The sequence below is a fragment of the Podarcis muralis genome, chromosome 18 (assembly GCF_964188315.1).
Source record: "Podarcis muralis chromosome 18, rPodMur119.hap1.1, whole genome shotgun sequence".
Lineage (NCBI taxonomy): Eukaryota > Metazoa > Chordata > Lepidosauria > Squamata > Lacertidae > Podarcis > Podarcis muralis.
Window position 1 is genome coordinate 7,811,614 of NC_135672.1, and position 273,109 is coordinate 8,084,722.

At 49.1% G+C, this 273,109-nt stretch overlaps 2 protein-coding genes across 3 annotated transcripts; both read left to right on the forward strand.

The window, feature by feature from the left end:
- The first annotated feature begins 74,480 nt into the window (after positions 1-74,480).
- Positions 74,481-228,988, forward strand: SEMA6B (semaphorin 6B). Of its 2 annotated transcripts, none has more exons than XM_077921792.1 (17): positions 74,481-75,201; positions 184,782-184,914; positions 187,247-187,373; positions 197,593-197,656; positions 199,312-199,374; positions 206,524-206,625; positions 206,783-206,873; positions 209,355-209,474; positions 211,227-211,315; positions 211,429-211,646; positions 214,005-214,136; positions 217,977-218,126; positions 220,748-220,942; positions 222,008-222,148; positions 222,872-222,949; positions 224,543-224,601; positions 225,958-228,988. In XM_077921792.1, the coding sequence occupies exons 2-17, from the start codon at positions 184,809-184,811 to the stop codon at positions 226,974-226,976; spliced, it is 2,754 nt and encodes a 917-aa protein (XP_077777918.1). In that variant the 5' UTR covers positions 74,481-75,201; positions 184,782-184,808; the 3' UTR covers positions 226,977-228,988. The 2 variants fall into 2 exon arrangements, with proteins under 2 accessions (XP_077777918.1, XP_077777919.1); XM_077921793.1 differs by lacking the exon at positions 74,481-75,201 and adding an exon at positions 150,627-150,916.
- Positions 228,989-252,179: 23,191 nt separating this feature from the next.
- Positions 252,180-256,966, forward strand: LRG1 (leucine rich alpha-2-glycoprotein 1). Its single transcript, XM_028714021.2, has 2 exons — positions 252,180-252,348; positions 255,513-256,966. Exon 2 carries the CDS (start codon positions 255,519-255,521, stop codon positions 256,515-256,517), a length of 999 nt encoding a protein of 332 aa, XP_028569854.2. The 5' UTR covers positions 252,180-252,348; positions 255,513-255,518; the 3' UTR covers positions 256,518-256,966.
- The last annotated feature ends 16,143 nt before the right edge of the window (positions 256,967-273,109 follow it).

Sequence of the window (273,109 nt, forward strand, 5' to 3'; positions counted from 1 at the left end):
GAGATAAATGGGAACCCTTTACAAAGTATTTGAAGATGCAACAAAGTGAATTGGACTCCCTGGCAGGTTTTGAATAAACATTCACAAACTTTTGATTGACAATAATCAGTTAAACAATTTAAGGAGATATACAACTTTGTAACACGCAGAGAACAGTATTCACAAAGAAACCAAAAACTGAGGGAAGGCCGAGGGTGGGGGTGGGTGGGTTTTGTGTGGGAGGGTGGGGGGAGGGAGGAAAATGGGAAAAAAATTAGGATGTCATGTTTTTGGATAATATGTTTTGTTTAAATTTGTAATAAAAAAATTCAAACAAACAAATTATATAATATCTATATCTATATCTATATTGATATACATCTATATCGATATACATCTATCTATATTATATATCTATATCTATATCATCTATATCTATATCTATATCTAGGGACATGGGTGGCGCTGTGGGTTAAACCACAGAGCCTAGGACTTGCCGATCAGAAGGTTGGTGGTTTGAATCTCCGCGACGGGTTAGCAGAAATGTTATAAAGAATTAAGTAAAAATAGATTGTTAATGGGCCAAAGTGGAAAACTTAAGGTTACATTGTGCTAAGATAAATTATAGAACAAAAATTGAGAAAGATGGAAAGGATTTGCTGAAATAGCTAATTGAACTAGAATACAAAAAAGGGAGGTGCGAGGAGGTTGATGAAACAAGTAAATGAAAAGTAAAGATACGGAAATATTGGATGTGTTTTTAAGTGTTTTTGTTTTTCTTATTGTTTTGCTGTATTGTTTTTTGTTTTTCTTCTTATTTTTGATGTATTGTAACTTTTTATTGTCTCTCTTTTCTTTTTTCTGTAACTATTAAACTTTTAATAAATATCATTAAAAAAAAAGAAAAAGAATCTCCACGACGGGGTGAGCTCCCATTGCTCAGTCCCTGCTCCTGCCAACCTAGCAGTTTGAAAGCATGTCAAAGTGCAAGTAGATAAATAGGTACCGCTCCGGCGGGAAGGTAAAGGGTGTTTCCGTGCACTGCTCTGGTTTCTCCAGAAGCGGCTTAGTCCTGCTGGCCACATGACCCGGAAGCTGTACGCCGGCTCCCTTGGCCAGTAAAGCGAGATGAGCACCGCAACCCCAGAGTCGGTCACGACTGGACCTAATGGTCAGGGGTCCCTTTACCTTTACCTTATATCTATATCTAGATATCTAGATATCTAGATGATAGATAGATAGATAGATACATAGATAGATAGATAGATAGATAGATAGATAGATAGATAGATAGATAGATAGATAGATATAGATATAGACTGCCTCACTTCAGACTGCCTGAGAAGAACGTGCAGTTTTAGAGACCCCCTAAAAACGCCTGGCTCACCGCAGACCTTCTGCACCCCTCTTTCAAAGCAGAGAGGCAGAAAATCTAACGCAAAAGAGCGCTTGCAAGCGCTGCATCCTGTTCCCTCTGTTTAAAGCCTTGCGCTTTTGGCACGGTCAAAGCCCAAGAGCGAAGCTTTAAACACACTGTATTTTCCAAATACTTCTGAGCTTAGGAACAACGGCACGTGCGGAGGGGCGACGAAATCCCCCCCCCGCCCACCTCAGCGGAAAACTCTGACTCCTTGACTGTCAAATATATACAAAGCTGTGAGCGCCCGGGGGGGGGGGGGTAGGGGTGTGTGTGTCAACCAGTCTTCTTTCCAGTCCTTCTCTCCTTTCTTTATCTTTTCTCCCCCAAAAAGACTCTGCATTAGGGAAAGAATCCCAGTTCAGCCTGACTTGGGGTCATTTTTTAAATACTGTATTCTGTGGCGGAATGGAATTGTGTGTGTGTGTGGGGGGGGGGGGGACAGGATAAAGCTGCTTTTTGTCATGGTGATGGGAGGAGGGAAGGTAATGGCAGGGAATGCATTGAATGTTTAAGAACCGGCCAACTTAAGCGCTGGCGCCCAGTGCCAAAAGAGGATGGAGTTTGGCAGCTCGTTTTCTCATGCAAAACATTTTGTTGCCTCAGCGGGGGGGGGGGGGGGTAGAGAGACCTGAATCTGATCCTAAATATTTTGAGGGAGAGGGGATTAAGTCCCAAAGGAGAGAGCAATATGGGAGGGGGGGAAGAGACAACAGAAAGATTAAGTGTTTTGGGTAAATAGCAGTCAGGAATAATTTTCCTTGCTGCAAAAAGTGGATATACAGTGGTACCTCGGGTTACGTACTTAATTCATTCTGGAGGCATGTTCTTAACCTGAAACTGTTCTTAACCTGAAGCACCACTTTAGCTAATGGGGCCTCCTGCTGCCGCCATGGCGCTGCTGCGTGATTTCTGTTCTCATCCTAAAGCAAAGCTCTTAACCCGAGGTACTATTTCTGGGTTAGCGGAGTCTGTAACCTGAAGTGTCTGTAACCCGAGGTTCCACTGTACAGTGGTACCTTGGGTTAAGTACTTAATTCGTTCCAGAGGTCCGTTCTTAACCTGAAACTGTTCTTAACCTGAAGCACCACTTTAGCTAATGGGGCCTCCTGCTGCGCCGCCACCGTGCGATTTCTGTTCTCATCCTGAAGCAAAGTTCTTAACTGGAGCTACTATTTCTGGGTTAGCGGAGTCTGTAACCTGAAGAGTCTGTAACCTGAAGTGTCTGTAACCCGAGGTACCACTGTATATTCTCTGTCCCCACAGGAGGAATGGGTGCTGGGTTCAAATCCTACCTCAGCCACGGGGGTCCTAGACCTCGTCACACATTTCTGGCGTGAGGATTCTACAGCCCGGTGGCCTTATTTTAATTTCATATGACTTCCTGAGACGAGGATGGTCAGAGAGCGATGGAGTGTCGCAGAAAAAGAGACGGGAGGGGGATGAGGCGCAAAGAAAATTAAATTAAGCGAGATCTAATTTTTTCTGAAGGCGTGATCCTAATTCAATTGCAACACCTGATTGCAGATAGTCCTTTGGCCATCACGCAGTCAAGGTTTGCCGGGGCATGCCAGATATTCAGACCAGGCCGGAAGACACCAGAAACAGATTAATAGGGCAGAATTTTATTTGCGAGAAAGGTGGTTCCCTTATGAGGAAGTGAGGGTAAAGATTAAAACAGCAGATCAATACCTATTCCGGCAAGCAGCTGTGTCTTCCAGAATGACAGAGTTGCCCCTCCCTTCTCAAGCTTGGAGACCAGTTTGGGGTCCTCATCCTTCTAGCCTTAAAATTATGTCAATGCCCAGCTTTCTGGACCTACGCAAATCATGACGCTGCCCTCTGGTATTTAATTGGCTAGGTAAAGGTAAATGGACCCCTGACCATTAAGTCCATTCGTGGCCAACTCTGGGGTTGTGGCACTCATCTCGCTTTATTGGCCAAGAGAGCCGGCGTACAGCTTCCGGGTCATGTGGCCAGCAGGACTAAGCCGCTTGTGGCGAACCAGAGCAGCACTCGGAAACACCATTTACCTTCCCGCTGGAGCGGTACCTATTTATCTATTTGCACTTTGACGTGCTTTTGAACTGCTAGGTTGGCAGGAGCTGGGACCGAGCAACTGGAGCTCACCCCGTGGGGGGATTCGAACCGCTGACCTTCTGATCGGCAAGTCCTAGGCTCTGTGGTTTAACCCACAGCGCCACCCACGTCCCGTATTTAATTGGCTACTTATCCCTAAATGGATGACCACCTCCCCTTGTAAGAGACATACCTATTTCTGATTTGATAGTTTCTTCAAGATGTCATTGAAACGGGCTGTTCCTCTTACTCTTCCATCCTGACTTCTTAACCCAGCTCCTGTTTTCCCCCAGCCAAAATAGGCATAAAGGGTAAAGGACCCCTGACCATTAGGTCCAGTCGTGGCGGTTCGAATCCCCGCGACGGGGTGAGCTCCCGTTGCTCGGTCCCTGCTCCTGCCAACCTAGCAGTTTGAAAGCACGTCAAAGTGCAAGTAGATAAATAGGTACTGCTCCGGCGGGAAGGTAAACGGTGTTTCCATGCGCTGCTCTGGTTCGCCAGAAGCGGCTCAGTCATGCTGGCCACATGACCCGGAAGCTGTACGCCGGCTCCCTCGGCCAGTAAAGCGAGATGAGCACCGCAACCCCAGAGTCGGCCACGACTGGACGTAATGGTTAGGGGTCCCTTTACCTTTACCTATTTTATGGGGGAAGTTGTAGTTTGTTGTTGCTGCTGTTAAACTTTGGGGAGTCAGAAGCTCTCGCCGATCTGCCAAAAAAACGGTGGCTGAGCACCGCTCCCGCCACAAGCAGGATGTCGCCTGCGGTGTGTCGGAAGCCCCCAGGCCAGGGAGTGCTGTGGCAGGTCAGGATTGCACCCTGCAATTAGTAACGAAAGCACCCTGCAAAAATTGCTCCCGGTAAACGCCGAATTTATTTTCTCCCCTTTGGTGTTGCGGAGCAGCTATTTTTAAAATATATATTCAGAGAGAGAGATAGATCTGTATCTCTATCTATATCTGTGCACGCAGATAATTATATCTAGTCCGCGATGATGAAAAGGTATTTAGATGCTTTGAGGCAGGATCATTTGAAGTTCTAAATCTTCAGAAGATAGCATCACTGCCGGGGCTTGGCAGGGGAGTCGCCTTCTGTCACATGCGCCGAGAGATAAACAGGTTACCGAGTGCCAAAGATTAAAGGCTCTTTGCAGGGGACCTCACACACAGTCATGAACTTACCTCGGACTCAAAGGGCAGTGACCAGTGCAAACCCCAGTCTTCTCCCTTCTCTCATCCTCCCTGCATCTCCTTGCTCCTTCTACATGCGTAGCTAGCTGTGTCCTCCAGCAGAGCCAACCCATTGCTTCTTGTCTTTTTAATATCTATATGAAGCTGCTGGGAGAGATCATCAGAGGGTTTGGGCTGGGTGTTCATCAGTTCACCCAGCTCTACCTCTCCTTTAAATCAGAACCAGTGAAGGTGGTGAAGGTCCTGTGTGAGTGCCTGGCGGCGGTTGGAGGATGGATGGCGGCTAACAGATTGAGGTTGAATCCTGACAAGACAAAAGTACTGTTTTGGGGGAATAGGAGGCGGGTGGGTGGGTGGGGATGCCCTGGTCCTGAATGGGGTAACTGTGCCCCTGAAGGACCAGGTGTGCAGCCTGGGAGTTATTGTGGACTCACAGCTGTCCATGGAGGCACAGGTTAATTCTGTGTCCAGGGCAGCTGTTTACCAGCTCCATCTGGTACGCAGGCTAAGACCCTACCTGCCTGCAGACTGTCTGGAAAGAGTGGTGCATGCTCTAATTATCTCCTGCTTCGACTACTGCAACGCGCTCTACGTGGGGCTACCTTTGAAGGTGACCCGGAAACTGCAATTAATCCAGAATGCGGTAGCGAGACTGGTGACTGGGAGTGGCCGCCGGGACCACATAACACTGGTCCTGAGAGATCTGCATTGGCTCCCAGTACGTTTCCACGCACAATTCAAAGTGTTGGTGCTGACCTTTCAAGCCCTAAACGTCCTCGGTCCAGTAGACCTGAAGGAGCGTCTCCACCCCCATCGTCCAGCCCGGACACTGAGGTCCAGCGCCGAGGGCCTTCTGGCAGTTCCCTCACTGCGAGAAGCAAAGCTACAGGAACCAGGCAGAGGGCCTTCTCGGTAGTGGTGCTCGTCCTGTGGAACGCCCTCCTATCAGATGTCAAAGAGATAAAGAACTACCTGTCATTTTAGAAGACATCTGAAGGCAGCCCTTTTCAGGGAAGTTTTTAATGTGTGGCATTTTAATGTATTTTTAATCTTTGTTGGAAGCCGCCCAGAGTGGCTGGGGAGACCCAGCCAGATGGGTGGGGTACAATTAATAAATTGTTGTTGTTGTTGTTGTTGTTGTTGTTGTTGTTGTTGTTGTTCTTCTTCTTCTTCTTCTTCTTCTTCTTCTTCTTCTTCTTCTTCTTCTTCTTCTTCTTCTTCTTCTTCTTCTTCTTCTTCTCCTTCTTCTTCTTCTCCTTCTTCTCCTTCTTCTTCTTCTTCTCCTTCTTCTCCTTCTTCTTCTTCTTCTTCTTCTTCTTCTTCTTCTTCTTCTTCTTCTTCTTCTTCTTCTTCTTCTTCTTCTTCTCCTCCTCCTCCTCCTTCTTCTTCTTCTTCTTCTTCTTCTTCTTCTTCTTCTTCTTCTTCTTCTTCTTCTTCTTCTTCTTCTTCTTCTTCTTCTTCTTCTCTCCCTCCTGCATATGGTGAATGGTGACCCTGTTGCAACAGTTTATTTCCTTTAATAAATATCAGGCTTACTAGCCACTTTGCTTCTCAATATTCTCTGGTTGGCCTCTGTTATTTTCTTCTACCAATAGGGACTCTATACGGGCTCCTGGATACCCCATAAGAGAGAGGGAGGAGTTTTTTCCACCCCATAACATATGGCCCCTTCCAGCTTTGCAGTTCTATGATTCTATGTCCACGCCGCATATTTAAAATGAATAGGTTCCCCCAGAGACGCCCAGGAAATGCAGAATCGTAGAATTGGAAGGGACCACAAGCCCCACTTCCTCCAATGCAGAAATCTTTTGCCCCATGTGTTACTTGAACCTAATACCCAGAGATTAAGAGTCTCATGTTTGCTGACTAATGTAGCCCCCCCCCTTCACAGAGCTGCAGCCCCCAGCACCCTTAGCACACTATTGTTCCCAGGATTCACAAGGACTCCCCCCCCCTTTTTTCTTTTAAAAAGAAAAATCAATTGCAAACTGATGTGAAGATTGTAAGGTGGAAGGCAAGACGGACGTCATGTTAGCGGGGGATGTTATTTTAAGACCGTAAAAATGAGAAACTGAAATTGACAGATACACCCGTCTCTAATTGTGACTGAGTAGCGAAAGGGGTGACCGAGACTGCTTCACAACCAATTATCTTTTTCCCAGGGCCTGCCCAAGAAGGCCTAATTTTTGCATAGAGTCAGTGAACAGGCATCAGATCACTTTTTCAATTATATAAGGTGACTTCTGTTTCAGTGTATCTGAAGAAGAAGTGTACATGCACACAAAAGCTTATACCAAGAACAAACTTAGTTGGTCTCTAAGGTGCCACTGGACAATTTATATATATATTTAAATATATTTTGACTGCGTCAGACCAACACGGCTACCTATCTGAATCTAGAACGTGCAAAAAAAATAAAAAGACTTTGTGTGATGGCCTGGGATTCAGACTCGGATGCTGAACCTGAGGAATCCCAGCCTGCACAGGAGTCCCTGCCTCCAGAACCAGCTGAGCCGGGGCCGGGGCCGGGGCATGAGCCTGAAGGGTCTTCACCTATGCTGGATCCTCAGGTGCAGGCATCAGCTGAGTCTGCTCTGGCTCCTGAGGTGATGGAGGACCCATTGCCTGCAGGTGCTCCACTCTCAGCCCTGTCAGAGGAAGCTGAGGTTGCCTCTGGGTCTGGTAACCCTCCAGCCTCTCCTGAGCTGCAGAGGCTCAGGGCAGAGAGGCGGAGGGAACTAAGTTCCTGCAGGAGGAGTGCTCGCCTCCAGGCCAGGAGAGGCGAGTCACCAGAGGATCGGGGCTGCCCTATGCCTCGGGGCAGATAAAAGCCAGCCAGCCCCAGTCCCAGGTTGTGGGAGCAACATTGCTGGTAACCTGTTCCTGCCGGCACCCTGTCCTGCTCTTCTGCCGGAGCTCCTGACCTCACCCAACTCCCTGCTTTGAACCCAGCCTGAGCTTTGACGGACGGCCTCAATACTGCACCCTCGACCTTGGACTGGACTTGGACCACGCCTCACGGAAACCTACGGGACCAACACACTTTGTTTGACTCCTTGTGCCGCTGCCTCTCTGCTTGTCTATTTTGCGAATCCACCATAAATGAAGTTATGAATTTGTTGCGTCCAATGCCTTTAGCAATCAGCATTTTCTACCTTCCCTGCCTTCAGACTAGGATGCCTCTGGACTGCTGCTGTTCTAGATCCCTTCCATGTCTAGGCAGCATCCCCTACCTAATTTCTGTGGGATGTGAAATACAGAGCAGTCAAGTACAACATCCCTAGAGTGGACATAAAAAGGGGGTGTCTGGACCAGCCTGTCGGAACTTCCTGTTTCCACCAAGGCTGGGACAGACTTCCTCTACATGTGACCAGAGGTGGGCGTGACCTTACCTATGCAGGTAACAAAATACCTCAGTGGAGGTCACTATCTCTCTCTGACTACATTTGTCAAAGAAGCAACATCTGCTTAGCCTAAGATGCACTCTTGGCTTCCAGCCAAGAGGACAAAGGGGCTATCACCTTATGGGATAGTTTCCAGGTATCTTACTTTTGCAACTTAAGTCTGCCTTCTGGGATCCATGTGTGAACAGAATGTGTGAGTAAACTCTGGTGACAGCAGCCACAAAACTAAAAGACGCCTGTTTCTTGGGAGAAAAGCAATGACAAACCTAGACAGCATCTTAAAAAGCAGAGACATCACCTTGCCAACAAAGGTCCATATAGTTAAAGCTATGGTTTTCCCATTAGTGATGCATGGAGGTGAGAGCTGGACCATCAAGAAGGCTGATCGCCGAAGAATGGATGCTTTTGAATTCTGGTGCTGGAGGAGACTCTTGAGAGTCCCATGGACTGCAAGAAGATCAAACCTCTCCATTCTGAAGGAAATCAGCCCTGAGTGCTCACTGGAAGGACAGATCGTGAAGCTGAGGCTCCAAGACTTTGGCCACCTGATGAGAAGAGAAGACTCCATGGAAAAGACACTGATGTTAGGAAAGATTGAGGGCACAAGGAGAAGTGGACAACAGAGGATGAGATGGTTGGGCAGTGTTTTCGAAGCTACCAGCATGAGTTTGACCAAACTGCGGGAGGCAGTGGAAGACAGGAGTGCCTGGCATGCTCTGGTTCATGGGGTCACGAAGAGTCGGACACGACTAAACGACTAAACAACAACAATATACTTTTATAGAAGACTGTATCATGTCTATCTTTTTATGAGGGACTAAAGGGGAAATTACCAAGGAAACTTATTTTAGAGGCTTTAGCGAGCCTGAGCAAACGCATCCGCTGTGCAGGTTTAAAAGGGGGAATGTTACTCTGCTAAATTGTAGAACTTGTTAACACAAGTTGGAAAGGATGTAATCAAACAATATATCCTCTCCTGCATCCCTGGACATTCCCACAATTTCTCTCCTTGTCACAGCCTCGTTCCCCCTAATCATCTTGACTGGGAGATGATGGCTCTTTTCTGGCCACTGAATTTATGAAACGCCAACAGCTGCCACTTTGGCCATTCAGCTTGCAACGCTTCAGATTGTGTTCGAGAAAGCAGCTCAAAGTCCATCCTGTTCACGACCTCCTCCTGCATGCTAAGATAAAATCACAGAATCATATGGTCAGGAGGGTTCCTGAAGGTCATCTTGTCCTGCCTCTGATCAATTCCTTCAATCTGACTCTGCCCAAATATGCCCACTGGAGGAGATTAATTGCTCCAGCGGGTAGGACCTGAACCAATTGCTTCAAGTTCCAAGAAAGGAGATCAGGACTAAACATTGGGAATCACTTTATGACGGGAAGAGCTGTCGACAATGGAACAGACTCCCTCAGGAGGTCTGCCAGAGAGTCTTTAGCGGTGATTTCTGTACAGTGGTACCTCGGGTTAAGTACTTAATTCGTTCTGGAGGTCCGTACTTAACCTGAAACTGTTCTTAACCTGAAGACCACTTTAGCTAATGGGGCCTCCTGCTGCTGCCGCGACGCCAGAGCACAATTTCTGTGCCACCCGCGTCCCTGTGTACCCCCCAGATCCAGCACAGGTGAGGACCCTTCAGGTTCAAGCCCCAGCCTGGAGGCAGAGACTCCTGTGCAGGCTGGGATTCCTTAGGCTCAGCCTCTGAATCGGATTCCCAGGCCATCACAATTATGCTCATTTGCCTTCAGTAGCAGTCATCTCTGTGTTGGTCCAGCATTGGAAACAGCCCAAAGTGCAGTGAACTTAAAAAGTAGGAAGTGCAGAAGAAATAGTAAATCATCGTCGAGGAAGCAAGATGGGTATCTTTCACTGGAAGGGGCCGACTGAGCGCCGCACTGGGTGTGGGGCATGCTCCTTGATGGGAGATCAAAGCCCGCTGGTTCTAATTGTCACAGTTCCAGGCGCCCTGGGTTTTACAAGCTAACGGGGGAATTATGCTTTTAAGCCTGACATTACTGGCTTCTCCTCCATAGAAGGTAAGAAAGGACTGCTCAGAAGGAGGAAACTTGGCCGTTCCTCTTTGTGCCCACCCTGCAGGAGACGGCTAGTAATTAAGAGCTCCGAGTGGTGACACAGATGTCTGGTTTTTTTTGGGGGGGGGGGCTCCTGCCTTCAGCAAGGGAGTGCGCCACAGGCTTCGAACGGAGCTGAGCTGTTGATTAAATGGAAGGTATAGCCCCCCCCCCTTAATCTCACGTATAATTACATTGCAGGTAGAGCAAAAGCGCCGCTCGCTAACATTTGACGGCCTGGGTTTAGCTCTGCTGCAAGGTGGCCTTGAGTTTTCTCGCTGGCCGGCTCAGGCATAGGGCTGATTCTCGCTGGGTGACAGATACCAGCATATAGAGGTGTGTGCCGTGAATTTCAAATCCATTTTCCATAACCTTTCCCAATCTGAAATCTGAATGGTAAAGGTAAAGGGACCCCTGACCATTAGGTCCAGTCACGGACGACTCTGGGGTTGCAGCGCTTCCCTTGCTTTACTGGCCGAGGGAGCTGGCGTACAGCTTCCAGGCCATGTGACCAGCATGACTAAGCCACTTCTGGCGAACCAGAGCAGCACACGGAAACGCCGTTTACCTTCCCGCTGGGGTGGTACCTATTTATCTACTTGCACTTTGATGTGCTTTTGAACTGCTAGGTTGGCAGGAGAAGGGACTGAGCAACGGGAGCTCACCCCATCACAGGGATTTGAACTGCCAACCTTCTGATCAGCACATCCTAGGCTCTGTAGTTTAACCCACAGCGCCACCCCAAATCCCTTGCCCAGTGTGGATCTTGTTCCCTATCCAGACCTTGATGACTGGGTGCTGTCCAAGGTGCTGCTTTTGCCTGCCCTCCTGAGTAAGGGTTTTGGCCCTGACTTTGCCCATCTTGCCTGGGCCCTCCTCACTAGTTCCTCACGTGGCCTGTCCCAGCCTAGCTTGATGGTAGCATGACTGCCTTGACTTCACCGGAGTCAGCAGAGAGCAGTCAATCTCCTTTGAGCAATGGATACATCTTTGGTGCGGTTGGAGGGGAACAGTGGGGCAATAGCAGAGAAAGATAATTTTCTTCCTTTTTTAATTTTTTTTTATTATTTTCCTTTAAACAGCTTTCTCAACAATACATTGATCAACATAAAAACCCTTTTTTGCTCTGCCAAGCTTACGACTTCCCTCCTTCCCTTCAACCGATATCCCATATCAAATCCAATCGCGCAATCTAACTCTTTACTATATGTCTACATTGTAGGATTTACTTCAATCCTGCTAGTGTCTTCAAATTTTTACAATTATCATTCAAATATAAAATAAATTTACTCCAGTCTCTTTGGAATTTCTGGTCGTCCTGGTCTCAGATCGTGCAGGTCACTTTGGCCAATTCAGCAAAGTCCATCATCTTCGCCTGCCATTCCGCAATGGTAGGTATTTCTTGTAATTTCCATTTTTGGGCCAACAAAGTTCTCGCTGCAACTCTGGTGTACGTAAATAGTCTTTGATCTACCTTCAAAATCATCGTCATCAATCTTTATTACCGTCCAGAGACCCAACAAATCATTACAAAGCAATGCACAATCCATACATCCTACCTCTAGGTTAAACAAGCATTTTGTTCAGAATATAGGGATTATTTGTTCTTGCAACCACCGATAAAAACTTTGCCACTGCTAATGTTCTAGCATTTGTCCGGTCTTCCAATAGGAACCTGACATAGCGAGCCTCTGATTTTCCCAGGAAAGGTACCAGCGAGGGTAGCATCAGTTCAGCCCTGGCTTGCTCATATTTTGCACAGTGCAACAAAATACGTTTTATGGAATCGATGTCTTGAGCACATGAGCAAAGTCTGTCCTGGTAGGGAACTCCTCTCAACACTGCAGAAGGAAAGACGTTTAGTCCGGCTTTGGTGAAAAGCCTTCGATAGTTTGGTACGGTCATTTCCCATCAAGCCTAGCAAAAATGCTTCCGGATTTTGGGGGAAAGTATATCTGAACATCTTCTTTAATTCATTGTAGATCAATTCCCCAAATGCTTTAACTTTATCACAAGTCCACCACATATGATAGAAGTCGGAGAGAGATAATTTTCAAGCAGACATTGCTAATTCCTAATTTCCTTAGGGATAATATGTACCCAGATTTCCCCTCCATTTGGAGCTCGTGAATTCCCTGGTTTAAATGGCCCTGCTGTAGGTAGATGGCAGGCGCATCCTCATCAGAATCTCTGCTATGAGCAAACTGGGAGCGTCTCGGAATCTGGGATGGGAGGAAGGAGAAAACACGTTGCTGTCACTTCTGGGGTTTCCCAAAAGCACTCTCTCTTTCCCTTTGGATCTCATTTAGAGTGTTATGCCTCTTGGCCTCTTACAAGTTGCCTGTGGCTTCCTTAAGAAGGAGCTCACAAGGTGTTTGAGCTATCGAAAACCGACCGGAGAAGAGCTGAACATGCTCCAGGATAAGGCCGATGAAGACACATGTCATTTAGGAGTCATTTTGGACTCACATCTGTTCATGGAGGCACAGGTCAATTCTGTGTCCAGGGCAGTTGTCTACCAGCTCCATCTGGCTGAGACCCTCCCTGCCTGCACATTGTCTTGCTTGGACTACTGCAATGTGCTCTACGTGGGGCTACCTTTGAAGGTGACCCAGAGATTACAACTAATCCAGAATGCGGCAGCTAGACTGGTGACTGGGAGTGGCCGCCGAGACCACATAACACCAGTCCTGAAAGACCTACATTGGCTCCCAGTACGTTTCCAAGCACAATTCAAAATGTTGGTGCTGACCTTTAAAGTCCTAAACGGCCTCAGTCTAGTATACCTGAAGGAGCGTCTCCACCCACATCATTCAGCCCGGACACTGAGGTCCAGTGCCGAGGGCCTTCTGGTGGTTCCCTCATTGTGAGAAGTGAGGTTACAGGGAACCAGGCAGAGGGCCTTCTCGGTAGTGGCGCCCGCCCTGTGGAACGCCCTCCCTTCAGATGAGAAAGAAATAAGCAGCTATCTTCTTTTTAAAAGACATCTGAAGGCAGCCCAGTTTAGGGAAGTTTTTAATATTTAATGCTGGATTGTTTTTAACACTTGATTGGGAGCCGCCCAGAGTGGCTGGGGAAACTCAGCCAGATGGGCGGGGTATAAATAATAAATTATTATTATTATTATGCTCTGAAGTTCGCCCCACTCTTGAAAGCGACCCCCCAGATTTCTCGTCTGCAAACGGAGATGTTCGATAATGAGTGACAACAGCGCAGCTCTGGACAAAGCAGAGGTAAAACATTTGGTGTAGAATCTCATTCCACCCCGAATCTGTTTCCTGGCATGTCTCCAAGGCTTTCTGGCGAACTCTGAGCTATGTAACAGCAGCCTCCTTGTAAAAAAGTTATATATTCCAAAGAGGTGGATTTTTTTCTGTTTTATTTTGTTATTTTAGCTAATCCTTTCTGGCGCTGTTTAGCCAATTTTGGCACACTCTGTTAAATCTTGTCTCCTGCGCTCGCTGGAGAATGTGGCAGTTTCAACCCCCATCCCATAACCTCTCCCCTCAAGAGATGTCTTTTTATGACTGATTAATTATGCAGTTTTTTTAAACGGAAACGAGTCGGGAAAGAGAGGAACGGAAAGCGAAAAGGGACCGAATGGAGAGAAAAATGCGGGAGCGACAACAACGTAAAGCGAGACTTGTGGGAAGAGTTTTTTGGGCGAAGAACTCCTCACAACCTGACAGGGAGAGATTTCTGGTATAAAAGGTAAAGGGTAAAGGGACCCCTGACCATTAGGTCCAGTCATGGACGACTCTGGGGTTGCGGCGCTCATCTCGCTTTATTGGCCGAGGGACCCGGCGTACAGCTTCCGGGTCCTGTGGCTAGCATGACTAAGCTGCTTCTGGCGAACCAGAGCAACGCACGGAAATGCCATTTACCTTCCTGCCGGAGCGGTACCTATTTATCTACTTGCACTTTGATGTGCTTTCGAACTGCTAGGTTGGCAGGAGCAGGGACCGAGCAACCCCTAATGACAAACCTAGACAGCATCTTAAAAGCAAAGCAGAGACATCACCTTGCCAACAAAGGTCTGTATAGTTAAAGCTATGGTTTTCCCAGTAGTGATGTATGGAAGTGAGAGCTGGACCATAAAGAAGGCTGATCGTCGAAGAATGGATGCTTTTGAATTATGGTGCTGGAGGAGACTCTTGAGAGTCCCATGGACTGCAAGAAGATCAAATCTCTCCATTCTGAAGGAAATCAGCCCTGAGTGCTCACTGGAAGGACAGATCGTGAAGCTGAGGCTCCAAGACTTTGGCCACCTCACGAGAAGACAAGACTGCCTGGAAAAGACCCTGATGCTGGGAAAGATGGAGGGCAGAAGGAGAAGGGGATGACAGAGGACGAGATGGAGGGACAGTGTTCTCGAAGCTACCAGCATGAGTTTGACCAAACTGCGGGAGGCAGTGGAAGACAGGAGTGCCTGGCGTGCTCTGGTCCAGGGGGTCCCGAAGAGTCGGACACGACTAAGCGACTCAACAACAACAACAACAAAGGACCCCTGGATGGTTAAGTCCAGTCAAAGGCGAACCATAAGGGGAAGTGCCGGCAAACATCCCTCCCCTGGCCTTGAAGTGCCTCTCTCGTTTCCCAAAAGAGCCAACCCGCCACGTTCACTTCCGCAGCGTCCGAAAGGGTCTGCAAACATTTTCACAAGATCCTACAGGTTGCTCAGTTCCGTGTGTGGAAACAAATCGGCACACGCTCATTTGTCAAGGCAGAGAAACACTCTGCGCGATTGTTAATTAGACCCGCAGTGACAAACCTCCCGTGATTCGATGGCAGTTCTTTGCCTTCCGACGGAGCAAATGGAAATTGCTTTGACAAAAGGAGGCGTCAGCGCAACGTGGGAGATAGATGGATGGAATCGCAAAGCGAAGGAGATGCCAGTCCGCCCCCCGCCCCGAGAGAGGCTCCGCTACCGGCTTGGATTGAATGCCTCTGAAGATCAAGGCCCCTCAAATGACAGCTCAGAGGGCAGAGTCCCTGCAAGGATCCAGACTTTGGGAAAAAAGTCTTTTGGGGAAAGTGTTCAAATACACAGAGGGCACTTCCAGCTAGCAAAGTCATGGCTTAGTGCAGAGCTTTCCAAACTTCTCATGTTGGCGACACGCTTTTTGGACAAGTGTCATTTCATGACATGGTAATTCAGTTTTGCTAGCAAACCAGAGGTTAAACTAACCCCTTTCCAGCCGGGGTGGAACGCGGGGAGCATTCGTGTGACACACCTTCTTGTTCTGCAAGTAGATAAATGGGTACAGCTGCGGCGGGAAGGTAAACGGCGTTTTTGTGCTCTCTGGTTTCCGTCACGGTGTCCTGCCAACCTAGCAGTTCGAAAGCACGCCAGCGCAAGTAGATAAATAGGTACCGCTGTGGCAGGAAAGTAAATGATGTTTCCGTGCGCCCTGGTTTCTGTCATAGTGCCCCGTTGCACCAGAAGCGGTTTTGTTCTGCTGGCCACATGACCCAGAAAGCTGTCTGTGGACAAATGCCGGCTCCCTTGGCCTGAAAGCTAGATGAGCGGCACAAACCCCATAGTCACCTTTGACTGGACTTAACAGTCCAGGGGTCCTTTACCTTATACCTTTAAAGGTAAAGGGACCCCTGACCATTAGGTCCAGTTGTGACTGACTCTGGGGTTGCGGCGCTCATCTCGGTTTATTGGCCGAGGAAGCCGGCGTCCAGCTTCCGGGTCATGTGGCCAGCAGGACTAAGCCACTTCTGGCGTACCAGAGCAGCGCACGGAAACGCTGTTTACCTTCCCGCCAGAGCGGTACCTATTTATCTACTTGCACTTTGACGTGCTTTCGAACTGCTAGGTTGGCAGGAGCAGGGACTGAGCAACGAGAGCTCACCCCCTCACGGGGATTCGAACTGCCAACCTTCTGATTGGCAAGTCCTAGGCTCTGTGGTTTAACCCACAGCGCCACCCGCGTCCCCCAGGGGTCCTTTACCTTTACCTTTTTACTGGGAAGGCTATTGCCTGCAGTTCAGTGGTTCACCACATGGAGGAGTCTCATGCCAGCCTAGCAGCTCGTGACAAGATGTAGACAACTGTGAAACTCCTCGGGTGTCCCCAGCCCATTCACTCTTCCGCAGTCAACTCACAGGTTTGCTGCAATTATTGTTTTCTTTTTATTAATTATTAAATTTATCTACTGCCCTTCCTCCAAAGATCACAGTGTGGTTCACAACACAAAAACAGAAAATGAGAACGCAAAATATATAATAAAATCAAAATGTGCGGGTGACACGGTATAGGCTACCCGAAGCTCCTTGGGGAAAGGGGAACCAAATAAATAACTGGCCGTTTCAGGGTTTGGGCTAGATGACCCTTGGGGTCCCTTCCAACTCTACAATTCTGTTGTCAGTCTCAGCCACAGGTGAACAAATAGGCCAATTTTCAGTTTTCTAAGTTTCTTATTTTCCAAGTCTTAAATTGTCCACATTTCTGCAACACGCTTTTAAATTCCTTGTGAGAACCCATCGATTTTTGCATTAGAACTTTTCCTAACGAACATATATTTGTGTATATATATATTTTGCAAAACACTTTCCCCAAATAGAATGCACCGCTATAAATTATTTTTGCCAATAATAATAATAATAATAATAATAATAATAATAATAATAATAATAAAATTTATTATTTATACCCTGCCCATCTGGCTGGGTTTCCCCAGCCACTCTGGGCAGCTTCCAACCAAATATTAAAATACAGTAATACATCAAAGATTAAAAGTTTCCCTAAACAGGGCTGCCTTCAAATTTCTTCTAAAAGTCTGGTAGTTATTTTTCTCTTTGACATCTGGTGGGAGGGCATTCCACAGGGCGGGTGCCACCACCGAGAAGGCCCTCTGCCTGGTTCCCTGTAACTTGGCTTCTCGCAGGGAGGGAACACCCAGAAGACCCTTGGAGGTGGACCTCAGTGTCCTGGCAGAATGATGGGGGTGGAGACGCTCCTTCAGATATACTGGTCCGAGTTTATGGACACTTTACCCATGTGTATGCATTTTCTTACACATTACTCTGCTTGAGGACCACATTGCAAAATTCAGAGAAGTGCAAATTTGAAAAGAATGGCTGAAAAGAATGGTTCTTCATTTTTCTCTGGAAAGTGCAAATTAAACAGGTTTGCCTTTAAATGCAAACTGAATCGAATTGCTCCCCCATCCCTAAGCTCAGCTCAACAGCCATCCTGCCCCCCCCATACAACAACAGCTAATAGTAGCTAATAGATTTACCAAGAGTTAATGGAAATAATCCCTTCAGTGTGCTCTGAGCACCTGTAAAACCCTACAGAACCCAAAAGGGTTACTGTATTTATCAAGCAGTGGCTTGCTTTTAATAGGAAAGGTTCTCAACAGCGTCTCCCTTTTTAATTCGAACAACTGCCCTCTCCACACCATCAGTAGCAGTCTGTGGGAAGACTGTGCGGGAGAGATTTTATTTTTAAATAGCACCTCAAACCCCATGATTGACAGCCCTAAGATCTCCTGGCAAGTTGCTTGCTTTATTGCCGGGGATAAAAAGTTCCATGTATCCTCCATCACACGGAACGCTCATTTCATTGTTTTATGACCCATCTCTATTTCTCCCCGTGTTTGTTATAAATTAGAAATTGATGGCTTTTTGGTCGCTTCTTGAAATTTCAGTTGCTTCTTGAAATCTGAAGAAGACTGCACAGGGAAGAGGACTTTTATAAACCCTGCATGAAGTGGAATTACAGGAGAGATGTAATCCACTGAGAGCAGTCAAGTACAACATTCCTTGCTTTCCTAGAGGGGACATGCAAGGGAATGTCTGGTCCAGCCAGTCGGAACTTCCTGTTCCTCCTGGCTTGGAGCATCCTTCCTCTTGCATGGGACTAGTGGGTGGGCGTGACCTTTCTAGACCTGGTAAAAACCCAAGGCATGCTGCCACTCTCCATCTTTTCCATCTTCCTTTCATCCTGCAAACTTCCCAGACTCCTAACTGCAGTCATTAGGTCAACCCATATATGGGGTAAACCTGTTTTTATACTTTTGTAACTTTGTGGGGCTACCTTTGAAGGTGACCCGGAAACTACAACTAATCCAGAATGTGGTAGTTAGACTGGTGACTGGGAGCAGCCGCCGAGACCACATAACACCGGTCCTGAAATACCTCCATTGGCTCCCAGGACGTTTCAGAGCACAATTCAAAGTGTTGGTGCTGACCTTTCAAGCCCTAAATGGCCTCGGTCCAGTATACCTGAAGGAGCGTCTCCACCCCCATCGTTCTGCCCGGACACTGAGGTCCAGCGCCGAGGGCCTTCTGGCGGTTCCCTCACTGCAAGAAGCCAAGGTAGAGGGAACCAGGCAGAGGGCCTTCTTGGAGTGGCACCTTCCCTGTGAAACGCACTCCCACCAGAGGGCTAAATCTGAATTCTAGCTAAATCTGAATTCATGATGCCTGCTTTCTTAGCAGGACCTGCCACCAGAGAGATACTTATTTATCTACTTGCACTTTGACGTGCTTTCAAACTGCTAGGTTGGCAGGAGCAGGGACCGAGCAACGGGAGCTCACCCCGTTGCGGGGATTCGAACCGCCGACCTTCTGATTGGCAAGTCCTAGGCTCTGTGGTTTAACCCACAGCGCCACCCGCTTCCCTTCCCCTGGGTATAGGGTGGTATATAAATTCAATAAATAATACAATAATAAAAATTACTCAGGGGGCGGGGTTCCCTTCCGACTCTACAATTCCATGAGTTTCACGTGCTGATTTGCATGCTGTGCTTTTAAAAACTGCACCCCGTGTTACAAGGGACTGTGTTGTTATCGCTACGTAGAAAAGGTTATAGAATCACCTCCCGCACCCCAGAACCAGTGTGGTGTAGTGGTTAAGAGCGATAGACTCGTAATCTGGTGAACCGGGTTCGCTTCCCCGCTCCTCCACCTGCAGCTGCTGGGTGACCTTGGGCCAGTCACACTTCTCTGAAGTCTCTCAGCCCCACTCACCTCACAGAGTGTTTGTTGTGGGGGAGGAAGGGAAAGGAGATTGTTAGCCGCTTTGAGACTCCTTCCGGTAATGATAAAGCGGGGTATCAAATCCAAACTCCTCCCCCTCCTCCTCCTCCTCCTCCTCCTCCTCCTCCTCCTCCTCCTCCTCTTCTTCTTCTTCTTCTTCTTAAACAAATGGTGAGGTTTGCAATGAGGAACCAGACCAGCTAAAGCTAAAATGTTCCAAGCTCCGAGCGTGGATGAAACAGGCCGTGCACTACACGCTGCTAATTCAAAAGGGTTCCTGCCTATTTTGTAGTAATCCTATGCTGGGCTTTTTGAAGATGCCAATGCGTTCTTACAAGGTTTTCCGCAGCCGAGCCGCATCTGCTAATTAACCTCGGGGGACTCCCAACCCTTTCTAAGTAGAGACACTTAATTCTGCTGGCTGGTGGAGCATATGGCTGCCTCGTGCGTAGGGCTGTTTTCTTCGACTCCGGGTGATAATCTCCACCCCCACCCCCATTCTGTTCCTAATGAAAAGTGTTGCAACAGATGCGCCAAGGGCCAAACCCCAAATTTACTTACAGTCATACCTCTTGTTGCGTTTGCTTCAGGATGAATCTTTTCTTTAAAAAAAAAAATATTTATTACTTTTCCAACAATTTAAACACACACAAAAAAGGACAATACAATACAGTACAAAGACACTACATAACACTAACACATTAAACTAACAAAACAAAACAAAAACCGTTTAAAACACATCAAACAATTTCAATATCTTATCTTTCATTCACTTATTTCAACGACCTCTTCACACCTCCCTATTTGTATTCCACTTTTGTTAATTGTTTCAGCAATTCCTTTCCATCTTCCTCTGTTTTCTATCCTATAATTATCTTGACACATTCTAACCTTTTTTTCCTTTAATACTCTATTAATCTATTTAAACTTAGTTCCTTATAACATTTCTACTAAAGCCATATAACTTCATTCCAACATTTTTCTAACATTCATTAATTTTACAGTATTTCTGTAAATAGTCTTTAAACTTTTTCCAGTCTTCTTCCACCGACTCTTCTCCCGGGTCTGGGATTCTGCCAGTCATTTCTGCCAGTCCATCAACAGGATAAATCTTTTCAGCTTGCGTCCCGCGGTGACCCGGAAGTACCGGAAAGGGTTACTTCCGGGTTTCGCGACTCGCGCATGCGCAGATGTACTCAAAATGACACCACGCGCATGAGCAGAAGCAGCGAATCGTGACCCACGCACACGGGTTGCATTCTGCTCATGTTGCGAACAGGGCTCCGGAACGGATCCCGTTCTGAACCAGAGGTACCACTGTATTTATTTTATTTAATAAATCTGCACTCTGCCCTTCACCTGAAGATCACAAGGCTGTTCCCAAATTGTCACCAGGGACCCCAAAATTCACCTTCCCCATGGTTCTGTGGTGTCAAGGCGGTGGTCAGCAATAACTCACAAGGTGTCTGGGAAATTAACTCCTTATTCAGGCCTTGTGTGCACGTCAAGTCGTCCCAGTCGGTCTTGCCAGAGCGCGTGAAATGCTGTTTACCTTCCCACCGCAGTGGTACCTATTTATCTACTTGCACTGGCATGCTTTCGAACTGCTAGGTTGGCAGGAGCTGGGACAGAGCAACGGGGGTTCACCCCGTCGTGGGGATTCGAACCACGACCTTCCGAATGGCAAGCCCAAGAGGCTCAGTGGTTTACACCACAGTGCCACCTGCGTCCAAAGGGGGGGTGGTGGTATTGGTATGCGAAACGTGCGTATATCTGGATAATTTTGCACTAAAAGTCTGATGGATTTGCACGTGGGCTTCCACCCCTCCCAAAAAGCACTCCTCAAAAAACACAAATCTCAGTTGTACGGGTTACATACGCTTCAAGTTACATACGCTTCAGGTTACACACTCCGCTAACCCAGAAATAGTGCTTCAGGTTAAGAACTTTGCTTCAGGATAAGAACAGAAATTGTGCTCCGGCAGCACGGCAGCAGCAGGAGGCCCCATTAGCTAAAGTGGTGCTTCAGGTTAAGAACAGTTAAGGTTAAGAACGGACCTCCGGAACGAATTAAGTACTTAACCCGAGGTACCACTGTATCTCAATTTTAACTCTTGAGCTATTGCTGCAATCTGCTCCGATTGTATATTTTATCTTTATGAACGCTGTTTTTATCGTGTTATGTTACGTGAGCTGGCCTTTGACCGTAATAAATTATCTATCTATCCTCTGTAGAATGTTGTGGAAAACTGGAAAACGTTGTGGAAATCTGGAGAACGAGAAACAGAAAGTGACGCATTGTGTCCCTCGCTGGCGGCTGGCCTTGAATACACTCCCTGGGGCTCCAATTCAGCCCAGTCTATCTCCCGCTATCCCCTCTCCTGTCTTCCTGGTCTATCCTCCGAAGACTCCCTTGTTCCTCTCCTTCCAAAAACCAGCCTTCTCCAAGGACATCCTGTCAGGCTTGTTTTGAAGACTCCTCAGCCCGGACTCCTCCTGCCGCCCGACTCCCCTCGCCTCCCTTCTCCTTTGGGTGGTGAATAATTAATTTTCCCATCAGAAGGAAAAGCTCTCGCTCACCACCCCCAGCGCCACGCCAGCCAGTCACCCACACCTTCCCCATTAATCTTTCAGAGCTTCTGCGAAAACCCTCGCCTGCCAAGGGTGGGGTGGAGACACAAAGGAAATGGGGGGAGAGATCGATTGTCACCGGGTGCGGTGAACGGCGGTGATCAAAGGTGCCTCTGAACATCCATGCTGTGTCTAAGCAGAAAAGGCAGCTGGAAATGGACGGACGGCCGAATCCTAACAGGAAACCATCCGTCAGGACCTTTCTTCCTAAGGATAGCTGTTGGTCTCATCAGGGACTCATTGCACCCCAGTAGGGGGACTCATGTCCCCCCCTGAAGCCACTTGAAAGCCCAGTTGCTCTTCCCTATTCCTGCTCCAGGTTCTGCCCCCCCCCCCCGATTCTTGGTAGTGAAGTAGGGCCTTCTCAGTAGTGGCACCCTCCCTGTGGAACGCCCTCCCACCAGATGTCAAAGAGAAAAATAACTACCAAACTTTTAGAAGACATCTGAAGGCAGCCCTGTTTAGGGAAGCTTTTAATGTTTAACAGGTTATTGTATTTTAGTGTTTTGTTGGTGGGCGCCCAGAGTGGCTGGGGAAACCCAGCCAGATGGGTGGGGTATAAATATTATGATGATGATGATGATTTGGAGTCAGAATCTCCTTTATTGTAACTTGAAGCCACGGGTTCGAGTCCTACCATCCAGAGCAGGAGGAAACAAGCGTTCTCCCTCCTGCATGTGACAGCCCTTCAGATATTTGAAGATGGCTCTCTCCTCTCTGTCTCCTCTTTCCCAGGCTAACCATACCCAGCTCCTTCAAGCATTCTTCATGAGGCTTGGTTTCCAGACCCTGGATCATCTTGGTCGCCCTCCTCTGCAAACCTTCCAGCTTGTCAACATCCTTCTTAAATTGTGGTGCCCAGAACTGGACTGAGGCCTGAGGCAGTACTATAAATCAGTAACTCAATAAAAGGAGAAGTGAGACCAACAAAAACCAAGGCACATGTAGGCTTCAGATCTTAAAAGGTCCACAGCCATTGGCTGTGGTTTGACCAAGGCAAAAGAACAGGCTTTAAGATATTTGAAGATGGCTCTCATATCTCCTCTCAGTCTACTGTTTTCCAGGCTAACCATACCCAGCTCCTTCGACCATTCCTCATCAGGCTTGCTTTCCAGACCCTTGATCATCTTGGTCGCCCTCCTCTGCAAACCTTCCAGCTTGTCAACATCCTTCTTAAATTGTGGTGCCCATAATTGGACACAGTATTCCAGGTGTGGTTTGACCAAGGCAAAAGACCAGCCCTTAAGATATTTGAAGATGGCTATCATATCTCCTCTCAGTCTACTGCTTTCCAGGCTAAACATACCCAGCTCCTTCGACCGTTCTTCATCAGGCTTGGTTTCTAGACCCTTGATCATCTTGGTCGCTCTCCTCTGTCAACATCCTTCTTAAACTGTGGTGCCCAGAATTGGACACAGTACTCCAGGTGGGGTCTGACCATGGCAGAACAGAGTGGTTCTGTTGCTTCCTCCCATTCAGTGTACACCTAGCACTGAGGAGGGAGGCAAAGGCTTTAAAATACCCCCAAAACCCCAACCACCTCAGTCTGGCAAGTCACCCAGTAGCCACTGTTCTGAGCAGCCGCCATTGTTCCCTATGCCTTTTTCAAGGGTTTGGCTCGACGCAGCTCAGTTTCCCTCGCAGCCAATGGCATCGTTTCCACTTGAACCCGACAACAGAGTCTAAAGACCCTCCTTCACAGTGGCGGCAGCTAGTGTGCCAACTTGGGGTTGGGGTGCCGTGGGGAGGGGCGCCATTCTGACAGGGCGAAACCCGGGGACAAAAGTGTCTGTTGTAAGGAAACTCTTTTTAAACTCAGGGAAACCAGCCAAAGATCTAGAGTCTTTTTTTCTGTCTTCTATAATCAAAGGCGACAGCATTAGCATACCTCTCCCCCCCCAATATTTGCATCTGAATACATAATTAATTTTCAAGAAAGTAACCCACCCTTGCTTCATATTTGTCTTGCTGGAAAATGCTCTTTGGAGATTTCATTATAATTTTTGAGTGGGGGGTGGGGAGGCGGGGAGGCAGGGTGGGAAAAATATCAACTTCAAAAGCAAAGCTCCTTTGAATCCGTTTTGAACCTCGCTGATAAATATTCCTTCGTTAAGCAACCGGGGGAGGGGCGGGGGGGGAGGGTTCTGGCATCACCTCTGTATGTGAGAGACACGCGTTTCTATGCAGTTCTGGGTTGCAAGAAATACTTTTAAAAGCTTGCAATTAGCAGCAAACAAAACCCAGTGTTAGCCTGAGATAGATATAGATAGAGATAGATAGATGATAGATAGATAGATAGATGATAGATAGATAGATAGATAGATAGATAGATAGATAGATAGATGATAGATAGATAGATAGATGATAGATGATAGATAGATAGATGATACAGTGGTACCTCGCAAGACGAAGGCCTCGCAAGACGGAAAACCCGCTAGACGAAAGGGTTTTCCGTTTTGGAGGCGCTTCGCAAGACGAATTTCCCTATGGGCTTGCTTCGCCATTGTGCTTTTCTTACCCTTAGGTCAAGCGCACAAGCCAACATTAGACTATGTCTCGTCAGAGTGGTGCATGCTCTGGTTATCTCCTGCTTGGACTACTCCCATGCGATCTACATGAGGTTACCTTTGAAGGTGACCTGGGAACAACAACTAATCCAGAATGCGGCAACTAGACTGGTGACTGGGGGCAGCTGCCAAGACCACATAACACTGGTCTTGAAAGACCTACATTGGCTCCCAGTATGTTTCCAAGCACAATTCAGAGTGTTGGTGCTGACCTTTAAAGCCCTAAACGGCCTCGGTCCAGTATACCTGAAGGAGCATCTCCATCCCCATCATTCTGCCCAGCCACTGAGGTCCAGCACCGAGGGCCTTCTGGTGGTTCCCTCACTGTGAGAAGCAAAGCTACAGGGAACCAGCCAGAGGGCCTTCTCAGTGGTGGCGCCCACCCTGTGGAACACCCTCCCATCAGATGTCAAGGAAATAAACAACTATCTGACTTTTAGAAGACATCTGAAGGCAGCCCTGTTTAGGGAAGTTTCTAATGTTTGATAGTTTATCCCTTTTTTATTCTTTTGAGAGCTGCCCAGAGTGGCTGGGGAAACCCAGCCAGAAGGGCGGGGTATAAATTTATTATTATTATTATTTGCCCAATAAAGCTGATCTTTATGTGGTTAACAATTGAGATCCACCTCTTTCATGTATGGGTCGTGGCTTTGGGGTGAATATGCTGCCATGCATTGCCGAGTTTTAACTGTACGCCAGGATGCCAGCGCAAATTTCATCCCCCGAGGGGCAACAGTGCGTTCCTGAAAATTACAACGCAAAGCTCCCCTGTTTTTCTGAGTTAACTGATTGCTCCCCCTGCCGAAACAATTAACACTCGATTTCCAGAAGTGCCTTTTGCATTGTCTGAAAGATCACACAAAATGCAAGAATTGACAGGAAAGGAAATGTCAGGAAGATGGAGCAAAGTGCCATCTGATTATATTAGGTAAAGGTAAAGGGACCCCAGACCATTAGGTCCAGTCGTGACAGACTCTGGGGTTGCTACGCTCATCTGATTTTACTGGCTGAGGGAGCCAGTGTACAGCTTCTGGGTCATGTGGCCAGCATGACTAAGCCGCTTCTGGCAAACCAGAGCAGCGCACGGAGACACCGTTTACCTTCCCGCCGGAGCGGTACCTATTTATCTACTTGCACTGGCGTGCTTTCAAACTGCTAGGTGGGCAGGAGCTGGGACCGAGCAATGGGAGCTCACACCGTTGCGGGGATTCAAACCGCCGACCTTCTGATCGGCAAGTCCTAGGCTCTGTTTATGTATAAAACATTATATTATTATGTATCGTGTCCAATGGCCTACTTCGGTATTTTGCTTGGTTTTGTGGCCTTTCGAACCATCCCTTCTCTCTCTCTCTCTCTCTCTCTCTCTCTCTCTCTCTCTCTCTCACACACACACACACACACACACACACACACACACACCCCTTGGCACATCTGCAACCCTCTCCCCTGGTAAGGCTCTTTTGGAGCCCAAGTTCCCAGGCCCTCAAAGCAGCGGTGGCTGGGATGGCACGAGACCCAGAGAGACAGCTTAGAGAGAGCCGGCTTGCGAAAGGGACATCGATTGTGGCAGCCCCCTCAAGCGTGGCTAACTCTGGAGCCTTGCTGGAAAGCAGAAGAAAGGGGGAAGCCGAGAGGATCACATTTTTGCCCCCAAATGTATCTTAGGCAACACAGGCAGGGAGAGAAAGCTTTGGGAGCACGGCTAGCGATCTGCGCTCTGTTGAGTTTGGAGGGCGTCCACTGGGAACAGGGCTGGGCGAGCGAAGGCGACCATGAATCCGAAGCAAATTAAGAGAACTAAGGAAGAAGGACTGCAAGAAGATCCAACCTCTCCATTCTGAAGGAAATCAGCCCTGAGTGCTCACTGGAAGGACAGATCCTGAAGCTGAGGCTCCAAGACTTTGGCCACCTCAGGAGAAGAGAAGACTCCCTGGAAAAGACCCTGATGCTGGGAAAGATGGAGGGCACAAAGAGAAGGGGACGACAGAGGACAAGATGGTTGGATAGTGTCTTCGAAGCTACCAGCATGAGTTTGACCAAACTGCGGGAGGCAGTGGAAGGCAGGAGTGCCTGCCGTGCTCTGGTCCAGGGGGTCACCAAGAGTCGGACACAACTAAACGACTAAACAACAACAACAACAAGGAAGAAGGTTTTCTTCTGAGGTGCCACAAGACTGATTTGAGCAGCTGGAGAATTTGGATCTGACAGAGCAGCCTAGTCTTTATTTCGAACCCTCCTACACATGGGAAAAACACTTTATTATTAACCTGATATTATAAAAATTAAGCTACTTCTTTTTTAAAAAAGAAGACAGATCTACTTGACAATGAACATAAGGACAAAAGGAGAGGCTTGCTGCTGAATCAGATGATTCCAACTTCTTGGTTCCCATATTGGCTGAAGCTGTTTGAGAAGCTTTGCAGAGAGAGAGAAGGTGGACACTGGCTTCTTGCCTGAGCAGCAGGGTGTTGGTCTCTGTGATGAGTCCATTGCCTACGCGCAACAGCAGAATAAAAGGAAAAACAGCCTTTAACACAACAAAACCACCACCATCATTTTATTTGTGTACCCCCTTTCCATAGTTCTAGGGACGCGGGTGGCGCTGTGGGTTAAACCACAGAGCCCAGGACTTGCCGATCAGAAGGTCGGCGGTTCAAATCCCTGCGACAGGGTGAGCTCCCGTTGCTCTGTCCCTGCTCCTGCCAACCTAGCAGTTTGAAAGCACGTCAAAAGTGCAAGTAGATAAATAGGTACCGCTCCGGCGGGAAGGTAAATGGCGTTTCCGTGCGCTGCTCTGGTTCGCCAGAAGCGGCTCAGTCATGCTGGTCACATGACCCAGAAGCTGTACACCGGCTCCCTCGGCCATAAAGCGAGATGAGCGCTGCAACCCCAGAGTCGGCCACAACTGGACCTAACGGTCAGGGGTCCCCTTTCCTTTTTTCCTTCCATAGTTATAGCAAGATGTCAGTCTGTATCTAAGACTAAGAATCTGAGCTCCTGTGTTCTGATTCGATACATGATGTCCAATCACAGAACATTTCGGGATTTGGGCCTCTGCCATTGGCCCTTGAACTCTGAGTCGTGATTTGCAGCTTGAAAGTTTAGACAGCCAATCACGTTGGGAGTGGGAGTGGCCCAGGCTTCCAGGAATGTATATAAACAGTTGCTTTGCCCCAGTTTCCCAGTTATGTACTTCTTGCTGTTATCGCTGCGTCTTGCCTCGTGGGAACCCACCAACACTTCACCCTCACCCCCAGTTCTTAATTGTGCAACCCCCCCCCCCCCCCATTTTCCATTCAGAACTACCAGGGGAAGTGAATGGAAACAAGGAACAAGTGAGAGACAAAAAAGCTTCTCCTCCACTGGGGTCATTAGACTGTCACACCTTTAACAAACCATTTTGCTCCCAATTGCTTTAATGGGGGGTCTAATATACTCCCGTGTGCTTTTAGCAGGAGCTCAAATTAAACACACAATTAGGGGAATCTGAAAAAGGATACGCTTAGAACATTATTGTTGTGCCAAGGGGCACAGACTAAGCCCTGCTCCCGTTTGCAAACTTGTGAATCTTCTGTAGGACCAGTTTCCAACAGCTTGGCTTCTGAAGTGAGAACGCATTCGCCAAATGATATTCAGAATTCCTATTTCCTTTAAAAAGAAGGAGGAAGTTTTACTTTTGCCGTGGATCTAGATGTAAGGGAAACAGACTTACATGGTGCCTTCAAGAGTTCAAAGCATTGAAGTAATTCTTACAACTCCCGGATTCCTTTCTCTCACCCTCCAGTGCACCCAGTGAGTAAGATCATAATCAGAGGATCTCCTCTGGGCGGACCTGCCATCTCAAGTGTGGTGGGCGAGACAAGGCGAGACGTTCTCTTCACTTTCGAACCTTTCAATTGCTTTCTTTGAAGAGAATACATTGATATCCTTCCAGTTCCAAGTGAAGACTCCTTAATCTTCTGAGACTCTGTTGCTCTTCTAGGAGTTAGGACTCAGTGAGGCTTACTTCTAAGTAGGCAAGCGCTGGGTTGCCCTGTGAGTTGTTGCTGGCGTCCATCTCTCTCTTTTTTTTTTAAAATATACTTTATTGAATTTTTAGAAACCATATCAAAGACAAAAAACATACAGCAAACAAACATACAAACATACATACATCTAAAAGATAAGATAAAAAAGGCAAGAGAGAATAAAAAAAGAAAAAAAGAAGAAAAAGAAAACAAAATAGCGCATATACAAACATTTGACTTCCATCCATCTCAGTTTCGGTTAAGTAATCTTATAACCTTCTGCAGTTGTATTGCATCAACTCTGTACGTCACAGATTTTAAATTCCGTCTACTGTGATTTTGGTAATTCCCAGATTGGTTTCAATATAACTTACAAATTTATTCCAATCATTCTTTAGCGTTGCATTTTTTTGAAGCCTGATTCTTTGTGTCATTCTCGCTAACTCTATATACTCCAATAATTTCATTTGCCATTCTCTAACGGTGGGAATGTTTCTGAAGGAATGGGTTTCTGTGCAGTCAGTTTGAAACGGGACCCAAAACCTCCCCCTTTTCTTCTTTCTCCAAGAAAGCATTTCTAAAATGCATTAACTTGAGCTGTTGAGCAAATGCATAACAAGAACCCAGCTGTATAAACAAAGCTCTCTCCTTTATCAGTCACGGCAATGGACGACCTTGGCTGTTCCAGTGGAGTAGGGATGGCACGTCTGGGTCTTATCTTACCACACTCTGACGCACAGACCTGGTCCGGGAACAGCGCCAGAGTGTGCTCTTGGAGTTGGTGACCTCTTGCTCCAAGATAAGAGTATAGGAACAGGAATACCCTTTTGTGGTCAGAAGTACAGGAAGGAAAACCCTTTTATGGTTAAGAGTGCCGGAGCAGGAACATCTGTGATGTCAACCTGCATGTACAAGCTGACGTGGCTGGATTCCTGGGGAAGGGGGGGAGAGGGTGCCTGGAGGATATATATACTGCATGAAATCTCTCATTTCTTTGGACTTGCTGTGGACTGACCACGCAAGTGCCTTTCTGCTGCTCCAGAGAGTAGAAATAAAAAACTCTTTCTCTGAACGAACCCTCGGTGTCATTTGACTTCCTTCCTCCCGTCCGGGAGCAACGCAGAGCCCACCAATCGGTAAAGTCTAATAAGGCTACAAATGGAGTGTGCTTCCGGGGGGTAAAGTCAAATCACTGCATTTGCAGTATGAAAGTGACCTCTTTCAAGTCTGGGCAGTGTGTGTAGAGGTCCTGGGCTGCCCAGAAAACAAGGCCCCCCTCTTGGCCTCACTGATGGGGTCCAAAGGAAAACAGAACTAGACATTGGGCACCATCTTGGCTTCAGGAGTTGCCCGAAGGAGGCCTACAAGGCGCCACCCAACCATCTCAGGTTGGATTTGTGTAGGGAAGTGGTTCTCAAGCTGTGGGTCCCCAGATGTTGTTGGACTACAACTCCCATCATTCCTAGCCAGCATGACCAGTGGTCAGGGATGATGGGAGTTGTAGTCCAACAACATCTGGGGACCCACAGCTTGAGAACCACTGGTGTGGGGCATGGGTAGGCAAACAATGGCCCAGGGGCCAGATCCGGCCCAATTGCCTTCTAAACGAAAGCACAACACTCCAAAAAAAAAAGTTCAAAAACAGAACACTTACTTCCAGGTTTGCAGTGTTTGGATGCCAAGCTGTTTGAGTACCAAGGCATTTGAGAACCAAGGTACCACTGTATTTGGCTGGATTTGCTAAATTCAGAGAAGTGTGGATTTCAAAGGATGGCCATTGTTTTGGTTTGCCTATTGTTTCAGGAAACATGAAACGAGCCCATTTATTTATTCAGTGTGAAAAATATATACCTCTCCATTGTCAAAACCTCCAAGTGGAATTTCTTCCCCAACCTTAACTTGGAGCTAGTCTGAGGCTTTGAGCTGCTCTGTTGTTCATTAATTGATTTGTGTGTGTGTGTGTGTCTTGTTTCCTGCTGCGGCTGGGCACCACCTGGAGTCTTATGTTCAGTTCTGAGCACCACAGTTCAAGAAAAATATCAACAAGCAAGGAAACGTGGAGGATTCAATCCTGCTGTGGAACATGCCAGGCCTCCCTGCCTCTCCTTCTTCCAAGCCAATGCCCTTATTTCGCACAGTGTGGTTCCCATCCCTCAATTGATTTGTTATGTAGGTATTCGGCATACAGTTCAGGCAGGCAAAGGGATTTAAGAACTGAGTTGACAGGCACCTGGAAGCATGATTGGGTTAAGGGCACACTGGAGTCCCCTTCTTCTTTTTAAAATATTTTTAATTGGACTTTGCAAATTCATTCACACAAGTAATATTATTACAGATATTAAAATTTGAACAGGATTCTTCCGAATATCAATACTTCCCTCCTCCCCTCCGTGGGTTCCTTAAATAACTTTAAAAAAACCTGAATATTATAAGTCCATTTAATTTACCATCCTCCATTGTATCCAAAATCTATGTATCATTGCAAGAGTTATTTAAAGCCTGCCAAAGAGTTCAGGTGTTTACAGTAGTCTTTCAAGTACAATATATATTTGTCCCATCCTTTGCTGAAGTTTTGATCCTCTTGATTTCTGATTTTCCTGGTTAATCTTGCCATCTCTGTGTAGTCCAATAATTTCATCTGCCATTCTGCCCTGGCAACTATCTTGTCGTCTTTCCAACTGGGCAAGAAGCATCCTTGCAGCTGTTGTAGCGTACATAAACAATCTTTTCAATTCCTTCGGTATCTCTGCACCTACAATTCCTAACAAAAAGGCTTCTGGTTTTTTAACAAACGTTATTTCAAACATTTCCCCCCCCAAAAAAAATTAAAAAATTGTGCCCTCAATCTTTCCCAACATCAGGGTCTTTTCCAGGGAGTCTTCTCTTCTCCTGAGGTGGCCAGAGTCTAGGAGCCTCAGCTTCAGGATCTGTCCTTCAATTGAGCTCTCAAGGCTGATTTCCTTCAGAATGGAGAAGTTTGATCTTCTTGCAGTCCATGGGACTCTCAAGAGTCTCCTCCAGCACCAGAATTCAAAAGCATCCATTCTTCGGCCATCAGCCTTCTTTATGGTCCAGCTCTCACTTCCATACATCACTACTGTGAAAACCATAGCTTTAACTATATGGACCTTTGTTGGCAAGGTGGTGTCTCTGCCCTTTTAAGTACCACTGTACTAAATTATGTATATTATACAATAAGAATTGCAGTGCTATCTAGTATACTGGCCTTAGTGTTGCTTGTGTTGTTTGTTGTGCTAAGTTTGCAACACAGGGGTTTGTTGTTCTATCATTGCTTCACAAGCTGCAGGGAAAAGTACGTACCCCTTTTCAGATTAAGCCTTCTCTCCCCTTTCCGTGAGCGCTCACACACAGTAATCCCCCCGACACACAGCACCCTGAGAGACAAATTACTCTTTTCTTCTGATTTCTGAACGAGATTTGGGCTCCCTCAGCCTTTCTTCAATCACAAAGGTTCCCCCCCACCCCCACCTTACTGTAAAGAGATTTACCAGGGAAGCTTTAAAGAAGAGGAGGCCACGGGAGGGGGTGGAGGATGAGTCGAGAAGAAGCAAAAATAGCCGTGTTCCCATTTTGCGACTTCTCTGCTCGTCCCCATTCCCCTGAGCGAGGCTGCGTCTTGTTACCTCCCTCTCTTCCCACCCCACTGGGTGGCCCTGGTTTCTTTTGACCCCGGGAACAAACATTAAAGGTTCACCCCGCAGGGAGGGTTGCTGGTGTCATTCTGCAACCTAAATAAAAAACCAAAGAGCAGGAGGTCTTCTTTTGTGGTAAAACCTCAGATCTATGAACTATGGCTCATCCCTTAAGAACAAAGTGAGATCCTAGTCCTCAAGATTCAGAGTGAAGGGCTGATTTCAGTAGGAACATAGTGTAATAAGAATTTTAAGGTCTTAGATGTATAACAAAGGTAAAGATGTACAGTGGTACCTCAGGTTACATACGCTTCAGGTTACACACTCCACTAAGCCAGAAATAGTGCTTCAGGTTAAGAACTTTGCTTCAGGATAAGAACAGAAATTGTGTTCTGGCGGTGCAGCGGCAGCAGGAGGCTCCATTAGCTAAAGTGGTGCTTCAGGTTAAGAACAGTTTCAGGTTAAGTTACGGACCTCTGGAACCAATTAAGTACTTAACCCAGGGGTCTGCAACCTTTAAGACAAAAAGAGCCACTTGGACCCGTTTCCAAAGGAAAAAAAACTGGGAGCCGCAAAACTCGTCATTATAAAAATAACTTTTTTGTCACTTTTTTATTATTTATTTGTTTGACCCCTCAGAATTACTCCTCCTCATAGAAATAAACGTTAAATTAACAAGTTACCTTTTTTTGTGTGTGTGTTCTTCACTCCCCTTCAAAACAGTGACCAGCATACATGCCCCCTTTCAATGCAGTGACCAGCATACATGCCCCTTACAATGTAGCGGGCGGGCGGGCGGGAAGGTGATGTCGGGACGGTGCGTGACTAACGCACGCACCGCCCCCATGCGACATCACAGCCAGTACAGCACCTGCCACAGTGGGGAGTGTCGGGGAGCACAATGCGCCTCCTCCCCTCACTAGTATCCACCCCGGAGCCGCGGCAAAGGTGTAAAAGAGCCACATGCGGCTCCGGAGCCGCAGGTTGCAGACCCCTGACTTAACCTGAGGTACCAATGTATAGTAAAGCTGCTCCACTACCGGTTGGGTCAGGAGAGGCTGAGGCGGCCCCTGGGTCTAGTAACCCACCGACGTCTCCCGAGCTGCAGAGACTGAGGTCTGAGAGAAGGGGAGACCTGAGTTCTCGCAGCAGGAGTGCTCGCCTTCGGGCGAAACAGGGAGGTGAGTCGCCGGGGGATCAGGACTGGCCGTTACCTCGACAGAGATAAAAGGCTGTCGGACCCCACCCCAGGTTGCGGAAGCAACATTGCTTTATGCTAGATCCTGCCTGAGATCCTGTACCTGTCCTTGCCTGGTTTCCTGCCTCGTGTCCTGCCTTGACCCTGTCGGACTGACTCCTAGCAGAATCTTCGGATTCAGAACCGGTCTTGGACCGCGTTTCACGGGTTACCCCCGGGCCCAGCACAGCCAGTAAGTTACCAACATAGAAGCTGAGTGTAAAGGGGCCAAACCGCACATTATCATGGGATTGTAGACCTGGAAGAGACTTGGAGGGTCATCTAGTCCAACCCCGGCAATGCAAGGATCTCAGTGAAGCATAATAATAATAATAATAATAATAATAATAATAATTTATTATTTATACCCCGCCCATCTGGCTGGGTTTCCCCAGCCACTCTGGGCAGCTTCCAACAGAACACTAAGATACAATAACCTATTAAACATTAAAAAGCTTACCTAAACAGGACTGCCTTCAGATGTCTTCTAAAAGTCTGGTAGTTGTTGTTCTCTTTGACATCTGGTGGGAGGGCGTTCCACAGGGCGGGCGCCACCACCGAGAAGGCCCTCTGCCTGGTTCCCTGTAACTTGGCTTCTTGTGGCGAGGGAACCGCCAGAAGGCCCTCGGAGCTGGACCTCAGTGTCCGGGTGTAACGATGGAGGTGGAGACACTCCTTCAGGTCTACTGGACCAAGGCTGCTTAGGGCTTTAAAGGTCAGCACTAACACTTTGAATTGTGCTCGGAAACGTACTGGGAGCCAGTGTAGGTCCTTGACAGATAGCTGTCCGACCTCTGCTTAAAAACCTCCAAGGAAGGAGGGTCCACCACCTCCCAAGGGAGACCGTTCCACTGTCAAAAAGCTCTTAGCGTCAGAAAGTTCTTCCTGATGTTTAGTTTGAATCTCCTGTCTTGTAATTTGAAGCTACTGGTTTGACTCCTACCCTCCAGAGCAGGAGGGGAAAAAAAGCTTGCTCCATTTTCCATGTGACAACCCTTCATATATTTGAAGATGGCTATCATATCTCCTCTGTGTCTCCTCTTTTCCAGGCTAAATGTATGCAGCTCCTTCAACCATTCCTCATATGGTTTGGTTTCCAGACCCTTGATCACCTTGGTTGCCCTACTCTGCACACGCTCCAAGAATTTTTTGCAACCGTAAGGTAAAGGTAAAGGGACCCCTGACCATTAGGTCCAGGCATGGCCGACTCTGGGGTTGCGGCGCTCATCTCGCTTTATTGGCCGAGGGAGCCGGCGTACAGCTTCCAGATCATGTGGCTAGCATGACTAAGCCGCGTCTGGCGAACCAGACCAGCGCATGGAAATGCCGTTTACCTTCCCGCCAGAGTGGTACCTATTGTGCTGGTCCCAGGGGGGATAAGGTACTATTACCGTAGCCCAAGATCAGTCCAGAGTCTCTAGCAGGGTAGACGATCACTAGATGAGACGCGAGGTCCGAGACAGGGAGCCGGGCGGGGTAACAGGAACGCTGGTAGGATAGAAGCAGGAAGCCAGGCGAGGAACAGGAACACTGGTAGGGCAGAAGCAGGAGTCCAGGCGAGGAACAGGAACACCGGATAGTCAGGAACAGGAAGCCGGGCGAGGAACAGGCACACTGGGAGTGCAGATCAAGGACTGGGTAAAGCAGGTACTCCACAACGACGTCGCTCCCGCAACCTGGGACCGGGCTGCCTGACCTTTATCTTCTTCTAAGGCCGGGGGCGGTCCCGGCCCCCAGAAGCCCCGCCTCTCTTGGCCTTAAGGCGAGCACTCCTCCTGGGAGACACCAGTTCCCTTCGCCTCTCTGCCCTAAGCCTCTGCAGTTCAGGAGAGGCCGAAGGGTTACTGGGCCCTGGGGGAGCCTCACCTGTAGCCACTGAGTCTTCCAGCACCTCTGGGGCCAGAATGGTTTCACCTGGTGCCTGCTCTTGAGGTTCCTCAGCATCTAGGCCTTGCCCCAGTTCAGCCGGCCCTGGAGGCGGGGACTCCTGTGCCGGCTGGGATTCCTCCGGATCGCTCTCAGACTCGGAATCCCAGGCCATCACACTATTTATCTACTTGCACTTTGACATGCTTTCGAACTGCTAGGTTGGCAGGAGCAGGGACCGAGCAACGAGAGCTCATTCCGTCACAGGGATTCGAACCACCAACCTTCTGATCGGCAAGTCCTAGGCTCTGTGGTTTAACCCACAGCACCAACTGGGTCCCTTTGCAACCATGCCCCATTCCCAAAAAAGAAGAACCCTACAGAAAATGAAACCCCTCTCATTGTTCCACAAGAGGAAATATTGCGCAAGAGATTTCTTTTCCAAGGCACCCCAACGCTGGGTTCAAACCCACAACCCTGAGATCAAGAGTCTCACGCTCTATCAGCGGAGATATCCCTTATGCAGCCTCCAGGATCCAGTGGCCCGTGGAGAGGACTGCATGCGTATATCATGTCAGCCCTACTCAGTGTAGACCCATTGGAAAGAATGAACATGGCTAACTTTTGCCCGTCGATTTCGACAGGCCTACTCTAAGTAGGGCTTCAATTGGATACAACCCAGGCTCGGAGTTTTTAAGTGGATTTTAGGAAGCTTCGAGAATTCTCCCTAGATTCTGGAGTCCTGAATTAGCTGGTCTTGTTCCCCATGTGTGTTGGGGGAGGCAAACGCCTATTGTTCTGCCGTTCTATTTCTGAATTTTCAACAGAGTTCTGCAGGTGCGAATCTTGCCCGAGCTAGGGCTGGATGAAACCATCTGTTTCAGGTCCATGCCATTTTTGCACATGTTCCTCAATAAGTGCATTCTGTTTCGTTTCCACGTTAATACACTGATTAAATCACATTTAAAGACACATTTAAATTCATAGAATAATAGAGTCCGAAGGGAGTGCTGAGGGTCATCTAGTCCAATGCAGGAATCTCAGCTCAAGAGTCCCTGACAGATGGCCACCCAACCTCCAAATCCTTGTGAAACATGGACCACTTATAAACACCATCTCCAGCTCCTCAGAAGAATCCATCAACAGTGTCTCTGAAAATTTTTACACATCACTTGGGAAGACAGGCAAACAAATGTCAGTGTACTGGAAGAAGCAAAGATCACCCGTGCCAAAGAAATGATTCTTCAACATCAACCTCGTTGGACTGGTCATGTTGTGCGGATGCCTGATGATCGTCTTCCAAAGCAACTACTCTATTCCAAACTTTAAAATGGAAAGCGTGATGCTGGTGGTCAACAAAAGAGGTTGAAAGACTCTCTCAAGGCAAATCTAAAAAAATGTAGTATAAACACCAACAACTGGGAAACACTGGCCTGCGAGCGCTCCAGCTGGAGAACAGCCTTTACCAAAGGTGTCGTGGGCTTTGAAGACACTTGAACTCAGGACGCAAGGGAGAAACGTGCTAAGAGGAAGGCACACTTGGCAAATTCACACCATGATCAACTCCCGCCCGGAAACCTCTGTCCCCACTGTGGAACGACTTGTGGATCCAGAATTGGCCTCCACAGTCACTTACAGACTCATGGTGAAAGACATTATGGAAGGCAATCTTACTCGGCTACGAGGGATCACAGAGGAAGAAGAAGAAGAAGAAGAAGAAGAAGAAGAAGAAGAAGAAGAAGAAGAAGAAGAGGAGGAGGAGGAGGAGGAGGAGGAGGAGGAGGAGGAGGAGGAAGAGGAAGAGGAAGAGGAAGAGGAAGAGGAAGAAGAAGAAGAAGAAGAAGAAGAAGAAGAAGAAGAAGAAGAAACCTTCAAGGAAGGAGAGTCCACCACCTTCCAAGGGAGTCCATTTCAGCTTTTACCACCAGAAAGTTCTAATGTTCAGTCAGAATCTCCTTTCTTTGTCATTTGAATCCACTGGTTTGGGTCCTGCCCTCTGGAGCAGCAGAAAAGAAGCTTTCTCCATCTTCCAAGTGACAGCCCTTCAGATATTTGAGGATGGCTATCACATCACCTGTCAGTCTGCTCTTCTGTAGGCTGAAGATATCCAAGTCCCTCAACTTGTTCATGTTTTTAAATCTCTGCTCTTTCAAAAGGCATATTTCTATGGAATGACTGAATTTAGGGTTTGCACCCAATTGTAGTCATTCTTGGAGTAGACCTATTGGGCTGTGGCTTAGTGGTCCTGGGGACTGACCCCAACACTGGAAATGATATATAATGAATTCAAAAAAAAAAGTTTAACTTTCCAAAAACAACAGAGTCCTTTCTGTTGGGGAATATCCACAGGGAACTTCCCAGGTGTCAAAAAAGATTATTTATGTATGCTACTCCTGCGGCCCATGTTTTGTTAGCCCCCAAATGGAAAATGAGCGAGGTCCCAGCTAAAGAAGAATGGCAACTTAAACCAGGGGTAGGCAACAAGGCCCGGGGGCAGGATCTGGCCCAATCGCCTTCTCAATCCAGCCCGTGGACGGTCCGAGAATCAGCATGTTTTTACATGAGTAGAATGTGTGCTTTTATTTAAAATTTTAAAATGCATCTCTGGGTTATTTGTGGGGCATAAGAATTCGTTCACCCCCCCAAAAAAAATATATTCCGGCCCCCCACAAGGTCTGAGGGACAATGGACCGGCCCCCTGCTGAAAAAGTTTGCTGACACCCGACTTAAACTGATGGGATACTCGCAGCTCGCAGATTTAAAATATAGAATAAGAGAACAAGAAGAATGTACGTTTAAAGAAGACTGGAAAATGTTTACTGAATATATGAATGAAAACTGTGTTTATTTAAAAACACTGGTAGCATTAAGATAAATTAAACAGTGTAAATGAGTTTTGATGGATGGAACAATGGATTCCCTAATGGTTTAGTTCATGTAAAATATGCAGGGATGTATGGTATGTAAAATGAACCTCGGAAAGAGAAGAAGGGAAGTACCTGATTTTAGATTGTTTAAATGAATATTTTGAAATGTAAATTAGAAAATTTGATAAAAATTATATACAAACAAATCCCCAACACTGGGAGGTTGAGATGCTACCAGTCCGTGAAGATGATACTGTGCTAAATGGACCAATGGCTTTATTTGATCTTTGGCAGGTTTCTACATTTCACGTAGAGTAGACCCATTGAAAAGGGACGCGGGTGGCGCTGTGGGTTAAACCACAGAGCCTAGGACTTGCCGATCAGAAGGTTGGCGGTTCCAATCCCCGCGACGGGGTGAGCTCCCGTTGCTCGGTCCCTGCTCCTGCCAACCTAGCAGTTCAAAAGCACATCAAAGTGCAAGTAGATAAATAGGTACCACTCCGGCGGGAAGGTAAACGGCGTTTCCATGCACTGCTCTGGTTCGCCAGAAGCGGCTCAGTCATGCTGGCCACATGACCCAGAAGCTGTACGCCGGCTCCCTCGGCCAATAAAGCGAGATGAGCGTCACAAACCCAGAGTCGGCCACAACTGGACCTAATGGTCAGGGGTCCCTTTACCTTTAGACCCACTGAAATTAATGGGCATGGATTTCAACAGGCCAATTCTGAGCAGAATTGGTTGGATATGACCCAAAGATTATAATGAAGAAGGGATGAGCCAAAACTTCACTCAGGTTAAAAAGGAAATGGGTCGAACCTCTTTTTCAATATCTCCAAATCAGAAACACCATAAACGGGCTATTAACTTTTCATGGTTCATTAAGGGACTGTACAAGTTCTGAGTTGTTAATTTCAATTGTTAACCAACCACGTGGTCCGTAATTCTGAAATAATTGCCAGTCTAGATCTGTCTGCAACCAGCACTCAGTAAAGTGGGAATTTAGAAATGTCATCTGAAATACCATCGGATAATTGAGAATGGATCTGAAGGAAGGCTCGCCATTTTACTCTTTCTATGCATGTTAAATAAAATGTTGCGTGATCTTTAGCTAGTTAGTGCTGAACATCTGCCGGATTAACCAAGATCAATCCAAGGGGAGGTGATCAATGTAGGCGATGGCAAATGAACAGAGCAAGTAAATTTTGTGTAGTAGTCATAGTCGTTGTCATAATAATAATAATAATAATAATAATAATAATAATAATAATAATAATAATAATTTATTACTTATACCCCACCCATCTGACTAGGTCCCCCCCAGCCACTCTGGGCAGCTTCCAACATAATAAAAGCACAGCAAAGCATCAAACATTAAAAACTTCCCTGAACAGGGCTGTCTTCAGATGTCTTCTAAAAGTCAGATAGTTGTTTATTTCCTTGACATCTGATGGAAGGGTGTTCCACAGGGCGGGTGCCACCACCGAGAAGGCCCTCTGCCTGGTTCCCTGTAACTTGACTTCTCGCAGTGAGGGAACCACCAGAAGGCGCTGGACCTCAGTGTCTGGGCTGAATGATGGAGGTGGAGACGCTCCTTCAGGTATACAGGACCGAGGCCGTTTAGGGCTTTCAAGGTCAGCACCAACACTTTGAATTGTGCTCGGAAACGTACCGTGAGCAATGAAGGTCTGGTCTTTCAAGACTGGTGTTATATGGTCTTGGCAGCTGCTCCCAGTCACCAGTCTAGCTGCCGCATTCTGGATTAGTTGTAGTTTCCGGGTCACCTTCAAAGGTAGCCCCACGTAGAGCGCATTGCAGTAGTCCAAGCGGGAGATAACCAGAGCATGCACCACTCTGGCGAGACAGTCTGCAGGCAGATAGGGTCTCAGTCTGCGTACCAGATGGAGCTGGTAGACAGCTGCCCTGGACACAGAATTAACCTGCACCTCCATGGACAGCTGTGAGTCCAAAATGACTCCCAGGCTGCGCACCTGGTCCTTCAGGGGCACAGTTACCCCATTCAGGACCAGGGATTCAACCTCAATCTGTTAGCCGCCATCCATCCTCCAACCGCCTCCAGACACTCACACAGGACCTTCACCGCCTTCACTGGTTCTGACTTAAAAGAGAGGTAGAGCTGGGTATCAGATGTTCCAGGACCCTCCACCTAACCCTGCCAGGTAGCTCAGGCAAATGTGGAAGTGGCTTTGCATCACCACAGCATTTCACCTTACACATAATGAGCTGTCTTGGGTGTTGTTTGTTTTCTTTCCTAAAGGGGAGAGCAGCGACAGTAGCTTTGCAAGAGATCTCATTTGCTCCTTTGCAATCTCCCTGGCAAATCGCACAGACTGTGCGTCCTTTATGGATGAGCCCTATTAAGTTAACATCCTTCTCCCCTGTTCCTGCTCCCCCCCCTCTCTCTCCCTCTCTGCAATGCCAGCATGACAGCGAACAATATCATTACGGCACAGAGGACGCATGTCGGGAGTGGGTCAGCTAGCACCAAAACATGCTTTAAGATGCTCAGTCTAGCCTGAAACGCACTTAAATCATTCCCGGGTAAACAATGAGCAGATATGATGAGCAATTAGTTTTCATTAGTGGGGTTGTTAGAGCTACGTCCGGGCTGCAGAAGCAGCGCCGGACTTCGCTGGGTGGCACTCGGTGACCTTCAAGCAGGCCTGGAGGAAAGATCTTGAAGAATCTGAAAGCAGAAGCAGGTGTTCAAACAGTAGCCTTTCAGAAGCAAGCTCAGGGCCGTTGCGTTGCTCGCACAAGGAGCGGGATGAGGCTGTCAGAGAATTCTGACGGAAACGGGAACAGAAGGTGCTGATTGTGCTGGTCCCGGGGGGGAAGGTACTATTACCGTAGCCAAAGTTCAGTCCGGGTAGAAGTTCACAAGATGAGACGCGAGGGTAGAAGTTCACAAGATGAGACGCGAGGTCCGAAACAGGGAGCCGGGCGGGGTCAGGAACACTTGAAGATCAGAGGCAGGAGGCTGGGCAGGAAACAGGAACACTGGAAGGTCCGAAACAGGGAGCTGGGCAGGAACAGGAACACTGGAAATGCAGATCTAGGTCCGGGTAAGAACAGGTACTCCACAACGACGTTGCTCCCGCAACCTGGGACCGGGCTGACTGGCCTTTATCATCTCTAAGGCCAGGGGCGGTCCCGGCCCCCAGGAGCCCCGCCTCTCCTGGCCTTAAGGCGAGCACTCCTCCTGGGAGAAACCAGTTACCTCCGCCTCTCTGCCCTGAGCCTCTGCAGTTCAGGAGAGGCTGAAGGGTAACTGGGCCCCGGGGGAGGCTCACCTGTAGACACTGAGTCCTCAAGCACCTCTGGGGCCAGAATGGTTTCACCTGGTGCCTGCTCCTGAGGATCCGGCACAGGTGCAGGCACCTCAGAATCCAGGCCTTGCCCCACTTCAGCCGGCCCTGGAGGCGGGGACTCCTGTGCCGGCTGGGATTCCTCCGGTTCACTCTCAGAATCGGAATCCCAGGCCATCACACTGATGCTCGCTTATTCGTTCCGTGTCAGGAGTGCAAATCGATCCAGCAAATATGGCCAGCATTCGCTGCCCCAGTATTCACGGTTGTTGATTTCAGTCCACAAACAGAACGTGAATTGATTATATCCTCCCCCCCCCCCCAGTTGTATAGCATTTCCCTTTGCACGGCGTGGCACAACGTAAGAAAGAAAAGCAGCCACACTGTTGTTGTTGTTTAGTCGTGTCCGACTCTTCGAGACCCCCTGGACCAGAGCACGCCAGGCACTCCTGTCTTCCACTGCCTCCCGCAGTTTGGTCAAACTCATGTTGGCAGCTTCGATGGCAAGAGTCTTATTAGCACAAGGATGGAAGAATGAGGCGATCCCAACGAAAGAACAGTGGCAAGAAAAACTGATGAACTATGCGGAAGTGGGAGGAGCGGGTCTGCAATAAATCACAGTAAGCGAAGTTAACACATTATTACAAGAAACAGGCTGCTTGGTAGTGCCAGGCCTAGTATAATAATATGTTAATATTAATAATAATATGTTGTGATTTAGTCGTGTCCGACTCTTTGTGACCCCATGGACCAGAGCATGCCAGGCACTCCTGTCTTCCACTGCCCCCCACAGTTTGGTCAAACTCATGTTGGTATCGCTGGTATTTTTGCTGTTGTTGTGATTTAGTCGTGTCCGACACTTTGTGACCCCCTGGACCAGGCACTCCTGTCTTCCACTGCCTCCCGCAGTTTGGTCAGACTCATGCTGGTAGCTTCGAGAACACTGTCCCACCATCTCGTCCTCTGTCGTCCCCTTGTCCTTGTGCCCTCCATCTTTCCCAACATCAGGGTCTTTTCCAGGGAGTCTTCTCTTCTCATGAGGTGGCCAAAGTCTTGGAGCCTCAGCTTCAGGATCTGTCCTTCCAGTGAGCACTCAGGGCTGATTTCCTTCAGAATGGATCGGTTTGATCTTCTTGCAGTCCATGGGACTCTCAAGAGTCTCCTCCAGCACCTTAATTCAAAAGCATCCATTCTTTGGCGATCAGCCTTCTTTATGGTCCAGCTCTCACTTCCATACATCACTACTGGGAAAACCATAGCTTTAACTATATGGACCTTTGTCGGCAAGGTGATATCTCTACTTTTTAAGATGCTGTCTAGGTTTGTCATTGCTTTTCTCCCAAGAAGCAGGCGTATTTTAATTTTGTGCATTCGCAAAGGCACATTTAAAGAGTGTGACCCCCCCGAATTATGGGAATTGTAGTACATTAAGGGTGCTGGGAACTGTAGCTCTGTGAGGGGGACAACCACAGCCCCGGGATTCATTTGTGAAAATCATGCACGTTGCATGTGCTCTAAATGCTTGGCGTGAATCAGCACGTATTCCCCAAAACTCTTAAGCACCCGTTCTAGTCCTGCCGTCTGCAGCAACAGAGAATGTCTCATCGGCACGGTTTCCTTCCTTTTACAAAGCCAGGCGTTTAAAAGAAAAATAGCGGAGAGGTTTGTTGGCTGTCACCCCCCCACCTCTCCCTTCTACTGCTTTCCCAATCCAAAGCAATTCCTTCCACCGCGGAAGCTTGCAAACGTCTCCCCCCCGTGCCCCACTCCGCTCGGCGATCCGTCTTTGCTAAGCAGATCATGCGAAGGAAACGGCACATTATCTTAATTGGCGGCAATAAAATCCCCATCTTTCTTTTGCTGGCGGTACCGGTGTTTGTTATGTAGGGAGAGAGGCAGTTACAAGGGGGCGGAGCGGGATGGTGGTGGTGGTTTGTCTCCTGCTGCCACAGGGGAACGAAGGCCTGGAGCAGGGGTCAGCTAACTTTATCAGCAGGGGGCCGGTCCACTGTCCCTCAGACCTTGTGGGGGGCCGGACTATATTTTGAAAAATAATAATGAACGAATTCCTATGCCCCACAAATAACCCAGAGATGCATTTTCAATAAAAGCACACATTCTACTCATGTAAAAACACATTGATTCCCGGACTGTCCGCAGGCCAGATTTAGAAGGCGGTTGGGCTGGATCCGGCCCCGGGGCCTTAGTTTGCCTACCCATGTCCTAGAACAGGGGTCAGCAACCTTTTTCAGCCGTGGGCCGGTCCACCGTCCCTCAGACCTTGTGGGGAGCCGGACTCTATTTTGAAAAAAATAATTAACGAATGCCTAATGTGACCAATGGTAATTGTAAATGAATATAGACAGACAATAAGAATTGTAAATACAGTGGTACTTCGGGTTACATACGCTTCAGGTTACATACGCTTCAGGTTACAGATTCCGCTAACCCAGAAATAGTGCTTCAGGTTAAGAACTTTGCTTCAGGATGAGAACAGAAATCGTGCTCCGGCGGTGCGGCAGCAGCAGGAGGCCCCATTAGCTAAAGTGGTCTTCAAGTTAAGAACAGTTTCAGGTTAAGAACAGACCTGTGGAACGAATAAAGTACTTAACCTGAGGTACCACTGTACAGGAGGATTTGTTTGACTATAGACACTCTATGGACAAATACGAAAGAAGAACAATAATATACAAAACGGATGAAGACAATGCGAAAAAGTTAGATGTGATATCAAAGGCCAGAAGCGGGAAGGAGGGAAGTCAGCTCTGGGGAGCAGGTGTAAATGTAACACAATATGTGTATGTGGAGTGTGCAAATGAAAACCAATAAAGAACTTAGGTAAAGGTCAGAATCAGAATCAGAAGGTCGGCAGTTCGAATCCGCACAACGGAGTGAGCTCCCGTTGCTCTGTCCCTTCTCTTGCCAACCTAGCAGCTCGAAAGCACACCAGTGCAAGTAGATAAATAGGTACCACTCTGGCGGGAAGGTAAACAGGTAAACGGCATTTCCGTGCACTCTGGTTTCCATCACCGGAAACGGTTTAGTCCTGCTGGCCACATGACCCAGAAAGCTGTCTGTGGACAAACGCCGGCTCCCTCGGCCTGAAAGCGAGATGAGCGCCGCAACCCCATAGTCACCTTTGACTGGACTTAATCGTCCAGGGGTCCTTTACCCTTTAGATTACCTTCCCAGGACATAAACTACAGTGGCACCGCCCAGACTCGCAGTTGAAACTTTGGAATAATCTTTTCCCATAGGAATCTGTGTTTGAGGAGCAGAGGTTAGGGGAAATTGGTCTTATGTTCCTTCTGAAAAACCACTAAGAAAGAAAGAAAGAAAGAAAGAAAGAAAGAAAGAAAGAAAGAAAGAAAGAAAGAAAGAAAGGAGGTCTGCTGCTACAAAAGATGCAGAGGAATGGAAATAATGAAAGCAATGCGACTGCAATGGGCAAACGATGAAACAAATGCCATTTTAGCAAATTAATAAGGGAACAAAAGCAGAATTTAACCACAAAAGTGAATGGCGAAATAGCCAATTTTTTAGGGGGAAGATTTGTGTTCAACTCTTTATTTTGATGCAGAAGCCAGATTTTGTTAAAGATGCTCCCCCCCCCCACGGTCATTTGGCAAGCTTAACGAGCATTGGGCACGGTGCACTAACGAAAGAGATTATGAAGTCCTTGTGAAGAAGGTGCTGTAATGAGTCTAGAAAGCTCCATTGCGGGGACCTGGTCTACAGGTTGATTAGCATTTTTCTCTATTTCACGGAAGATGAAGTCCCCAAATACCACAGCCGCACTGAATAAGTCCACCATAAGTGGTGTAAAGGAGCTGGAACATTAGACGCCTCTCCAGTAATTAGCCGCAGGTGTTTTATAGACACAGTGAATTTTAAGAAGTGTACAATGCTTGCAGCCCAGCACCTCATGTCTGGCTTTCTAGCCCTAAGTAGAAATCGAACAAACGAGGGGTTTGCTTTGTTATATCAAACGCCATCAGCTAAAAAGACCCCGAATTAGAAAATATATTTGTAATGTGCTCCATAGAATGAACAAGGACAACGAGAAATAATTCAAATAAGGCAATAAATAAGAACAACCAGTTATGGTTCCATTTTGGCCATTAAGTCTTTCAAGTAAGTCTTGTTGTTGTTTAGTCGTTTAGTCGTGTCCGACTCTTCGTGACCCCCTGGACCAGAGCATGCCAGGCCCTCCTGTCTTCCACTGTCTCCCGCAGTTTGGTCAAACTCATGTTCATAGCTTTGAGAACACTGTCCCACCATCTCGTCCTCTGTCGTCCCCTTCTCCTTGCGCCCTCCATCTTTCCCAACATCAGGGTCTTTTCCAGGGAGTCTTCTCTTCTCATGAGGTGGCCAAAGTACTGGAGCCTCAGCTTCAGGATCTGTCCTTCCAGTGAGCACTCAGGGCTGATTTCCTTCCGAATGGAGAGGTTGGATCTTCTTGCAGTCCATGGGACTCTCAAGAGTCTCCTCCAGCACCATAAGTCTTAATTAGTCCTAAATAAGGATGGGAGAATCTGACCATTTGTTTCTGTCAGCTTCTTGTCCCACCCCCACCCCAAGTCATCAGTTCGGATTCCGACATCTGTGTGTGAATTCTTTCTTTCAAGGTCCTTGTGAACGTTCTCCAGAATGTTAGTGCAAAGGTGTGGGACACTTGCAAGGTTCTACAATTAGGTAGGAATAACCAGTTGCACAAATATAAGGTGGGGGACACTTGGCTTGCTAGTATGGGATCGGGGGGGCAACTCCCATCTCTTGCGGGGGCGCAATTAGTGCCAGCGCCGTCCGTTAAGAGTTTGGGTGTAATCTTCGACACCTCCCTTTCCATGGAGGCGCAGATTGCAGCTATAACCAAGGCGGCATTTTTTCATCTCCGCCAAGCTAAGCAGTTGGCTCCTTACCTCTCTCGCCCTGACCTAGCCACTGTGATCCACGCGACGGTCACCAGACTGGATTATTGTTATTCGCTCTATGTGGGGCTGCCCTTGAGACTGACCCAGAAACTCCAGCGGGTGCAGAATGCCACGGCTAGACTCCTTATGGGGTCCTTGCTGCGAGATCACATTCACCCGGTGCTATACCAGCTGCACTGGCTCCCGGTGGAGTACAGGATCAGGTTTAAGGTGCTGGTTTTAACCTTCAAAGCCCTATACGGCCTAAGACCCTCGTACCTACCGGACTGCCTCTCCTGGTATGCCCCACAGAGGAACTTACAGTCTTCAAACAAAAACATCCTGAAGGTCCCAGGCCACAGAGAGGTTAGGCTGGCCTCAACCAGAGCCAGGGCTTTTTCGGTTGTAGCTCCGATCTGGTGGAACGCTCTGTCACAAGAGACTAGGGCCCTGCAGGACTTGACATCTTTCCGCAGGGCCTGCAAGACAGGGCTGTTCCACCAGGCCTTTGGCCAGGGCACAGCCTGACTCCCTCCTTTGGCAATCCTCACAGAACTTCTAGCCCAATGGCTGCCATTAATTTGATTGGAATTAATTTTATAATGAAATGATTTTAGAATGTTTTATCGTTTTGCTGTTGTTAGCCGCTCTGAGCGCGGCCTCGGCTGGGGAGGGCGGGATATAAATAAATTTTATTATTATTATTAGTAGTAGTAGTAGTACATGTGGAAAGGATCTAGGGGTCTTGGTGGACCACAAGCTTAGCGTGAGTCAATAGTGTGATGCAGCAGCAAAAAAACCTAATGTTCTTCTAAGCTGCATCCACAGTAGTCTAGTGTCCAGATCAAGGGAAGTCATAGTTCCGCTCTGTTCTGCTGTAGTCAGACCCCACCTGGAATACTGTGTCCAATTCTGGGCACCACAATTTAAGAAGGATGTTGACAAGCTGGAAGGTGGGCAGAGGAGGGCAACCAAGATGATCAAGGGTCTGGAAAGCAAGCCTGATGAGGAACGGTTGAAGGAGCTGGGAATGTTTAGCCTGGGAAAGAGGAGACTGAGAGGAGATAGGAGAGACATCTTCAAATATCTCAAGGCCTGCCACATGAACCTATAGATTAAGAGAATTGTAGAGTAGATATGATTAGCATCTTCAAATATCCTAAGGGCTGCCACATGGAGGAGGGATTGTACTTGTTTTTTCCTGCTCTGGAGGGTAGGACTCGAACCAATGGCTTCAAGTTGCAAGAAAGGAGATTCCGACTAACATCAGGAAGAACTTTCCGAGCTGTTTGACAAAGGAACAGGCACCCTTGGAAAGTGGTGGCCTCTTCTTCCTTGGAGGCTTTTAAGCAGAGGTTGGAGGGCCATCTGTCATGGATGCTTCATGTGATGGCCTGGGATTCAGACTCGGGGGCTGAACCTGAGAAATCCTAGCCTGCACAGGAGTCCCCACCTCCAGAACCAGCTGAGCCGGGGCTGGGGCTTGAGCCTGAAGGCTCCTCACTTGTGCTGGGTCCTCAGGTGCAGGCATCAGCTGAGTCTGCTCTGGCTCCTGAGATGAAGGAGGACCCATTGCCTGCAGGTGCTCCACTCTCAGCCCCGTCAGGGGAAGCTGAGGTTGCCTCTGGGTCCGGTCACCCTCCAGCCTCTCCTAAGCTGCAGAGGCTCAGGGGAGAGAGGCGGAGGGAACTAAGTTCCTGCAGGAGGAGTGCTCGCCTCCAGGCCAGGAGAGGTGTGTCACCTGTGGACTGGGGCAGCCCTATGCCTCGGGGCAGATGAAAGCCAGCCAGCCCCAGTCCCAGGTTGCGGGAGCAACATTGTTGGTAGCCTGTTCCTCCCTGCACCCTGTCCTGCTCTTCTGCCAGAGTTCCTGAGCTCACCCGACTCCCTGCCTTGGACCCCACTTCAGCTTTGACGGACAGCCTCCATACCGCACCCTCGACCTCAGACTGGACTTGGACCTCGCCGCACGGTTAACCCTCGGGACCAGCACACTTCAGTTGAGATTCCTACATTGCAAGGGTTGGACTAGATGACCCTTGGGGGTCCTTTCCAACTACTTGACAAGAGACATCACTGATGCATTCATGATTCACAGTATTTGGCAAATGGGCCTTGAATGGGAAGTCCTGGTATTTCCCCCCCCCCCCCCATGTTTAATATGTAAAGTGGGATTTAAACAAATAAAGTTAGGAATAGTCAATACACATGTTGACATTGGTTATGCGTGTATATGGGTTGTGAAGGACATTGTACATATTGATTTGTTTAAAAGGGCCACCAATATTTCCTTGTTCCGGCGGCAGTGATTTGAGTATATTGATTTCGGAGCGACTTAGAGGCCGCCTGTTTCCTTTTATCTTTTCGGACATAAGGTGTGATTTGTGGGCTTTGAAGCTTGTGTAGAACTCGGGAGTTTGGCATGGCACCCAAGTACCTAAGAGAATGTCTCCCCCAACATCAGCCACCTCCAATCCTTTTTGAAATGGCTGCCATGGACCAGCGAAAGCCAGTTTCTTTACAACACTACACGCAGGTGTGGCTGTTTGGATATCTGAATCTGCAGTGACTATGGTGATGTTTAAGGGACGCGGGTGGCGCTGTGGGTCAAACCTCAGTGCCTAGGACTTGCTGATCGTAAGGTCGGCGGTTCGAATCCCCGCGGCGGGGTGAGCTCCCGTCTTCCGGTCCCAGCTCCTGCCCACCTAGCAGTTTGAAAGCACTCTTAAGTGCAAGTAGATAAATAGGGAGCGCTTTATAGCGGGAAGGTAAATGGCGTTTCCGTGTGCTGCGCTGGTGCTGGCTTGCCAGCTGCAGCTTCGTCACGCTGGCCACGTGACCCGGAAGTGTCTCCGGACAGCGCTGGCTCACGGCCTCTAGAGCGAGATGAGCAAGCAACCCTAGAGTCGGACACGACTGGCCCGTACGGGCAGGGGTACCTTTACCTTTACCTTTACCTTTTGTTTTGTTATTTGTATGAAAATTGGGGAATTCGTGGAAGGGAATTTGGGTCGACTTTAGAAAAATGTTTTAAGAATGAGTATTGACGTATAAGTATTGATGTTTAAGTTTGGATAAGGCAAAATTGGTTTTTTTAAAATGAACTAAATAGAAATAGGTCAAAAATTAGGGCTAAGGACTTGCTGAACTAACAATTTGAATTGGAATATAAGAAGGGGAGGTGTGGGGAAGTCGGGGAAATATGTTATAGAAAAATAAGGATTGTGAACTCTGTGTGTTTTTAAACTTTTTTGTTTTTTGTTTTTTGATTCTTTTTTAATGTATTAAATTTGAAAATTTCAATAAATATCTTTTTTTAAAAAAATCTTTACCTTTACCTTTATGGTGATGTTTGGGTACTAATTCCTTGCGTTTGGATAAGTGATTGGGGGGGGGGATAATGAGCGTTTGGCTAGCTGGTCTTGCATGTACTGGAAGGAGACTTGGGGCTGCTGGAACGAGGACAGGGCCCTGGGCAGCAGCAAGGGTGCTGGGCCAGAGTTCAAGAGCGAGGGCTTCAGGACCACGGACAGCAATTCTGCAACAATTAGAAGGAAACTTGTAGGCTCAGCACTGGCTTGTGGCACCTGCCAGATCTTTATTGCTTGCCCGGTGTGATGGCCTGGGACTCGGGCTCGGACTCGGAACCAGAGGAGACTCAGTCCGCACTCAGGCATCATCTGAACCAAGTCTGGGCCTGATCCTGAAGAGTCCTAGTCTGCACAGGTTCCCCTGCAACAAACACCAGCTGGGCTGAGTCAGGGGCCGGAGCCTGCCCTGGCTCCAGATGCGGGGATGACCTCGTTGCCTCCAGCTGGGCCATCGCTTACAGCTGCTCCACTACCGGTTTGGTCAGGGGAGGCTGAGGCGGCCCCTGGGTCTAGTAACCCACCGATTTCTCCTGAGCAGCAGAGACTGAGGTCTGAGAGAAGGAGAGACCTGAGTACTCGCAGGAGGAGTGCTTGCCTCCGGGAGAAACAGGGAGGTGAGTCACCGGGGGATCAGGACCGGCCGCTACCCCGACAAAGATAAAAGTCTGTCGGACCCCGCCACAGGTTGCAGGAGCAACATTGCCGTATGCTAGATCCTGCCTGATATCCTGTACCTGTCCTTGCCTGGTTTCCTGCCTTGGCCCTGTCGGACTGACTCCCAGCGGAACCTTTGGATTTTGGACCAGTCCTGGACCGTGATTCACAGGTTACCCCTGGGCCCAGCACACCCTGGAAGGTCCAGCATGAAGCTCTAGCTTCTATGTGCTGCAGCTGGTGACTTAAAGGCTCAATGTCCTTTGGTCTCACCATTGGGTCCTTCTAGGTCGCAGGGTTTGGGGCTGTAGAGAGCTGGATCCATGGAAGTTCTGCGGAGATTTTTTGATCCTCAGAAGAGTTGGTAGTCGATCCCATGGAGCCCATAGGCAAAGGCACACCTTTGGGGCTCAGGGGTCTGGGAGCAAGATCTAGCGCTGGTCAGATGGGTTTGGGAGTGAGCTTATCTTCTCCTACTGAAGGACTCAGAGTCTGGAGGTTCAGAGGAGCATGGGCACCCTTTCTTCTTCTTCTTCTTCTTCTTCTTCTTCTTCTTCTTCTTCTTCTTCTTCTTCTTCTTCTTCTTCTTCTTCTCACTCGTAGCCAAGAAATATTGTCTTCCATAAACACAGTTTAAACCTAAGTCTGTTGATCATGGTGAGGGTTTGCTAAGCGTGCCTTCCTCTTAGCACGTTTCTCCCTTTCGTCCTGAGTTTGAGTGTTTTCAAAACCATGACACCTTTGGTAAAGGCTGTTCTCCAACTGGAGCGCTCGCAGGCCAGTGTTTCCCACTTGTCAGTGTTTATTCTACATTTTTTTAGATTTGCCTTGAGAGAGTCTTTGAACTTCTTTTGTTGACCACCAGCATTGCTCTTTCCATTTTTAAGTTCAGAATAGAGTAGTTGCTTTGGAAGACGATCATCAGGCATCCGCACAACATGACCAGTCCAACGAAGTTGATGTTGAAGAATCATTGCTTCGACACTGGTGATCTTTGCTTCTTCCAGTATACTGGCATTAGTTTGCCAGTCTTCCCAAGTGATGTGTAAAAAATTTCAGAGACACCGTTGATGGAATCTTTCGAGGAGTTGGAGATGGCGCTTATAAGTGGTCCATGTTTCAAAAGCATACAGTAAGTTTGGTAGTACGATAGCTTTTTAAACAAGCATTTTGGTTTCCCTGTGAATGTCCCAGTCCTCAAACACTCTGCACTTCAATCAGGAGAAATCTGCACTTGCAGAGCTCAAGAGATGCTGGATTTTGACATCAATATCTGGAATGATAACTGCCCAGGTAGGAAAAGTGACTTATAGAATGGGCTGGGAGCAGTGGCGTAGCGTGGGTTGTCAGCACCCGGGGCAAGGCAAGTAATTTGCGCCCCCTAACCCGTGGATTTGCGCCCCCTAACCTGTGGATTTGCGGCCCCTAACCTGTGGATTTGCCCTAACCCCAGATGTTGCGCCCAGTGCGGCCGGCCCCCCCTGCACCCCCCACGCTACGCCACTGGCTGGGAGTATGGAAAAACTACTCCAGGGACCTGAGGTAAGAGGGCTTCTCCCAAAGATCTGAAAAATGAGATAAAGGTAAAGGTAAAGGGACCCTTGACCATTAGGTCCAGTCGTGACCGACTCTGGGGTTGCGGTGCTCATCTCACTTTATTGGCCGAGGGAGCCGGCGTACAGCTTCCGGGTCATGTGGCCAGCAGGACTAAGCCGCTTCTGGCGAACCAGAGCAGCGCACGGAAACGCTGTTTACCTTCCTGCTGGAGCGGTACCTATTTATCTACTTGCACTTTTGCTGTGCTTTCAAACTGCTAGGTTGGCAGGAGCAGGGACTGAGCAACGGGAGCTCACCCCGTCGCAGGGATTTGAACCGCCGACCTTCTGATCAGCAAGCCCTAGACTCTGTGGTTTAACCCACAGCGCCACCTGTGTCCCGAAAAATGAGATAGTAGTCTACAATAAGATTAACAGGACCCTGCAGGTGTATAGAAAGTTAGGAGTTAGCATCTTGGCCTCCTGCAGATCCTTTAATGCTTGGTATGTGTTACTTACTTGAAAACTCAAGCTCTTGGATTGCATCCAACTAAATTCTACTTAAAGGCGATCCCTTGAAATCAAAAGACCTAAGTAAGTCATGTCCAATGATTCCCATGGGTCTACTCAGAGTATGAATAACATTGGCTATAGCCCCTAATATTTTGTACCGTACATTTCCTTCCCAAAAAGGAAGGCCTCAACAGCTGGGTGACAGCAAAATAAATACAACAATCAACAGAAATATCAATTCAATACCAGGGAGGAGCGTAGCAATCCAATTAATGAATGCAATTCAGAATTCATAACCATGAAATCAAATCTCTAAAGTGTAAACATCTGCATAAATAAGTGGATAAATATCTGTTTAGGCCCATAGAAATTAGTGCACATAATTTCGCTCCATTAATGTCACTAATGGCTAAGTTAGGTCCATTCATCTCACTGGATAAACATAGATTTACAGTACAGTGGTCCCTCAGGTTAAGTACTTAATTCGTTCCGGAGGTCCGTACTTAACCTGAAACTGTTCTTAACCTGAAGCACCACTTTAGCTGATGGGGCCTCCTGCTGCCGCCGCACCACCGGAGCACGATTCCTGTTCTCATCCTGAAGCAAAGTTCTTAACCTGAAGCACTATTTCTGGGTTAGCGGAGTCTGTAACCTGAAGCGTATGTAACCTGGAGCGTGTGTAACCCGAGGTACCACTGTATATCCATTGTCTCATCTCGTCATTTCTAGGGCCTGGGAGTGCGATCACACACGCCACCAGCCCAGAAAAGCTTCAGAAAGTATACGTCACAGCTCTACTGATTAAAACTGGCCTGAAAATTAAGCTTTCATTGGTGAATGCACTGATTCAACCCAGTGAGGCTTGCAGCATTAATGCATGGCCTTTGGCACTAATGGTGTCTAGGATCAAGTCACCGGAGGCTTTGTCTTTCTTAGCTGTAAGTGCTCTCACATCACAACCCCTTCAAGATTGCTTCGAGGGGCCAGCGGTCACGTTTTATCAGGCTGCATGTGTGCATTGGCTACGTTGATAAGGGAACAGAGAAGCGAGTGGAATTAAATTACTGGAAAGGTGCAGCCCTCTCTTACGCTGCAAGATCCAGAATTGACTGCGGACGTTCCCTTCCTGAAGCCGGAATTCTGAAGGCAAAGAATGAAAGGAAGAAGGAAGGCGGAAGAAACAGAGAAGGGGAGAAACCTCTCTGCTTCTTGGGCGATGTGAGAGGAGTCCTGATCTCAGGACAGAATTCTGGTGTGGGTTGACAAGTTGAGAACCTCACCTTCCCTGCCCACTCCATTGTCAGCTCCTGAAACAGAGCAGGGAGGCTGGGACCTCTGCTATGGAGTCTTCTGACTCAGAGGACAGCATACTTCATGCTCAGGTGTACGTGTATACCTGAAGGAGCGTCTCCACCCCCATCGTCCATCCCAGACACTGAGGTCCAGCTCTGAGGGCCTTCTGGCGGTTCCCTCCCTGCGAGAAGTGAGGTTACAGGGAACCAGGCAAAGGGCCTTCTCGGTGGTGGCGCCCGCCCTGTGGAACACCCTCCCATTAGATGCCAAGGAGATAAACAACTACAGTCAAACCTCAGTTCCTGAACGTTATTGTACGTTCCGTTATTGTACGTTTCGGCTCCTGAACGCCGAAAACCCGGCAGTAAATGCTCTGGTTTTCGAATGATTTTCAGAAGTCGAGCATGCTACATGGCTTCTGTTTTGAGTTTCCCTACCTGAGTACTCGCAGGAGGAGTGCTTGCCTTCGGGCGAGACAGGGAGGTGAGTCGCCGGGGGATCAGGACCGGCCGTTACCCCAACAAAGATAAAAGGCTGTCGGACCCCGCCCCAGGTTGCGGGAGCAACATTGCTGTATGCTAGATCCTGCCTGAGATCCTGTACCTGTCCTTGCCTGGTTTCCTGCCTTGGCCCTGTCGGACTGACTCCTCGCCGAATCCTTGGATTCGGGACCAGACCTGGACCGTGTTGCTTGGTTTAACCCCCGGACTCCTGGTTGGAGTTCCTTCCAGCGGTTCTAACGTGACAATATCACCCACCCCAGAAGAAGCATGAAATCCTGGCAGGTAGGATGGGAGTGGGATGCAGCCACTGCACTGTGTCCCTCTGGCCCTCCGACTATCCCTCCATCAAAACCCACCTTGGCAGTGCATGTGACAGGTTGCTGGTGGTGCTTTGAGAGTAGGGCTTTGCAGCAGAAGTCCAGGGCCCTCTCGGGAGAATTTGGGGGAGGGCCTGATCACAGCAGGGCCGGCGCCCCACAATTTTGAAGCAAGGCTCATTATCGAGAGGAGACCGTCCAACCGCACCTCTGCGTGCAGTTGGCACGGGAGGGCTGTGCCCAGACAATGGGTCGTCTTCCTGTCTCCGCACACCCTCCTGCAATCTCTCGCTCTGCCCCCCAGCCACACACGCCGCCAGCTGCATCCGAAGTGTCTAATCTTAGCAGCAGTCTCTTCTTCCCTCCCCCGTCACCCCCCGCCAAGCCATCCCTCTCAGCTTCACCATGGAGATCAAAGCAGTCTCCCTCTCCCTCTCCTGTTGCCGCTGTTTCATTAGGGATGTGACACTCCTCTGCCAAGCTGGGGCTTCAGAAGGAAGGAGACAGGGCCGAGAGGAGAGCCGCCAAGATGCCAATTAGCGAGGCATAAAGCCTCAGCACAATGCGCAGGAATGTCCTCAGTGGATGTAGCACCGCAGGAACGGCACCCACCCTGAAACGCCAGCTGTATCCGTCGCCCATCTGCTTCCGGTGACAAGTCAAAGCCCCTAGGGATGGGCAGAAGGGGCAGTGCCCTCAGCCAGCCCCCACCTGCCTGCCTTCTTCCTTCCCACCAGCCCAGGGGTGGCAATCATGCCCGTCCTTTTTCTCCTTCTCAGTGTTGCTCCCTCTGGAACTCAGCAGGGAGGACAGAAGCAGCTGGCTCTGTGGGAGGAGCGGGTCTGCAATAAATCACAGGGAGTCAGGGAAGTTAACACTTTATTACAAGAAACAGGCTGTTTGGTAGTTCCAGGCCTAGTACAGTGGTACCTCGGGATACGAACGGGATCCGCTCCGGAGCCCCGTTCGCATCCTAAATGGAACGTAAGACACGACGGCGCGTGCCATCATTTTGAGCATCTGCGCATGCGCAAGCGGTGAAACCCGGAAGTAACACAGCACATTACTTCCGGGTTTCACCGCTTGCGCATGCACAGACGCTCAAAATGATGGCATGCGCCGTCGTGTCTTACGCTTGGGTTGCCACAGAGCGCAACACAAAAGTGCTCACCCCGAAGCACATTAAACTCTAGTTATCTCTTGCTTGGACTACTGCAATGCGCTCTACGTGGGGCTACCTTTGAAGGTGACTCGGAAACTACAACTAATCCAGAATGCGGCAGCTAGACAGGTGACTGGGGGCGGCCGCCGAGACCACACAACACCGGTCTTGAAAGACCTACATTGGCTCCCAGTACGTTTCCGAGCGCAATTCAAAGTGTTGGTGTTGACCTTTAAAACCCTAAACGGCCTCGGTCCTGTATACCTGAAGGAGAGTATCCACCCCCATCGTTCTGCCCGGACGCTGAGGTCCAGCGCCGAGGGCCTTCTGGCAGTCCCCTCATTGCGAGAAGCCAAGCTACAGGGAACCAGGCAGAGGGCCTTCTCGGTAGTGGCGCCCGCCCTGTGGAACACCCTCCCATCAGATGTCAAAGAGATAAACAACTACCTGACATTTAGAAGACATCTGAAGGCAGCCCTATTCAGGGAAGTTTTTAATGTGTGACATTTTAAATGTATTTTTAATCTTTGTTGGAAGCCGTCCAGAGTGGCTGGGGAAACCCAGCCAGATGGGCGGGGTACAAATAATAAATGATGATGATGATGATGATGAAGGTGGTGTGGGTTGCGTCCCTCGGGGCCTAGATCTGCTGTCCCTCCCAGCTGTCTCTGTGCCCCACTTACTGTGGAAAAGCCTTTCCATGGGGCAAGAGCGGGGGGGGGGGGGGCGGTGTCTGCTTCTCGATGTCAGCCCCATGAAACATGGCTGTCTTTCTCCAGTTACGGACGAGTGTTTTATATTCCGGCAGCCTTCTGTCGAATGTGGCAGCTGAAGTTGTAATGCTTGCTTCAAACTGCTGCTTCTCTTGATTGTTTTATAACCATCTCTACGAAATTATCCCTTCAGATTGGGCTAGGCTCCCTTCCACACACCCCCTCTGCCCCCCCCCCCCGCCCCACAAACCACCAGAGTGGTGCTTTTCCCACCAGACGGGTGCGGCGTAAAACGTTTTCGGCAAACCATTTCTTTCTTTTATAAGATCGTTCGGCGCTCGCCCTTCGTCTATGATCCCAGGCTGAGTTATACAATACAATAAAACAACACGGCCATAAAAACCCACAGCTATATAAAGGCAGATTAAAGCACAGCAGAGCTTTGGAAGCATGCAGGGTGCCAGCTGAGCTCCTCACTTGCAGCAGTAACAAAAATCCTTAATGCTTATCCTCAATGCAAATGTCCTGCCACATGACCTCCATGCCGGAAGAGGCTTTGTCAGAGTTCAAGGACATAGACCGGCCAGGCAAAAGCACTCAAGGAGCAAATGTGAAGCAAATTCAATGAGGGGAAGGAGCACGCAGTGGCATAACGTGGGTTGCTGGTACCCGGGGCAGGCAAACTGCTGACGCCACCCGAGTGGGGCCCCGCCACTGGAACCGAGCGGGGCCATTCTGTGCCTCCTGCCTGTCCGTGCAGGGGGCGGGGAGGGGGGGACATGACTGGCCAACGCGGCCCTTGGTGGTGCAAGCTTCGACCCCTAGGAGTTGGCCCCTATGCACCCAACTCAATGACTCTATCATCCTCTTGGTTGCCTTCCTCTGCACACAGACTCAGTGTAGACCCATTGACACATCGCATTTAGGCCCGGTCGTGCCAGTCGGCCTACTCTGAGTAGGACTCAGTTGGCTACAACACAATTTGCAAAACCATAAAAAGGTAAAGGTAAAGGGACCCCCATCTCGCTTTATTGGCCGAGGGAGCCGGCGTACAGCTTCCGGGTCATGTGGCCAGCAGGACTAAGCCGCTTCTGGCGAACCAGAGCAGCGCACGGAAACGCCGTTTACCTTCCTGCTGGAGTGGTACCTATTTATCTACTTGCACTTTGACATGCTTTCGAACTGCTAGGTTGGCAGGAGCAGGGACCGAGCAATGGGAGCTCACCCCGTTGCGGGGATTCGAACTGCTGACCTTCTGATCGGCAAGTCCTAGGCTCTGTGGTTTAACCCACAGTCACCACCCATTCAAAACCATACACGAACTGAAATGCCATCCCTCTTTGAAAATTTGCGCTTTTCTGAATTTTGCGGTGCCCTTCTCTAGCCAAACAATGTGTACTCGGTAGGTTCAAGTGTGCCTGGGAATGCAAGCCTCCCAGAGGCTTAGGGGATTGAGGTAATTATAACCTGCTCTTGTATTTTATCTTTTTGTATGTTTTTCTAAACTATGGTTGTGAATTATTCTTGGGTTCTTACGGTTTTACCTTTTTGTAGCTGCTTTGAGGTGGTTGTTGTTGCTTTAACAATCAAACAGCGTATCAGTTTTATGGAATAAATAGCCACCTGTCGTGGGTGGCGCTGTGGGTCAAACCACAGAGCCTAGGGCTTGCTGATCAGAAGGTCGGCGGTTCGAATCCCCGCGACGGGCTGAGCTCCCGTTGCTCGGTCCCTGCTCCTGCCCACCTAGCAGTTCGAAAGCACGTCAAAATGCAAGTAGATAAACAGGTACCAATCCAGTGGGAATGTAAACGGTGTTTCCGTACACTGCTCTGGTTCACCAGAAGCGGCTTAGTCCTGCTGGCCACATGACCCGGAAGCTGTACGCCGGCTCCCTCAGCCAATAAAGCGAGATGAGCACTGCAACCCCAGAGTCGGTCATGACTGGACCTAATGGTCAGGGGTCCCTTTACCTTTTAGCCACCTGTCCGGTCAGCTTCCGGACCTGGAATTAGAACAGAGGGAGGGTACAACCTTGCCATTCCTTCCCCTCCTTGTGATGAAATAAGGGCTTGGAGATGAAGTTTCATGGCTTGAGCCCCTTTGGATTCTTGGCTGCCGTTAAGGGGGGGGGGGAGAGAGAGAGAGAGAGAGAGCTGCTGTCTGCTATCAGGCTGCCTTTAATTGGATCAGCCTCAGAGCTGTTCTCTCAAAACCCTTTCCTCCCTCGAGGATTTGCTCAGATACAGCAGTGAGGTTTCTTTTACTCTCAGATGCCATGGAGACTGCTGTGGCTCAGGCAAATGTGTAACCAGAGAGCAGGGGGGCGGAGACACATTTTTTCCATTCTCCTGGTGAACATTCCATGACATCACAGCTGCACAGCCAATGGCAGAGGGCGGTCGGGTTTTGCCTTATTAAAAAGGTAAAGGGACCCCTGACAGTTAAGTCCAGTCGTGAACACCTCTAGGGTTGCAGCACTCATCTCGCTTTAATGGCCAAGGGAGCCGACGTTCGTCCACAGACAGTTTTTCCGGGGCATGTGGCCAGCATGGCTTTTGAACTTAAACTGATGTAATATGTTCAGCTTGCAGACATATAGAATAAGAGTACAAGAAAGAACATAGGTTTAAAGAAGACTGGAAAATGTTTATTGAATGTATGGGGGTGGTGGAATTGTGTATATTTGAAAACGTGGGCAGAATTAAGATGAATTCAACAGTGTAAATAGGTTTTGGCGGACGTAATAATGGAAGACTGAATGGTTTAGTTTATATGAAATATGCAGGGATTTATGTTGTGCAAATAGGGACGCGGGTGGCGCTGTGGGTTAAACCACAGAGCCTAAGACTTGCCGATCGAAAGGTCAGCTGTTCGAATCCCTGCAATGGACGGGGTGAGCTCCCGTTGCTCTGTCCCTGCTCCTGCCCACCTAGCAGTTCGAAAGCACATCAAAGTGCAAGTAGATAAATAGGTACCACCCCGGCGGGAAGGTAAATGGCATTTCCGTGTGCTGCTCTGGTTCGCCAGAAGCGGCTTAGTCCTGCTGGCCACATAACCTGGAAGCTGTACACCGGCTGCCTCGGCCAATAAAGCGAGATGAGCGCCGCAACCCCAGAGTTGGCCACGACTGGACCTAATGGTCAGGGGTCCCTTTACCTTTACCTTTTATGTTGTGCAAAATGAACCATGGAAGGAGAAGAAGGGAAGTCACTGATATTTTAAGGTTGTTTAAATGGATATTCTAAAATGCAAAACAGAAACGTTAATAAAAATTATAGGGGCAGGGTGGAGGGAGGGACAAAGTCTATTTTGATAGCACCCCCAAGGAGAAAATGGCTGCCCTCATCGGGTGAGATTCAGAGCAGGCCACTCCCCCCCAGTGCTGACCTTCAATTCCCACTTCAAATGCCAGGTAAGGTTGACTCGATTCCTTCCTGCCTTTGTTCCTGAAGCAGATATTTGCTCCCTTCTTCTTCCTCGTCTGGGTTAGGCAGCTTACCCCAGCTGCCCAAATGCACCGCCATCTGCCTCCATGTTGTTGTTTGTTGTTGTTGTTGAGTCATTTAGTCCTGTCCGCCTCTTCGTGACCCCCTGGACCAGAGCACGCCAGGCACTCCTGTCTTCCACTGCCTCCCGCAGTTTGGTCAAACTCATGCTGGTAGCTTCGAGAACACTGTCCCACCATCTCATCCTCTGTCATCCCTTTCTCCTTGCGCCCTCCATATTTCCCAACATCAGGGTCTTTTCCAGGGAGTCTTCTCTTCTCATGAGGTGGCCAAAGTATTGGACCCTCAGCTTCAGGATCTGTCCTTCCAGTGAGCACTCAGGGCTGATTTCCTTCAGAATGGATAGGTTTGATCTTCTTGCAGTCCATGGGACTCTCAAGAGTCTCCTCCAGCACCAGAATTCAAAAGCATCCATTCTTCAGCCATCAGCCTTCTTTATGGTCCAGCTCTCACTTCCATACATCACCTCTGGGAAAGCCATAGCTTTTACTATACGGACCTTTGTTGGCAAGGTGATGTCTCTGCTTTTTCAGATGCTGTCTAGGTTCGCCATTGCCTTTCTCCCAAGGAGCAGGCGTCTTTTAATTCCGTGACTGCTGTCACCATCTGCAGTGATCTCTGCCCCCATGAACCAACCCTAACTGGGCACAAGGCAGTGCACCCACAATCTCAGCCAGCCTTGTGGCTGTTTCGTCAGAACTTCCTCAGCTTACGTATTCCCCCTCGCACGGGAAAATGCCAGGACCGATGCTTCGGTGGGTGAGGGGGTGCAGCTCAAAGGAAGTGGGCCACGAATGCCTCTGCAGGCCTCCCACCCCCAAGCCAAAGCTTTAATTGCATGAACCACTTAAGCGACGATTGCGACCAGAGAGCCTGGTGGCAACAAATTGGGACCAAGCGGCTGATGTCTCAAGAGCCGGGCGGAAGACAATGGGCCCAGCCATCAGAAGGATTCCGTGGTGATAGCTAGTGAGAGGTGGCAGAGAAATGAAGAGAGCCCGGGGGTGGCAGAATGACGGCGACAAAGCGGGGAGGACGGGAGAGAGGATGGGGAGGGCACCCCCTAGACAAAGGCAGGCAAAGCTTGTAGGGGAGACTAGTGTCATGCCAATGGATGGGGGTGTGATGGCCTGGGACTCGGGCTCAGACTCAGAACCAGAGGAGACTCAGTCCGCACCGGATCCTTTGCCTCAGGCGGCACCTGGACCAAGTCCTGATCCTGAAGAGCCCCAGTCTGCACAGGTTCCCCTGCAACAAGCCCCAGCTGGGCCAAGTCAGGGGCCTGAGCCTGCCCTGGCTCCAGATGCGGGGATGACCTCGTTGCCTTCAGCTGGGCCAGCGCTTACAGCTGCTCCACTACCAGTAGGGTCAGGAGAGGCTGAGGCGGCCCCTGGGTCTAGTAACCCACTGACGTCTCCCGAGCTGCAGAGACTGAGGTCTGAGAGAAGGAGAGACCTGAGTACTCGCAGGAGGAGTGCTCGCCTTCGGGCGAGACAGGGAGGTGAGTCGCCGGGGGATTAGGACAGGCTGTTACCCCGGCAAAGATAAAAGGCTGTCAGAGCCCACCCCAGGTTGCGGGGGCAATATTGCTGTTTGCTAGAACCTGACTGACCTTGCCTGGTTTCCTGCCTCGTGTCTTGACTTGGCCCTTTTGGACTGACTCCTCGCGGCCTCCTTGGATTCTGGACCGAACCTGGACTGCGTTGCTCAGGTTAACCCCCGGGCCTAGCACAGGGGGGCTAGATTTGTGCAGCACTTCTTTCATTCTGTGGGTGGGCTTCCTGTGTATCGCAGACCCTCCAAGGACAGCCCCCAGTTTACAGAAGCCACCCCGGTTTCTGATCTGATCCCAGAATGTCCCTCTTTTCCTTAGGACACCCTTGTTTTCCTAGGCAAAGTGTTGGAGGTTATGGTAGGATGTGGGTGGCGCTGTGGTCTAAACCACTGAGCCTCTTGGGCTTGCCGATTGGAAGGTGGGCGGTTCGAATCCCCGTGATGGGGTGAGCTCCCGTTGCTCGGTCCCTGCTCCTGCCAATCTAGCACATCGAAAGCACGCCAGAGCAAGTAGATAAATAGGTACCGCTGCGACGGGAAGGTAAACAGTGTTTAGTCCTGCTGGCTACATAACCCGAAAAGATGTCTGCAAACAAATGCTGGCTCCCTCAGCCTGAAAGCGAGATGAGCGCCGCAACCCAATAATAATAATAATAATAATAATAATAATAATAATAATAATAATTAATAAAGATGATCAGGTGACACCAAGAACTGCAAGGTTTTTAGAGGGGGCAATTAGAATAAGATCTACTATTTGATTACTGATGTAAACCCCCCCCCCCCAAATTGTTTTTTCTGTAGTTAAGTTGTTACCTCTGTCTTCAGGACATTTTATTCTGTTTTATTGCTATTGCTAGTGGCTGATAAAGATTCTTCTGATTCTGATGCATGGATCAGTGCCGGATTTACGTATAAGCCAGGCATAGGCAAACTCCAGCCCTCCAGGTTTGGGGACTACAATTCCCATCATCCCCAACCACTGGTCCTGTTAGCTAAGGATGATGGGAATTGTAGTCCCAAAGATCTGGAGGGCCAGAGTTTGCCTATGCCTGGTATAAGCTAAACAAGTTATAGCTTAGGGCCCCACTCTCTTGGGCCTCCCCCCAAAATATACTTCTTAATTGTATTGCACTATTAATATACTTCTTCTTAATTGTATTGCACTATTAATATACTTCTTCTTAACTGTATTTCAGCTCAACAATGACTTTGATAAAATACATATTTTGTGATGTGCAAATGGCTTTAGATACCTATTAGGTCCATAAATTACCATACAGCATATATTCTGTTCCAAAAACAGCGGCAATTTGTTGTTGACAAAGGACAGCTGGACATATAAAGGACCCCGTTACCTTAAGTAGCTTAGGGCATGGGTACGCAAGCTAAGACCCGGGGTCGAGATCTGGCCCAATCGCCTTCTCAATCCTGCCCACGGATGGTCTGGGAATCAGCATTTTTTAACATGAGTAGAATGTGTCCTTTAATTTAAAACGTATCTCTGGGTTATTTGTGGGTCCTGCCTGGTGCTTTTACATGAGTAGAATGTGTACTTTTATTTAAAATGCATCTCTGGGTTATTTGTGGGGCATAGGAATTCATTCATTTCCCCCCCAAAGTATAGTCCGGCCCCCCACAAGGACTGAGGGACAGTGGACCGGCCCCCTGCTGAAAAAGTTTGCTGACCCCTGGCTTAGGGCATGGGTAGGCAACCTAAGGCCCGGGGGCCGGATCTGGCCCAATCACCTTCTAAATCTGGCCCGCGAACGGTCCAGGAATCAGCGTGTTTTTACATGAGTAGAACGTGTGCCTTTATTTAAAATGCATCTCTGGGTTATTTGTGGGGCATAGGAATTCGTTCATTTTTTATTCCTCCCCCCCCCCCCAATATAGTCCAGCCACCCACAAGGTCTGAGGGACAGTGAACCAGCCCCCTGCTGAAAATGTTTGCTGAGCCCTGGCTTAGTACGTTTTCAAGCACAATTCAAAGTGTTGGTGCTGACCTTTAAAGCCCTAAATGGCCTCGGACCAGTATACCTGAAGGAGCGTCTCCACCCCCATCGTTCTGCCCAGACACTGAGGTCCAGCATCGAGGGCCTTCTGGTGGTTCCCTCACTGCGAGAAGTTACAGGAAACCAGGCAGAGGGCCTTCTCAGTGGTGGCACCCGCCCTGTGGAACGCCCTCCCACCAGATGTCAAAGAGAACAACAACTACCAGACTTTTAGAAGACATCTGAAGGCAGCCCTGTATAGGGAAGCTTTTAATGGTTGATGCATTACTGTATTTTAGTACAGTGGTACCTCAGGTTACATACGCTTCAGATTACATGCGCTTCAGGTTACACACTCCGCTAACCCAGAAATAGTGCTTCAGGTTAAGAACTTTGCTTCAGGACGAGAACAGAAATCGGGCTCCGGCGGCGCGGCGGCAGCAGGAGGCCCCCTTAGCTAGAGTGGTGCTTCAGGTTAAGAACAGTTTCAGGTTAAGTACGGACCTCCGGAACGAATTAAGTACTTAACCTGAGGTACCACTGTATTTTGTTGGAAGCCACCCAGAGTGGCTGGGGAAGCCCAGCCAGATGGGCGGGGTATAAATAAACTATTATTATTACCATTATTACCATTTATTATTATTATTATTATTATTATTATTATTATTATTCCTAAATCCAGCCCTGTGCGTGGTGATTCCTCGACCCACTAGACCCTTAGTTTGAAAAGATATTTATTAAGATTTTACAGAATGAAAAAAGAAAAAAGAAAAATACAAAGTAAAAATAGTTAAAAAACAATTTCATCTTTCCATCACTTATTTTTCATATGCTTATTTCCCGAACCTCCTCGCACCTCCCTTTTTTGTATTCCAATTCAAATTATTAGTTCAGCAAATCCTTTCCCTCTTTGTTTATCCTAGTCTTCAGTCTTACAATATTATAACCTTAAATTTTAACCTGTTAATGATCCATTTTTTCATATTCCTTATAGCGTTATAGCTAGCAACAACTTAACTTTTTATCCCTTAGTTTGAGCTCCTAAGTTGCAGTCAGCCTGGAACCAACTTAGATAAGTCACAAGGAAAGGAGCGTCAGGGAGGGGCCGATGGACTCTGCTTGCATGCGACTCGGTGGAGTGAATCTGCCGGAGGAAACAGCTCTCCGCGCACAGACCTGTTTTCTAGTTCCAAGTGGTCGGCTTCTATCTCCTTTCCCTTTGTTTTCCACAACCACAGCACAATCTCTTTTGTAGCGCAGCCTATTTTCCTTTGAGGGAATCAAAAGGGAAGGTGGCTTTGCATCAAAACCAAAAGCCATTTAAAAGGTGGGATATTCCCCCCCCCCTTTTTAAAAAAGTATCGCCTGGAAAACGTAGAGCCGGAACGTAAAGGAACAGCGTGATCCGGAATACATGTCTCCTCTGAAGTAGGTCCTGCTGTGTTCAATGGGGCTTACTTTCAGGAAAGCAGGCACTGGGTTGCGGCATGAGATATGAGCCACTGAAGCTCAGTTTGAGTTTGAGATGGCAGCGAAAATCCACTCACTTTTCCAACGGCGTTGTGATTTGAGATGGGGATTGTGGACGTTGAGTTTTAAACCAAACTCACTACAATTAGGTAAAAGGTAAAGGTACCCCTGCCCGTACGGGCCAGTCTTGACAGACTCTAGGGTTGTGCGCCCATCTCACTCAAGAGGCCGGGGGCCAGCGCTGTCTGGAAACACTTCCGGGTCACGTGGCCAGCGTGACAAGCTGCATCTGGCGAGCCAGCGCAGCGCACGGAAACGCCGTTTACCTTCCCACTAGGAAGCGATCCGTATTTATCTACTTGCACCCGGGGGTGCTTTCGAACTGCTAGGTTGGCAGGCGCTGGGACCGAGCAACGGGAGCGCACCCCGCCGCGGGGATTCGAACTGCCGACCTTTCAATCGGCAAGCCCTAGGTGCTGAGGCTTTTACCCACAGACACTTTCCAAATAAATACACAAACCTGTTTTAATCAGTGCTATTTTTCCTGCTTTTCTGCAGAAAAAAAAAGCCCTGGTTTTAATGTCCAGGAAACAACTCTCATTTGAAATCTTCTCGGAACTTTGCAATACACTTCTCGAACAACAGAATATGTATTTATTTTATAAAATCTATGCGCCGCTTGTTTGCAAGGAGGGGCAGGGAATCCCTTCGGAGTTTTCAGAGGGGATGAAAACGTTCAAGAAATTGGAGTCCAGGGTTTGGCATTAGCACTGAGGAGATGATGATTTGCGTTCAGGGGCCTCACACAGTAAAAATAAGATAACAAGGACATGGAAATCAGCAAAACGTAGTGTCTAAAACACACATCCTACAATTTATTTTAGGGGAACAAATCCTACACTTAACAGATGAGCACGGTACAAAGGCCACTTTATATCTCACTAACTTCCCGATGAAAAAACATAACTCTGGGTGAAGGAGAATATTTTTTGCCTGGTGCCTAAAGGCAGACAAAGATGGTGCCTGATACATTTTCCTGGGGAGAACATTCCACAAGCAGGGAGCCACCACCGAGAGGGCCTGTTCTTGGCCACCTTCCAGCTTGTCAACATCCTTCTTAAACTGTGGTGCCCAGAATTGGACACAGTGTGGTTTGACCAAGGCAAAAGAACAGCCCTTAAGATATTTGAAGGTGGCTATCATATCTCCTCTCAGACTCCTCTTATCCAGGCTAAACAAACCCAGCTCCTTCGACCGTTCCTCATCAGGCTTCATTTCCAGACCCTTGATCACCTCCATAGCCTTCCTCTGCTCACCTTCCAGCTTGTCAACATCCTTCTTAAATTGTGGTACCCAGAACTGGACACCGTATTCCGGGTGTGGTCTGACCAAGGCAGAACAGAGTGCTTCTATTTTTCCCCTGGACATTATCTTTCTGTGGATGCAGCTGAGAGTAGCATTAACTGATAGGTGATCTGTTGCTGGCCCCCGAGGGCTTTTACCTGAGAAATCAGGTGCTGCAAAAGAGGCAGATTGTGGGAGGTTGAGGAGCACATTTGTCCAAGGCAGCTGATGCACACGGCTTGTTATCACCTCGAAACGTAATTCCCACTCCCATCTCTCTTTATGTTGCGCTCGTAAATAACAATGGCCGCGTAACGGCTGCCAGTTCCCACCGATGCCATCTTTAATTGTAAACACGGCGATCCATCTGCGGGAGAGGAGGGCCAGCAGATTTCTGAGACGCCGGTGGAAGCCTTCCAAACACTGCCGCAACCCAGAGGGCTGCTGAGACCACCACCTCTCCTTTCCCTGCCCTCTTACTTAAATTAATTTATTTCCATCCTTCCTACCTCATGGGCAGAGGAATCCTAAAGACGATTCCATGATGGAACAGAGGATCCTGCCTTATACGGAATCAGAGCATTGGTTCATCTTCAAGCTTTCACTTTTATAAAATCATTTTTATTCAATTCTACACTCTACATTAAGGAAATCAGCCCTGAGTGCTCGCTGGAAGGACAGATCATGAAGCTGAGGCTCCAAGACTTTGGCCACCTCACGAGAAGAGAAGACCCCCTGGAAAAGACCCTGATGTTGGGAAAGATGGAGGGCACAAGGAGAAGGGGACGACAGAGGACGAGATGGTGGGACAGTGTTCTCGAAGCTACCAGCATGAGTTTGACCAAACTGCGGGAGGCAGTGGAAGACAGGAGTGCCTGGCGTGCTCTGGTCCAGGGGGTCACGAAGAGGCGGACACGACTAAATGACTAAACAACAACAACAACACTCTACATTAAAAGGGACACGGGTGGCGCTGTGGGTTAAACCACAGAGCCTAGGACTTGCCGATCAGAAGGTCGGCAGTTCGATTCCCCGCGACGGAGTGAGCTTCCGGGTCATGTGGCCAGCAGGACTAAGCCGCTTCTGGCGAACCAGAGCAGCGCACGGAAATGCCGTTTACCTTTCCGCTGGAGCGGTACCTATTTATCTACTTGCACTTTGACATGCTTTTGAACTGCTAGGTTGGCAGGAGCAGGGACCGAGCAATGGGAGCTCACCCCGTCACGGGGATTCGAACCGGCGACCTTCGGATCAGCAAGTCCTAGGCTCTGTGGTTTAACCCACAGCGCCACCCACGTACCTCCTTCTCCTTACATTTCCACAAAAGATTTGAAGCACTTCTATACATCTTTGCCATATTCAGTCTTTCAAGGCACACACCTTCACAGACCTTGTTTCGTAGGAAAGGGTGGGGTAAAAAATTAAATATATTTATTTAAAATCTCCCCCTGCCCCGAGCCCCAGAATGAACATTGTTTCCCTAATAAAGTATGAAAACTGCAGGTTTTCCCTCAGTGGTTGAACTGTGAAGACTTTCCTTTAACTTTCTTTATTCTTATTTTTCTCCAACACAACATCATCCTTCATTTTAACTTCCATTGCTTCTGCCTGCAGTAAGATCTGAGCTTTGCCTCCATCGTGAAGATTCGTTGGCAGTGGAAATTATTCAGGGCATTGCAAAATTCAGATCTGGATGGAACTGTCAACTTAGGAATCTTAAATTCATTTCTCTTCGTTTTTGTAGAATTTTTCTTTCTTTTTTTTAACCCTCATGAAAATTTATCAGCACTTCAGTGTGAATTTCTACTTGCAAACACGTTTGTGTATGTTCTTTTGGCTAATGCACACACTTTTTTTTTTTGCAAGCAATTTCCCCTGATATAATGATTTTTGTTTGTCGTTTTAACCAGTGTATTTATTTCCCCCTAAAACGTGCACGTTTATAAGCATTGTTGGGAGAACTGTCTCTCAACATTCATAGAAGCACAAATTTCAAAGGATGTCTGTGTTTGGTATACTGTTTGGGGAGTGGAGAATTAGGTGGGCTTGCAAATCGAATCAAATTTCACCAGCATCCCTCATCCCCAGGAAATGGGATGACTTCACACTGCCAAAGGTTGGGGGGGGGTGTAAACACCCTCCCTGTGGTGATTTTCCCTTGTATAAAATCACTCTGTAATTCGCTCTACTCGGGGCTGCCCTTGAAGCTGTCCCAGAAACTCCAGCGGGTGCAGAATGCTGCAGCGAGGCTCCTCACGGGGTCGCTGCCATGGGAGTATATTCACCCCATGCTTTACCAGTTGTACTGGCTCCCGGCGGAGTATAGGGTCAGGTTCAAGGTGCTGGTCTTGACCTTTAAAGCCCTTTGTGGCTTAGGGCCCTCGTATTTACGGGACCGCCTCTACTGGTCTGCCCCGCAGAGGGCCTTAAGGTCCACGAACAACCATAGTTTAGAGGTCCCGGGCTCTAAGGAAGTCAAACTATCCTCCACCAGGGCCAGGGCCTTCTTAGTGATGGCTCCGACCTGGTGGAATGCTCTGTCCCATGAGACCAGGGCCCTGCAGGATTTAACCTCCTTCCGTTGGGCCTGTAAGACAGAGCTATTCCGCCTGGCCTTTAATTTGAATCCAGCCTGATCTTTTATTTCCCTTCTCTTCCCTCCCCTTCCCCTTTTATGAAGATTACCCTCTCTGAGACCCCACAGCTAATTCTCCCCTGGTCTCCTCGCTGGCCCAAGTAGGACTAATCCAGCCAGCTAGCCCTGGGGATTATCTAACGTTTATTAGATGGGTTTCCCCTAAATTGATTTCTGAACTTTGAATTTTATTGTTATTCTTGTTTTTATACTGTATTTTATGCTGCTTTTATAATTGTTTTAAATTTGTTGTTAGCCACCCTGAGCCCGGTTTTCTAAACCGGGAAGGGTGGGGTATAAATAAAAAAATATTATTATTTGAAAATTAAGGTAGAGGAATTTCACAGGTGTGGAAAATCAAGCCAAGGGAAAATAGATCTAGGGTCAATCAAAGAATGGCCCTGCATTTGTTTGGGCGGATAAAAAATCACACACACCCCCGGGAAGATATTTCCCAATCTGCCCCCCCCCTTAAAAAAGGACTTCTGCTGCAAGTGTTTGTAGAGTTAGGCAAGACTCAAGGTAGTTGTGGGAGAGGAGTCCCCCCCCCCCCAAAAAAAAATGAAAGGTCACTTTTGAAACAGATAATGTAAAACATTAATTTTCTGCAGCGTGGCTTTTAAAGTTTTGAGACTGCTGGTTCTTTCCTTGGCCCAGATCCCTGAGCGTGATGACTCATTATACGGCCTCTGCTTCCATGACAGGCAATGCTGGGATGGGGAGGAAATTTTGAGCGAGGTAGTGGTCCCATGACAAACCTGGACACCATCTTAAAAAGCAGAGACATCACCTTGCCGACAAAGGTCTGGCTAGTTAAAGCTTGGTTTTCCCAGTAGTGATGTATGGAAGTGAGAGCTGGACCATAAAGAAGGCTGATCGCCAAAGAATGGATGCTTTTGAATTCTGGTGCTGGAGGAGACTCTTGAGAGTCCCACGGACTGCAAGAAGATCAAACGCATCCATTCTGAAGGAAATCAGCCCTGAGTGCTCACTGGAAGGACAGATCCTGAAGCCGAGGCTCCAATACTTTGGCCACCTCATGCGAAGAGAAGACTCCCTGGAGAAGACACTGATGCTGGGAAAGATGGAGGGCACAAGGAGAAGGGGACGACAGAGGACGAGATGGTTGGACAGTGTTCTCGAAGCTACCAGCATGAGTCTGACCAAACTGTGGGAGGCAGTGGAAGACAGGAGTGCCAGGCGTGCTCTGGTCCAGGGGGTCACGGAGAGGCGGACACGACTAAACAACTAAACAACAACAACTCCCAAGTGATTAGATTAGAAAATTTTCAGATGGGATTGATGGAAGTAAAAAAAAATAAAAAATTGTATAAGATGTAAAAGTATGTTTAATTATTGTTGAAAATGATATGTTAAAAAACTAATAAAAATTTAAAATAATAGGGGTGCACAAGATGGGGGGGCTACTTCTCAATTGGCACTGTTACATGTGCCAAATAATATTCCTTCTTTATTTGCATGGTCTTTCCCTGTGGCAGCACTTGCCCTTCGGAACTCCCTGCCTCTTGACCCTAAGGTAAAGGTAAAGGGACCCCTGACCATTAGGCCCAGTCGCAGACGACTCTGGGGTTGCGGCTCTCAGCTCGCTTTACTGGCCAAGGGAGCCGGCGTACACCTTCCGGGTCATGTGGCCAGCATGACTAAGCCGCTTCTGGTGAACCAGAGCAGCGCACGGAAATGCCGTTTACCTTCCCGCCGTAGCGGTACCTATTTATCTACTTGCACTTTGACGTGCTTTCAAACTGCTAGGTTGGCAGGAGCTGGGACCGAGCAACGGGAGCTCACCCTGTCGTGGGGATTCGAACCACCGACCTTCTGATCAGCAAGTCCTAGGCTCTGTGGTTTAACCCACAGCGCCACCCACGTCCCTTGACCCTAGCCTGGCGCTAAAAATATTCTTTTTCAGGCGAGCCTATCCAGGCACGTGTCTTAATCTATTTATAGCTTAACTCTTTATTATAATTATATTTTGACATTATGTTTTTTAATACCCGTTTTTAACTTTGACTCCCGCAGGGCATTTTAACCCTCATAATTTCTGCAAACCACGTGGAGGTCCCTCTTGCCACCAAGCGGTGTATAAATCTTGTTGGGTAAATAAAAACCAACGCACAACAGAGCATGCACACACCGCTCCATGCTCACACCAGAGGGCGCCCCAGGCACACCTCTCATGCACAACACAATACACAAGGACACATGACATACACAACAGGGACCGCATACCTAGAGGCAAGGCCATATCCACACACACCCAGATCTGAATCCCGATGGTGGTTCTGGGCTGGATGGAGGTACTGAAAGCTCTTTGCCTACCACGGTACTGTGATCAGGATCAATTCTTCACCCTCCTGCTTCTCATTAGTTGATTGATCTGGTGACGGCAGGCAGTGGGAAGGCAATGTTAAACCTCATCGTCCTGATGCGATAGAATGAAAACTAGTTAGTATTAATTCCTGCATTGCAGGGGTTGAGCTGGATGACCTCTGGGGTCCCTTCCAGCTCTGCTATGGTTCTATGTCCTTTCCCACCATACTGGTAAGGTAAAGGACCACTGGGTGGTTAAGTCCAGTCAAAGGCAACTATAGGGTTGCAGCGCTCATCTCGCTTTCGGGCCGAGGGAGCCGGCATTTGTCCACGGACAGCTTTCTGGGTCATGTGGCCAGCAGGACTAAACCGCTTTTGGCGCAACGGGACACCGTGACGTGGGTGGCGCTGTGGTCTAAACCACTGAGCCTCTTGGGCTTGCCAATCAGAAGGTCGGTGGTTCGAATCCCCGCGACGGAGTGAGCTCCCGTTGCTCTGTTCTAGCTCCTGCCAACCTTGCAGTTCGAAAGCATGTGAAAGTGCAAGTAGATAAATAGCTACCGCTCCAGCAGGAAGGTAAATGGCATTTCCATGTGCTCTGGTTTCTGTCACGGTGTTTCATTGCTAGTCCTGCTGGCCACATGACATGGAAAGCTGTCTGCGGACAAATGCCGACTCCCTCAGCCTGAAAGCAAGATGAGCGCTGCAACCCCATAGTCACCTTTGACTGGACTCAACCGTCCAGGGGTCCTTTGCCATTTACCTTTACCAAGCTCAACCAGATGCCTGATAAAACACCCTTCAACGTTCCTCAGATGAAAACAGGGGCATTTCTCACTCCCCGCTCCAACTGACCCTCCTCGACTACCCATTGTTTGTGTGTTTGCAGAACGTTTCCTATCAGAAGATGCGGCCACCACGTCACCAACAGGACACAGCACACACAAGCCCTCCACCGCCCCGAGAAAACCCAATAATAATAATAATAATAATAATAATAATGATGATGATGATGGAATAGGACATCCCTATATTCATTGAAGAAAGACTGGAGGGTATGTCACCATGCCCTGGCCCCAATTCCCATTATGGTAAGGTAAAGGACCCCAGGACGGTCGAGTCCAGTCAAAGGCGACTATGGGGTTGTGGCGCTCATCTCACTTTCAAGCCGAGAGAGCCAGCGTTTGTCCACAGACAGCTTTCTGGGTCGTGTGGCCAGCAGGACTAAACTGCTTCTGGCGGAATGGGACACCGTGACGGAAACCAGAGTGCACGGAAACGCCGTTTACCTTCCCACTGGAGCGGTACCTATTTATCTACTTGCACTGGAGTGCTTTCGAACTGCTAGGTTGGCAGGAGCAGGGACCGAGCAACGGGAGCTCACCCCATTGTGGGAATTCGAACCGCCGACCTTCTGATCAGCAAGTCCTAGGCTCTGTGGTTTAACCCACAGCGCCACCCGCGTTCCAGATGTCACATAGAAAGAGCTTAAACCTTCCTGGTGGTGCAACCCTGTACACACATCCCTGGGAGCAAGCCCCATTGTACTGAATGGAGATTACTTCAGAGCAGACCTGGGTAAATCTGCCCATTTTCATTTCTCATTCCCCACTTAAGTTTATTTCCACACCAGTAGAAAATCCATCAGGGTTTTTTAATTTGGTTTTTCAAATTTCAGTTTTACAATCACGTATCCAACATAAAAATGTAAAAACAAGATTCCAAAGAATATCCTGGACTTCCTTGCTCCCCTTTGTGGTTCCTATTGTTAGCCATTCCCTCCTGCATCTTTTCTAATAATCCATATCTGTTAGGTAAAGGGGTAAAGGGACCCCTGACCATTAGGTCCAGTTGTGACTGACTCTGCTGTTGCGGCGTTCATCTCGCTTTATCGGCCGAGGGAGCCGGCGTACAGCTTCCGGGTCGTGTGGCCAGCAGGACTAAGCGAACCAGAGCAGCGCACGGAAACGCTGTTTACCTTCCCGCCGGAGCGGTACCTACTTATCTACTTGCACTTGACGTGCTTTCAAACTGCTAGGTTGGCAGGAGCAGGGACCGAGCAACGGGAGCTCACCCCGTCGCAGGGATTCGAACCGCCGACCTTCTGATCAGCAAGTCCTAGGCTCTGTGGTTTAACCCACAGTGCCACCTGCGTCCTTCATATCTTTTACATCTCCATTAAATCCAAAATTCACTGTTAAACTACAAGTTTCCATGCAAATTTTGTATGCCTTCCCCCCCCCCCCCCGACATGCACATTTTTGCAAAGCACTTTCCCCCTGAATACAATGCATTCTTGTGCGTGTCATTCTCACCATGCACACTTAACCAAGGTGCATGCGTCTTTTTTTACTGGGGGGGCGATGAGACACATGGGGAGCGTTGCAATGCAAAATTCAGACAGATAGTCCCAATGGATAGCTCCGCTTTCAGGTCGCCGGTTGTTTCGTAGAGCACAAACTGGGTAGATTCTCCTTCCGACGTGAACCGAACCAAATCTCTCCTCCACCTCGACTTCCGAGTAGACCTGCCTCGGCTGGCGCTGCTGCTTGCTGAAGAGGCTTCGGGATCCGGTTCCTCCCCCCCCCCCCCAGTAATGTTCATTAAATTTCATACAAAAACATAACTTTAACATAACAGAAATAGAAAAAAACAAGAATAAAAGTAAAAAGAAAGTAAAAGAAATAAAGTATTTCACACCTCACATATACCACCACCTACAATAAGACTTAGTTAATTAATTAAAATCCAACTTCACAAACATATTACTTGACTTCCTCTAATCTCTTCCAACTGAATTTCCATGTAATTAAATGCAGCAGTTTCCAATATCACTGTTCCATATAACAATATTCCGGTCATAATGAAATTTCCTAACTTTTCTTATCGTACTTTTTCTTATTTGTTTACAGTGGTACCTCAGGTTAAGTACTTAATTCGTTCCGGAGGTCTGTACTTAACCTGAAACTGTTCTTAACCTGAAGCACCACTTTAGCTAATGGGGCCTCCCGCTGCCGCCGTGCCACCGGAGCACAATTTCTGTTCTCATCCTGAAGCAAAGTTCTTAACCTGAAGCACTATTTCTGGGTTAGCGGAGTCCGTAACCTGAAGCGTCTGTAACCTGAGGTACCACTGTATTTAATCCTTATTTAATCCTAGGCCTAATTAGTTCTTTCAAGTGGTTACAAATCTTTAACATTACAATATTTATTCAAACAGTCTTTAAATTTCTCCCAGTCTTCTTGATGTTCCTCTTCTTTCTGGCCGCGGATTCTCCCGGTGAGACCAGCCAGCTCCATCAAGTCCATCATCTTCATCTGCCATTCTTCATCTGCCGTCGGGGGATCCGGTTCCTTTGCCAAGCGAATCCATCTCTGTTTTTCCTCCCGGCCTCAGCTAAGTTGAGTGTTGATAACTGCAGTACCAGCCAGAGCTTGCAGTGTCAATGCTGGCGTTTCGCTCTCTCTGTCTCCCCCCCGAAGCCAAGAACAGAAGCGGATCCTGGAGGACCGGCAGCGAGACCCCCGCTCCCCTTCACAGCACACACCTGCAACCTTATTTGCAGCTATCCCTGCCTGCCGCTGACCCCCTCCTCTCATTTTCCAAAGGAAGACCTGAAAAATCCAACAGCTGAGAGACGGGAGAAGGTGGTGGAAACACCAGCATCCCTTCTTGAAATCCTCTCTTTTTTCCAGCAGCTGCCCCTCTGAGCAACGCGAATATTCACAAAAGGTGCTACCCCTTTTGAACTGCATTGTAACCCAGCTGGTGTAGAGTTTCTGAGGAGGGGGGTGTCTTTTTCTTCCCCAGCGCCACCCCCATGTCATTCTCCCTGTCCCCGGCTAGCTACCGTATATATATTGTGTCGTTCGGACCCTTCGTAGCCAGCGATGGCAGTTGAACTGAATGCGAGGCAGGGACAGGTGTAAAAAAAAGGGGGGGAGAGGAGAAGGAGGAGTCCTTGCCCCCCACCCTCCTTCCCCTCCACTCAATAGGCTTAAGAGAGCCTTGGAGAGTTTTTAGCAAGAACTGCAGCAAAAAGAGAGAGGCACAGAGACACAACGATTCCAGACTCGGTGGGAGACGCAAGGCGAATCCAAGGTAAGGGAAAAAAGGCACGTTTTGTTGGCATTTTTATAAATCTGCAGCCGCTTTTTATTAAACGGCGACGGCCGGTGTTCGTTTCGAATGCCCCTCCTCTCGAGCAAATAAAATCTATTTATTTATTTTAAACGCCGGGAAACTTTGTCGGTGCTCTGAGTATGGGGGTACGTGGTGGTGGTTGGGAGGGAGGGAAGGAAAGAACAAAATTGGGGAAACTTAAAAAAAAAGGAGAGACATCAGTGCAATCGTATAGGGAGAGCGGGGTGTTTTACGATCGGTCAGTTTCGCCTCTTTGTGCGGTCGATTTCAGATTTGGAAGGCTGTGTGTTCCTTCCTTTGGGCTGGTTTTGTGTGTGTGTGTGTGTGTGTGTGTGTGTGTGTGTGTGTGTGTGTGTGTTTTAAAGGAGACACTCTTTTTAATATATATATCAGTCCACAAAAATCTCTGCAGCTCCCCCCCCCCCCATATTATTTGTTATGTTTAAATAATATTACATCCTTATTACTGGGCACTTCTCTCATTTTCCCACGGAGCTTTTTGGTACCAGCTATTTTTCAATAGCCAGTTGTGTGTGTGTTTGACATGGGGGGGGGGGGTTGAACACCTTGAAAAGGGTCATATAGGGTATTTCAGCCTTGTTGGAGGGGGTGGCTAAGAATTGCTTCCTAATCCTCTAGCTAGGAGCACAAAAATGCACAAAAATGAGGGGGGGGGGAGCAGAATGTTGCTGTTGTTATATTTCTTTCTTTTTATATCAGATTCTGGGGGTGGGGGGTGGGGAAACCTCTCCAGAAATGTGAATTGCAAAACCCAAAGGGGTGGCTGTGTGGAAATGAATAGGGGTGTGTTGCTGTTTTTGGCCGGGACTTGTGTTTGTGTGTGATCATCGCATCCCTCCTGCCAGCTACACAATTGGGGGTAGAGGAGCCGGGGGAGCTTCTCCCCCCGCTCCTTTTGAAGGGGGGGCTCTTTTTTTTTCCCTAAGGGCACTAGACTTTGAAATCCACCCTCCCTGAGTGCTTTGAAGCTGATGGAACGGAATCCGATCCAGAATACTAAACCGGCTGAGAACGATTGGGGTGGGCATCTTCTATTGTCTCAATCTGCGGGTTTCTTTGGGGTGGGGGCCCACCGCTACAAGCTACAGATTATGGCTAGGGTGCCCTCCCCCCTCCAACCAATACCCCCCCCGAACAATCCTACCAGGATTAGGTTCGCTTGCACAAAAGGAGTCAGTCCTTTCCAAGACATGATAGGAAGATGCAGAAATACTGGGTGGCAGCGGAGCAGCTGGGGGGGCAGAATTGCATATTTCCCTTGCCCCCCCCACTCCCACCTATGTACTTAGCAGCTGGAGGGAAGAACGAGAGAAAACACAGGGAGCTTTGTGAACTGATGTAGATATTATGCTTAGGGATGTGGAACCCAAGAGAGAAGGGCATACATTTAAAGCTATCCTTTTTTAAATAAGTCCTTGTGGAATTTTTAGCAGGCCAATTTATCAACAAATGGGATTTTTTGGGGGGTGGATTTAAGTCAATTTGTATGGTGCGGGGGGGGGGGCAACTGCTAGGAGTCACCTGTCTCTCTCTCACACACACACACACCGCACCTTTGTGGCCTGGCACCCTTTACAGGTCAGGTGGAAACGTTTGCGCGATGGACCTGTCTGAGGTTTCCCTGCCCTCTGTGGCGGCTGAGGTCTAGGAAGGGTCTAGCCCTGGACTTGGAGCCCCGCCCCCTATATGTACCTTCTGGCTGTAGCCACTAGGCAGCGAAACAGGGTGGATGCGCTCTGTGCATGTTCAGGGGCACCCTCGCCAGCACTCGCGTCTATGGGAGAAAAGCTGGGGTGGGATTAAGCACCCTGTACTTGGGGACGCGGGTGGCGCTGTGGGTTAAACCACAGAGCCTAGGGCTTGCCGATCAGAAGGTCGGTGGTTCGAATCCCCGCGATGACGGGGTGAGCTCCCGTTGCTCGGTCCCTGCTCCTGCCAACCTAGCGGTTCGAAAGCACCTCAAAGTGCAAGTAGATAAATAGGTACTGCTCCGGCGGGAAGGTAAACGGCATTTCCATGCGCTGCTCTGGTTCGCCAGAAGCGGCTTAGTCATGCTGGCCACATGACCCAGAAGCTGTACGCCGGTTCCCTCGGCCAATAAAGCGAGATGAGCGCCGGAACCCCAGAGTCGGCCACGACTGGACCTAATGGTCAGGGGTCCCTTACTTGGGGATTACAAGACGGGATGCTGCCAAGGGCCTCTGGCAGCATTGCTTTTCTCCCTACATTCCCCCCCAAGGGGTCCAGCCCACCCATAAGCCAAGGTGAGACAACCACCTCAGGCAGCAGATGTAGGTCTTTATCCTCCCTCCCTTGTTCCTGACGTAGATCTTCACCCACCCCTTCTTACCTGGTGGGGAGTGGGGCGTCATTTTGCGCTTTGCCTCGGGTGCCAAAATGTCTTGGGCCTGCCCAACACACATGGCAAGCAACTAGTCCTCACTGTGTGACCTGCTGGTGTAAACTGATGGCTCTTGTACTTGGGGGAGAATCAATGAGCTTCTCCATCCTTGGCTGGAATCTCATTTCTGTGTGTGTTGCCCGTCCCCAAAAGGTATCTGTGCGTCCTCTAGTGCTGGAATGCCACTCTGTGTATGCTCAGAGGCTGCCCCCACCTGCTAGCTGGTCGCTTCACTTCTCCGGCGGTGGTGAGATGCTAAGGACCGTTGCTTGGCTCCTGTTAATCCCTGATTCTTTCACGTTCATAGGTGCTCTGGTGGTGCAGGGAAACACTTTGTGCATGCCCAGGGGGCGGGTGAGTGTGGAATAAATAAAGAGTCCGTTTGAATATGGACAAGAGTCTTCTGCCTCTTTCTCAGTTGGGTTTTTGCCACTGGGTAATTCTCTTCAACGTGTGTAAATCTCTGCTTGCTATCACCGAACCGATCTTTCACACGCGCCCATAAAACACAGCCTTGCGTTGTTGCTTCATCTCTGCCCTACCATGAGCCTGAATATTTTGGATCTGGGGCAGGTAGATGGAGTTGGGTTGGTGGAAGTCCCTGAAATGTGGGTAGCGGGGGTGGTAGGTGCCTCTGAGCATGTGCAGAGTGCTTCTCACACACACACACACCCCTTTGCCAGGGAAGAGTTCATGCCATCTGCAGCTCCTCCCTCGTTTGGTAGCAAACTCATCCTCATTAATGTTGATCCAGGGAGACCACCGGTGAAGCTGTCGATTGGGCCATTCTGGTTGCCTGGGGGGCCCCTCTGTGTGTGTTTCATGCCCCTCCTGCGTCCATCAAGCCTTGGCATCTGCCCAGAACCCACAGATCCTGCCGCCGCACCCCTTTCCTTTCCTGGGAGCCTGATTTCTGCCAACTCTTGCCTGGGAGACGGGGAGAGTTATGAAAACCAGATATCGCCAAGTCACAGCTGTGTCAGCTTGGGGGAAAAAAACAAAGGTTATCTTTAATCATTAAGGCACTTATTGCAGAAATTGCCGGAGACCCTTGCTTAGTTATGAGGCCTGGGCTCTCTGCCACCCGTTCACCTTTCGACCTTGGGCTGAGATGGCTCCATCCATTTCTCTCCGAGACTCCGTTGCAGAAATTGGGACTGCAAAGACCATTATTTGTTCCGTCTTTCCATTAACAGCCTGGCTCTGAGCACGGGGTGTGGGGCGCTGAACCCCAAATCCTCTCTGGACAGAATGACCATAGTCTTCCTTTTTTTTAAAAAAAAAAATAAACATGAAATCAAGAAATATATTCTAAAATATATAAAGCTTCTCTTCTGCCTGCTTACTCTGGCTGCTAGCAGGCTTTCTTTTTCTTCCAACCTTTTTGGAATTTCTTGTTACTCGAGTTTCAAGAGATAAGGACATTCTTCAGATATGGGCAGGCACTCAGGAAGGCATTTAACATACCTCGCTTTTATGAGCTTAGATCTGGTTTATAGAGATGCAGCAGAATGAGGAGGCAGATTCCTGCGGCTGTCGGATAGACTGCACCTTTTATATTTTCTTAGGGACCTCTCCACATTGTTGTCAATAATAATAATAATAATAATAATAATAATAATAATAATAATAAAAAATTTTATTTATATCCCGCCCCCCTTAGCTGAAGCCGGGCTCAGGGCGGCTAACCACAATAAAATAGTACAACATTCTAAAACCATTTCATTATAACATTAATTCAAATCAAATTGATGGCAACCATTGGGCTAAAGTTCTGTGAAGATTGCCAAAGGAGGGAGGCAGGCTGTGCCCTGGCCAAAGGCCTGGTGGAACAGCTCCGTCTTGCAGGCCCTGTGGAAAGATGTCAAGTCCCGCAGGGCCCTGGTCTCTTGGGACAGAGCGTTCCACCAGATCGGGGCCACAGCCGAGAAAGCCCTGGCTCTAGTTGAGGCCAGCCTAACCTCTCTGTGGCCTGGGACTTTCAAGATCTTTTTGTTTAAAGACCGTAAGGTCCTCCGTGGGACATACCAGGAGAGGCGGTCCCGTAGTTACGAGGGTCCAAGGCCGTATAGGGCTTTAAAGGTTAAAACCAGCTAGGGCTGGGAACGCCGCCTGCCTGAAACCCTGGAGAGCATCTGCCAGTCAGTGAAGACAACACTGAGCATGACGGAGAATCGGCTCACTCAACGTCAGACGGCTCCTTATTTAAACCAGCCCTTGAGGACTAGAATCTTGCTTTATTTTTAGGGGAGAGGACACAGATCAGTGGTTTAACCCACAGCGCCCTGTTAAGTACAGGATGCTGGTCTAGATGGGCCTTTGGCACGATCTAAATGGGCTTTTCTTCTGCCCTTAGATTTTAGACTCTGACTTAATGGTCTTATGGAATGCCCCAGAGTTGAATTACTGGAGAGTAGAGTATCCCTACTCTCACAGTGGTGCTGTGGGTTAAACCAGAGAGCCTAGGACTTGCTGATCAGAAGGTCGGCGGTTCGAATCCCCGCTACCGGGTGAGCTCCCGTTGCTCGGTCCCTGCTCCTGCCAACCTAGCAGTTCGAAAGCACACCAGTGCAAGTAGATAAATAGGTACCGCTCCGGCGGGAAGGTAAACGGTGTTTCCGTGTGCTGCTCTGGTTCGCCAGAAGCAGCTTAGTCATGCTGGCCACATGACCCGGAAGCTGTGCGCCGGCTCCCTCGGCCAGTAAAGCGAGATGAGCGCCGCAACCCCAGAGCCGGTCACGACTGGACCTAATGGTCAGGGGTCCCTTTACCTTTACCTTTACCTCCTGGTAAAGGAGCTGTGCCATGTCAAAGATACTGAGCTGAAAATCGAGATGCCCAGCAAACGCCCGGGTGGTTGCAGTGCCTAGAATGTCACACTATAGGTCAACCTCGGCCTTCCAGATGTTTTCAGCCTACAACTCCCATGATCCCTAGCTAGCAGGGCCGATGGTCAGGGATGATGGGAACTGTAGTCTCAAAACATCTGGAGGGCCGAGGTTGAGGAAGCCTGCTCTAGGACTAAAGAGACCCAGAAACAAATGTGCCAGAAAGCTCACCAGCCAAATAGCGAACTCCTAGGGTTGCTGGGAGGCTAAAAAATGGAAAAGCGGAAAGAACTATGGCAGGCATAGGCAAACTCAGCCCTCCAGATGTTTTTGGGACTACAACTCCCATGATCCCTTGTTAACAGGACCGGTGGTCAGGGATGATGGGAGTTGTAGTCCCGAAACATCTGGAGGGCTGAGTTTGCCTATGCCTGGACTATGGCCTCCTTGGGGGAGGAAAGTCAGGATATAGATGGAATCTGGGCTGCCCCCACTCGTTTAGCACAGGTGGCGCAATGGAAAGTGTACCATTCCCTCTAATATTTCTCTGATGAAAACAGGGGTGCCCTATTCCATAATAATAATAATAATAATAATAATAATAATTTTATTTATTCTCCACCCATCTGACTGGGTTGCCCCAGCCAATCTAGGTGGCTTCTAACATATATAAAAACATAATAAAATAGTAAACATTTAATAGCTTCCCTATACAGCGTTGTCTCCAGATGTCTTCTAAAGGTTGTAACATTGTGCTCGCTTCGGCAGCACATATACTAAAATTCTAAAGGTTGTAACATTGGTGCTTTTCCATTTTCACCTGTATGCGCCTTTTGATCTGGGGAAAAGGCAGGATATAAATTAACGATGATGATGATGATTAATGTCAGCCCTGAGTTTGATTAAAGTTGGGCGCAATCCATTATGTTGTGCACGCACATTGATGTGCGTGTACACTAGGGCAGATGAGTGGGCGTGTGTGTATGTACACACACACACACCACATTGTTCTTGAAGTCAAAGCTCTGAGCTAGCACACACATCTCGGCGTGAACACTAAAACAAAATAATGCACTAAGATGGCAACTCTCGCAACTTACACTCGCTGTCTTTTTAACTAAGGAGCCCTGCCCCCAAGTTTGCTTGGATCCTGAGGCTGTAAGCTGAGCAAGGGTCAAATGATTTCCTTCACTGGAAGTTTTCAAGCAAAGTTTGGCTGGCCACCGGTTGGGAATTCTTTAGCTGCAAGGGCTTGGGATGCGGGTGGCGCTGTGGTCTAAACCTCTGAGCCTCTTGGGTTTGCCGATCAGAAGGCTGGCGGTTCAAATCCCCTCGAAGGGGTGAGCTCCTGTAGCTCGGTCCCTGCTCCTGCCAACCTAGCAGTTCGAAAGCACGTCAAAGTGCAAGTAGATAAATAGGTACCACTCCAGCAGGAAGGTAAACGGCGTTTCCGTGCGCTGCTCTGGTTCACCAGAAGCGGCTTAGTCCTGCTGGCCACATGACCCAGAAAAACTGTCTGTGGACAAACGCCGGCTCCCTCGGCCTGTAAAGAAAGATGAGCGCTGAAACCTCAGAGTCATCTGCGACTGGACTTAAATGCCTTTACCTTTAAGGAAAAGGGGGACATTCCAGGATCAGTTCAGAAACCAGGACAGCTTCTGTAAATCCAGGACTGTCCCTGGGAAACAGGGAGGGTGTGTTCCACAACTCCGTCTACCTCTGCTTCTCGGCTATTACAGGAAAGCCATGAGTGGCACCCCTACAGAGCTTTCCACTTTCTTCAGGGCAGGGCTGGCCTGCCCATGAGGCGTGGTGAGGCAGTCACCTCAGGTGGTCGTGAGCTCCCGTCGCTCTGTCCCAACTCCTGCCAACCTAGCAGTTCGAAAGCACACCAGGGCAAGTAGATAGAATCATAGAATCATAGAGTTGGAAGAGACCACAAGGGCCATCGAGTCCAACCCCCTGCCAAGCAGGAAACACCATCAGAGCACTCCTGACATATGGTTGTCAAGCCTCTGCTTAAAGACCTCCAAAGAAGGAGACTCCACCACACTCCTTGGCAGCAAATTCCACTGTCGAACAGCTCTTACTGTCAGGAAGTTCTTCCTCATGTTTAGGTGGAATCTTCTTTCTTGATAAATAGATACTGTTGCGGCAGGAAGGTAAACGGTGTTTCCATGCGCTCTGGTTTCCGTCACAGTGTTCCAAACGCCGGCTCCCTGGCCTGAAAGCGAGATGAGCTCCACAACCCCACAGTCGCCTTTGACTGGACTTAACCACCCAGGGGTCCTTTACCTTTTACCTGCAAGGGGTTGGTCTAGATGACACTTGGGATACCCTTTCAACTTGACGCTTCTATGATTCTATGACTTGGTGTGCAGCCCGATGGATTGCAGAAGCTCCCACAGTAAGCGGAAAAGAGACCTCCCCCCCCCTTGATTCTGACTCCTTTTCTGCAGGCCAGAGGAGCAGGAGCAAGCTAAGAGCTTGAGAGTTGGCAACCTGCTCTGCACACCCCTTTAAGCTAAAATTAGGAAGAGCGGCTTAAGAGGAGGGAGAAAGGTTGTTTTCTGCTGCTCCAGAGAAGCGGACACGGAGCAATGGATCCAAACTACAAGAAAGACGATTCCACCTAAACATTAGGAAGAACTTCCTGACAGTAAGAGCTGTTCGACAGTGGAATCTGCTGCCAAGGAGTGTGGTGGAGTCTCCTTCTTTGGAGGTCTTTAAGCAGAGGCTTGACAACCATATGTCAGGAGTGCTCTGATGGTGTTTCCTGCTTGGCAGGGGGTTGGACTCGATGGCCCTTGTGGTCTCTTCCAACTCTATGATTCTATGATTCTATGCTCTGCACACCCCTTTAAGCTAAAATTAGGAAGAGCGGCTTAACTCAGAAGAGAGAAGCGCAGGGCAGGCTGGAAGGAGGAAGCTGCTCTTTTTTATGCTCCCTCTTGAATTCTCTCCCTTCGCCTTCTCTCTGATGTAGAGGGTCGAATCCGCAACTTCAGATTCTCATTGTCTCAAACTTAAGTTCAGTTCTGCTCTCAATCACATCCATTTGCAAGAGGCTGGAAGTGGTGAGGGAGAAGAGATTATTTGGCCGAATCTGGTGCGCAGCCTTCATTTGCAATTTTGCGGAGAAAGAGCCCTCGTGAAAATTCATCAGCACCACGAATTTCTCCAAATATGGCCATGTTTGCATGCACTTTTGTCTAATGCACTCTTTTCCTTTTCTTTGCAAAGCGTATTTCCCTAACATTTATATTTTCCATGACAGAATGCATTTCTGTATATTTCTCCCCCCACGAAAGCATGCATTTCCACGCACGCTTTACCCGGTTATATGTGTTTTTCACCTATTCCTTGGTCAGAGAACTGCGCCGTAAAATTCAGAGAAGTGCAGGTGTCCAGGGACCTTTGCATTTCAGTTTTCCATTTTCTGGAAGTGCAAATTACGTAGGTTCACCTTTAGACTTTAACAGCACAAAATTGCTTCCCCAGTCCCTCCAGTCTCTGAATGTGAACAGTCTGGTCTCCAGCTTTGCATTCCTTCGTTTTATATCTTGATGTCCAGTATTTACCGTATTTTTTGCTCTATAAGACTCACTTTTTACCCTCCTAAAAAGTAAGGGGAAATGTGTGTGTGAGTCTTATGGAGCGAATGCAGGCTGCGCAGCTATCCCAGAAGCCAGAACAGCGAGAGGGATTTCTGCTTTCACTGCGCAGCGATCCCTCTTGCGGTTCTGGCTTCTGAGATTCAGAATATTTTTTCCCTTATTTTCCTTCTCTAAAAACTAGGTGCGTCTTGTGGTCTGCTGTGTCTTATAGAGTGAAAAATACAGTATATTTTTCAGTGAGGGGGAGAATCAATCATACTTCCCCCCAATTAACATTTGTGATGGCTAAAACTGGGAGGGGGCGATTTGTGGTTTTTTAAAGGACCACACCCATATCTTTCCTCAAGCATCTGGGATGTGCATGAAAACTGGGTGACTGGTGTTCTTCAAGGTGCTAGTCTTAGGGTTTATCTACATTTCATCTCAGCCTGCTCCTCCCCACTGGGGAAAACTGCTCTTTTGTGCTCAACAGGAGCAAACAGCAATTCAGGTTTTCTCCAGATCGATGTTTGCTGTGAATTAGAACTAAAGAGTGAGTTTTCCTAGGAAAGGATCGAGCTGAGGGGGAAACAGCTAGGATCTATGCCTAGAAAATGTGTTTCAAGCAAAACAACAACAAAAAACCACTCAGGGGTGTGCTTTCCAGGAACGAAACAAGTGGAAGTGTGGACTTAAGCACATAAAATACAAAATCCCAATCCAACTTGATGTAAAATGTGGTTTTAGGCTGATTTTTTGGGAATGTTCAGGGTGGCAGGAGAGGACATATTTTTTATTAATATCCTTCCTAACTTGTGCTAGCAAGTTCCTTTACTTAGCAGATTTTACATTCCCCTTTTCATGTACAGCAGATAGCTGGTTGCAGGCTCGTGTGAGCCTCTCACTATTATACAATTCAATCTGTCTCAGATTGAACTGTACGTTCCTGGTACGTTCCCTTGAATCCCTCTTAAAAGAATAAAGACGCCGCAATCTTATTCAAAGTCAATAAAAGAAGTTTACTCACATCAGTTCACAGTTGGATTCCTGAAGGCAGACTTAGTTACAAATACAGTGGTACCTCGGGTTACATACGCTTCAGGTTACATACACTTCAGGTTACATACACGCTTCAGGTTATAGACTCCACTAACCCAGAAATATTACCTCGGGTTAAGAACTTTGTTTCAGGATGAGAACAGAAATCGCGCTCCGGCGGCACGGCAGCAGCAGGAGGCCCCATTAGCTAAAGTGGTGCTTCAGGTTAAGAACAGTTTCAGGTTAAGAACGGACCTCCGGACCGAATTAAGTTCTTAACCTGAGGTACCACTGTACGTATATGTGGATCTAGCCCATATGGGGGAATAATCTCAGTGCTTCTGCTAGCTGAGAGCTAGCAGAGCAGTCCTAGCTAAAAGCTGGTCAAACGATGAAGGAAGTCAAAAAGGGAGAGGGGCACTGCTTGGATCGCCCTGTTATTACCTGGACAGGTAAGGTCACGCCCACCTTCTATCACATGCAAAAGGAAGGATGCTCCAGCCAGGAGGAACAGGAAGTTTCGACTGGCTGGACCAAACATCCCCTCGCATGTCTTCTCTAGGATTACAAGGAATGTTGTACTTGACTGCCTCTCCGCACAGCGCTCAAGCAGCGCCGGTGGCAAACTGCTATGTGCGGCTTCACTACATACGGTGCATGCATCAAACACAGCGACGCCCTAGGTAGTGACGCCCTGCATGGCACATTGAAGGAAGTGGGGGTTTAAAAATAAGAGGGCCAGAAAAGAGTGGCAACGACAGAGGGAACTTCTGTTCAGGGCTGGGATGGTGGAAGTGCCTCTGCAGCTGGAGCAGCTCTGTCCCAGCTCCTGCCAACCTAGCAGTTCGAAAGCACACCAGCGCAAGTAGATAAATAGGTACCGGGAGGAAGCTAGCGGGAAGCCTAATAGGTGGGCCGGCCCTGAGTCCAAGAGAATGGAGAATGTCAGTCCTCCCAGCAGCCTGATCCAGTTTGGACTAGGGTTTGGTGGGAGATGGAGCCCTGTTTCTGCTCTCGCCTTTGTATATAATAAACACGGCGACGCGGGCATTGCTTCCTCTCTCTTGAACTGCCATTGCGCAAGTATATTTGGAACCATGAAAGCATATTATCAGATAATTGCATTTTTTCGGCTATATCAAGAGCCCAAAGAAGTAACGTTTCGATTCGGTCGAGGACATGCACTTGCGGAGGAGAGGAAATGAATATCGCCACCAAGGGATGGAGAGGAGCCTCTCTCCAGCAAAAGCGGGGAGCCAAGATTTCTCTGACGAAAATAGTGACTTCCTGATTAATAATAATAATAATAATTTTTATTTATACCCCGCCCTCCCCAGCCAAGGGCGGCTAACACCAGGTATAAAAACAATTGATTAAAATACAGCCTAAAAACAAGATTGAAATACAGTGGTACCTCGGGTTACATACGCTTCGGGTTACATACGCTTCAGGTTACATACGCTTCAGGTTACATACGCTTCAGGTTACATACACTTCAGGTTACAGACTCCGCTAACCCAGAAATAGTACCTTGGGTTAAGAACTTTGTTTCAGGGTGAGAACAGAAATCGTGCGGTGGCAGCGGGAGGCCCCACTAGCTAAAGTGGTACCTCAGGTTAAGAACAGTTTCAGATTAAGGGCGGACATCCCTTGCTTGTTCATCATCCTGGAGCTAAACATCTCCTGAAGCTTCTGGCTCCATCTCCTGACTTAGACGCTGACTTCTCAAGTTTCATTTTCCTGCGGTGAGAGATCTCTGCTTGGGTTTATGGCGATGAGTCATCAATTAACCTGAACACTCAAGATAGAAACATCCAGTTTTTCCTTGCCACTTTTGCTACAGATGAACCTCCTGCCTAACACAATCCTCTCTGCATAGCATTTAAAATACAGTGCATGCAAACGTTGCTTTTTATGCAGATTAAACTTACATCTTTAACACGGGTTGAATATCTGCTACTGGAACAAGTTCAAGGTGCTACTGTTAGTATATTCAGCCCTTAACAGCTTGGGACTAGTTTACTTGTGGTAAATACTGTTCTTCTTAATAATTCTAACACATTGCTGTCAAAGGCCTGGAAACGATGCCTTATGAGGAACGGCTAAGGGAGCTGGGCATGTTTAGCCTGGAGAAGAGGAGGTTAAGGGGTGATATGATAGCCATGTTCAAATATATAAAAGGATGTCATATAGAGGAGGGAGAAAGGTTGTTTTCTGCTGCTCCAGAGAAGCGGACACGGAGCAATGGATCCAAACTACAAGAAAGAAGATTCCACCGAAACATTAGGAAGAACTTCCTGACAGTAAGAGCTGTTCGACAGTGGAATTTGCTGCCAAGGAGTGTGGTGGAGTCTCCTTCTTTGGAGGTCTTTAAGCAGAGGCTTGACAACCTTATGTCAGGAGTGCTCTGATGGTGTTTCCTGCTTGGCAGGGGGTTGGACTCGATGGCCCTTGTGGTCTTTTCCAACTCTATGATTCTATGATTTCCAACAATATAAACACCTGTCTTTATTGCCTCCTGCTCCCCAAACTACCAAGATTTCAGGGTACTTAGCTGAGATCTTTAAAGCTAAATCTAAAATTGCCTGGTTTATTCATTGGTGGCTATCTGGACTTGTGCGTGCGTTTGGATTATCTATGTATTTGGATGACTTGGTAGGATTTTGTGATTTTACTGTTTTAACTTATCACATTAAAGGCTAGAGGTAGTAATTCGCTGTAACGAGTTCTGCTTAGGGCTGCCTTTGAAAAGCCCCCAAAAACTTGGGACCAGGTTACTTGGAAGACTGCCTGACCCTGTATTGACCTGTAAGATCACACAGATCATGGGTCGGCAAACTAAGGCCTGCGGGCCGGATCAGGCCCAATTGCCTTCTGGATTCCCAGATGGTCCGGGAATCGCCACGTGGATCGCCAGCACGCACGTTCTTTCCATCTCCCTCCCTCTCCTCCACACGGCGGCGCTGACGCCTCCTCCCTCCTCCTGACTTCTCCCCGACCTGCCTAGAGGAGGAAGGGTGTCCGGAGTGCGTGCAGGAGCCAGGCCCTGTGACCAGTAGGACTTTGCAGGACTGGGGCCTTCCTAAGTTTGTTCTGAAGAGGCAAGACACAGGTGAGGCCACTTGGTAACTCACAGCACCTGGTGGCAAGAGCCAGGAAGGGATATAAGGTCAGCATTTCCCTTCGGCTCTTTGACACAGCAACACGTTCCCTGCCTTGCTGCGTTTGGCTCCTTGACTCCTTGCTTCTTGATCCTCGGACCCCTGACTTTGTGACTCCTTGCTTCCTGACCCTCGGACCCCTGACTTTGTGACTCCTTGCTTCTTGATCCTCGGACCCCTGACTTCATGACTTCTTGCTTCTCGGACCCCTGACTACGTGACTCCTTGCTTCCTGACCCTCGGACCCTTGGCTTCCTGACTCCTGGCTTCTGGACTCTCGTTCCTGCTCCCACCTCACCATCTTGCCCCTGGTCCTGACGTCCCCAGCCGGGACTTTGATCACCTGTGAACCGGACCATGACAAAAGCCACCAGCCCCTGCCATTCGCAAGACACAGGTAAGCAGCCACTGGGGCTCGTGGTGCTTGTTTATCATCCCCCCCAAAATATCTGGCCCCCCACAAGGTCTGAGGGACTGTGGGCTGGCCCCCTGCTGAAAAAGTTTGTTGGTCTCTGACATAGATCATCAGTCGGTAGAGCATGAGACTGTTCATCTCAAGGTTGTGGGTTCGAGCCCTGCGTTGGCTGAAAGATTCCTGCATTGCAGGGGGTGGACTAGGTAAAGGGACCCCTGACCATTAGGTCCAGTCATGACCAACTCTGGGGTTGCGGCGCTCATCTCGCTTTATTGGCCGAGGGAGCCGGCGTACAGCTTCCGGGTCATGTGGCCAGCAGGACTAAGCCGCTTCTGGCGAACCAGAGCAGCGCACGGAAATGCCATTTATCTTCCCACCAGAGCGGTACCTATTTATCTACTTGCACTTTGACATGCTTTTGAACTGCTAGGTTGGCAGGAGCAGTGACCGAGCAACAGGAGCTCACCCCGTTGCAGGGATTCGAACCGCTGACCTTCTGATCAACAAGTCCTAGGCTCTGTGGTTTAACCCACAGCGCCACCTGCGTCCAAGGGGGTGGACTAGACGAACCTAAACTTGCAGCTATAATTCTGTCTCAATTATTCTACCTGGGGAAATTCTACTTGTGGCACAGCACCCTGCAGAATATGGAGACTATTGCTCCTTTTCTATGGAATGCCCTTCCATCTGCCAAGTCATGATTTCAGATGTCTTGCAAAGACATCCTTTTTTCCCCTCGGGCCTATAAGACTGGACCCCTTTTTACGCGATTTAAGTCTGAATTTGCTTTATGCGCTTGAAAGTATTCTTGCTGCTTGATTGTTTTTAGCTTGTGGTTTTGTTCTAACGACGCAAGTGTTTGGAGGTGGTTGTCGTTTTTAGGCTGTGCACTGCGTGGAGATTTTTGAAATATTAATTGGCTTATAAATGCTTTTAGATAAATAAAATCTAAGAGTAGATGGATTTCCAGCAGGGCTTCTGGTACAGAAGGATGCTTGGTAAGGTTAAACAAATAACAATGCAGACTGACCTGGGCTCAGATCCAATGCTAGTCCTACTCAGAGTATCCCCATTGATGTTAATAGATAGGGCCAATCTGGGCCCATTAATTTAAGTGGGTCTACTGGAGGGACGCGGGTGGCGCTGTGGGTTAAACCCTAGGACTTGCCGATCAGAAGGTCGGCAGTTCGATTCCCCGCAACGGGGTGAGCTCCCGTTGCTCAGTCCCTGCTCCTACCCACCTAGCAGTTCGAAAGCACGTCAAAGTGCAAGTAGATAAATAGGTACCACTCGGGTGGGAAGGTAAACCCTCGGCCAGTAAAGCGAGATGAGCGCCGCAACCCCAGAGTCAGCCACGACTGGACCTAACAGTCAGGGATCCCTTTACCTTTACTCATTCTGGGACCTCCCTCAAACCCCTGTTATAATTCTGAACAGTTGTCTTCTCTTCTGGAAGAGTCAGGCTGGAGAGGCAGTCTCCACCAGTTCTCCTCTCCCTAGTCACTAGTCGTCTTTTGTTCTTGTGAATGAATATGTAGGTTAAAAAAGTAAAGGTAAAGGATCCCTTAAGGTGGTGGTATTGTCCTCAATAATCTGGCTATGTGACCCTATCAGGACTGGCCAGGCTGCATCTAAAGTCCCAACTTCTTCTCAAAGTGGGACCATTGAAATTAACAGGTTCAAGTAAGTCATGCCCTTTAAATTCAATGTGTCTACTCTGAGCGTGGTTAACCTTGGACGCAACCCATTATGTCCAGTTCTGGGTAAAAGGTAAGGCAAAGGACCCCTGGACGGTTAAGTCCAGTCAAAGGCGACTATGGGGTTGCGGCGCTCATCTCAGGCCAAGGGAGCCGGCGTTTGTCCGCCGACAGCTTTCCAGGTCATGTGGCCAGCAGGACTAAACCACTTCTGGCGCAACAGGACACCGTGATGGAAGTCAGAACGCATGGAAACAGTTTACCTTCCCGCCAGAGTGGTACCTATTTATCTACTTGCACTTTGACGTGCTTTCGAACTGCTAGGTTGGCAGGAGCTGGGACGGAGCAACGGGAGCTCACCCCGTCGTGGGGATTCGAACCACTGACCTTTTGATCTGTAGACCCAAGAGCGTCAGTGGTTTAGACCACAGAGCCACCCACGTCCCTGAATGAATATGTGCAAAATGGGCACAGGATAGTGGGACAGTGCGCACCCCGGAAATGATCTTTCAGCTTCTGCCTTCTGGAAGGAGGTACAGGGTTATAAAGACTAGGACTAGCCGCCTGAGAAACAGTTTCTATCCAAATGCGATTTTGGTTTTAAACGCAGTGTAAGGTAGTCTTTGTCAGTATATTGCATTCAATTATGGGGTATCAGAGTTTTTAGGGGGCTAACCAGGCTGGGATAGCAGGCTTGTAGGTTTTTGAATGTCTGATGTAGATGTTTTTCAATTTCGTTGTTCTGTATGGGACAATGACAATAAAGATTATCATATCGTATTGTATCATATCGAAATAAGTTCCTGTGTGCGTTCCCAGCTGGTGTCAGCATTCCCATGACACGGGCATCTCCTTTCCCTGCCAGCTTGCCAGGCTGGTAGTAATTAGGGTGGTAGTTGAGTTGAGGGTCAAGGCTGTAACTCTCTCGGCGTATTTTCACTGCCCAGCTATTAAACTTGGCAACCTTTTTATCGCAACCCCTCCAGTCCCGTTTCACGGCTGGTATGTTTCCTGACCCCTGGGGTGAGCTGCGGCAAGAGATTCAGCTCTGCCATTGGAATAGCCCTCCGTATGCTTGTAGAATAACGCTAATCTCTTCCCCCCCCCCGCCCACCCCTTATACGCTTCCTCATTTTTCGCTTCAGCAAAATATTTTTATTTGCTCTGCACACGGCGACCCTCCATGCGCCGAAAGCCTGCATCAGCCGGGAGGGAGCAGCTTGTGAATATGTTTTTGTTCTCCGCTGCCATTCGGATAAACGAAGCAAAATGAGCAGACCCAAAGCCTTTAGCGAGTCTGGCATCCTTTTCGGGAGAGGGGAAGCTGGCAGCCATGTGATGGTGTCGGGAAGAGCACATTCGTTCCTCAGGTTCAAGGTGGGAGGGCGTGTGGACTCTGTTGCAGCGCCGACACTCCGAGAGAAAGCAAAATGTCTTCGGAGTCAGGATGGGAGGAATTTGATTCCGTGCCTGTTGAAAGGGGAGCCTAACCTGTTTCGCACTTTCTCTTTGCGAAATGTTTTGGTTGCCATTTTCAAACTGAAAGAGGAAGTCGTCATCACAGGCAATCACAAGTGCAGAAAACACTGCTGGCAATGAATGTGTGATATCGGAGTCATCTGCCGAGGGCTGATATTCCTTGGTGCAAGTAGATAAATGGGTACCACTCCAGCAGAAAGGTAAACGGCGTTTCCGTGTGCTGCGCTGCTTCGCCAGAAGCGGCTTAGTCCTGCTGGCCACATGACCTGGAAGCGAGATGAGCGCTGCAACCCCAGAGTCGTCCACGACTGGACCTAGTGGTCAGGGGTCCCTTTACCTTTTTAAATTAGGAGCAGTGAATCTGCCGCTCCTGGTCCAACACATTCTGAGTCTCTGGGCACCTCTAACCCTGCTTTGTTGGCCTCCTCTCTCTGAGCTATGTCCCTAGTTTCAGGAATCTTCTTCCCAGCTTTTAGCTCAACATCCCTGCGGTCAACTGACCCTTTTCAGGGAGTCCGTTCTCGTGCACTGTCCTGCTTGACACATTTTCACAGTGCGGAGAAGAAAGCCCGCAGCCCAGCCTTCTCCCCCCGCTGGAGCTAGCATCCTGCTCCAAAGGCATTTTCGACCAGGTTAGAATTTCATCTGCCCGTCCGCTCTGCCACATCATTTCCCTTCGCTTACATGTGTGGGCCAGGCCGCAGCTGTAGACAATCAAGGGATGTGACTTCCACATTTTGGAGTGCCAAATCACTGGAAGATTAGCTTTAAAATAACCACCCATATGGGTATGGTAGATGCAGTTTGGTGCAGGGCACAAATGCCTTTTTCAAAAAATGATATACAGCTGTGGCAAATTTCCATGGGCTTTTTTCCTCCCTGGAAAAAGCACCGCTTCTTGAAAGCAGGGGAGGCAACAAACATGTTATCCTTCCCTTCTCTCTCCAAATGGAGGGGTCCCTTCAGCGCTGTGGGTGGCTTCCTGTCACTTTTCCATAATGGTTCTGATGAGCCTGATGATGAAAAAAAACCAGTCCGGTAGGTAAAGTGTGCATACAAATAACATAAAAAAAACCCCATGCTATATTTGGAGGAAGTCAATATGCAAAAACGTGGTAGGTTATGCAAAATGGTGCACAAAAATATATGCATGAGAAATGTGCGCTGAAACTCCCTTCTCTTGCGGGGGCCCAATTAGTGCCATTGCCTTCCGTTAAGAGTTTGGGTGTAATCCTTGACGCCTCCCTTTCCATGGAGGCGCAGGTTACAGCAACAGCCAAGGCGACATTTTCCCACCTTCGCCGCATCAAGCAGTTGGTCCCTTACCTTTCCCGCCCCGACCTGGCCACAGTGATCCATGCGACAGTCACCTCCAGGCTTGACTACTGTAATTCGCTCTACGCGGGGCTGCCCTTGAAGCTATCCCAGAAACTACAGTGGGTGCAGAATGCAGCAGCGAGTTTAATGTATTCATTCAACTTGTTTTATTCTTGCTTGTTAGCCGCCCTGAGCCCAGCCTTGGCTGGGGAGGGCGGGGTATAAATAAAAATTATTATTATTATTATTAAAAGCCTGGTGAATTTTCACGAGCGCCTTTTAAAAAATAAATTCAGGAACCGATGTGCAAATGGGGAGAACGGAACTCAAGATTCAGAAAAACCAGAAACTGAAACAGGCAGCTGAGACTTTGCCCAATGAACTAGTTCAGTTCCATGACGTTCGCCGAGTTACTCCTAAAATCTCTGAACCACACTTGAAAGTATTCCCCATGGTGGCCACACGAACCAAATGTTTATTAAGTTGGTTTTAGGGCAGATTGTCAAACGATTCCTCATTCATCTTCATTTTCTTACGTGTTGTTTCTGACCTGCTAGACTCTTTGGGCCTTGAACCTTAAAGATCATAATGGCTGGGGGAAATAAATTAAGCCGCTCGCGTTCCGCCGTGTGCGTTTTGATGTTTTCTTCGTCTTCTGAAGTGTATTTTTATCAGCTCAGCAGCTTGGAACATTCCGAATGCCAAGGAAAAATTGGCTGAGGATAATTCAGATGAACTTGAACGGGAATGGGAAGTAAATCTTCCAACTTTTTCAAAACCAAGACCCACTTTCAACCCAAAGGTTGATTGGGGGACCCATTTCTTAATCTTTCTCCCTATATTTTGCTTGGTGGTCATGCAGCTGTGATCCATCTTGGATCAGATTTCAACTCACTGGCGGGTGCTCACTCACCAGTTGAAGACCAGTGAACTAGATCATTTAGCAAAGAGATGAATGTGAACTGACATTCGCTCCTTTTTAAAATGAACTCTCTAAGCTCCAGTAAAATCTGGGGTGGAGAGAAGGGTGGTGACTGGGGAGAGGGCCTTTTCGGCAGTGACGCCCCATTCATGGGACTTGCCCTCTAAGAATGCAAAGTGAGTTCACTTTGCTGCTGTTTCAACCCCAGATTGAGGTTGAATTCTGACAAAACAAAATAGGATAACTGTGCCCCTGAAGGACCAGGTGTGCAGCCTAGGAGTCATTTTGGACTCACAGCTGTCCATGGAGGTGCAGGTCCACTCTGTGTTCAGGGCAGCTTTCTACCAGCTCCATCTGGTACGCAGGCTAAGACCCTACCTGCCCGCGGACTGTCTCACCAGAGTGGTGCATGCTCTGGTTATCTCCCGCTTGGACTACTGCAATGCGCTCTACATAGGGCTACCTTTGAAGGTGACCGAGAAATGACAACTAATCCAGAATGTGGCAGCTAGACTGGTGACTGGGAGTGGCCACCAAGACCATATAACACCAGTCCTGAAAGACCTACACAATTCAAAGTGTTGGTAAGGTAAAGGTAAAGGTACCCCTGCCAGTCTTGACAGACGGGCCAGTCTTGACAGACTCTAGGGTTGTGCGCCCATCTCACTCAAGAGGCCGGGGGCCAGCGCTGTCCGGAGACACTTCCGGGTCACGTGGCCAGCGTGACATCGCTGCTCTGGCGAGCCAGAGCCGCACACGGAAACGCCGTTTACCTTCCCACTAGTAAGCGGTCCCTATTTATCTACTTGCACCCGGGGGTGCTTTCGAACTGCTAGGTTGGCAGGCGCTGGGACCGAACAACGGGAGCGCACCCCGCCGCAGGGATTCGAACCGCCGATCTTTCGATCGGCAAGCCCTAGGCGCTGAGGCTTTTACCCACAGCGCCACCCACGTCCCTAAATCAAAGTGTTGGTGCTGACCTTTAAATCCCTAAATGCTCTCAGTCCAGTATACCTGAAGGGGCATCTCCACCTGCATCGTTCATTGAGGTCCAGCGCTTTGACATGCTTTTGAACTGCTAGGTTGGCAGGAGCAGGGACCGAGCAACGGGAGCTCACCCTATTGCAGGGATTCGAACCGCCGACCTTCTGATCGGCAAGTCCTAGGCTCTGTGGTTTAACCCACAGTGCCACCTGTGTCCCATGTCGGTCAAGTGTACCTTTACCTTTATGTGTATTTATATATAAGCTTTGGTTATAATTCCACCCACCCACAGAGCTCACAGATGCAGGTGACCTGTGGCCTAAGAGGCAAGGAGGGGCAGAATCGGGTTATGGGATGCCCCTTTGGCTCCCAGCAGGGCAAGATGCCTCTCATGTGTCACTCTTGGCTCGGTCTTTGCGCACAGTTGGTTGTAATAATTGCATTGTTTCTGGAAGTGACTTGCATCCTTGACTGGCTCCCCAGGTTGTCTTCTTTCTGAGAAGGGGCTTCTCTGTTTGGTTTCCTTTCCTTCTGGTCCAGGTATGATGCTGTTTAGGTAGTTTTAAAGGTAAAGGTAAAGGTACCCCTGCCCGTATGGGCCAGTCTTGCCAGACTCTAGGGTTGTGCGCTCATCTCACTCTATAGGCCGGGGGCCAGCGCTGTCCGGAGACACTTCCGGGTCACGTGGCCAGCGTGACAAGCTGCATCTGGCGAGCCAGCGCAGCACACGGAAACACCGTTTACCTTCCTGCTAGTAAGCGGTCCCTATTTATCTACTTGCACCCGGGAGTGCTTTCGAACTGCTAGGTTGGCAGGCGCTGGGACCGAGCAACGGGAGCGCACCCCGCCGCGGGGATTCGAACCGCCGACCTTTTGATCGGCAAGCCCTAGGCGCTGAGGCTTTTACCCACAGCGCCACCCGCGTCCCCTTAGGTAGTTTTAGGTGCTGTTAAAGAACTCTGAAGAAAAAAGTAACAGGAATTGCTGGTGTTCATTTATTGAGCCCACGTCTGGAATGCAAACCAATCCAGTAAATATGATAGACATTCACTGTTGTTGCTTTAAGTCCCCAAACAATACGTAATTGATTGCATTTCTGGAAAGAGGGGAAAAAAAAAAACGTCTCACCTCATTTGCATTGTTTCCTTTGCATTAAAATTATGAGATGGAATAATGTAACGACAGCTTAATTATGCCATTTGTGTAATTAACGGTGTAAATGATTTAAGTTATGTGGGTTTTTTTGCCAAAGCAGACAGTGAGACGAATGTTATAGTTCTTGGCAGAAGCCGAACTGCAGTGGAACAGAAACAGTGCACCGTACGAGGAATGCAAGGCGGAATCGGGACCGGTCCTTTCATGAGGCACAATAAGGCAGCTGCCTCGGGCAGCAAATTCTGACAGGGCCATCTGATCTGCCCTGCCTAAGCTTGCTTGCTACCCTATGGTGCTGTGGGGGACTCTTTAGTGTCACCAGCGCTGAAGTAGGATTCACCTACCAGCCCAGTCAGATTTTGTGCACAGAATGGCAAATGCACTGTCGTGTCCTTTGCCTCGGGCAGCAAAATCGCTTGGGCGGCTCCTGGGCAAAATGGGAAATGATGTCGTCTTAGGTCCCTCTGACCTCAAGAGATTGGCGGCCATTGCGTGGTAGCATGCACCCAACAGAATCGAGGGACCCCTGCCACTCATTCCACTGTGTGGGGCCCTGAATTTTGCCCCCAATGTTCTATCCAGACAGCATTCCTGCTACTGAAGTCTAGGGTTGTGTCTAAGTTCTACTCAGGTAAAGGTAGAAGAAGAGGAGGAGTTTGGATTTCATATCCCGCTTTATCCCTACCCGAAGGAGTCTCAAAGCGGCTCACATTCTCCTTTCCCTTCCTCCCCCACAACAAACACTCTGTGAGGTGAGTGGGGCTGAGAGACTTCAGAGAAGTGTGACTGGCCCAAGGTCACCCAGCAGCTGCAGGTGGAGGAGCGGGGAAGCGAACCCAGTTCACCAGATTACGAGTCCACCGCTCTTAACCACTACACCACTGACCATTAGGTCCAGTCGCGGACAAGTCTGGGGTTGCGGTGCTCATCTCGCTTTACTGGCCGAGGGAGCTGGCGTACAGCTTCCGGGTCATGTGGCCAGCAGGACTAAGCCACTTCTGGCGAACCAGAGCAGCACATGGAAACGCCGTTTACCTTCCCGCCGGACTGGTACCTATTTATCTACTTGCACTTTGACGTGCTAGGTTGGCAGGAGCAGGGACTGAGTAACGGGAGCTCACCCCGTTGTGGGGATTCGAACCGCTGACCTTCTGATCAGCAAGTCCTAGGCTCTGTGGTTTAACCCTCAGCACCACCCATGTCCCTCTACTCAGGTAGGACCATTGAAATGAATGGGTCCAAGTTAGGCATGCTCAGACATTTCAGTGAGTTGGCTTTTGAGTAGACTAAGATTGGATACAGATTGGATATTGTTTAATGATTAATAGTGATTAATAATATAACTATTATCTTTTATACTATTTAGCTTTTTGCGTTTTATCCGGGATAGTTTTAAGTTTTCGCGAGTCCCAGTTCTGGGGCAAAGGGTGTGTGTAGATAATAATGCCCCACATCTCTTTTCAGAAAAGAAGCCCACAGCTGGAGGGTAACAGCACAGTTCTACAAATCACCAGCCACAAAATAATTCAGTTACATGGCGTGAAGAAGGCAGGATTAGTTATCCAATAATTGGAGGTAACTCGGAATTCATAAACAAAACCCCCTAAAGTATAAACATCTGCACGCGTAAGTTTGCTAAATGTGTTTATATTAATTGAACAAAGATAGAAAAACAAACAATGGAATGATTAGGTTTCTAGTCGCATAAAGTGCGCATGAAGGGAAGTCTAGAAAATGTGTTCAGATTTGAGTGGAGGCCAATTTGCTGGAAAGTCTGTGGGATCATATTTGGAGATCGAAATCGAGAAATAGATAGGTGATTGATTGATTGATTGATTGATTGATTGACAGATAGATAGATGATAGATGATAGATGATAGATAGATGATAGATAGATGATAGATAGATAGATGATAGATAGATGATAGATAGATGATAGATAGATAGATGATAGATAGATAGATGATAGATAGATAGATGATAGATAGATAGATGATAGATATAAAGACAGTGCTCTAGACTGTCACTGAACTCAGAGCTGGTATGTACAGATTAATCTATTAGTAGTATTTACTAAATTTGTCAGTCATTTTATTTTGCCCAGGGCAACCCAAAGTCACTTAGAACCAAACAAACAGACAGAGGAAAAAATAAAACCTCAATGTAGCTGAATGGAGAGATCCAGAGGGATCACATTGGATCACATTGATGGCACAGTGCTGAACTGTGCACATTGTCAGAAGGGCTGAGGTGTGTATTTGTGGAGGGGGGAAAGCTCCCCTTCACAAGCTCAGAAGAACAGCCCCAACAAGCAAAACGTGCAAAACTTGGTTGGGGCACAAAAATTTGTGGGTGGAAATTAAAGTGGTGTTTTCACATCAATGGGGGGAAAGACTGGAAGTATCCCATTGCAAGCAGCTCTGGGGACAACTGATGACATGGGATGAATAAAAGCAACCATTTCTGTCCTGATCTGCCGTCATCAACACCAGAGCTGCTTCCTTTCCACTGCAGTTGTTTCTGTTGGGTCATTATTCATCTTCAGAGGGACGTGGTTGGCACTGCGGTCTAAACCACTGAGCCCCTTGGGCTTGCTGATCGAAAGGTCGGCAGTTCGAATCCCCATGACGGGGTGAGCTCCCGTTGCTCTGTCCCAGCTCCTGCCAACTTAGCAGTTCAAAAGCATGCCAGGGCAAGTAGATAAATAGGTACCACTCCAGCGGGAAGGCAAATGGCGTTTCGGTGCCCTCTGGCTTCCATCACAGTGTCCTGTTGTGCCAGAAGCAGTTTAGTCCTGCATGCCACATGACCCAGAAAGCTGTCTGTGGACAAATGCCGGCTCCCTTGGCGTGAAAGCAAGATGAGCGCCGCAACCCTATAGTCGCCTTTGACTGGACGTAACCGTCCAGGGGTTCTTTATTTTATTTATTTTTAATTATTATTTATCTTTGTAACTGCATTTAACATACCTCGCACTGATTTCAATTGTAAAGGAAACATATAAGCAATGTTTAAAAAGGTAAAGGGACCCCTGACCATTTTGGTCCAGTCAACTCTGGGGTTGCGGCGCTCATCTCGTTTTATTGGCCGAAGGAGCCGGCGTCCAGCTTCCGGGTCATGTGGCCAGCATGACTAAGCCGCTTCTGGTGAACCAGAGCAGCGCACAGAAACGCCATTTACCTTCCCACCGGAGTGGTACCTATTTATCTACTTGCACTTGACGTGCTTTCGAACTGCTAGGTTGGCAGGAGCAGGGACCGAGCAACGGGAGCTCACCCCATCACAGGGATTCGAACTGCCGATCTTCTGATCAGCAAGCCCTATGCTCTGTGGTTTAACCCACAGCGCCACCTGCAATGTTTAGAAAGTTGTTAATCGCATATGCTTTCATTGGAGCTTTTAAAGCAGAGGTCTGATGGCCTCCTGCCAGAGATTCTTTAGCTGTGATTCCTGGGTTGGACTAAATGACCTTTGAGTCCCTCTATGATGATGATAATAATAATAATAATAATAATAATAATAATAATAATAATAATAATAATAATAATAATAACAACAATAATTTATTTCTACCCTGCCCATCTGGCTGGGTTTCCCCAGCCACTCTGGGCAGCTTCCAACAAAAGATTAAAAACACATTAAAACATCAGCCATTAAAAACTTCGCTAAACAGGGCTGCCTTCAGATGTCTTCAAATACTGATCCTATCCCCTTTCTGCTTTGTTTTCTGCATTTGTTGGCATTATCTGGCGTCTACCTGGTCCCAGGTCACAAGGTGGTTAGATTGGTCTCAACTAGGGGCAGGGCCTTTTCAGTACTGGCCCCGACTTGGTGGAACGCTCTGTCACAAGAGACCAGGGCCCTGCGGGACTTGACATCTTTCCGCAGGGCCTGCAAGACAGAGCTGTTCCGCCTGGCCTTTGGTTTGGACTCAGTCTGACCCTTATGTTTCCCTCCCCTTATGGTTTTGACTTTTAAAATGAGGCTGCATTTTAAATTGCATTTTAACCTGTATTTTAAATTGGGTCCCCTCCCCCCATTATGTTTTTACTGTGATTTGATTGGTGTTAGCCGCCCTGAGCCCGGCTCTGGCCGGGGAGAGTGGGGTATAAATAAAATGTATTATTATTAATTATGATTATTATTACTGATGTTGCTGCTCTCCAGCTCTCATCCACCCCGGGGAAGCATGATCGTCAAGGATCATGGGACTTGTAGTCTTGCAACATCTTCGGGGCACCAGGTGGGCTCTTGGGCAGGGGTCAGCAAACTTTTTCAGCAGGGGGCCGGTCCACTGTCCCTCTGACCTTGGGGGGGCGCGGACTATATTTTGGGGGAAAAAATGAACGAATTCCTGTGCCCCACAAATAACCCAGAGATGCATTTTAAATAAAAGGACACATTCTACTCCTGTAAAAACACTCTGATTCCTGGACCGTCCGTGGGCCAAATTGAGAAGGCGATTGGGCCGGATTCGGCCCCCGGGCCTTTGGTTGCCTACCCATGCTCTTGAGGAAAGATGTTGAGGAAGGGTGGGAATGTTTATTGGTCTCCGAATGGTGCTTAAGATATTTATTTTGGGGGGCGGGCGGGTATAGGATAGGGGAAACTGAATGCTTTGGAGGAGCCCCTTTTGCAGGCGACGATAGCAACCGTCGCAGAGCTGGTTTTTCTTCTCCCCTCCCCTCCCTCTTTTTTCCAAGCCGTGGGAAAATAGCTCCCCACCCCCACCCCACCCTTTATCAGCCCCATTCATCATTCCTCCTCTTCGGGATGTCGAGATAAAGCGGCAGTAAATTAAAAACGGTTAAGGAGGCGATTGGGGAGACTTGCGTGCCTAAGAGTGTGTGTGTGTGTGTGTGTGTGTGTGTGTGTGTGTGTGTGTAGGCAAAACCATCTCTCTCTCCTCCTTTGTCAGCCCAGAGAGGACCGTCCCCACATCCTACATCCTCTCAACCTCAGAATCCTCCGGTTGCCATGGAGATTGCATCGTTTCCTCTTCCCCCATCCCTGCCACTGGCAGCCGATGATCAAAGTCTCCGTCTCCCAAGGAGTGTGGGTTGCAATTTTTCAACCTCTGGTGTCGTCCCCCTCCTCTTCCCAGCGAGGCACCAGTGGGGGTTATATCCTATAGATGTGGATACCTGACAGTGTTTCTCTGGTTTCTCCCCCCCCCCCCAATTTTGAGCAAAGACTGTGCTTTTTTCTGGGGGTGCTTAAGGGTGTACAAATTTTTAAGGGTGTGCAAATTTTGGGGGAGAAAAGCAATGACAAACCTAGCCAGCATCTTAAAAAGTAGAGACATCACCTTGCCAACAAAGGTCCATATAGTTAAAGCTATGGTTTTCCCAGTAGTGATGTATGGAAGTGAGAGCTGGACCATCAAGAAGGCTGATCGCCGAAGAATGGATGCTTTTGAATTCTGCTGCTGGAGGAGACTCTTGAGAGTCCCATGGACTGCAAGAAGATCAAACACATCCATTCTGAAGGAAATCTTGCATGACCACCACATTTGATAAATGGTACCCTCATTTTCTTTACACTTCCAACAAATATTGGAGCTTGTTGTATACCTTTTGGATAACTTAGTAGGAGTCAGATACCAACAGTACATCGTTTTCATGATTTTCTTTCAGTGTAGTACAACATGCTGTGAATTTCAAATCTGTTCTCCATAGCATGGGTAGGCAAACTAAGGCCCGGGGGCCGGATCTGGCCCAATCGCCTTCTAAATCTGGCCAGTGGACGGTCCAGGAATCAGCGTGCTTTTACAAGAGTAGAATGTGTGCTTCTATTTAAAATGCATCTCTGGGTTATTTGTGGGGCATAGGAATTTGTTCATTTCCGCCTCCCCCCCCAAAAAATATAGACCGGCCCCCCACAAGGTCTGAGGGATAGTGGACCGACCCCCTGCTGAAAAGGTTTGCGGACGTCTCCAAATCTGCTATATGTATAAAGGTAAAAGGTACCCCTGCCCGTCCGGGCCAGTCTTGACAGACTCTAGGGTTGTGCGCCCATCTCACTCTATAGGCTGGGGGCCAGCGCTGTCCGGAGGCACTTCCGGGTCACGTGGCCAGTGTGACAAGCTGCATCTGGTGAGCCAGCGCAGCACACGGAACGCCATTTACCTTCCCGCTGGTAAGCGGTCCCTATTTATCTACTTGCACCCGAAGGTGCTTTCGAACTGCTAGATTAGCAGGCGCTGGGACCGAACGACAGGAGCGCACCCCGCCGCGGGGATTCGAACCGCCGACCTTTCGATAGGCAAGCCCTAGGCGCTGAGGCTTTTACCCACAGCGCCACCCGTGTCCCTTTATGTTGTGCCCTAAAACCTTTGCCCAGTTTATCATAGCCTTTTCAAGCTTCTTCCTCCTACCTGTAAAAAGTTCTAAATAAAATTTTAAAATAGGTTGTCTCTCTATAATTCATCTTATTGGATGCCTGCCCGCGAATCCCAGACATACGGGGAGCGAGAGCTTTCCTGTAGCTGCTTGCCAGCACGGCAGACGAGCGCTTTGGGCATGCCCAGAGACGCTCTTTGGCACAGGTTCATTCGGAACGGGCTCCGATTCTGGTCCTTGGCTCAGACTCAGCCCTTACAGTCGATTGTCTCAGGGCCTTCCCCTTTCGTGCGCAAGCTCTGGCGCCTCTGTGGTGTGTTCACAGTTAATGTAAAAAAAATAAAAATGGGAGAAATTGGACGGGGTTTGTGGTTTCTCTGCGATGCTGGTTGTGAACTTCCCCAGCTCATTAATGCAACGTGATCTGACAGCTTGCGGTGCGAAAGCCAAGTCTGGAGGCTTTGAAGTGCGTGCGGCATCACAGATCTTGCGCTTTTGATGTGGCGCATGGCTGCGAAGGAGACGGGGGTCTCTGGAGACGATGAGCCCGTTGTGTGGGTACCTGGCGCATGTTCCTGATGCTACAGATTGTCGGCAGAGCATGGGAATAGACTCTGAGTACATTCAAGCATGTACAGAGTGCCTTCCTCCAAACTGGAGCACCCTCACATATTTTGATATATGGACCATATTTGAGTTAGGAGTGGAGAGCATAGTGTGGTGTAGTGGTTAAGAGCGATAGACTCGTAATCTGGGGAACCGGGTTCGCGTCTCCACTCCTCCACATGCAGCTGCTGGCTGACCTTGGGCTAGTCACACTTTTCTGAAGTCTCTCAGCCCCACTCACCTCACAGAGTGTTTGTTGTGGGGGAGGAAGGGAAAAGGAGATTGTTAGCCACTTTGAGACTCCTTCGGATAGTGATAAAGCGGGATATCAAATCCAAACTCTTCTTCTTCTTCTTCTTCATACCCTCCAATATTAAGGTAAAGGGACCCTGACCATTAGGTCCAGTCGTGGCCGACTCTGGGGTTGAGGCGCTCATCTCGCTTTACTGGCCGAGGGAGCCGGCGTACAACTTCCGGGTCATGTGCTGCTTCTGGCGAATGAGCAGCGCACGGAAACGCCGTTTACCTTCCCGCCAGAGCGGTACCTATTTATCTACTTGCACTTCGTGCTTTTGAACTGCTAGGTGGGCAGGAGCAGGGACCGAGCAACGGGAGCTCACCCCGTCGCGGGGATTCGAACCGCCGACCTTCTGATCGGCAAGTCCTAGGCTCTGTGGTTTAACCCACAGCGCCACCCCAGTACCCTCCAACATTACTCTAACAAAAATCAGGACGTGTATCTTTTCTTTCTTTCTTTTTTAACTTGGTTCCCTTTTTGTGTGTAAAATAGTTTTTATTTGGTTTAAAATATATATAAAGTTATAACAAATTCAATTGCAAATCCATATAAAGAGATTACTCTGAATATCATGACCTCCCCCTATCCCCTGCATGGGTCCTAATGTCAACATTTACAACTGCATATCAATCTGTTATCCACATTTTTTAACCATCCATTGTCTTCGTTACCTTAGAAGTGAGATTAAAATCCTGCTAGTGTTTCCATCTGCTTATACAATGGTCTCCTAAATAAATTACAAATTTTCCCCATTCTTTTTTACAAACTGGCCTTACTGAGGTCCAGTGCCGATGGCCTTCTGGCGGTTCCCTCACCAGGCAGAGGGCCTTCTCGGTGGTGGCGCCCGCCCTGTGGAACGCCCTCCCACCAGATGTCAGAGAACAACAACTACCAGACTTTTAGAAGACATCTGAAGGCAGCCCTGTTTAGGGAAGCTTTTAATGTTCAATAGGTTATTGTATTTTAATATTCTGTTGGAGGGACGTGGGTGGCGCTGTGGGTAAAACCTCAGCGCCTAGGACTTGCCGATCGAAAGGTCGGCGGTTCGAATCCCCGTGGCGGGGTGCGCTCCCGTCGTTCGGTCCCAGCGCCTGCCAACCTAGCAGTTCGAAAGCACCTTCGGGTGCAAGTAGATAAATAGGGACCGCTTACCAGTGGGAAGGTAAATGGCGTTTCCGTGTGCTGCGCTGGCTCGCCAGATGCAGCTTGTCACGCTGGCCACGTGACCCGGAAGTGTCTGCGGACAGCACTGGCTCCCGGCCTATAGAGTGAGATGAGCGCACAACCCTAGAGTCTGGCAAGACTGGCCCGTACGGGCAGGGGTACCTTTACCTTTACCTATTCTGTTGGAAGCTGCCCAGAGTGGCTGGGGAAACATAGCCAGATGGCCAGGATATAAATAATAAGTTTTTGTTGTTGTTGTTGTTGTTGTTGTTAGCATTGCGAGTTAAAACATTTCAAAACACGAGGATAAATTTAAAAGGGAAAGGAGTGAAGCTGTCGAGGACAACATGGTACTTGATTACTCTGCTTCACCCTCTCTGTTCCCCAGTGGGATGATTCATTAAGAACTCTTTCAGGTAAGATGGAGATTAAAAAGGAAGCCACTGGGGCAGTAACACCCTTGTCCCTATCCGCTAGGAGGAACCTGATTTGGCATTCTCTTGGAGCTGTGGGTCACAGGTCCAATATCTTGCTCAGAATCTGTTTGCGGAGTCTGCTGTGCAAAGGACCTTTGTTGTTGTTTAGTCATTTAGTCGTGTCCGCCTCTTCGTGACCCTCTGGACCAGAGCACGCCAGGCCCTCCTGTCTTCCACTGCCTCCTGCAGTTTGGTCAAACTCATGCTGGTAGCTTCGAGAACAGTGTCCCACCATCTCGTCCTCTGTCGTCCCCTTCTCCTTGCGCCCTCCATCTTTCCCAGCATCAGGGTCTTTTCCAGGGAGTCTTCTCTTCTCATGAGGTGGCCAAGTCTTGGAGCCTCAGCTTCAGGATTTGTCCTTCCAGTGAGCGCTCAGGGCTGATTTCCTTCAGAATGGAGAGGTTTGATCTTCTTGCAGTCCATGGGACTCTCAAGAGTCTCCTCCAGCACCAGAATTCAAAAGCACCCATTCTTCGGCGATCAGCCTTCTTTATGGTCCAGCTCTCACTTCCATACATCACTACTGGGAAAACCATAGCTTTAACTATACGGACCTTTGTTGGCAAGGTGATGTCTCTGCTTTTTAAGATGCTGTCTAGGTGGCCTGGGAATACTATAGATACCGCCTTGGGGTCTATATTGAGAGAAAAGTGGGAATATTAAGTGTGTTCAATCCACTTTTCATTTACATTCACTTCAATCTCCAGCTCTACAGCCAGGAACTCTGACTTGTGCGTCCGGCATTGTTTTAATGGGCATTTTGGGGTTCTTTGCTGTTATTATTGCCATAACGAGCTGATAAAATGTTTACGCTGCCTTTTATTTGTCGGGGATAAATCATCCCTGCAAATGTACGCATTAGGGTTGCGAAACAGACTGCGGCTGGAGTATAAACATCTCAATCCTGATCCGTTTGGCCAGAGCCGGGGGACCTTTTCTGAGCCGGAGGGACGTATTCCATTCTATGCAGGATTCCGAGGCCCAGGTGGGCAGGGCCCAGGGCTAAACATTTTTTCAAAGTTCCAAAGCTTTTTTCCCCAAAACTTTTTCCCCGAAGCTTTTCCAAACTTCCAAAGCTTTTCTAAGATTTAAATATTGACATATTTTTTCAGATATTCTTTAAACTTCTTCCAATCTTCTTCCACCGTCTCTTCTCTCTGGTCTCGTAGTCTCCCGGTCAGTTCGGCAAGTTCCATATAGTCCATCATCTTCATCTGCCATTCTTCGATAGTTGGTAAATCTTGTTTCTTCCAATTCTTCGCTAGTAATATTCTCGCAGCTGTTGTGGCACTCTGCTCCATAGCTGTCAACCGTCCCTTATTTGGTGGGAAAGTCCCTTATCCCAGCGCTGTGTCCCGCTGCTGTCCCTTATTGATGATGTCCCTTAAATTTCCCGGGTTTCAAAGGAAGCAGCTCCTCTCCCTCCCTCCCTGCCGGCCAGGGAGGAGGGAGGCTCCAACTGTGTTGCTTGGCTGCGTTGCTCACCCAATAAGGAGTCAAAGAATGACTGGGGGGGTGGAGCTTGCATGCCTTGTTGGCTGGGGACTCGCCTTTGCTCAGCGCTTCCCAGCGGAGAGGTGACGGTGGTTTTCCTTGCTGCATCCCCTTTGCCGGGTTGCTGCACTGTGGGAACCACCGCTTGAGGCTTCGTTTGGCTGCTGGCTGGGCTTTCTGCCTTTGGCTCGGAGGGGCTCAGAAGTTGAACATACCTGTGTTTGGAAAATCCCTTATTTTGGCTGCTGATCCCTTATTTTTGAAGCTGCTGGGCCCTTATTTTCAAATCTGTAAGGTGACAGCTATGCTCTGCTCGCGTTCCAGCTTGTCGACATCCTTCTTAAATCGTGGTGCCCAGAACTGGACTCAGGACTCCAGCTCTGGAGCGACCAAGGCGGAATAAGACAACACTTTTCTTTGCATTTGTCTCTGCCCATTTGTTCCACGTCCCATGACGAGGCTCATATAGCAGGTCTGGCAGCAGAGCTGGCACAGAACTTGTCTGGTGCCCATACTTTGCTCTGATTCATGCCTTGGAAATGTTCCAGGATGACGCCTGACCCTGTTCCTCTTAATCTGGGAAGATCGCAGGCGCGTGCTGCTGTTGCCGGTTCAACATGCTCCGTGGGAGGGCACCGGATGTGGATTTGCAAAAGGCGGCCAGTTTGAGGCGATAGGAAGTACCTTACGGCTGTCATCAGCGCTCTAGGATGAGCTGGCACTCAACGAGGGATTTTTAATCGCCTGTGTTTGTTTTTCTGGGCACTCGTCTTCTGCTGAGCTCCTGCTTTAAAGAACTTCCAGCTGACTGTCCTCTCTGCTGTTGGGATCCAGGTCAGATTAACCAGAAATGTGGGACGCAAACTGTTTTGGGTTGATGTTACATGCGGTTGCCATGTGTCCTCTTTTTCCAGGACATGTCCTCTTTTTCAGGGGTAGAATTTCTTTCTGGGTGGATTTCTGAAATTTGCCAAAATGTCTCTGGCTATACTTTCTGGGTGAGACCTAGACATAACTGGGGGCTGAAGACTTGCGTTCCTCTTCTGTTCTCCTGCTCCCCTCAGCAATATATCGCAGATTCTATTGCCTGCATACAGTGGTACCTTGGTTCTCAAATTTAATCCGTTCCGGAAGTCTGTTCCAAAACCAAAGCGTTCCAAAACCAAGGCGTGTTTTCCCATAGAAAGTCATGCAAAATGGATTAATCCGTTCCAGACTTTTAAAAACAACCCCTAAAACAGCCATTTTAACATGCATCTTGCTATCCAACAGGACCATTGATACATAAAATGTAAGAAATGATCAATGTACAGTACGATAAAATAAATAAGACTGTATTGTAGATGATAAAAATTAAAATTATTATTTTTCTTACCTGCACTGATGATAGTTATTGTTTGGATGGGGGGCTTTCATCCATTTCCGCAGTCACACAATCAATCCATCAGTAGCTGAACTGGGCTCCACACAGTCACAAAAACAAATGCACCGAAAAAGCCTCAAAAACAAAAATGCAAAATGAATACTAAAAACAAAAGCACCAAAATTAATCAGTTCCAGAAGTCCATTTGACTTCTGAAATGTTCGAAAACCAAGGCACAGCTTCTGATTGGTGCAGGCGCCCCGGAAACAATAGCCGACAGCCGCATCGGATGTTTGGCTTCTGAAAAACATTTGAAAACCGGAACACATACTTCTGGGTTTTCGGCATTTGAGAACCAAGGCATTTGAGTACCAAGGTGTTTGAGAACCAAGGTACCACTGTATAGTAGGGGTATTTAAAATGAGAGTCGTCATAGCGTCCTCTTTTTTGCTCTTCAAAATATGGCAGCCTTAAAGTAAGGGAGATCTCTCCCCCCCCCAAGAGCTTACAAGGAAGCAAGACTGTCACCCTAAAAGTTGTGGCAGTGGAACTGAATGGGTCTACTCGGTTGGGTTGCAACTCAGTATGGAAGAGCAAAAAACTCAGGGCAGGAGATGAGAGCCAATAGTCTCGAAGCCTTTGAACTTGTCTTAATGATATTTCAGCAAAACGGAGACTGTTTTGAATATGCAGTTTGCTCAAGATGTTGTTGTTTAGTCGTTTAGTCGTGTCCGACTCTTCGTGACCCCATGGACCAGAGCACGCCAGGCACTCCTGTCTTCCACTGCCTCCCGCAGTTGGGTCAAACTCATGCTGGTAGCTTCGAGAACACTGTCCAGCCATCTCGTCCTCTGTCGTCCCCTTCTCCTTGTGCCCTCCATCTTTCCCAGCATCAGGGTCTTTTCCAGGGAGTCTTCTCTTCTCATGAGGTGGCCAAAGTATTGGAGCCTCAGCTTCAGGATCTGTCCTTCCAGTGAGCACTCAGGGCTGAGTTCCTTAAGAATGGAGAGGTTTGATCTTCTTGCAGTCCATGGGACTCTCAAGAGTCTCCTCCAGCACCAGAATTCAAAAGCATCCACTCTTCGGCGATCAGCCTTCTTTGTGGTCCAGCTCTCACTTCCATACATCACTACTGGGAAAACCATAGCTTTGACTATACGGACCTTTGTTGGCAAGGTGATGTTGCTCAAGATGCTGTTGTGTTTAGAGGCGATCAGGTTCTCTGAAGCTTTCCATGCCTTAACCCTGTCAGGGCAAAATGAGAGCTGAGGAGCTTGACAAAGGCCAACGCGTGAGTCATTGGCAGAGACCCAAGCCCTGGTTGTTGCCATCAAGTGTGGGTTCCCCACCATTTTGCTGTCCTAAAAATGCACCAAAGGTGAGCAGGTATATCAAGGGTGATAAGGAATGTCCTTGACTCCGATGGTCTCCTTTTTCCTTTTAAAAAATAATCACTTAGCTGGGGAGTTCATTAAGTTTTTTATTCTTATTATTTCACGTGTGGCTGGTTTTTAATCAGCTGAGGACTTGTGCCTCGAGGGGTCTGCTTTGCGATACGTCCCGGCCTCCTTTTTACGGCTACGAAGGCCTGCGGCGAATGTCCTTCTGAGTGTTTTGACACAGCTTACGGCCCGTTTAATTAAATCAGCAGCCAAATTTGTAGGATCCTTTGGAAGGGATTTTGGGAGCTCTGTCTACCTGGAAGTGAGGCACTGAAGTCAAATAAGTGATTATCCCACGAGAAGGCTGCCCGTTCGCAGCCCACTAGCGATATAGCGTTTAGCGGTCTGAGAGTAAAGGAACAGAAAAGAAAGGGGGGGGACTCCAAATTTGCAAACACGTTGCTTCCTGTTCACCTGGAGACAGTTTCCAACTCACCATAGGCGAGTAAGCAAGTCCTTGCTTTCTGCTTCCTGGAGCTTGCAACCCAGTCGCTTGGAAAGTTTGTCTAAGTTTTGTTTTGTGTCATTCTGTTCCATTATGGTTTTAGCTTGTTTCGAATCATGGTTGCAAATGGTTGCAGTCATTTTATTGTTTTCTCTTTCTCGTAAACCGTTTTGAGGTCTTTTAAAAAAAAAACTACACAAGCGAGCGGAATATGTAATTTTATAGAATAAATAAATTGTGACATTCTTATTTCCTGACCTGGCATGGCTTGAGAATGTTGGGCATCTAAAGTCCGAAGCATACGAAATAAAATTTCACCCAATGACATAAAAGCCTTCTAGATCCTCTTTCCCCCTAGAGACCAGGGTCGGATTTAGGTTTGATGAGGCCCTAAGCTACTGAAGGTAATGGGGCCCTTTATATGTCCAGCTGTATTTTGTCAACTACAAATTGTCGCTGTTTTTTGTGTGTGGAATATATGCTATATGGTAATTTATGGACCTAATAGGGATCTAAAGCCATTTGCACATAACAAAATATGTATTGTATCAAAGTTGAAAGTTGTTGAAAGATGTTGAAAGTTGGTGCAGAATGCAAAGTCCATGCAGAATGTAAAGGTAAAAGGTAAAGGTACCCCTGACCGTTAGGTCCAGTCGCGGATGACTCTGGGGTTGCACGCTCATCTCGCTCTATAGGCCAAGGGAGCAGTGTTTGTCCGTAGACAGCTTCCGGGTCATGTGGCCAGCATGACTAAGCTGCTTCTGGCTAACCAGAGCAGTGCATGGAAACAACGTTTACCTTCACGCTGGAGCGGTACCTATTTATCTACTTGCACTTTGACGTGCTTTCAAACTGTTAGGTTGGCAGGAGCAGGGACTGAGCAACAGGAGCTCACCCCGTCGCAGGGATTAGAACTGCCAACCTTCTGATCGGCAAGCCCTAGGCTCTGTGGTTTAGACCACAGCGCCACCCGTGTCCCATGCAGAATGTAGGCACCCTATATATATAGAAATGAGCAAACCAGTGATATTTTAGGGAGCAGGCTAGCAGGCGGGGCCCATTACTTACATCGTAGCAGCCTACACAACACAAAACACTGTTGCTGTATGTAGGTGTTTTTTTTTTTTAATCTTATATTTTGGAAATGTACATCCAGGCTTTTTTTCCTTTAAATTTTTTTGGGGGCTCCAAGAGAGGGGGGGCCCTAAGCTACAGCTTGTTTATCTTATACGTATATCTGGCACTGCTAGGGACGCACAACGTATGTGTTTATCCCCCCACACAATAGCCAAAATCCACAAGTTCTCTGACCACAAATGTAGATTTTAAAAGGTTTTTGTTGTTGCTGCTGGGCTATTGAAATCCTAGCCTCAGCTAACACCTGGAGTAGGTATCTTAATATTCCAGCAGATATTTTAATTGAAGTCTGGTTTTATTGTTTTAACCATCCTTTACCTAAGGTTAAACCACAGAGCCTAGGACTTTCCCGATCAGAAGGTGGGAGGTTCGAATCCCCGCGATGGGGTGAGCTCCCGTTGCTCAGTCCCTGCTCCTGCCCACCTAGCAGTTCAAAAGCACGTCAAAGCGCAAGTAGATAAATAGGTACCGTTCTGGCAGGAAGGTAAACGGCGTTTCCGTGCGCTGCTCTGGTTTGCCAGAAGCGGCTTAGTCCTGCTGGCCACATGACCCGGAAGCTGTACGCCGGCTTCCTCGGCCAATAAAGCGAGATGAGCGCCGCAACCCCAGAGTCGACCACGACTGGACCTAATGGTCAGGGGTCCCTTTACCTTTACCACCTGTATTTGGGACGCGGGTGGCGCTGTGGGTTAAACCACAGAACCTAGGACTTGCTGATCAGAAGGTTGGCAGTTTGAATCCCGCGATGGGGTGAGCTCCCGTTGCTCGGTCCCTGCTCCTGCCAACCTAGCAGTTCGAAAGCACGTCAAAGCGCAAGTAGATAAATAGGTACCGTTCTGGCAGGAAGGTAAACGGCGTTTCCGTGCGCTGCTCTGGTTTGCCAGAAGCGGCTTAGTCCTGCTGGCCACATGACCCGGAAGCTGTACGCCGGCTCCCTCAGCCAGTAAAGCGAGATGAACGCCGCAACCCCAGAGTCGGCCACGACTGGACCTAACGGTCAGGGGTCCCTTTACCTTTAATGTGACGCACCTCTTGTGCGCTGCTGATGGTAGTTAAGTGGCATATAAATTGTTCTTAAAAATAAACTCCTCCAGTCTGGGGGTGCAGGTGCAATGATAGGAAAGAACCCCCCCCCCCCCAGTTAAGAGCTGCTGGATTTCAATGTCAGCTATGCAGAATTTCATGGACTCTAGAAAAGACTGCACACTAAGGGATATTCAAAAATTCTTCTCCCAGAAATTCAGGAACCTGAAATGAAATTAATTTGGATAGTTATTTGGCATCGCTTTCCAGGGATGTGGGGAGGGAAGGTTGAAACCTATTATCCAGCTTCCAGTATTTAGAACAGGCAGCGCTTGTGCACTTTGAAGTCGGGATGGGAAAGAAATTGGATCCTGTTTGCATTTAAAGGCGAATCTATCTAATTTGCACATTCCTCAACAATATGAGGACGCAGGAATCCTTCAAGCCTCACACTCCTCAAGACATTGCAATGCACTTTTCCAGCCAAGTACAGTGGTACCTTGGGTTAAAAACTTAATTCGTTCTGGAGGTCCGTTCTTAACCTGAAACTGTTCTTAACCTGAAGCACCACTTTAGCTAATGGGGCCTCCTGCCGCCGCCGCACCGCCGCCACACGATTTCTGTTCTCATCCTGAAGCAAAGTTCTTAACCCGAGGTACCATTTCTGTGTTAGTGGAGTCTGTAACCTGAAGCACCTGTAACCCGAGGTACCACTGTACCTTGGTTTAAGAGCAGTCTGGTTTAAGAACGATTTGGTTTACAAACTCCGGCATCTGTCCGCAGACAGCATTCTGGGTCATGTGGCCAGCAGGACGAAACCGCTTCTGGCACACAGAGGGCCATGATGAGTGCCAGACTGCATGGAAACACTAACTTCCCACCGGAGTGGTACCTATTTATCTACTTGCACTGGTGTGCTTTCGAACTGCTAGGTTGGCAGGAGCTGGGACCGAGCGACGGGCGCTCACCCTGTCACAGGGGTTCGAACCGCCGACCTTCTGAGGCTCAGTGGTTTAGACCACAGCACCACCAGTAAGGTCTAGAAACCAGATTGGTTTGGGGGGATGTTTTTTTAAGGTTGGAATCAAACCCTCCCATTGCTGCAATGTGCAGTCGTGCGCAGTCAAGCAAACACCCAGATCCGCTCATAAGCTGCCCTCTCTGTATAAAGCACCCTTGTGTTGCACAAAAACCAAATGTGTGGTTTCCTGCAGTGTGGGTGGCGCGGGGGCAAGAGGAGTGGCTGCTTCCACAGCAATCCTTTTGTGCACCCCAGCCTCTTCCATGGCTCTGTCAATCTCGACACCCACCCACCCCCTGCCAAAGAGGCCACGGCGGGAGAGACACAAACCTCCTGGCATTTTAATATTTCAAGCGCTGCCTCCTTTAAGTGATGGATGAGGCAGCTCCTCTGCGCCCGGCCTTGATGCGAGTTATAATTGAGAGTTCTCTTGAGCCTCAGCAGCTGCCCTGAGCTGCCTTTCCTTGTCAGCGTCCCAATTTCCTCCCTCCAGGGGTCTGTATTCCACTCCCTTGCAACCAGTCGCCCTTGGGGGCTGGGGTGTGTGTGCGTTGAATCCCAACAAGGAGTTAAATCGGATGCATAAAATATGGAATCCGCCCTGGTCCAGAAGCTGCAGCTGGTGCAAAACCCTGTGGCTAGTAGACTGCTGATAGGGAGAAACGTCCACCAGCGTGGAAGACCGTTGTGCAAAATCTTTCAGTGGGTTCCTCTCTTCCAGGTGGAAGGTGCTTGTTATTCCATAAGGAGAGCCTGCAAGATAAGGCCAATGGCTCCTCTACTCCAGCATCCTGCAATAATAATAATAATAATAATAATAATAATAATAATAATGTATTTATTTATACGTACGTACAGGGATGCGGGTTTGACTCCAACCCAAAAAACCTCACCAAAACCAAATGTGGTTTCTAGACCTCACAGGTGGCGCTGTGGCCTAAACCACTGAGCCTAGGGCTTGCCGATCAGAAGGTCGGCGGTTCGAATCCCCACGATGGGGTGAGCTCCCGTTGCTCGGTCCCTGCTCCTGCCAACCTAGCAGTTCGAAAGCACGTCAAAGTGCAAGTAGATAAATAGGTACCGCTGTGGCGGGAAGGTAAACGGTGTTTCTGTGTGCTGCTCTGGTTCGCCAGAAGCAGCTTGGTCATGCTGGCCACATGACCCGGAAGCTGTACGCCGGCTCTCTCGGCCAGTAAAGCGAGATGAGCGCCGCAACCCCAGAGTCAGTCACGACTGGACCTAATGGTCAGGGGTCCCTTTACCTTTACATACATACATTCCCTGCCCATCTGGCTGGGTTTCCCCAGCCACTCTGGGCGACTTCCAACAAAATATTAAAATACAATAAATAATTAAAGCTTCCCTAAACAGGGCTGCCTTCAGATGTCTTCTAAAAGTCAGATAGTTGTTTATTTCCTTGGCATCTTGATGGGAGGGCGTTCCACAGGGCGGGAGCCACCACCGAGAAGGCCCTCTGCCTGGTTCCCTGTAACCTCACTTCTTGCAGGGAGGGAACCGCCAGAAGGCCCTCGGAGCTGGAGCTCAAGGTCTGGGCAGAACGATGGGGGTGGAGAATTTGTCTGTGGCAAGTCTGTGTTTATATGCAAGTTGTTCGTATGTTGCAAGTTTGTGTAAGTCTTCAATCCGATCGTAGAAGATAGCCACATTAGTATTTTTCCAATTCATCAGGATCAGTCTTTTTGCCATGGTCAGGGCATGGAAAGTCCACTCGCATTGACCTTTTGTAAGTGTCAGGGAACTGCCATCGCAGCCAGGAGTGGAGGAAGGGCTCCCAAGTGATGCCAGAGAAGGTCCCAGCAGGGAAAGAGGGGACTCGGCGGCCGGGGAAGGAAATCAGCGTTACACCAGGGAGAAAGGCGGGCAGAGGCGGGCTTCGGAGAGATGGCTCCAGGACTCTTCGCCAGAGACCAGCGGGGAGAGCACGGGTCCTCCACTGCCCACACCCACCCTGCGCAGAAGACTTCCGCGCAGGGAGGCTAGGCGGAGACTATCCGTCAAGGAACTTTTATGTTGGAAGAAGTTCAGGAAACGCCCACTGACGGATTCTGCCAGTGACTGAGACAGATGCGGAATCAGGACTGTCCAGCCAGGGAAAGGTTTATCCAGGCAACCTCGCCGAGAGTGGCGGCAACTTACCCAATTCCCATTACAGTAAGGTTCCACGTGCTGGGTATATAATTCAAGAGGATATTTTGCTCTGTAAATGTAAGGTTGTTACGTACAATTCCGTGGATGGTTTCAGTTCCCTTCTGCCCAAAATCTTTCAATATAGCACAATGAAAAAAACATCTGTTTTAGAGAAGCATTATCCCTATAGCACCCCCACCTGTTAGATACCTTAGATAGCCCTTTTTTAAACAAACGTAACGGGGTCCAGTATATCCTAAAAAGCAGGCGTATCAATAACTGCAGCAGAGATACCAACATTAGCAAACAGGGAAGTTATGCATCATGCAACCTCAACTTGGAGGCTCATAGCAACATCACAGAGGGTCATATTCATGCCATGGCTTCCTCCAATGAACATTGGGAGCTGTAGTTTGCCAAGGGTGCCGACCTGAACTATAACTCCCGGCGCCTTTAACAAACCGGGGCCCTCCACGGCTGATGAAAGCACCCTTTTGTTGTTGTTGTTTAGTCGTCTGGTCGTCTCTGACTCTTTGTGACCCCCTGGACCAGAGCACGCCAGACACTCCTGTCTTCCACTGCCTCCCGCAGTTTGGTCAAACTCATGCTGGTAGCTTCGAGAACACTGTCCCACCATCTCGTCCTCTGTCGTCCCCTTCTCCTTGTGCCCTCCATCTTTCCCAGCATCAGGGTCTTTTCCAGGGAGTCTTCTCTTCTCATGAGGCGGCCAAAGAACTGGAGCCTCAGCTTCAGGATCTGTCCTTCCAGTGAGCACTCAGGGCTGATTTCCTTCAGAATGGAGAGGTTTGATCTTCTTGCAGTCCATGGGACTCTCAAGAGTCTCCTCCAGCACCAGAATTCAAAAGCATCCATTCTTCGGCGATTTTTATGGTCCAGCTCTCACTTCCATACATCACTACTGGGAAAATCATAGCTTTCACTATACGGACCTTTGTTGGCAAGGTGGTCTCTCTGCTTTTTAAGATGCTGTCTAGGTTTGTCATTGCTTTTCTCCCAAGAAGCAGGCGTCTTTTAATTTCGTGGCTGCTGTCACCATCTGCAGTGATCATGGAGCCCAAGAAAGTAAAGCACCCTAAGAGTACTTTAAAGGTGGGGCTCTCCCTCCAGCAAACAGAGTCCTTCTGGGCAGTCCTTCCTCAACGCTCCATCATTGCCACCTCGACAGCTCCATCCTTGCATTTTCCCCAGAGTAGCTGACGAAGGCGGAAACTGGGTCTGTTTTGCCACATAAATAGAGTCTCTGTTTTTGGGGGGGTTTTGTCAAGCGCCGTAACATATATATTATTTTAGCGATGAGCCAAATCCTAAAAAAAGGATCTGGAGGAGGCTTGTTCAAAGTGCTGTTAGATGCAGATATATATATTTGTGTGTGTGTTGCTTTGCAAGAATTGTCTACAGTTTTTCCGATGGGGCAAGTAGCCAAGTGTGCCTGTGTATCTGTGAGGCAGCCGCACGGAGGAAACAGCCTCCGCCGAATAAACCGAATTTATGCTGCCAAAATTAATCGCCGAGGGGCAAAAGACACTTGAAGGGGGGGTTCGGTTTTGCTTTGCGCATCAGCTGCTGGGTGAGGCCTCACTGAGGCCTGGAATCTTAAAGCGGTCTCCTTGGTTACTTGGCACCTTCGCTTTCCATCTTCAGGCTTCTTTTTCGGATTTGCATGTAGGTGGTTCTTCGTGGTCTCTCTGTGTGTGTTTTTCCTAGGCAGCTGGAACTCCTTAGACAAGAAAACAAACGGATTTGAGATGCTGCTGTTGTTGTTTAGTCGTGTCCGCCTCTTCGTGACCCCCTGGACCAGAGCACGCCAGGCACTCCTGTCTTCCACTGTCTCCCGCAGTTGGGTCAAACTCATGCTGGTAGCTTCGAGAACACTGTCCCACCATCTCGTCCTCTGTCGTCCCCTTCTCCTTGTGCCCTCCATCTTTCCCAACATCAGGGTCTTTTCCAGGGAGTCTTCTCTTCTCATGAGGTGGCCAAAGTCTTGGAGCCTCAGCTTCAGGATCTGTCCTTCCAGGTACCACTTTAGTTAATGGGGCCTCCCGCTGCCGGTGCGCGATTTCTGTTCTCATCCTGAAGCAAAGTTCTTAACCCGAGGTACTATTTCTGGGCTAGTGGAGTCCGTAACCTGAAGTGTCTGTAACCTGAAGCGTCTGCAACCTGAAGCATCTGTAACCCAAGGTACCACTGTACTATTCATTGTATTAAATAGTAGATTTCAACAGAAATAGCTCGTAAAGTTCAACAGAAAAAGTAGAAGACCCAGTGGATCACACCAAAGGTAGCAGCTAAAGGTAAAGGTAAAAGGTGATTGGGGCTGAGAGACTTCAAAGAAGTGTCACCCAGCAGCTGCATGTGGAGGAGCAGAGACGCGAACCCAGTTCACCAGATTACGAGTCCACTGCTCTTAACCACTACACCCCTGACCATTAGGTCCAGTCGTGACTGACTCTGGGGTTGCAGTACTCATCTCGCTTTATTGGCTGAGGGAGCCGGCGTACAGCTTCTGGGTCATGCGGCCAGCATGACTAAGCCACTTCTGGTGAACCAGAGCAGCGCACGGAAACACCGTTTACCTTCCCGCCGAAGTGGTACTTATTTATTTACTTGCATTTTGACGTGCTTTTGAACTGCTAGGTGGGCAGGAGCAGGGACCGAGCAATGGGAGCTTACCCCATCACGGGGATTCGAACCGCCGACCTTCTGACCGGCAGCTTAACCCACAGCACCACCCTTAAGGTAGCAGCTACTACTATGCTGTAAGATCCACTGTCCTGTGATACCATATATGAGTTTGTGCTATTGATGAAGCCCAAGGCTAATATTCCGCTGTTACAATTCATATCTCTTTTGCTGCCGAGTTTCTGGTGCAGATTTTATGTAGCGCGAACATTCATGCAGCCGGCCTCTTCAGCAGACCAAGGACGTTTGGAGCAGCTCTGCTTGCTTGTTTGAGCGAAACAATGGCTGTTTCTGCAAAGGTAGCTTCCATGGCTCGCCGACGTCTTTCTTTTCTTTTTTCCCTCGCTCAGTTTGGCACATCTAGCTGAATCCCAGAGCAGGGAGGTGAGAAGGCAACTTGCCAGAGGCACAGCGAGCCTGAGGTATGAGTCATGCTTTGCTTTGCACATTCTCCATCATGGGAAGAGAGCGAAAGGAACCTTGCGCTCTTAGCCTCTTGTTTACAGGCTAACTATTGTTGCAGCCAAGAAAACAGGGTGCCTCTCACTCCTTGACCTTGCGAGGCGGCTTGGAGCCGCGCTGGGAGACTGGGGTGAGCCAAGGATTTCAGGGCTCGCAGAGACCTTTCCGGGAGATCGGCGACCCTTCGTGGGAACCGCTGTGAGCTATCCAGGATGTAGGAGGAGATTCCTCCTCCGCTGGACCCTCCCGGGGGGGAAGAAAGGGAGGCAAGCGCTGAGAAACTGAGCGGCAAAGCGGTCCGCCCCTGCTGGAATGCTGGCCTGGAATTTCCTCTGGCAGGGAGATATTTATTATCAATTCGCGGAGGGTGCGACTCGCCTGCTGAAACGGCGAGACTCGCGGGTTCCTGCCGAGGTGGATCCAATCATTGCAACAATGGTTTCGCGTCAGGAGCCAAGAATGTAAGGCGAGCCTGGCGGATCGAGGCAGTGGTTCATCTCGCCTAGCAATCCTGTTCCTGTAGCAGCCAATCGGATGCCTGTGCGAGCGGGACCTGAGTGCGAGAACACTCACCCCCCCACACACACTTGTGATGCTCAGCAGGTGGGCTTCATAATAAATAATAATCCTTTTTTATTTATATCCCACCCTTCCCGGTTCAGGAAACTGGGCTCAGGGCGGCTAACAACAAATTTAAAACACTTAATTGATGCTACAAATAAAATAAAATAAAATACGATATAAAGCGTAAATAACAATAAAATCAAAAATCACTTTAGGGGGGGAATATATGCAATAAACATTAGATGACCACCAGGGCTAGCTGGCTAAATTAGTCCTACTTGGGCCAGCGAGGAGACCAGGGGAGAATGAGCTGTGGGATCCCAGAGCAGGTAATCTTCATAAAAAGGGGAGGGGGAGGGAAGGAAGGGGAACAAAAGATCAGGCCAGGTTCAAATTGAAAGCCAGGTGGAATAGCTCTGTCTTACAGGCCCTGCGGAAGGAGGTTAAATCCTGCAGAGCCCTGGTCTCATGGGACAGAGCATTCCACCAAGTCGGAGCCATCACTGAGAAGGCCCTGGTGGAGGATAATCTAACTTCCTTAGTGCCCGGGACCTCTAAACTATGATTATTCATGGACCGTAAGGTCCTCTGCGGGGCAGACCAGGAGAGGCAGTCCTGTAAGTACAAGGGCCCTAAGCCATAAAGTGCTTTAAAGGTCAAGACCAGCACCTTGAACCTGACCCTGTACTCCACCGGGAGCCAGTGCAGCTGGAAAAGCACTGGGTGAATATGCTCCCATGGCAGAGACCCCATGAGGAGCCTCGCTGCTGCATTCTGCACCCGCTGGAGTTTCTGGGACAGCTTCAAGGGCAGCCCCGCGTAGAGTGAATTACAGTAGTCAAGCCTGGAGGTGACGGTCGCATGGATCACTGTGGCCAGGTCGGGGCGGGAAAGGTAAGGGACCTTCAGGGGCAGTTTCCCAGCCTCCAGAAGTTTGAGGCAGAGCATGACTGGTAACTGCTGATAACCTTGTCCTTTGTTAATTTGTCTGATGCTCTTTCGAAGCCATCCTGTGGCAGGGAGTTCCGTGGTTGAACTGGAAGCAGTGTGTGTGAAGAAGTGTGACTGTCCACGCGACGGTCACCTCTGTACACTCTGTACACATTCTGGGATAAAGTGTGCATAAAGATCCGTATGCTGATGAAATGAACGTACCAAAATGCATTGCCTCAGGGGAAATTGCTTTGCAAAAATTTGTTGACTGGGGGGAAATCACACTAAAAAAACCAAACCCCGGTGAATTTTGCTCATTATTAACACATTTCTCTCCCACATTTCCTCCAAGGAGCTTGAGGGGGAGTACAGAGTTATGCCCCTCCCCATTTTATAATAATAATAATTTATTATTTATACCCCGCCCATCCGGCTGGGTTTCCCCAGCCACTCTGGGCGGCTTCCAACAGAACACTGAAATACAATAACCTATTAAACATTAAAAGCTTCCCTAAACAGGGCTGCCTTCAGATGTCTTCTAAAAGTCAGATAGTTGTTTATTTCCTTGACATCTGGTGGGAGGGTGCCACCACCGAGAAGGCCCTCTGCCTGGTTCCTTGTAACCTTGCTTCTCGCAGGGAAGGAACCACCAGAAGGCCCTCAGCGCTCGACCTCAGTGTCCGGGCAGAACAACGGCAGTGGAGACGCTCCTTCAGGTCTACTGGGCCTTTGAGGCCATTTAGGGCTTTAAAGGTCAGCACCAACACTTTGAAGTGTGCTGGGAAACGTACTGGAAGCCTGTGTAGGTCTTTCAAGACCAGTGTTATATGGTCTCGGTGGCCGCTCCCAGTCACAACAACCCTATGAGGTAGGCTTCGCTGAGGGACAGTGACTGGCCCAAGGTCCTCCCCCTCTCTTCATGGCCAAGGAGGGATTTGAACTCTGGTCTCCCAGGTCCCAGTCCAATATTCCAGCCATTGCACTGGCTCTCTGTTTCTTAAATTGAAAATAATAATCACAAACGGATGTGCAGAAGTGAACGTCAGATTGGCAAAAAGGCTAAAACAATGGAGCCCTTAAGGTAAAGGTACCCCTGTCCGTACAGGCCAGTCTTGACAGACTCTAGGGTTGTGCGCCCATCTCACTTAAGAGGCCGGGGACAAGCGCTGTCCGAGGACACTTCCGGGTCACGTGGCCAGCGTGACAAAGCTGCATCTGGCGAGCCAGCGCAGCACACGGAAACGCCGTTTACCTTCCCGCCAGTAAGCGGTCCCTATTTATCTACTTGCACCTGGGGGTGCCTTCGAACTGCTAGGTTGGCAGGCGCTGGGACCGAGCAGCGGGAACGCACCCCACCGCGGGGATTCGAACCGCCAACCTTTCGATCGGCAAGCCCTAGGCGCTGAGGCTTTTACCCACAGCGCCACCCGCGTCCCAATGGAGCCCTTACCCATCCCTAGATAGAACCAGCCTCTTTCCATCTTGGACCATGGGGTGAGCCTGACACAGAAGCTCCCCCCCCTCCATTTTTGGGATGTTCTCCCCCCCAAAAAGCCAAGCACCCCAAACCGCTTCTGCCCCAGCTAGTTGCCTTGTTCAATCTAAAGACTTTGCTGTGTCGGCGTGTGTCTTTTTAGAGCAAGGATTTACAACGCGTCCCGGCCCGGCGTGTAATTCGAAGCCCCCTCCCTCTCCTCAAGCAGATGAGGGCGAAATCTTGACACTAATTTCTGACAAATGCTGGAAGCTTCAGGTTCCTTTGCAGCCCAAGAATACTCCCACGTGGACCTGGAATAAATTGTTCCACATTTCCCCCCTTCTGGCCAGTTTTTCTTTCCTGGCAATGAAAGTGTTCTCTCCCCGCAGTCCTCTGGACTCTTCCCTCAGTCCTCGGGTGGCCTTTAAATCTCTCGCTGGATCACACAGCTGAGTCTTAAATGATCTCTGGGTCTGGCGCTCCCGCCCCCCATGTGTGGGCCTTTGGCAGCCCCTTCCAAATCTCCTCCTCATACCGCAGAGATCGCTCCAGGAGCGTGTAGCTTTGAGGAGGCCTGAACTAGAACAGGGGTTGTATATGTTTTAGAAAGAAAACAGCTTCTCGTTTCTAGGGAGTTTTGGAAACGTCAAGAGTTGCCTCTCTGGCGTGATCTAGATTTGGAATTTCAGAGCAGAGCTTTCCAGGTGAAACGTTGGGATCCATTCCTCAGTGGCAGACAGGGACGTAAGGAACCAGCGATTTCCCTCCTGACATCGCAAACAGCGCTGTTTCCCTTCTGCCGCAGTTGTGTTGCTTGTCTGCTGTTGAATGTAAGTAACTTGGGTAACTGTTTGCGTTCGTTGCAATGCGAAGGAAACATCAAAATGTATTCTTTCTTCTTCTTAAGACCTCCTGTCATTCGTTATGTGTCATTTGCGGACTTAAAAACAGCAGCAGCAATGTGAATGGATGCCAGTCGTATTGAGCTTGACTGGTTTCCGTTCCTGACCACAGACAAACTGCAAATGGCAGCAATTTTGGCTACCGTTTCCAATTTTGTGGGGGAATCACTGGCGCCCCTGGTGGTCGGGCGTATGCATTGCAGCCAAATGGTTTCAGGTTGTGGATGGCTCAGTGCAGTGGTAAAGTAAAGGTAAAGGGACCCCTGACCATTAGGTCCAGTCGTGGCCGACTCTGGGGTTGCGGCACTCATCTCGCTTTATTGGCCGAGGGAGCCGGCGTACAGCTTCCGGGTCATGTGGCCAGCATGACTAAGCCACTTCTGGCGAACCAGAGCAGCACACGGAAACGCCGTTTACCTTCCCGTCGGAACAGTACCTATTTATCTACTTGCACTTTGATGTGTTTTTGAACTGCTAGGTTGGCAGGAGCTGGGACCGAGCAACGGGAGCTCACCCCGTCAGGGGGATTCGAACCGCCGACCTTCTGATCAGCAAGCCCTAGGCTCAGTGGTTTAACCCACAGCACCCCCCGCGTCCCAGTACAGTGGTACTTCGGGTTAATAACTTAATTCATTCTGGAGGTCCGTTCTTAATCTGAAACTGTTCTTAACCTGAGGTACCACTTTAGCTAATGGGGCCTCCCGCTGCCGCCGTGCCGCTGCCGCGCGATTTCTGTTCTCATTCTGGAGCAAAGTTCTTAACCTGAAGCACTATTTCTGGGTTAGCGGAGTCTGTAACCTGAAGTGTCTGTAACCCGAGATACCACTGTACAGGGGTCGGCAAGGTTTACCGGCCATGGGCAGATCACTACTGCAGAGATCATCCATGGACCCGGACCAGCACAGCACGACGCCGGAAATTGCGTCTGCACATGCCCAGACATAGCACCTGCGCAGAAGTGATTTCCGGTATCTGCACATGCACAGACGCGATTTCTGGCGCCGCTCAGCAAATCCCTGTGCCATGCCAGTTTAGCACAGCATGTGGGGGACTTGCTGAGCAGGCAGCTTGGTTTGGGGGTGGTTCACGGTCGGTAAAACGGTCTTTGTGGGCCGGATCAGGCCCATGGGCCGCACGTTGCTGACCCCTGGCTCAGTAGAATGTGACAAGAGGAAGCATGCATTTTTATCTCATGATAGATAGATAGATATAGATTGATAGATATAGATAGATAGATATCTCATGTTGTAATAATAATAATAATTTGTATTTATACCCTGCCCTCTCCAGCCAAGGCTGGGCTCAGGGCGGCTAACAAGCAATAATGAAAACAAGTTGAATGAATACAACATAAAAACAAGATTAAAATACAACATTAAAATATTGAAACATTAAAATGCAGCCTCAGGAGGAGAAGGAAAAGAAAAAAGAAAGAAAGAGAGGGAGGGGATCAAATTGGCTCCAAGCCAAAGGCCAGGCAGAACAACTCTGTCTTACAGGACCTGCGGAAAGAAATCAGATCCCGCAGGGCCCTGGTCTCATGAGGCAGAGCGTTCCACCAGGCCGGGGCCAGTGTTGAAAAGGCCCTGGCTCTGGTTGAAGCTAATCTAACTTCCTTAGGGCCCGGGACCACTAGGGTGTTGCTATTTATGGACCTTGAGGCTCTCCATGGGGCATACTGGGAGAGGCGGTATGTAGTGTAGTGCAGAGGTTCCCGCCGCCCACCTGCCAAGGGAGCCAGTGTGGTGTAGTGGTTAAGAGCTATGGACTCATAATCTGGTGAACCGGGTTCGCTTCCCCGCTCCTCCACCTGCAGCTGCTGGGTGACCTTGGGCCAGTCACACTTCTCTGAAGTCTCTCAGCCTCACTCAACTCAGTGTTTGTTGTGGTGGAGGAAGGGAAAGGAGAATGTTAGCCGCTTTGAGACTCTTTCGGGTAGTGATAAAGCGGGATATCAAATCCAAACTCTTCTTCTTCTTCAAGAAAAGCTGGGGTGGGGGTAATGGTTTTGAACAGAAGCACGGCTGAATGGGGAAAGGGTTTAGCAAGTCCCTCTATTCCCGCTGGAAACCCCTGGTTTGGAGGCTGCTGTTTTTGTTAAGCAGAGATATACAGCTGCTGCGCATCTAACATGCACTTTGGATGGCAGAGAGAGGAAGAGGATGGGGGATGAGGGGAGCTTGCAGAAAGCCAGGAGCCGCGGCAGTCAGGAATTGCGTGTTGATTTGAAAATAACCTGTCAAATATTTGGCGGCAGGCTCTGGGAACGTATTTATTGTTGCCATTAATAAGAGAGAGAGAGAGAGAGAGATTCAGAGCGGAGTGCCTCAGAACATCTATTGATGCCAAGGTTAAACGCAAGGCAGGTGTGAGATGCACAAACAGGCTCTATTGAGGTCCCCACTCTAAAATTTCCAGTTGACGTCCGTGTGCTTCGAGAATGCTTTTCTTGTAGGCTTGAGGGTGAAGGGTGCACCAATATGAATTGGAAGATAGCAGCATCAGTTCTCTCCCACGCTATCTGCAATGTCTCTTTTCTGTAAGAGGAAGACAAAAAAAGGTACCAAATAAAATAAAATCTGGTACTGGCTTCAAAATCCGGCTTCCCGAGACATTTTCTTCTTCTCATCCCTCGCCGTCGCACAAAACAATCAAGGCATGAATATTCATTGCACTAATGCGTAAGGCGGGACACGGGTGGCGCTGTGGGTAAAAGCCTCAGCGCCTAGGGCTTGCCGATCGAAAGGTCGGCGGTTCGAATCCCCGCAGCGGGGTGCGCTCCCGTTGTTCGGTACGCCGGGTGCGCCGGGTGCAAGTAGATAAATAGGGACCGCTTACCAGCGGGAAGGTAAACGGTGTTTCCGTGTGCGGCTCTGGCTTGCCAGAGCAGCGATGTCACGCTGGCCACGTGACCCGGAAGTGTCTCCGGACAGCGCTGGCCCCCGGCCTCTTGAGTGAGATGGGCGCACAACCCTAGAGTCTGTCAAGACTGGCCCGTACGGGCAGGGGTACCTTTACCTTAATGCGTAAGGCATAGGTAGGCAAACTAAGGTCTGGATCCGGCCCAATCGCCTTCTAAATCTGGCCCGCGGATGGTCTGGGAATCAGCATGTTTTTACATGAGTAGAATGTGTCCTTTTATTTACAATGCATCTCTGGGTTATTTGTGGGGCATAGGAATTTGTTCATTTTTTCCCCCTTTCAAAATATAGTCCGGCCCCCCACAAGGTCTGAGGGACAGTGGACCGGCCCCCTGCTGAAAAAGTTTGCTGACCCCTGTAAGGTGTGTGGTGAAACTAATGCACTAATGCAGGTGAGCTCAAGGTGTGTGGTGAAACAGACACGCAGGTACATGCTCTTGGGCAATAGAGGGCACAAAACCGAGGTGAAAATGTCCTCCCATTCAGAGTGAAGGTAGGAATCTTTGCCCTTGCTCTGACTTGGCTTCCTGGCAGCACCACAGAGGCGAATCGGATCGGTCACATGGTGCTACAATGCCATACTGGGTCCCTGTTTAGTAAGCACCAACGCCAACACTTTCCGAGGGCAGAAAAGCAAAAGGATGGGACCAACCAAAGAAGAGTTTGGATTTGGATTTGATATCCCGCTTTATCACTACCTGAAGGAGTCTCAAAGCGGCTAACAATCTCCTTTCCCTTCCTCCCCCACAACAAACACTCTGTGAGGTGAGTGGGGCTGAGAGATTTCAGAGAAGTGTGACTGGCCCAAGGTCACCCAGCAGCTGCATGTGGAGGAGCGGGGAAGTGAACCCGGTTCACCAGATTACGAGTCCACCGCTCTTAACCACTGCACCACACTAACAGCATCTTTTGCCTACAAAGATCAGCCCAATTTCACCTGTGGGCTTTTGAAGGGAAGTGGAACACAGCCCAGCTTAGTCCCCACCAGCCTCCCTTCTCCTCTCTTGGAAATTTGTTGTTGTTGTTGTTTAGTCGTTTAGTCGTGTCCAACTCTTCGTGACCCCATGGACCAGAGCACGCCAGGCCCTCCTGTCTTCCACTACCTCCCGCAGTTTGGTCAAACTCATGCTGGTAACCTCGAAAACACTATCCAACCATCTTGTCCTCTGTCGCCCCCTTCTCCTTGTGCCCTCCATCTTTCCCAACATCAGGGTCTTTTCCAGGGAGTCTTCTCTTCTCATGAGGTGGCCAAAGTCTTGGAGCCTCAGCTTCACGATCTGTCCTTCCAGTGAGCACTCAGGGCTGATTTCCTTCAGAATGGATGCGTTTGATCTTCTTGCAGTCCATGGGACTCTCAAGAGTCTCCTCCAGCACCAGAATTCAAAAGCATCCATTCTTCGGCGATCAGCCTTCTTTGTGGTCCAGCTCTTACTTCCATACATCACTACTCGGAAAACCATGGCTTTAACTATACGGACCTTTGTTGGCAAGTTGACGTCTCTACTTCTCAAGATGCTGTCTAGGCCTGTCATTGCCCTTCTCCCGAGAAGCAGGCATCTTTTAATTTCGTGGCTGCTGTCACCATCTGCAGTGATCATGGAGCCCAAGAAAGTAAAATCTCTCACTGCCTCCATTTCTTCCCCTTCTATTTGCCAGGAGGTGATGGGACCAGTGGCCATGATCTTCGTTTTTTTGATGTTGAGCTTCAGACCATATTTTGAGCTCTCCTCTTTCACCCTCATTAAGCAGGCGTCTCTTGGAAATACTGTTTGGCAACTCCTGTGCTGTTTTGCTTCTGTTAACAACAACCAGAGGAGTTCCTTCCTGTAAGATTCCCGCCTCCTCTGCCTTAAATGCACACAGCTCTTTCACACCTGGGAACACCTGCCAGCTATTTCAGCGGCGGGTCAGGTTTGTGGGTCAGGAGGCATCCAGGCTGAAAGCGGGGGGGGGGGGGAGAGCCGTCGGTAATCAACCCTCCGCCAAGTGGAACCGGCAGCCCGAGGAAATGACTCGCTAATACACCTCCCTGCCCGAGATTCCTGCGCGGGCGGAAACTTGGCAAGCCGGCCTGGAGGAAGTGACTCAGCCAAGGTCGCTGTGAAGAGGCAGTGGCAGAGGCTGGGAAAACAAGACACGGAAGTGCCATCCCCCAGCGCTTGGAATGTGCAAAAAAGAAAGGGGGGGAATCGCACGCTTTTCAACGTTTTCAAAAAGCTCCAAAAATAATACGGCACTTGGCAGCGAGGCTTGTTTGGCTGCAATTTTTCCTCCTTCCCTCCCCATCTAAGAATACTTAAAAAGAAAGAAGAAGAATATTACAGTACTAACTGCTCTTTCGGATTATCTGGGCGTAATCCCGTTGAATTCAATACAAATTCCTTCTGTGTAGACATAGATAAGAGACATGGGTGGCGCTGTGGGTTACACCACAGAGCCTAGGACTTGCCGATCCGAAGGTCGGTGGTTTTTGAATCCCCACGACGGGGTGAGCTCCCGCTGCTCAGTCCCTGCTCCTGCCAACCTAGCAGTTCGAAAGCACGTCCAAGTAGATAAATAGGTACCGCTCCGGCGGAAAAGTAAACGGCATTTCTGTGTGTTGCTCTGGTTTGCCAGAAACGGCTGAGTCATGCTGGCCACGTGACCCGGAAGTTGTACACTGGCTCCCTCGGCCAATAAAGCGAGATGAGCGCTGCGACCCCAGAGTCGGCCACGACTGGACCTAATGGTCAGGGGTCCCTTTACCTTTAGACATAGATAGGGTGCCATTATCAGGGACACGGGTGGCGCTGCGGTCTAAAGCACTGAGCCACTTGGGCTTGCGGAAGGTCGGCGGTTTGAATCCCTGCGACGGGGTGAGCTCCCGTTGCTCTGTCCCAGCTCCTGCCAACCCAGCAGTTCGAAAGCACACCTGTGCAAGTAGATAAATAGGTACCACTGCAGGGGGAAGGTAAATGGCATTTCCATGTGCTCTGGCTTCTGTCACGGTGTCCTGTTGCACCAGAAGCGGTTTAGTCCTGCTGGCCACATGACCTGGAAAGCTGTCTTGTGGACAAACGCCGGCTCCCTCGGCCTGAAAGCAAGATGAGCTCCGCAACCCCATAGTTGCCTTTGACTGGTCTTAACTGTCTAGGGGCCCTTTACCTTTTGCCTTTTGCCTGCCATTATTAGTCCCTTTGAGCACAAGTGGGACTTATTTCTGAGTAAGTATGCATAAAGGCATCGTTTTCTGTTCCCACGGGCATCCGTCACATGCGGCGTCGCTTCTGTTGTACTGCAGTTCGTGTTTCACAAAAGCAACATGATTCAAATTGCTCTTTGCTGCGGCTGATTTAATAATGCAGTAATTCTTCTATGGTGATGTGAATTGCGGATTGGTGGGGGGAAATAATGGCAGCAAATACTGATGGCATTCTCTGGCCTCATATCGCGGTGTGGATTTGCCAAGCCTGCCTTCTTCTTAGCACGTTTCTCCCTTTTGTCCTGAGTTCAAGTGTCTTCAAAGTCCATGACGCCTTTGGTAAAGGCTGTTCTCCAACTGGAGCGCTCGCAGGCCAGTGTTTCCCAGTTGTCAGTGTTTATGCTACATTTTTAAAGATTTGATTTGAGACAGTCTTTGAACCTCTTTTGTTGACCACCAGCATCACGCTTTCCATTTTTAAGTTCGGAATAGAGTAGTTGCTTTGGAAGATGATCATCAAGCATCCGAACGACATGACCAGTCCAACGAAGTTGATGTTGAAGAATCATTGCTTCGACATTGGAGACCTTTGCTTCTTCCAGTACACTGACATTAGTTTGCCTGTCTTCCCAAGTGATGTGTAAAAATTTCCAGAGACACCGTTGATGGAATCTTTCGAGGAGTTGGAGGTGGTGTTTATAAGTGGTCCATGTTTCACAAGATTATAGTAAGGTTGGTAGTACAGTAAGGTTGGTATAAGGTAAAGGTAAAGGGACCCCTGACCATTAGGTCCAGTCGTGTCCGACTCTGGGGTTGGGGCGCTCATCTCGCTTTATTGGCCGAGGGAGCCGGCGTACAGCTTCCGGGTCATGTGGCCAGCATGACTAAGCCGCTTCTGGCGAACCAGAGCAGTGCACGGAAATGCCGTTTACCTTCCCGCCGGAGCGGTACCTATTTATCTACTTGCACTTTGACGTGCTTTCGAACTGCTAGGTTGGCAGGAGCAGGGACCGAACAACGGGAGCTTACCCCATTGCGGGGATTCGAACTGCCAACGTTCTGATTAGCAAGTCCTAGGCTCTGTGGTTTAACCCACAGCACCACCCGCGTCCCAAGGTTGGTTTAGTTTGCATTTGAAGATGAGTGTACGCTTTCTGAAACAATACACTGGCTCATACTCAGCCGGTCATTCGAAATTCACACCTCTTCGAATTCGCATGGCAGTTCTCTGAGAAAACACACACACACAAAAAAACACATATATCAGAGAAGATACAAACATGCATTATCTTACGGGAAACTGCATACAATCCGCACCAAAAAGTTTCAAGAGGTTTTTAAAACAAACAAAGCCCACCAATCGCCCCGGAAATCCAGACAACCAAATTTAAGATTGGAAAAACAGGAAATGGACAGCTCTGTCCATCCCCTACCTGTAGCCCATTAATTATGTTCTCTTTTAACGAGCCTTTTAATCTCCTTTTAAAATGACGTGTTGCAAAGGTTCCCCCCTCTCTTACAACTAGCTGCGGTTGGATTTTTCTCAACCCCCCCCTCCTCCCCATTTTCCGCCGGCTTTCCCTTTCCTCCCTTTTGCAAACGTGCCCAATTTCCAAACAGTGAAAGACGGTAATTAAAATTAATTAGCCACCGCGGAGCTGGCTGCATCCAGAGAGACGTCGCGCACAATGCGGGGGGTGGGAGCGAGACTGAGCCGCCCGGCTGAATAATTCACAAGGCCTGCCTTGGGGAATCTAATTTGAAGAGCCCGGCTCTACCTGGATGAAACTCGCCACCTCGGCCGGATGAATTATTTACACATGCCAAAGGTATACAGACCCCCCCCCCCCGCCCCAGAGACATGCTCCCTTGAAGCACAGGTGATATAGTGATGGAGATGGCAGGTCAGCGATACTGTCCACACCTTGAAGCGATTCAAGCTGAGATGAATAGGAGAGCAAGGCTGCTGCAGACTTAAATCTCCCAGTACAATATCCTGAATTCCTCCTTGCTCTTCTGTGGGCAGTGATCCCAAACATTCCTCTATGCCCAATCCTTTATTTATTTATTTTTAAATAATTTTTATTAATTTTTCCCAACATACATTTGTAATATCCAGTCTAAATTTATCGCACATTTTCTCATTTTGTAGACTTCCTTCAGCCTCTCTAACAATCATCCATTCTTCAGTTTTTAATTACGCATTTCCTGATTTCTATATTGCATTTTATATACCTTCACCCTCTTATTTTTCCTTTATACAGTACTCCTCAAACATTCACAGAGTTTCTTGGAATCCCACTAGCGTTATTTGCTCGTCACATATACATTTCAAATATTCTGAAAATTTCCCCCAGTCTTCGATGAACTTGTGGTCTCGTAGATATCTGATCTTTCCCGTTAATCTGTCCAACTCTGCATAATCCATCATTTTCATTCTCCATTCTTCCAATGTCGGCAACTGTATAGGAGTATAGCATCTAGATCAAGGGAAGTAATAGTGCCACTGTATTCTGCTCTGGTCAGACCTCACCTGGAGTACTGTGTCCAGTTCTGGGCACCACAGTTCAAGAAGGACACTGACAAACTGGAACGTGTCCAGAGGAGGGCAACCAAAATGGTCAAAGGCCTGGAAACGATGCCTTATGAGGAACGGCTAAGGGAGCTGGGCATGTTTAGCCTGGAGAAGAGGAGGTTAAGGGGTGATATGATAGCCATGTTCAAATATATAAAAGGATGTCACATAGAGGAGGGAGAAAGGTTGTTTTCTGCTGCTCCAGAGAAGCGGACACGGAGCAATGGATCCAAACTACAAGAAAGAAGATTCCACCTAAACATTAGGAAGAACTTCCTGACAGTAAGAGCTGTTCGACAGTGGAATTTGCTGCCAAGGAGTGTGGTGGAGTCTCCTCCTTTGGAGGTCTTTAAGCAGAGGCTTGACAACCATATGTCAGGAGTGCTCTGATGGTGTTTCCTGCTTGGCAGGGGGTTGGACTCGATGGCCCTTGTGGTCTCTTCCAACTCTATGATTCTATGATTCTATTCTATGACTGTTCTTGTTTCCACTTTGGGGCCAGTAATATTCTCGCTGCTGTTACTGCATATTGGAAAAGTTTACAATCCTTTCTATTTATTTCATTTCCTACTATTCCTAGAAGAAAAGCCTCTGGTTTCTTAACAAATGTATATTTCAACATCTTTTTCAACTCATTATATATCAGTTCCCAGAAACCCTTCACCTTCTTACAATCCCACCCCTCTGTGCCCAATCCTATCTGATTTACTCTCTCTCTCAAGCACAGCTGCCAACTTGAACAGAAGATGGGGGGGGGGGGACACAAGGCAGAGGAGGAGTCGCCAGCCACTGCGCTTGGCTCCACAATTGTAGAATTGTAGAGCTGGAAGGGACCCAGGGGTCATCTAGTCCAACCCCCCTGCAATGCAGGAATCTGGATTCAAGCATCCATGACAGATGGCCATCCAATCTCTGCTTAAAAACCTCCGAGGAAGGGAGAGCCCACCAACTCCCGAGGGAGACTGCTCAAACAGCTCTTACCACATCTCAGGGTTCTTCCTGCTGCTGAGTCGGAATCTCCTTTCTTGTAACTTGAGGCCATGGGTTTGAGTCCTACCCTCCAGAGCAGGAGAAAACAAGCTTGCTCCCTCTTCCATGTGGCAGCCCTTGAGATATTTGAAGATGGCTCTCATATCTCCTCTTTTCAAGACTAAACATACCCAGCTCCTTCAAGGGCTCCTCGTAAGGCTTGGTTTCCAAACACTTGATCATTTTGGGGTGATCATTCCACTGTCAAACAGAAAGGTCCTTTACCTTTCTACCTTACTTTCAGAAAGTTTTTTCCCAGATGTTTAGTCGGAATCTCCTTTTGTGCCACTTGAATCCATTGGTTTGGGTCCTACGGGGAGAACAAGCTTCCATGGAACAACCCTTCAGATATATGAGAGAAACAGAAATTGACAAAGTACCGTATTTTTTGCACCATAACACTCACTTTTTTCCTCCTAGAAAGTAGGGGAAATGTCTGTGCGTGTTATGGAGTGAATGCCTACGGATGGCGGGGGGATCTGCTGCAGTCGTGAGCAGAGGATCCATGGTTCCCCTTCCTTCCCTCCTCCGTGGCTTGCTTTGAAACAGCAAAGCGGGAGAAGAGTCGCTGAGTGGGGAGGAGAGAGGGACAGAGAGCCTGCTTGCTTTGAAGGAGCAAAGCGGGAGAGGAGAGGAGCCTTCGCCTCTTATACCCCTCTCCTGTATAATTAGCAGCATACTTCTCCACACACCCCACGCGTGCTCCTCGTCCCTTGAGTGCTTTTCCTTCCCTCCCCACTTAAAACGTGGTTACAAAGCACGGATCCACATGGATCCTCAGGATTTTTGCACTGGGTCACCGCAGATTCACCATCAGATTACATGTCATGTCCATGGCTACAGCTTGCACACAAAAAATCACGCACCCACTGTTGCCTGGGGCCGCAGTGGTGCAAAAACATGGTTACAAAGCATGGATCCACATGGATCCTCAGGATTTTTGCATTGGGCTACCCCAAACTCACCATCAGATCACATGTCTGTGGCATGAACAGCATGAACCACAAAAATCATAAATCCACTGTTTCGTTTAGAATTTTTTTTTCTTGTTTTCTTCCTCTAAAAACTATGTGTGTGTTATGGTCGGGTGCGTGTTATAGAGCGAAAAATACGTTACATTTCCGAGCATGATTCAAAGTGTTGGTGCTGACCTTTCAAGCCCTCAACGGCCTCGGCCCTGTATCCCTGAAGGAGCGTCTCCGCTCCCATCGTTCTGCCCGGACACTGAGGTCCAGCTCTGAGGGCCTTCTGGCGGTTCCCTCTCTGCGAGAAGTGAGGTTACAGGGAACCAGGCAGAGGGCCTTCTTGGTGGTGGCACCCTCCCTGTGGAACGCTCTCCCATTAGATATCAAGGAAATAAACAACTACCTGACTTTTAGAAGACATTTGAAGGCAGCCCTGTTTAGGGAAGTTTTTAATGTCCGATGTTTTCTCATGTTTTTAATATTCTGTTTGGAGCCACCCAGAGTGGCTGGGGAAACCCAACCAGATGGGTGGGGTATAAATTTATTATTATTATTATTATTATTATTATTATTATTATTATTATTAGCCCAATAAAGCTGATCTTTGTGTGGTTAACTATTGAGATCCACCTCTTTCACGGATGGGCCGTGGCTTTGGGGTGAATATGTTGCCTTGCATTGCCCAGTTTTAACTGTCCACCAGGATGCCAGTGCAAATTTCATCCCGCGAGGGGCAATAGTGCAATCGTGAAAATTTCAACGCAAAGCTCCCCTGATTTTCTGAGTTAACTGATTGCTCCCCCTGCCGAAACAATTAACACTAGATTTCCAGAAGTGCCTTTTGCATTGTCTGAAAGATCACACAAAACGCAAGAATTGACAGGAAAAGGAAATGTCAGGAAGATGGAGCAAACTGCCATCTGACTGCAGCCTCAAGCCATTCGTGACACTCCTCCAGTGTCTATGGATTTTTCAAATGGAGATAGGGGAATAGGGACTCCCTATTCACACAATTCCTATGTGCCTTCAAAAATAGTTGTGACATATTGGATTTGTGTCTTTCCCAGGCTTGTCTTTGTTTAGCCGACTAGCAAAGAAAATGATCTCTTAAGAAGCACGTTTCACTTGGCTAAACCATAGAATCATAGAATCATAGAATCATAGAGTTGGAAGAGACCACAAGGGCCATCGAGTCCAACCCCCTGCCAAGCAGGAAACACCATCAGAGCACTCCTGACATATGGTTGTCAAGCCTCTGCTTAAAGACCTCCAAAGAAGGAGACTCCACCACACTCCTTGGCAGCAAATTCCACTGTCGAACAGCTCTTACTGTCAGGAAGTTCTTCCTAATGTTTAGGTGGAATCTTCTTTCTTGTAGTTTGGATCCATTGCTCCGAGTCCGCTTCTCTGGAGCAGCAGAAAACAGCCTTTCTCCCTCCTCTATGTGACATCCTTTTATATATTTGAACATGGCTATCATATCACCCCGTAACCTCCTCTTCTCCAGGCTAAACATGCCCAGCTCCCTTAGCCGTTCCTCATAAGGCATCGTTTCCAGGCCTTTGACCATTTTGGTTGCCCTCCTCTGGACACGTTCGAGTTTGTCAGTGTCCTTCTTGAACTGTGGTGCCCAGAACTGGACACAGTACTCCAGGTGAGGTCTGACCAGAGCAGAATACAGTGGCACTATTACTTCCCTTGATCTAGATGCTATACTCCTATTGATGAGGCCCAGAATTGCATTGGCTTGAAAACCAAAGCGGTTTTCAAGCCCAAAGTTTTCTGCAATGTCCTGTTTCTTGTTTTTCCAATCTCAAATTCGTTCTCCACATTTTGCAGCAATCTGGGATTATTTTATATATATATATATATATATATATATATATATATATATATATATATAAATCCTCGTGAAAATTCACCAGCATTTTAGTGTGAATTTCCCCCTGGTGAACACACTTCTTCTATAGGCAGCTCTAACCAATGCACACATTATTATTGCAAGCACTTCCTCCTATAAAATGCATAGTGTCTTCATTTTTGCATGCACTTTCCCCAATATATGAATTTTTTACACTGGTAGGAGTATCACATTGCAATTTTTCTTTTTTTTAAGTGTTAACTTCAAAGGCTAGCTGTGTTTGTGTTCTTATGTTGTTGCAGAAAGCGAAGATTTGGTAGATTTGACATTAAATGAGTACTGAATTTCATTGCTCCTCCACCCCCAATTCGATGCATGAAGATGATGGAGCAGGTTGGGTTTTGCAAAGCTAGTGGCAAGTTTGGCAAGTCAGGTCTTGCAAAGCTTACCTTAAATGCTGGTTCGATTGGTATCAATACACTGACAAGAGTCGAGGGACCAGACCGGTTTTGGACAGCAGAAATCAGCTGTAATCATGGGCATATCCTGCAGGGTGTTCATATCTGAGGCTGTGTGACCTAATGGCTAGAGCAGGTCTGGCCTGGGCAGCCCAGCCAGTTTGCCGAAAAGCCCAGAAAGTGCTTGTAACCCTGTGTGGCACTCAGCAGAAAATGCAAAACGCTCCCCTTGTCTCTTGCCATCTTGCCGTCTCTCGCAATACGACCCCTTTATTTATTTGTTAGAATTCCAGAGCTACCTTTTTCTGTGTGGATGTTTATTTTGGGTGCCAATGCAAGATGACTTCCTCTATGCAAATGGGCACTTAATATGCAGATTGGTGTGTATTTAATATGCAAATTGCCCTGCGGATATGGAGGGCTGCCAGACTCTCCTTGGGAGTCGCAGGCGTTCGGCAGTCTTTCACTGCGGAGGCCACCCAGGTGGGGATCGGACCCCCTCACCATCTTACAATTTGCAGGGGCTTGTTTGGGGTTACCTTGGTGGTGCGGAAGGGCGGAGGGATGTCAATTTGGTGCGAATTTAAAGGCAAACCTACCTAATGAATCCTTTCTGAACCAATAACTTAAAGGACCCCGGACTGTTAAGTCCAGTCAAAGGTGACTATGGGGTTGCGGCACTCATCTCGCTTTCAGGCCGAGGCAGCCGGCGTTTGTCCGCAGACAGCTTTCTGGGTTATGTGGCCAGCAGGACTAAACCGCTTCTGGCGCAACAGGACACCGTGACGGAAACCAGAGCGCAGAGAAACGCTGTTTACCTTCCTGTCGCAGCACTACCTATTTATCTACTTGCGCTGGCGTGAAGTGAGGTTAATGAAGTGAGGTTACAGGGAACCAGGCAGAGGGCCTTCTCAGTGGTGGCGCCTGCCCTGTGGAACGCCCTCCCACCAGATGTCAAGGAAATAAACAACTATCTGACTCTTAGAAGACATCTGAAGGCAGCCCTGTTTAGGGAAGTTTTTAATGTTTGATGTTTTATCGTGTTTTTAACATTCTGTTGGGAGCCGCCCAAAGTGGCTGGGGAAACCCAGCCGGGGGGTGGGGTATAAATATGTTGTTGTTGTCGATGATGATGATGATAAACAGCTTTCTCCAATATTGAAGGCCTCTGAATACTAGAACCCTCATCCCATCCAACAGCATCCTTCTTATGTAGGTCTATCGTTGTTGTCTTGAGAGTCGTTTAGTCGTGTCCGACTCTTTGTGACCCCCTGGACCAGAGCATGCCAGGCACTCCTGTCTTCCACTGCCTCCTGCAGTTTGGTCAGACTCATGCTGGTCGCTTCGAGAACACTGTCCCACCATCTCGTCCTTTGTCGTCCCCTTCTCCTTGTGCCCTCCATCTTTCCCAACATCAGGGTCTTTTCCAGGGAGTCTTCTCTTCTCATGAGGTGGCCAAAGTATTGGAGCCTCGGCTTCAGGATCTGTCCTTCCAGTGAGCACTCAGGTCTGATTTCCTTCAGAATGGAGAGGTTTGATCTTCTTGCAGTCCATGGGACTCTCAAGAGTCTCCTCCAGCACCAGAATTCAAAAGCATCCATTCTTCAGCGATCAGCCTTCTTTATGGTCCAGCTCTCACTTCCATACATCACTACTGGGAAAACCATGGCTTTGTAGGTCTATTAGCTCACCAAAATCGAAGCTCCCCAAGCAAGGGCAGTCTACCTGAGATTAATAAAATCGAAGCTCCCCGAGCAAGGGCAGTCTACCTGAGATTACACGGGGGCAAGGGGCATGGGAAGCAGGCTGCCTTCAAGCCCTGCCTGTGGCCGGCCACAGTGACAGGACACTGGGCCGAATGGACGCGCATGCGTCTCGGCCACCTTGCAGCAAATGGGCCTCCCCCCCTGCCATGCGCGGCGAGTTCCCTGCGGGGAGAAAGGGTGAACATGAACCGTCACTGTTGTTGCAGAAGGCGGCTGCCTCCGCCACTTTGCAGCTGGATCGATGTCTCACGAGCTTGGCTTCCTGCTGTGTTGACACCCCCCCGGGAGCCGGGGACGTCTAGATTCAATTTCAAGATCCACTTACAGCTGCTGTTAATAGGAACCCGGTCCTCCTTCCTTCTCCCACCTCCCCTGCCTTGCACTTGGTGTTCCCTGCAGGCAGCATGAATCACGTCTCGCGCGGGCTCCCCGGTCTCTTGCCACAAGTGCGGAGGGCGCAGAGATTACGGCCGCTGTTCTTTCTGGCTCCAAGGTCTCCCACCCCTCCAAATATATATATATATATTTATTATTATTAATTGGAACAGGTTTAATTGTATTTTTGACACGTCAAACCTCACCAGTCCTCCGCTCCTGTTCCTCTTGCCCACAGGCTCTGGAATAAAAGGGTCTTTTAAAAAAATAAAAATGGGGGATGCCATAAGTTACTAAGGAATTAAGAGTGGGGAGGCTGGTGAAGGCAGTGGGGGAACGGAGGCGCAGGCCTGGCCCCTGAACCAAGCCTTTAAAGCATGATCTGTCAACCTGGTGCCCCCCAAATGCCTTGGACTTCAACTCCCACCAGTGCCGGACAGGAGAGCTGAAATGCTGGAAGCAGTACTTGAAAATATCTGGAGGGCACCAGGTTGGCGAAGCTTGCTTTCAAAGTTCTCTGCTCTCCCCAGGAACGGGGACCTCAAGGAACCCACCCCTCCAAATATAGTCTTGGCATTAAGGCCAGCCTGTCAGCAGCTTGTGGCGCTGTGGGTTAAACCCCAGAGCCTAGGGCTTGTCGGCAGTTCGAATCCCCGCGACGGGGTGAGCTCCTGTTGCTCGGTCCCTGCTCCTGCCAACCTAGCAGTTCGAAAACACATCAAAGTGCAAGTAGATAAATAGGTACCGCTCCGTCTGGAAGGCAAATGAAGAAGAAGAAGAGGAGTTTGGATTTGATATCCCACTTTATCACTACCCTAAGGAGTCTCAAAGCGGCCAACATTCTCCTTTCCCTTCCTCCCCCACAACAAACACTCTGTGAGGTGAGTGGGGCTGAGAGACTTCAGAGAAGTGTGAGTAGCCCAAGGTCACCCAGCAGCTGCATGTGGAGGAGCGGAGATGCGAACCCGGTTCCCCAGATTACGAGACTACCACTCTTAACCACTACACCACACTGGCATTTCCGTGCGCTGCTCTGGTTCACCAGAAGCTGCTTAGTCATGCTGGCCACATGACCCAGAAGCTGTATGCCTGCTCCCTTGGCCAATAAAGCGAGATGAGCACCGCAACCCCAGAGTTGGTCACGACTGAACCTAATAGTCAGGGGTCCCTTTACCTTTACCTTTTATGTCACTCTTTAGGTGCCAGACGAAAACGTTCTTCTTCAACTAGGCCTTGGGCTGGTTAACATTGTGCAGCCTTTTTAATGTGTTTGCGGGGGTTACTGTTTGGTTGCTTCTGTTTCGACTATTTATTTGTGCTATTATCTTGTGTTTTTATCTTGTCAAACCGCCCTCAGACCTTTCGGTGAAGCATTTAATCAGTGCTGTTTTTGTAGAAAAAGAGGTGTCAGAACTCACCACAAACTTATTCTCTTATAATGGAAATGGCGTCCACCTGAGGAGAAATAGTAATAATAATAATAATAATAATACCCCGCCCATCTGGCTGGGTTTCCCCAGCCACTCTGGGCCGTTCCCAACAGAATATTAAAAGCACAATAAAACATCAAACATTAAAAACTTCCCAACACAGGGCTGCCTTCAGATGTCTTCTAAAAGTCAGATAGTTGTTTATTTTCTTTACATCTGATGGGAGGGCACCACCACCGAGAAGGCCCTCTGCCTGGTTCCCTGTAACCTCACTTCTTGCAGGGAGGGAACTGCCAGAAGGCCCTCTGCCTGGTTCCATGTATCCTCACTTCTCGCAGTGAGGGAAGTTGCACCTTGGTGTCTGAACGTTTTGGAAGTCGAACAAATCAGCGTGTTTTTACATGAGTAGAATGTGTCCCTTTATTTAAAATGCATCTCTGGGTTATTTGTGGGGCACAGGAATTCATTCATTTATTTCCCCCCCCCCCAAATATAGACCGGCCCCCCCACAAGGTCTGAGGGACAGTGGACCGGCCCCCCTGCTGATAAAGTTTGCTGACCCCTGCATTACAGTTTGCCCTTTCCAAACCAATTCATGAACTGAAACACAGCCATCTACTGTCAGTCACAGTAGACAATAGATGGTCAAAGGTAAAGGTAAAGGGACCCCTGACCATTAGGTCCAGTCGTGGCCAACTCTGGGGTTGCGGCACTCATCTCGCTTTACTGGCCGAGGGAGCCGGCGTGCAGCTTCCGGGTCATGTGGCCAGCAGGACTAAGCCGCTTCTGGCGAACCAGAGCAGCGCATGGAAACGCCGTTTACCTTCCCGCCGGAGTGGTACCTATTTATCTACTTGTACTTTGACATGCTTTCGAGTCTGGTGTAATTCAGTGAGGACGTGAACTGCCCTGTCCCTCGCTCACGCCCTTAGGACAGAAAGACGAGAGCAGCTGTCAATCGCCAGGCATCACAACGCTGTCATGTGATTTGGTGCCTTGGAAGTTCCAAAGTCTGCAAGCAGCATATATTAATGGGAATAACCAACCAAAAGGCATTATATTGGAGGCATTGGGAGATTGCAAAAAAATATTATAGGTTTTGTGTGTATTAGGAATTCACACTAAAACGCTGACAAATATTCATTAGGGTTTTGTTTTGTTTTTTAAAAAAGGAAATCGCAAATTGCTGCGGAAATAGGGAGAACTGAATTTAACTGATTGGAAAAACGAGAACCTGCAACAGAGAGGTTTCTGCGTTTGTTGTGTTCAGCTCTCCTTTCCTGGAGGTGTAACCAGAGGCCGTAGGAGCATCTGGTAGGCAGGCAGGCAGGCTAAAATAGCATTCTGCCTTGTAGATCCTGCGTTGAGCAGCGGTTGAACCAGATGATCCTATAAAGGTCCCTTCTAAATCCATGATTCTAACTGGCATGTGGGAGATCCCGGGGTTCAGTTCCTGCCGTCTTCCTGGTTTAAAGGGGACGCGGGTGGCGCTGTGGGTTAAACCACAGAGCCTAGGGCTTACCGATCAGAAGGTCGGTGGTTCGAATCCCCACGACGGGGTGAGCTCCCATTGCTCGGTCCCTGCTCCAGCCAACCTAGCAGTTCGAAAATGAAAATTCCATTTGTGGTGGTGGGAGGGGTGGTGTGTGGTGTTGGTGTGGGTGTGGGTGTTTTAGAAATAGCTACTCAGTGCCTTTGTCCCAAAGTGTCAAGGAATGCAACTGTCCAACTTGCTCAACGATTGGATTTGACCATTACTCTTGGAGCAGAGTGGGACATGGGTGGTGCTGTGGGTTAAACCACAGAGCCTAGGACTTGCGGATCAGAAGGTCGGCAGTTTGAATCCCCTTGCTCAGTCCCTGCTCCTGCCCACCTAGCAGTTCGAAAGCACGTCAAAATCAAGTAGATAAATAGGTACAGCTCCGACGGGAAGGTAAACGGCGTTTCCGTGCGCTGCTCTTGTTCGCCAGAAGCGGCTTAGTCCTGCTGGCCACATGACCCGGAAGCTGTACACTGGCTCCCTCGGCCAATAAAGCGAGATGAGCGCCGCAACCCCAGAGTCGGCCACGACTGGACCTAATGGTCAGGGGTCCCTTTACCTTTACCTTGTAGCAGAACTTTAATTGCGACACAAGGCTCACAATGCTCCTGTAAAATAGAGCTTAGCCATGGTCCACCCCCCCAAAAAAACCCCTTATGATATTCTTCTTCCCCCGCCCCGAAGGCAATTCAGCACATAGAATTGGTGGCCGCTGTTATTGGTTTCGGTCCACAAAGGATAAGCATTTGATAGTTCCTCTCTTCTTTTCTGCATTGCCTTGAAATAAACGGTGTGGAGTAGTGTAATGGTAACATAATGAATTGCGTAAAATTCTGCCGCAGTGGACAGTGGGATGAATGGTATAGTTTTTTTTGGGGGGGGTGTCAGAAGCCGAACTGCAGCAGATGAGAGACGGCGCTGCGTGCAGCAAACTCGGGCCCAAATGGAGAGCGATGTCTTCTTCCATCTTTGTCGCTGCTGTCGCCTCCTGTAGCAGCAGCTGCCGCCGCCACAAAAATAAATAAATATACTTTGGGGTGGGAAGGGGGCAAGAGAAACCCTTTGCAAACTTCTCCACCACCAACCCCTTTGATAAAAAAAACCTGTGAAATGCTTCCCCCAAGATCTCTGCTAATGGAGATAGCTGAGAGGCACACAGCTCTTCTGCAAAATGGGGATGGGGTCAGCTTTTCGTGAACCTGTTCAGCCCAGGGCTGAAAACCCCCAAACAGCCCCGCTGCCTAGGAGTCGGAGGAAAGTTTACATTTTGTGAACTCACTTTTTCCTGCACCCCAATTTACTCTTCTACTGCCAAGGAAAAAAAGGGAGCATTTTTTAAAGGAAACGTTCGCCATTCCATCACCCCTTCCTGCCCCTTCCATGTCAAGGAGGCTTGCTAATCTATCTACCGTATTTTTTGCTCTATTAGACTCACTTTTTCCCTCCTAAAAAGTAAGGGGAAATGTGTGTGCGTCTTATGGAGCGAATGCAGGCTGCGCAGCTATCCCAGAAGCCAGAACAGGGAGAGGGATTGCTGCTTTCACTGCGCAGCGATCCCTCTTGCTGTTCTGGCTTCTGAGATTCAGAATATTTTTCTTGTTTTCCTCCTCCAAAAACTAGGTGCGTCTTGTGGTCTGGTGCGTCTTACAGAGCGAAAAATACGGTAATCGCCCTTCCTTCCTTCCTTCCTTCCTTCCTTCCTTCCTTCCTTCCTTCCTTCCTTCCTTCCTTCCTTCCCCCCCGGTCTGATTTGTACTGATTGCTTTATTGGCATTCGGTGTTCTATCAAGGAAATCCCCTCTAAAACACCCAATATCTCTAAACAGCCTTCCTCGCATTAAAAGGCAAGTGTTTTTTTGATGCTCAGATAATCTCTCGCAGCAAAGCCCAGAGTTTACATGATCCACTCGCCATTAAAGGATTCCAGACTAACCCATTTCTTTCCCTCCGAAATCTCCAAGTGCCCGGAACTGATGTTACCTTCTTCCCTTTTAAAGAAATGTCACGCTTTTGAGAGAGTTATCCTTTTAGCTTTCTTTTCCGTCCCCTCCACCCCCCCACCACTCTGATGATAATATATATATATAAGTATTTGTGTGTATAATATAGCCCTTTTGGGATTCAGCCAGTATCCCGATAAAAATCTCTGCTTCTTCCAAACTGATAAGGGAGCCAGCCAAAGCATAATCGCCTCTCCGAGGAAGCAGCTGCGTGCTTCAAGCAGAGAGGAAAATCTCGGGCCAATTTGGCTGCGGTGCAGGGACTGTAAGTTACTGTCGCTGCCACCGGCCGGCCTATGGCGAGGGGGGTGAAAGGTCGTGTGCCATTAGATGCGTAGACCGGCTCTTAAAATCCACTCTTGGCGTCCAAATCGGCTTGCCGGTCGCGTGGCGCTCTAAATCTCTCTGCCTTGCGGGCAGCCCGGGAAGAGGAGCGTTCTCCCCCCCCCCCCCCGTTCCGCAGGGCCCCATCTATCATCTGCTTTCCCAAGGGCCTGTTTCTCCAAATGCATCAGCTTCAATTAGGAAAGGGGTGGCGGTCCGGGGCAGGCAGCCTCTGGCTCCCCTCCTGTGCCCATAATGCAAATCCCGCAATGAGAGCTGTTACATTTCTGCAGCTATCTTTTCTTCTTTTCCACGTTTGTTATAAGAAAATACTGCTCCTTTTCCCTTATGGGGCATCCAAGAGCCCGTATACAGTCATAGTAAAGGTAAAGGGAATCCTGACCATTAGGTCCAGTCGCGGCCGACTCTGGGGTTGCGGCACTCATCTCGCTTTACTGGCCGAGGGAGCCGACGTACAGCTTCCAGGTCATGTGGCCGGCAGGACTAAGCCGCTTCTGGCGAACCAGAGCAGCGCACGGAAACGCCGTTTACCTTCCCGCCAGAGTGGTACCTATTTATCTACTTACACTTTGACGTGCTTTCGAACTGCTAGGTTGGCAGGAGCAGGGACCGAGCAGTCACGACTGGACCTAATGGTCAGGGGTCCCTTTACCTTTTACCCTAAATTGCAAGACCCCTGCAGGTGAGAAAACTGAGCTGCATTTGCCATGGCTACAACTGCTTAGATAAGCGTGTTGCATTTTCTTGCGGACAGTGGGGAAACAGAACAGGGCAATGGATGCAACTTTTCTGCTACAGTTTTGAAACAGGAATGCACGTGGAATATGTCTTGACATGTAATATATGAGTGCAGGGTTAAAATGTAGGTGGGAAGCTGAGCCATGCACTGTCTCAAGGGCGGAGCTACCTGCCCCGGCACCCGGAACATTCGGACACCAATGCACGGCTTCCGATTGGCTGCAGGAAGCTCCTGCAGCCAATCGGAAGCCGCGTTGGACATTTGGGTTCCAAAGAACGTTTGCAAACCGGAACACTCGCTTCCGGGTTTGCGGCGTTCAGGAGCCAAAACGTACAACTTGCAAGGCGTTTGGGATCCAAGGTACGACTAAATAATAATAATAATAATAATAATAATAATAATAATAATAATAAAGGGCAGTCTTGGGAACTTGGAGATTTCTCTCTCTCTCTCCCCCCCCCCTTTTTCTCACCAGTCCCAACTCTTGGGGAAGTCCTTTTCTGCCACTTTTCAGGGCTGGGCAAGACAGACAAGGAGTTTGCCCGGCATGTGACAGCTGCCTCAGTTTCTGTTTGGACGCTGGTTCACGAAGAGCTGTGATTCCTGCGATTGCTCAGAGTAGGCCCATTGAAATGGGGGTGGGGGAAACATTCCTAACCCGGCTCCGTTTACTCCAGTGTGCCTCCTCTGATTAGAGCTTAGTTTCAGTCAACCCTTAGTTGTGGGTCCTTGTGGAAAATCCACTTTGTGGCGACTGCCTCCCAATTTTGTTGGATTATGCAGCAGCTTCCAATTACATCTGATCGGAGATCAAAATATTATCACGAGGAGGGGAAATTTAATTAAAACGTGAAATAAACTCCGAAGGCATGTACATAAATTATAGATGCATCTTTACATGTGAAAATTAATCGACGTGACAAAAGATACGTTTTAGGCTGTCGCCTCAACTTAATTTTTATGGCAGCTGAGGTAGGTTGGTGGGTTTAGCGGGGGGACCCCGAGAGCTGGCGGAGGGGGGGGTGTCTTCGGACATTTTTGGGGTGCCAGCTGGAGTTCAGCACCATCTGAGAGGGCCTGGGGGTTCTGCTTCAAACTTCAACTTCAGGCTTGACATTGAGGCTGGATTCAGGAATTGAAGTATTTACCATCACAAAAGGCTGCCCAGGTAATGCAATCAGTGACCATTATCAGGTATCCTGGCAGACAGGATTTCTGCTGTAGACCGCCTCCTGTGATGTACGTCTGCTGGAGACCGCCCCCTCCTGTGATGCATGTATGATGTTTTAGGGGGGGTGGTCTTCGGCTACAGGGTGGGCAATTTCAAAAGTCTATATAAGGGCTTGCGCACCATTGTTCTGAGTTCCTCCTCCCTCCTGCGTGTGGGGGGTGGGGACCCTGTTGCAACAGTTTAATAAAGATCAGGCTTACTAGCTGTTTTGCTTCTCGATATACTCTGGCTGGCCTCTGTTATTTCCTCCTACCCATAGGGAACCCACTTAAGGACTCTATACAGTCATACCTCGGGTTACAGATGCTTCAGGTTGAGTTTTTTCGGGTTACGGACTGCCAAAACCCGGACGTACCCAGAGAAAGGGACAGGGTTATAAAGACTAGGACTAGCCGCCTAAGAAACAGTTTCTACCCAAATGCAATTCTGGTTTTAAACGCAGTATAAGGAGTATCTATAGGAGTATGGGACGCGGGTGGCGCTGTGGGTTAAACCACAGAGCCTAGGACTTGCCGATCAGAAGGTCAGCGGTTCACATCCCCGCAATGACGGGGTGAGCTCCCGTTGCTCAGTCCCTGCTCCTGCCAACCTAGCAGTTCAAAAGCACGTCAAAGTGCAAGTAGATAAATAGGTACCACTCCGGCGGGAAGGTAAATGGCGTTTCCATACGCTGCTCTGGTTTGCCAGAAGCGGCTTAGTCCTGCTGGCCACATGACCCAGAAGCTGTACGCCGGCTCCCTCGGCCAGTAAAGCGAGATGAGCGCCGCAACCCCAGAGTCGGCCACGACTGGACCCAATGGTCTGGGGTCCCTTTACCTTTACTATAGGAGTATATTGCATTTTAAAATGGGGTTTCAGAGTTTTTAGGGGTCTTTGAATGTCTTATGCAGATTTTTCAATTTCATTGTTCTGTCGGGGACAATGACAATAAAGATATCGTATCGAGGGGTTACTTCCGGGCTTTGGCAGCTGCGCATGCACCGAAGCGCTAAATCGCACTTTGAGCATGTGCAGAAGTGCCGGATCACAACCCTCGCATGCACAGACGCGCCGCTGCGGGTTGCAAACGTGCATGCTGCACGGATCACGTCCGCAACCCGAGCGTCCACTGTACGGGCTCTTGGATACCCCGTAATGGAAAAGGAGAAGGTTTTCCCCTCTAACACTCCCAATGGGCGTTGGGGAGGGTGGGGGCTGCTTCCCACCCCCCTTTGCTAGCTGTCACAGATGCAGAAGCCCTGACCCCCCCACACACACACAGACCACCCTCCCCTCCTCCCCAGGATGTCAGGATAGGACCTTGGTAACTCTACGCCTCAATCGAGGCCACATTCCCCTGACATCACCAGCAGGCTGTCCAGAACGATGGAGCCAGCTTGGCAAGACCAACAGCTGCCTGCAGGCAAGGCTTGGGTTACAGCGTGACATCAGTTCTCTCGGATCACCTGTTGCGGACAAGGTTTTTTTCCTGAGGCGGGCATCCTTGCAGCAGGCGAGGGACAGCTGACCCATTAGCGGCCCGTCCCCTGTCCCCCACACACCCAGGAGATCCTACAAGCCTCTTAATTCTCACCTGCCTCCTCTTTGCATCAAGCTGGGATTCCCAAACGCCTGACAGGCTCTCTTGTTTCCGAAGCTACTGCTGCTTCTTCACTCTTTTGTCCCAAAGGTTTGAGGGACTCCGCTACGGGGTGAGCTCCCGCTGCTCGGTCCCTGCTCCTGCCAACCTAGCACAGTTCGAAAGCACATCAAAGTACAAGTAGATAAAGTGCAAGTAGATACCAAACCATTCTACGTTCAAAATATTATATTAATAATCCAAAAATTGAGAGAGATACGTAGAAGATCAGGACGTGGGTGGCTCTGTGAGTTAAACCACAGTGCCTAGGACTTGCTGATCAGAAGGTCGGGGGTTCGAATCCCCGCGATGGGGTGAAATTGTTCTTAACCGACTCTGGGGTTGCAGCGCTCATCTCGCTTTATTGGCCGAGGGAGCCGGCATACAGCTTCCGGGTCATGTGGCCAGCAGGACTAAGCCGCTTCTGGCGAACCAGAGCAGCGCACGGAAACGCCGTTTACCTTCCCGCCGGAGCGGTACCTATTTATCTACTTGCACTTGGAGGTGCTTTCGAACTGCTAGGTTGGCAGGAGCAGGGACCGAGCAACGGGAGCTCACCCCATCATGGGGATTCGAACTGCCGACCTTCTGATCGGCAAGTCCTAGGCTCTGTGGTTTAACCCACAGCGCCACCCGCGTCCCTTCTAACTTAATAGGTATTCTCTAATAATAAAAAGAGAGATATAAATCGCATCCTTTGAATTTCCTTTTCCGTTTTTAAATATAATTAATTAAGATCCTGCTATTTCAGAGGGTGTTTGGGACCGGAGATCATTTATTGCCCTGCAGTTTGTCATGGTGTCTTTATTTTTATTCCATTTTTATTTAAAAGCAACCACGCCAAAGTGCTGTTGATGACAACATGAATCCATCAGGTGGGTTGGGGGGGGGGGGAACAGCCTATGAATTATTTCCAATATCATGTTAATAAGCAAGAGGTTTTGCTCATTACTGGAAGGCAATGCCATGATTCATAGGGATGCATACATTTGGACTGAACTTGGCCCAATATGTACAAAAACATTTACACAAGGCATTTTGTTAGATAAGAGTTTGCTCCTCTGAAGAATTTAGCTTATCATCTCCCACAAACTTTTCCAGCAAATATGGAATATTCTCCGTAATTATGACAAGCCAGAACTGGTTTCAAAATTCAATACCCATCAAGGATGCGAAAGCATGTAGACATTTGTTTTAGCGGCAGATTTCTGTTGCCGTTGGCTCTCATTGACAGAGTGCTGTCATTTCACTGAATAATTTCAGGGAGATCAGGAGAGGTGATGGATTATCTGCTACTGAAAGCTGAGATGGGTGTTTCGAACTGGCGCTTCTTCCATCCCACCCACCGAAATTGGTTCTGGAGAACATCCTCGGAAGTTCATTAGAAGGTTACTTCTGGCTTCTCTCCTCTCAGAAAAAGCAGAATGCAAGACTGGGACCTGGTTTAGGGTAGAGCTAGGAACAGAAGTAGTGATGTATGGAAGTGAGAGCTGGACCATAAAGAAGGCTGATGGCCGAAGAATGGATGCTTTTGAATTCTGGTGTTGGAGGAGACTCTTGAGAGTCCCATGGACTGCAAGAAGATCAAACCTCTCCATTCTGAAGGAAATCAGCCCTGAGTGCTCACGGGAAGGACAGATCCTGAAGCTAAGGCTCCAAGACTTTGGCCACCTCATGAGAAGAGAAGACTCCCTGGAAAAGACCCTGATGTTGGGAAAGATGGAGGGCACAAGGAGAAGGGGACGACAGAGGACGAGATGGTGGGACAGTGTTCTTGAAGCTACCAGCATGAGTTTGACCAAACTGCGGGAGGCAGTGGAAGACAGAAGTGCCTGGCGTGCTCTGGTCCAGGGGGTCACAAAGAGGCGGACACGACTAAACGACTAAACAACAACAACAGGAACAGCAGACGAGGAAGGACCTCCAGATTTCATCTAGTCGGGTCCTCTGACAAAGCAGGAAATCCACCGTTCCACCCAGGAAATTGATTTGCTGACCAGATCTGTAGAGGGGCAGTTGCACCTGGTGGATTAGTCAGGACTGCAGGGTTACCTTTCCAGGTTCTCAGCTGGCTCCTGAGCCAGGGCCGCCTCCAACAAAGGCTACAGGCAGCAAGGTGGGCACTTGGTTGCCGGTTCTGGATTCAAGTCCTGGTCCCTCGAAAGAATGCATAAAGGATTCAGTCTGTGCAGCAGAGGCAGAACTTTGCTAACATGGCTCCCTGAGCAAGGGCAACATTTTGCGCCCAGCCCAATAATTCTTATTTTCTCAGTAATTACACTTGGTTGCTCTTTAAGGTATCCGTATATATTATGGGTTGCTATTGCTGCTGCTGCTGTTGTTATTTGGTGCCCCCTCGGCTAGATGCCCTGTGTGAGGGAACCACCCGAAAGCATCCAATATAAACTGGCCCAATGTGTTATTAGGCAGGTAGGAACTGGAGTGGTCCTGCCAGGTTCTGCACTTCCAGAAAGTTCCGACACAGTTCTTGGTTCAAAATAACATTCCCTTGGGTGGGATGTGATTGAGGTGGTTATGGTGGGTCTCCCAAGAGGGATGGTGGGAGTGAAATGGATTGAGTTGGCATTTTGAGGCTAGCCTGCTTAATTTAGACATCCCAAAATAATATGGGATCTGAAATCTGCACATCTCTGAAATTTGTTCTGCAGGCATGTCATGTGTACAAAGATGCTTGTACTGGAGTATGGTTTGCATAGACCTATGGGGCGTGGGTGGCACTGTGGTCTAAACCACTGAGCCTCTAGAGCTTGCCAATCTGAAGGTTGGCGGTTCGAATCCCTGCTATGGGGTGAGCTCCTGTTGCTCAGTCCCAGCTCCTGCCAACCTAGCACTTCGAAAGCACGCCAGTGCAAGTAGATAAATAGGTACCACTGCAGCGGGAAGGTAAACAGTGTTTTTGTGCGTTCTGGTATCCGTCACGGTGTCCCATTGCACCAGAAGTGGTTTAGTCCTGCTGGCCACATGACCTGGAAAGCTGCCTGTGGACAAACGCCGGCTCCCTCGGCCTGAAAAGCACGATGAGCGCCGCAACCCCATAATCGCCTGGGGTCTGAAGTGGCAGAAAGGGATTTCTGAATGCAAAAAAATGGGGAGTTTTTGCATCGAGAAAACTAAACCTGAATTAGTCCTGGAAAGAGCTGGGGGCAACCCAGCCAGATGGGCAGGGTATAAACAATAGAATTATTATTATTATTATTATTATTATTATTATTATTATTATTATTATTATTATTATGGCTCCTGCCAACCTAGCAGTTGGAAAGAATGTCAAAGTGCAAGTAGATCAATAGGTACCGCTCCGGCGGGAAGGTAAATAGCATTTCTATGCGCTGCTCTGGTTCGCCAGAAGTGGCTTCGTCCTGCTGGCCACATGACCCGGAAGCTGAACGCCAGCTCCCTCGGCCAATAAAGCGAGATGAGCGCCGCAACCCCAGAGTCGGTCACGACTGGACCTCCTTTACCTTTACCTCGGGTTACAGACGCTTCAGGTTACAGACGCTTCAGGTTACAGACTCTGCTAACCCAGAAATATTACCTCGGGTTAAGAACTTTGCTTCAGGATGAGAACAAATTGTGCTCCGGCGGCGCGGCGGCACCAGGAGGCCCCATTAGCTAAAGTGGTGCTTCAGGTTAAGAACAGTTTCAGGTTAAGAACGGACCTCCAGAACAAATTAAGTTCTTAACCCAAGGTACCACTGTATTGCTATTACTATTTATTCCCATGAGGTACACTGACTGTAGCAGATGAGAGTCAAGTGTCTAAGAATCTACGGCGCTTGAGTTTTGTCCGACAGAGCCAATGTGGGAGAACCGACCGCCTGGGCCTCTTTGAGCCATACCTGAAATTGCGTGGTGGGGTGGCGGTTGGGGTCGCCCCAAGCCCCGCTGGCTGACTGGCGTCCCCTAGTGGCACCTCGGAGATATGGCACCTGCCCTTCTTAAGCGATGGAGAGCCTATTCACACCTGTCTTCCGGACAGCGGCTGTTTGGTGCGGCTGTGTGTGTGCGTAATCCCACCCTGCTGCCTGAAAGTCGGGGTTGTTCCCCCTCCCTCCCCCCCCAAGCAGGCAGGGGGGGCAGGTTTGCCCTGTGAAACTTCAGGACTGGAGGAGGGGAGGGGAGGAAAAGGTCGGTGCTTTTTAATGCTGGAGCATGGGGGACGACTGGTAATGTGACCCTGTTTATTGTCTGTGCAGGAAAGGAGAAGAGACATAGGAACTGGGGTAGCTGGGGGGGGGGACGGCTGAGGAACAACTGGCTAGAGAAGGAAGAACGACCCAGCGGGGGGATCAGGTGGCCGAGAGAGAGAAAGAGAGAGACACACACAGGGCTTGCTTTTTAAAAATGAGAGAGGGAGAGGATTCTATTCACCGCTGCTCTGGCGGCGGAGACAGGCGACAGGGGAAGCCTTGGTGCGCCCTTTGCTGGGGAGAGATGGGAGGGTGAATGGCGTCTGCAGACAGGGGAGGGTTTGCCGTGCCGGATTGGAGCCCCAGGCCGGTCAGAAGCTGCCGGCGAGATGCTCCCGGCCAGCGCAGGAGGGAGGTGACGGACGGACAGGCTCCCCCATCACCTGGGCCTGGCGGGACAGGTTGCTCCCTGCGGCAGGTAAGTTCAGGTGCGGCACGGAAGGCAGGTGGGCAATGTCCAACCTGAGCCATTCTCAAACGAGACCGGCTGGCATTGAAGGGGCAGGTCCTTGTTTTCCCCTTTTTGAAATAATTTTTTTATTTGATTTTCAAAAATATATACATACAGTGGTACCTCGGGTTACATACGCTTCAGGTTACAGACTCTGCTAACCCAGAAATAGTGCTTCAGGTTAAGAACTTTGCTTCAGGATAAGAACAGAAATCGTGCTCCGGCGGCGCGGCAGTGGCAGCAGGAGGCCCCATTAGCTAAAGTGGTGCTTCATGTTAAGAACAGTTTCAGGTTAGGAACGGACCTCCAGAACGAATTAAGTCCTTAACCCGAGGTACCACTGTATAACAAAATCAATTCCGAATCCAGATGTCGAGATTACTATCCATCTCCTGACTCACCCCGCCCCAATCCCTTCTGTGGGTCCTATTGATACTATTTCCCACTGCATATCAATACTACAGTGGTACCTTGGGTCACAGACGCTTCAGGTTACAGACTCCGCTAACCCAGAAATAGTACCTCAGGTTAAGAACTTTGCCTCAGGATGAGAACAGAAATCGTGCTACGGCGGCGCGGCGGCAGCAGGAGGCCCCATTAGCTAAAGTGGTACCTTAGGTTAAGAACAGTTTCGGGTTAAGAACGGACCTCCAAAACGAATTAAGTTCTTAACCCGAGGTACCAGTGTACTCTGATTTTTAGTCTTTCTAAATTATCAGTACATCCGTAATGTTTACCTTTCCGCCGGAGTGGTACCTATTTATCTACTTGCACTTTGATGTGCTTTCGAACTGCTAGGTTGGCAGGAGCAGGGACCGAGCAACAGCTCACCCCGTCGCGGGGATTCGAACCGCCGACCTTCTGATCGGCAAGTCCTAGGCTCTGTGGTTTAGACCACAGCGCCACCCGCGTCCCTCTCTGTGGTCTTACTGCTTTCCCAAAAAAATGTTTACACTGTCGTTGCTCGTCTTCACCTTAAAAATGGGGCAAGGGAGAGAGGGAAAAGGCATTTAGCCTGTTGTTAGAGACCAAGAGGAAAGACTGGGGCAATGCTTGCTATCAGGAGCGGGGCAGTTTAGCGCACTGCGCCCGTCTCCACCTGGCGCAAAACAGACTTGCTGGAGGCCGGTTAGGCTGTGAGGCTTTGCTGAGGTTAGATCTGCCGACGCCAGCTATCAAATAACTGACATGCTGTTTGCTATTGACGCTAATTAACTGCGGGGCCGTTTGGGGAGGGGGGAGGCCTGCCGCTCGCCCGGTTCTTTATTGAATGCGCATCGAATTCCTATCAGGATCCCGGCCTCCACTTCCCTTTAGCAGCCAGGCACACTGATTTTCACCTCCCCTCCAAGGCAACGAGGCTCACTGTACATCTCCCAGCAAACCACAACATCGCTCTCAATCCAGCTTCTTTGAGCTTGCTTGTTCTCCTGGCAGTGCTCATAATCGTGAGGGCTGGACACTGGATTTCTCTCTTTGAAAAATAAATAAAGCGAGATAAAAATTAAGCTGTCTCACATAAATTCCAAAGCTCAAACCTCTCCATTCTGAAGGAAATCAGCCCTGAGTGCTCACTGGAAGGACAGATCCTGAAGCCGAGGCTCCAAGACTTTGGCCACCTCATGAGAAGAGAAGACTCCCTGGAAAAGACCCTGATGTTGGGAAAGATGGAGGGCGCAAGGAGAAGGGGGCGACAGAGGATGAGATGGTGGGACAGTGTTCTCGAAGCTACCAGCATGAGTCTGACCAAACTGCGGGAGGCAGTGGAAGACAGGAGTGCCTGGCGTGCTCTGGTTCAGGGGGTCACGAAGAGTCGGACACGACTAAACGACTAAACAACAACAACAAACAACAACAACAACAGGTATCTAAGCTATTTGCACATAACAAAATATGTATTTTATCAAAGTAATTGTTGAACTGAAATACAAGTTCTGAGATGATATTTGGAGCTCCCAACATGAGTTTGACCAAACTGCGGGAGGCAGTGGAAGACAGGAGGGCCTGGCGTGCTCTGGTCCAGGGGGTCACGAAGAGTCGGACACGACTAAATGAATAAACAACAACATCGTAAATTCCATGCAACAGTTTTTGTGGCTAAGCGGTGCTCTAGCAGCGCATTCCTGCAGCAGGGGCACAGCCAGCGAACCCTGCCCAAAGGCCCTCATAGACCCTCATAGTTGAAAGGAATTCTTCTTCTTCTTCTTCTTCTTCTTCTTCTTCTTCTTCTTCTTCTTCTTCTTCTTCTTCTTCTTCTTCTTCTTCTTCGTCTGGCACCTAAAGATATGTAATGAATGCGCCAGGCAAGTCTCCCTAGGGAGAGCATTCCTCTGACAGGGAGCCACCACAGAAAAGGCCCTGTTGCCGTGCTGCCACCCTTGGGACCACTCATGGAGCTGGCTCATGAAGAAGGGTCTCAGATGATGCTTGCAGGCTCCAAGTTGGTTCATATGGGGAGAGGTGGTTCTTGAGGTATTATCAGGTCCTAGACCGCTCATGGAGCAAGCCCGTTTTTTGCTGCTCCAGAGGGTACGGCCCAAACCAATGGATTCAAATGACAAAGAAGGGCATTCCAATTAAACATTAGGAAGAACGCTAGGAATTCTTATTATTATATTTATTATTTATGCCACGCCCATCTGGCTGGGTTTCTCAGCCACTCTGGGTGGCTCCCAACAGAATAAAAAAGCGATAAAATATCAAACATTACAAACTTCCCTAAACAGGGCTGCCTACAAGTCAGATAGTTGTTGATTCCCTTGACATCTGATGGGAGGGCGTTCCACAGGGCGGGCGCCACCACCGAGAAGGCCCTCTGCCTGGTTCCCTGGAACCTCACTTCTCGCAGGGAGGGAACCGCCAGAAGGCCCTCGGAGATAGACCTCAGTGTCCGGGCTGAACAATGGGGGTGGAGACACTCCTTCAGGTATTCTGGGCTGAGGCCTTTTAGGGCTTTCAAGGTCAGCACCAAGACTTTGAACTGTGCTTGGAAATGGACTGGGAGCCAATGTCAGACTTTCAGGATCGGTGTAATATGGTCTCGACGAATCATCTACTCAGCGTCGAGGAAGTTCCTCTAGTGCTGGAGCCTGGCAGAGAGGCGCATACATCCTGACACCTACATTAAAAGGTTCTTTAATTCCTCCTCACTTTCTGCCATCAAGGTTGTGTCATCTGCATATCTCTGGTCTCTGGTTCCTCTGCCTCTTCGAAATCCAGCTTGCACTTCTGGGAGTTCTCTGTCCACATACTGCTTAAGCCTGCCTTGTAGAATTTTAAGCATAACCTTGCTAGCGTGTGAAATGAGTGCAATTTCTGACTCCGCCCACTGCTGGCATGTGGCCCTTGGAAGCTCGCCCAGAAGCAAACGTGGCCCTCAGTCTGCAGAACGTCTCCCCGGCGAGGTCTTTAAACCGAATCCAATGTTCTGCCAGGGCAATGGTGGGAGGAGAAACATAAGGAGCTGGGCGATTGCCTGAAAACGTGGCGGGGCTCTGTTCGAAGTGGGAGACCTCTGAGTTGAGAAGTCAGGGGGCAGGAGGGAAATAGCCGAAGGGAAGCCATCGCCGCTGAGCCAAGGAAAATAAATCAGCTTCTGCGGAAGGTCTCCTTTGATTGAAGAAAACGGCGCTTTGAAAAGCAATCGCAACGCGGCGAAAGGGCATCTTGGGCACAAAAGCACGGAGGTTTGCAATGTGTTTAAGCCGAGCCCGACAAGGAAGCCCCGGGCACAGGCAGGCAGCTGATTTATTGGACTCCTGGAAGCCTTCCTGCCCAGACCCCCCCCCCCACAGAAGACCAGTTTGCAAGGCGGCCAACAGCTGGGGAGAGATCTTGAGCGCATGACGATATCATAAAGGTAAAGGGACCCCAGTCGTGGCCGACTCTGGGGTTGCGGTGCTCATCTCGCTTTATGGCCGAGGGAGACGGCGTACAGCTTCCGGGTCATGTGGCCAGCATGACTAAGCCGCTTCTGGAGAACCAGAACAGCGCACGGAAACGCCGTTTACCTTCCCGCCGAAGCGGTACCTATTTATCTACTTGCGCTGGTGTGCTTTCGAACTGCTAGGTGGGCAGGAGCAGGGACCGAGCAACAGCAGCTCACCCCATCGCGGGGATTCGAACCGCCGACCTTCTGATAGGCAAGTCCTGGGCTCTGTGGTTTAGCCCACAGCGCCAACCACATCCCTTCACAATATCATGCCCTCCGACATTTCTCCAATGAAAATAGGGATGTCCCATTTCCATAATGATAATTTTACTATTTATACCCGACCACACACACACACACACATCTTTCTGGGTTGCCCCAGCCTCTCTGGCCAGCTTCCAACATATATAAAAACATTTTTTTAAAAAACCTTCCCTATACAAGGTTGCCTTCAGACAGCTCAGGAGTTGGATAACTCCAACCCTTTCAACATTTCTCCAATGAAAATAGGGATGTCCTAAGGAAAAGTGGGACGCGGGTGGCGCTGTGAGTTAAACCACAGAGCCCTAGGGCTTGCCAATCAGAAGGTTGGCGGTTTGAATCCCGGCAACGGGGTGAGCGCCTGTTGCTCGGTCCCTGCTCCTGCCAACCTAGCAGTTCGAAAGCATACCAGCGCAAGTAGATAAATGGGTACCACTGCAGTGGGAAGGTAAACGGCGTTTCCATGTGCTCTGGTTTCTGTCACGGTGTCCCATTGCGCCAGAAGCAGTTTAGTCCTGCTGGCCACATGACCCAGAAAGCTGCCTGGGGACAAACGCCGGCTCCCTCGGCCTGAAAGCGAGATGAGCGCCACAACCCCAGAGTCGCCGTTGACTGGACTGAACCGTCCAGGGGTCCTTTACTTGTGACAATGGCGAGGAAGCCACGGTGGCAAGCAGCTCACAAGCCGTGTATGCCCCAAGTTGCCTTCTAGACCATTTCTGGCATCTTGTGACCAAAGGGTCCTTTACCTTTGCACCGCCTCGAGACCCTTTGAAGATAAAGTTGGCACATAAATGTAACAAACAAATAAATGTATGCAGGTCCGGGTTTTTGTCTGGTTGGCTGCTTGGCTGGGCAAGGTAAAGCGACTCACAAGTTTAATAAATAAATAGCTTGTACATAGCTGTCAACCGTCCCTTATTTGGCGGGAAACTCCCTTATCCCAGCGCTGTGTCCCGCTGCTGTCCCTTATTGATGATGTCCCTTAAATGTCCCGGGTTTCAAAGGAAGCAGCTCCTCTCCCTCCCTCCCTGCTGGCCAGGGAGGAGGGAGGCTCCAATTGTGTTGCTTGGCTGCGTTGCTCACCCAATAAGGAGTCTAAGAACGACAACAAACACTCTGTGAGGTGAGTGGGGCTGAGAGACTTCAAAGAAGTGAGACTGGCCCAAGGTCACCCAGCAGCTGCATGTGGAGGAGCAGAGACGCAAACCCGGTTCCCCAGATTACGAGACTACCGCTCTTAACCACTACACCACACTGGCTCTCCTGTCTTGCACTGCCTCCCGCAGTTTGGTCAGACTCATGCTGGTAGCTTCGAGAACACTGTCCCACCATCTCGTCCTCTTTTGTCCCCTTCTCCTTGTGCCCTCCATCTTTCCCAACATCAGGGTCTTTTCCAGGGAGTCTTCTCTTCTCATGAGGTGGCCAAAGTCTTGGAGCCTCAGCTTCAGGATCTGTCCTTCCAGTGAGCACTCAGGGCTAATTTCCTTCAGAATGGAGAGGCTTGATCTTCTTGCAGTCCATGGGACTCTCAAGAGTCTCTCCTCCAGCACCAGAATTCAAAAGCACCAATTCTTCGGCGATCAGCCTTCTTGATGGTCCAGCTCTCACTTCCATGCATCACTACTGGGAAAACCATAGCTTTAACTATGCGGACCTTTGTTGGCAAGGTGATGTCTCTGCTTTTTAAAATGCTGTCTAGGTTTGCCATCGCCTTTCTCCCAGATCAGGGCATAGGCCCAAGGATTTAGGGCAATCTGGGGCTTGCTTTTTCCCCGTGGTCATGGTATTTGCCCCATATCTTGTCTGGAAGAGCTGCATGCAGTGCAGTAAGGGAAGGAGGGCAGCAACCGCAAGGAAAGAAATGAGGATTTAGCAAGTCAGCGGCTGTCGGCTTTGCTCAGGAGGGGTATTGACTATCAGTCAAGGGATATTAGACCAGGGCACCGAAGGACGGCAAGGGCACAGCTGGTTTTATTTAATATGTATTGGGACGGCCGTCCTTTCCCTGAGCCGAACGCCATGGCAATGCAATCAAAATCAATTTCCTGAGAATATCATCAGAGTGTCCAGGATCAGGCCTGTCCAGCATCATCTTCTTACAGTGGCCAACCATATGCAAGACCTGAGTTCACCTTTATTAGGCGTGGGTGGGGAGCAACTCAAAAGTGCAATCCATAATAATACAGTGGTACCTTGGTTCTCAAATTTAATCCATTCTGGAAGTCCAAAACCAAAGCGTTCCAAAACCGAGGCGCGCTTTCCTATAGAAAGTAATGCAAAATGGATTAATCCGTTCCAGACTTTTAAAAACAACCCCTAAAATAGAGAATTAACATGAATTTTACTATCTAACGCAGGGGTCAGCAAACGTTTTCAGCAGGGGGCCAGACCACAGTCCCTCAGACCTTGTGGGGGGCCGGACTATATTGTGTGTGGGGGGGGGAATGAACCCAACATCAGGGTCTTTTCCAGGGAGTCTTCTCTTCTCATGAGGTGGCCAAAGTACTGGAGCCTCAGCTTCAGGATTTGTCCTTCCAGTGAGCACTCAGGGCTGATTTCCTTCAGAATGGAGAGGTTTGATCTTCTTGCTGTCCATGGGACTCTCCAGAGTCTCCTCCAGCACCAGAATTCAAAAGCATCCATTCTTTGGAGATCAGCCTTCTTTATGGTCCAGCTCTCACTTCCATACATCACTACTGGGGAAACCATAGCTTTGACTATACGGACCTTTGTTGGCAAGGTTTTCGGTTTTTTTGATGTTGAGCTTCAGACCATATTTTGCGCTCTCCCCTTTCACCCTCAGTAATTGGTTCTTTAAGAGACCCCAATTCTCCTCCTTCCAAGGGAACTCTGGGAATTGTAGTTCTGGGAGGGGGGTAGCAATACCATTAACTGCTCTCAGCCCTCAGTTCCCAGAATTCTTTGGGGAAACGCCATGGCTGGTTGAAACGATATGATGCATTTTGTCTTTTTACATTGTGCTTTTATGCTCTAAACGCCGGGAGACCTGCGGGTATTGGGCGGTCTACAAATTTAATAGATGATAATAAAGTAATAGGGACGCGCGTGGCGCTGTGGGTTAAACCACAGAGCCCAGGACTTGCCGATCAGAAGGTTGGCTGTTCGAATCCCCGCAATGACGGGGTGAGCTCACGTTGCTCGGTCCCAGCTCCTGCCAACCTAGCAGTTCGAAAGCACACCAGCGCAAGTAGATAAATAGGTACCGCTCCGGCGGGAAGGTAAACGGTGTTTCCGTGCGCTGCTCTGGTTCGCCAGAAGCGGCTTCGTCCTGCTGGCCACGTGACCTGGAAGCTGTACGCCGGCTCCCTCGGCCAATAAAGCGAGATGAGCGCCGCAACCCCAGAGTCGGCCACGACTGGACCTAATGCTCAGGGGTCCCTTTACCTTTACATAATAAAGTAATAACACTGCTTTAAATCTATAATGCAGATGAGGCCTTAGATGGAACGATTTTGAGTCCAATTATAAGGCAGTTCCTTGTCCCCACATCTCATCTGCTCCTTCGGGTCCCCACAATGCAAATGTCTCCTCTATATCAGCCTCGTTGGTGATTAGCGGTCATTAAGGAACACCTACGCCTGAGCAGGAAACCTTAATTTCTTTCCCTTCTTAATCTATTATTGTACTATAGGAAAAGGAGAGCAATTGAATAGACAAAGGAGCCGTTTAACATGCATGCATATCCCAAAATAAAATAAAATACTGAATGACGAAGGAACAGGCTATAAATAAAAGTTAACTGGTAAAGTAATTCAGAGGGAAAGGAGTAGTTATAAAAACATCAAAATGGGGCGTCTGCCCCCCCCCCCAAGATTTTAGGGAATTCCAGCACAAATCTCTGCTGTTCACTTATTTGATCCATGTCTGAAATTAAAATCAATCCATCAAATATGAGCCATATTCACTGTTTTCGTCGATTTCAGTCCACAAACGGTGTATAATTGATTAGGTTCCCTCCCTGCAGTTATTTGCATTGAAACGAGTTGGTTGGGATAACGTAAGGGCGCAGTAATTTAAACAACTTGCTTTAAAAATTACGTAAGTTACAAAATATTGGCACAGCAAGAAGAGTAATGTGAATTTATTAATTTCAGTCACAGACCAGTTCCAGCTCGCATGCAATATCAGGGTAATCATACAACACGATAGGTATACATTTGAATCTGCAATTGGGTATAACAGGGACAATACAGATATAGCAGCAGAGGAATAATGGGGTTTCTGGTGGAAGGTAATAGAATCACCGAGTTGTAGAGGTGGAAGGGGACCTCAAATGTCATCTAGTCCACCCCCCCCCCGAGATGCAGGACTCACAACTAAAGAACCCCTGACAAGGCGGTTTGTTGTTGTTGTTGTTGTTTAGTCACTTAGTCGTGTCCGACTCTTCGTGACCCCCTGGACCAGAGCACGCCAGGCACTCCTGTCTTCCACTGCCTCCCGCAGTTTGGTCAGACTCATGCTGGTAGCTTCGAGAACACTGTCCCACCATCTCGTCCTCTGTCGTCCCCTTCTCCTTGTGCCCTCCATCTTTCCCAACATCAGGGTCTTTTCCAGGGAGTCTTCTCTTCTCATGAGGTGCAGCTGGTCATATCCTGGCAGCTGAAATGCTGAATGGCAGCTGTTCTTGTGGCACACCTTACCATTACTGTTGCACAACTCTCAGCCATTTATTTATTCATACATACATACATACATACATACATACATACATACCCTGCCCATCTGGGGCTGGGTTTCCCCAGCCACTCTGGGCGCCTCCCAACATAATAATGATGATGATGATGATGATGATGATGATGATGATGTGATCAAACATTAAAAAGCTTCCCTAAACAGGGCTGCCTTCAGATGTCTTCTACAAGTCAGATAGATGTTTGTTTCCTTGACATCTGATGGGAGGGCGTTCCACAGGGCGGGTGCCACCACCGAGAAGGCCCTCTGACTGGTTCCCTGTAACCTGACTTCTCGCAATGAGGGAACCGCCAGAAGGCCCTCGGAGCTGGACCTCAGTGGGGAGCTGGACGATGGGGGTGGAGACGCTCCTTCAGGTCTACTGGGCTGAGGCCGTTTAGGGCTTTAAAAGTCAGCACCAACACTTTGAATTGCGCTCAGAAATGTACTGGGAGCCAACGTAGGTCTTTCAGGACCGGTGTTATGTGGTCTCGGTGGCCGCTCCCAGTCACCAGTCTGGCTGCCGCATTCTGGATTAGTTGCAGTTTCCGAGTCACCTTCAAAGGTAGCCCCACGGAGAGTGTGTTACAGTAGTCCAAGCGGGAGATAACCAGAGCGTGCACCACTCTGGCGAGACAGTCTGCACATTTCTGCAATAATTTATTCTTCTTCATGAAAACTCACCAGCAGTTTAGTGCGGATTTCTCCCAACAAACACATTTCTGCGTGTAATTTTGGCAGACCGACACATTTTTTTGCAAGCAGTTTCCCCCAACGTAATACATATTTCTTTCTGCCCGTTCTACCTGCCCCTTTCTCGAATAAGCCACCTTGCCTCACGAAACCGACTTCTTGAGCGGCGTGTTCCCCCCGCAGTCGCTACCGGCGGCTGCAGTTTTGCAGAACTGGGATATTTTCGGATGAAAGCTTAATTTCGTGCGTGTTTGACAACACATTAAATCTAATGTAGGGCTGTCTGTGTGTGGGAAGCCCGACTCGGATTCCTTATTAGGAGGAATGGATAGGGGTCCCTGAGGAGCTTCCGCTGTGAGGGATCGCTTGTGAAGCGACGGCGTTAAATGACGGTTCGTTAGATGGAGGCTTTGGGAAAACAATATTAACTACAATTTTCATCCAAAACCGTTGTCCTTTGTTGCTGCTGTTTGTAACCGGGTGACAGGGCCACATCTAGAATATTGGGTTGCCTCCAGCTAAGTTCTGCTTTTGAGGAGACCCGCGGAAATTCATGGGCCCAAGTTAGTCATGTCTATCAGTTGCAATAGGTCTACTCTGAGTAGACCAGGTTCATTCAGCTTTGGTCTTGCAGATTTCACACCTCTCTCTCCTTATCCTCAGCATGCATACCATGGCCTGCATTCAGCCAAGCCCTACTCAGAGTAGGCTGGGCAAAACCGACACATCTAAATTAGCCGCGCCTATCCGTTTCAATAGCTCAGTTGGTAGAGCATGAGACTTAACCTCAAGGGTTGTGGGTTCGAGATCCGAGTTGGGCAAAAATAGGGGGTTGGGCTGAATGACCCTTCGTGGCCCCTTCCAACTCAATGATTCTATGATTCAATAATAATAATAATAATAATAATAATAATAATAATAATAATAATAATAATAAATTTTATTTATATCCCGCCCTCCCCAGCTGAAGCCGGGCTCAGAGCGGCTAACATCAAATGTATAACACATTAACATAAAATCAGACAATCAATTAAAATACATCCTCAATGAGGCTACTCTGTGTAGGATTTACACTGGAGACAGCCTCATGAATTTAAAGCCGCCTTCTGGCACTCTAGCTGTTATGTACTGAAGTTCTCACCCTGGGCCAGCAGGGGGATACTGTAGATAGTTCAGGTCCACATATGCAAATAAGGGATCGAAAGTGACGTTCAGTGATTGGATAGTTACAGAAAGTTGTTGCAGTTACGTTGTACTGGAGCTCTATATAAGCAGGCTGGCTGAACCTTCCAGTTCAGTTCTGTTCTGGCCTGTGAATAAACAAGAGCTGTTTGAAGAATCGCTGTGTCGTCGGATATGTTCACCCACAACTTAACACTAGCAATCACGGGTTCCACTGAATAACCCTGAAGAACTGTAGTGTGTTAAAGGTGCAGAGAGTTTTTAGGAGACACAGATAGCTACAGTTTGTTTGCTTGTTCAATTTATATACCGCCCTATGCCCGGAAGTCTTAGGGCGGTTCACAAAAAAAAGATCACAATATATAAAATCGAAATAAGAACAATAACCCAATAGCACCCACCCCCCAAAATAGCCACATTTTAAAAGGGTATGGGATGTTGATCAGGTCTACCAAAGGCCTAATTAAAAAGGAACGTTTTTGCCTGTTGCCTAAAGGTGTATAATGAAGTGAACTTCCCTGGGGAGAGCATTCCACGGACGGGGAGCCACTGCAGAGAAGGCCCCGTTCTCGTGTTGCCAGCCTCCGGACCTCTCGAAGAGGAGGCACAGGAAGGAGGGCCTCAGAAGATGATCTCAGGGTCTGGGTAGGTTCATATGGAAAGAGGCGGTCCTTGAGGTATTGCGGTCCTGAGCCATTTAAAGCTTTATAGGTCAAAACCAGCACTTTGAATCGGGCCCGGAAATTAATTGGTAGCCAGGGCAGACGGACTAGGGCTGCAGCCAATCGGAAGCTGCGATTTGGAAGTCGAACGGACTTCCGGAACGGATTCTGTTCGACTTCCAAGGTACGACTGTCATTGCAAAGGGATGTGGAAAAGGTGGAGAACAGAATCTGCAATGGGGGGAGAGAGAGAAACAGAGAGAAAACAGGACTGAGAGATTTGCTCCTCCTTCTCTCCAGGACCCCACAACTCTGGAGCCAATGCCTGCTGTTTAGCTGTGGCCATTCTGCCATGGTTTGACGCTGCAGACACACATAACTCCACTCTTGCGCATGCACGCGCATGTGCCTCTCAACCCGCCGCGAGTGCGCTGTGCCCAGAGACTCCTTCCCGCGCTGGGTGAAATGAAGTTTCTCCCAGCGGCCCAAGACAGGAATTATTTCTGCCTGGGCCGCTCTTTCGAAAAGCCATTAACGATTTAATTGCAATAATTAAAGCCTGGGTATCTCCTCCCAGGGTGACACTTGGGAGCTCGTGCCACCTGCGCAGAGTAACAACCTCTCCTCTCGATGGCTCTCGTGGGACCTCCGGCGGCAGTCGGCTTCCCATTTACCTTGAAATCCCTTTTTTTAACTCGCTGTCTGGAATGGCTCAGGAAGGAACAGGACCGGAGCAAGCTATTCCCCTTTCCTCCTCGCCCTGGGATGCAGCTGTCCTTGCCGGCTTGCGAGGACAAACACTTTGGCAAGCTTCCACCACCTCTCAGAGACGTATGTCCCCTCCTCCCTTGAACCCGGAGCCATTGGCGTGCAAGCCGTTCCATTTGGCGTTAAGTCCTGCTTATCCATTAGGGCTCACACACAAACACAACTTTCCTGGAAATGCTTTTCCTCCGCGAAGATGTGGGCATCTTCTTTCCTGAGAGAGACAGCTCTCTCTCTCTTTCTCTCCTTTTGGAAATAATTTTTATTCGATTTTACAAGTGTAGAATTGCAACAATACAAGATCCACCTCCACATTTAGAGATTTCCCTGAATCTCCAGACTTCCCAGCTTCCCCTCCATGGGGCCTATTGTCAATCTACGGCGTTTCTGTGCGCCGCTCTGGTTTCTCCAGAAAAACTGTCTGCGGAAGCGGACAAACGCCGGCTCCCTCGGCCAGTAAAGCGAGATGAGCGCCACAACCCCAGAACCGGCCACGACTGGACCTAATGGTCAGGGGTCTCTTTACTTTTAATTTAGCTAATGACACGCAGTGCCAGCTCATTGTAGTCTTGGGTTAGGTACGAGCCACACCGAGCCGGCAATAAATCACATGGAGAAAGCGAAGTTAACTCTTTATTAACAGGAACTGCTCAGGAGTGCCGTGGCCTAATGAGCACAGCAACTCTCCTTCAACAGGTCTTGAGGGTTCGTAACCTGCTGCTTTTCACTCAAATGGTGGCAGAGGTTTTCCCCTAACGGAGATGGATTTGGGGCAGCGTGACCAGTTCCCCCCCCCCCACAGCACACCTTCCCAGGACTTGGCAAGGAAGCCTGGGGGCTCTGACGGGGCCTAAAATCCTCTTTTCTCCTTCCGAAAGCCTAGAAAGCGCTTGCTCAGCTTTGGGAAGGAGACAGGAGGGCTCTAGGAGCCACCCAGAGCCTTCACCTCCTTCCCAAAGCCCGGTGCCCCCCTTACCCACCTTTGGGAAGGCGGCATAAGGTCTGGGGCTGGGTGTCAAACTTTGGCCTCGTACGGGGCGCCATATTACCCTGCCCCCAAATCCTATCTTCAGCACCAGAACTTGGTTTCAGCCAGCCTGCAATCGCTGCTGCCAGCATCCCTGTATCTCCTCAGTCACCCGGGACAAGGAGTTTTCTAAGTACCGCTGTCTTGGAAAGAAGGTTGCCTCCTTGAGATCCGATCAGCCAGAGGCAACAGCAGGCTGCAGTACCACGGATGGGGCTCTCTGATGGGGCGGCTGACTCAGGCTGTCGCCATTTCCGTCTGCCATCGCAGACCCCTCCGACAAGCTCATTAATTATAGCCTGATCGCCTGTCAAGGGAGCCGTCATCTCTCTCTGCTTCCATTTTCCCACAAACTTAAGAGAGGGTGGAAAGGAGAAATCCTGAAATCTGTTGGAATGAGAGTCTGTGGGGGTCACCGTGGGGAGAGAGGCAATGGCTGCCTTTGAGCTCTGCTTCCTATATTTACCATATTTTTCACTCCATAGGACGCACTTTTCCCCCTCCAAAAATTAAGGGGAAATGTGTGTGCGTCCTATGGAGCGAATGCAGGCTCCTTGGCTTCAGCGATAGCAATGCGAAGCCTCCGAAGCACAGAGGGAGCGCTCCCTCCGCGTTGCTTTCGCTGAAGCCGCCTGAAGCCTCCAGAGCACAGCGGGAACTCCAGCTGTGCTCCGAAGGCTTGCGGATAGCCGCCTGAAGCTTTAAGCCCCCGGAGCACAGCGCAAACTCCCACTGTGCTCCGGGGGCTTCAGGCGGCTATCCGCAAGCCTTTGGAGCGCAGCGGGAGTTCCCGACACGCTCCGAAGGCTTGCGGATAGCTGCCTGAAGCCTGGAGAGCGAGAGGGGTCGGTGCACTTGCTCTCCAGGCTTCACTTCGCTGGAGAGACGCTGCACAGTTTTCCCTCTCTGCACAGCGCCCCTTCAGCCAAGCGGGAGGAGAAATGGAAGGGGCTCCGTTTCTCCTGCCGCTTCGCTGAAGGGGCGCTGAGCAGAGAGGGGAAGAATTTTCCCCCCTGTTCTCTCCCTCTAAAACAAGCTGTGTCCTATGGTCCGGTGCGTCCTATAGAGCGACAAATACGGTATAACCCTGCACTTTCCAGCTGAGGAGTGATGGGAGATGAGTTTGACTTTGAAAGAAGCACATTTCCTGAAATGGCCTGCTCCTCTGGTGCAGTTTTCTGATGCAGAGATGGGTGCAAGCCAGGGGTGCCAACTTCGGTAAAATATTGTGGGGGCCCAGGTAAGCCCTGCCCCACATAATTGATGACATGATGCAGTGCACACAAAACATTTGAATGAGAATGCCCATCAACTTTGTGGGAGCCCAGGCCCCTCAAATATTTTATTATTATGTAAATTTCCGAGCACAATTCAAGTGTTGGTGTTGACCTTGAAAGCCCTAAACGGCCTTGGCCCAGTAAACCTTGAAGGAGAGTCTCCACCCCCATCGTTCAGCCCGGACACTGAGGTCCAGCTCCGAGGGCCTTCTGGCCGTTCCCTCACTGCGAGAAGTGAGGTTACAGGGAACCAGGCAGAGGGCCTTCTCAGTAGTGGCGCCTGCCCTGTGGAACGCCCTCCCAGCAGATGTCAAGGAAATAAGCAACTTTCTGACTTTTAGAAGACATCTGAAGGCAGCCCTGTTTAGGGAAGTTTTAAATGTTTGATGTTTTATCGCGTTTTTAATATTCTGTTGGGAGCCGCCCAGAGTGGCTGGGGAAACCCAGCCAGATGGAAGGGGTATAAATTTATTATTATTATTATTATTATTATTATTATTATTATTAGTGCTGAAACCCCCATGGTCCCTAGGAGTTAGCTCCTATGTTGCAACCATCTGATGCATACAGTATGTTAGTGAAAATAAGTAGGTTATTTTATAAATACAGTGGTACCTCAGGTTAAGTACTTAATCCGTTCCGGAGGTCCGTTCTTAACCTGAAACTGTTCTTAACCTGAAGCACCACTTTAGCTAATGGGGCCTCCTGCTGCCGTCGTGCCGCCGGAGCACGATTTCTGTTCTCATCCTGAAGCAAAGTTCTTAACCTGAAGCACTATGTAACCAGAGTTAGCAGAGTCTGTAACCTGAAGCATATGTAACCTGAGGTATCACTTTAAGGGAGATGTGCCCTTGTTCCCCACTAGGGACGAATGCACCTGCCCTCTCAAGTTGTTCTCCATTTCTCATTTCCCCTAGTTCCATCGGTTTGCAACGAACGTCCAGATGCTCTCTTGATATTTGCATTTTTGCAATCAATTCCTCCTAATATATTCCACATGTTGTTTTTTTCCACGCCTGTGCCCCCTTTTCAATAAAGCATGCACGGAGCGTGGGGTTGGTTGTGGAAGGCTGCATTGCAAAATTTGGAAGTTGCATGGATTTCTCTGCCTGAGAACCAGGGCCGTCTTAAACATGTACGGCACCGTGGTGCAAAGATCCCTCTGGCGCCCCCCTGGCAACTCCAAAACAAGGGAGGGGCGTGGAAAATGTCCTCTGCCTCCCCCACTGCCCCGATCCCCGGCGTGGCGGCAGCGATAGAGCAGGAAAACATGCTGGCGGACATGCTGTCCTGCGTCGGGGCGCCCGAGAAGGCAGCCCAGGAAAGCTGTGCGCCACCTTTTGCCAGGAAGCAGGAGGACAACGACCGGGATCAGGGCCATCTTCAGCAGATGCAGAGACTTGGGAGGGAAGCAGCTTCCATCCTAAGCCTCTGCAGGGATCGCTCTCCTCCTGCGGAGGCTTGGGAAGGAAGCTGCATGCCCGCCAGCCATATAGTTGGCGGCTCGCAGCTGGCAGGGAAAGGGGAGGCCGCCCGCAAAGCCGCGCAGCTCCCCCACTCGCTAGGGTGCCCCTGAGAAGCCGGTGCCCTGGCGCAACGCACCACTAAGACCATGGGTAGGCAAACTAAGGCCTGGAGGCCGGATCCGACCCAATCTCCTTCTAAATCCTGCCCACAGACAGTCTGGGAATCAGCGTGTTTTTACATGAGTAGAATGTGTCCTTTGATTTATAATGCATCTCTGGGTTATTTGAGGGGCCTGCCTGGTGTTTTTACATTGGTAGAATGTGTGCTTTTATTTAAAATGCATCTCTGGGTTATTGTGGGGTACAGGAATGTGTTCACCCCCCCCAAAAAAAAAAATATAGTCCAGCCCCCCACAAGGTCTGAGGGACAGTGGACCGGCCCCCTGCTGAAAAAGTTTGCTGACCCCTGGTCTGGACTAAGGATTCTGAGCTGCTATCCCAGCTATCCCAACCTGGTTAGCCCCCTAAAAACTGTGATACTCCATTTTTAAATACAATATACTCCCATAGAGATTCCTTACACTGTGTTTAAAACCAAAATCACATTTGGTAGAAACTGTCTGGCAAGTATCTGTTAAGCTGAGCACACTCTCAATATAGATTCAGGAACTAAGTATTTACCATCTCAAAGGAATGGCCAGGCTACCCAGAAAAAGGCAATTGATAAGGTATCCTGGCAGACAGGAGAGAAGCAACGCACTCAAATATTCTGCTGGGGACCACCTCTTTCTGTGATGTATGTGTGATGTTTTGTGGGATGGTCTTGAGCTACAGGGTAAAGGTAAAGGTACCCCTGCCCGTACGGGCCAGTCGTGTCCGACTCTAGGGTTGTGCGCCCATCTCACTTAAGAGGCCGGGGCCCAGCGCTGTCCAGAGACACTTCCGGGTCACGTGGCCAGCGTGACGAAGCTGCTCTGGCGAGCCAGCACCAGAGCAGCACACGGAAATGCCGTTTACCTTCCCGCTATAAAGCGGTACCTATTTATCTACTTGCGCTTTGACGTGTGTTCGAACTGCTAGGTGGGCAGGAGCTGGGACCGAAAGACGGGAGCTCACCCCGTTGCAGGGATTCGAACCGCCAACCATGCGATCGGCAAGCCCTAGGCACTGAGGTTTTACCCACAGCGCCACCTGCGTCCCTGCAGAGCTACAGAGTAGGCATTTTCAAAAGTCTATATAAGAGCTTGCACACAATGTTCTGGGTCCCTCCTCCCTCCTGCGTGTGAGGGGAGCACCCTGTTGCAACAGTTTAATAAAGATCAAGCTTACTAGCTGCTTTCCTTCTCAATATTCTCTGGTTGGCCTCTGTTATTTTCTCCTACCAATAGAGTACCTACTTAAGGACTCTATACGGGCTCTTGGATACCCCATAAGGGATAAAGGAACAGTCTTTTCTTATAACAATATCTTCAACAAGTAGAATCTGGCATTTTTTAAAAAAGCAAATCGCAAGTGTCTGCAGAGGTGATGATGCGGTGCCTTTTTGCATGGTAGCTTTTCCGTCCAATTTCTCTGTTCGCACAAAAGCTTCCGACGACTCGTACGTCAGTCGCATCCCTAAATGCGCACATGACTCATGGCCGACACGGTTTGCTCCCTTGTGTCTGCCAGCAGCACTCATCCCCACGGCTTTGTGTGCCGAGGGCCATTTAAGTTGGAATGTCTGTAAATATTCCGTGGCTCCTCAGCAGCTGAGCCAATAGCTTCAGAGGTCTCATTTTGACACACCGGAGGTGACAGGCTTCCTACAGCCAGTGGCTGTGGACCTTTTAAGTTCTGAAGCCTACATGTGCCTTGGTTTTTGTTGGTCTCGTTTTTCCTTTTATCGAGTTACTGATTTATAGTACTGCCTCAGGCCTCAGGCCAGTTCTGGGCATCACAATTTAAGAAGGATGTTGACAAGCTGGAAGGTGTGCAGAGGAGGGCAACCGAGGTGGTCAAGGGTCTGGAAACCAAGCCTGATGAGGAACAGTTGAAGGAGCTGGGTATGTTTAGCCTGGAAAACAGTAGACTGAGAGGAGATATGATTGTTGTTGTTGTTGTTTAGTCGTTTAGTCGTGTCCAACTCTTCGTGACCCCATGGACTAGAGCACGCCAGGCACCTCTGTCCTCCACTACCTCCCACAGTTTGGTCAAACTCATGCTGGTAACCTCGAAAACATTATCCAACCATCTCGTCCTCTGTCGCCCCCTTCTCCTTGTGCCCTCCATCTTTCCCAACATCAGGGTCTTTTCCAGGGAGTCTTCTCCTCTCACGAGGTGGCCAAAGTCTTGGAGCCTCAGCTTCAGGATCTGTCCTTCCAGTGAGCACTCAGGGCTGATTTCCTTCAGAATGGAGAGGTCTGATCTTCTTGCAGTCCATGGGACTCTCAAGAGTCTTCTCCAGCACCAGAATTCAAAAGATATGATAGCCATCTTCAAATATCTTAAGGGCTGGTCTTTTGCCTTGGTCAAACTATATCTGGAATACTGTGTCCAATTCTGGGCACCACCATTTAAGAAGGATGTTGATAAGCTGGAAGGTGTGCAGAGGAGGGCAACCAAGATGATCAAAGGTCTGGAAAGCAAGCCTGATGAGGAACGGTTGAGGGAGCTGGGTATGTTTAGCCTAGAAAAGCGGAGATGAGAGAGCCATCTTCAAATATCTGAAGGGCTGCCACATGGAAGATGGAGCAAACTTGTTTTCTGCCGTTCCACATGAGCCAATGGATTCAAATCCTAACTACTCAATATCAGGAAGAACTTTCTGGTGGTAAGAGCAGCTTGGCAGTGGAACGAACTATCATGAAAGGTTTTTCAACAGAAGCTCTCAGGGATTTTTCATCAGAGATTCCTGCATTGCAGAGGGATGGACTAGATTTCCCTCGGGGTCCCTTCCAACTCTCTGGCCCTAAGGATCTATGATTTAAGGAACAAAATGGCAAACCCAGGTGGCGCTGTGGGTAAAACCTCAGTGCCTAGGACTTGCCGATCGTATGGTCGGCGGTTCGAATCCCCGCGGCGGGGTCAGCTCCCGTCTTTCGGTCCCAGCTCCTGCCCACCTAGCAGTTCGAAAGCACCCTTAAGTGCAAGTAGATAAATAGGAACCACTTTATAGTGGGAAGGTAAACTGCGTTTCCGTGTGCTGCGCTGGTGCTGGCTCGCTAGAGCAGCTTCGTCACGCTGGCCACGTGACCCGGAAGTGTCTGCAGACAGCACTGGCTCCCGGCCTCTAGAGTGAGATGAGCACACAACCCTAGAGTCGGACACGACTGGCCCCTACGGGCAGGGGTACCTTTACCTTTACCTTACCCCATGGGGGAGGGGAATATGTGGGCTTGCTTGGGTGTGGATTTGATATGTAGTTCACTATCGATAGCTCAGTGGATTAAGCCTGAGGCTCTTGATCTCAGGGTTCTGGATTCGAGTCCCACCTTCTGCCAAAGATTCCTTCATTGCAGGGGGTTGGACTAGGTGGGTCTCTACAATTCTGTGATTCTATTATTCTTTTTAACCACCATAGTACGCTCAGAGAGAATCTCAAGCTCTCTTTGGCTTAGACGCGAGGTACGTATTTTTTGCTCTATAAGACTCACTTTTCCCCTCCTAAAAAGTATGGGAAAATGTGTGTGCATCTTATGGAGCGAATGCAGGCTGCGCAGCTATCCCAGAAGCCAGAACAGCAAGAGGGATTGCTGCTTTCGCTGCGCAGAGATCCCTCTTGCTGTTCTGGCTTCTGAGATTCAGAATATTTTCTTTCTTGTTTTCCTCCTCCAAAAACTAGGTGCGTCTTGTGGTCTGGTGTGCCTTATACAGCGAAAAATACAGTAAATACGTACATGCCTATGGCTCTGTGTTGACTGGTGAGAAGGGAAGAGACCCGAGGACAAATTCTTTGAAGCAGTCTGCTAAAATGAGCATCTCTCTCCTCTCCTGCCTCCCACCCACCTATGTCCCTCCCTCCCTCTCCTCCCCTCTTCCCCCTTTCTCTGCCAGAGAACCTTAATGACTCAGAACCCCAGGGAACCTGGACAGCGCGGTTGTCTGTTCGTACATCCACCCCGTGCGCAAAAGCTACCGATAATTCTCCCTCGTCTCTCCTCTCCCCCAACAAGTTACGGCAGTAATCCGCCAAGCTGTGTGCTGGCTGGGCCATACTAATGGAGTGTGAGAAATACATTTAATTAAAGAAAGGCGCATGGATCCCAGTGGCTTGCAATGCGAGGGCCTGGCTAGGCATGCTTAAAGCCACAGATTCTCTCTGACCTTGCTGGGGAAAGAGTTCCTGGGTGATGTGGCCTGTGTGTGTGTGTGTGTGTGTGTGTGTGTGTGTGTGTGGACTATCTCTGTCTGAGACCATGAGAGGCCCAGTGAGGTAGACAGAGAACTGGCACTCATTCACATGGAGTTATGCGCATTGAACAGAGGAGGCTGCCTGCAAGACCTCTGTATGAGTCCCTAGGTTTTATGGGGTATTTGGCCACTGTGAGAACAGGGTGCTGGACTGATTCAGCAGGCCTGCCTTGTGTTCCTTATCAGTGCTGGATTTAAAGGTCCAGTCGTGGCCGACTCTGGGGTTGCGGCGCTCATCTCACTTATTGGCCGAGGGAGCCGGCGTACAGCTTCCAGGTCATGACTAAGCCGCTTCTGGCAAACCAGAGCAGCGCACGGAAACGCCGTTTACCTTCCCGCCAGAGTGGTACCTATTTATCTACTTGCACTTTGACGTGCTTTTGAACTGCTAGGTTGGCAAGAGCAGGGACCGAGCAACGGGAGCTCACCATGTCATGGGGATTCGAACCGCCGACCTTCTGATCGGCAAGTCCTAGGCTCTGTGGTTTAACCCACAGCACCATATATTCAACACACACACAAAAACCAGAAACTATCGGTTGTTGACAAAGGACAGCTGGGCATAGAAAGGGCCCCCTTACCTTCAGTAGCTCAGGGCCTCATCAAACCTAAATCTGGCACTGGCGGCACTCATTTGAACAGAGGAAGCTGCCTGCAAGACCTCTGTATGCGTCCCTAGGTTCTGTGGGGTATTTGGGCACTGTGAGAACAGGGTGCTGGACTGATTCAGCAGGCCTGCCTTGTGTTCCTATGATTATTGGGGAAAGCCATGTGCTTCAAATACATTTTATGAACATGACCTGCCAGTCACCTTGTTGTTGTTGTTGAGTCGTTTAGTCGTGTCCGCCTCTTCGTGACCCCCTGGACCAGAGCACGCCAGGCCCTCCTGTCTTCCACTGCCTCCCGCAGTTTGGTCAGACTCGTGTTAGTAGCTTCGAGAACACTGTCCCACCATCTCGTCCTCTGTCGTCCCCTTCTCCTTGTGCCCTCCATCTTTCCCAGCATCAGGGTCTTTTCCAGGGAGTCTTCTCTTCTCATGAGGTGGCCAAAGTCTTGGAGCCTCAGCTTCACAATCTGTCCTTCCAGTGAGCATTCCTTCAGTATAAGTCACCTTATAGCAGGCTTTCTTTCTCCCTTGGGAAGAAGGAGCACATGTTGCTGTTTAGAATCATTGGGTTGGCAGGGACTCCTAGAGTCATCTAGTCCAACCCCCTTATGGAGAGCGAATCGAACCTGCAACCGCCGTGCTCTAACTGATGGAGCTGTCATTTTTTAAAACACGCAGGCAAGCAGATGTCTCCCTCTCTGGGGTCCAAATTCGGAAGTGTCTCTAAAATTGTCCCCCCTGTTTCTCTCCCCTTAGATGGCGTGTGGAATTGAGGGTGTGTGTGTGTGTGTGTGTGTGTGAAGAAACAACAAAGTTCCCGCAGACTTTGGGTGATTCATTTCCCCCTTGTTTTTAATTGGGTGGCTTGAAATAGCAATGTTCTCATCCTCGTGTGATAAATGTCTTAATGTTCATTGTCACCTTTTGGGAGGCAGAGGGGAGAGAGAGAGAGAGAGAGAGAGAGAGAGAGAGAGAGAGACTGTGAACCTTATTCCTAAGTAGGAATACAACAGACAGACAGCCCTTCCCTCTATCCTTCCTTCCAGACCTCCCTGAGGATCCCCCTTTCCCTGACTCCTTTTGTCTCCCCCTCACATTCTGCCGCAGCTTGAAAGATCCTTATCAGTGTCTCACGTTCCCTCAATTATGTTGCCCAGACAGGCTCTTTTTTCTTTTTAGGTTAAAAAAACCACAAACCCCTGAAACTGAGCTTGACAGGGAATTTGACAGCCTTGAACCTAGTGATGTACAAACTGCAGTCTGGGACGCAGAACCTCTGGCGCACTGGGAGAAGAAACTGCTTCAAAAAATAAAAATGGAGCCTCAAAGCATCGACTTGCAGGGGAGGCTGCCCCGCTGCCTCTCTGTATGAGTGCCTGCTAGAATCCTTGAACTCACGCGGGGGGCGGGAATGTTGGCCATGCTCCAAATCTCTGGGGAAGGGGATCCATAAAGGGGGAGAGACTGAGCATGCTCAGTGCAGGCGGAATTCTGAGGAATGGAATGGAGTATCCCTGCAGAAGGCATGGCTGGGCTGGGAACATTTGCTGGGGACTTTTCTACGGCGCCAAGATTATTTGGTGGGTTAAGATTCATTTTTTCTGAAAGGTTTGATCTTCTTGCAGTCTATGGGACTCTCAAGAGTCTCCTCCAGTGGTACCTCAGGTTAAGTACTTAATTCGTTCCGGAGCTCTGTTCTTAACCTGAAACTGTTCTTAACCTGAAGCACCACTTTAGCTAATGGGGCCTCCCGCTGCCACCATGCCGCCGGAGCACGATTTCTGTTCTCATCCTGAAGCAAAGTTCTTAACCCGAGGTACTATTTTCGGGTTAGCGGAGTCTGTAACCTGAAGCATATGTAACCCAAGGTACCACTGTACCATAATTCAAAAGCATCCATTCTTTGGCAATCAGCCTTCTTTATGGTCCAGCTCTCACTTCCATACATCACTACTGGGAAAACCATAGTTTTAACTATAGTGGTACCTCGGGTTAAGTACTTAATTTGTTCCAGAGGTCCGTTCTTAACCTGAAATTGTTCTTAACCTGAAGCACCACTTTAGCTAATGGGGCCTCCTGCTGCTGCCGCGCCACTGGAGCACGATTTCTGTTCTCATCCTGAAGCAATGTTCTTAACCCGAGGTACTATTTCTGAGTTAGCGGAGTCGGTAACCTGAAGCGTATATAACCTGAGGTACCACTGTATATGGAGATTTGTCGGCAAGGTGGTGTCTCTGCATAGCCAGAGACATTTTGGAAAATCCACCTGGACAGAAATTTTACCCCTGGAAAAGAGGACATGTCCTGGGAAAAGAGGACATATGGCAACCCTACCTACTGCCTGCCAAAGTCCTTGAACATATCTATTTACCTAAATCCCATATTGCAATCTTTTCTATTTTCTTGCCGTTACTCATAGGTCAAAACTTGTTTGAAGTTTTATTTGGCTGGATTGCGTTTTTAAATAGACCGAAAACAGTCTCCGTTTTTCCACATCTACCTCGTCTTTCTGATTCCTTCTTTTAGCAATGAGTTTTGCCCTTTCTGAATAAAAGGTAAAGGTAAAGGGACCCCTGACCATTAGGTCCAGTCATGGATGACTCTGGGGTTGCGACGCTCATCTCGCTTTACTGGCCGAGGGAGCCGGCGTACAGCCTCCAGGTCATGTGGCTAGCACGTCTAAGCCGCTTCTGGCAAACCAGAGCAACGCACGGAAATGCCAGTGTGGTGTAGTGGTTAAGAGCAGTGGACTCGTAATCTGGTGAACCGGGTTTGCTTCCCTGCTCCTCCACCTGCAGCTGCTGGGTGACCTTGGGCCAGTCACACTTCTCTGAAGTCTCTCAGCCCCACTCACCTTACAGAGTGTTTGTTGTGGTGAAGGAAGGGAAAGGAGAATGTTAGCCGCTTTGAGACTCCTTCGGGTAGTGATAAAGCGGGATATCAAATCCAAACTCTTTCTTCGTTTACCTTCCCGCCAGAGCGGTACCTATTTATCTACTTGCACTGGCGTGCTTTCGAACTGCTAGGTTGGCAGGAGCAGGGACCGAGCGACGGGAGCTCACCCCGTCACGGGGATTTGAACCGCCGACCTTTCGATCGGCAAGCCCTAGGCGCTGAGGCTTTTACCCACAGTGCCACCCGTGTCCCTTTCTGAATACTGTACTCCAAATAGCTTGAGTTCCCATTTCTCCTTTGTTGGGGTATCCCCCCATTTTTGTGCTTAATTTTCTGCCACCTCTGGCTGCCCTGGTGGCATAAACAAACACTTTTACCAACTTTCTGGTTTGTTTGTTTTTTTGAAGGAAGGCTTCAAACACTGATGTGATCCGCTTGAATTTGGCCTGGAGCAAGATGGGATCAAGCGAGGTCATTTGTAGGAAACTGAATGCTGGTTGATCCCCTTTGGCTTTCCCCATAGACATTTGTGACTCATCATCGTTGTGGGCTTGTTTGTTTTGAAGTCTGTTGTTTTCACTCCTGTTCCTCATTTCCTCCTCTGTCAAATGGGAAGGAGCTGCGGGCGTCTCCACAAAGCCAGATGTTTCGAATGCCCCTGGGAGCCCGCTAGGAATTGACATACAAGGGGTGGTCTGTAGCTCTGGGTGGCCCCCATACATATAAGCTAAACAAGCTATAGCTTAGGGCCCCACTCTCTTGGGGCCCCCAAAAAAATTAAAAGGGGAAAAAAACACTGGATGTACATTTCCAAAATATAAGATAAAAAACAAATAACATAAAACCTACATACAGAAACAGTTTTGTGTTGTGTAGGCTCCTATGATGTAAGTAATGGGCCCCGCCTGCTAGCCTGCTCCCTAAAATATCACTGGTTTGCTCCTTTCTATATACAGTGGTACCTTGGTTCTCAAACTTAGTCCATTCCAAAACCAAAGCATTCCAAAACCAAGGCGTGTTTTCCCATAGAAAGTAATGCAAAACAGATTAATCCGTTCCAGGCTTTAAAAAGCAACCCCTAAAACAGCAAATTTAACATGGATTTTACTGTCTAACATGACCATTGATTCATAAAATGAAAGCAATAATCAATGCACTGTACCATTAAAAAACAACAACAGTATTGTAGAGGATAAAAACTATAATTAAAATTTTTTCTTACCTGCACTGATGATAGTCATTGTTTGGATGAGGGGCTTTTATCCATTTCTGCAGTCACACGATCAATCAATCAATCAGTAGCTGATCCACACAGTCACAAAAACAAATTAACTGGAAAAGCCTCAAAACAAAAGAAATAAATAAATAGCAAAAACAAAAGCACCTAATATAAGCTCCAAATATCATCTCAGAACTTGTATTTCAGTTCAACAATTACTTTAATAAAATAATTTTTTTTAATGTGCAAATAACTTTAGATACCGGACCAGAGCACACCCGGCACTCCTGTCTTCCACTGCCTCCCGCAGTTTGGTCAAACTCATGCTGGTAGCTTCGAGAACACTGTCCCACCATCTCGTCCTCTGTCGTCCCCTTCTCCTTGTGCCCTCCATCTTTCCCAACATCAGGGTCTTTTCCAGGGAGTCTTCTCTTCTCACGAGGTGGTCAAAGTCTTGGAGCCTCAGCTTCAGGATCTGTCCTTCCAGTGAGCACTCAGGGCTGATTTCCTTCAGAATGGATAGGTTGGATCTTCTTGCAGTCCATGGGACTCTCAAGAGTCTCCTCCAGCACCAGAATTCAAAAGCATCCATTCTTTGGCGATCAGCCTTCTTTATGGTCCAGCTCTCACTTCCATACATCACTACTGGGAAAACCATAGCTTTAACTATACGGACCTTTGTTGGCAAGGTGATGTCTCTGCTTTTTAAGATGCTTTCTAGGTTTGTCCGACTCTTTATGGTCTTTATGGACCTTTGTTGGCAAGGTGATGTCTTTGCTATTATTATTTTTATTTATTATTTATTATTATTATTATATCCATGTGACTGACAGGCACCCTGGACTTAGAAGTCACCTTGAAAGGAGACCACTGGGTGTTGAGCCAGCATCGACAGGTGCTCAACCCAACCAGTCATTTCCGGATGTGTTGAGCATGCGCCACCTGTGATTTGGGGATTGCACACTGATGGCCTGTGTAGGCGAGGAGTGTTCTTCCATTCCACATCCCCGAAAGGTCACTGCTGCAGCTGACTGGATGTTTTCCTCTACTGGTCAAGCTGTCATTGCCAAGGGTTATAAATCTGGAAGCCACACCTTGGGATCCTTACTCCAAGCAAAGCCAGGGTTTCGGGGGGTGGGTTGCCAAAAAATGCAAGGAGTACAGCCTTCAGACTGGGTGCTGTTACCAGAAAACAGGGTGGGTGGGTGCCTTTAACAGCCTGCTACTCCCAAGGATGAGGGACACGGATGGCGCTGTGGGTTAAACCACAGAGCCTAGGACTTGCCAATCAGAAGGTCGGCGGTTCGAATCCCCGCGACGGGGTGAGCTCCCGTTGCTCGGTCCCTGCTCCTGCCAACCTAACAGTTCGAAAGCACGTTAAAGTCTATATAAAAGTCTAAATAAGAGCTTGTGCACCATTGTTTGGGGTCCCTCCTCCCTCCTGTGTGTGGGGAGTGGAGACCCTGTTGCAACAGTTTAATAAAGATCAAGCTTACTAGTTGCTTTGCTTCTCGATATACTCTGGTTGGCCTCTGTTATTTCCTCCTACCCACAGGGAACCCACTTAAGGACTCTATACAGTCATACCTCGGGTTACAGACGCTTCAGGTTGAGTTTTTTTGGGTTGCGGACCGCCGAAACCCGGAAGTAACCAGAAGAAGGGACAGGGTTATAAAGACTAGGACTAGCCGCCTAAGAAACAGTTTCTACCCAAATGCAATTCTGGTTTTAAACGCAGTATAAGGAGTATCTATAGGAGTATGGGACGTAAGTGGCACTGTGGGTTAAAGCACAGAGCCTAGGACTTGCCAATCAGAAGGTCGGCGGTTCAAATCCCCGCAATGATGGGGTGAGCTCCCGTTGCTCGGTCCCTGCTCCTGCCAACCTAGCAGTTCAAAAGCACATCAAAGTGCAAGTGGATAAATAGGTACCACTCCAGTGGGAAGGTAAACGGCGTTTCCATGCACTGCTCTGGTTCACCAGAAGCGGCTTAGTCCTGCTGGCCACATGACCCAGAAGCCGTACGCCGGCTCCCTCGGCCAATAAAGCGAGATGAGCGCCGCAACCCCAGAGTTGGCCACGACTGGACCTAATGGTCAGGGGTCCTTTTACTCCCAAGGATAGAGTTGCCATACAGTGGTACCTCAGGTTAAGTACTTAATTCGTTCCGGAGGTCCGTTCTTAACCTGAAACTGTTCTTAACCTGAAGCACCACTTTAGCTAATGGGGCCTCCTGCTGCCGCTGTGCCGCCAAAGCACGATTTCTGTTCTCATCCTGAAGCAAAGTTCTTAACCCGAGGTACTATTTCTGGGTTAGCGGAGTCTGTAAACTGAAGCGTATGTAACCTAAAGCGTATGTAACCTGAAGCGTATGTAACCTGAGGTACCACTGTATTTCAAAAAGTGAAAATCAGGACTTTGCTTTTTGGGGGAGTTGGACATGACTAAATGACTAAACAAAAACAACAACAGATAGTAGTCCCAAAGTGCATGGTAGTTTAAGAGTGGGGGAAACACCCAACAATTGCCCGATTCTGAATTGGGCCGGATCTGCATAACCACGGGGAGTTGGAAACAAATAATCTCTGTTGTCTGGTTAAAGTTGGCAAAGCAAGGAGGATCAAGACAACGATCTCTGGGTAATTGACATGCAGATGAAATGCCTTGGGTGTCATTTACATGGGTGCCCATGTTTCCATGCATTCAGGAAAGACGGGTTCGAGGAGGGGGGCTAGTTAAATGTTGCATATGAATGGCTGCGCTTTCTTTTAGAAAATACAAGGTTTGCCTCCTATGATTCGCAATTCCTCTTCTTTCTGGAAGCTGCAAACTAGGGGTCACACCCCAACCTGACTTTTTAAAACAATCTTGTACAGCTTTTACAGTATCCTAGGGGTTGCAGTTTGCTGAGGGTGCTGGGAATTGTAGTCCTTGGCAAACTATAAATCCCAGGATTCTTTGGGAGGGAAACCATGGATGGTAAAAGTGGCATGAGTACTTTGAATACATGGGGTGAACGTCGCTTCTGAATGCTTCATAGCCTGCACATAGTTAAAGGTAAAGGGACGTCTGACCAGTGGCGTAGCGTGGGTTGTCAGCACCCGGGGCAAGGCAAGTAATTTGCGCCCCCTAACCCGTGGATTTGCGCCCCCTAACCTGTGGATTTGCCCTAACCCCAGATGTTGCGCCCGGTGCGGCCGGCCCCCCCTTCCCCCCCCCACGCTACGCCACTGCGCCTGACCATTAGGTCCAGTGGTGACCGACTCTGGGCTTGCGGCGCTCATCTCGCTTTATTGGCTGAGGGAGCCGGTGTACAGCTTCCAGGTCATGTGGCCAGCAGGACTAAGCCACTTCTGGCGAAACCAGAGCAGCGCACGGAAACGCCGTTTACCTTCCCGCCGGAGCGGTACCTATTTATCTACTTGCACTTTGAGGTGCTTTCGAACTGCTAGGTTGGCAGGAGCAGGGACCGAGCAACGGGAGCTCACCCCGTCGTGGGGATTCGAACCGCCGACCTTCTGATCGGCAAGTCCTAGGATCTGTGGTTTAACCCACAGCGCCACCCGAGCGAAGTGAAAATTTAATGCCTTTTTCTTTTTTAATGCATCAGGAGACTGGCGTGTGTTTGTGTGTGTGTGTGTGTGTGTGTGTGTGTGTGTGTGTGTGGTGTCACGGATGTGCTTGGAAAAGTTTTGATAAAATATTAAGTGCCTCCCCCAATCCACCTGTCCCTAAATGGGGGTTGGGGAACCGTCATAAGTCCCAACTGAAAAGCCATGACTTAAAAGAGTGCTAAGGTCCATTCATATATATTTGGTCTTGCTGTAAAATAAAATAAAATAAAATAATAAAATAAAATATGTGCTGTCTCATGCTCGTTCTCTCTCTCACACACCATCCTCATCTTTCTCACATTCTCACATGTTTGGTGCATAAACACTCATGCCATTATCACCTGCCAGCTAAAGGTGAGAATGAGGATTGAAAACACCTCTGCTCAGGAGGGGTGTGTGAAGGACTATTGCGCTTTTGTGTGTGTGTGTGTGTGTGTGTGTGTGTGTGTGTGAGAGAGAGAGAGAGAGAGAGAGAGAGAGAGAGAGAGAGAGAGAGTGTAAGGGCATGTCCATTAACTTCCTCCCTGCTTCCCAAACCACATAGCAGCCAGCAGGATCGAACCCTCCACTCGCCACCTAGGGAGCATAGAGTGCAATCCTGCTGGGGTCCTCTTCGCTACTGCAGCCCTTCCAAGCATCCCTGTTTTCCAGGGACATCCCTGGTTTAGCGAAGCCATCCCAGTTTCTGATTTGATCCCAGAATGTCCCGCTTTTCCTTGTTGTTGTTATTCGTTTAGTCGTGTCCGCCTCTTCGTGACCCCCTGGACCAGAGCACGCCAGGCACTCCTGTCTTCCACTGCCTCCCACAGTTTGGTCAAACTCATGCTGGTAGCTTGGAGAACACTGTCCCACCATCTCGTCCTCTGTCGTCCCCTTCTCCTTGTGCCCTCCATCTTTCCCAGCACCAGGGTCTTTTCCAGGGAGTCTTCTCTTCTCATGAGGTGGCCAAAGTCTAGGAGCCTCAGCTTCACGATCTGTCCAGCCCAGCCTTCTGACCGTTGTCTGGACAGCTCACCCTGGGCCGATTGAGGGTATCTCATCCCAGCTCAGCTGAAGTCCAGTCCGCCCAAAGCAGACTGGATTCGGGCTTCGACTGAATCTGGTGCACCGCCTTAGAATGTGCCGTGTTCATTAAAATATTTATAAACGACACTTCCTGAGCAAATATTACAAGGTGTTGCGCAGCATAAATACACAACCCAACGAGAACAACATTGGTAAAGACTGCGTCTGTGGGGGGCGAAAAACAAAACCCACGTTGCCAACACCTGTCTGAACAGTTCTGTTTTCCAAAGACAGTTTGAAAGAGCACAGAGAAGACCTCTCTTGGCTAAGAAATTAACAGGCGAGGTCTCCTACTTAAGCCCCTTTCCACTGTAAAAGCTGAGCAAACTTCAGGGGCAAAGGGGCAAAGTGATCCTTCCGTGATGATGATGATGATGATGATATTTATTTAAACCCCAACTTTTTCCCCTGACAGGCATTCAAGGCGGCTTACACATCGAAACCAGAACCAGCTAAAAACATAGGGAAAGAAACAATCAAACACGGATATAATTTTATCATATTATATTATATATATAGGGGGACACGGTTGGCACTGTGGGTTAGACCACAGAGCCTAGGACTTGCTGATCAGAAAGTCGGCGGTTCGAATCCCCGCGACAGGGTGAGCTCCCGTTGCTCGGTCCCTGCTCCTGCCAAGCTAGCAATTCGAAAGCACGTCAAAGTGCAAGTAGATAAATAGGTACCACTCCAGCGGGAAGGTGAACGGCGTTTCCGTGCGCTGCTCTGGTTCGGCAGAAGCGGCTTAGTCATGCTGGCCACATGTCCCGGAAGCTGGACGCCGGCTCCATCGGCCAGTAAAGTGAGATGAGCGCCGCAACCCCAGAGTCGGTCATGACTGGACCTAATGGTCAGGGGTCCCTTTACCTTTACCTATTATATATATATATATATATATATATATATATATATATATATATAGTACACACACACACCTCTCATAGAAATAATTACAATAAAAACAAGAACACCTCTGCCTTGTCTGGATTAATGACTCAGCTACACAGCTGCAAATATAATGTTTTAAGTGTGTTTTTAAGCGCATTATACAAAGGGGACCCTAGATGGTGATGGTGAGCTGACGGCAAATTCAATAAATTCAATAAATTTCGAAGGTGAACCTACCAAATTCATACTTTCTGAAACCATAATGGGAAATGAAACACAGCCGCCCTTTGAAGTTCGCACTTTCCCGCCCTTTGAAATCCACACAGATTTTGTAGCGCTGTTCTCCAGCCAAGTAATGTGTACCGAAATGCAAAGACTGGGGGGGGGGGGGTGAAAGGTGAATTGAAATGCGTGCATTAGGGGATGGTGTGCATGGAACTGCGTCTGTAGTGAAACCACGTGCAAAAGCGCATCGTATTAGGGAAAATAGCTTTGCAAAAGCGTGTTCTCTCCAAATGAAAGAGAACTAAACTTGGGGGGGGGGGATAAGAAACTAAAAGAAACATTCCCGAAAAAGTATACATTCCCCCCAAAAAACGGAGGCTTTTTTATTAGGGATAATAGGGGAGGAAGTAAAAAAGGAGGGCCATAAATTATTCCAATATGCTACAGCAGCAGCTAGGATCCTTGTGGCTCAAAAGTGGAAATTACAGGAGACCTCAATGGTAATGGAATGGCAGGCTGAACTTTTTGAGTGTGCAGAATTAGCTAAAATGACTTATAAAATTCGAGAGCAAAAAGGGACAAAGTGTGAAGAAGAGTGGGGTAAATTTGTTGCATACATAAGAATTAACTGTAGAAGTTTAAAAACTGTAGCAGGGTTAACATAAATCCTGTGAAGTGTATAGAAGGTGAATAAGAACCTGCAAGAGAAGATATATATTAAGAAAACCGAAGCAGGGAAGGAAGGAAGTCTGGGCGTGAATATACGCAGAGTAAATAAGATGACATAAAATGATGACTGTAAAAGACGGTTTTATTTTTGTTTGTGAAAAACTCAATAAAAAGCGTTGTTTTTTTAAAAAAAAGAAACTAAAAGAAACCAAAGCTGATGGATTCGCTACCTCCTTACGTGTTAAATGCTTCTTAAATTGAGCTGTGATTTCTGCATGGCCTTTGGGGTCCACCATTCTTTGATTGGTGGACAGCATCTTGAGAAGTAGAGACATCACCTTGCCAACAAAGGTCCGTATAGTTAAAGCCATGGTTTTCCCAGTAGTGATGTATGGAAGTGAGAGCTGGACCATAAAGAAGGCTGATCGCCGAAGAATTGATGCTTTTGAATTATGGTGCTGGAGAAGACTCTTGAGAGTCCCATGGACTGCAAGAAGATCAAACGCATCCATTCTTAAGGAAATCAGCCCTGAGTGCTCACTGGAAGGACAGATCGTGAAGCTGAGGCTCCAGTACTTTGGCCACCTCATGAGAAGAGAAGACTCCCTGGAGAAGACCCTGATGCTGGGAAAGATGGAGGGCACAAGGAGAAGGGGGCGACAGAGGACAAGATGGTTGGATAGTGTTTTCGAGGTTACCAGCATGAGTTTGACCAAACTGCGGGAGGTAGTGGAGGACAGAGGTGCCTGGCGTGCTCTGGTCCATGGGGTCACGAAGAGTCGAACACGACTAAACGACTAAACAACAACATTCTTTGATTCTAAATAATGCTTTACTTGTGGGGAGTAACTGGGCTCCCTTGGAACATGGGAGTATCAGTTTTGTGGGGCTGAAACACGAAACTGGCAATGGGGGAGGAGGGGGGAAGGTCCTGTCATTTGGGATTATCTGGTCAGTGAGAGATCAGGAAGGGGGAATCAAAAGAGCTTCTTGTCTTATGACACAGACAGCTGACCAACCTGTTGGCTCTCAACAACTGGGCCGTGCATCTGTCTGTCGGAAACCGATGTGCAAATGTTCTCCCTAATCCTCTTTTTCACAGTCGAGCTAACCACCCTCTGCCCCATCACACCTTGTCATTCTGCAAAAACAGGTGCTGCAGCTTGAAACCAAACTATTCAGAACTTCCCCTGGGGCTTCCTTTTGTTTCCAGCGGAGACATTTGGGTGGGGGGATGGAGCTCTCAAAGCAAAACCGGATTAATTTGGGTGAGATGCCTTGCTTCAGCTAGACCTTGGGAAGTTCATTTTTGAAAGGAACTACTGCCGTACCTTGGACGCGGGTGGCGCTGTGGGTTAAACCACAGAGCCTAGGGCTTGCCGATCAGAAGGTCGGCGGTTCGAATCCCCACAACGGGGTGAGCTCCCGTTGCTCGGTCCCTGCTCCTGCCAACCTAGCAGTTCGAAAGCACATCAGAGTGCAAGTAGATAAATAGGTACCACTCCAGCGGGAAGGTAAACGGCATTTCCGTGCGCTGCTCTGGTTCGCCAGAAGCGGCTTAGTCATGCTGGCCACATGACCCGGAAGCTGTACGCCGGCTCCCTTGGCCAATAAAGCAAGATGAGCGCCACAACCCCAGAGTCGTCTGCGACTAGACCTAAGGTCAGGGGTCCCTTTAACTTTTACTGCCATACCTTGGTTCTCGAACGCCTTGGCACTCAGACGTTTTGTCTCCTGAAGGCCGCAAACCCGGAAGTGAGTGTTCCGGTTTGTGAGCGTTTTTGGGACGCCGAACGTCCGACGTGGCTTATACAGCTTCCAATTGAGTGCAGGAAGCTCCTGCAGCCAATCAGAAGCCGTGCCTTGGTTTTTGAACCGTCTCGGGAGTCGAACGGACTCCCGGAATGGATTAAGTTCGACCATCAAGGTACAACTGTAGTTCATGTTCAACGTGTCCAAACTGATTCCAGTTTACGTTCAACCCTTTACTAAATGAGCTGGTCCGGTTGCCCATCAGTTCAAATGACCCTTGGCCAGCATTCGAAACGCTCTGAGCTGTGGTGCCGAAGCAGTAAAGTTGCTTAAGAAGACTAAGCAAATATCAAAATGGTGCGGTGTGATTTGTTAAATTTATTTCCCCCTAAAATTATTAGATTGAAGATGAAAGCACCAAAGGGTCTAAACCAGGGGTTGTCAACCTGGTCCCTACTGCACTGGTCCCTACAGGTTGTCATTGATGAGGACCACAGTGCACACGGCTAATGGCTTAACATTATTCTGTCATCTTGAATCCTTGCAGGTGTGAGGCGTGCTCCGAGAGGAGACGATGAGGCCCGCCTGTCTGCCGCTCGTCCTACTTTTCCTGCTGAAGGGGGAAACTCACGCACTCTTCCCCGAAGAGCCTGGTCCCATCAGTGTGGCCCTTGATGACTGTAAGTGAGGCTGGGACAGGATGTGGTCGGAGGAGGAGGGAGCTGGGCCGGTGCTTCTTAAAAAGGGAGGGGCTAGCCTAATTCCCTCTGCCACCCCCCAAAAATTATTTTTCATTCTCGCCAAGGGTTGGGGAATCTGTGGGGTCATCAAAGAAGTCATGGAAGTCCAGCTCCCATCCCATAATGGTCAGCAGTCGAAGCCAAAGGGACTTTCTTGCTCCCCAGACAGTGTGTGCAGTTTTATTTCTCACCTAAACACCTCCCATCTGGCCGGGCCTCCCCAGTCACTCTGGGCAGCTCCCAACAGAATATTAAAAACACGATAAAAGATCAAACATTAAAAACTTCCCTAAACAGGGCTGCCTTCAGATGTCTTCTAAAAGTCAGACAGTTGTTTATTTCCTTGACATCTGATGGGAGGGCATTCCACAGGGCAGGCGCCACCACCGAGAAGGCCCTCTGCCTGGTTCTCTGTAACCTCACTTCTCACAGGGAGGGAACCGCCAGAAGGCCCTCGGCGCTGGACCTCAGGGTCCGGGATGGACGATGGGGGTGGAGACGCTCCTTCAGGTATACTGGGCCGAGGCCATTTAGGGCTTTAAAGCTCAGCACCAACGCTTTGACTTGTGCTCCGAAATGTCCTGGGAGCCAATGTAGGTATTTCAGGACCGGTGTTATGTGGTCCCGGCAGCCACTCCCAGTCACCAGTCTAGCTGCCGCATTCTGGATTAATTGCAGTTTTCGGGTCGCCTTCAAAAGTAGCCCTGCGTAGAGCGCATTGCAGTAGTCCAAGCGGGAGATAACCAGAGCATGCACCACTCTGGCCAGACAGTCTAGTGTTATGAGAGAGGGAGAAATTCTTTTCTCTTTCCACTTTCTACACGCCCGGCATAATTTTGTAAACTTACCTTTTCACTGAATGAAAAACTCCCGAATTCTGCACCCTTTCTCCCTGGAGGGGTTGCCCCAAATTCTGTGATAATTACGCTGACCCTTTTCTGAATGCTTTTTAATCTTCGATGTCCTTTTTTGAGGTCAGGTGGCCAGGACTGCACACAGCACTCCACATGTGGTCCGTCTGTCATGTATGCTTGATCTGACATTCCTTGTATTCTAGGGGGTTGGACTAGATGAGTCTGAGGTGTCCCTTGCACCTCTAATGTCCCATCCCATTCTATTCAATTTGCATCATGGATGAGAGATGGGACCTCCTTTGTGTCGGTGAAGGCGCCTGTTCTGAAAGGCACTTTTTAAAATTATTCCGACAGCTTTTGTTTTTATGAGGTAGACAGTGGGTTTCATTCAATGCGAGTCCTTCTCAGAGGTCTGTTAATTCCAATGGGTCTATTCCAGCCGTAGGCAAACTCGGCCCTCTGGCTGTTTTGGGACTACAACTCCCATCACCCCTAGCTAACAGGACCAGTGGTCAGGGATGATGGGAGTTGTGGTCCCAAAACATCTGGAGGGCCGAGATTGCCTATGCCTGGTCTCTCCTGGTCTGCCCCGCGGAGGACCTTAAGGTCCATGAATAACCATAGTTTAGAGGTCCCGGGCCCTAAGGAAGTCAGCCTATCCTCCACCAGGGCCAGGGCCTTCTCAGTGGTGGCTCCGATCTGGTGGAATGCTCTGTCTCATGAGACCAGGCCCCTGCAGGATCTAACCTCCTTCCGCAGGGCCTGTAAAACAGAGCTATTCCGCCTGGCCTTTAATTTGAATTCAGCCTGATCTTTTATTTCCCTTCTCTTCCCTCCCCTTTTATGAAGATCACCCGCTCTGAGACCCCACAGCTCATTCTCCCCTGGCCTCCTCACTGGCCCAAGTAGGACCAATTCAGCCAGCTAGCCCTGGGGATTATCTAATTGATTTTTGAATGTTATTGTTATTCATGTTTTTATGCTTCTTTTATAATTAAGTGCTTTAAATTTGTTGTTAGCCGCCCTGAGCCCGGTTTTTGAACCGGGAAGGGCGAGGTATAAATAAAAATTTGCTGTTATTATTATTATTATTATTATTTATCTACTGACCCTGGTCTCTAGTATCTGTACACATTATTAGGAGGTATCTGCACCATACATTTAACGCACATGACTTCCCCCCAAGGAATCCTGGGAACTGTCGTATGTTAAGGTTGGTGACTTCTACAGCTCTGTGAGGGTGCACTCTATAGCTCCCAGAATCCTTTGAGGGAAGCCACATGCACCGAATGTGCTTCGGCTGCATGGTGTGGCTGTGGACCCGGTTTCCACTGGAAGAGCGATCTTCAAATGCGCGAACACATAAACGTAAATAAACTTCTCCAACTTCCCCTTGGCCTTCTCTCGCTTTCCCCCAGATGTGAAGCATTACCCGGTCTTCGTGGGCAACGGGATGGGCCGGTTTTCCAGCCAAGATGGCGGCGCAGAGCGCCTCAGGATCCAACGAATGTTGACGTTCAACAGGACTTTGTACATAGGAGACAGGTAACCCCATACAACCCAGCCATATGGGCATGTTAAGATGTCCCTCGCGTCCCTATAGCATTCGGAAGCTCAGTGCATGATTTAGAAACGGGGACCGTGGTTATTCGGCGAAGGCAAGAGGGACGTATTCCCTTCTAAAAACTGAGAGTTGCAATATGAATTGCCTATGGTGGACACGGGTGGCGCTGTGGGTTAAACCAATTTCTTGGTTTACCATTTGTGAATACTGAGATTGTAACGCTTCAATTTCCTTTTGAATCTGTTGATTTTTTCGGTTACATGTCATTTCTTTCTCTTTCTCCTTTAACTGAGACAGAATTTTTTTCCTTTTGCTCATTCTACTATTTCTTCCTGATAGAGTTCTGTTGAATCCAAAAACCTCGCATTACCGCTTTAATTGCATCCCATACGACCCTTGCTTCAATTCCAGGATTTAGGTTCAACTCAAAATAGTCCTTTAGGGTCTTTTGAGCTTTATTTACAATCAAATCATTTCTCAGCAAAAGCGTCATTCATCCGCCATCTAAAAGAACCCTGTAGATGATCCCTATCTTTAAGTCTGAATAAAATGCTTGTTTAACCTGGAGGTAGGCTGTCTGGTCACGAGTGGCGCTGTGGGTTAAACCACAGAGCCTAGGACTTGCCGATCAGAAGATCGGCGGTTCGAATCCCCATGATGGGGTGAGCTCCCGTTGCTCGGTCCCTGCTCCTGCCAACCTAGCAGTTCGAAAGCACATCAAAAGTACAAGTAGATAAATAGGTACCACTCCGGCGGGAAGGTAAACGGCGTTTCCATGCGCTGCTCTGGTTTGCCAGAAGCGGCTTAGTCATGCTGGCCACATGACCCGGAAACTGTATGCCGGCTCCCTCGGCCAATAAAGCGAGATGAGCGCCGCAACCCCAGAGTTGGTCACGACTGGACCTAATGGTCAGGGGTCCCTTTACGCTTTACCTTATGGTGGAATAATACCCTCCTAGCATCCCAGTTTTCCAGGGACAGTCCTGGAATTACGAAAGCCATCCCAGCTTCCGGTCTGATCCCAGAATGTCCCTATTTGCCAGCCCGTCCATGAGAAGGGAAAGGCACTCTGCACATGTTCAAAGGCACTCTCTCCTCGGTGACCCCTGCAGGTCTAACCATCTGCAATGTGAGGCTCCTGTGCCTTTAAGAGTAGCGTCAAATATTTGCTGGAGGAGCCAAAGGGGGGTGGAAGTGGAGACATAATACAAAGGGGGTGCAGAGTTGCCTAGCTTGCGGACTGCTGCATCGCCATAGCAACCTGAAATCCACAGGAAGAGCACAGCAGAGAAAGCAGGATAAATTAAGAATGGCGAGGCCGGGTTAAGGCACTCTGCCTGATAGATTTCGGCGTGCTCCGCAAACCGCTGCCTTGCCTAATTTCAGAGTTGCGCGGCCTTCCCAGAATGAGGTCTAGCGCCTTGTCGCGAGGCATATAGCGAAGCGGCGGTTTCTACCCTGCCCTGCGCTGCGCTGCGCTCACCTTGCTTTGCCTGTCATGGGGTCGTCTGCCTTGGGGCAGGGGCCTAGTAGGAATTTTGCCATTTGGCTGATTGGCTGGTGCCACTTGGTTTTTGCCTAAAAGGTAAAGGTACCCCTGCCGTACGGGCCAGTCGTGTCCGACTCTAGGGTTGTGCGCCCATCTCACTTAAGAGGCCGGGGGCCAGCACTGTCCGCAGACACTTCCGGGTCACGTGGCCAGTGTGACAAAGCTGCATCTGGCGAGCCAGCGCAGCACATGGAAACGCCGTTTACCTTCCCGCTAGTAAGCGGTCCCTATTTATCTACTTGCACCCAGGGGTGCTTTCGAACTGCTAGGTTGGTTTTTGCCTACTACTTAGCAATTCGTCACAACTTGTAAGGTTGCGGTTAGTTATTGGTTATAAAAAGCTGGTGGTGGAGGGGTCGGGATAGGCTGTGCCTGTCCCTCCAATGGTGCTGGAAGGGAATTCCGTTAAAGGAATCCTGGGGCTTGCCACGATCTCGTCCAGTCCCTGAAATGGGACCAGGGCCGGCAAGCCTTGGGGAGCTGGTTGGGTGAGCGGTGAGGGACTGGCGCTCAGCTCAACTGATCCCCAACATTGTCTTTCCCTTCACTGGCTTCCGATGGAGTTCGGAATGTCAGTCCTGTCCCAGGCGGGGGGGCAGATAGTCATAACCAATGTCTAAGCAACCACTCACAGATTTTGTATTTTAATAAATCTGTGGCCAAAATAGTGCCCAAAAACCTTAAACTTAAATTACGTGTGATGTGTGAATTATTTTGAAGAGTGGCTTGGCAGGGGGTTGGACTCGATGGCCCTTGTGGTCTATTCCAACTCTATGATTCTATGATTCTATGACCTACACAGGGACACGAGTGGCGCTGTGGGTAAAACCTCAGCGCCTAGGACTTGCCGATCACATGGTCGGCGGTTCGAATCCCCGCGGCGGGGTGCGCTCCTGCTGCTCGGTCCCAGCGCCTGCCAACCTAGCAGTTCGAAAGCACCCCCGGGTGCAAGTAGATAAATAGGGACCGCTTACCAGCGGGAAGGTAAACGGTGTTCCATGTGCTGCGCTGGCTCGCCAGATGCAGCTTGTCACGCTGGCCACGTGACCCGGAAGTGTCTGCGGACAGCACTGGCTCCCGGCCGCTACAGTGGTGCCTCGCAAGACGAAAAGAATCCGTTCCGCGATTCTCTTCGTCTAGCGGTTTTTTCGTCTTGCGAAGCAACCCTATTAGCGGATTAGCGCTATTAGCGGCTTAGCGGCTTAGCGGCTATTAAAGGCTTAGCGGCTTAGCTGCTAAAAGGCTATTAGCGGCTTAGCGGCTTAGAAAAAGGGGGGGAAGCGGAAAAAAATCGCAAGACTTGCAAGACGTTTTCGTCTTGCGAAGCAAGCCCATAGGGGAAATCGTCTTGCGAAGCAACTCAAAAACGGAAAACCCTTTCGTCTAGCGGGTTTTCCGTCTTGCGAGGCATTTGTCCTGCGGGGTACCACTGTAGAGTGAGTAGAGTGAGTGTGTAGAGCACAACCCTAGAGTCTGGCAAGACTGGCCCGTACGGGCAGGGGTACCTTTACCTATGACCTACACACCCAAATTCACCTTGCAACGCTCACAGTGGCCACAACTAAAGTGGCAACTAAAGCAATGAATAGGGCTGTTCATCAGATTCGGACAAACCCTATTCAGAGCGACTCGTGAGTCAGGTGAGTCAGGTTCAGTCACCAACAGATCGCTGCAGGTATGGTGGGATGGGCCAGCACAATCCATGACCGTCAGGAGACAGGACATCTTCAAATATAGGGTTCCCCTATTTCAAGAAGAGAAAACCCGGGCACAAATGATGAGTTGTTGTTTTTTACCCAAAGTTGTGAAATGTTAAAAAAAAAGGAGTTTTTGAGCTATTTTCAATAAAATTCTAACGGCATGGGCTGCCATGCATCCAGATTTCCAAGGACATTTCAGCGATTTCCGCCTGGACGCTGTTAGAGGTAAAGGGACCCCTGACCGTTAGGTCCAGTCGTGACCGACTCTGGGGTTGCGGCGCTCATCTCACTTTACTGGCCGAGGGAGCTGGCGTACAGCTTCCGGGTCATGTGGCCAGCAGGACTAAGCTGCTTCTGGTGAACCAGAGCAGTGCATGGAAACGCCGTTTACCTTCCCGCCGGAGTGGTACCTATTTATCTACTTGCACTTTGACGTGCTTTTGAACTGCTAGGTTGTCAGGAGCAGGGACCGAGCAATGGGAGCTCACCCCGTTGCGGGGATTTGAACCGCCGACCTTCTGATCGGCAAGTCCTAGGCTCTGTGGTTTAACCCACAGCGCCACCCGCGTCTCTATGGACGCTGTTGATAAGGGCTGAATACTGGCTATGTCTGGGAAATTCCAGGCATGTGGCAACCCTAATATAGCCAGATTCAAATACAGGCTGTCACGTGGATTGATTGATTGATTGATTGATTGATTGATTGATTGATTGTTGTTTGTCAGTCCCTTTACCTTGCCCAGGGAAGCTCAAAGCAGCTTGTGACCAAAGAAACAAACCAAAACAACAACAACCCCACATTAAAATCAAGGGAGGAGATTAATAAATATTTAAAACCCCAACTTCTAAAAGGCTGCAGATAGTTAAAGGCCTGTTTACGGAGGAATGTTTTCGCCTGGCAACTAAAGATATGTAATGAAGGCGCCAGGCAGGCCTGCCTGGGGAGAGCATTCCTCAAACAGGGAGCCACCACAGAAAAGGCCCTGTTGTCGTGTTGCCACCCTCGGGACCACTCATGGAGCTGGCTCACAAAGAAGGATCTCAGATGATGCTCCCAGGGTCCAGGTTGGTTCATGTGCGGAGAGGCGGTTCTTGACGTACTATGAGGTCCTGGACCACTGATGGAGCAAGCTCATTTTCTGCTGCTCCACAGGGTACGGCCCAAACCAATGGATTCAAATGACAAAGAAGGGCAGTCCAATAATTTATTATTTACACCCAGCCCACCTGGCTCGGTTTCCCCAGCCACTCCAACATAATAAGAAAGCGATAAAACATCAAACATTAAAAACTTCCCTAAACAGGGCTGCCCCCAGATGTCTTCTAAGAGTCAGGTAGTTGTTTATTTCCTTGACATCCGATGGGAGGGTGTTCCACAGGGCGGGTGCCACCACCAAGAAGGCCCTCTGCCTGGTTCCCTGCAACCTCACTTCTCGCAGGGAGGGAACCGCCAGAAGGCCTTCGGAGCTGGAACTCAGTGTCCGGGCTGAACAATGGGGGTGGAGACGCTCCTTCAGGTATACTGGGCCGAGGCCGTTTATGGCTTTAAAGATCAGCACCAACACTTTGAATTGTGCTCGGAAACGTACTGGGAGCCAATGTAGGTCTTTCAGGACCAGTGTTATATGGTCTCGGCGGCCGCTCCCAGTCCCCAGTCTAGCTGCCACATTCTGGATTAGTTGTAGTTTCCATTGGGTGGGCTGGCTCTTGAATGCTCATCTTGCATAGCAGTTTTAGATTCTTCGGGGTGGTATCCGCACCCCCACCCCAATAAAGCGCTAAATCACCTCCAGACATGTGCATGGATTTCTCCTCAGTGCACTGCCTTCTCCCCTCCTCCCACACCTCACCCCCGGAGCCTTGCACATCATAAATCCCGTTCTGGGTATATAATTTTTATCTATTTGCGTTTTTAATGGGTCTTTTAGAGTCTGGGCTGCGCAGATGGGGTTGGTGGGGTAATGAAGCGCGACTCTGCCGTTTGTAAACAGAGCGCCTGGATGCGCCGCTGAGGCCGAGAGACCCGTCAGTCACAAGTGGCGGCGATGCGCCTTTCGGGTTGCGCGCGGGAAACCGTGGGCCCCTGGTACGTACTTGGTTCTGGTGTCCAAACTTGCTTACTCTTCAGAGAGGCAGCGCAGGGCATCTCGGATGAATGCTAGGGCGCACCGTCACTGATGGAAGTTGTGGTCTAGGTAGAAATTCAATTTGGCTCACGTTTACAGGAGAACCCACCAGATTTGCACCGGAGAGCCAGTGTGGTGTAGTGGTTAAGAGCGGTAGTCTCGTAATCTGGTGAACCGGGTTCGCTTCCCGCTCCTCCACCTGCAGCTGCTGGGTGACCTTGGGCCGGTCACACTTCTCTGAAGTCTCTCAGCCCCACTCACCCCACAGAGTGTTTGTTGTGGGGGAGGAAGGGAAAGGAGAATGTTAGCCGCTTTGAGACTCCTTAAAGGGAGTGAAAGGCGGGATATCAAATCCAAACTCTTCTTCTTCTTTCTGAAACAATGCGTGCATTTATCTGAACGTTGCAGTGCAATTCTCCACACCAAGTACAGTGCTACCTGAGGTTACATACGGTTCAGGTTACAGACGCTTCAGGTTGCAGACTCCACTAACCCAGAAATAGTGCTTCAGGTTAAGAACTTTGCTTCAGGATGAGAACAGAAATCGCATTGCAGCAGCAGGAGGCCCCATTAGCTAAAGTGGTGCTTCAGGTTAAGAACAGTTTCAGGTTAAGAACGGACCTCCCGAACGAATTAAGTTCTTAACCTGAGGTACCACTGTAATACCTTTCAAAATGCACATTCTGGGGCAATGCAGGCATTTTTTTTAAAATGCTTGGGCAATGGCCCATTTAGGTCCCAAGGCACCGCATGTTTAAGTGTAGTCACGTATATTTGAAACACCATGGGAAAATCCTGCAAACATCCCCTTGTAATCTTTCCACAAGGGCCGACATTGATGCCGAAATCCAGCATCACCTGAGCTCTGCGAGTGCAGCTTTCTTCTGATTGAAATGCAGAGTGTTTGAGGACTGGAACATTCGCAGGGAAACCAAAATGCTTGTTTACAAAGCTATTGTGCTACCAAGCTTACTGTATGCTTGTGAAACGTGGACCACTTATAAACGCCATCTCCAGCTCCTCGAAAGATTCCATCAACAGTGGTGTCTCCGAAAAATCTTACACATCACTTGGGAAGACAGGCGAACGAATGCCAGTGTACTGGAAGAAGCAAAGATCACCAGTGTTGAAGCAATGATTCTTCAACATCAACTTCGTTGGACTGGTCATGTTGTGTGGATGCCTGATTATCGTCTTCCAAAGCAACTACTTTATTCCGAACTTAAAAATGGAAAGCGTAATGCTGGTGGTCAACAAAAGAGGTTTAAAGACTGTCTCAAGGCAAATCTTTAAAAATGCAGTATAAACACCAACAATTGGAAAACACTGGCCTGCAAGCACTCCAATTGGAGAGCAGCCTTTACCAAAGGTGTTCTGGGCTTTGAAGACACTCGAACTCAGGACGCAAGGGAGAAACGTGCTAAGAGGAAGGCACGCTTGGCAAACCCTCAGGGGTATCAACTCCTGCCCGGAAACCTATGTCCCCACTGTGGAAGGATGTGTGGATCCAGAATTGGCCTCCACAGTCACTTACGGACTCACTGTTAAAACCGTGTTTATGGAAGGCAATCTTACTCGGCTACGAGGGATCGCCAAAGAAGAAGAAGATATTTGAAACACCATGGGAAAATCCTGCAAACATCCTCTTGTGCCCCCCCCCCCCCCCATACTGCCTCTGCTCTGCCCCTTTTTGGGATGTTGTTGTGATGTTTTTGGGATACGTCTGGGTTCGGCTCAATGCACACACATATCGGACACACCTAAAACCGTCACTGTCCTCTATAATAATAATAATAATAATAATAATAATTTATTATTTATACCCCGCTCATCTGGCTGGGTTTCCCCAGCCACTCTGGGCGGCTTCCAACAAAACACTAAAATACAATAACCTATTAAACATTCAAAGCTTCCCTAAACAGGGCTGCCTTCAGATGTCTTCTAAAAGTTTTGTAGTTATTTTTCTCTTTGACATCTGGTGGGAGGGCGTTCCACAGGGCCGGCGCCACTACCGAGAAGGCCCTCTGCCTGGTTCCCTGTAACTTGGCTTCTCGTAGCGAGGGAACCGCCAGAAGGCCTTCGGCACTGGACCTCAGTGTCTGGGCTGAACGATGGGGGTGGAGTCGCTCCTTCAGGTATACTGGACCGAGGCCGTTTAGGGCTTTCAAGGTCAGCACCGACACTTTGAATTGTGCTCGGAAACGTACTGGGAGCCAGTGTAGGTCTTTCAAGACCGGTGTTATATGGTCTCGGCAGCCGCTCCCAGTCACCAGTCACACTGCCGCATTCTGGATTAGTTGTAGTTTCCAGGTCACTTTCAAAGGTAGCCCCACATAGAGCGCAGTAGTCCAAGCAAGAGATAACCAGAGCATGCACCACTCTGGCGAGACAGTCTGCGGGCCAATAGGGTCTCAGCCTGCATACCAGATGGTGGACAGCTGCCCTGGACACAGAATTGACCTGCACCTCCATGGACAGCTGTGAGTCCAAAATGACTCCCAGGCTGCGCACCTGGTCCTCCAGGGGCACAGTTACCCCATTCAGGACCAGGGAATCCTCCACACCTGCCCGCCTCCTGTCCCCCAGAAACAGTACTTCTGTCCTGTCAGGATTCAACCTCAATCTGTTAACCGCCATCCATCCTCCAACTGCTTCTATACATCAGTGAAAATAATGGACAGTGGTGCATTTTCTTAAAGAGCTTTGCAAATCATGCGTACATTAGGCAAAGCTGCGTATGAAAATGTCATTATCGGGAGAAATTTGCCAGTGAGATTTTTTAAAACTCTCAAATGGATGCGGAAGTGTGACGGATTCCGCTTAAAACTTGAACAATGCAAAACTGAGAGAAACCAAAGTTGACAGGTCTTTCCACCCACGCTCCCCCCCCCCCCAGCAACTCATACGCCCAGCCTCCCTGGAATCCTCAATGTTAATTCGCTGACACTGCAGAGCTTTTTGTAGAGTATTGCATTGAAATGAAAATGAGGGACGAGGAATGCCAGCGAGTTCACCCAATGGGCATTCTCCTCCGGCTGATGCTGCCAGCCTAAGCCTAGCACAGCATGCCGGGGGCACTTTGCTAGCATTGCCTCGCACCCGGAGCCGGTTTTACAAGCATTCGAACCCAGAACCTGTTACCCAAGCTTGGCTCTGGATATGTGGAATTTCCAAACCTTTCCCTAGTTGCCGATGCAATTGTTGAGCCCAGAAGGAGTGTCTTATTTGGGGAGGTGCAGTTCTGGAAGGGAGAAACTGGATCTTTTGATCTGACGAGGGGGAGACTCGGCTCTCCTCTGAAAATCTGCAGTGTCAAAGCAGCAGGTTACATTTTGGTTTTGTTTTTTAAATAATATTTTATTAGAGTTTCAAATAATACAAAAAAACAAAGAGAAAAAGAACAAGGGGAAAAAAGAATAAAAAAGAATTCTTCCTTTACAATCCCATTTTCAGTCACTTTTTTTCCGCGACTTCCCCTCACCTCCCCTTCTTGTATTCCATGTCCAAATATTTATCCAACAAGTTCTTATCCCTAAATTCTTCACATTAATTTGTTATTATATTTTTATATTATATTTTTAACCTTGATTTGTTATTATATTTACTTCAGTTTATATATCAACTTTTAACTTATATACCTCAATCCTTTACATTTGAGAACTTTTTCTAAGGTCGGCCCAGTTTCCCTTCCACGAATTCCCCATTCTTATACTAATAACAACACGAAATTAAAAACAAAGTAAAAAGAATCAAACACCCTTTGGATTTCCAAACCCCACCCTCCCTTCCCCGGTTTCGATCCCCGAACCATTGTCCATTTGTCCATCTACTATCAGCCTGGCAACCTCACGTCCGAGGCCCTTAAGTCTCTCTCAGTCCCTCTCTGCCGGTTTCTTTGAAAGTCCCTTATAGTTAACGCCAAGTCTCGGAGGGGCACTCTCTCTATAATGTCCACGTTCTTTCCAGCCAGGCCTCCATGTTCAAAAGTGGGGCTCAAATCTTGTTTCTTAATCCTTTTAAGTCCAAATATCCCAAGGGCTCCAGCTTCCACCTTGATCAAACTTAAAGTCCATAGATCTTCAGATCCCCACAAAAGGAGATCTTTCCATTCCTCATTTCTAAGTTCAAACCAAGTTTTCCTCTTCCAGTCCTTATTTTCTTTTATATCCATCTTGACAGGCCTCCGGCTCTCGTTTGCCTTCTGCAGCATTGCAGCCCCTCCTTTCGCAGCAGGTTACATTTTGAAGCAGAGAAGCAGTTTGGGGAGTTGCTTAACCCTGCCCCGCTGCGTTTCCAATGCAGTTGGACTCACCAGAGTTTGGGAGAGTGAAAAGTGGTCCATGCGCATTCCTGGTATTCTCAGATAGCGTTTGGCACCCCCCCTCCTGTCTGATTGCTGCAAAGACAGGGGGTTACAAAGCGAATACAGTGGTACCTTGGTTCTCAGACTTAATCCGTTCCAGAAGTCCGTTCCAAAACCAAAGGGTTCCAAAACCAAGGCATGCTTTCCCACAGAAAGTAAAGCGAAACGGCGTAATCCGTTCCAGACTTTTAAAAACAACCCCTAAAACAGCAATTTAACATGAATTTTATTAACGAGACAATTAATCCATAAAATGAAAGCAGCAATCAATGTGCGATGCTCTTTTGTTAAATCAGTAAACGCTTGGGGTATATCCTGCGAACTCTGGTTTGCATTCCTATTTATGGCTGACGAACGGTGCAATTTAAATTTGGCCCGCCCTGGTCTTCTAAAAGATGGGAGAGGAAGCGGAATATCTCAGACTTCATTTTTAATTTTTTTCTCCCTTTCTTTTCTTCTCAGGGACAACTTGTACCGCATAAGCCTTGAACCCGAGGCCTCGGCCAGTGAAATGCGCTACCATCAGGTAAGTGATAAGCCATGAAAGTAGAGGGTCTTTGTAGCCCTTGTCAGTGAAATTAATTTGCATGGTTAACTTAGGCCCATGAATTGCAGTGGGACGACTCTGAGCAGGACTAAAGTTGGCTGGATAGTGTGCTTTTTTTCTGGGGGTACTCAAGGTTACGCAGTACCAGCACCCTTAAATATATACCGTATTTTTTGCTCTATAGGACACACTTTTTCCCCTCCAAAAATTAAGGGGAAATGTGTGTGCATCCTATGGAGCGAATGCAGGCTCCTTGGCTTCAGCGATAGCAACGCGAAGCCTCCGAAGCGCAGAGGGAGCGCTCCCTACGTGTTCCGGAGGCTTCGCGTTGCTTTCGCTGAAGCCTGGAGAGCGAGAGGGGTCGGTGCGCACCGACCCCTCTCGCTCTCCAGGCTTCAGGGATAGCCGCCTGAAGCTTTGGAGTGCAGTGGGACCTCGCGCTGCGCTCCAAAGGCTTCGGGTTCCTTTCACTGAAGCCAGGAGAGCAAGACTCTCCCGGCTTCAGCAGAGAGGGAGAGCTGCGCAGCGCCCCTTCAGCCAAGCGGGAGGAGAAATGGAAGGGGCTCCGTTTCTCATGCCGCTTCGCTGAAGGGGCGCTGAGCAGAGAGGGGGAGAATTCTTTTTCTTGTTCTCCCCCTCTAAAACAAGGTGCGTCCTATGGTCGGGTGCGTCCTATAGAGCGAAAAATACGGTATATTAAAAGTTCAACACTTTCTGTAACAACGTGAGTAGCAACACCTTTTTTCCCTTTTTTTTTTAAAGCACTGGATCGAACCCAATGTTTTGAAACGCAAGACCCTGCTAAAAAGTACTCCCTTGGAGGTTGACTGCCTCTCAGATGGATATGGATCTTCACAGGACTGGGCTATTTTTAAATAGGCTTTTATTGATTTTCTCAGTAAAACAGAAGGGAGATATAACAGTACAGAACACGCCCAATAAGAGCCGGTGTCACAGCTCAGCAGCGTAGCAAAGAGGGCATTTTTGAAACGGATACGGAGCCCAGGGAAAAGAAGCAACAGGAAATTATAGGCTAGAACCAGGGAGGTCCCTCCGAAAGAAGATTTTTCAGTGCAAATGAAACCATGTCTGCTCAGAAGTAAGTCCTATTGAATGCAATGAGACTTACTCCTAGGCAAACGGGGTCATGGTTGCAGCCTTTGGGTGGCAATCAACTACGTTTTATACTGAGAGCAGAACTGTTGGAATTAATGCACCTCATCCATTCATTTCGGTGGGTCTACTCAGTGAGTAAAACTTAGCTGAATACCACTTTGGTTGGTAAATCTTATACCTTGGATCCCAAATGCCTTGGTACTCAGACGTTTTGGCTCCCGAACTATCGAAAACCGGAAGCAAGTGATCCGGTTCGCGAATGTTCTTTGGAACCCGAACATCCGACAGGGCTTCCGTAGCTTCTGATTGGCTGCAGGCGCTTCCTGCAGCCAATCGGAAGCCACGCTTTGGTTTCTGAACGTTTTGGACGTCAAATGGACTTCCGGAACAGATTCTGTTCGATTTCCAAGGTACGACTGTACTGTTTAGAAGTGTGTTTTCAGGGGGAAGGGACTACAACACCCTCCACACAGATATCATTGTCTCCCTATTTTTCTTGTTGTTCGGTCTTCGCCTAGAAACTGACATGGAGGTCGAATCAACACGATATCAACATCTGCCGGATGAAAGGAAAGCATGAGGTAAGTCTGTTTTGCGGCAGCTTACAATGCCAAGTTCACATATAAATGCACTTACCTGTATCAGTGGGGGAAATAGCATGCAAAAAATGTGTCGTTTTAGGGGAAATTGCTTTGGGGAAATGTGTTTACAGTGGCACCTTGGTTCCCGAACGCCTCCGTTGTCGTGCGTTTCGGTTCTCAAATGCCGAAAACCCAGAAATAAATGCTTCTGTTTTCAAACGTTTTCCAGAACCCAAACGTGCGACACACTTTCTGCTGAGTGCAATAAGGTTTGCAACCAATGGGAAGCCACGCCCCGGTAGTCGAACGTTTCGGAAGCTGAACGGGCTTCTGGAACGGATTTGTTCGAGATCCGAGGTAGCCCCTGTATTAGGCAAAATTGCACACGGAATGGTGTCTATCAGGAGAAATTTGCCCTAAGATGCCAATGAATTTGCATGGGGACTTTTTAAAAAATAAAAAAAGTTTTCAAACAGATGTGGAAATGTGCGGAGCTGAAGGTAAGATTGGAAAAATAAGAAACTTGAACCTTATCAGGAAGAGGAGACCCAGGGATCAACTGGCCAGGAATCTATACGCACTTGCTGTTGCATGTTTTGCGATGCTTTTTAACATCCAGGTCCTGGGCTAACATAACTGACGCCATGCTCCGAAGAAAGCTGGACTCGGCAGCTTGAAGAAATCATTACGCTTGCCAGTAATGACATCTTTTGCATAATTGGTTCTCCCACTCAAAGTGTGTCTTCGTGTTGTACACTCAAGTGTGTTCAGAGCACCTAGATTTCGCCCCCCACCCTCAATCTCGCATCTAACGCATTGCTGGGCACAGAGTTTTCCCCCTCAACATTCTCATATGTCTGCAAAAGTGTGCAGCGTCTCCGATACCCTAGCTTTAAGGAACTGCAGCTTAACTAGGTCTCCCATTTCCGTCAGAAATTGCGTCCGGGCGGAATTTCCAAAAATCGGTAAAAATGTCCAGGAAAACCCAGGCATATGGCAGCCCATGTCAGGAGTGTTGGTTTTTTGGCGAATTTCCTTAAAAATAGCTGAAAAACATGAACTTCCTATGGAAAAGCAAGACATTCCGGGATCAAGTCAAAAACTTGGGATGGCTTCTGTAAATCCAGGACTTTTTGTTGTTAAGTCGTTTAGTCGTGTCCGACTCTTCGTGACCCCCTGGACCAGAGCACGCCAGGCACTCCTGTCTTCCACTGCCTCCCACAGTTTGGTCAAACTCATGCTGGTCTCTTCGAGAACACTGTCCCACCATCTCGTCCTCTGTCGTCCCCTTCTCCTTGTGCCCTCCATCTTTCCCAACATCAGGGTCTTTTCCAGGGAGTCTTCTCTTCTCATGAGGTGGCCAAAGTCTTGGAGCCTCAGCTTCAGGATCTGTCCTTCCAGTGAGCACTCAGGGCTGATTTCCTGAAGAATGGAGAGGTTTGGTCTTCTTGCAGTCCATGGGACTCTCAAGAGTCTCCTCCAGCACCAGAATTCAAAAGCATCCATTCTTTGGCGATCAGCCTTCTTGATGGTCCAGCTCTCACTTCCATACATCACTGCTGAATCTAGGACTATCCCTGGAAAATAGGGACACTTGGAGAGATCCCAGTGTGGTCCTTTGCTTTTGAATAGGATGCGCTGATTTTTAGGGACTCCTGGCCAATTTCTGCAGGTGTTTGGACGTCTAGCTCTAGAGTGACTCATCCCTATAAATGGGTCCGCATTTCACAGAAATGGGGCAGGGGCGACTAAGGCCTTCCTAATCGCCAGTATATTTTTCAAACTGAGCTTTGCAATAATAGGGACTAGGAGATTGCATAAAACAGAGGTCTTCAACCTTTCTGAGTCCACGGCTCCCTTGACCAACCACAGTGATACCTCAGTTTTCGAACTTATATTGGTACCTTGGGTTACAGACGGTTCAAGTTACAGACTCCTCTAACCCAGAAATAGTACCTCAGGTTAAGAACTTTGCTTCAGGATGAGAACAGAAATCGCAGAGTGGCGGCAGCAGGAGGCCCCATTAGCTAAAGTGGTACCTCAGGTTAAGAACAGTTTCAGGTTAAGAACAGACCTCCAGAACAAATTAGGTTCTTAACCCGCAGTACCACTGTAATCCATTCTGGCAATCATCTGGTGTCATTGTGATGTTAGGTGATTGACAGGTGGGCAGCTCCGCCTCCTGTCAAATCTGGTCTGCGAGGGAAGGGGAAACAAAAGAACTGGCCCGCTGGCTGGATCCACCCCTTCTTCGGTGCATCTCTGAGGTTCTCTCATTCCAGCATCTCTGTCTCTCCTTTTGTACCTCGCCCAGCTGATCGGGGATCATGTGACCACGGTGACAAGGCCATGTTTTCAATGGCAGTGGCTCTCTGATAGCCCCACAGATCCGAAACTCAAAAATGGGAATGTACATTTTGCTCTGCAGTCGTTTGATTACGATAAAAAACACCGACGAGAAAACTTAAAAGCTCAGAACGAAATAAAAGAGTACAGAATACAGTGGTACCTCGGTTTCTCAAACGTAATCCATTCCAGAAGACTGTTCGAGTTCCGAAATGTTCAAAAACCGAGGCGCAAAGGGCTGTCAGCAAATTCAATTGAGAAGATTGAAAAACACACAGTGGAAGTTGTTTCAACTTCTGAGGCGCGTTCAAAAACGGAAGCATTTACTTCCGGGTTTTCGGCGTTCGTGTTCCGAAAGGTTCGGCAACGGAGACGTTCGAAAACCGAGGTTCCGCTGTAGAGCATTTTGCTCTATTTCAAAGACCAAATTACCACAGGGATTAACTTTGTGTTCCTGTGAAGTGTTCGTCACATCCTTTAAATAGGCCGCTAAAAGAGTTTGCAACCCAGCCTGCTTGCCCTGACACACACTTACCTCAGTCGCAAGGTGCCTGAAATCCCTGATCTGCAGCTGCAGCAAAGAGACTCCCCAGAGTTTCTCTCCGCTGGTCTTGAATCCTTTCGGGATGTCTCCTGGGAAAGTCTGGCTCTTCTCCCTCGCACTCGGCCCAGGGAGGCGTTAATAGAATCTGGAAATTGGATTTCGCACCGATTATGAGATGTGTCTGTTCCGATCAACAGACCAGAAATAATTAATTACAAAACCAATTATACGAGCCTCTTAATAAATCACGTTGGATATAAAATGTTTGCCGGGAGCTGAAGGGAGAGTGTGAAACACGGCGCGCAGGTCCCAGAGAGGCTCCAGTTTGGGCCATCCAGAGACTTTCCCTGGGAGAACGGAGAGCGGTGGGGGTCAGAGGGTGAAAAATTAAACAGGGTTTAATTTCTTGGGCTCCATGATCACCTCAGATGGTGACAGCAGCCACGAAATTAAAAGACGCCTGCTTCTTGGGAGAAAAGCAATGACAAACCTAGACAGCATCTTAAAAAGCAGAGACATCACCTTGCCGACAAAGGTCCATATAGTTAAAGCTATGGTTTTCCCAGTAGTGATGTATGGAAGTGAGAGCTGGACCATAAAGAAGGCTGATCACCAAAGAATGGATGCTTTTGAATTTTGGTGCTGGAGGAGATTCTTGAGAGTCCCATGGACTGCAAGAAGATCAAACCTCTCCATTCTGAATGAAATCAGCCCTGAGTGCTCACTGGAAGGACAGATCCTGAAGCTGAGGCTCCCAGACTTTGGCCACCTCATGAGAAGAGAAGACTCCCTGGAAAAGACCCTGATGTTGGGAAAGATGGAGGGTGCAAGGAGAAGGGGCAACAGAGGACAAGATGGTGGAACAGTGTTCTTGAAGCTGCTAACATGAGTCTGACCAAACTGCGGGAGGCAGTGGAAGACAGGAGTGCCTGGCGTGCTCTGGTCCAGGGGGTCACGAAGAGTCGGACACGACTAAACGACTAAACAACAACAACAACAAATTTGCCAAACATGAAATGCCAGAGGCTGCCCTGTGGTCCTTCTCCAAATCCTAGGTATATTTGGCCAGGGGTGGGAGGCAGAGAAATCCCGTTTGCATTTCAAGGCGAAACGACCAAATGCACACTTTTCCGAAACCAGGTGCAAACCAGCTTTTGAAATTTCTAGTTCTCCGAATTTCACGTCGCAGTTCTCCAACCAAGCAGAGAAATGCACATGCTTATGAAAAAGGCACATATTCGATTGGGGTAAAAATGAGGAACCCATACTGATAGCTTCATAACTCCAGATCCTCCAACATTTCTCTGATGAAATTAGGGGCATCTTATTCCATCCCCTCCAACATTTCTCCAGTGAAAATAGGGGCATCTTATTCCATCCCCTCCAACATTTCTCCAGTGAAAATAGGGACATCTTATTCCATCCTCTCCAACGTTTCTCCAGTGAAAATAGTGACGTCCTATTCCATCCTCTCCAACATTTCTCTGATGAAAATAGGGACGTCCTATTCCATCCTCTTCAACATTTCCCAAATGAAAATAGTGACATCCTATTTCATCCCCTCCAACATTTCCCCGATGAAAACAGGGACGTCCTAAGAAAAAGCAGGACATTCTGCGATCAAATCAGAAACCGGGACGGCTTCTGTAAATACAGGACTGTCCCTGGAAAATAGGGGCCCATGGAGGGTCTCCATTTCTGGGGACTAAAACACACACGTGCCATTTTTCCCCCCTGCCTCCCACCCTGGCAGGGATTATGGCTTCGAAAGATGAAGTAGCGATGCTAGCAGGAAGTGGGAAAGTGAGCGGAGTTTGCGAGGAGGGGGGGGGAATGGCTCACCCAACCCCGTTCCTCTCTCTCTTTCTCTCTCTGGCCTGTTCGGAAACCATGGAAACAGAGAGGGAAGAAAGGTGCTTGGATGGGAGAGCAAAGAGAGAGGATGAGAACTCACAATAGAAACACAAAGGTCTGTGCTAGAGCAGGAGAGTGAAGGAGAGGTAGCAAGCTTGGAGCCAAATAGCTGGCCACAGAGATGGGGGGGCGGGAGCGAGAAAGGTGTCTTTCCCCATTTATTACCAACAGTATTATTACTACTGGTACCCGCACGAGATGTCAAGAGTGAGGTGCAAATGTCAAGATATCGCCAACAGCAAGTTTTTTTAAAAAGCACAACCTGAAACCAGGGACAAGATGAGAGACTCCATTTTGCTCAGGTGCTGGACCTCAGTGTCCGGGTAGAACGATGGGGGTGGAGACGCTCCTTCAGGTATACTGGACCAAGGCCGTTTAGGGCTTTAAAGGTCAGTACCAACACTTTGAATTGTGCTCAGAAACGTCCTGGGAGCCAATGTAGGTTAGGGTTAGGCCCTCGGTGCTGGACCTCAGTGTCCGGGCAGAACGATGGGGGTGGAGATGCTCCTTTAGGTGTACTGGACCGAGGCTTCATTGTAGCATCTTAGGGCAAATTTCACCGAATATCTGCATGTTCTGTGTGTATTTTTTTCCCCTTCTAATACTGTACTAGAGTTGCCATATTTCAAAAAGTGAAAACCAGGGCACAAAAATTCTTGAGCTTTTTGTTGTTGTTGTAATATCTAAAAAAAAGAAAGAAGAGTTTTTGAGCTATTTTTAATGAAATGTGACAAAATCTACACTTCTGGATTTTCCTGGACATTTCAGCAATTTCTGCCCAGGTGCTGTTTACAAAAGCCGAATTCTGTTTACGCTCTGGACGTATGGAAGCCCTGTCTAATGCACACACTTTTGCAAAGCAATTCCCTCTGTATAATGCATCTTTCTATTCTGTTTTCCCTAATACAGTGGTACCTCAGGTTACATACGCTTCAGGTTACAGACTCCGCTAACCCAGAAATAGTGCTTCAGGTTAAGAACTTTGTTCAGGTTGAGAACAGAAATCGTGCTCCGGCAGCGCGGCAGCAGCAGGAGGCCCCATTAGCTAAAGTGGTGCTTCAGGTTAAGAACAGTTTCAGGTTAAGAATGGACCTCTGGAACGAATTAAGTACTTAACTTGAGGTACCACTGTATACACATTTTCCTACCTTACTATATGAATGCATATTTCTTCCCCAGGGAACTACACCACAAAAATTCAGAGAAGTGCAAATTTTAACAAAATGGCTCTGATTCGGTTTGCAAAGCGCAGGTTTAGTAGGGTCGCTTACAGATGCGAACTGGACTGAATTTGGCCCTGTATCTGTCAGCATGGGGCGCTGAGCTTGCAATTAGGGGGAGTAAAAATGATGGTGATAACAGAAGTGTTTTGCTTGTTGAGAAGGAGTCCTGGCTTGTTTTTATGAGGTGTCTGGTGGGGACAAGAAAAGAAGCGTCGGAGACTCGATCTGACCTGGGCCTCGCCTGCCTTCAGCCCCCTATAGGGCTCGCTTCCCGTCTAGGCCAGCATAGTAACGTTGCTTGGCAAGTTCCCGACCCCCTCCCCAGGTGGAAATAATGACACATGACACAATTATTAAGGTTAATGGGCTAAAAAAAGGCCACAACTTTATTGGTTACAGGTGATGAGCGGTATTGGCTTAGGCATTGGTCCTATCCAACTATATCCAACTCCAACCCGTCTGCTTGAAGTCCGGGAAGGGTTAACCACCAGTAGGATGCACATCAACTAGGAACTCCCCCGGGGTCACCAATAGGGGGCGTGCCTTAGGCCCTCACCTCCCTAGGCTTCGGACAGGGCCACGCCCCCTGGAATCCTTTAATGGACTACCCTTCAATATGTGGGGCAGGTGATGGCGCTATGCCCCTCTTCCATCTACAGAACTATTCCAATGCCTAACTGCCAATACCCAGAAAGTTGTGGCGATTTGCTACGAGATAGGCGAAAAACCAAGAGGCTGGTGCCAATTTGCCAAGTGGGAAAATTCCTACCAGGCCCGTCAACAGCGACCAACTGAGGTCCATAGCAAGGTCAAAGAACGAAACCTTATAGGGTGGGAAAACAGGAACAGCTGGCGGGCAGCAAAGAGGGAGATCCCCGGCCGCGTCCAGCCTATATAGGGCAGGCCACACACCCCGAACCTGCCGATTGGCCGGCTAGGGGGTGACGCGGCCGGGAATCCTCCCAATCGCGCGGGTCTGGCTTCCACCCACCGCACGAGTCGAGGGGCCGTGAAGCCCGCAACCCCACCTCCTCCTCAAGGCGGAAGTGGCCTTGCAAACTCTGAGCATGTCAGGAGTGCTTTTCGCTTTGCAGCCTTCATCGCTTCGCTTCTCCTCCCCAGGCAGAGTGCCGGAATTTTATCAAAGTGCTTCTGCTCCGCAACGACAACCTCCTCTTCGTCTGCGGCACCAACGCTTTCAATCCCATCTGCGCCAACTACACCGTGAGTACCAGGAACTTGGGGCCAGCCAGGCAGTGCCCGTAACTCATCGCTCACCCCAGTTTGCACACTGCACACTGCTCAAATATCCCTTGCTCCCCAACTAGTCTGGCTCCTCGAGAGATCCGCAGTTTGTCTAACTATCTTTTCCTCCCACCAGATGGACACGTTGGAGCCCACGGGAGACAACATCAGTGGGATGGCTCGATGCCCCTATGACCCCAAGCACGCCAACGTCGCTCTCTTCACAGGTCGGTTCAGAGCACGGAGGGAAGTATTTTGACCTGGTTATTATGACTCATAGCTGTCAACTTACAGATTTGAAAATAAGGGACCAGCAGCCTCAAAAATAAGGGGTCAGCAGCCAAAATAAGGGATTTTCCGGACACAGGTATATTCAACTTCTGAGCCCCTCCGAGCCAAAGGCAGAAAGCCCAGCCAGCTGCCAAACAAAGCCCCAAGCGGTGGTTCCCACAGCGCAGCAACCCAGCTAAGGGGATGCAGCAAGGAAAACCACCATCACCTCTCCGCTGGGAAGCGCTGAGCAAAGGCGAGTTCCCAGGCAACGCTGCCAATTTGATCGGCACAAGGCATGCAAGCTCCACCCCCCCAGTCGTTCTTAGACTCCTTATTGGGTGAGCAACACAGCCAAGCAACACAGTTGGAGCCTCCCTCCTCCCTGGCTGGCAGGGAGGGAGGGAGAGGAGCTGCTTCCTTTGAAACCCAGGAAATTTAAGGGACATCATGAATAAGGGACAGCAGCGGGGCACAGCGCTGGCATAAGGGACTTTCCTGCCAAATAAGGGACGGTTGACAGCTATGTTATGACTCAGCAAGCAGAAACAGCATTTATACCTCACCTTTCCTGCAAGGAGCTTGAGTCTGCCTGCATTCACCCATTCCCTGCCCCCAGCCCTGCAAATATTTGTGGGTTTCCTTAAGCATCACAACAACCATGAGGGGTAGGTTAGACTGGGGACACACTCAAGGCCACCAAGCAAGAATTTGAACCAGGGTCTCCTGAAGCCTGGTCTCACATGCACAAAGGATGAGGTCTTTCAACGACAGAGAAGCAACCCAGTCTCTGGTTCCTATGGAGACAACGAAGTGGGTTATCTGTGGTCCTTGAGATACAATGCGTTTTGGTGTGTGTTGGCAGAGGGATGACCCCGCTTGTTAAGAATCATAGATGCCTTCCCTGCCTCTGTTTGGTCCCATGTGCCCAACCTTAAATTAAAAACACACCTACAGAGTCGCATGGTTTCTAATAAATATATTAGAATATATACCTGTATACCTGAAGGAGCGTCTCCACCCCCATCGTTTAGCCCGGACACTGAGATCCAGCGCCGAGGGCCTTCTGGCGGTTCCCTCATTGCGAGAAGTGAGGTTACAGGGAACCAGGCAGAGGGCCTTCTCGGTAGTGGCGCCCGCCCTGTGGAGCGCCTTCCCTTCAGATGTGAAGGAAATAAGCAGCTATCTGCTATCTTCTCTTAAAAACTGGGACGCGGGTGGCGCTGTGGGTTAAACAACAGAGCCTAGGACTTGCTGATCAGAAGGTCGGCGGTTCGAATCCCCACGACGGGGTGAGCTCCCATTGCTCGGTCCCTGCTCCTGCCAACCTAGCAGTTCGAAAGCACATCAAAGTGCAAGTAGATAAATAGGTACCACTCCAGTGGGAAGGTAAACGGCGTTTCCGTGCGCTGCTCTGGTTTGCCAGAAGCGGCTTAGTCATGCTGGCCACATGACCTGGAAGCTGTACGCCAGCTCCCTAAGCCAATAAAGCGAGATGAGCGCCGCAACCCCAGAGTCGGCCACGACTGGACCTAATGGTCAGGGGTCCCTTTACCTTTACCTTTATCTCTTTAAAAGACATCTGAAGGCAGCCCTGTTTAGGGATGTTTTTAATATTTGATGCTGTATTGTTTTTAACACTCGATTGGAAGCCACCCAGAATGGCTGGGTAAACTCAGCTGGGTGGGCGGGATATAAATTATTATTATTATTATTATTATTATTATTATTATTATTATTATTATTGAAATGGGTTGAGTTGGCATTTTGAGGCAAGCCTGCTTAATTCAGACTTCCCAAAATAATATGGGAACTGAAATCTGCACATCTCTGAAATTTGTTCTGCAGGCATGTCATGTGTACAAAGAGTGTTGTTTGCACAGACCTATGGGACGCGGGTGGCGCTGTGGTCTAAACCACTGAGCCTCTTGGGCTTGCCAGTCGGAAGGTCGGCGGTTCAAATCCCCGTGACGGGGTGAGCTCCTGTTGCTCTGTCCCAGCTCCTGCCAACCTAGCAGCTTGAAAGAACACCAGTGCAAGTAGATAAATAGGTACCACTGTGGTGGGAAGGGAAACGGTGTTTCTGTGCACTTTGGTTTCCATCACGGTGTCCTGTTGCACCAGAAGCGGTTTAGTCCTGCTGGCCACATGACCCGGAAAGCTGTCTGCGGACAAATGCCGGCTCCCTCGGCCTGAAAGCGAGATGAGCGCCGCAACCCCATAGTCGCCTTTAGCTGGACTTAACCATCCAGGGGTCCTTTACCTTTTACCTTTTTTATTGAATTGGGGACGTTTCGTACGCAGGGCACACACTCTCTGGCTGAGCTAGAGCATTTTCTTTGGCGGTTCCAACTTCCGGGCGCCGCGCAACATGCCCACCTGGCGTTATTTACCGCTCCTCTCTCACACAACACCTCATATCTACCCTTCCCTGACAGGTGGAATGCTTTTCACCGCCACCGTGACGGATTTCCTGGCCATCGATGCAGTCATTTACCGCAGCCTGGGAGACAGCCCGACTCTTCGCACAGTCAAGCACGACTCCAAGTGGTTCAAAGGTGCTTTTTTGATTTGCTCCGCGGTGGGGGGACGCCGGGGGGAGGCAGGAGTGGGAAAAGCCGCTCCGTTCGCTCATAACGTGAGGCGGCGTGCTCAACGGATGAATCGGTGTCTTGACGAAATCAACTGAGGCTTCTTTAAATCGGCTGGCAAATCGGAGTAAAATACGTGGGGGGTTTTTGTTTTGCTTTTAACTATTGAACTATTGAAAGTTCAGAAAGTGCATAATTATATGTGCACTAAACAGGGTGAGGAGGGACGCAGGTGGCGCTGTGGGTTAAACCACAGAGCCTAGGACTTGCTGATCAGAAGGTCTGTGGTTCGAATCCTCACGACGGGGTGAGCTCCCGTTGCTCGGTCCCTGCTCCTGCCATCTAGCAGTTTGAAAGCACGTCAAAGTGCAAGTAGATAAATAGGTACTGCTTTGGCAAGAAGGTAAACGGCGTTTCCGTGCGCTGCTCTGGTTCTCCAGAAGCGGTTTAGGCCTGCTGGCCCCATGACCCGGAAGCTGTACGCCGGCTCCCTCGGCCTATAGAGCGAGATGAGCGCGCAACCCCAGAGTCGGTCACGACTGGACCTAATGGTCAGGGTTCCCTTTACCTTTAAACAGGGTGAGACGTAAATAAAAGGGAGAAAAAGAACCCATGTAAAAGGGAAAATAAAGTGGGGAGGGGGGGAACCAAAACTGTATATTTTACAAGGTTGTTATTGTACTTCACCAGATTTTAACCTATTACAGTACACTGGTACCTTGTTCTGGAGGTCCGTTCTTAACCTGAAACTGTTCTTAACCTGAGGTACCATTTTAGCTAATGGGGCCTCCTGCTGCCGCTGCACTGCTGCCGCCCGATTTCTGTTCTCATCCTGAAGCAAAGTTCTTAACCCGAGCTACTATTTCTGGGTTAGCGGCGTCTGTAACCTGAAGCGTCTGTAACTTGAAGCGTATGTAACCCGAGGTACCACTGTATTTGCAAGAATGGGTCCCAAATATCACAGAATTTGTCCATGGCATCTGTGTTTATATGCAAGTTGTTTATATATTGTGAGTTTGCATAAGTCTTCAATCCAATCATAGAAGTGAGCCACATTTTTATTTTTCCAGTTCATCAGTACAGTACAGTACAGCGGGAGGCCCCGTTAGCTAAAGTGGTACCTCAGGTTAAGAGCAGTTTCAGGTTAAGAACGGACCTCCAGAATGAATTAAGTTCTTAAGCAGAAGTACCACTCTACAGCGATAAATGATATGCAGTGTAAATAAGAATTTAAAACACTCAAAGGTGACAAGTGGTGGTGGAGGGGAGTCAGATGGGTGTGGTACTTCATCCTTTTTTCTTTCTTACCCTTTCCCTTTACTCTCTGGTTTTGGGGGTTAAGTGTGTATGCCTTATTGTTTGTTTGTTTGTTTGTTTGTTTGTTTGTTTGTTTGTTTGTAAATACCTCAGGATGCAAACAGAATCCATTCCGGAGCCCCTTTCGCATCCTGAAGCGAACGCAACCCGTGACTGCTCGTGCGCGGGTCGCGATTCACCGCTTCCGTGCATGCGCGTGACATCATTTTGACCATCTGCGCATGCGCAAGCGGCGAAACCCAGAAGTAACGCGCTCCGTTACTTCCGGGTTGCCCGGAGCACAACCCAAAAGCGCTCAACCTGAAGCGTATTCAAGCCGAGGTATGACTGTATGCTTAAATAAAGCATTAAACCATACAAATAATAAAAATAACCTCCTTTATCTGGACTCTCCCCACCCAGAACCATATTTCGTCCGTGCCGTGGAGTGGAAAAGCCATGTCTATTTCTTCTTCAGGGAGATCGCAATGGAGTTCAACTACTTAGAGAAGGTAAGATGGTGAGAGGAGGCCTACATGGGCGTTGTTGACCAGGCCTGGCGCCAGCACCCAAGGACCCTTGGACCCAGATTCCTCTGACCCTCCTTGCTGTCCCCACAACGTAGGTGGTGGTGTCTCGGGTGGCCAGAGTTTGCAAGAACGACATGGGTGGCTCTCAGCGGGTTCTGGAGAAGCAGTGGACCTCCTTCCTCAAGGCCCGCCTCAACTGTTCTGTCCCGGGAGACTCCCATTTCTACTTCAATGTCATCCAGTCTGTCACGGACATCCTGGAGATTGATGGCCGGCCGGTCGTGCTCGCCGTCTTTTCCACGCCTGCCAACAGGTCAGTGGTGGTTGGGAAACTCAGGGGCCCAGATCTGAATTGGGGTGAGGAGCTCTCCGGGACTCAGCCCTCAAAACATCTAGAGTTCCTTCTGCCTTGAGTTTTTGCACTGCATTTGTTTACACTGATATTATTATTATTATTATTATTATTATTATTATTATTATTATTAACCACCCATCATCTGAAGATCACAGGGCAGTTTACAGTATAATAACACAACATTATTTATTTATTTATACATACAAACATACGTAGGGACGTGGGTGGCGCTGTGGGTTAAACCACAGAGCCTAGGACTTGCCGATCAGAAGGTCGGCAGTTCGAATCCCCGCAACAGGGTGAGCTCCCATTGCTCCGTCCCTGCTCCTGCCAACCTAGCAGTTCGAAAGCACGTCAAAGTGCAAGTAGATAAATAGGTACCACTCCGGCGGGAAGGTAAACAGCATTTCCATGCGCTGCTCTGGTTCGCCAGAAGTGGTTCAGTCATTCTGGCCACATGACCTGGAAACTATACGCTGGCTCCCTTGGCCAGTAAAGAGATGAGCGCCGCAATCCCAGAGTCCATCATGACTGGACCTAATGGTCAGTGGTCCCTTTACCTTTTACATACATACATACATACATACATACATACCCCGCCCATATGGCTGTCTCCCAACAGAATATTGAAAACATGATTAAAACATCAAACATTAAAAACTTCCCTAAACATAGTTGCCTTCAGATGTCTTCTAAAATTCAGATAGTTGTTTATTTCCTTGACATCTGATGGGAGGGCATTCCACGGGGCGGGTGCCACCACCGAGAAGGCCTGGTTCCCTGTAACCTCGCAGGGAGGGAATCTCCAGAAGGCCCTCGGAGCTGGACCTCTGTGTCTGGGCTGGATGATTGGGGTGGAGACGCTCCTTCAGGTCTACTGGGCCGAGGCTGGTTAGGACTTTCAAGGTCAGCACCAACACTTTGAATTGTGCTCGGAAACGTACTGGGTGCCAATGTAGGCCTTTCAGGACTGGTGTTATATGGTCTCGGCAGCCGCTCCCAGTCACCAGTCTGGCTGCCGCATTCTGGATTAGTTGTAGTTTCTGAGTCACCTTCAAAGGTAGCCCCACATAGAGCGCATGGCAGTAGTCCAAGCGGGAGATAACCAGAACATGCACTGTTCTGGAGAGACAGTCTAGGACACAACAACAACAAGAACATGGAAAACAGAGCTGATTGTGACAGATATGGATTGGACCTCGCCAAGGGTTTGAGGCTACCCTCACCTGGTTTAGCCGGCCAGTCAAAGCTGCTGTTGAAATCCAGTCTGTCGTTAAAACACTTCATCATTAAAATGCAGTCGGTTCAAAGAGGTTGCTTTAGAACCCGTTTTAAGAATAAACAACTCTCTGCCTTGAAATGACGGCAATATATTTCAAGGGCAAAATGGCTGCAGAAATCCGGAGAACTGTATTTAAAACGGTGTGTGGGTGTGTGTGTGTGTGTGTGTGTGTGTGTAGGGAATAAGAGAAGGAAATGGCAGGTCACTTTTGCAGGTGGGTTAATAATAATAATAATAATAATAATAATAATAATAATAATAATAATAATTTATTTATACCCCGCCCATCTGGCTGGGCCTCCCCAGCCACTCTGGGCGGCTTCCATAAAAACCACAAATACAGTAAAATATCACACGTTAAAAACTTCCCTGAACAGGGCTGCCTTAAGATGTCTTCTGAATGTCAGGTAGTTGTTTATCGCTTTGACATCTGCTGGAAGGGCGTTCCACAGGGCGGGCGCCACTACCGAGAAGGCCCTCTGCCTGGTTCCCTGTAGCTTTGCTTCTCGCAATGAGGGAACCGCCAGAAGGCCCTCGGCACTGGACCTCAGCATCCGGGCAGAATGCTGGGACGCGGGTGGCGCTGTGGGTTAAACCACAGAGCCTATGACTTGCCGATCAGAAGGTCGGCAGTTCGAATCCCCGCGACGGGGTGAGCTCCCGTTGCTCGGTCCCTGCTCCTGCCAACCTTGCAGTTCAAAAGCATGTCAAAGTGGAAGTAGATAAATAGTTACCACTCCGGAGGGAAGGTAAACGGCGTTTCTGTGCACTGCTCTGGTTCGCCAGAAGTGGCTTAGTCCTGCTGGCCACATGACCCGGAAGCTGGACGCCGGCTCCCTCGGCCAATAAAGCGAGATGAGCGCCGCAACCCCAGAGTCGGCCACGACTGGACCTAATGGTCAGGGGTCCCTTTACCTTATTGAGGCTGAAGGAGAGCAACGTGCCTACAATTTGCCATATTGTGAATTCACAGCAAAGCGCTCTCTCTCTCTCTCTTTCTTTCTCTCTTTCTCTCTCTTTTTCTCTTTCTCCAGCATTCCAGGCTCTGCCGTGTGTGCCTTTGACATGGCCCAAATCGCCTCCGTCTTCGAGGGGCGCTTCCGCGAGCAGAAATCCCCCGAATCCGTTTGGACCCCTGTGCCAGAGGAACTGGTGCCAAAACCACGGTGAGTGAAACTGACAGCTGCCACATTCTTTCAAGCCACCAGCGAAATAATAATAATAATTTATTATTTGTACCCCGCCCATCTGGCTGGGTCTCCCCAGCCACTCTAGGCGGCTTCCACAAAGACCAAAAATACACTAAGATGTCATACATTAAAAACTTCCCTGAACAGGGCTGCCTTAAGATGTCTTCTGAATGTCAGGTAGTTGTTTATCTCTTTGACATCTGATGGGAGGGCATTCCACAGGGCAGGAGCCACTACCAAGAAGGCCCTCTGCCTGGTTCCCTGTAGCTTGGCTTCTTGCAGCGAGGGAACCGCCAGAAGGCCCTCGGCGCTGGACCTCAGTGTCCGGGCTGAATGATGGGGGGTGGAGACGCTCCTTCAGGTCTACTGGGCCGAGGCCGTTTAGAGCTTGAAAAGTCAACACCAGCACATTGAATTGTGCTCGGAAACATGCTGGGAGCCAATGTAGGTCTTTCAAGACTGGTGTTATGTGGTCTCGGCAGCCACTCCCAGTCACCAGTCTAGCTGCCGCATTCTGAATTAGTTGTAGTTTCTGGGTCACCTTCAAATGTAGCCCCACGTAGAGCGCATTGCAGTAGTCCAAGCGGGAGATAACCAGAGCATGCACCACTCTGGCAAGACAGTCTGCGGGCAGGGAGGGTCTCAGCCTGCGTACCAGATGGAGCTGGTAGACAGCTGCCCTGGACACAGAATTGACCTGCGCCTCCATGGACAGCTGTGAGTCCAAAATGACTCCCAGGCTGCACACCTGGTCCTTCAGGGGCACAGTTACCCCATTCAGGACCAGGGAGTCCTCCTCACCAGTGAAAGCTGCAACAGAACCGTCGCGTTCAGAGGTGGCACCGGGGACAAACAGCACGTAAGGAGGTGTCATTACAGATCTTCACGTCCCGCCCCTGGGCTTCTGAGAGGTGCCTGGTCAGTCACCGCAGATACCAAGATACTGGTCCTTTGGTCTCCCCTAGCAGGGCTGTTCCTTATTTATGTCCTCAAAGGGAACTCCCCCCACATGGGCTGAGCTCCTGGGATGGCACGGGATGTTCACAAACACCCAAACAGTGCCAGGAAAGGGCTCTTGGTCTGGAATTTGCTGTCTTCGGATGCTAGGAAGGGGCGTGCAGGAACAGACTGCTTTGGGAAACCGGGCTCTGGACCAGACGATCCCTTCGTCTGATCTAGCAAGGCTTTTTCTTATACAGCGGTACCTCGGTTTTTGAATGTAATCCGTTCCGGAAGACCGTTCGGATTCTGAAACGTTCGAAAACCAAAAACTTAATACGGAAGCCTCAATGCAGAAAACTCAATATGGAAAACTCAAAACAGAAGCCTCAAAATAATAATAATAATAATAATAATAATAATAATAATAATAATAATAATAATTAATAATAATAATAAATTTTTATTTATATCCCGCCCTCCCCAGCCGAGGCCAGGCTCAGGAGGGAGTCAGGCTGTGCCCTGGCCAAAGGCCTGGTGGAACAGCTCCGTCTTGCAGGCCCTGCGGAAAGATGTCAAGTCCCACAGGGCCCTAATTCCTTGTGGCAGAGCGTTCCACCAGATGGGAGCCACAGCCGAAAAAGCCCTGGCTCTGGTTGAGGCCAGCCTAATATGAAAAACTCAATATGGAAGCCACGTGGCATGTTCGAAAACCAAAGCATTTACTTCCGGGTTTACAGCATTCGAAAACCATAATAATAATAATAATAATAATAATAATAATAATAATAATAATTTATTACTTATACCCCGCCACTCTGGGTGGCTTCCAACGAAATGTTCGTCAACAGAAACGTTCAAAAACCAAGGTACCGCTGTATCCTAATTCCGTCCCTCTTGGCTTGTTGCAGAGATGGCTGGGGATTTGAATAAGCAATGACTCATTAAAGTCTGCATAGTGAGGGAATATTAAGGATAGTAGAAAAGGATATACTGAAGAAGTATTATCCGCTAGCGAGTGATGTAGCAGAGCAGTTCCCCCTCAATATAGCCGGAAGCGAGTTTGCAGATTCGTTTGAATCTCTTACTTAAGATTATTTCCTGGTGTCCCCTTTAATCCCTCTTAAAAGAATAGAGTCTTTCTGAGTAAAGAAATGAAAAGTTTGCCCACATTTCAGTTCACGATTTGATCCCTGAAAGGCAGGCTTGGCTTGGTAATTACACAAAGAAACGGGGAGTTCGTCTCAAATGGAGACTGAATTGATGTGAAAAATTGCAGTAAGGCAACGATGTCTTCCTGCTTGTGTCCACGCTAGGGAAACAAGGAATATTGTATTTGACCAGTGACAGATTTACATATAAGATAAACAAGCTATAGCTTAGGGCCTCACTCTCTTGGGGGCCCGAAAAAAATTAAAGGGGGATAAAAACAGGATGTACTGTATTTTTCGCTCTATAAGACGCATCAGACCACAAGACACACCTAGTTTTTGGAGGAGGAAAACAAGAAAAATAATAATCTGAATCTCAGAAGCCAGAACAGCAAGAGGGATCACTGCGCAGTGAAAGCGGCAATCCCTCTTGCTGTTCTGGCTTCTGGGATAGCTGCGCAGCCTGCATTCGCTCCATAAGACGCACACACATTTCCCCTTACTTTTTAGGAGGGAAAAAGTGAGTCTTATAGACCAAAAAATACGGTACATTTCCAAAATGTAAGATAAAAAACAAATAAAATAAAATAAAGCCTGCATACAGCAACAGTGTTTTGTGTTGTGTAGGCTCCTATGATGTAAGTAATGGGCCCACCTGCTAGCCCGCTCCCTAAAATATCACTGGTTTGCTCCTTTCTATGTATAGGGTGCCTACATTCTGCATGGACTGGTTGTATGGCAACGTGTGCAAATGGCTTGAGATACCTATGAGGTCCATAAATGACCATATAGCATATATTCAACACAAAAAAGCAGCAATTTGTTTTGACAAAGGACAGCTGGACATCGAATGGGCCCCATTGCCCTCAGTAGCTTAGGGCCTCATCAAACCAAAATCCGGCATTGGACTGTGCTAATGGATTACATCCCACATGTAGTTTGTGTGCAAATCAGTGGTGTGTGGTCACATTTAGACTAGTCCCTAAATGTTCTCCTGGCACCTCCTTCCCAAAGCCTGGGAAACTTCTGCCCGGCTGAGGGAGGGAGGCACCGTGCTCACACACCCTAAAACTGTCCCCCTACGAAATATTTCGCCTCTGTTGGGAATGATAGTGGGATGGTGAAATATACTCGGAGTCCTGCCGGGATTTCATGCTCTTTATTGCAGCTTGTAAAACAGTGACTGAATTGCCCCCCAAACCTCAGGCTTTTATATACTGTATTTTCTGCTCTATAAGACTCACTTTTCCCCTCCTAAAAAGTAAGGGGAAATGTGTGTGCGTCTTATGGAGCGAAAGCAGGCTGCGCAGCTATCCCAGAAGCCAGAACAGCGAGAGGGATTGCTGCTTTTGCTGCGCAGCGATCCCTCTTGCTGTTCTGGCTTCTGAGATTCAGAATATTTTTTTCCTTGTTTTCCTCCTCCAAAAACGAGGTGCGTCTTGTGGTCTGGTGCGTCTTATAGAGCAAAAAATACGGTACATTATTTACACAATGGGTCTTGTCCGATTGGCTGATTCTGCTTCCCTCCTGGAGCCTGATTGGTCTTCTCTTGCAAGCCAATCACTTGTTGCATTCTAGGATCCTACCTGCCTATTGTTCTAGGATCCAAGCTTAGTACATAACAGATGGGTTTGGGTGTTTCTTCTGTCGGGACATCTCAGTAGCCCCCGTCCAGCTACGAACTCACGTAGCGCAGAATCTTGACTTCTGGACATTTGCCTCGCAGGCCGGGTTGTTGTGCAGCTCCGGGGATGCGCTACAATTCCTCAAGCTTCTTCCCGGACGAGATCCTCAATTTTGTCAAGACGCATCCGTTGATGGACGAGTCGGTTCCATCGCTGGGCAACGCGCCCTGGATCATCAGGACCATGACCCGGTAAGGGAGAGCTACAAAAATTTCAACGTGGGTATGTTTAGCCTGGGACGCGGGTGGCACTGTGAGTTAAACCACAGAGCCTAGGACTTGCCAATCAGGAGGCTGGCTGTTCGAATCCCCGCGACGGGGTGAGCTCCCGTTGCTCGGTCCCTGCTCCTGCCAACCTAGCAATTCGAAAGCACGTCAAAAGTGCAAGTAGACAAATAGGTACCACTCTGGCGGGAAGGTAAACGGCGTTTCCCTGCGCTGCTCTGGTTCGCCAGAAGCGGCTTAGTCCTGCTGGCCACATGACCGGAAGCTGTAAACCGGCTCCCTCAGCCAATAAAGCGAGATGAGCGCCGCAACCCCAGAGTCGGTCACGACTGGACCTAATGGTCAGGGGTCCCTTTACCTTTACCTATGTTTAGCCTGGAGAAGAATGAGGGATTAAAGTCTGCTGACCAATTTAATCAAGAGACAGCCGGTGTATTTTTTTCAGCTGATTTACCTAATTTGGATTAATCAACTAACCAGAGCTGCTACCATCCCGTTTCCATGCAATATATATTGCAGACCTCTCTTGCGTGAATACTTTGTGCATTTTACGTGTGTGTGTGTGTGTCAGAGATGGGAAAACAAGCAGTTTCCATTAATTTCCTAAGCACCGCCGCCAAGGCGAGCTGGTTCTAATTAAATCTGTCTTAATTGATGTTTTATGTGAAATTAATCAAGCATCGTTCCTGTTGTCTCTCAAGCCAGAAATGCACACTGGGAGATATTGGGCTGGGGGGTGGGGTCTGTGTGCATCCTTCAGGCTATGCTTAGCCAAAAAAAATAATAATAATTGGGGGGGGGGGCCTGGACAGTGGCAGGAACGGGGGCAAATACATACACAACCAGCAGCAGCAAAGGACATAATTTACATCCCCATAGAGAAGAGATTCTCCATCGCAACCCTACTCCTCCCTGTAGCCCTTGGCACCTCCTATACCCCTCTCCTCGCCCGGTGCTGCTAGCGAGGCTAGCTTCACATGCAAAACAGCCAGAATTAATTGGTGGGGATAATTGCGGATTTAATGAGATGACAGAAAACTTTCCTCTAATTGACTACCCGCCGCCACCCGCTTTGCAAAGGGTAGAGCGAGCCAGCCGAGGCGGGCGTTTGAGAAGGGGTGGGTGGGATCTGGTTGATTAAACGTGTCATTGCGTTTGGCATCCGCGATTGCGGTTGTTTTAGAAACAGGGGTGTGGCAGGCAGAGAATTTGGAGGAGAGGCGTGGTGCGTCTATCCTAGAAAAGTGGCTTGCAAAATTCCCTGCGAAGGGAGGGATTTAAAATATTGTGTATAGAGGGATGCGGGTGGCGCTGTGGTCTAAACCACTGAGCCTCTTGGGCTTGCCAATCAGAAGGTCAATAGTTTGAATCCCTGCGATGGAGTGAGCTCCTGTTGCTCTGTCCCAGCTCCTGCCAACCTAGCCGTTTGAAAGCACGCCAGCGCAAGTAGATAAATAGGTACCACTGCGGCGGGAAGGTAAAAGGCATTTCCATGCGCTCTGGTTTCCATCAGGGTGTCCTGTTGTGCCAGAAGTGGTTTAGTCCTGCTGGCTACATGACCCGGAAAGCTGTCTGTGGACAAACGCCAGCTCCCTCGGCCAGTCACCTTTGACTGGACTTAACCGTCTAGGGGTCCTTAACCTTTACCTTTAACTTATTACCTTTTGTGTATAGACACACACAAACAGACAGATCTCATTTCTTTTTGGCGATCCCTCAAAGCTGAGGAACATTGTCTTCCATGAACACGGTCTTGACGGTGTGTCCGTAAGTGACCGTGAAGGCCAATTCTGGATTCACACATCCTTCCACAGTGGGGACATTGGTTTACGGGTGGGAGTTGATCCTGGTGAGGGTTTGCCTTCCTTTTAGCACGTTTCTCCCTTTTGACCTGAGTTCGAGTGTCTTCAAAGCCCATAACACCTTTGGTAAAGGCTGCTCTCCAACTGGAGCGCTCGCAGGCCAGTGTTTCCCAGTTGTCAGTGTTTATACTACATTTTTAAAGATTTGCCTTGAGAGAGTCTTTGAACCTCTTTTGTTGACCACCAGCATCACACTTTCCATTTTTAAGTTCAGAATAGAGTAGTTGCTTTGGAAGACGATCATCAGGCATCCGAACAACATGACCAGTCCAACGAGGTTGATGTAGAAGAATCATTGCTTCAACACTGGTGATCTTTGCTTCTTCCAGTACACTGGTACAGTGGTACCTCTGGTTACGTACTTAATTCGTTCCAGAGGTCCGTTCTTAACCTGAAACTATTCTTAACCTGAAGCACCACTTTAGCTAATGGGGCCTCCTACTGCCGCCTCGCAATTTCTGTTCTCATCCTGAAGCAAAGTTCTTAACCCGAGGTACTATTTCTGGGTTAGCGGAGTCTGTAACCTGAAGCGTATGTAACCCGAGGTACCACTGTATTAGTTCACCTGTCTTCCCAAGTGATGTGTAAATTTTTTGGGAGTTGATGTTGAAGAATCATTGCTATGACCCTGGTGGTCTTTGCTTCTTTACACACACACACACACACACACACACACACACACACACACACAGACGATAAACCCACCACCTCTGTTTCTCCGGGCAGGTATCAGCTGCGCAAGATTGTGGTGGACCCCACAGCAGGGCCCGGCAGGAACCACACCGTGGTGTTCCTGGCCTCCGACACAGGCACCGTCTTCAAGTTCCTCATCCACACCAATGTCAGCACCAGCTCTGCGACCGTAAGGGCCAGCAGCCAGAGTTTGCTGCTGGAGGAGTTCGAGACCTATCCCAGCGACAAGTAAGTTTGGCCGTGGGCAAAAGTTCTTTTGGATTTGGTGGCAAGAGCAACGCTTGTGGAGAGAAGTCTGGTGCTGTCGCTGAGCAGCAGGCTTGAATACAGAATGAAAAGCACTGAAGCAGTCCTTTAGATAAGTCCCCTGAGGCCCTTCTCTGTCTTATCCCCATCCCAGAGACGTTTGGAGGCTGGCAACAAGAGAACTGGACTTTTTGGTGGTGGCCCCCCTGATTGTGGAATGCTACATGTCTGTGGGTTAAACCACAGAGCCTAGGGCTTGCCGATCAGAAGGTCGGCGGTTCGAATCCCCGTGACGATGGGGTGAGCTCCCGTTGCTCGGTCCCTGCTCCTGCCAACCTAGCAGTTCGAAAGCACGTCAAAGTGCAAGTAGATAAATAAGTACCGCTCCGGCGGGAAGGTAAACGGCGTTTCCGTGCGCTGCTCTGGTTCACCAGAAGCGGCTTAGTCATGCTGGTCACATGACCCAGAAGGTGTATGCCGGCTCCCTCGACCAATAAAGCGAGATGCGCGCCACAACCCCAGAGTCGGTCACGACAGGACCTAATGGTCAGGGGTCCCGTTTATCTTTACCTTAACCTAAACGGCCTCAGTCCAGTATACCTGAAGGAGCGTCTCCACCCCCATCGTTCTACCTGGAAACTGAGGTCCAGCACCGAGGGCCTTCTGGCGGTTCCCTCACTGCAAGAAGCCAAGTTACAGGGAACCAGGCTGAGGGCCTTCTCGGTGGTGGCACCCTCCCTGTGGAACGCCCTCCCACTAGATGTCAAAGAGAAAAACAACTACCAGACTTTTAGAAGACATCTGAAGGCAGCCCTGTTTAGGGAAGCTTTTAATGTATTACAGTATTTTAATAGTTTTTTGGAAGCCGCCCAGAGTGGCTGGGGAAACCCAGCCAGATGGGGGCGGGGTATAAATAAATTACTATTATTATTATTATTTTGGCTGTCTGAATTGTGCATTGCTTTGTAACAATTTGTCAGGTTTCTGGACCGTAATAAAGATAGATAGATAGATTGATTGATTGATTGATTGATTTTTCCCCTCCAGGTGCGGAAAAGACAATGTGGGTGAACGGAAACTTCTGGGCATGGAATTGGACAAGGCCACGGGGTCCCTGCTCCTGGCCTTCCCGCCCTGCGTGGTTCGTGCCCCTGTGGCCCGGTGTCAACAGCATTCCGGTTGCATAAAGTGAGTTTTCCATTCCTGTTCCCATGTGCTGGGGTTTTTAACGCAGCCTCCCCCCCGCCCGACAATGGGTTGGGACAGAGGAGGAGAGTCGATTCATTTTGCATCGAGAGGCAGGCACCTTAACACCAGTAAAGTTGGCGAAAATGTATAGGATGAGGGATAAAGGATGTTGGAAATGCAAAGAGGCCGACGGGGATTTTTATCACATGTGGTGGACTTGTGATAAAGTTAAGAACTTTGGGGAGCTGATCTATAATGAACTTAAGAAAATACAGCGGGACCTCGGGTTACATACGCTTCAGGTTACATACGCTTCAGGTTACAGACTCCGCTCACCCAGAAATAGTGCTTCAGGTTAAGAACTTTGCTTCAGGATGAGAACAGAAATTGTGCTCCGGCGGCGCGGCGGCAGCGGGAGGCCCCATTAGCTAAAGTAGTGCTTCAGGTTAAGAACAGTTTCAGGTTAAGAACGGACCTCCGGAACGAATTAAGTACTTAACCCGAGGTACCACTGTATTTAAATATTTGACCAAAAAACCAGAAGCCTTCTTACTGGGTTTGATGGGGAAGGAGATCGAGAAATCGGACCAAAGACTATTTATGTACGCCACAGCAGCGGCAGGTATACTGGGCCGTTTATGTCCTCGTGGTTGTCCAGCAATTTCTGTGTGTTTTTACTGACCACCACTCCCCAAAAACCCCGTCTTCCTTTCTGCCCTTCAGAAACTGCCTGGGGAGCCGTGATCCATACTGTGGCTGGACGCCAGAAGGCTCCTGTATTTTCCTGGAACAGAGCACAAGGTAATATCTGGTAGCAAATGCCCCTCTTTGATGATGATGATGATGATGATGATTGGGGGGGCGTGCAGATGATGATGAGGATTACGCTTCTCCTCCTACAGAAGCTTCTACACCTGCCCCACAGAGGCTATAAAAGTATGGGTGCATGTCAAAAGGGAGTGTGTCTGTGGCTGGAGGGTTTGCTTTTGGGTGGGGTACGTGTCCCCTGCTCTGGGGCAAGGCTCAGCCAGGGTGTAGGACAGCATTGGGTTCAGGGGGCTGCCCCACAGCGCACAGGCTGTTCTCTGGGACCCGCTTTGCTCTGAAGTTGCTCCAGGATTCTCCTACTCTGAGGAAGCTCGGGTCGTCCAGGATCTTGGTAAGAGGAGTCGTCAGATTTACCGTATTTTTTGCTCTATACGACTCACTTTTCCCCTCCTAAAAAGCAAGGGGGAATGTGTGTGCGTCTTATGGAGTGAATGCAGGCTGTGCAGCTATCCCAGAAGCCAGAACAGCAAGAGGGATTGCTGCTTTCGCTGCGCAGCGATCCCTCTTGCTGTTCTGGCTTCTGAGATTCAGAATATTTATTTTCTTGTTTCCCTCCTCCAAAAACGAGGTGCGTCTTGTGGTCTGGTGCGTCTTATAGAGCGAAAAATATGGTAAACATGTTTAAGAATGTTTAGGGGTACAGTCATACCTCATGTTACGTTTGCTTCAGCTTGCGCGTTTTCAGGTTGCGTCCCGCGGTGACCCGGAAGTACCGGAAAGGGTTACTTCTGGGTTTCGCCGCTCGCGCATGCGCAGATTCGCAAAATGACGTCACATGCATGCACAGAAGTGGCAAATCGCGACCCACAGGTGCGCAGACACGGGTTGCATTCTGCTCATGTTGCGAACAGGCCCCCTGAACGGATCCCGTTCGCAACCAGAGGTACCACTGTACTCTCATTTTGACTCAAGAAAATCACCATTTTATATTTCAAATTGAGGAAAATAAATACAGTAAATGGACAAAAGTACAAAGATTCACAGGGACGCGGGTGGCGCTGTGGGTTAAACCACAGAGCCTAGGACTTGCCGATCAGAAGGTCGGCGGTTCGAATCCCCGCGACGGGGTGAGCTCCCGTTGCTCGGTCCCTGCTCCTGCCCACCTAGCAGTTCGAAAGCACGTCAAAGTGCAAGTAGATAAATAGGTAGCACTCTGGTGGGAAGGTAAACGGCGTTTCCGTGCGCTGCTCTGGTTCGCCAGAAGCGGCTTAGTCATGCTGGACACATGACCCGGAAGCTGAACGCCGGCTCCCTCGGCCAGTAAAGCGAGATGAGCGCTGCTCCTAGAGTCGGCCACGACTGGACCTAATGGTCAGGGGTCCCTTTACCTTTACCTTTACAAAGATTCACAAAATGTTTAGGGGGGTGTACCCCTTCGTACCCCCCAGAAAAATCAATGGTGAAATGTATAAACTTGAAAAGTATAAATTACAAATTAAAAAACAACATAACAACAGAAGTTGAACTCTTCAGAGGTCCTGCATGGAACAGACTCACTTAATAGAAACTGCCCTTTCTCTTTATCTAACTCTGTTATTCCTCTCTCCACCCTCCATCCGGCTGCAGGGTCACGTTCGAGCAGGACATTCTCGGAGGCAAGACCTCTCACCTTGGCGACTGTGAAGGTGTGTGCCTGTCCACCTTTCCTGGCTCTGGGGTCGAGGGCGGCTGGGCAAGCCTGCTGTTCGAATCCTGCCACGAACTCACCATGGCCGCACAAACCCCCACCCCACACACTGAAAGTGCATAGCTTCCCCCCAAACAATACTGGGAGCTTTTAGGGCGCTGGCGTTGTAGGCCTGCAGGGGTTAAACGACGGGGTTCTTGGAAGCGCTTTGAATCCATGGTGCAGATGTGACCTAGACAGCCCTGGCCTCTGTTTGCCCAGATGAGGCCATTAGGGGCCATATGTTTTAAGCAGAATGTATGGGCGGTATGGGGAGGGCCAATACATTGTGCTCCTTCTGGGGACACAGGTGGAGCTGTGGTCTAAACCACTGAGCCTCTTGGGCTTGCTGGTCAGAAGGTCAGCGGTTCGAATCCCCACGACAGAGTGAGCTCCTGTTGCTCTGTCCCAGCTCCTGGCAACCTAGCAGCTCGAAAGCACACCAGTGCAAGTAGATCAATAGGCATAGCTGTGGCGGGAAGGTAAATGCCGTTTCCATGTGCTCTAGTTTCTGTCACGGTGTCCCATTGCGCCAGAAGCGGTTTATTCCTGCTGGCCACATGACCCGGAAAGCTGTCTGTGGACAAATGCCGGCTCTCTCGGCCCGAAAGCGAGATCAACGCTGCAACCCCACAGTTGCCGTTGACTGGACTTAACCTTCCAGGGCTCCTTTACCTTAACTTTTACCTGGTTTGTCCACCAAAGGTTCTCCCCACACACACCGTCGCCACTGCCCCTGCACTCAGCTCTCACCTGTGGCTCTTAGTAGCTTGTCAGCATGTGACAGTAGCCACAACCTCACGTTCGAGAACTAAGCTGTTCAAAAACCAAGGTACAACTGTACACAGCTCTCCACAGGGAGGGCGGTTGCCCACTCTAACCCCTCCTTCCGACGCAAGACAGGAAGTTCCTCCCTCTCACTGCCTCCCTTGTTCTCTAATATATTCAGACCTCCAAGTCTGGGGAGAGAGCGGTCCCCCATACTCTCGATTGATGTCTCTCCAAGCTGTCCCCTCCCTTCTGGTTCTCCTGTCATTATCTCGTAGCTGGATAACTCCTCTCTAATCTGTTCAGCTTCTGTGTCTGCCTCTCTGCTTCTGAAATCGCTGGAGGCCGGGGGGGGGGGAGCAAATATTCCCCCTCCTCTTCTGAGATAAGCTGATCTGACTGCATCCCCCAATCTTCAGATCCAGACCATTCCCTGACACCGCCCCCCTTATTATGTCATTGCAACCCTGCAACTCTATGATAACAGATCCGGCACATCCACACTCACGGTCAACCCACCAGCTAACGCTGTCCCTCCCTCCCGCAGGCTTGTTGACGGAGAGCTTTGTGGACGAGCCGGACGGCCTGGTCTCGGTCAACCTGCTGGTGATCTCCTCCGTGGCGGCCTTCGTCATCGGCGCCGTGATCTCCGGCTTCAGTGTGTGCTGGTTCATCGGGCACCGCGACCGCAAGGAGCTGGCCCGGCGCAAGGACAAGGAGAACATCCTGTCTCACAGCGAGTCGGTGGTGAGCGTCAGCCGGCTGGGCGAGCGCCGCTCCCGGGGCGGCCCTGGCGGGCAGCCCGAGAACCTGCTGGCCCCGCTGATGCAGAACGGGTGGCCCAAGGGGTTGGTGAAGGTCAGCCAGCACGACCTGGATTCCGGGGTGCTGCCCACCCCGGAGCAGACCCCCCTGCAGCAGAAGCGCTGCCCCAAGCCCTGCACCTGGGAGTACAGCCACAATCTCATCAACGCCTCCTTGCGCAGCGGAGACCCGCCCTCCTCGGTCATCCTCCTCCACGCCGGCCACACCGCCGTGTCCTCGCACCACATCGGCTCCGGCCGCGTGATTCCCATTTCCTGCCACTCCATGCTGGTGGACCAAGAGCTGGAGAACGAGGCCGGCGACCTCTCTCTGGACATGCGGTACTTGCCGGTCAGTGCCGGAGAGGGGGTACGGGTGGCCCAGCAGCAACAACAACAACAACACCAGCACCAAGTGCCGTCCACGCACCGGCCGAGCGGGACTCGGAGCTCCTACGGCGGAGAGCTACCCATCACGCCGCACAGCAGCCCTGAGCGGCGGCGGGTGGTATCGGCCCCCGGCGGGGAGACGGGGGACCCCGCCCCGTGGAACCCCGAGAAGCTGAACTCGAATAGTAACAATGCGGCCAGCAGGGCGAGCGCGCAACTCAAGCGCACCCACACTTTCAACAGCGGGGAAGGGCAGGCGGCCTACGCCCGGGCGGCGCGGGGACCCACGTTGGGGGCCCAGCACACCCTGACGGACTTCAGCCACCTCCTGAAATACAGCGGCGTGGAGCGGACTGCCTCCTCCGTCAAATAGGGGGACCGGCCCAGGGGGCGTGGCTTGGCTCGGCGGCCTCCCTCCTTCGAAAAGGGGCGGGGTTTCACAGCACGGAGGAAGAGCGGATCAGGAAAAGGACAACGCAAGACCCTGGGTCCCACCTGAGGAGGGGGGAGGAGAAGGACCTGTGCTCCCCCCCCAACCTCCCAGGCGTACGGATTATTGGGGAGAGGGGGGCACTCGGGAGATGCTGCTTGAGGCAACAAACAGAAAAAAGCAGGGAGGGAGACCTCTTCTGTGTGTGCGTGCGTGTGCGTGATTTGGGGTTTATTTCATCCGGGTGCTTCCTCATTGGACTCTTCCTCCCGCGACGCTCCGCCTCCTTTCCGAGAGGCGGGGCGTGGGGCGGCCTCGGGTGCGGCTCCGCCCCTTCCTCGCAAAGGTGCCGCGGAAATAAGGGGGGGCAGGATTTTGAACGATGGAAATAAATAATAACCAACGGCGGTCGCCAGGGAAATTTCAAAGGTCAGGGACGGGGGGGGGTATCTCCCTATCCGTTGCCCCCAGTTTCTTCCCAAGTGGTTGAAGGTGGTGCCAGACTCTGAAAGGCATTTAAAAAAGCAAAACGGGGGGCTGGCATTCCTTCCTTCGTTTCCATCTGATTTCCTGTACCCGTTGGGTGACGTTCTGGTGTGTTACTTACACGCTTGCACATGCACAAAACACGAATCCTTGCTCGTGCCAGGCAGGAATGGTTTGGGAGCGGCTGTTCGCCTACTCTGGCATGGCAAGGATTGCCTTTTTCCTTTTCCTCTCGGATCGAGAAATTTCTCAGAAGGAGAGGACCGTAAAGACTTTCTACATGCACCGGGAAAGCAAATCCCAGCATTGCCAGGTGGGGGGGGGTCAACAAGATGGCGCCTCGGGGTCCCTTCCACTGCGATTCTAACAGTGCTAGTGGCTGCTGTGGAAAGCAGCGCAACTTCAGGGTGTCAAACAAAGCCCCTCTTTTTCATGGTTCTCGGCGCTGCAGGGTTTCAGGCCATTTTGACGCCTGCTCAAGTTAAGCCCTGGTTTAAATAATCCTGCGGGTTGTGATTGGGGGACGGGGGGGGGGGCAAAGATGGCTGGGAATGAATCTGTACGGACGGCCTCAGTTCAAGAGTCAGGGCAATATTCACAGGGTCCATAACTGGTTTGATTTGTAGTGTCAGCGCTAATCCCTCACTGTTCTAAGTCTGGCCTGCCTCAGCGTAGATCGTGGCATTTATCGCCATATCTTAAGGCGGGGTCAGCAAGGTTTATCTTGCCTGGGCCGGTTTACTCCAGCGGAGATCCCTCCATGGGCCGGATCCCACGATTCCCAGCGTTTGCGTCTGTGCAGATGCGATTTCCGGCGTCTGTGTCTGCGCAGATGCGATTTCCGGCACCGCGGAAGCGAGTCCCTGTGCCGCGCTGTGCCAGTTTAGCGCAGCACGCGGGGACTTGCCGAGCGGGCGGCTCAGTTTGGGGGCGGCTCGTGGGCCAGTTAAACAACCCAGTGGGCCGCTTTTGGCCCATGGGCCTTAGGTTGCTGACCCCTGTCTTAAGGAAATGGTGTGCTATGGGGAACAACCACAAAAACTGTTCTCTTCTGTGATTTGAAAGTGGGACGGAATCTGAAGTCTGCAGAGGGTGGTTTAACTCTGCCCACTTTTTCCAGAGTGTGGATCGCATGTACAGCCAACCTATTTGCGGAGCTCCCCCAGATAATCAATTGCAGATGAACCAAGTCTGACGAGGCGATCTCCGCTGTGTTTACACAATCTAGGAAAGCGGTTTCCCCAAAATAAGCGCTCACCTTTCTCCTGTCAGTCCCTCAACGCGGGCGCAGCTGTTGTCGGGGCAGAAGGAAAGTCGGGAAAGGGGCGCGTTCAGAGATGCAACAGGCGACATTCCTTTTGAGGGCACGCAACTCTGCTGAGCCTTTTTAGCATCGGGAGCCACGGAATAATCCAACGCAGGCGTGTGTGTCGAGATGGGTGCGCACAGGTTGTGTGAAAGCTGTTTGGAAGGAGATGGCGACTTGTGCAGAGACAGAGAGGGCTCACAGGTTGGGTGGTTTTTAAGCCACAATATCTGTTAGTTAATTTGTTTATTTCTTGGGATATGCCTGGGAGCAATTGGGGAAGTCCCCAGTCTAGGGTCCAAGGGGTCAGCAAACTTTTTCAGCAGGGGGCCGGTCCACTGTCCCTCAGACCTTGTGGGGGGCTGGACTATATTTTGAAAAGAACAAATTCTTGTGCCCCACAAAAAACCCAGAGATGCATTTTAAATAAAAGGACGCATTCTACTCATGTAAAAACACGCTGATTCTCAGATCATCCGTGAGCCGGATTGGGAAGGCGATTGGGCCAGATCCGGCCCCCAGGCCTTAGTTTGCCTACCTATGGGACTCCGAAGAAATGGCTAAGCAGAGTTTGACTGCAAAATTTAGGCTGTTGGGTTGCAACTCTGGGGTAGGGAGGTCAGCTGAGCATCCTTTTCGTTTCCCATTCCTCCCCCCACTCTTAAAAAAACCCCAGACGCAGACATGCCAGGGATCCTAAAGAGAGAACTCGCTGTTTGCAATTGATGCAAAATCCAGGACACCTGTCTTCTCGCTTTTTATCATGAGAATGGCGGCCTTTTGGGGATGCCGTGATCTCGTGCGATTTCACACCCCAATTCCCCCCCAGCCCCTCCAAAGCATTTTTTCAGGTGCAGGGCCTAAAAACATATGTTTGGGGGTACCATGTGAGATCACGACTCCAGAAAACACACCCTTTTATGAGATCATGGCACTAAAAAATGGCCGCTCTCACAAGAAAAAACGGGATGTCTCGTTTTTTCCGGGACACTTGCAGGATATGTTGGGGAAATCATGGCCATATGAACTCACTGGTACCCCCAAGGTTAACCCCCCCCCCCATGTCTCCTCCTGAACCTTACAGGGGGCACGATTGTAGGGGGGGGTGTCTCAAAGAACAAAGCTTTGACAAGAGAGCTTCTCTTTCTCCTAACTCCTCTCCCCCAGTTCACACACACTTCCAGTCTTCCCTTCCCAGTTTTCTCCCCCCAAGGCAAGTCAGGGTGTGACCGCTTGTGGGGACCCCCCCCCCCACAACAAAACTGGGAACTGTAGTTTAGAATTCCCAGCACCCTTAACAAGCTACAGGTCCCAGGTACATTTGGGGAAAGTGGTGTGATTGAAATGAATGGTGCAGACGGGACCTAAATGAGCAACTTAGTTTCTTACTCAGCGTAGACCCGCTGGAATTTATGGGCCTCCGTTATCCATTCGTTTCAGTGGGTCGGCTCTGAATATGACTAACAATGGATGCGACCCCCAAGTTGGGGGCGGTGAGGAGGCTCCATTCCAATGTTAGTTTCCTTCCTTCCTTCGCTCTCACACCATCGCCTCCCTCCCTTCTGCCGCAAGCAAGGGCTCTTTCAGCTGATTAGCAGGTAGAAGTTCAACAGGAAAAGCTGCCCCTCGTGGATTTCTGCCACACCCCACATTTGCTGCAAACCCCCCCAGTTCAGTGCCTTTGCAAGTAGCTGAAGGATATGTGGGGAGGAAAAAGTATTGGAGAGAAAGAGTTGTGAGCATCATTGTAGATTTCCTTGGTCTGCCATTTTCAAGTGGCATTTCAGGACTTGCAGGCGGAAATCCAACAGGTGCGGTTTTTGGCTCGCGGGAGGACAAGCAACACCTTGATGGGTTTGTCTGTCGTTTGCAGACACCTGCAGAGGGAGAAAATGATCTGCCTGAAACAGCCCTCAAAATTTCCGAAGGAAAAAAGGCGAGGGGGTGTGTTCCTGATCTCACAGAAGGAACTTAAGGCAGAGAGTTAGCACAAAGTCATTCCCACTGGGGGGGGGTGCCTCCTGGTCCTGGCCCCCGCTCCCGTGTGCGATACAAGGAATAACGATTCCGGCCTACCTTACAAAGTTGTTGTAACGGAGGCATGGTTGGCAGGAAGCACTTTGCCTTTTCAAAACAGAGAAGTGGTTTTTTTATTGAGTCTTGGGTTGACAAGGCGCGCTTGCATGAACTGGCTTTGAACCGGTTCCGCTCCTGGGAACTGCGAAAGTCTGTAGGAGTCGGTGCAGCACCGACAAACTGAAATCTCCCTAATTTGGGGGGCGGCCCGAGGCAATTTGTCCGGTTGGAAAGCAGCTTAAAATCCGTACTGGAATCCTGATATCGCAGGGCAGGCGGCCTGTCGGTGTGGCCACTGAGTCGAGCCCATTCTGAAATCTCTGCGATGGGAGTCCTTGGCCAAACATTTCGAACTTGCTCCACATTCGGAGGCAGCACATCTTCGAAGCAGGGGAGGCTGGCCGGGGGGGGGGGCAAATCCTTGGCCCATCCACCACTTGCCCCCTGCATATCAGCTGCCAACCTTCCCCTAAGCCCCAGTGTTTCTTCTTGCAGAACTCAGAAGGATGGGGGCAAACGCAGAGTTGAGTCTTTTGCACTGGCCCTTAGCGCTGGCTCCCCGTACGGCAGGTCTCCCCGGCGCCAGTCCCGTGGGGCACCGAACGCCCCTGCCCTGGGGGCAGAACCCACAGCCAGGACGTGTGGGTTGTGTCCCCTTGTGGGTCCCCCAGACGCACTGCGGGAAATGTTCTGGTCTAGCCAGACAACTTCGGTCTGACCCTTCGCTGAGGGTGCAGGGAGAATATCGTGCTCACTCTTTTATTACGTCGAGGTTTGGGGTGCGTTCCTGATTCCATGTTATTCCTGCTCTGAGGGTTGGGGGGCTCTTGAAGCTGTAGATTTGGAAAGGCTGTTGGGGTAGCAGAAGGGGTCTGCCACTAGGTTTGGAAAGCAGAGATTGGTGTTAGGGGAACTGCAGATCGGTTGGTTATTCTCTAGCCACACACCCACTCCATGGGGCAACGACTCCCCCCCCCCCCAGAGAAAGAAAGAGAAGCACACTGTAAATAGGGTGTGGGTAGCATGTGCGTAACAAGGGGGCTAGTCTGACGCAAGTTCTCTTGTGACCTTTGCCCCCCACCCCGGTGATTTTTCATCTTTTAACTATGTGCAGCTCCCGCATGCAACAGCAGTACAAACTCCTCTGTATCGCTCTGGAGAAAACAAAGACGATCTCCTTTCCAATAAACCTTTGTTTACAACGGCTCTCAGCTCTCTGTCCTTCCTTTTCCCTTTTCTGAAAGGCTGTGCGTTGAATGTGTTAGGGGAAAATCCAGGTGCGAGGCTGCTCAGTCACCCAGAGCAGAATACAGAAGTAATGGTGCCACTGTATTCTGCTCTGGTCAGACCTCACCTGGAGTACTGTGTCCAGTTCTGGGCACCACAGTTCAAGAAGGACACTGACAAACGGGAACGTGTCCAGAGGAGGGCAACCAAAATGGTCAAAGGCCTGGAAACGATGCCTTATGAGGAACGGCTAAGGGAGCTGGGCATGTTTAGCCTGGAGAAGAGGAGGTTAAGGGGTGATATGATAGCCATGTTCAAATATATAAAAGGATGTCATATAGAGGAGGGAGAAAGGTTGTTTTCTGCTGCTCCAGAGAAGCGGACACAGAGCAATGGATCCAAACTACAAGAAAGAAGATTCCACCTAAACATTAGGAAGAACTTCCTGACAGTAAGAGCTGTTCGACAGTGGAATTTGCTGCCAAGGAGTGTGGTGGAGTCTCCTTCTTTGGAGGTCTTTAAGCAGAGGCTTGACAACCATATGTCAGGAGTGCTCTGATGGTGTTTCCTGCTTGGCAGGGGGTTGGACTCAATGGCCCTTGTGGTCTATTCCAACTCTATGATTCTATGACCCAGCTCGTCGGGCAGGTCCCTGCGGAATAAAGGAAGGAGTCCAGCCAACCGGAGCAAATAGCTGTAGACCAAAGTTTATTGCGCAATAGGTTCAAAAAGCAAATTTCGAACCCCAAGGATGGGGTGACAAAGACTTTTAAAACTTTCCCACCACATCCCAGAATACAGTTCGAAGGGGAGGGGTTAACCTTGGCAAACATGTCCAGACAAGTCCTTGGTACGAGATTAGCATAAGCAGACAAGGCAGGGCAAGACTCAGGTATAAGATTAGCAAATATGTCTTAAGTACCCACCACCCAAAAGTACAATAGAAGTTCCTTTGCATGTCTGGAGCCTGAGGCGAGTCGGGTGATGAGATTTGGCTTCCCTTGGCTAACAATGAGCCCAGCAATTGTCACCTCTGGGAACTTCCTGGAGTCCCTTTTCAAGGGGAAAATAGCTTTGGGATGGAGGAAACTGGGAAAGGAGATGGTTTTATATTATTTTTAAAGCTAGGTAACTTCCCTGAGCTGTCAAGTTGAAAGGATACATTCAGGCATAATATTTGAAATATTTAACCCGTAATTTCCGTAACATTTGAATGAACTTTATTATGGTCACAGACCAGGATAAAAAACAAACAAACATATAAATAAAATAGCAGTTAGGGTTTTGTGGTTTTTTTTAACTGATAAATGTTGGAGCAAATAAGGACAAAGAAACAAGCATAGGAATAAAATACAAGATTAAATACAAGAATTAAATACAAGAATAAAATACAAGATTATCTGAATAAAATACAAGATTAAACACGGATAATGGATGGATAAAAACTGATCATTAAAACAGATAAAAACTAAAAACAAATAAAAACATGCAGTTAAAACAGCTGTAAGAGTGTAAGAACTAAATAGAAGCCTCTGAAATAGAGGACACTCACAACATTAGAAAGTGATGTGCAAATATGGTTAAAACAGACAATTAAAACAATGTACAGCAATAAATTTAGACACAATGTGCAACAATAAACTATGCGTTTTGCGGAGAGGGAACACGCCGCTCGGAGCTCAAGAGAAAACGTCGGGAATTGCAACACCGAAGGCAATTGCAACTCTGGCTGGGAAGAGCTGAGCATCGCCTGCCACGTAAGGCTGGAAGCAACAGAGATGGCGGGGGGGGGGGGGAATCAAATTCAGTTGGCATTTAATTTGCACTTTCTGGAACAAGGGGCGAGGGGGAGCGCAAGGCCTTCCTTTGAAATTCACACTGCTCCAAATTTTGCAACGCGGTTCCCCGAGCGAGCAATGTGTGCAAAATTCTAAATACAGGGCAAAAGAATGCACGTCTCTGTGAAAACGACATACAAAAATGCATTATATTTGAGGAGGGGAGTTTACTTGGCAATAATGTGCATTTTCGTAAAAATGACTCACCTATGCAGTGGCACCTTGGTTTACGAACTTAATCCGTGCCGGAAGTCCGTTCTTAAACCAAAGCGTTCTTAAACCAAGGCATGCTTTCCCACAGCAGCAGGGGACTCAATTTATACTCAACAGGAAGCGGAACATGTTCTTATTCCAAGGCCAAGTTCACAAACCAAAACACCTGCTTCCGGGTTTGCAGCGTTCTTAATCCAAGTGGTTCATAAACTAAGCTGTTCTTAAACCAAGGTACCACTGTATTTAGCTGCTTGTGAATTTTCGTAAAGGCTTCACACAGTTGGTGCAGAAATGTGGGCAAGGTTGGGAAAATGAGAAACCAAAATAATAATAATAATAATAATAATAATAATAATAATAATAACAACAACAACAACAATAATAATAATAATAATTCTACCCCACCCATCTGACTGGGCTGCCCCAGCCACTCTGGGCTGCTTCCACTTCATATAAAAACATAATAAAACATTACACGTTAAAAAGCTCCCCTATACAGGGATTTATTTCCCCTATACAGTGGTACCTCGGGTTAAGTACTTAATTCGTTCCGGAGGTCTGTTCTTAACCTGAAACTGTTCTTAACCTGAAGCACCACTTTAGCTAATGGGGCCTCCCACTGCTGCCGCGCTGCCAGAGCACGATTTCTGTTCTTATCCTGAAGCAAAGTTCTTAACCTGAAGCACTATTTCTGGGTTAGCTGAGTCTGTAAACTGAACCATCTGTAACCCGAGGTACCACCGTAGTTGTTGTTCTCTTTGACATCTGATGGGAAGGCGTTCCACAGGGCGGGAGCCACTACCAAGAAGGCGCTCCAGAGCAGCACACGGAAACGCCGTTTACCTTCCCGTCAGAGCATTACCTATTTATCTACTTGCACTTTGACGTGCTTTCGAACTGCTAGGTGAGCAGGAGCAGGGACTGAGCAACGGGAGCTCACCCCATCGCGGGGATTCGAACCGCCGACCTTCTGATCGGCAAGTCCTGGGCTCTGTGGTTTATCCCACAGCGCCATCTGCGTCCCGAGTACAGTGGTACTTCGGTTTAATAACTTAATTCGTTCTGGAGGTCCGTTCTTAACCTGAAACTGTTCTTAACCTGAGTCACCAGTTTAGCTAATGGGGCCTGCTGCCGCTGCACGATTTCTGTTCTCATCCTGAAGCAAAGTTCTTAACCCGAGGTACTATTTCTGGGTTAGCAGAGTCTGTAACCTGAAGCATATGTAACCTGAAGCATCTGTAACCCGAGGTACCACTGTATGTGACGACGGCTTGTCTGGATGGGAGACTCACTCATAGGCGCCGACTCCATGGGGCTTGAGGGGGCCCGAGCCCCCTCAAAAATTCGTTTGGGGGGGCTCTGCCCCCCCAATAATCTCCGGCGCCCCTCCAGCAGAGCGCCATCGCCGCCCCTCCCCCAGCCCAAAATGCACAGGGAGGGGCGGGCTGCATGCCTCCTGCCCTCCCTCCCGAGCAAAAGCTCCACCCAATTTCCTTTGGAGCTGATTAATAGGCGCAGCACGCTCTCCCCTATTCGCTCACGAGGAGGCGGCGCCACTTTATTTGCATATTCATGAGCTTATTTATTATTCATGAGCTTTCCCGGGCCCCCCCAATATTTTTTATAAGTCCGCGTCCCTGGACTCACTTATCTGACCAAAGGCAGCCTCCTACCTCCTACCCAACCATCCCTCCTGCCCGTTCCTGGATCTCTGTTGTCCCCCCCCCCCCCATAATCTAATTGAAACAGCAAGCAGGGAACAATTACTGGCTCTGGAAGGGAGCCAGGTCTTGGGGAGGGGGTCAAAATTAACGCCTATGGGATGCCTCTCCACTTTCTATAAAAGCACTCCGAGATAACAGGATGACACACAGGCCTGAACATGGATGACTCATCATCCGTCCTGTCTTCTGCCCAGAGCGGCCGCAGCCAGTGGTGTAGCGTGGGGGGTGCAGGGGGGGCCGGCCGCACCGGGCGCAACATCTGGGTTAGGGCAAATCCACAGGTTAGGGGGCGCAAATCCACGGGTTAGGGGGTGCAAATCCACGGGTTAGGGGGCGCAAATTACTTGCCTTGCCCCGGGTGCTGACAACCCACGCTACGCCACTGGCCGCAGCCTTCCTGGCCAGGTTAGCAGTTCCGAAAGGACAGCCCCTTGAGCCCTAGAGATTAAGGTTTGTGGGGCATGATGTAACCATGATGTATTAGTGATGTAGTTTGGGGGGGTGTAACATAGGGATTTGGGATGCGGGTGGCGCTGTGGGTTAAGCCACAGAGCCTAGGACTTGCCGATCAGAAGGTTGGCGGTTCCAATCCCCGTGACGGGGTGAGCTCCCATTGCTCGGTCCCAGCTCCTGCCAACCTAGCAGTTCGAAAGCACATCAAAGTGCAAGTAGATAAATAGGTACCGCTCCAGCGGGAAGGTAAATGGTGTTTCCGTGCGCTGCTCTGGTTTGCCAGAAGCGGCTTAGTCCTGCTGGCCACATGACCCGGAAGCTGTGCGCCGGCTCCCTCGGCCAATAAAGCGAGATGAGCGCCGCAACCCCAGAGTCGGCCACAACTGGACCTAATGGTCAGGGGTCCCTTTACCTTTAACATGGGGATTAGCAGCCAATAAAAGTTTGGGGGCTCTTTTGTTTGGGGCTTCCATCTTGTTCCACCTGGTGGCAGGTGGGAGTCCTGTCGCGACAGTCTTCAATCAAGACCAAGTCTACTGGCTGCTGTTTAGCTCTGGTATGCCTGACTGGTGTCCTTGTTTTTTGCCCAAGGGAGCCCTTGGATTTCTTCGTTAACAGAAGCAACTGAGCCCCCCTGAGATTCAATAGGAACTGAGCAGTAGGCATTGCTTGCAACGAGCTTCGTTGTGGGTCTCTGGGAGGAAACAGATTGCCGCCATTATTTTTGGAGAGCTGTCTGACAGCTAGTGCGGGAAGCAACGGGGTGGCCCAAAGCTGGCTGCCGCGGAAGCGAGGCCTGGCGTTGGATCTCACCTCCACCTCGCTTTGGCAGAGCTCTGCTGTGCGCGTGGTGCCAATAAAACTGATTGAATCTAATGGGAAGGAAATTGACCGTGTCAGTGCCAAGCTGCCCTCGCCTCGTTCTTTTCTGTGTCGCAGCCGGCCTCTGGCAGGTGGGTGGGTAGCTCGGAACGAGTCTCCCTGGGGCAAGGAGGATGCAAAACCCGGACCCAAGCCAGGTGCCTCTTCCTGAAAAGCGGGGAGCGTCTCTGCCATAACACTTCACCCTGTTTTGTTTTGTTTTTCCCAGGGAGTTGACTCAGAGTCACCCATGGAACCGAGTTTGGGGATTTTCGTGCCGGGCTATTTTGAGTTGGGCGATGGTCTGCGCCTACAGATTTGTACACAGAATCTGGCGACCATCCAGGTCTTCTTCTGATCTTTGCCTAACAGCAAAAGGTCAAATTTTTGCTTTTGCGGGAGGTCGGCGAGCCTCACCAGCAGGGAATCAATGAACTTACTACGTGCCTCTTCGTAAAAGGGACATTTAAAGAACAAGTGTTCTGGGCTTCCTATCTCTCCCAATGGACAGGTGCAAAGTCTCTGGGCATAGGGGACTTTTCTAAAGGCTCCATCCAGGACCGGCGAGGGAAGAGCCAAGCTTCTGGCGAGTTTAAAGGCCCTTCTTGCATTTCTAGATACGAGAAAGAAGAGATATGCTGCCGGTGCGGCTATATATCTCTTGATTTCTCCAATTTTATAGTCGGGGCACCTTGTGCAGTCCTGTTTTCTCTTGGTATCTAATATTCTTTGCTTGACCGTGGCTTTTGCCTGGCCCAACCCCAGACTTAGAAGGGCTTGAGGGGCAAAACCCAGTTTCTGGAGGGTGTTCAGGACTGCAGTCTGCCAGCCTGACTGGAATTGGTCGCAGAGGATCAGTGGGGCTATTCCTCAGGGGAGCAGATTCAATGTCAGACATTTGTAGATTGTTGTTAAGCAAATGCTAGCCTCCACTCTCATCTTCCTGAAAAGAGGGGAGGTTCTCTGCCATAACACATCGCCCTGTTCCCCCAAATTCGGACCAGGCTCTCAATGAGAGAAATGGCAGGCATTTGCGGGACGACAAGGTGCTCTAGACAGCATCTGGAGAAGTAGAGACGTCACCTTGCCAACAAAGGTCCGTATAGTTAAAGCCATGGTTTTCCCAGTAGTGATGTATGGAAGTGAGAGCTGGACCATAAAGAAGGCTGATCGCCAAAGAATGGATGCTTTTGGATTATGGTGCTGGAGAAGACTCTTGAGATTCCCATGGACTGCAAGAAGATCAAACGCATCCATTCTTAAGGAAATCAGCCCTGAGTGCTCACTGGAAGGACAGATCCTGAAGCTGAGGCTCCAGTACTTTGGCCACCTCATGAGAAGAGAAGACTCCCTGGAGAAGACCCTGATGTTGAGAAAGATGGAGGGCAGAAGGAGAAAGGGACGATGGAGGACGAGATGGTGGGACAGTGTTCTCGACGCTACGAACATGAGTTTGACCAAACTGCGGGAGGCAGTGGAAGACAGGAGTGCCTGGCGTGCTCTGGTCCAGGGGGTCACGAAGAGTCGGACACGACTAAACGACTAAACAACAACAAGGTGCTCTGAGATTTTGCTCACTTGGCGCTTTTCCTGTACATCAGCAGTGGTGGTGGTGATAATAATAATAATAATAATATAATAATAATTTATTATTTATACCCTGCCCATCTGGCCAGGCCTCCCCAGCCACTCTGGGCGGCTTCCAACAAAATATTAAAATACAGTCATACCTTGGGATGAATACACTTCAGGTTAAGCATATTCGGGTTGCGCTCTGCGGTGACCCGGAAGTAACAGAGCGCGTTACATCCGGGTTTCGGTGCTCGCGTATGCGCAGACGCTCAAAATGACATCACTCGCATGCGCAGAAGCGACGAAACACGACCCACCCACGCGCAGATGCACAGTCGCATCTTACGTTCACTTCAGGATGCGATCAGCCTTCTTTACGGTCCAGCTCTCACTTCCATACATCACTACTGGGAAAGGCTTAAGTCTAGGGCTTGCCAAAGTTGTGGCTGCAGTTTGATGTGCAGAAAGGAGAAGGTGATGTTTCCCCCCCTCCCTATGCTGTAAAAAGGGACACAGGTGGCGCTGTGGGTTAAACCACAGAGTCTAGGACTTGTCGATCAGAAAGTCGGCGGTTCGAATCCCCGCGATGGGGTGAGCTCCCGTTGCTCGGTCCCTGCTCCTGCCAACCTAGCAGTTCGAAAGCACGTCAAAGTGCAAGTAGATCAATAGGTACCGCTCCAGCGGGAAGGTAAACAGCATTTCCGTGCGCTGCTCTGGTTCACCAGAAGTGGCTTAGTCCTGCTGGCCACATGACCCAGAAGCTGTACCCTTGGCCAGTAAAGCGAGATGAGTGCCGCAACGCCAGAGTCGGCCATGACTGGACCTAATGGTCAGGGGTCCATTTACCTTTATGCTGTAAAAACTAGCTCCTGCACACAAGACTGCAGATAATAGGTGCAAGAGAACACGGGGCTGGCTTCGCCCTTGCTCCCCAAAAGGTGGCAACCCCCCTATCATACACTGGTTCTTATTCCTCTGCAGTCACCTTTTGTAAAAAAACAAAATAAAATAAAAAGCAAGAATGTCAGCTTAACCCAGGGGCGTTCAGCTCTTCTCCTTCCTCGCTGCCTCTCGAAATTGCCAATTAGTTCGGCTGCTGCAAAGTCTGTAGGAAGATCTGTGACTAGGCTTTGCAGGAGATTAACCTGAAGTGATAAATTTAAATAATTACAATAGTTGGGTTTTTTTAAGGAGAGCAGAATAAATAGAGTAGGCGTGAGTTACACGTAAGCCAGAGGGGAGAACCGTTTTGTGTTCCAAAAACACAAAAGAACCACCAGCTGAAAATATCTTGTGGGGTTTTATTTTTATTTTTATCCCCCCCAGCTGTCAATTAGCAACTCGCAGAACAATATGAGAGGGAGATAAATGGAGGACGAGGGAGAGTCCTTCTCTCCTTCCGTCAGAGTGCTGGGAGGGAAGGGCGTTGCTAAAAAACGGGCCGGTGGGATGGATTGGAGCAGGCCTTCGCAGATGCTCTTGCAAACTAATTTGGGCATCGCAGGCGGTTGCAGGTGCCATCAGACCAGATCCAGCCTGCCCCCTCCCTGGCTTCAAACACATAATAATAATAAATTTTATTTATATCCCCCCCTCCCCAGCCGAAGCCGGGCTCAGGGCGGCTAACAACACTAAAATAGTGCAACATTCTAAAAACATTATAAAAATTAATTAAAATCAAATTGATGGCAACCGATTAAGCAAAATTCTGTGCAGATTGCCAGAGGAGGGGGTCAGGCTGCGCCCTGACCAAAGGCCTGATGGAACAGCTCTGTCTTTCAGGCCCTGCGGAAAGATGTCAAGTCCTACAGGGCCCTGGTCTCTTGTGACAGAGCGTTCCACCAGATCGGGGCCACGGCCGAAAAAGCCCTGGCCCTGGTTGAGGCCAGCCTAACCTCTCTGTGGCCTGGGACCTCCAAGATGTTTTTATTTGAAGACCGTAAGTTCCTCTGTGGGGAGAGGCGGTTCCAACAGTCCAACTTGCAACACGAATCATTAGGGAATGGAAATGTTCACCTCGCCAGCTGCCTCTGAAGCATTGCTCATGTTCCGAGCAGAACATAAGTGCACCAAGCCAATGGTCCATGTAGTCTACCCTCCTGTGATCACAGCGGCCAGCTAGATGCAGGGAGCAGAACGTAAGCACAAGGGCAACACACTCGCCCTCCTGTGGTTTCCAGCAGCTGCTTTTCAGAAGTGCGAGTGCCTGGAGGCGGTTGGAGGATGGATGGCGGCTAACGGATTGAGGCTGAATCCTGACAAGACAGAAGGACTGTTTTGGGGGGACAGGAGGCGGGCAGGTGTGGAAGGCTCCCTGGTCCTGAATGGGGCAACTGTGCCCCTGAAGGACCAGGTGCGCAGCCTGGGAGTCATTTTGGACTCACAGCTGTCCATGGAGGTGCAGGTCAAATCTTCGTCCAGGGCGGCTGTCTACTAGCTCCATCTGGTACGCAGGCTGAGACTCTCCCTGCCCATGGACTGTCTCGCCAGAGTGGTGCATGCTCTGGTTATCTCCCGCTTGGACTACTGCAATGCACTCTACGTGGGGCTACCTTTGAAGGTGACCCGGAAACTACAACTAATCCAGAATGCGGCAGCTAGACTGGTGACTAGGAGTGGCCGCTGAGACCATATAACACCAGTTCTCAAAGATCTACATTGGCTCCCAGGACGTTTCTCAGCACAATTCAAAGTGTTGGTGCTGACCTTGAAAGCCCTAAACAGCCTCGGTCCAGTATAACTAAAGGAGCGTCTCCACCCCCATCGTTCAGCCCGGACACTGAAGTCCAGCTCCGAGGGCCTTCTGGCAGTTCCCTCCCTGCAAGGAGTGAGTTTACAGAGAACCAGGCAGAGGGCCTTCTCGGTAGTGGCGCCCACCATGTGGAACACCTTCCCATCAGATGCCAAAGAAATAAACAACTATCTGACTAAGTCATCAGTTGACCTCAAGACCGTAGCAGAAACACCCAACCTTTCCTGCCGCATTTGCCAGAGTGAAACCTCTCGTTGAATGCAAACTTAACTGCACAGCATTGTAAATGCAATGCACTCAAACATAGCATTTTGTGCGTATGAAACTTTTATCTCCAATGTGGGGGCCCCTGTGTCCACCTACTGTCAGAACACTTAGGGATCATTTGCAGGGGGGGGGACAGGTTCCTATGCCCTGCATTAGACCATCTTAGCTCTGTATTGCAGGGGTGGGGAGCCTCTGACGCCGAATATGTCTTCAAAGGCAGCCCCACGTATAATGTGCTGCAGTAATCTAACCTAGGCGGGACGTGGGTGGCTCTGTGGGTTAAACCACAGAGCCTAGGACTTGCCGATCAGAAGGTCGGTGGTTTGAATCCCCGCGACGGGGTGAGCTCCCGTTGCTCGGTCCCTGCTCCTGCCCACCTAGCAGTTTGAAAGCACACCAAAACTACAAGTAGATAAATAGGTACCACTCCGGCGGGAAGGTAAACGGCATTTCCGTGCACTGCTCTGGTTCTCCAGAAGCGGCTTAGTCCTGCTGGCCACATACCCGGAAGCTGTACGCCGGCTCCCTCGGCCAGTAAAGCGAGATGAGCGTCGCAACCCCAGAGCCGGCCACGACTGGACCTAATGGTCAGGGGTCCCTTTACCTTTTACCTAATCTAACCTAGAGGTTGCCAGGGCGCAGATGACAGGAGTTAGGCTTTCCTGGGCCAGATAGGGGGTCATCTGGCCCTCCAGCTGAAGCCATTCTTGGTGCTGGTGCTATTTCAACTGCCTTGATTCCGCAGCGGGCTGAAAAAGAGCGACGAGCGAGCTATTTATTTTGTTTTTATTAGTGATTTTATTGGTTGGTTGGAAAACCGCCGCCGCCCAGCAGGATTCTAAGCAAAGATGAATCCTAATAATGCCACCGTTCTCAAAGTCGTTGTTAATAATCTAGAAGCCAGCTGTGTGTGTTCGAGCGGGGGGGGGGGTTTGCAGGCCAATTGGACCAATGGAGACCCCCAACCTCCCCTGGCGCAGCCCCCTCCCCGAGAGAGACGGTCAGCCTCCCCTCTCCCAGCACGGCGGGAATAAATTAAGTCTCCGGCGTCCCCAGGTGTCTCTTGGAATCCGGCATTAAAAGGCGATGTAATAAATAGGCCGAACACGGTTGCGATGAGCCTTGTGTACAATAAACATTGCAGAGCGTCTGGCTGCTATTACGCCGTATTTAAATTGCAAACATTACAGCCTATTAGGGCACAATGAGGCTGCAGTTTTCGCCTCTCGCCAGCCTCGAAGGACAGACACTGGATAGCGAAATGGTCTGCGGCAGCCGTCCCGCTGCCACCGCCCGTCCACCGCAACCGCACAAACTTGAGGAGCCCCATCGAGCGAGGTGTCGAGGACTGACTGGAAGCAGAGGAGTGGAGTGGGGGGCATCAGGTGGGGAACCCCGAAGGGACGATGGCTCAGAGTCAGGGGAGCAGCGGTGGGATGATGGCGAGTGGTCAGAGGGAGGACTTGGAGGTGTCAGAGGCTGGAGGGGCAACAGGGTTTAGTGAGCAGGAAGAGTCTGTGGCAGAGAGCAGTCCAGAATCGGAGGCAGCAGAGGAGGGGAACCAGGAGGCAGAGATGAGGCAGGCTGGTCAGGAAACCAGGGGGTCTCCCTCTCCTTCTGAGACCAGCTCCCCTCCTGCCTGGTCCCCCAGAACCCAAAGAGGTATGAAGGAGGAAGAGCATAGATAGACAATATGGAGGAGCCTCAGATCGCTTGGCGGAGCAGCCTTGGACAGCAGGGAGAGTCCTTGCATCTGCCAAAAAAGGGACGCGGGTGGAGCTGTGGTCTAAACCACTGAGCCTCTTGGGCTTGCTGATCAGAAGGTCGGCGGTTCAAATCCCCACGAGGGGGTGAGCTCCCGTTGCTCGGTCCCTGCTCCTGCCAACCTAGCAGTTCGAAAGCATGCAAGTAGATAAATAGGTACCGCTCCGGCGGGAAGGTAAACGGCGTTTCCGTGCGCTGCTCTGGTTTGCCAGAAGCGGCTCAGTCATGCTGGACCGGGAAGCTGTACGCCGGCTTCCTCGGCCAGTAAAGCGAGATGAGCGTCGCAACCCCAGAGTCGGCCACGACTGGACCTAATGGTCAGGGGTCCCTTTACCTTCACCTTACATAATAAAAGTGAGAACAAAAACGAAACAAGTCGGTGCCCCCGCTCTGCTAGGGAGGCTTGCCTAAACCAGGCACCCCCAACCTTCAGCCCTCCAGATGTTTTGGACTACAATTCCCATCATCCGTGACCACTGGTCCTGTTAGCTAGGGATTGTGGGAGCTGTAGGCCAAAACATCTGGAGGGCTGCAGGTTGGGGATGCCTGGCCTAAACAAAAAAGAAATAAATGTCTTAAGCTGAAGGCACCTGGCTGATATCAAGTGGCAGGGAGTTCCAAAGTTTATGGGCTGCCACACTTTTAAATAAACAAGCCAAGTTCCTACAAATGTGGAACCAGTATTTTGTGGCACTGGTGGCAGTTCATCAAAGTGGTCACATGGGCCTCATCATTTCAAGCGTAATCTGTTGGGGCGCAGGTGCCAGCAGGGGGGGGCGGCTGCAGCCAAAAGTGGGCGAGGCATTCCCCCCCCCCCCAAACACACCTCCCACTTCCAACTCTATTTCTTCCCTGCGTGAAATTAGGCTAAAGGCTGCCCACCGCCCCCAAGTTTGATCCGCTGGCTTTAAGGCGCACCACCCCCGGTTGCTGGGACGTGGGTGGCGCTGTGGGTTAAACCACAGAGCCTAGGACTTGCCGATCAGAAGGTCGGCGGTTCGAATCCCCGCGACGGGGCAAGCTCCCGTTGCTCGGTCCCTGCTCCTGCCAACCTAGCAGTTCAAAAGCACGTCAAAGTGCAAGTAGATAAATAGGTACCACTCCGGTGGGAAGGTAAACGGCATTTCCGTGCGCTGCTCTGGTTCACCAGAAGCGGCTTAGTCATGCTGGCCACATGACCAGAAGCTGTACGCCGGCTCCCTCGGCCAGTAAAGCGAGATGAGCGCCGCAACCCCAGAGTCGGCTATGACTGGACCTAACGGTCAGGGGTCCCTTTACCTTACCCCTGGTTGCCAAACCAGTTTAAAGAAATCCGAGCACCCGGTTGCCAAGTGTGCCGGTTTGCCTGCGCATAACGCAGCACTAGCAACCCGTCTTGTCCCCCCAGTAGAAAAAACCACATCCATTGCTCTGTATCAAGGTCAGAAGGAGGAGAAAAAGCTCTCTGCTGCCCAGGAAGCTGTCTGCATGAAATGGATTTGCTCCATAGCCAGGCGAGATTGAATTTGTGTTTCGTTTGGTGTGGGGCGAGGGAAGGGGGGGGGGAAGGTTCGTCCCTGATCACAGACTATATGGATGGCTCACTTAAGAATGGAAGGTGATTTTAGCCGAGCTATAAATCTCCAGCTGGATTGCTCCCTGGAAGCTAGTAAAGAAGAAAACAATATCGCTAACACGGTGAAATGCTTAATAGAGGAGCTTGCCGGAGAAGGAGGATGGAGGCGTCAGGGCCCTGAGCGGGATGGAGATGCAGGAACGATGGCGAGGTGGGGGGGGGAGCTGGGAGAAGGGCCCTCTCTGTTTCCCCGCACACCAGATTGCTGCAGGGGGGGGGGCGGGCACTGCGCCCTGAAACGGATCCTTTTATTGGGACTCCTATTCTGGTACTGTCGTGCGGCACGTGGCTTGGGCTCTATTCAGCCTGTCCTTTTTCCCTTAAGAAGCTCTCTCTCTCGCTCTACACACACACACACACACACACACACACACACACACACACACACAGACCAACACACATACACATGTTCTGTTCTGCTCCCTTTTATATTTTCGTAATTTCTTAAAATTTCGAAACTTTTAACATACCGTGAGGGTGAAGGAGGAGAGCGCAAAATATGGTCTGAAGCTTAACATCAAAAAAATGAAGATCATGGCCACTGGTCCCATCACCTCCTGGCAAATAGAAGGGGAAGAAATGGAGGCAGTGAGAGATTTTACTTTCAGTTTTAACGTTTATCACCAATGCATTTTTTTTTTTTACTTTTAAAAAAAATGACCCGGAAGCTGTCTGCGGACAAATGCTGTCTCCCTCGGCCTGAAAGCGAGATGAGTGCCGCAACCCCATAGTCGCCTTTGACTGGACTTAACTGTCCAGGGGTCTTTTAGCTTTACCTCTTTTTACCTCTTAGGTCCAATATATATATATATATATACACACACACACACACACCGCATTTTTCGCCCTATAGGACGCACTTTTTCCCCTCCAAAAATGAAGGGGAAATCTGTGTGCGTCCTATGGGGCGAATGCAGGCTTTCGCTGAAGCTTGGAGAGCGAGAGGGGTCGGTGCGCACTGACCCCTCTCGCTCTCCAGGCTTCAGGAAGACATCCGCAGCCTAGGCAGCCCTGTGGGAGGTCCCCGCAGGACTCCCCAAGCTGCGGATAGCAGCCTACCGCCCGGCAGGCAGAGCGCCCTGAAACAGAGCTCCCCTCACGCCGGGCAGACATTGGCCAGCCCCACAAGCTCGGGGGACAGCAGGGAGGCACAGCGCCGCCATCCCGCTGTTCCTTGACCTGGTTCAGTTTCCCCAACCTGCTTTTGGGGGGGAATAAAGGGGAAAAATTTTTCCTTTATTTCCCCCCCAAAAAACTAGGTGTATATATATTAGCAATTCCAACATAACAGCATATCAAAACATATATTCATTATTTCCCCCTTTTTTCCCCACCCCCTTGAAACCCTCCCCTCCCCCAGAGACTTCCCTCAGCTCCTCTCTCTGATTGCTCAACACATATTATTCTCTGCGGGACACGGGTGGCACTGTGGGTTAAACCACAGAGCCAAGGGCTTGCCGATCAGAAGGTTGGTGGTTCAAATCCCCGCGATGGGGTGAGCTCCGGTTGCTCGGTCCCTGCTCCTGCCAACCTAGCAGTTCGAAAGCACGTCAAAGTGCAAGTAGATAAATAGGCATTTTGCATAGCGTCGTGGGAACATGGGTCACAAAGCCTGCTCTGCAACCGCAGCGAATAAATAGATTTGTGAACACAGCCTTAGAAATACTGCAAAATTCAGTAGGACTTGAGTAAGGGAGCGTGTTTTGAAGACAACTGCAAGGGGGCCACCTTGTGGCCAAGGATGGATATCGACCGGACCCCTATGTGTTAGGTATGAATGAATGAATCTTTAATGAATGAATCTCGCTTTATTGCCCGAGGGAGCCAGCGTACAGCTTCCGGGTCATGTGGCCAGCATGACTAAGCCTCTTCTGGTGAACCAGAGCAGCGCACGGAAACGCCGTTTACCTTCCTGCTGGAGCGGTACCTATTTATCTACTTGCACTTTGACGTGCTTTCGAACTGCTAGGTTGGCAGGAGCAGGGACCAAGCAACGGGAGCTCACCCCGTCGCGGGGGATTCGAACCGCTGACCTTCTGATCAGCTAGTCCTAGGCTCTGTGGTTTAACCCACAGCGCCACCTGCGTCCCAGTAGAATTGTAGATAGGTGTTAATAAAGTTGTAGACAAAGAAGTTGTAGACAACAGGGTGCCGGCGTTTTCCTCCTGTTTCGCCCTGGCAGTCAAAATAATCAAGAGGCCGCTGTTCGCCCCTCATGGGGCTCTTTAACTGGGGCTTGCTGGTAGCACACTCCCAAGGTAGTTTTCCAGGCTTCTTCAGTGGTCTAATCTCAAAGTCTTGATACATATATTGATATTCAGTGTTATAGAGAATACTCTTTCTTGGCTTAAGCTTAAGAGACAATGTGCAGAAATGCATCATACAGTGGTACCTCGGGTTAAGTACTTAATTCGTTCCGGAGGTCCGTTCTTAACCTGAAACTGTTCTTAACCTGAAGCACCATTTTAGCTCATGGGGCCTCCTCCTGCTGCCGCGCCGCCGGAGCCCGATTTCTGTTCTCATCCTGAAGCAAAGTTCTTAACCTGAAGCACTATTTCTGGGTTAGCGGAGTCTGTAACCTGAAGCGTATGTAACCCGAGGTACCACTGTACTAGGTGAAACCGCTTTGCAGCAATGGCTGTTTTAGGCCAAATTGCACCCAACGTGTGTGGATTGGAGAAAAATTCGCCAGGGGGGTTTCACAAGGGCTTTGAATAAATATTTGCGAACCGGTGAGGGAATGCATTGGAATGAACTTCGGACTGGGGAAATAGTTAACTGAGGGAAAAAGGCAAAGCAGTTGTTGTTGTTGTTGTTGTTGTTTAGTCGTTTAGTCGTGTCCGACTCTTTGTGACCCCATGGACCAGAGCACGCCAGGCACCTCTGTCCTCCACTACCTCCTGCAGTTTGGTCAAACTCATGCTGGTAACCTCGAAAACACTATCCAACCATCTCTTCCTACGTCATCCCCTTCTCCTTGTGCCCTCCATCTTTCCCAACATCAGGGTCTTTTCCAGGGAGTCTTCTCTTCTCCTGAGGTGGCCAAAGTACTGGAGCCTCAGCTTCACGATCTGTCCTTCCAGTGAGCACTCAGGGCTGATTTCCTTAAGGGGAAATAGTTAACTGAGGGAAGAAGGCAAAGCAGACTGAATCCCTAATCCCTAATCGCGGGTGGAGAGTGCTGCTTTCGCACTCAGGTCCTGCTGGGTGGGGGGTCCTATTGGGGCATAGAATCATAGAGTTGGAAGAAATCTCAGCTAAAGCATCCATGACAGATGGCCATCCAACCTCTGCTTAAAAACCTCCAAGGAAGGAGAGTCGGCCGCATCCCAAGGGGATGTCCGGACAGCTCTAAATGCCAGAAAGTTCTTCCTGATGTTGAGTCAGAATCTCCTTCCTTGCAATTTGAAGCCATGGGTTCGAATCCTGCCATCCAGAGCAGGGGGAAACAAGCGTGCTCCCTCCTCCGTGTGACAGCCCTTCAGATATTTGAAGATGGCTATCCTATCTCCTCTCAGTCTCCTCTTTCGCAGACTAAACATTCCCAGCTCCTTCAACCGTTCCTCATCAGGCTTGGTTTCCAGACCCTGGATCATCTTGGTCGCCCTCCTCTGCAGACCTTCCAGCTTCTCAATACCCTCCTTAAACTGAGGTGCCCAGAACTGGACTGAGGCCTGAGGCAGGACTATAAATCAGTAACTCGAGAAAAGGAAAAATGAGACCAACAAAAACCAAGGCACATGTAGGCTTCAGATCTTAAAAGGTCCACAGCCATTGGATGTGGCTTGACCAAGGCAAAAGAACAGCCCTTAAGATGTTTGAAGATGTCTCTCATATCTCCTCTCAGTCTACTGTTTTCCAGGCTAAACATACCCAGATCCTTCAACTGTTCCTCATATGGCTTGGTTTCCAGACCCTTGATCACCTCAGTTGCCCTCCTCTGCACACCTTCCAGCTTGTCAACATCCTTCTTAAATTGTGCTGCCCAGAATTGGACACAGTATTCCAGGTGTGGCTTGACCAAGGAAAAGAACAGCCCTTAAGATGTTTGAAGATGTCTCTCATATCTCCTCTCAGTCTACTGTTTTCCGGGCTAAACATACCCAGATCCTTCAACCGTTCCTCATATGGTCTGGTTTCCAGACCCTTGATCTTCTTGCACACTTTCCAGCTTGTCAACATCCTTCTGAAATTGTGGTACCCAAAATTGAACGCAAGACTCCAGGTGTGGTCTGACCAAGGCAGAAGAGAGTGTCGCTATGACTTCCCTTCATCTTCTGTTGACATATCTTGGTGTGAGACCAAGTCCCCGGATTGGAGGGGGCTGCTTCAGTGCTCACCTGTTCACACATACGTCCCCCCTTTTCCACTCAGGTGTGGTTGTTGGGCGTCAGATTCTGGTAAAGAGCCCAGCCAACTCCCCTTGCCTGAATCCTGGCCCTCTTCCCTTGTGTGACAGCAGATTCTGGAAGCGAGTGGGTTAACAAGCCATGTGGAGATAAACACAAAAGGGCCCATTCAGTCCACGCAGCTGCCCAAAGTTGGCCCAGCCGCTGTATCCATCAGAGGAAAACAGATTCTGATCTCAGCTAGAATAAACGCGCCGGAGGGACGAAGGCACAGCTCTGAGCGGGCAGCAGCAGAAGGGAGAGGGTGGGCTTTCGTCGTACCACCAAGCAGCTTGAAGCGAAGGGTTGGAGGAAATTGTGGACACAAGATGGTGGGATTTCAGAGCTTGGGGGTCCCTTAGCCCAAATCTCTGCTGAATGCAGAAACCTGGCAGCGGGGTGAACTAAGCAACTCTCTTGGTCTCTTCCAACTCTGCAATTTTTGGGTTCTATGATTAAGGCAGGGGTAGGAAAGCGGGTGGCGCTGTGGGTTAAACCACTGAGCCTCTTGGGCTTGCGGATCAGAAGGTCGGCGGTTCGAATCCCCGTGACAGGGTGAGCTCCCATTGCTTGGTCCCTGCTCCTGCCAACCTAGCAGTTCAAAAGCACACCAGCGCAAGTAGATAAATAGGTACCACTCTGGCGGGAAGGTAAACAGCGTTTCCGTGCGCTACTCTGGTTCGCCAGAAGTGGCTTAGTCATGCTGGCCACATACCCGGAAGCTGTACGCTGGCTCCCTCGGCCAATAAAGCGAGATGAGCGCCGCAACCCCAGAGTCGGCCACGACTGGAGCTAATGGTCAGGGGTCCCTTTACCTTTACCTTTAGGCAACCTAAGGCCCATGGGCCGGATGCGACCCAATCGCCTTCTCAATCTGGTCCATGGATGCTCCGGGAATCAGCCTGTTTTTCCATGCGTAGAATGTGTCCTTTTAAAATGCATTTAAAATGCATCTCTGGGTTATTTGTAGGGGAATAGGAATTCGTTCATTTTCCCCCCAAAATATAGTCTGCCCCCCCCACAGGGTCTGAGGGACAGTGGACCAGCCCATGGCTGAAAATGGTTGCTGACCCCTGCATTAAGGGTTTGGGTTTTTTTAAGAGGAATGGCTCGGTTGGTAGAGTAAGAATCTCTTCATACCAGGGTTGTGGGTTTGAACCCCGCTTTGGTGAAAGATTCCTGCGTTGCAGTGGGTTGGACTAGATGATCCTCGGGGTCCCATCTAGAAATCTGAGATTCCGTATCGTGAATGTGTGGACTTAGCTGCCACATGATGCGGTGGTGACATTAGTGTGTAAAGGGTTCCAGCATGCAGAGAAAACGGCCAAGAAAGGGTTAAGTCAGGTGTGCTGGTTAATTTGAGTTGTTTGTCCAGTACCTGCAACTGCTTAAGCCTGTGAGAGTGACTCAGCACTATCTAAATCAGGGGTCAGCAATTTTTTTCAGCAGGGGGCCGGTCCACTATCCCTCAGACCTTGTGGGGGGCCGGACTATATTTTTGGGGGGGGCAATGAACAAATTCCTGTGCCCCACAAATAACCCAGAGATGCATTTTAAATAAAAGGACACATTCTACTCATGTAAAAACACGCTGATTCTCGGACTGTCCGCAGGCCGGATTTAGAAGGCGATTGGGCCTTAGGTTGCCTAAAGGTAAAGATAAAGGGACCCCTGACCATTAGGTTCAGTCGTGGCCAACTCTGGGGTTGCGGCGCTCATCTCGCTTTATTGGCAGAGGGAGCCGGCGTACAGCTTCCGGGTCATGTGGCCAGCATGACGAAACCGCTTCTGGTGAACCAGAGCAGCGCACAGAAACACCGTTTACCTTCCCGCTGGAGCGGTACCTATTTATCTACTTGCACTGGCATGCTTTCGAACTGCTAGGTTGGCAGGAGCAGGGACTGAGCAACGGGAGCTCTGCAGGCTGGATTGAGAAGGCGATTGGGCCAGATCCTGCCCCCGGCCTTAGCTTGCCTACCCATGCCTTAGATAAAGGTAAAGGTAAAGGTACCCCTGCCCGTACGTGCCAGTCTTGACAGACTCTAGGGTTGTGCGCCCATCTCACTCTAGAGGCCGGGGGCCAGCGCTGTCCGGAGACACTTCCGGGTCACGTGGCCAGCATGACGAAGCTGCTCTGGCGAGCCAGCGCAGCACACGGAACGCCGTTTACCTTCCCGCTAGTAAGCGGCCCCTATTTATCTACTTGCACCCGGGGGTGCTTTCGAACTGCTAGGTTGGCAGGCGCTGGGACCGAGCAACGGGAGCGCACCCCGCCGCGGGGATTCGAACCGCCGACCTTTCGATCAGCAAGCCCTAGGCGCTGAGGCTTTTACCCACAGCGCCACCCGCGTCCCATGCCTTAGATAGCCCTTTTTAAATAAAACAAACGTAATGGGTTCCAGTATATTCTAAATATTATTTTTTGTTGTATGAGGGTTTGGGCCTCTTTCCTATGGTTTCCTCTTTTCTCCGTAGCCACAGGTTTCAGGTCATTGCGAAGTTTCTGTGTCCACTTTTGAGTCTCCTTTTAGCTCTGTCCCTTTCAGATTTCAACACAGTGTTTCGCAACCAGATGATGCAACCAAAACCAAATGGGTGGCATTTCTGAGAAGCCTCTTGTTCCCTCCCTTCCTCTTCAACTTCCCATTGGTGGAGAACCTTTCAGGGACCAGAGACCTCCTTGCGCCAGTCCCTTGCTCCCACGATAAGGCAAAAGTCGAACATATCCACTGTGGAAGGGATAGTTTGCTGGGCGAAAGCGACTGAGCTGCAGGTAAGCGTCCCTCAAGCTTTCCTTTCCCTGTCCTTCATCCTGAAGCAAAGTCCCCAGGCTCATCTCAGCTTCCGATAATCTGAATTGTGGAGCGTTCAGAACAGGGAAAGTCGTGTCAAAGCGAAGCTGTGAATGTGGGAAGAGGGAGGAACGACAACTTCCCACATTCGCAGATCTTATACTGAGTCAGACCATTGGGTCTCTCTACCCCAGTATTGTCTACCCTGACTGACTCTCCAGGATTTCAGGCACTGTTTCCCCAGCCCTGCCTGGGATTGAACCTGCAACCTTCTTCCTGCATTTTTGGGGGCTGGGCTAGATGACCACTGGGGGACTCCAACTCTGCCGTTCTAGGATTCATGCAAGGCATGCGATCTACCCCTGAGCCAATCAATAGAAATTGGCGGACAAGGTTTCCAAAGGTTATTGGCGCTCCGTACAAAGCTCCTGCCATCCCCGCCCACTCGCCTCTGGTCAACAAAGACAGAATAAATTAAGAGAAAACTAAGAGATATGATGCAAAAGCACTCAGCTGGCACAAGTCCTCCGAGCCGGAGAATTTGCAATCGCCTGGCCACAGAACGTTGCAGAATTGCACAAGTGGGAGGGAGCAGCGGCGGAGAAGGAGGAAGGGCCTTTTTTTGAAAGAACAAGAGGGAAGAAGTTCATTTGCCAGCCAGCCAGCCATTCCCTTCTCTAGAGAGCTCCATTCCATCCTCACCCACACCCTGTGCCACATTCTGTTCCCGCACCCACAATTCAGTATTCTGCGGTCACTACTACTACAATCGCCGTGACTTGTGGCCAATGCAAATATCACGGGATATATCCTGGGAACTGTAGCTTACCCCTCAAAGAACTACAATTCGCAGCACCCTTAACAAATGACACTCCCACAGTCCTTTGGGGGGGGGCATTTCCTTTAAATGTACAATGTGGACAGGGGTCAGCAAACCTTTCCAGCAGGGGGCCAGTCCACTGTCCCTCAGACCTTGTGGGGGACCGGACTATATTCTGAAAGGGGAAAAAGACTGAACGAATTCGTATGCCCCACAAATAACCCAGAGATGCATTTTAAATAAAAGGACACATTCTACTCATGTAAAAACACGCTGATTCCCAGATTGTCCGCAGGCTGGATTTGGAAGGCAATTGGGCCGGATCTGGCCCCCGGGCCTTAGGTTGCCTACCCATAATGTGGATGTTGCTGTCTGTCTTGATATGTTTATCATCCTAGAATTGCAGAGATGGGCGGAACCGTCGGGGTCCCACCTTCTGCAATGCAGGAATCTTTTGCCCAACAGTGTGACGCAGCAGCTAAAAAAGCCAATGCAATTCTGGGCTGCATCAAGAGGAGTATAGCATCTAGATCAAGGGAAGTAATAGTGTCACTGTATTCTGCTCTGGTCAGACCTCACCTGGAGTACTGTGTCCAGTTCTGGGCACCACAGTTCAAGAAGGACACTGACAAACTGGAACGTGTCCAGAGGAGGGCAACCAAAATGGTCCAAGGCCTGGAAACGATGCCTTATGAGGAACGGCTAAGGGAGCTGGGCATGTTTAGCCTGGAGAAGAGGAGGTTAAGGGGTGATATGATAGCCATGTTCAAATATATAAAAGGATGTCATATAGAGGAGGGAGAAAGGTTGTTTTCTGCTGCTCCAGAGAAGCGGACACGGAGCAATGGATCCAAACTACAAGAAAGAAGATTCCACCTAAACATTAGGAAGAACTTCCTGACAGTAAGAGCTGTTTGACAGTGGAATTTGCTGCCAAGGAGTGTGGTGGAGTCTCCTTCTTTGGAGGTCTTTAAGCAGAGGCTTGACAACCAGATGTCAGGAGTGCTCTGATGGTGTTTCCTGCTTGGCAGGGGGTTGGACTCGATGGCCCTTGTGGTCTATTCCAACTCTATGATTCTATGATTCTATAACACAGGGCTCAAACCCACGAGTCTTAGATTAAGAGTCTCATCCACTTTCCCAGGAGCTAGCTCTGCCCCAATGATAAGTTTTGTTTTCTCAAGCTGGGCAGGAGACCATGCAGGTATTTACAGGGATGCAAATGAATGAATGGAATCTTTATTGCTAAAAGCTATAAGCAGTCACAGGGACGCGGGTGGCGCTGTGGGTTAAACCACATAGCCTAGGGCTTGCCGATCAGAAGGTCGGCGGTTCGAATCCCCGTGACGGGGTGAGCTCCCGTTGCTCGGTCCCAGCTCCTGCCAACCTAGCAGTTCGAAAGCACGCCAAAGTGCAAGTAGATAAATAGGTACCACTCTGGCGGGAAGGTAAACGGTGTTTCTGTGCGCTGCTCTGGTTCGCCAGAAGCGGCTTAGTCAGGCTGGCCACATGACCCGGAAGCTGTACACCGGCTCCCTCGGCCAGTAAAGCGAGATGAGCGCCGCAACCCCAGAGTCAGTCACGACTGGACCTAATGGTCAGGGGTCCCTTTACCTTTAAATGAATGAATGGAATCTTTATTGCTAAAAGCTGTAAGCCGTCACAACTGGTCGCAATGCATAGAATACAAATAATTGATGTAAAACTGAACAACAACAACAGCAAAGCAAACATACAAAAATGGAAATATCACATATGCATAAGTTAAGATCTCCACATCTCACACTCCCCCTTATGATACAGTGCTACCTTGGTTCTCAAACGCCTTGGCACTCAAACAACGTGGAACCCAAACACTGCAAACCCGGAAGTAAGTGTGCAAACTTTTTTTCGAAAGCCGAACGTGCTCCGTTTTGAGTGCCACACTTCCGTTTTGAGTGTTACACGGAGATCTGTCTGTTTTTGCTATTTATTTTGCATTTTTGTTGTTTTTGTGACTGTGTGGAACCCAGTTCAGCTACTGATTGATTGATTGTGTGACCGCAGTACATTGTTTATCGCTTTCATTTTATGGATCGGTGGTCTCGCTAGATAGGGTTGTTTTTAAAAGTCTGGAACGGATTAAAGTCTGGAACGGATTAATCCGTTTTGCATTATTTTCTATGGAAAAGCGTGCCTTGGTTTTGGAACGGGCATCCGGAACGGATTAAGTTTGAGAACCAAGGTACCACTATACTTGTCTTGGTGTGTAGCTCTCAACTTACTTGCAGCCAAGGCAAATTTTCAGGGATGTAAATAAACCCACTCTCTCTCCCATCCATACAGGGTCGCATGATGGATTCCTCAGTCCTGATCTTTATTGTTTGCCTGGTGTTATCCCTTCAATGCTGCCGCCTCCAGGCTCTCCAGTGCCCCCCTGTGGCTACCCCAAGCAATATCACCGAGTTCTCCTGCTCCTCCCCGTCCCTTAGCCATTTCCCAGCTGGCTTCCCTGAGCGGACGACCCTGATCTCCGTCGAGTTCACAAACATCTCCAGCATCGGTGAGGATGCGCTGCTGGGGTTGCCGAAGCTTCAGGAACTTCACCTGTCTAACAACAGGCTGGAGGACCTTCCCGGCGGCCTCTTCCGTCACCTCCCAGAGCTGCACACCTTGGATCTCACAAGCAATCTCCTGGGAGATCTGCCTCCGTCAATATTTGAGAACGCCAGCTCGTTGAATCATCTGTTTCTCAAGATGAACCAGTTGTCCAAGTTGCGGCCGCAGTGGTTCCACCCGTTAGGGCGGCTCCAGACCCTGGATCTCTCCAACAACCAGCTGAAGGACGTTCCCCCCTCCTGCTTCAGCAAGCTGGAGAATTTGACAGCTCTGGACCTCTCCTCCAACTTCCTCCGCCAGCTCTCTCCGCAAATCCTGGAGGGGATGCCTCTTCTAGAGAGGTTGGACCTAGGAGGCAACCATCTCCACTCCATCGCCGACAAGACCTTCCAGGAGCTCCCACGCCTGGGGTTCCTCTTCCTCCAAAACAACAGCTTAACCCGTCTCCCACCAGGAATCTTCGAGCCGCTGAGGAATCTGGATACCCTGTTCATCTCCGACAACCAGATCGCTTCCTGGGACCCTGGGTTCTCAGGCCACCTCACAAAGCTCAGCCTCGACCTCGCCAGAAACCCATGGGCATGTGATTGCCTCATGAGCACCTTCGTGGACTGGGTGACGCATCATTCTGCCATCCTGTACTCCAGGGAAGAAGTAGTTTGTGCCTCCCCCAAGAGCCTCCAAGGCCGGGTGGTGATGTCTCTCAAAGAGGCTGAATTTGGTGTTTGCTAAATCCTCAGTACATAACCAGAGTTTGCCCAGCCCTGTCCCTAAGGAGGATGTCGCGATGGAGCTCCAAAATCATGTATTAGATCAGGGTCAGCAAACTTTTTCAGCAGGGGGCCGGTCCGCTGTCCCTCAGACCTTGTGGGGGGGCGGACTATATTTTTTTGGGGGGGGGATATGAATTAATTCCTATGCCCCACAAATAACCCAGAGATGCATTTTAAATAAAAGCACACATTCTACTTATAGAAAAACACGCTGATTCCTGGACTGTCCACTGGCCGGATTTAGAAGGCGATTGGGCCCAGATCCGGCCCTCGGGCCTTAGTTTGCCAACACATGTATTACCGTATTTTTTGCTCTATAAGACTCACTTTTCCCCTCCTAAAATGTAAGGGGAAATGTGTGTGCATCTTATGGAGTGAATGCAGGCTGCACAGCTATCCCAGAAGCCAGAACAGCAAGAGGGATCGCTGCTTTCACTGCGCAGCGATCCCTCTTGCTGTTCTGGCTTCTGGGATTCAGAATATTTTTTTTCTTGTTTCCCTCCTCCAAAAACTAGGTGCGTCTTGTGGTCTGGTGCGTCTTATAGAGCGAAAAATACAGTAGATTATTTGTCCCATGATTCAGCTATCTACTCACGCAGAGAGAAGGGTCTATTCCCCTGCCATCTGCTGTGCTAACTGATGTTTTTAAACTGAGAGATGTCAGAAATTGAACTCAAGACCTTGCACAGGCAGCACTGCAGTTCTGCCGCAAAGCTTTGCTACGGTTCCTCTCTCCAAATTGCTGCCAATGCCCTCATCCGCACTCTGCATTTAAAGCAGTACAGTCAAACCTTGGCTCCTGAATGCCTCCGTTTTGGAAAGTTTCGACTCTCCAACGCCGAAAACCAGGACGTAAATGCTCTGGTTTCCGAACGTTTATTGGAAGCCACAGTGGCAATTTGTTGTTGACAAAGGACAGCTGGGCATATAAAGGGCCCCATTAGCTTCAGTAGCTTAAAAGGTAAAGGGACCCCTGACTATTAGGTCCAGTTGTGGCCGACTCTGGGGTTGCGGCGCTCATCTCGCTTTATTGGCCGAGGGAGCCGGCGTACAGCTTCCAGGTCATGTGGCCAGCAGGACTAAGCCGCTTCTGGCGAACCAGAGCAGCGCACGGAAATGCCGTTTACCTTCCAGCTGGAGCAGTGCCTATTTATCTACTTGCACTTTGACGTGCTTTTGAACTGCTAGCTTGGCAGGAGCAGGGACCGAGCAACGGGAGCTCACCCCGTTGCGGGGATTCGAACCGCTGACCTTCTGATCAGCAAGTCCTAGGCTCTGTGGTTTAACCCACAGTGCCACCCACGCTTAGGGCCTCATCAAACCTAAATCTGGCCCTGCCCAGGTAGAACCATAATGATGATGTGTAACGGAGTGAGAGAGGCAGTATGATAGGAATTTTGAGGTCTTAGATATATGGTAATGTTCATAAGTGTACCAACTAAGCACGTACATAGATCAGCACAGGAAGACCGACCTGGAACCATTTTGATTCCCAAACTGAGCGAATGTTTTCTCTGCAAGGTCAAAGTGGGAAACCTCCCCATTCTCTTTCCTCTCAAATCCTGTCTTAAGGGCACCTTTAAGATATGACTAGGGTGTGAGCCTGTGACCTGGCCCAAGAACTAAGTATTTATCACTACAAAAGTATGGCCAGGCTCCCCAGGCAATCCAATCAAGTAACCTGCCAGACAGGAGATAAACAAGGACAGGAGAAAAGCAACATTCAAATTTCTGTTTTAGACCACCTTTTCTGTGATGTAGGTATGATGTTTCTGGGGGTGGTCTTGATCTACAGGGTGGCAATTTCAAAAGTCTTTATAAGGCCTTGCGCGCCATTTTTCTGGGTTCCTCTCCTCCCTCCCTGTGTGGGGTGAGTGGGGGACCCTGTTGCAACAGATCAATAAAGATCAAGCTTACTAGCTGCTTTGCTTCTCAATATTCTCTGGTTGGCCTCTGTTATTTTCTCCTACCAATAGGGAACCTACGTAAGGACTCTATATGGGCTCTTGGATACCCCATAAAGGGAAAAGCGCCATTTTTGTTTACAACAGCAGGGAGCGCCACATTTTAACATCACGCAGGGCGCCACCAAAATTTGACATCTCCAAGTCTGCCATTGCACCTCCCTCTATCTACTGTGACTTGAGGCGGCACTGTGTTTGAAAATTAGAGAGCATTTGCACAATTAGCCATTGCATGGCCTTCCCAAATACATGCAACCAGCTTTCTGACATCCTGTTGGCACTCAGCAGCTGGGTTTGCAATTAGAGGGAGCAAGAGTAATGATATATTCATTTGCCTCTTCAGTTAGTGTGGTTTCCCCTCCTTTTCTTTTCCTCTCCTTCGCCCCTCCCCATTAAAAAAGAAAAAGAGAAAGAAAGGAATGCCGTTAATTGGGAACAAAATGCGGCATCTTATCCACGAATATCTCTCGCCCGGAAATTTATTGCGAAGCTGCGCTCCCGTGGAAGTTTTAAATTAAACCCAATTGCTTAAAGGCACCGGGCAATTTGCTGTGATTTAGCTGTGCAATAAAGCCCGAGCGCCAAAGCATATTCGCCAACCCAAAGGGGGCTGGGTGCTTTGTCCTGTGTCGGTCTCGTCTTTGAGCCCCCCCCCCTTTCCTTAAATAAGAATAAACAGAGCTGTTTGCGCACACAGGAAAGAATAAAATTAAGAATCAGACATGGGCGAGGAATCCTCTTCAGCCCGAGGGCCGCATTTGATTGCGATGAACCTTCTGGGGGCCGGATGCAAGTGTCGGGGTGAGGCCAAGGGCAAAATTGGGTGGACTTCTTATGCTTATGTGCACATCTGTGGCTTGAAACACTGCAAGGTCGTCTCAATCTGCCTTTTTATATGGAGAGTGTGGGATGTGATACACAAGTAGCAGTCAAGTGCGACATTCCTTGTTTTCCTAGAGTGGACATGCAGGGGAGTGTTTGGTCCAGCCAGTCGAGAACTTCCTGTTTCCTCCTGGCTGGGACATACCGTATTTTTCGCTCTGTAAGACGCACCAGACCACAAGACGCACCTAGTTTTTGGAGGAGGAAAACAAGAAAAAAAATATATATTCTGAATCTCAGAAGCCAGAACAGCAGGAGGGATCGCTGCGCAGTGAAAGCAGCAATCCCTCTTGCTGTTCTGGCTTCTGGGATAGCTGTGCAGCCTGCATTCACTCCATAAGACGCACACACATTTCCCCTTACTTTTTAGGAGGGAAAAAGTGAGTCTTATAGAGCAAAAAACATGGTACTTCCTTTTGCAGGTGACCAGAGATGGGCGTGACCTTACCTGTCCAGGTAACAGAAGGGACAGGGCACGAAGCACCCCCTCTCTTTGACTTCCTCCATCGTTGGAGCACCAGCTTTCTGCTAGAAATACTCTGTTGGCTCTCAGCCAACAGAGGACACTGGAACTATCTCCATATGGGATAGGTCAGGGGTCAGCAAACTGCAGGAGGCCAGTCCACTGTCCCCCAAACCTTGTGGGGGGCCAGACTATATTTTGTAAAAAAATAAATGAACGAATTCCTATGCCCCACAAATAACCCAGAGATGCATTTTAAATAGAAGCACACATTCTACTCATGTAAAACATGCTGATTCCTGGACTGTGCCCGGGCTGGATTGAGAAGGCGATTGGGCCGCACCTGGCCCCCGGGCCTTAGGTTGACTACCCCTGCTTTTGACACATCAAGGTCGGAGTGCGGGAAACCAATTTTTGGATAAAAAGTATTAAATTTATCTTGATTTGTGGCTGATTGGGTAAAATGGGGGGGTGTCAATAAAAACCTTCCTATATTCCTATTTAAATACCGTATTTTTTGCTCTATAAAACTCACTTTTTCCCTCCTAAAAAGTAAGGGGAAATGTGTGTGCGTCTTATGGAGCGAATGCAGGCTGCGCAGCTATCCCAGAAGCCAGAACAGCAAGAGGGATTGCTGCTTTCGCTGCGCAGCGATCCCTCTTGCTGTTCTGGCTTCTGAGATTCAGAATATGTTTTTTCTTGTTTTCCTCCTCCAAAAACTAGGTGCGTCTTGTGGTCTGGTGCGTCTTATAGAGCGAAAAATACGGTAAGTTCTTTATTTAGAACCATGAGGCCTGGAATCTTAATTTTTGTTTAGGGGGAAGGACCACAGCTCAGTGTTAGAGCAGTAAAGGTAAAGAACTCCTGGATGGTTAAGTCCAGTCAAAGGCAACTGTGGGGTTGTGGCGCTCATCTCGCTTTTCAGCCGGCGTTTGTCCACGGACAGCTTTCCGGGTCATGTGGCCAGCAGAACTAAACCGCTTCTGGCGCAACGGGAGACCGTGACGGAAACCAGAGCGCATGGAAACGCCGTTTACCTTCCCGCTGCAGTGGTACCTATTTATCTACTTGCACTGGCGTGCTTTCAAACTGCTAGGTTGGCAGGAGCTGGGACAGAGCAACGGGAGCTCACCCCGTCATGGGGATTTGAACCACCGACCTTCCAATCGGCAAGCCCAAGAGGCTCGATGGTTTAGACCACAGCGCCACCCGCGTCCCACAGTGTTAGAGCACACACATCGCAGCCCAAATTTGATCCCTGGCACCTGCAGGTAGGGCTGGTAAAATCTCCTCTTTGAGAAGCTGCTGCCACTCCGTGCTAACAATACTGGGTTAAATGGCCAAATAGCCTGATTCCTTGTGCTACTGAAGTACCATTTGTGCCACTTAACCATTGCTCATCCAGACGATGCGCTGAAAGCAGCACCGGCGTACCTCGCAGGGTTGGTTTCATAAAAGGCGATCTAAATGTTTGAAACACTCCATTGCTATTTATTGCTGAGTGCTTTGACGTTTATCGCGACGGCTGATTTACCGGTATTTGTTTTCCAGGTAAAAATATGGCGAACAAGCGCAGCTAATTTACTAGCTACCATCCCAGGTAATACAGTTTGTCACACACACACCAACTGTATTACCTGGGTTACGAAGGCGCCCAAAAGATGTTAAAGCAAAGATTATGGGATAATGCACACAGTGACTTGTGATCTCGATCACACGCAGTCTGTAGTCCGCTGGCAGTAGGAGTACAATGTGGGCATGTCTTTAAGTTAACACCTTACATTAAAAACCTGACAGTGCCAAACTATCGAAGGCTTTTCACCAAAGCCAGACTAAGCGTCTTTCCTTCTGCAGTGTTGAGAGGAGTTCCCTACCAGGACAGACTTTGCTCGTGTGCTCAAGACATCGATTCCATAAGACATATTTTGTTGCATTGTGCAAAATATGAGCAAGCCAGGGCTGAACTGATACTACCCTCGCTGGTACCTTTCCCGGGAAAATCAGAGGCTCACTATGTCAGGTTCCTATTGGAAGACCGGACAAATGCTAGAACATTAGCAGTGGCAAAGTTTTTATCAGTGGTTGCAAGAACCAGTGATGCCTATATTCTGAAAAAAATGCTTGTTTAACCTGGAGTTAGGCTGTATGCATTGTGTATTGCTGTGTAACAATTTGTTGGGTCTCTGGACCCAATAAAGATTGATGATTACTAACTGCCATCATGTGCATGCTTTCCTGGGAGTAAGTCCCAAACAGAGCTTACTTCTGAGTAAACTTGGATAGTATCACACTGTGCGTTAGCGATCATTTTGAGGAAACTGCCCAAGAACCAGTCTTGCCTTTCATTCTATCAGATGTTAATATTAAAAATATTGGGCTGTGGCCAAATAAATCCTACTCAGGGCACTTAATGAAATTAATGGATCTTAGTTAATTGTGTCCTTTATGCCTCTGCCTCTAGGCGGACTAACATTGGGTACGAGCCATGCAGACAAATTCTTTTCTATTATAAAGTTGCAATAGTGTACATTGTTGGAAAAGTGAGATTAATTTTGAAATAATGTAGGGAAATGGATTTAATGATTTTCAGCAATGTTTGCATCAGCATCTTTTGCATAGTAAAATAAAATGGAAGCTATTCTGAGCATTATCAAAGGGAAAACAGGTCCAGTTCATCATTGTTGTTTTTAAAAAAGTATTATTTTATTGATTTACACAGCAGCATCCTACACAGGTCTGTGTGGAAACTGGGCCCTATAAATTCAATGGCGATTACTCCCAGATAAGTGAGCACAAGGAATTGGGGGCGTACCCAGCTAAGTCCTACTCAGAGTAAACCCATTGGAATCGATAGATCAAAGTGAGCCAGGCCCGTTCATTTCAACAGGCCAATTCTGAGTAGGGCTTCAGTGCATTAGAATGGAAGGGGAATATCAAGAACAATACAGAAAATAATGTAATTGTGTGTGTAACATTCACAAGACCAAAGCACACATCGTTCCATGTTTCGCCTGCATTTTTGTTCCTAACGTCTGGCGATGCTGCCCATTGCGGCAGCTTCCGTTTCCGACAGAATTCCCCACCTTGCGCCCGAGGGTATGCTGTGCCAGAGTTCTGTTTCTTCCAAAACAACTCCCTTTTGTCCAAAATGGGACTCTGTACCCTCCTGCAAATGGTGACAGCAGCCACGAAATTAAAAGACGCCTGCTTCTCGGGAGAAAAGCGATGACAAACCTAGACAGCCTTAAAAAGCAGAGACATCACCTTGCCAACAAAGGTCCGTATAGTTAAAGCTATGGTTTTCCTAGTAGTGATGTATGGAAGTGAGAGCTGGACCATCAAGAAGGCTGATCGCCAAAGAATGGATGCTTTTGAATTATGGTGCTGGAGGAGACTCTTGAGAGTCCCATGGACTGCAAGAAGATCAAACCTCTCCATTCGGAAGGAAATCAGCCCTGAGTGCTCACTGGAAGGACAGATCCTGAAGCTGAGGCTCCAATACTTTGGCCACCTCATGAGAAGAGAAGACTCCCTGGAAAAGACCCTGAGGTTGGGAAAGATGGAGGGCGCAAGGAGAAGGCAACGACAGAGGACGAGATGGTTGGACACTGTTCTCGAAGCTACCAGCATGAGTTTGACCAAACTGCGGGAGGCAGTGGAAGACAGGAGGGCCTGGCGTGCTCTGGTCCAGGGGGTCACGAAGAGGCGGACACGACTAAACAACAACACCACCCTCTTTGCGGAGAGAGCACCAGCGGAACAGAGGCAGAGGGGTTGCCATGGTAACTCGGGCCAGCAACACAAATGGAAACTGGTGGTTCAAAGCAGTGCCCTGCGGTTGCCATAGTCACCACTCCCAGGCTGCATCCATTTGGACCAGAAGAGCAGGGAACTCTTCCAGGTTTCAAATCAGTATTTGCTGGTGGGGCGGTGTGGGTAGGTGGGGAGTTCCTCCTGCGAAGAACCCACAGAGTCATGGTCTTGCAGCCATCATGACCTGTAGTTCATCAGCGTACATCCCACCCCTGTTGTTTCTCACAACAGCCCTGGGGGGTAGGCCAGACAGAGGGGAATCAACTGTGTTGTCATTCGGCAACACAGCATCATGTCTGAATAAGGAATGAGTGGCAGACCTAATAATAATAATAATTTATTTATACCCCCATCCATCTGGCTGGGTTTCCCCAGCCACTCTGGGCGGCTCCCAACAGAATATTAAAAACACAGTAAAACATCAAACATTAAAAGCTTCCCTAAACAGGGCTGCCTTCAGATGTCTTCTAAAAGTCAGAAAGTTGCTTATTTCCTCAACATCTGATGGGAGGGCGTTCCACAGGGCAGGTGCCACCACCGAGAAGGCCCTCTACCTGGCTCCTTATAACCTCACTTCTCGCAGGGAGGGAACCCCCAGAAGACCCTCAGAGCTGGACCCCTCACATACAAGGTTATTTTGAACCTTCGGACCTCCTTCCTTCCCTCCACGGATTCCATATTTAAATTTAAGTTTGCATCTTTTTACCATTTTCTATCTATTAATTGTCGGACGCGGGTGGCGCTGTGGTCTAGTTCATGTAAAACATGCAGGGATTTATTTTATGCAAAACAAACCATGGAAAGAGAAGAAGGGAAGTCGCTGATATTTTAAGGTTGTCTAAATGAATATTTTAGGTACACGGGTGGCGTTGTGGGTTAAACCACAGTGCCTAGGACTTGCCAATCAGAAGGTTGGCGGTTCGAATCCCCGCGACGGAGTGAGCTCCCGTTGTTCGGTCCCTGCTCCTGCCAACCTAGCAGTTTGAAAGCACACCAGCGCAAGTAGATAAATAGGTACTGCTCCGGCGGGAAGGTAAACGGTGTTTCTGTGCGCTGCTCTGGTTTTGGTGTTCTCTTGCGCCAGAAGCGGCTTAGTCATGCTGGCCACATGATCTGGAAAAACTGTCCGCGGAGCGGACAAACGCTGGCTCTCTTGGCCTCTAAAGCGAGATGAGCACCGCAACTCCAGAGTCATTCACAACTGGACTTCAGTATCCTTTACCTTTACCTTTTTATCCAGGTATCTAGAATGTTGACATTAATTTGCTTCAACTTGCTTTTAAAACTTATTGTTGATTTCAATTATTTTTGAATATTTTAAGTAGGTTGGTTTGTTTGTTTCTAAACTACTTGGGATGTTGTTGTTTTAACCGACATTTTTATTACTTCATTCTTTTCACAAACAGCTTTGAGGTTTGATTACAATCAAGCAGGGCCTAGGTTTGTAAAATAAACAGACACAGTGGTACCTCGGGTTAAGTACTTAATTTGTTCCGGAGGTCCATTCTTAACCTGGAACTGTTCTTAACCTGAAGCACCACTTTAGCTAATGGGGCCTCCCACTGCTGCTGCGCCACTGGAGCACGATTTCTGTCCTCATCCTGAAGCAAAGTTCTTAACCTGAGGTACTATTTCTGGGTTAGCAGAGTCTGTAACGTGAAGCGTATGTAACCCGAGGTACCACTGTACTGTAATTCAGGCTCGGTGTCTGATTAGACCCTACGACCCTTAATGAAGCAGGACTACATAAAAGCAATCTGCAATTTACCTGGAAACTACATGCAGAAAAGGCTCCGAAGGTTTTGCCTTCTAATCTGAAATGTGACCGGTGTCTCTTTTAAAAAACCCCAAATCAAATGAAAATAAAACCACTATACTTATTCCAGCGCAGGTACAGAAGCAGAAAACATTCAGACTAACCACTGGTGACAATACATTAATACATGGGTAGGCAAACGCGCTGTGGGTTAAACCACAGAGCCTAGGACTTGGCGATCAGAAGGTCGGCGGTTCGAATCCCCGTGACGGGGTGAGCTCCTGTTGCTCAGTCCCTGCTCCTGCCAACCTAGCAATTCAAAAGCACATCAAAGTGCAAGTAGATAAATAGGTACCGCTCCAGCGGGAAGGTAAATGGCGTTTCCATGCGCTGCTCTGGTTCGCCAGAAGCGGCTTAGTCATGCTGGCCACATGACCCGGAAGCTGTACGCCGGCTCCCTCGGCCAATAAAGCGAGATGAGCGCCGCAACCCCAGAGTCAGTCAGGACTGGACCTAATGCTCAGGCGTCCCTTTACCTTTACTAGGCAAACTAAGCCCCAAGGGCCGGATCTGGCCCAATAGCCTTCTAAATCTGGCCCCTGACGGTCGGGGAATCAGTATGTTTTTACATGAATAGAATGTGCCCTTTTATTTAAAATGCACCTCTGGGTTATTTGGGGGGCACAGGAATTCGTTCATTATTTTTTCCCCAAAATATAGTCCGGCCCCCCACAAGGTCTGAGGGACAGTGGACCGGCCCCCTGCTGGAAAAGTTTGCTGGCCCCTGCATCAATCCCAGCTCCCTGCTCCTCCCACGCCCACCTGCCACCCACGTGCAAAAAGCAGCCCTTTTAAGTTTATTATTGATTTCCTTTGTAACCAGTTCGCGACGCCACGTTCTGTTCCCCGCCGCCTTCCGCCGCTCCCCATTGGCTGGGGCTCGATTCCTCCCCTCGCCCGATTGGCTCCGACGCGCCGCAATGTAGCAAAGCCGGCGGGCCAACATTCTGTCCCCGCCCACGCCGGTGAGGAGCTGAATCGAGTCACCTCCGCGTTTAGATTGCGTGCGGATCGTCGCTGGAAGACCTTCGTCGTTGCTCCGGCTCCGGGTTAGTTGAAAGGTATGGTCGTGGTTTAATTGTTTCAGGGTGCCAGTTCCGGGGTTAAAAAGCAGTTTCTTGGGGGGAGGGGAGTAAAGGAAATTCCTGGGGTTAAGGGATCCCAGATTTGTTGGGGAACGATTTTAAAAAATGGGTGGGTGAGATTTCTTAATTTTAATTTTAATGCATGATGCGTTGGGACTTGCTTCATACCGCGCGTTTAATGGGTGGGTGAGATTTCTTAATTTTAATGGGCAATGCTGATGTGCTGGTTCATACCGCGCGTTTAAAATACCCCATAGATTCTCAAACTCCCTCTTCCTCCAGCGCCCCCTCCTCACCTCACAGTCCTGCAAAAAACTTTTTTTATACCTGCTTACCTGGGAACAAACTCCATTTAAAAACTGGGTCGGCATGCCTAGGATTGTACTGTTAGGATCGTAAAAAACCCCCCACAAACCTCCTAATTCCCTGAAAAAATTGATTGTATAATACAGCATCTCCTTTAATTATGCATACATAGATTGGGCTAAATGTTTTGGGATTCAAAACTAGCAAATGAGAGAAAGATTCCGAAATGCAAATAGTATTGTTTTGTTTTTTAATGCAACAGTAGGATCAAAATATGCCTCGGAACTCGCCCTTTGGATATTTCTGGAATGCTTTTGTTTAAAAGTGGAGCGGGTTGGGGTCTTTTCACACCCCCCCCCTCCACCCTTCTAGGGTTTGCTTCCGGAGTAAAGTTCTTTAAAAAAAAAAGAGGAACTTCGGAGTGTTGTGAGGGTGTATTTGCATGTGAAAGTGTTTTCTGTGTGGCTTCAACAAAAGGAGATATTTGCTTCACTGCAGAGCGATTCAGAGTTTTCCAAAAGAAGTGCACACACACACACACACACACACACACACACCCTAGCTGATAACAAAAGCACCCATGGGATTTAACTTCCAAGGCAAGGAAGTTCAGCACCGGCAAGTTAATGAGTAAATAGTATCTTGGTGATCACCTGGTGAGAACTTCTAGCTCTCTTAAGCAACTTGGACTTCCAAAGAGGGCGATTTGGTCCTGGAGTTCAGCCGCAGTCTGAACAGCCTTCTCTGCTCTCATTCAAGAGGTCAAGTGAAGGTACAGTGGTACATCGGGTTACATACACTTCAGGTTACATACGCTTCAGGTTACAGACTCCGCTAACCCAGAAATAGTACCTCGGGTTAAGAACTTTGCTTCAGGATGAGAACAGAAATTGTGCAGCTGCGGCGGCAGTAGGAGACCCCATTAGCTAAAGTGGTGCTTCAGGTTAAGAACAGTTTCAGGTTAAGAACGGACCTCCGGAACGAATTAAGTACGTAACCAGAGGTGCCACTGTATGTGCATTTAAGGAGAATTGGAAAGGCCCATGAGCTATTTAAAACACTTTTTTAAAAAAAGGGGGACCCTTTTCAATCTGAGGGGGCTGCACTTATTTCTGGGGGTTACATGAAAAAGCAGGCAGAGCGATTAATGCAAATCTTAACTTTGTAAAGTGTAGACACACACCATTCCTCCATACAGGCAAACAGGTTTAGATCAGGGCTCAACAATTTTAGTCAGCCCTCATGCATGCTCACTTCTTCAAATCTGGCCCTCTTAAAAAAAATTGGACACCCCTGCAAGGGTCTGATCCTATGCATGCTTTTAAGTGGGACTTACTCCTGTGAGAGGGACGTGGGTGGCTCTGTGGGTTAAACCACTGAGCCTCTTGGGCTTGCCGATCGGAAGGTCAGCGGTTCGAATCCCCGCAACGGGGTGAGCTCCCGTTGCTCAGTCCCTGCTCCTGCCAACCTAGCAGTTCGAAAGCACGTCAAAGTGCAAGTAGATAAATAGGTACCGCTCCGGCGGGAAGGTAAACAGTGTTTCAGTGCGCTGCTCTGGTTCGCCAGAACCAGCTTAGTCATTCTGGCCACATGACCCGGAAGCTGTAAGCCGGCTCCCTCAGCCAGTAAAGCGAGATGAGCGCCGCAACCCCAGAGTCGTCCATGACTGGATTAACGGTCAGGGGTCCTTTGTTGTTGTTGAGTCGTTTAGTCGTGTCCGACTCTTCGTGACCCCCTGGACCAGAGCACGCCAGGCACTCCTGTCTTCCACTGCCTCCCACAGCTTGGTCAAACTCATACTGGTAGCTTCGAGAACACTGTCCCACCATCTCGTCCTCTGTCATCCCCTTCTCCTTGTGCCCTCCGTCTTTCCCAACACCGGGGCTTTTCCAGGGAGTCTTCTCTTCTCATGAGGTGGCCAAAGTACTGGAGCCTCAGCTTTAGGATCTGTCCTTCCAGTGAGCACTCAGGGCTGATTTCCTTCAGAATGGAGAGGTTTGATCTTCTTGCAGTCCATGGGACTCTGAAGAGTCTCCTCCAGCAACAGAATTCAAAAGCAGGGGTCCTTTATCTTTTTACACCTGTGAGTGCATACCTACTTAATTTATAGAGCTGCCCCATAGCATAGGAAGCCAGGGTGAGAGTGTCGGGACTGGGACCTGGCAGGTCACGGTTCAAATCGTCCCTCGGTCATGAATCCCACTGGGCAACCTTGGAGCCAGTCACTCTTGTCCTGCCTCGCAAGGTTGTTGTCGTGATTAACTGAGATTCCGATGAACCATGGGCTCCTGGGAGAGAAAGGCAGGAGATGAATGCAGCAAATAAAGCTCTGGTTTTCCCAGTAGTGATGTGCGGAAGTGAGAGCTGGACCATCAAGAAGGCTGATCGCCGAAGAATGGATGCTTTTGAATTCTGGTGCTGGAGGAGACTCTTGAGAGTCCCATGGACTGCAAGAAGATCAAACCTCTCCATTCTGAAGGAAATCAGCCCTGAGTGCTCAATGGAAGGACAGATCCTGAAGCTGAGGCTCCAAGACTTTGGCCACCTCATGAGAAGAGAAGACTTCCTGGAAAAGACACTGATGTTGGGAAAGATGGAGGGCACAAGGAAAAGGGGACGACAGAGGACGAGATGGTGGGACAGTGTTCTCGAAGCTACCAGCATGAGTTTGACCAAACTGCGGGAGGCAGTGGAAGACAGGAGGGCCTGGCGTGCTCTGGTCCAGGGGGTCACGAAGAGGCGGACACCACTAAACGACTAAACAACAACACTTAAGGAAGCCGCAGGGGCCAGCCAGACGGGGATGTCAGTCACCACCCTGGCATGCAGAGATCACCTGGCACCAGGCAGATTTCTAACACTGACTTACAGTGAAGGTCAGTATAAGATAGCGCTCAGCAAGGTTTATCTTGTCTGGGCCGGATCCGTCCCACGGAGATCCCTCCGTGGCCTGGATTGTGTGTGTGTGTGAGCTCGCACGCCTGTGATTTCCGGCGCCTGCGCGTGTGCAGATGCGGTTTTCAGCGTCTGCGCAGGCGCTGTTTTCGGCGCCACGTAAGCGAGTCTTTGCGCCGCGCTGTGCCGGTTTAGCACAGTGCATGAGCGGGCAACTCGGTTCAGGGGCAGCTCGTGGGCCAGTCAAATGACCTCTGCGGGCCGCTTTCAGCCCATGGACCTTAGGTTGCTGACCCCTGAGATAGGGGAAGGAGTCGGTCGTTGAATGCATGGAGAAGGTCGTCCGGTTCAATCCTGGATATCTCCACGTCAGACTGGGAATGACCAGCCCTGGGGAGCTGCTGCCAATCCGAGCCAACACTATTGAGCAGGGTGGATTTGATTTAAATCAAATCATGATTGATATCACTAGTCAGTAAGGCTTGATTTAAATCACTAGTCAGTAAGACTTGATTTGAATCTTTTTTTTCCTTTTTTTTTAACAGAAAGACTTATTCTTGCTAGTATAATCTTAATACAGTGGTACCTCAGGTTACATACGCTTCAGGTTACAGACTCCGCTAACCCAGAAATAGTGCTTCAGGTTAAGAACTTTGCTTCAGGATGAGAACAGAAATCGTGCTCCGGCGGCGCGGCAGCAGCCGCAGGAGGCCCCATTAGCTAAAGTGGTGCTTCAGGTTAAGAACAGTTTCAAGTTAAGTACGGACCTCCGGAACGAATTAAGTACTTAACCCGAGGTACCACTGTATTTACAACCTGGTGAAGGTTTTCATTTTTGGAATAATAAATGTTCAGAGTGGTTTTTACAGTTATATCAAAAATTGCTGGTTATACTATTAGAAATACCTAGACAGGCAATTATGGAATTATGGTTTATATTTGGACTTTTCTGCTGTACTTGATTGGAAGGAGAAAAAGAAACATTTCCTTCACAACAATTTAAACCATTTATTTAACTAAAACAATAACATTGTAGCATATGTATCCATGTTTGTTAACTTAGACTGAGTTTTAGCACACACGAAAAACTTAAAGGCAAATCCTTATTTCCTGATGAAAAGCCTTTGGACTGTAGTGTAACTTAAACAGAAAGCTACCTTTAGGAAGATTTCTCCTCTGAAAGCATTTTATTTTAAAAATCCGATTTAAATTTTTAAAATCCGATTTAATAAATTTTTTAAAATCTGATTTAATAAAAAATTTAAAATCCGATTTAATAAAATTTTTAAAATCCGATTTAATAAAAGTTTTAAAATCCGATTTAATAAAAAAATTTAAATCTGATTTAATAAAATTCTAAAAATCCGATTTAATAAAAGTTTTAAAATCCGATTTAATAAAATTTTAATAATCCAATTTATTTATTTTTTTAAAAAAACCATTGGTATTTATCCACCCTGCCTGTGGCAGAAAGCAGCTTTGTATGTTGCAACATGTTGCTAAGTGGGTGCAGGAGATTTCCAGCTCTCGGTGAATGTTGACACGGGAAGGAGGCAGTTGTGAGGTGCATTGCACAAGCCTGCTCCACGCTTGCACGGCTGTTGCATGTACGTGCTCTGAGTCATCAAAGCCTGACCTTCCAGGCAGGAGGTTGTAAGCTGCAGGCCGTGTCCTCAAATGAGTAAGGCCCTTCTGTGCCAGAGGCAGGCAGCCCACTAGGGCAAAGTTGACTCTCTGAACGGGACCTGAGCGCATTCGTCTGACATGCCCAGGCGGGGCTGTGCTTGATCACATGTGTCAACTCTTTCATCTGTAGCGCAGTGCTGGCACGCAGGCATTTTGTGCAGAACAGTCAAGTTTCTTTCCTTTTTTTAAATAATTTTTATTGATTTTAACATATAAATTATAAAATGTACCACAAAACTTATCACTTATACAATCTTTTTAGACTTCCATCAGCACCTCTGATGATCCACCGTTTTAACCACTTTTTATGCATTTCTTTGGGACGCGGGTGGCGCTGTGGGTAAAAGCCGCAGCGCCTAGGGCTTGCCGATCGAAAGGCCAGCGGTTCGAATCCCCGCGGTGGGGTGCGTTCCCGCTGCTCGGTCCCAGCGCCTGCCAACCTAGCAGTTCGAAAGCACCCCGGGTGCAAGTAGATAAATAGGGACCGCTTACTAGCTGGAAGGTAAACGGCGTTCCGTGTGCTGCGCTGGCTCGCCAGATGCAGCTTTGTCACGCTGGCCACGTGACCCGGAAGTGTCTCTGGACAGCGCTGGCCCCTTCTACTTCTTCCATGGTTTCCCTTCTTCCCTTCTTCAATGACTTCCCTTCTACTCCTTCCATGGTTCACATTAACATATCATACAATCCTTCATATTTTGCTAGAAACATTCAAATCAGTTTTCCGCTTTTACATCAATCAAATATTGTTTACTCTGTCGGATTTGTAATGCTGCTGGCGTTTTCAGCTGTGCACAATTATTTTCAACATATTCGATAGATATTTTCCACTCTTCTTTAAATATACGTTCTTCTTGCTCTCTTATTCTGTGTTTTCACCCTTCAGGTTCTGAATATTCTAACATCTTAAATTGCCAATTCTTTTTACATGGCACTTCGCTCACTTTACATTTTTGGGCTAACACAACATGGGCCACTGTTGTTGCTTATTCTGTCTGGCTTAAAAAGGTAAAGGGACCCCTGGCCATTAGGTCCAGTTGTGACCGACTCTGGGGTTGTGGCGCTCATCTCGCTTTACAGGCTGAGGGAGCCGGCGTACAGCTTCCGGGTCATGTGGCCAGCAGGACTAAGACGCTTCTGGCGAACCAGAGCAGCGCACGGAAACGCCGTTTACGTTCCAGCCTATTGATCTACTTGCACTTTGATGTGCTTTCAAACTGCTAGGTTGGCAGGAGCAGGAACCGAGCAACGGGAGCTCACCCTGTCGCGGTGATTCGAACCGCCGACCTTCTGATCGGCAAGCCCTAGGTTCTGTGGTTTAACCCACATCGCCACCCACATCCCTCTGTCTGGCTTATTCCAAACAAAAAGGACTTTGGGGAGAGGAAGCTAAATTTAAATATATATTTTTCAATTCATTATAAATCATTTCCCAATATTGTACTTTTTGAGCCCCATAATGGAAGAAACCTGAGTTTCAAGTCTGGAAAATGCGTTCAGTTGGGCTGTTTGCTAGGAATTAGAGAGCAGCATGTATTTGCAGTGCCACAGCGCTGTTGGTTTGCTTAAGCAAAAAATGCAGCGTGACTCATCAAACTGGGACGGACTGGTTTCTCTTCACATTATAACATGGGAACCATTGTT

Bases quoted from the DNA above. Each gene is read 5' to 3' on its own strand.
- SEMA6B (XM_077921792.1), top strand. From the start codon at position 184,809: ATGAGGCCCGCCTGTCTGCCGCTCGTCCTACTTTTCCTGCTGAAGGGG. The intron at 184,915-187,246 runs GTAAGTGAGGCT...GCTTTCCCCCAG, and splicing joins CAGTGTGGCCCTTGATGACT to ATGTGAAGCATTACCCGGTC. The intron at 222,950-224,542 runs GTAATATCTGGT...ATCCGGCTGCAG, and splicing joins TTCCTGGAACAGAGCACAAG to GGTCACGTTCGAGCAGGACA.
- LRG1 (XM_028714021.2), top strand. From the start codon at position 255,519: ATGATGGATTCCTCAGTCCTGATCTTTATTGTTTGCCTGGTGTTATCC.